Source organism: Phyllobates terribilis, unplaced genomic scaffold (assembly GCF_046119375.1).
Source record: "Phyllobates terribilis strain yellow unplaced genomic scaffold, ASM4611937v1 Scaffold_2__4_contigs__length_985480577, whole genome shotgun sequence".
NCBI classification, from domain to species: Eukaryota; Metazoa; Chordata; class Amphibia; order Anura; family Dendrobatidae; genus Phyllobates; species Phyllobates terribilis.
Genome location: NW_027362762.1, coordinates 618,494,407 through 618,782,764, shown reverse-complemented (window position 1 = coordinate 618,782,764; position 288,358 = coordinate 618,494,407). Strand labels below are relative to the sequence as shown.

General features: G+C 46.8%; 1 protein-coding gene across 1 annotated transcript; it reads left to right on the top strand.

The window, feature by feature from the left end:
• Window positions 1–71,225: 71,225 nt before the first annotated feature.
• On the top strand, window positions 71,226–276,521 carry PRELP (proline and arginine rich end leucine rich repeat protein). Its single transcript, XM_073666570.1, has 3 exons — window positions 71,226–71,486; window positions 131,412–132,369; window positions 275,109–276,521. Exons 2-3 carry the CDS (start codon window positions 131,421–131,423, stop codon window positions 275,282–275,284), a joined length of 1,125 nt encoding a protein of 374 aa, XP_073522671.1. The 5' UTR covers window positions 71,226–71,486; window positions 131,412–131,420; the 3' UTR covers window positions 275,285–276,521.
• Window positions 276,522–288,358: the final 11,837 nt, after the last annotated feature.

Here is a 288,358-nt window from a genome sequence, read left to right as displayed (position 1 = left end):
TGACACATGCCCTTGCTTGTGTGAAAAAGAAGCACTTTGCTGTGTGTGTGCGCTGCTGAAAGGCTGACAAACTGCACCGCCCCACTGTAAATGCGGGAAAGAAAAAAAAAATGGAGATCGGCATTATTTCTGCAAAGATCCATCCCCTGCCCTTCCCCCCACCCACTCTACACTGAAACTGTCTATTAACACTGATTAACAGTAGTGATGAGCGAGCACTAAAATGCTCGAGTGCTCGATGCTCAGGTCGAGCACATTGGAATACTCGGGTGCTCGACCCGAGCAACGAGCCCAATGTAAGTCTATGGGAAACTCAAGCATTTTTCTGGCAGTCCCCCCCGGCGGTCTGCACAAGGTCAAAAATTGCTCAAATCGATGGGAACAGTGCTCAATTAAACGACAGGCAGGCAGAATATATAGGCAGACAGGCAGGCAGGGTATATAGGAGGGTGCATGAAAAACATAGCAGGGCACTTGGAACACACTAGTGCCCTCCGATTTTCATGCAGCCTTCTCTTTAAAATAGCCGGCCGGCAATTCAGCAGCGGCATACACCGGTACCCGACAATTTAGAACAGAAAGAATAGAGCATCACACATAGATTAGATAGATAAAAACATGTCAGTCACATATACAGTACATACCAAAAGTTTGGACGCACCTTCTCATTTAAAGATTTTTCTGTATTTTCATGACTATGAAAATTGTACATTCACGCTGAAGGCATCAAAACTATGAATTAACACATGTGGAATTATATACTTAACAAAAAACTGTGAAACAACTGAAAATATGTCTTATATTCTAGGTTCTTCAAAGTAGCCACCTTTTGCTTGATGGCTGCTTTGCACAATCTTGGCACTCTCTTGATGAGCTTCAGGAGGTAGTCACCGGAAATGGTCTTCCAACAATCTTGAAGGAGTTCCCAGAGATGCTTAGCACTTGTTGGCCCTTTTGCCTTCACTCTGCGGTCCAGCTCACCCCAAACCATCTTGATTGGGTTCAGGTCTGGTGACTGTGGAGGCCAGGTCATCTGATGTAGCACCCCATCACTCTACTTCTTGGTCAAATAGCCCTTACACAGCCTGGAGGTGTGTTTGGGTCATTGTCCTGTTGAAAAATAAATGATGGTCCAACTAAACGCAAACCGGATGGAATAGCATGCCGCTGCAAGATGCTGTGGTAGCCATGCTGGTTCAGTATGCCTTCAATTTTGAATAAATCCCCAACAATGTCACCAGCAAAACACCCCCACACCATCACACCTCCTCCTCCATGCTTCACGGTGGGAACCAGGCATGTAGAGTCCATCCCTTCACCTTTTCTGCATCACACAAAGACACAGTGGTTGGAACCAAATATCTCAAATTTGGACTCATCAGACCAAAGTACAGATTTCCACTGGTCTAATGTCCATTCCTTGTGTTCTTTAGCCAAAACAAGTCTCTTCTGCTTGTTGCCTGTCCTTAACAGTGGTTTCCTAGCAGCTATTTTACCATGAAGGCCTGCTGCACAAAGTCTCCTCTTAACAGTTGTTGAAGAGATGTGTCTTCTGCTAGAACTCTGTGTGGCATTGACCTGGTCTCTAATTTGAGCTTCTGTTAACCTACGATTTCTGAAGCTGGTGACTCGGATAAATTTATCCTCAGAAGCAGAGGTGACTCTTGGTCTTCCTTTCCTGGGGCAGTCCTCATGTGAGCCAGTTTCTTTGTAGTGCTTGATGGTTTCTGAAACTGCACTTGGGGACACTTTCAAAGTTTTCCCAATTTTTCAAACTGACTGACCTTCATTTCTTAAAGTAATGATGGCCACTCATTTTTCGTTACTTAGCTGCTTTTTTCTTGCCATAATACAAATTCTAACAGTCTATTCAGTAGGGCTATCAGCTGTATATCCACCTGACTTCTGCACAACACAACTGATGGTCCCAACCCCATTTATAAGGCAAGAAGTCCCACTTATTAAACCTGACAGGGCACACCTGTGAAGTGAAAACCATTTCCGGTGACTACCTCTTGAAGCTCATCAAGAGAATGCCAAGAGCGTGCAAAGCAGTCATCAAAGCAAAAGGTGGCTACTTTGAAGAACCTAGAATATAAGACATATATTCAGTTGTTTCACACTTTTTTGTTAAGTATATAATTCCACATGTGTTAATTCACAGTTTTGATGCCTTCAGTGTGAATGTGCAATTTTCATAGTCATGAAAATAAAGAAAAATCTTTAAATGAGAAGTTGTGTCCAAACTTTTGGTCTGTACTGTATAATAAGTACAGTGACAGTGTTGGTTACTGTACTTGTCATTTAGTGTTAAAATAAAGGATTTATTAAAAAAAAAATTGGCGTGGGGTTCCCCATAATTTTAGTCTCTAGCAGAGGTTAAGCAGCTGGCTGGGGCAGATGCTTGAAGCCTGGGAAGGGGGTAATACCCACGGAGCTTCCCAGGCTACTAATATCAGCCCCCAGCTGAATACCTAGCCTTTACTAGTTATTAAAATGGGGGACCCCCCCAAAAAAATGATGTGGGGTCCCCCCTATTTTAATAGCTAGCAAAGGCTAGGCAGACAGCTGGGGGCTGATATTAATAGCCCAGGAAGGGTGCCATGAATATTGGCCCCCTCCCAGGTAGGAAACACCAGCCGTCAGCCGCCCCAGAAATGGCGCATCCATAGATAACAGCAGAGCGCTACCATCCAGCTTGTCATCCTTCAGAGGCACTGTAAATGAAGTAAATGTACACTTGCACTATCAATGGCAAAAGGGTAATAAAAAGGAAATTTGAACCGTGGAAGAGGAAAACCACAGTTCTAGTTATCTGGCCTACACCAGAATCTTTTAAACAGATATATTTGTGTCTGAACAGTCAGCGAGACACTCAAAATGTTTTTTTTTATGCAAAAAGGTGGATTACACCCAGATTTGAACCGTGGAAGAGGAAAACCACAGTTCTAGTTATCTGGCCTACACCAGAATTTTTTAAACAGATATATTTGTGTCTGAACAGTCAGCGAGACACTCAAAATGTTTTTTTTTTTATTGAAAAAAGGCAAAAAAGTGGATAACAAAGAGATTTGAACCGTGGAACTGCAAAACCACAGGTCTAGTTATCTGGCCTACACCAGGCTCTTTTAAACAGATAAATTTGAGTCTGAACAGTCAGCGAGACACTCAAAATGTTTTTTTTTATGCAAAAAGGTGGATTACACCCTGATTTGAACCGTGGAACTGCAAAACCACAGTTCTAGTTATCTGGCCTACACCAGACTCTTTTAAACAGATATATTTGTGTCTGAACAGTCAGCGAGACACTCAAAATTAGTGAAAATAATATCGGGTATCGGCCGATATTCGCGGTATCGGAATTCCGATACTTAATTCCGATACTTTTACAATATCGAATACCGGAATCGGAAGTTCCCATAATGCCTGCACTCTGCAGTGTCTCTGAAGGATGACAAGCTGGATGGCAGCGCTCAGCTGAGATCCAGCCTGTCATCAGAATGCCATCCCAGCGTGGGAGAATTCTCCTGATCGTTTAAAAGCCGGCGGGCGGTAAAAAGCCGCCGGCTTTTAAACAATCACACAGCCCCATACTGCTTCCCCGCAGCCTACCACCCCAATCCTCCGCTCCCCTCGCCACCTCCCATCCCGATCGTAAGTTAGGACCGGGCGGGGAGCACAGCACCAAGGAGCGGGGAGCGAAGGACCCGGGCGGGGAAGCCGGCAGTGAAAAGACTTCACCGCCGGCTTTCCCGTTCTGTGCTGCGCTTTCCCGCCGGTTATTTCAAATGAACAGCTGAGGTATCAGGTGATGCCGATCAGCTGTTCATTTGAAGTCGCCGCGGTGCCCTCAGAGGGTTCATGTGAGTTCATGCTTGACTGCATTGCATGAACTCACATGAACTTTCCCACGGCCGCACAGGTCAGCCTCACCTCCCAGACGATCAGCCCGTCATGATTGGTGTGTGTGGGTGTCTGTGCGCGGTGTCTGCGAGTGTGTGCGGGGTGTCTGTGCGTGTGTCTGCGAGTGTGTGCGGTGTCTGTGCGATGTCTGCGGGTGTGTGCGTGCAGGCAGACATAGGCCGATGTGACACTACTACTCCCATCGGCCTATGTCTGTCCCCCGTCCACTCGTGCCAGCAGGATCAGCTCGATGGGAGCAGTAGTTCCCATCAGCCTGATCCTGCTATTTAAATTGCCCTACTGTGTCCCCAATAAATGTTAAATACATTTCATTGGTGGCCAGTGGTTACCTAAAATAAATTAGTTTATACATTACCTGTCCCCGCCAATCGCCACCTAAAATAAAGTAAAAAATAAAAAACTACACCTATACTCACCTAGACACCTAATTCCCCGAAGCCATCGATCTCCTGTAATAAAATATAAAATAATAAACCACAACCTTATCCTTATCCCTCCGTAGTAGTCCACGAGTGTCCCACGATGATCTCCAGTTTAGAGCAGCCACATAGAATGTAACCGCTCTGAACCGCTGCCGCCGCTAGAATGACGGGGCCGTAAAGCAGCCCCGTCATTGCATAAGCGGGTTTGCCGGAGTTCAGGCAGCGCTGCTCCGGTTAGCTCCTTTACGGCCCTGCTGTATCATGAGAAATTCCCACGGTACAGCAGTGCCGTAAAGGGGGTCTCCGGAGCTGCGCTGCCTGAATGCACTCCGGTGACCTCAGTCAGTGGCTCCTGCTGCCGGGAGCGGACGTGTTCCCGGCAGCGTGAGCTTACAGCAGCCATGCACAGCTGTCACCATCTCCAGATGTGACAGCTGTGCATGGGAGATCAGCGCAGGAACGTGGACAGGTAACTATTTTTTTTTAGTAAACTAAGAATTAAATAAAATGGTGTGTTTTATTTCAAATAAATTATTTTTTTCTGGGTGTAGTGTGTTTTTTCTTTTTAACACTTTGTAGGTTAGTAATGGGGGTGTCTTATAGACGCCCATCATTACTAACCTGGGCTTCATGGCAGCTGGCGCTGACATGAACCCCACCACTATTACCCCCTGCCACCGCACCAGGGCAGCGTGGAAGAGCGAGGCTAAGTGCCAGAGTTGGCGCATCCTATGGATGCGCCATTTCTGGGGCGGCTGACGGCTGGTGTTTCTAGCCTGGGAGGGGGCCAATATTCATGGCACCCTTCCTGGGCTATTAATATCAGCCCCCAGCTGTCCGCCTAGCCTTTGCTAGCTATTAAATAGGGGGTACCCCACGTCATTTTTTGGGGGGGGTCCCCCATTTTAATAGCTATTAAAGGCTAGGTATTCAGCTGGGGGCTGATATTAGTAGCCTGGGAAGCTCCGTGGGTATTACCCACTTCCCAGGCTTCAAACATCTGCCCCAGCCGTCTGCTTAACCTCCGCTAGAGCCTAAAATTATGGGGGATCCCACGCCAATTTTTTTTTAAATAAATCCTTTATTTTAACACTAAATGACATTTGAGGAGTTAATAAAGATGCAGTCCCTAAATTATTATTTATTTTTTAATTAATTTTTCCCAAAAATTTTGACGTGGGCTTTGCCATATTTTTGTATGCCAGCCAGGTACAGCATCCAGAATATATCTATGGGAAAATTCTCACGCTCAAGCGCTGAGTGCAGGAGAATTCTCCCACGCTGTCAGTGACGTGCATGAGGTGAGCTGAGTTCATTGGACATGAACTCGGCTCATCTGGATGCCGTCACAGAGAGACACTGAGGAGCGCAAGCATGCCTGCGCTTCTCAGTGTCTGCGGGATGACAGGCTGGATGGCAGCGTTCTGCTGCGGTCCAGCCTGTCATCTCGATGTAGCAGAGCTGAAGCTGTCGTGGGAACCATGGAAAGGTAAGGATGAGGTTGGTTTATTATTTTTCTTTTATTGCAGGAGATCGTTGGCTTCAGCTGGAATGGGCGTGATGGTAAGTAGAGTTTAATTTAGAACAATAAAGAATTGTGTGTTTATTTCAATTAAAGGACTTTATTCTGGGTGTTTGTGTTTTTTTTTTAACTTTGACTATGGGGTTAGTAATGGGGGTGTCTTATAGACGCCTCTCCATTACTAACCTGGACTTGATGTCAGCTGGCATTATAAGCTGACATCAACCCCAGCCCTATTACCCCCTGCCACCGCTACAGGGCAGTGGGAAGAGCGAGGCTAAGTGCCAGAATTGGCGCATCCTATGGATGCGCCATTTCTGGGGCGGCTGACGGCTGGTGTTTCTAGCCTGGGAGGGGGCCAATATTCATGGCACCCTTCCTGGGCTATTAATGTCAGCCCCCAGCTGTCTGCCTAGCCTTTGCTAGCTATTAAATTAGGGAGGACCCCACGTCATTTTTTTGAGGGGGTCCCCCATTTTAATAGCTAGTAAAGGCTAGGTATTCAGCTGGGGGCTCATATTAGTAGCCTGGGAAGCTCCGTGGGTATTACCCCCTTCCCAGGCTTCAAACATCTGCCCCAGCCGTCTGCTTAACCTCCGCTAGAGACTAAAATTAAGGGGAACCCCACGCCAATTTTTTTTAAAATAAATCCTTTATTTTAACACTAAATGACAAGTACAGTAAGCAACACTGTCACTGTACTTCATATATATGTGACTGACATGTTTCTATCTATCTAATCTATGTGTGAAGCTCTATTCTGTCTGTTATAAATTGTCGGGTACCGCTGCTCAATTGCCGGCCGGCTTTTTTAAAGAGACAGTGCATGAAAACACAATTATTTTTTTAAATAAATCCTTTACACTAAATGACAAGTACAGTAAGCAACACTGTCACTGTACTTCATATATATGTGACTGACATGTTTCTATCTATCTAATCTATGTGTGAAGCTCTATTCTTTCTGTTCTAAATTGTCGGGTACCGGTGTATGCCGCTGATGAATTGCCGGCTTTTCATGTAATACATTCTACATTATTCTTAGTTGTTTTACTTCATGTAGAATTAACCTACAAGGAAAGAAAGGGTTTATTTTCATTCCGATATTTATGTCCCATTGACTTGCATTGGTTTCCGGTATCGGAATCGGCGATATCCGATACTTTTTGGGTATCGGTCCGATCCAATCCGATACGATATTTCCTGATATCGGAAGGTATCGCTCAACACTACTCAAAATGTTTTTTTTTATTGAAAAAAGGCAAAAAAGTGGATAATACAGAGATTTGAACCGTGGAACTGCAAAACCACATTTCTAGTTATCTGGTCTACACCAGACTCTTTTAAGCAGATATATTTGTGTCTGAACAGTCAGCGAGACACTCAAAATGTTTTTTTTATGCAAAAAGGGGGATTACACCCAGATTTTGAACCGTGGAAGTGGAAAACCACAGTTCTAGTTATCTGGCCTACACCAGAATCTTTTAAACAGATATATTTGTGTCTGAACAGTCAGCGAGACACTCAAAATGTTTTTTTTTATTGAAAAAAGGAAAAAAAGTGGATAATACAGAGATTTGAACCGTGGAACTGCAAAACCACAGTTCTGGTTATCTGGCCTACACCAGACTCTTTTAAACAGATATATTTGTGTCTGAACAGTCAGCGAGACACTCAAAATATTTTTTTATTGAAAAAAGGCAAAAAAGTGGATAATACAGAGATTTGAACCGTGAAACTGCAAAACCACAGTTCTAGTTATCTGGTCTACACCAGACTCTTTTAAACAGATATATTTGTGTCTGAACAGTCAGCGAACAAAGAAAATGACGGCACTTCCACTACAAAAACTAGGTGTGAACAGGTGCTTACTAAGAGCAGCTACCTCCATATATAATGAACAAATAAAGTAGCACACTGTAACACTGAGTATATAGATATGAAATATGAATAGCTTAACTGCTGTAGAAAATAGAAATAAATGAAAAAAAAATTTTTGAAAAATTTTTTTGCGCATGTAAATATGAAGTATGGAAAATGAATAGCATAACTGCTGTAAATAAATGAGAAATCTTAGCGCATAAATTGGCCAATTCATGTGTACCTGACAGCCGCGGTAAGGCGTTTCTCGATGTCAGGACCTATAATGTGAATACCTCTCTAAGAGACCTCCGTCTGCTTATGTGTGGGAAAGACAGATCCTGATGCATTTAAAACCACCTGCGGCATGGGGGTGGGGGTGGAGTGCTCAGTCAACGCTAAATCTAGTAACAAAGAAAATGACGGCACTTCCACTACAAAAACTAGGTGTGAACAGGTGCTTACTAAGAGCAGCTACCTCCATATATAATGAACAAATAAAGTAGCACACTGTAACACTGAGTATATAGATATGAAATATGAATAGCTTAACTGCTGTAGAAAATAGAAATAAATGAAAAAAAAATTTTTGAAAAATTTTTTTGCGCATGTAAATATGAAGTATGGAAAATGAATAGCATAACTGCTGTAAATAAATGAGAAATCTTAGCGCATAAATTGGCCAATTCATGTGTACCTGACAGCCGCGGTAAGGCGTTTCTCGATGTCAGGACCTATAATGTGAATACCTCTCTAAGAGACCTCCGTCTGCTTATGTGTGGGAAAGACAGATCCTGATGCATTTAAAACCACCTGCGGCATGGGGGTGGGGGTGGAGTGCTCAGTCAACGCTAAATCTAGTAACAAAGAAAATGACGGCACTTCCACTACAAAAACTAGGTGTGAACAGGTGCTTACTAAGAGCAGCTACCTCCATATATAATGAACAAATAAAGTAGCACACTGTAACACTGAGTATATAGATATGAAATATGAATAGCTTAACTGCTGTAGAAAATAGAAATAAATGAAAAAAAAATTTTTGAAAAATTTTTTTGCGCATGTAAATATGAAGTATGGAAAATGAATAGCATAACTGCTGTAAATAAATGAGAAATCTTAGCGCATAAATTGGCCAATTCATGTGTACCTGACAGCCGCGGTAAGGCGTTTCTCGATGTCAGGACCTATAATGTGAATACCTCTCTAAGAGACCTCCGTCTGCTTATGTGTGGGAAAGACAGATCCTGATGCATTTAAAACCACCTGCGGCATGGGGGTGGGGGTGGAGTGCTCAGTCAACGCTAAATCTAGTAACAAAGAAAATGACGGCACTTCCACTACAAAAACTAGGTGTGAACAGGTGCTTACTAAGAGCAGCTACCTCCATATATAATGAACAAATAAAGTAGCACACTGTAACACTGAGTATATAGATATGAAATATGAATAGCTTAACTGCTGTAGAAAATAGAAATAAATGAAAAAAAAAATTTTTGAAAAATTTTTTTGCGCATGTAAATATGAAGTATGGAAAATGAATAGCATAACTGCTGTAAATAAATGAGAAATCTTAGCGCATAAATTGGCCAATTCATGTGTACCTGACAGCCGCGGTAAGGCGTTTCTCGATGTCAGGACCTATAATGTGAATACCTCTCTAAGAGACCTCCGTCTGCTTATGTGTGGGAAAGACAGATCCTGATGCATTTAAAACAGTCAGCGAGACACGCAAAATGGTTTTTTTTATGCAAAAATGTGGATTACACCCAGATTTTGAACCGTGGAAGTGGAAAACCACAGTTCTAGTTATCTGGCCTACACCAGAATCTTTTAAACAGATATATTTGTGTCTGAACAGTCAGCGAGACACTCAAAATTAGTGTTGAGCCACCCCCGTAGTGTTCGAGTTCGGTTCGGTTCGTCGAACACCCGTGTGTTCGCCGAACTGTTCGTCGAACTGTTCGTCGAACACCTTCGAACACCGTTAAAACCAATGGCAGGCAAACAAAAACACATAGAAACACATAGAAAACACCTTCAAAGGTGTCCAAAAGCTGACAAACTGCTCAGAAGACACAACTAACACATGGAAAAGTGACAAGTACATATAGTCATGAGAAAAGAAAAGAGGTGGAGGAGTAAAAGGAGGGGGAGACACAGATATAGGCATGTTATGCCCTTCTAAAATCCAAAAAGTGAGAAGCCGACACGTTCAGTCCGCTCCTGCCCGTGCCACCTCCGTGTCGCCGGGTTTGTGCCAGAGCCGCGGTGAACCCTGACGGCCAGCCCCGCTCTCCCAATACTGGTGCCTGTCCACTGGTCGGTCGAGCGAGCCCCCCTGTGGTGGAGGCAGCTCTAAGCTTTTTAATTTAAATTGTCTCTCTAATTTGAATGAATACACTTTAAATCCATTTACAAGGATCTATTGGAGGGCAAGTCTCATGCCAGCAGCCGCGTAATTCCAGCTCCAGTAGCGTCCACTAAAGCTGCTGCAGTTAAAAAGCTTTTATAAGGATCGAGCTCGGCTGTCCACCGCAAGGCATCCTACTGCCAGTCCCAGCCCCTATGCCTTGAGGTGCCTCCTGATGCTCTTCACTGAGTATCCCATTGTCCCGAAGCATTTCCTTTGAAAAAATTAAGTGTCCAAACTACAGGTGGTGTAGCTTGCTTAACAGCCGGGATAATCCGCTGACTAGCAGACACTGCTACTAGGCACAAAGTATTTCCTGGGCTAGATGCATTTAAAAATTTGTAATTAGATACTCTCGTTGGATGCTGAGAAAGCATTCCATAGAGTCTCCTGGCACGCCATATATGATTCTCTTAAAAAGCTTGGGGTAGGGGTCTAGGGGACCCTTTTATAGCCAAAATCACGGCCCTGTATCGCAATACGTCACCTAGGCTGAAGATAAATGGAACTGTAGCACCCTGAGGGCTCGGTTGCTACAGAGGTATTGCACCTCACCCAGAGGTGTGATATCTCACTCTCAGGTAAGGATGGAGTGTGGATCAGGACCCGACACCTGCATGCATTACACCACATTGCCGTGGGGCAGGGCGACCAATATGCCCCTGAGATGGGCACGACAGTCCCTGTCCCTGGCTGGAGTGGGGGGAGGGAACACTGAGGAAGGGGAACCCTGTAGTGCAGGAGCAGGGAGGAAGCAGTTCCTGGGTGCATTGAGAAGGGAGTATAAAAGGTGGGCACCATCTTAGTTCAGTGCAGAGAAGTCTGAGCAGAAGTGGCAGGGAGCAGGGGCTCTGCATGAGCTCTGCTCCGGAGGCGGGCCTAGTAACAGAGGCCCAGGCCTGGAAGAGGGAGAAGGAAGGAAGAGGAGCGGAGAAGGCTCCAGGAACGAGGAACGAAGGGATCCTAGGGGTGCAAACGGGCGAGTCGCCACAGCACGCCCGAATCCACCTGCATGGAGGGGTCAGGCCAAAGGGGGAGACCGGTCCCCGAAACTAGTGGAGGCAGGAAACGACCATCAGCTAGAAACCGGAGGCTGTGACATTTTATGTGGCGCAGCCCCTCGCTACACCTGCTAGGAGGGCAGCACATAGGGTCAGGGAAACTGGCGCCAAGTTTACCAAGAGGAGGCCCGAGGCAGCCGGACAGAAGGGTTGGTAAGAAAGGCCAGACAAAGGACACACAAAGGGGGTCCTGTGAAGCGCTCCAAAGTTATCTGTTGCTCTGCTGCACCCACAACACCAGCCTCAGCGGTCTGCCCTGCAGCGGCGGTTCACTCTGACCGCAATCCACGGGTGGCGTAGTCGGACATTTAAACATCAAAACCACATAAATAGTTCCGCCACTGGTTTGACCACCCTGAGCCACGGAACCGGGTCGCCGTCACGAAGACTACAACCACCAGCATCCACCAAAAAGGGTCCGGCTCCGGGTGTCCCAAGGCCCAGGGGGTGCATCAGAACATTTTCATCACCTTTCACAATCACCAATGGGACAAGGCAGGGATGTCCTCTGTCCCCTCTCTTATACATCCTAGTGACGGAGCACCTGCTCTCATTAATTCGCCATAACCCCAATATTAGGTGGATTGAGGTGGGAGGCACCGAGTACAAGTGCTCTCTATTTGCTGATGATGTACTTGTATATATCACTCAATCACATATATCCATCCATGCTGTTATGGCTGAAATAGATCACTTTGTTACATGGTCAAATTTTAAAATCAATGCAGCGAAGTCTGAGGCCCTCGATGTCTCCCTCCCCAAATCCATATAGGATTCCATCCAGTCCAACTTTCCCTTTGCCTGGCCCTCACAGGGTATCAAATACTTAGGAATTCCTATTCATAGAGACCTCTCCCATCTATGTTATCTTAATTTTGGGCCCTTTATTGAACAACTCCATACAGACCACGGTTGGCAAGTTAGAACTGTAAGATTCACTACGTGAACCACTGGTGTTTTGTGTAAAAGCACATGTACACTGTGTTCCAAATTATTATGCAAAAAGTGTTTAGGAGTGATAAGGGAAGAATTTGTTTGTTTGTCAGTTAAACTCATTGATGGTGATGTGTGTCAGGGCTCTTTATATCACTGTAAGCAATTGCAGACACCTGTGCTAATTAGTTTGGCAGGTGTGTCCAATGAAAGGCAAGACTACTTAAGAAGGCTGTCTCACATTATTAAGCAGCCTACATTTTCTGCCAAAATGGGAAAGAAAAAGGATGTGTCGGCTGCTGAGAAGCAACAAATTGTGGAGTGTTTAGGTCAAGGCATGACTACAATCAACATTGTGCGATGATCAGGATGAAGTGTCTTGGCAATCAAGAAGCATGTAGTTGATTCACAGTACACACGTGTGCGTGCTGATAAGGGCAAATTGAGGACTCTTTCCTACAGGCAATTACGTCAGGTTAAAAGAGCAGCGGCAAAAAAGCCTTGTCATAGCAGCAGACAAGTTTTTGAAGCTGCTGGTGCCTCCAACGTCCCCCGAACAACAAGATGCAGGGTCCTTCAGAGGTTTGCAGCTGTGCATATGCCATCCTGTCGACCTCCTCTATCCACTTCACACAAGCAGAAACGGCTCCAGTGGGCCAAGCATTACATGAAGACTGATTTCAAAACTGTTTTGTTCACGGATGAGTGCCGTGCAGCGCTCGATGGTCCAGATGGATGGAGTGGAGGATGGCTGGTTGATGGACACCCCACGCAAACACGGCTACAGCGCCAACAAGGAGGAGGTGGAGTAATGTTTTGGGCTGGAATCATGGGGAGAGAGATTGTCGGCCCCTTTAGGATCCCTGAAGGCGCTAAAGATGAACTCCATAATGTATGTGGATTTTCTCAAACAGCACTTCCTGCCATGGTTCAAGAAGAAGAACCATGTATTTCACAGCAAGATCATTTTTTTGCATGATAATGCACCATCTCATGCTGCACATAAAACATCTGCATCTCTGGCTGATATGGGCATAAAAGGGGACAAACTTATGGTGTGACCCCCATGCTCCCCTGACCTCTACCCCATTCAGAACCTCTGGAGCATCATCAAAAGGAGTGTCTATGATGGCGGGAGGCAGTTCACATCTAAGCAACAGCTCTGGGAGGGTATTCTGTCCTCATGCAAAACAATTGAAGCAGAAACCATCCAAAACCTGACAAATTCAATGGACGAGAGAGTTCAGAAGCTCCTTTCGAACAAGGGGTCCTATGTGAAAATGTAACATCACCTAGAATAAAGTTTTGAGTTGAAAACTGTTTGATTTCAGTTTCTAATAACCTGCTAATGCTTATAATTTCAAAAATGACCATTTTTTTGGTCTTTATTAAAATGAAAAGGTTGATCGAAAAGTTTGGGGGATCTAAGAGTGTGGCAACCCAGTAGTCATGATTACTTCGAATTCTGACAATATGAGGGTCATGTTGCAGGTAGTGCAGCAAGAAGGCACTTATGTGTCTTGCGCATCTCGGAGCCCCAAAATTATTTTCCGGGCTAGATGCAGCTAAAAATTATTATTAATTTTAAATCTGGGGAAGCTTAGTATAGATGGGCTAATAGGATCAGTGCTGCACACTGCTACAAAGCCCAAATTATTTTCCAGTCAAGATACAGATAAACATGATTAGTAATTTGAAAGCTTAAAACGGTTGGTAGGGTGATTTTAACCAATCATCAAGCTTTTACTCTCCCAAGGATGACACAGGGGTAGAATAGTCGTTTCAGATCCATGATTTGTTCATCTTTATGAACGTGAGTCTGTCTACATTATCAGTGGAGAGCCGCGTGTGCTTATCTGTCAGCACACCACCAGCAGCGCTGAACACACGTTCAGACAGAACGCTGGCTGCGGGGCATGACAAGATCTCCAAGGCGTAAGTGGCTAGCTCCGGCCATTTATCCAGATTGGAAGCCCAAAAAGAGCAAGGGTCCAGTGACAGTCATGGCTTCAATGTTTACTTGGAGATACTCCTGTACCATCGTCTCTAGGCGTTGACTATGTGTCAGACTTCTTGTCTCCTGTGGCCTTGCAAAGGATGGGCTAAAAAAGTGGTGAAATGATTCCGCAAAATTGATGTTACCAGCAGATACTTTGGTTCTGTTACGGTTTGAGTGCTGAACACTTGACGGTCCCATGGTTGGCAAGTTGGAACTGTGAGATTCACTACGTGCACCACTGGTGTTTTGTGGAAAAGCACATGTAAGATTCTGCAACAGTCTCTGCTGATACTCCTGCATGCGTGCATCCCTTTCTATGGCAGGAATAATTTCTGCAAATTTACTTTTGTACCGGGGATCTAACAGTGTGGCAACCCAGTAGTCAGGATTATTTCTAATTCTCACAATTCGAGGGTCATGTTGCAGGTAGTGCAGCAAGAAGGCACTCATGTGTGTTGCGCATCCAGGAGCACCAAGTCCCTGTTGTGTTGGTGGCGAGGTAACAATCATGCTTCCTTCCTCTGTCCTCTCCCCCCAACCTCGCACAACAGAAATGTGATCAAGGTTTCCCTCATCTGATGAGTCTTCCATCAGTTCGTCCTCCACTTCTTCCTGGGCTCCTGCACCTTCCTCACTAGTTTGGCTGCTACCATGCGCCCTGGTAAAACCATCTCCCCCACCCTCACATGCCTGCCGCCTTGGTGCTGCCGACCGTCTGGACCTTGCAGATGTTAGCCCTTCCGCATACAACTCCTCCTCCTCTACTTCCTCCACCTCCTCTTGTGCCACCACCTGACTCCGAATTCTGTTTAACATGTGCTCCAGCATGTAAATCACCGGAATAGTCATGCTGATAATGGCATCGTCAGCACTAAACATCTTCGTCGCCATTTCAAAACTGTGCAGAAGGGTGCATAGGTCCCTGATCTGAGACCACTCCTCCAGCGTGATTTGCCCCACCTCCGGATCTCGTTGGCCCAGGCTATACGTCAGAACGTATTGCACCAGGGCTTGTCGGTGCTGCCACAGTCGCTGCAACATGTGCAGAGTTGAATTCCACCGGGTAGGCACATCGCATTTTAGCCGGTGAAGTGGCAGGCCCAACGACTTCTGTAGAGATGTAAGTCGCTGAGCTGCGGGATGCGAACGGCGGAAGTGAGCACACAGCGACCGTGCCCTCTGCAGAAGGCCATCTAGTCTGGGATAGTGGGCTAAAAATTGCTGGACAACCAGGTTCAACACGTGAGTCATACAAGGCACGTGTGTGACATTGCCCCGGCGAAGGGCCGCACCCAGGTTTGCAGCATTGTCGCACACGGCCTTCCTTGGTTTCAGGTCCAGTGGAGACAACCATTCATGAAATTGGTTCTCCAGAGCTGACCACAACTCCTCAGCTGTGTGACTCACATTTCCCAGACATTTCAAAGTAAAAACCGCCTGATGACGTTGAGCCCTACTGCCAGCATAGAAAGGAGGTGTGCAGGATCCCTTCTGCGCAGTTAGAAAGCTTGTGGCATGACCAGACAGGCTTTGGGTGCAGGTGGAAGACCGAAAGGAGATTGAGGAGGCAGAAGCAGTGGAGGAACTTTGACATAAAGAGGATTGACGCACAACTCGTGGGGACGGCAAGACTTGGACAGCAGCCCCTTGTCCTGCTGTCACCATAGTTACCCAGTGCCCAGTCAGCGACATGTAACGCCCCTGTCCATGCCTACTCGTCCAAGTGTCTGTGGTGAAATGCACCCTGTCACACACAGAGTTTCTCAAAGAAGCGGTGATGTTGTGTGCGACATGCTGGTGGAGCGCAGGCACACCTTTCTTTGAGAAGTAGTGCCGACTGGGCATCTGGTACTGGGGCGCTGCGACGGACATAAGGTCTCGAAAATCCTCTGTGTCCACCAGGCGGAAAGGCAGCATTTCTGTAGCCAAGAGCTTGCAGATGGTGAAATTCAACCTCTTAGCTTTCTCATGGCTAGGAGGAAATGGTCTTTTACTTGTCCACATCTGAGGGACCGAGGGCTGGCTATTGTGCTTAGACGGGGTTGATAAGGGTGTCCCCGGCAAACTGCAGGTCTGTGAGGAAGATGCAGGCGGACATGTTAGGTTGCCTTGATCCAAAGGTGGTGCTATCGATGTCGGACAGCGCTCAACACCAGCTGGTGTTACCACCTCCAAAGAAAATGATGACCTGCCAATCACGCTGGCTGTTGCGGGTAAAGAGGTGGCAGGTCTGCACCCCAAAACAGGTGTGACTGCTGTCCCCCCAGTCACAGAGGATGAAGAGGCCGCGGATGCACAAGATATGGCAGACGGCGGATGGCCCGGCCGGCTAGGCCGCATTGTAGCACACTGAGCTTCCCACTGCAACTTATGCTTCATGTCCATGTGCCGGTTCATGCATGAAGTACTCAAACTATGTATTTTTTGGCCTCTACTTAGCTTTTGCTGACAAATGTTACAGATAACACGAGTTGGGTCATCTTTATTGATCTGAAAAAATGCCCAGGCTATGCAAGGCTTAGCACCCATGCGACCTGAAGAGCCACCACGACTTGTGGTGAGAGGCAGAGTTGTGTTTGAGGATGCAGTTGCTGACGTGCTTCCAGTACTACGTCTCTGTCCAGGAAGGCGCAACCTGACCTCGTCGTCACTAGCATCTTCCTCCACCTCCTCTGCTGACCTCATCTCTTGGCTGACTGTGGGTTGACAGTAAGTGGGATCTCCAACCTCATCATCACCCTGTGCGTTATCACACCCGTCGTCCTCAGAGCCAACCTGTTCCTGCCCTGACAAAAAACTAAAGTTGTCGCTCCAATCAGGTATTTGAGTCTCATCATCGTCTTCCTCATTGTCTCCACCAACAGGAGTTACAGTTTGGGAATGAGGGTCTACATTATTGTCAGAACCTTCTGCGTCTGGTCCTGGATCCGACTCATAAAGATTCTGGGCATCAGTGCAGATCATTTCCTCGTCTGGATTCACAGAAGTGCTGGAGTCGACCTCTGATTCCCAGGCTATAGTATGAGTAAACAGCTCTGCAGACTCAACCATCTGTTCTACCTCATACTCAGACGGGCAGCTGGAGATTTGGGAGCTGTGAGGAAGCAAGTGCGATTGGGGTGACACCTTTGAGGACTGGAGTATTTGTGATGTTGAAGTTGATGTGGAGGAGAGCCCACTTAAAGGAGCACTTGATATCAGTTGAAGCACCTGCTGTTTTTGTGCCTCATCTGGAATTTGTAGCGATTGGCGTGGCCGTAAGAAAGGGATCTTATCATATTGTCCGCTAAAAGAAGTAGACATTTTAGTTTGGCTGGAAGATGGTCTTTCTTCTGCAGATGTTACTGTTGCTTTAACACCTACCCCACGGACACAACCTTTTTTCCCCTTCCCAACACGCCTATTCCCCTTTCCACCAGCAGCAGGCCTTTTTCCACTCATTTTGGTGGTTAACTAATTCACAACTCTGGAGTTGTTTGCACAAAAAAACAATGGATGGGAACCGAGCAGAGCTGAGTGGCCAAACTGTGGTATTAGGCCAAAACTATTGGCTGGGTTAGATGCAGAAAAAAATTATATTCAATTTGCAACCTGATGGAGGTCAGTATAGATGGACTAATAGAGAAAGTCCCACACACAGCTAGAAGCCCAAATATTTTTTCAGAGGTAGATGCAGAAAAAATATATATTCAGTTTGCAACCTGATGGAGGTCAGTATAGATGGACTAATAGAGAAAGTCCCACACACTGCTAGAAGGCCAAATATTTTTTCAGAGCTAGATGCAGACAAAAAATTATTTTTAATTTGCAACCTGATGGAGGTCAGTATAGATGGACTAATAGAGAAAGTCCCACACACTGCTAGAAGGCCAAATATTTTTTCAGAGCTGGATGCAGATAAAAATTATTTTTAATTTGCAACCTGATGGAGGTCAGTATAGATGGACTAATAGAGAAAGTCCCACACACTGCTAGAAGGCCAAATATTTTTTCAGAGCTAGATGCAGACAAAAAATTATTTTCAGTTTGCAACCTGATGGAGGTCAGTATAGATGGACTAATAGAACAAGTCCCACACACAGCTAGAAGCCCAAATATTTTTTCAGAGGTAGATGCAGAAAAAAATTATATTCAGTTTGCAACCTGATGGAGGTCTGTATAGATGGATTAATAGAACAAGTCCCACACACAGCTAGAAGCCCAATATTTTTTCAGAGGTAGATGCAGAAAAAAAATATATTCAGTTTGCAACCTGATGGAGGTCAGTATAGATGGACTAATAGAGAAAGTCCCACACACTGCTAGAAGGCCAAATATTTTTTCAGAGCTAGATGCAGACAAAAAATTATTTTTAATTTGCAACCTGATGGAGGTCAGTATAGATGGACTAATAGAGAAAGTCCCACACACTGCTAGAAGGCCAAATATTTTTTCAGAGCTGGATGCAGATAAAAATTATTTTTAATTTGCAACCTTATGGAGGTCAGTATAGATGGACTAATAGAACAAGTCCCACACACAGCTAGAAGCCCAAATATTTTTTCAGAGGTAGATGCAGAAAAAAATTATATTCAGTTTGCAACCTGATGGAGGTCTGTATAGATGGATTAATAGAACAAGTCCCACACACAGCTAGAAGCCCAAATATTTTTTCAGAGGTAGATGCAGAAAAAAAATATATTCAGTTTGCAACCTGATGGAGGTCAGTATAGATGGACTAATAGAGAAAGTCCCACACACTGCTAGAAGGCCAAATATTTTTTCAGAGCTAGATGCAGACAAAAAATTATTTTTAATTTGCAACCTGATGGAGGTCAGTATAGATGGACTAATAGAGAAAGTCCCACACACTGCTAGAAGGCCAAATATTTTTTCAGAGCTGGATGCAGATAAAAATTATTTTTAATTTGCAACCTGATGGAGGTTAGTATAGATGGACTAATAGAGAAAGTCCCACACACTGCTAGAAGGCCAAATATTTTTTCAGAGCTGGATGCAGATAAAAATTATTTTTAATTTGCAACCTGATGGAGGTCAGTATAGATGGACTAATAGAGAAAGTCCCACACACTTCTAGAAGGCCAAATATTTTTTCAGAGCTAGATGCAGACAAAAAATTATTTTCAGTTTGCAACCTGATGGAGGTCAGTATAGATGGACTAATAGAACAAGTCCCACACACAGCTAGAAGCCCAAATATTTTTTCAGAGGTAGATGCAGAAAAAATTATATTCAGTTTGCAACCTGATGGAGGTCTGTATAGATGGATTAATAGAACAAGTCCCACACACAGCTAGAAGCCCAATATTTTTTCAGAGGTAGATGCAGAAAAAAAATATATTCAGTTTGCAACCTGATGGAGGTCAGTATAGATGGACTAATAGAGAAAGTCCCACACACTGCTAGAAGGCCAAATATTTTTTCAGAGCTAGATGCAGACAAAAAATTATTTTTAATTTGCAACCTGATGGAGGTCAGTATAGATGGACTAATAGAGAAAGTCCCACACACTGCTAGAAGGCCAAATATTTTTTCAGAGATGGATGCAGATAATAATTATTTTTAATTTGCAACCTGATGGAGGTCAGTATAGATGGACTAATAGAGAAAGTCCCACACACTGCTAGAAGGCCAAATATTTTTTCAGAGCTGGATGCAGATAAAAATTATTTTTAATTTGCAACCTGATGGAGGTCAGTATAGATGGACTAATAGAGAAAGTCCCACACACTGCTAGAAGGCCAAATATTTTTTCAGAGCTAGATGCAGAAAAAATTATATTCAGTTTGCAACCTGATGGAGGTCAGTATAGATGGACTAATAGAACAAGTCCCACCCACAGCTAGAAGTCCAAATATTTTTTCAGAGGTAGATGCAGAAAAAAATTATATTCAGTTTGCAACCTGATGGAGGTCTGTATAGATGGATTAATAGAACAAGTCCCACACACAGCTAGAAGCCCAATATTTTTTCAGAGGTAGATGCAGAAAAAAAATATATTCAGTTTGCAACCTGATGGAGGTCAGTATAGATGGACTAATAGAGAAAGTCCCACACACTGCTAGAAGGCCAAATATTTTTTCAGAGCTAGATGCAGACAAAAAATTATTTTTAATTTGCAACCTGATGGAGGTCAGTATAGATGGACTAATAGAGAAAGTCCCACACACTGCTAGAAGGCCAAATATTTTTTCAGAGCTGGATGCAGATAAAAATTATTTTTAATTTGCAACCTGATGGAGGTCAGTATAGATGGACTAATAGAGAAAGTCCCACATACTGCTAGAAGGCCAAATATTTTTTCAGAGCTAGATGCAGACAAAAAATTATTTTCAGTTTGCAACCTTATGGAGGTCAGTATAGATGGACTAATAGAACAAGTCCCACACACAGCTAGAAGCCCAAATATTTTTTCAGAGGTAGATGCAGAAAAAAATTATATTCAGTTTGCAACCTGATGGAGGTCTGTATAGATGGATTAATAGAACAAGTCCCACACACAGCTAGAAGCCCAATATTTTTTCAGAGGTAGATGCAGATAAAAATTATTTTTAATTTGCAACCTGATGGAGGTCAGTATAGATGGACTAATAGAGAAAGTCCCACACACTGCTAGAAGGCCAAATATTTTTTCAGAGCTAGATGCAGACAAAAAATTATTTTCAGTTTGCAACCTGATGGAGGTCAGTATAGATGGACTAATAGAACAAGTCCCACACACAGCTAGAAGCCCAAATATTTTTTCAGAGGTAGATGTAGAAAAAAAATATATTCAGTTTGCAACCTGATGGAGGTCTGTATAGATGAATTAATAGAACAAGTCCCACACACAGCTAGAAGCCCAATATTTTTTCAGAGGTAGATGCAGAAAAAAAATATATTCAGTTTGCAACCTGATGGAGGTCAGTATAGATGGACTAATAGAACAAGTCCCACACACTGCTAGAAGCCCAAATATTTTTTCAGAGGTAGATGCAGAAAAAAATTATATTCAGTTTGCAACCTGATGGAGGTCTGTATAGATGGATTAATAGAACAAGTCCCACACACAGCTAGAAGCCCAATATTTTTTCAGAGGTAGATGCAGAAAAAAAATATATTCAGTTTGCAACCTGATGGAGGTCAGTATAGGTGGACTAATAGAGAAAATCCCACACACTGCTAGAAGGCCAAATATTTTTTCAGAGCTAGATGCAGACAAAAAATTATTTTTAATTTGCAACCTGATGGAGGTCAGTATAGATGGACTAATAGAGAAAGTCCCACACACTGCTAGAAGGCCAAATATTTTTTCAGAGCTGGATGCAGATAAAAATTATTTTTAATTTGCAACCTGATGGAGGTCAGTATAGATGGACTAATAGAGAAAGTCCCACATACTGCTAGAAGGCCAAATATTTTTTCAGAGCTAGATGCAGACAAAAAATTATTTTCAGTTTGCAACCTTATGTAGGTCAGTATAGATGGACTAATAGAACAAGTCCCACACACAGCTAGAAGCCCAAATATTTTTTCAGAGGTAGATGCAGAAAAAAATTATATTCAGTTTGCAACCTGATGGAGGTCTGTATAGATGGATTAATAGAACAAGTCCCACACACAGCTAGAAGCCCAATATTTTTTCAGAGGTAGATGCAGATAAAAATTATTTTTAATTTGCAACCTGATGGAGGTCAGTATAGATGGACTAATAGAGAAAGTCCCACACACTGCTAGAAGGCCAAATATTTTTTCAGAGCTAGATGCAGACAAAAAATTATTTTCAGTTTGCAACCTGATGGAGGTCAGTATAGATGGACTAATAGAACAAGTCCCACACACAGCTAGAAGCCCAAATATTTTTTCAGAGGTAGATGTAGAAAAAAAATATATTCAGTTTGCAACCTGATGGAGGTCTGTATAGATGAATTAATAGAACAAGTCCCACACACAGCTAGAAGCCCAATATTTTTTCAGAGGTAGATGCAGAAAAAAAATATATTCAGTTTGCAACCTGATGGAGGTCAGTATAGATGGACTAATAGAACAAGTCCCACACACTGCTAGAAGCCCAAATATTTTTTCAGAGGTAGATGCAGAAAAAAATTATATTCAGTTTGCAACCTGATGGAGGTCTGTATAGATGGATTAATAGAACAAGTCCCACACACAGCTAGAAGCCCAATATTTTTTCAGAGGTAGATGCAGAAAAAAAATATATTCAGTTTGCCACCTGATGGAGGTCAGTATAGATGGACTAATAGAACAAGTCCCACACACTGCTAGAAGCCCAAATATTTTTTCAGAGGTAGATGCAGAAAAAAATTATATTCAGTTTGCAACCTGATGGAGGTCTGTATAGATGGATTAATAGAACAAGTCCCACACACAGCTAGAAGCCCAATATTTTTTCAGAGGTAGATGCAGAAAAAAAATATATTCAGTTTGCAACCTGATGGAGGTCAGTATAGATGGACTAATAGAGAAAGTCCCACACACTGCTAGAAGGCCAAATATTTTTTCAGAGCTAGATGCAGAAAAAAATTATATTCAGTTTGCAACCTGATGGAGGTCAGTATAGATGGACTAATAGAACAAGTCCCACACACTGCTAGAAGCCCAAATATTTTTTCAGAGCTAGATGCAGAAAAAAATTATATTCAATTTGCAACCTGATGGAGGTCAGTATAGATGGACTAATAGAATGATGCTATGCCCAAAAGATTTTACTTCACTAGGTGCAGTAAAAAAATTGGTATTCTATACACAGGTGGTATATCTTGCAACACAGATAGGCTACTCCACTGACTAACACATTCTGCAATAGGCCAAAAAGGATTAGCTTTGCTAGATTCAGCCAAATGCTGTGAAAAAAACTTGCACAGCACTGGCACAGACCTGCCTGGCAAAAACTGATAGGAACTGATGTAACCTAGTCCTGAAAAGGACTGCAATTACAATTAGTCTTTACTCCCACAATCTATCTATTTAAGAGCACAGACCTGCCTGATAAAAGTCGTAGGAAATGCTGTAACCTAGTCCTTAAAAGGACTGCAATCACAACTATTCCCTACTCCCAAGCTATCTGTAGATTTGTGCGAAAATTGGCTTGAAATTAACAAGGTATAGCGCACACAGCAACAGCGGTGCCGTCTAAGACGCAGCTGCAGCAGTGAGAAAATGGTGGCGACGGGGAAAATGGCTTGGTCTTATAGGGCAAGGACATGTGACATACACTGCCAATGACACATGCCCTTGCTTGTGTGAAAAAAAGCACTTCGCTCCGTGTGTGCGCTGCTGATAGGCTGACAGATTGCACCTCCCCACTGTAAATGCGGGAAAGAGAAAAAAAAATGGAGATCTTCATTATTCCTGCAGAGATCCATCCCCTGCCCCTCCCCCCACCCCGCTGTACACTCAAACTGCGTATTAACATTAATTTTCATCATTACTGAGAAAAAATCCAGTTATGATTTTGGTGCACGAACAGTTATCGAACATAACCTCGAACAGCCGAATTTTTCTCAAATCGTTCGTGTTCGCCGAACGGCTCGAACACCGCCCAAAACAGCTCGAATTTGAGATTGGCGAACAGTTCGAGTAGAACAACGCTCATCTCTACTCAAAATGTTTTTTTTTATTGAAAAAAGGAAAAACAGTGGATAATACAGAGATTTGAACCGTGGAACTGCAAAACCACAGTTCTAGTTATCTGGCCTACACCAGACTCTTTTAAACAGATATATTTAAGTCTGAACAGTCAGCGAGACACTCAAAATGTTTTTTATTATGCAGAAAGGTGGATTACACCCTGATTTGAACCGTGGAACTGCAAAACCACAGTTCTAGTTATCTGGCCTACACCAGACTCTTTTAAACAGATATATTTGTGTCTGAACAGTCAGCGAGACACTTAAAATGTTTTTTTTTATTGAAAAAAGGCAAAAAAGTGAATAATACAGAGCTTTGAACCGTGGAAGAGGAAAACCACAGTTCTAGTTATCTGGCCTACACCAGACTCTTTTAAACAGATATATATGTGTCTGAACAGTCAGTGAGACACTCAAAATGTTTTTTTTTATTGAAAAAAGGCAAAAAAGTGGATAATACAGAGATTTCAACCGTGGAACTGCAAAACCACAGTTCTAGTTATCTGGCCTACACCAGACTCTTTTAAACAGATATATTTGTGTCTGAACAGTCAGCGAGACAATCAAAATGTTTTTTTTTATGCAAAAAGGTGGATTACACCCAGATTTGAACTGAGGAAGAGGAAAACCACAGTTCTAGTTATCTGGCCTACACCAGAATCTTTTAAACATATATATTTGTGTATGAAAGGTGAGCGACACACTTAAAATTGTTTTTTTATTGAAAAAAGGCAAAAAAAAGTGGATAATACAGAGATTTTAACCGTGGAACTGCAAAACCACAGTTCTAGTTATCTGGCCTACACTCACAGACACACTCAATTTTTTTTTGGGGGGGGGGGATACCAAAAGGTTAATAAGATGGGTATTTGTACAGTCTGACTGAGGAAAAAAAAAAAAGAGGATTTAGATGAAAAAAAAAGGATTTTTCCTGGCCCCTGAGACCTGGGGCTAAGTCTAGCAATTTGAAAAGTAGCACACAGGACTGTAATGCAGTGTTTGCTGGTATAACCACTGCGTCTCCTATACAGCCTGCCTGCCTGCCTGATATCTGGGATGGATATTAGTCTTGAGAAGGACTGTTTGTTTGATTTGGCAGGCTTTAGAGACCCTACACTACCTAATTCGCAGTATAAGGCTGCGTTCACACATTGCGTATTTTCGCGCTTTTTTTGCCCGTGCTTTTTCAAAATACGCAATGTGTCTTGTGTCTGCCAGCAAAGTGAATGGGAAATTCACTTTGCCGTTCAGACACTGTGTGATTTTACGCAGCGCGCAAGCGCAGCTGCGTAAAGAATTGACATGTCAATTCTTTACGCAGCTGCGTCCTGCGCTTTCTCCTATTGTGCCCATTATAAGTGATGGAATTACGCAGCGGTGTTCACACACTGCGTAATTCCAGCCCTTTTTTATGGAGGCGCAGGAGAAACTAGGAATACTAACCTATCCTATGGATGGGAGAACCGTCCGGTCCGGGCCCGCCGCTTCCAGCATCTGCCGGTGAAGCGATCAGGTAACTGTAGCTTACCGGCTTCCAGTCAGCTGATTTACAAGCCGGTCACGTGACAGTCAGCTGATCGCTTCACGGCAGATGCTGGAAGCCGCGGGACCAGAGCGGACGCCTCTCCCATCCTTCGGATAGGTGAGTATCCATAGTTTTTTTCTTTTAAAGCAGTGCATGAACTGCAGCTAGAAGCTGTCTGTACATACACTGCTAGGGGGACACTCACACACACGACACATAGACACAGACAGTACACACAGGACTAGTGTTGAGCCACCCCCGTAGTGTTCGAGTTCGGTTCGGTTCGTCGAACACCCGTGTGTTCGCCGAACTGTTCGTCGAACTGTTCGTCGAACACCTTCGAACACCGTTAAAACCAATGGCAGGCAAACAAAAACACATAGAAACACATAGAAAACACCTTCAAAGGTGTCCAAAAGCTGACAAACTGCTCAGAAGACACAACTAACACATGGAAAAGTGACAAGTACATATAGTCATGCGAAAAGAAAAGAGGTGGAGGAGTAAAAGGAGGGGGAGACACAGATATAGGCATGTCATGCCCTTCTAAAATCCAAAAAGTGAGAAGCCGACACATTCAGTCCGCTCCTGCCCGTGCCACCTCCGTGTCGCCGGGTTTGTGCCAGAGCCGCGGTGAACCCTGACGGCCAGCCCCCCTCTCCCAATACTGGTGCCTGTCCGCTGGTGGGTCGAGAGAGCCCCCCTGTGGTGGAGGCAGCTCTAAGCTTTTTAATTTAAATTGTCCCTCTAATTTGAATGAATACACTTTAAATCCATTTACAAGGATCTATTGGAGGGCAAGTCTCATGCCAGCAGCCGCGTAATTCCAGCTCCAGTAGCGTCCACTAAAGCTGCTGCAGTTAAAAAGCTTTTATAAGGATCGAGCTCGGCTGTCCACCGCAAGGCATCCTAGTGCCAGTCCCAGCCCCTATGCCTTGGGGTGCCTCCTGATGCTCTTCACTGAGTATCCCGTGGTCCCGAAGCATTTCCTTTGAAAAAATTAAGTGTCCAAACTACAGGTGGTGTAGCTTGCTTAACAGCCGGGATAATCCGCTGACTAGCAGACACTGCTACTAGGCACAAAGTATTTCCTCGGCTAGATGCAGTTAAAAATTTGTAAGTAGATACTCTCGTTGGATGCTGAGAAAGCATTCCATAGAGTCTCCTGGCACGCCATATATGATTCTCTTAAAAAGCTTGGGGTAGGGGTCTAGGGGACCCTTTTATAGCCAAAATCACGGCCCTGTATCACAATACGTCACCTAGGCTGAAGATAAATGGAACTGTAGCACCGAGGGCTCGGTTGCTACAGACATATTGCACCTCACCCAGAGGTGTGATATCTCACTCTCAGATAAGGATGGAGTGTGGATCAGGACCCGACACCTGCATGCATTACACCACATTGCTGTGGGGCAGGGCGACCAATATGCCCCTGAGATGGGCACGACAGTCCCTGTCCTTGGCTGGAGTGGGGGGAGGGAACACTGAGGAAGGAGAACCCTGCAGTGCAGGAGCAGGGAGGAAGCAGTTCCTGGGTGCATTGAGAAGGGAGTATAAAAGGTGGGCACCATCTTAGTTCAGTGCAGAGAAGTCTGAGCAGAAGTGGCAGGGAGTAGGGGATCTGCATGAGCTCTGCTCCGGAGGCGGGCCTAGTAACAGAGGCCCAGGCCTGCAAGAGGGAGAAGGAAGGAAGAGGAGCGGAGAAGGCTCCAGGAACGAGGAATGAAGGGATCCCAGGGGTGCGGACGGGCGAGTCGCCACCGCACGCCCGAATCCACCTGCGTGGAGGGGTCAGGCCAAAGGGGGAGACCGGTCCCCGAACTAGTGGAGGCAGGAAACAACCCTCAGCTAGAAACCGGAGGCTCTGACATTTTATGTGGCGCAGCCCCTTGCTCCACCCGCTAGGAAGGCACCACATAGGGTCAGGGAAACTGGCGCCAAGTTTACCAAGAGGAGGCCCGAGGCAGCCGGACAGAAGTGTTGGTAAGAAAGGCCAGACAAAGGACACACAAAGGGGGTCCTGTGAAGCGCTCCAAAGTTATCTGGGAGTTGTCTGAGCCCCTCACCTGGTGAGCACAGTACGACGTGGGCAGCCGTTACCTGCAGACGTGGTCTGGATAATAAGAACTGTGAGTAAAGGCCCTGAACTCCATCACTGACTCCGTGTCGTTACTGCTGCTGCCCTGCACCATCACCCCCATCCTCCGCATACACTGCCCTGAGGCTATACTCCTCCCGTGGGGAGTTATGCTACGCTCTGCTGCACCCACAACACCAGCCTTAGCGGTCTGCCCTGTAGCGGCGGTTCACTCTGACCGCAATCCACGGGTGGCGTAGTCGGACATTTAAACATCAAAACCACATAAATAGTTCCGCCACTGGTTTGACCGCCCTGAGCCACGGAACCGGATCGCCGCCACGAAGACTACAACCACCAGCATCCACCAAAAAGGGTCCGGCTCCGGGTGTCCCAAGGCCCAGGGGGTGCGTCAGAACATTTTCATCACCTTTCACAATCACCAATGGGACAAGGCAGGGATGTCCTCTGTCCCCTCTCTTATACATCCTAGTGACGGAGCACCTGCTCTCATCAATTCGCCATAACCCCAATATTAGGTGGATTGAGGTGGGAGGCACCGAGTACAAGTGCTCTCTATTTGCTGATGATGTCCTAGTATATATCACTCAATCACATATATCCATCCCTGCTGTTATGGCTGAAATAGATCACTTTGTTACATGGTAAAATTTTAAAATCAATGCAGCGAAGTCTGAGGCCCTCGATGTCTCCCTCCCTAAATCCATATAGGATTCCATCCAGTCCAACTTTCCCTTTGCCTGGCCCTCACAGGGTATCAAATACTTAGGAATTCCTATTCATAGAGACCTCTCCCATCTATGTTATCTTAATTTTGGGCCCTTTATTGAACAATTCCATACAGACCACGGTTGGCAAGTTAGAACTGTAAGATTCACTACGTGAACCACTGGTGTTTTGTGGAAAAGCACATGTACACCGCGTTCCAAATTATTATGCAAAAAGTGTTTAGGAGTGATAAGGGAAGAATTTGTTTGTTTGTCAGTTAAACTCATTGATGGTGATGTGTGTCAGGGCTCTTTATATCACTGTAAGCAATTGCAGACACCTGTGCTAATTAGTTTGGCAGGTGTGTCCAATGAAAGGCAAGACTACTTAAGAAGGCTCTCTCACATTATTAAGCAGCCTACATTTTCTGCCAAAATGGGAAAGAAAAAGGATGTGTCGGCTGCTGAGAAGCAACAAATTGTGGAGTGTTTAGGTCAAGGCATGACTACAATCAACATTGTGCGATGATCAGGATGAAGTGTCTTGGCAATCAAGAAGTATGTAGCTGATTCACAGTACACACGTGTGCGTGCTGATAAGGGCAAATTGAGGACTCTTTCCTACAGGCAATTACGTCAGGTTGAAACAGCAGCGGCAAAAAAGCCTTGTCATAGCAGCAGACAAGTTTTTGAAGCTGCTTGTGCCTCCAACGTCCCCCGAACAACAAGATGCAGGGTCCTTCAGAGGTTTGCAGCTGTGCATATGCCATCCTGTCGACCTCCTCTATCCACTTCACACAAGCAGAAACGGCTCCAGTGGGCCAAACATTACATGAAGACTGATTTCAAAACTGTTTTGTTCACGGATGAGTGCCGTGCAGCGCTCGATGGTCCAGATGAATGGAGTGGAGGATGGCTGGTTGATGGACACCCCACGCAAACACGGCTACAGCGCCAACAAGGAGGAGGTGGAGTAATGTTTTGGGCTGGAATCATGGGGAGAGAGATTGTCGGCCCCTTTAGGATCCCTGAAGGCGCTAAAGATGAACTCCATAATGTATGTGGATTTTCTCAAACAGCACTTCCTGCCATGGTTCAAGAAGAAGAACCGTGTATTTCACAGCAAGATCATTTTTCTGCATGATAATGCACCATCTCATGCTGCACATAAAACATCTGCATCTCTGGCTGATATGGGCATAAAAGGGGACAAACTTATGGTGTGACCCCCATGCTCCCCTGACCTGTACCCCATTCAGAACCTTTGGAGCATCATTAAAAGGAGTGTCTATGATGGCAGGAGGCAGTTCACATCTAAGCAACAGCTCTGGGAGGGTATTCTGTCCTCATGCAAAACAATTGAAGCAGAAACCATCCAAAACCTGACAAATTCAATGGACGAGAGAGTTCAGAAGCTCCTTTCGAACAAGGGGTCCTATGTGAAAATGTAACATCACCTAGAATAAAGTTTTGAGTTGAAAACTGTTTGATTTCAGTTTCTAACAACCTGCTAATGCTTATAATTTCAAAAATGACCATTTTTTTGGTCTTTATTAAAATGAAAAGGTTGATCGAAAAGTTTGGGGGATCTAAGAGTGTGGCAACCCAGTAGTCATGATTACTTCGAATTCTGACAATATGAGGGTCATGCTGCAGGTAGTGCAGCAAGAAGGCACTTATGTGTCTTGCGCATCTCGGAGCCCCAAAATTATTTTCCGGGCTAGATGCAGCTAAAAAATATTTTTAATTTTAAATCTGGTGAAGCTTATTATAGATGGCCTAATAGGATCAGTGCTGCACACTGCTACAAAGCCCAAATTATTTTCCAGTCAAGATACAGATAAACATGATTAGTAATTTGAAAGCTTAAAACGGTTGGTAGGGTGATTTTAACCAATCATCAAGCTTTTACTCTCCCCAGGATGACACAGGGGTAGAAAAGTCGTTTCGGATCCATGATTTGTTCATCTTTATGAACGTGAGTCTGTCTACATTATCAGTGGAGAGCCGCGTGCGTTTATCTGTCAGCACACCACCAGCAGCGCTGAACACACGTTCAGACAGAACGCTGGCTGCGGGGCATGACAAGATCTCCAAGGCGTAAGTGGCTAGCTCCGGCCATTTATCCAGATTGGAAGCCCAAAAAGAGCAATGGTCCAGTGACACAGTCGTGGCTTCAATGTTTACTTGGAGATACTCCTGTACCATCGTCTCTAGGCGTTGACTATGTGTCAGACTTCTTGTCTCCTGTGGCCTTGCAAAGGATGGGCTAAAAAAGTGGTGAAATGATTCCGCAAAATTGATGTTACCAGCAGATACTGTGGTTCTGTTACGGTTTGAGTGCTGAACACTTGACGGTCCCACGGTTGGCAAGTTGGAACTGTGAGATTCACTACGTGCACCACTGGTATTTTGTGGAAAAGCACATGTAAGATTCTGCAACAGTCTCTGCTGATACTCCTGCATGCGTGCATCCCTTTCTATGGCAGGAATAATTTCTGCAAATTTACTTTTGTACCGGGGATCTAACAGTGTGGCAACCCAGTAGTCAGGATTATTTCTAATTCTCACAATTCGAGGGTCATGTTGCAGGTAGTGCAGCAAGAAGGCACTCATGTGTGTTGCGCATCCAGGAGCACCAAGTCCCTGTTGTGTTGGTGGCGAGGTAGCAATCATGCTTCCTTCCTCTGTCCTCTCCCCCCCAACCTCGCACAACAGAAATGTGATCAAGGTCTCCCTCATCTGATGAGTCTTCCATCAGTTCGTCCTCCACTTCTTCCTGGGCTCCTGCACCTTCCTCACTAGTTTGGCTGCTACCATGCGCCCTGGTAAAATCATCTCCCCCACCCTCACATGCCTGCCGCCTTGGTGCTGCCGACCGTCTGGACATTGCAGATGTTAGCCCTTCCGCATACAACTCCTCCTCCTCTACTTCCTCCACCTCCTCTTGTGCCACCACCTGACTCCGAATTCTGTTTAACATGTGCTCCAGCATGTAAATCACCGGAATAGTCATGCTGATAATGGCATCGTCAGCACTAAACATCTTCGTCGCCATTTCAAAACTGTGCAGAAGGGTGCATAGGTCCCTGATCTGAGACCACTCCTCCAGCGTGATTTGCCCCACCTCTGAATCTCGTTGGCCCAGGCTATACGTCAGAACGTATTGCACCAGGGCTTGTCGGTGCTGCCACAGTCGCTGCAACATGTGCAGAGTTGAATTCCACCGGGTAGGCACATCGCATTTTAGCCGGTGAAGTGGCAGGCCCAACGACTTCTGTAGAGATGTAAGTCGCTGAGCTGCGGGATGCGAACGGCGGAAGTGAGCACACAGCGACCGTGCCCTCTGCAGAAGGCCATCTAGTCTGGGATAGTGGGCTAAAAATTGCTGGACAACCAGGTTCAACACGTGAGCCATACAAGGCACGTGTGTGACATTGCCCCGGCGAAGGGCCGCACCCAGGTTTGCAGCATTGTCGCACACGGCCTTCCATGGCCTTCCCTGGTTTCAGGTCCAGTGGAGACAACCATTCATGAAATTGGTTCTCCAGAGCTGACCACAACTCCTCAGCTGTGTGACTCACATTTCCCAGACATTTCAATGTAAAAACCGCCTGATGACGTTGAGCCCTACTGCCAGCATAGTAAGGAGGTGTGCAGGATCCCTTCTGCGCAGTTAGAAAGCTTGTGGCATGACCAGACAGCCTTTAGGTGCAGGTGGAAGACCGAGAGGAGGTTGAGGAGGCAGAAGCAGTGGAGGAAAAATGACATAAAGAGGATTGACGCACAACTCGTGGGGACGGCAAGACTTGGACAGCAGCCCCTTGTCCTGCTGTCTCCATAGTTACCCAGTGCCCAGTCAGCGACATGTAACGCCCCTGTCCATGCCTACTCGTCCAAGTGTCTGTGGTGAAATGCACCCTGTCACACACAGAGTTTCTCAAAGAAGCGGTGATGTTGTGTGCGACATGCTGGTGGGGCGCAGGCACACCTTTCTTTGAGAAGTAGTGCCGACTGGGCATCTGGTACTGGGGCACTGCGACGGACATAAGGTCTCGAAAATCCTCTGTGTCCACCAGGCGGAAAGGCAGCATTTCTGTAGCCAAGAGCTTGCAGATGGTGAAATTCAACCTCTTAGCTTTCTCATGGCTAGGAGGAAATGGTCTTTTACTTGTCCACATCTGAGGGACCGAGGGCTGGCTATTGTGCTTAGACGGGGTTGATAAGGGTGTCCCCGGCAAACTGCCGGTCTGTGAGGAAGATGCAGGCGGACATGTTAGGTTGCCTTGATCCAAAGGTGGTGCTATCGATGTCGGACAGCGCTCAAGACCAGCTGGTGTTACCACCTCCAAAGAAAATGATGACCTGCCAATCACGCTGGCTGTTGCGGGTAAAGAGGTGGCAGGTCTGCGCCCCAAAACAGGTGTGACTGCTGTCCCCCCAGTCACAGAGGATGAAGAGGCCGCGGATGCACAAGATATGGCAGACGGTGGTTGGCCCGGCCGGCTAGACCGCATTGTAGCACACTGAGCTTCCCACTGCAACTTATGCTTCATGTCCATGTGCCGGTTCATGCATGAAGTACTCAAACTATGTATTTTTTGGCCTCTACTTAGCTTTTGCTGACAAATGTTACAGATAACACGAGTTGGGTCATCTTTATCGATCTGAAAAAATGCCCAGGCTATGCAAGGCTTAGCACCCATGCGACCTGAAGAGCCACCACGACTTGTGGTGAGAGGCAGAGTTGTGTTTGAGGATGCAGTTGTTGACGTGCTTCCAGTACTACGTCTCTGTCCAGGAAGGCGCAACCTGACCTCGTCGTCACTAGCATCTTCCTCCACCTCCTCTGCTGACCTCATCTCTTGGCTGACTGTGGGTTGACAGTAAGTGGGATCTCCGACCTCATCATCATCACCCTGTGCGTTATCACACCCGTCGTCCTCAGAGCCAACCTGTTCCTGCCCTGACAAAAAACTAAAGTTGTCGCTCCAATCAGGTATTTGAGTCTTATCATCGTCTTCCTCATTGTCTCCACCAACAGGAGTTACAGTTTGGGAATGAGGGTCTACATTATGGTCAGAACCTTCTGCGTCTGGTCCTGGATCCGACTCATAAAGATTCTGGGCATCAGTGCAGATCATTTCCTCGTCTGGATTCACAGAAGCGCTGGAGTCGACCTCTGATTCCCAGGCTATAGTATGAGTAAACAGCTCTGCAGACTCAACCATCTGTTCTACCTCATACTCAGACGGGCAGCTGGAGATTTGGGAGCTGTGAGGAAGCAAGTGCGATTTGGGTGACACCTTTGAGGACTGGAGTATTTGTGATGTTGAAGTTGATGTGGAGGAGAGCCCACTTAAAGGAGCACTTGATATCCGTTGAAGCACCTGCTGTTTTTGTGCCTCATCTGGAATTTGTAGCGATTGGCGTGGCCGTAAGAAAGGGATCTTATCACATTGTCCGCTAAAAGAAGTAGACATTTTAGTTTGGCTGGAAGATGGTCTTTCTTCTGCACCTACCCCACGGACACAACCTTTTTTCCCCTTCCCAACACGCCTATTCCCCTTTCCACCAGCAGCAGGCCTTTTTCCACTCATTTTGGTGGTTAACTAATTCACAACTCTGGAGTTGTTTGCACAAAAAAACAATGGATGGTAACCGAGCAGAGCTGAGTGGCCAAACTGTGGTATTAGGCCAAAACTATTGGCTGGGTTAGATGCAGAAAAAAATTATTTTTAATTTGCAACCTGATGGAGGTCAGTATAGATGGACTAATAGACCAAGTCCCACACACCGCTAGAAGCCCAAATATTTTTTCAGAGCTAGATGCAGAAAATTTTTTTATTCAATTTGCAACCTGATGGAGGTCAGTATAGATGGACTAATAGACCAAGTCCCACACACCGCTAGAAGCCCAAATATTTTTTCAGAGCTAGATGCAGAAAAAAATTATTTTTAATTTGCAACCTGATGGAGGTCAGTATAGATGGACTAATAGACCAAGTCCCACACACCGCTAGAAGCCCAAATATTTTTTCAGAGCTAGATGCAGAAAAAAATTATATTCAATTTGCAACCTGCTGGAGGTCAGTATAGAAGGACTAATAGAACAAGTCCCACACACTGCTAGAAGCCCAAATATTTTTTCAGAGCTAAATGAAGAAAAAAATTATTTTTAATTTGCAACCTGATGGAGGTCAGTATAGATGGACTAATAGACCAAGTCCCACACACTGCTAGAAGCCCAAATATTTTTTCAGAGCTAGATGCAGAAAAAAATTATTTTTAATTTGCAACCTGATGGAGGTCAGTATAGATGGACTAATAGACCAAGTCCCACACACTGCTAGAAGCCCAAATATTTTTTCAGAGCTAGATGCAGAAAAAAATTATTTTTAATTTGCAACCTGATGGAGGTCAGTATAGATGGACTAATAGACCAAGTCCCACACACCGCTAGAAGCCCAAATATTTTTTCAGAGCTAGATGCAGAAAAAAATTATATTCAATTTGCAACCTGCTGGAGGTCAGTATAGAAGGACTAATAGAACAAGTCCCACACACTGCTAGAAGCCCAAATATTTTTTCAGAGCTAAATGAAGAAAAAAATTATTTTTAATTTGCAACCTGATGGAGGTCAGTATAGATGGACTAATAGACCAAGTCCCACACACTGCTAGAAGCCCAAATATTTTTTCAGAGCTAGATGCAGAAAAAAATTATTTTTAATTTGCAACCTGATGGAGGTCAGTATAGATGGACTAATAGACCAAGTCCCACACACTGCTAGAAGCCCAAATATTTTTTAGAGCTAGATGCAGAAAAAAATTATTTTTAATTTGCAACCTGATGGAGGTCAGTATAGATGGACTAATAGACCAAGTCCCACACACTGCTAGAAGCCCAAATATTTTTTCAGAGCTAGATGCAGAAAAAAATTATTTTTAATTTGCAACCTGATGGAGGTCAGTATAGATGGACTAATAGACCAAGTCCCACACACCGCTAGAAGCCCAAATATTTTTTCAGAGCTAGATGCAGAAATTTTTTTTATTCAATTTGCAACCTGATGGAGGTCAGTTTAGATGGACTAATAGACCAAGTCCCACACACTGCTAGAAGCCCAAATATTTTTTCAGAGCTAGATGCAGAAAAAAAATATTTTTAATTTGCAACCTGATGGAGGTCAGTATAGATGGACTAATAGACCAAGTCCCACACACTGCTAGAAGCCCAAATATTTTTTCAGAGCTAGATGCAGAAAAAAATTATTTTTAATTTGCAACCTGATGGAGGTCAGTATAGATGGACTAATAGACCAAGTCCCACACACCGCTAGAAGCCCAAATATTTTTTCAGAGCTAGATGCAGAAATTTTTTTTATTCAATTTGCAACCTGATGGAGGTCAGTATAGATGGACTAATAGAATGATGCTATGCCCAAAAGATTTTACTTCACTAGGTGCAGTAAAAAAATTGGTATTCTATACACAGGTGGTATATCTTGCAACACAGATAGGCTACTCCACTGACTAACACACTCTGCAATAGGCCAAAAAGGATTAGCTTTGCTAGATTCAGCCAAATGCTGTGAAAAAAACTTGCACAGCACTGGCACAGACCTGCCTGGCAAAAACTGATAGGAACTGATGTAACCTAGTCCTGAAAAGGACTCCAATTACAATTAGTCTTTACTCCCACAATCTATCTATTTAAGAGCACAGACCTGCCTGATAAAAGTCGTAGGAAATGCTGTAACCTAGTCCTTAAAAGGACTGCAATCACAACTATTCCCTACTCCCAAGCTATCTGTATATTTGTGCGAAAATTGGCTTGAAATTAACAAGGTATAGCGCACACAGCAACAGCGGTGCCGTCTAACACGCAGCTGCAGCAGTGAGAAAATGGTGGCGACGGGGAAAATGGCTTGGTCTTATAGGGCAAGGACATGTGACATACACTGCCATTCACACATGCCCTTGCTTGTGTGAAAAAAAGCACTTCGCTCCGTGTGTGCGCTGCTGATAGGCTGACAGATTGCACCTCCCCACTGCAAATGCGGGAAAGAGAAAAAAAAATGGAGATCTTCATTGTTCCTGCAGAGATCCATCCCCTGCCCCTCCCCCCGCCCCGCTGTACACTCAAACTGCGTATTAACATTAATTTTCATCATTACTGAGAAAAAATCCAGTTATGATTTTGGTGCACGAACAGTTATCGAACATAACCTCGAACAGCCGAATTTTTCTCAAATTGTTCGTGTTCGCCGACCGGCTCGAACACCGCCCAAAACAGCTCGAATTTGAGATTGGCGAACAGTTCGAGTAGAACAACGCTCATCTCTACACAGGACACACAGACACATACATTACACATGTCACACTTCATTTCACACTGCGTCTTTTGCTGCGCTTTTTTACGCAGTGTGTGAATGGAGGTGCTTTTTTTACCTGCGTAAAAAAACGCAGGTAAAAAAAGCAGGAAAATATGCAGCGTAAAAAAACGCAGGGAAATACGTAATGTGTGAACGCAGCCTTAATCTCTCCCTAACTCAGCAGCACTCTCCCTACACCGTCTGATCCGGAGCGACTGTGTCCAAGATGGCGGCGCCCGGTTTTAAATACTCGAGGTGACGCTTTGCGGCCAGCCAATCACTGTAATGCCCACAACCAACATGGCTGCGGCATTACACTGACTGGCTGGCAATCCCTGCATGTTCATTGGCTCTGTAAAGAGCGCCAAACGTGCAGGACGGAGACCCGAGCTCCCGCCCGAGTAACCCGGAAATGTTCGGTGCTCGCCGAACATCCCGAGTAGTGAGATGCTCGGGTGAGTACCGAGCAGTGTCGAGCATGCTCGCTCAACACTAGTACAGATGCATCTCACTAAATTATAATATCAGCAAAAAGTTAATTTATTTCAGTTCTTCAATACAAAAAGTGAAACTCATATATTATATAGAGTCATTACAAACAGTGATCTATTTCAAGTGTTTATTTCTGTTAATGTTGATGATTATGGCTTACAGCCAATGAAAACACAAAAGTCATTATCTCAGTAAATTAGAATACTTTATAACAACAGCTTGAAAAATGTTTTCAAAATCCAAAATGTTGGCCTACTGAAATGTATGTTCAGTAAATGCACTCAATACTTGGTCGGGGCTCCTTTTTGTTGGAATATGTTTAATGCAACAACTCCATTCCTGTGTATGTAAGTGTTCTATTGCTTGGTTTGTGTACTGTCTATAAAGTTAAAAAAAAAAAATACTCACAGAGGCTCACACACAGAACTGACTGACTGAGTGTGACTGTATCCAGTTTCCTGTGTCTGTGCATGAAAGGAGAAGTAGACTGCTGATGCTGCACAGAGACACTTAAGATATGTATATTCCTGATTCCACAAAGCCCATCATATCTGTACCTGTTTATAGCTAATTAAAGCTTTGTTCTGCTGTCAACACTCTTTGAGAGTATCCTGAATGATCCGCTGCCAACACTTTTGCATCAATTACTGCATCAATGCGGCGTGGCATGGAGGCGATCAGCCTGTGGCACTGCTGAGGTGTTATGGAAGCCCAGGTTGCTTTGATAGCAGCCTTCAGCTCGTCTGCATTGCTGGGTCTGGTGTCTCTCATCTTCCTCTTGACAATACCTCATAGATTCTCTATGGGGTTAAGGTCAGGCGAGTTTGCTGCCAATCAAGAACAGTGATACTGTTGTTTATAAACCAGGTATTGGTATTTTGACAGTGTGGACAGGTGCCAAGTCCTGCTGGAGAATGAGATTTCCATCTCCAAAAGGCTTGTCGGCAGAGGGAAGCATGAAGTGCTCTAAAATTTCCTTGTAGACGGCTGCTCTGACTTTGGTCTTGATAACACACAATGGACCTACACCAGCAGATGACATGGCTCCCCAACCATCACTGACTTAAAGCAGCTTGGATTTTGTGCCTCTTCACTCTTCCTCCAGACTCTGGGACCTTGATTTAAAAATGAAAATAATAACTCTGGGACCTTGTGGAGTGTGTCAATGACTGCCTTCTGGACATCTGTCAAGTCAGCAGTCTTCCCCATGAGTGGGGAGCCTACTGAAACAGACTAAGGGACCTTTTTAAATGCTTAGGAAGCCTTTGCAGATGTTTTTTGCTAATTATTTTAATTTACTGAGATAATGACTTTTGTGTTTTCATTGGCTGTAAGCCATAATCATCAACATTAACAGAAATAAACACTTGAAAAAGATCACTCTGTTTGTAATGACTCTATATAATATATGAGTTTCACTTTTTGTATTGAAGAACTGAAATAAATTAACTTTTTGATGATATTCTAATTTTGTGAGATGCACCTGTATATATTGGGTATAGGGGTACTGGATGAGACATTACTACGGTGGGTTGATCATTTGGACCCCATTACTGATTCTTAAGGTATTGACTGTCTCATACTTGATAGCACTGAGCACTTTAGATTACAAATCATTGGTTTGTTATATTTATATGTACTGTATAGGGCTGGCTTACCTGGCTCCTCTCAGGATTATAATCACTTGATTTGTTACATGACCACTATACTGAAACTGCGTAGCACTATAGCATTCCAAGCTTGTCTTAAAGATCCATATACTCAAGTTATAGATATGTTAACATGGTATTTAATTCACTAAGGTCTCCACCATCATGGACGATGTCCCGAATTTCCTATGCTCTGATTTCCAGAGATTGTGTGCTTATACATAGCAAGTTATAATTTAACCACTGGGTGGTGTCTGCTTACTTTGTTTTTGAAATCATTGCATTAGGATAATTTCTTTATACATTTGTCTACTAAATCCTTATTATATAGATGATCACTTTTTGATCTAAGATACATCTAATGTTATTAAGATATAATTGCCAAACTTAATTTATGTAATGTGTTTCTTATCCAGTGTACTGTTCTTTCATGGTTCATTGTCCTCTTATATGTGTTTTTTAAAAGTTTTTAAATATTGCTCTGTGAAAATGAATAAACATATTCAATAATGCATGTAATTTGTGTGGAGGTCTAGTTCTTTCATTTTTGGATTATTATATATTTTGACCTAACATAATATAGTTTTTGCCAGTTAGGCTTCCTCATTATAATGAGCTTGTCTGACTGTGGGATTGCTGAGATAAGTGTGTCAAGTTTATCACAGAACTTATCCTATATGTAATTTGAATTAGTCATGGTGGGAGCATATGCGCCAATCAGCATAGCATGCTCCTTGTTTGTAAGTGGGAGCTGTCATCAGGTGGTTGTTGATTCCCTCAAGAAGCTAAACATTTTTTTTTATTGACAAGATGAGCTTTCACAGCAAATCCCATGCCTTCTCATCATTCAGCACTGCCTTGTCCACTTCAGAAAAGCATGTATCCACTACTATGCTCTGTCTGTTGGCCCTTATTTGCTAAGCGTGTTTCACTGAGAACCACTATGTCCATGTTGTAGCAAGCTAGCTTCTCAGCATCCAGTGCCGTTCTTTTTAAAACACAGCAATGGTATCTCATTGTTGAAAGTTAGAGAAGGATACAAAAGTAATTTCCATGGTATTAGATACACATGAACACCGTGGAAACGGTTATCAAAAAGTGGCTTAAGTTTAGCACAACGGTGACATTACCTAGAACTGGATGTCCCTCAAAAATTAATGAAAAGACAGGAAGAAAATAGTCTCAGGAACCTGCCAATGTGCCTACAACAACATTAAAGGTGCAGCAGGAATTTCTGTAAAGTACTAGTTCTGTACTGCATGTGATAAAGATCTCCTGTATTCTACATATGTCTCTCCTGTGAGGTAGAGTGGCAAGATGCAAGCCTTTTCTTATAAAGAAAAACATCCAAGCATGGCTACGTTTTGACAAAACTTACATCAAGTCTGCCAAAAGCATGTGGAAAACGTGTTAAAGTCTGATGTGGCCAAGGTTGAACTTTTTGGCCATGATTCTAAAAAGTATGTTTGGCGCAAGGCCTATACAAAAGATCACCATACCCAAAGTGAAGCATGATGGAGGCAGCGAAAAACCGCAGACGCGGCGGACAGAGCTGAGGAAAGCGAAAACCGCAGACGCGGCGGACAGAGCTGAGCAAGGCGAAAACCGCAGACGCGGCGGACAGAGCTGAGCAAAGCGAAAACCGCAGACGCGGCGGACAGAGCTGAGCAAAGTGAAAACCGCAGACGCGGCGGACAGAGCTGAGCAAAGCGAAAACCGCAGACGCGGTGGGAACAGGGCTCTGTTCACACGGAACAGACTAGAAGGAAAAGGCAGAACCAGATACCCACAGGGTACTTGCAGAGAAGTAGCGAGTGGACCACAAACTCACAAACGGAAGTACAGTGACAACGAGCAGGAGTTAGGTACGAGTTCAGACTCTGCAGAAAAAGGAAGGGAACGGACATAGAGGCAAAACAGGTAAAGGATAGGAGAGAGTTCAGACTGGAACTGAGTGTACGGAGGAGACCGACACTGCAGCGGAATACAGGAGCGGGTCTGGGAATATGGCCCCCAGAAGGCGGGAGGAACAGGCTAGGAGCGTGTTCAGACAGGCCTGGAAATACAGCCTCCAGGATAGGCAGACAAGAGAACACAGACAGGACTCAGTTCAGACACGGGAACTGATACCGCAAGGCAGGAGACATAGACAGGACCCAGTTCAGACACGGGAACTGCTACCGCAAGGCAGGAGACAAAGACAGGACTCAGTTCAGACACGGGAACAGATACCGCAAGGCAGGAGACATAGACAGGACTCAGTTCAGACACGGGAACTGATACCGCAAGGCAGGAGACATAGACAGGACTCAGTTCAGACACGGGAACTGATACCGCAAGGCAGGTAACATAGACAGGACCTGGCATGTCAGAGACAAAAGCCAACTGACAGGGCAAGATGCTCAGGCATCAGTTAATTGGGGCAGCTGATTTAAATACCAGGTGATAGACAGCAATAGGCTGAGGACGCACAAGGGGTGTGCCTGCAGCAGGTACAAAAAGCAGGAAGTGATCGGGCGCCGCCCTTAAGCAGCAGACACAGAAGCAAACAGACAGCATGGAGGGAAGCCAGAGAGACACCCTGGACTGGAGATCAAGTACGCGCTCTTGCACAGTGGGAGATGGACCACTATGCAAGGACGCCGCCAGGTATGTTACAATGTCTATATAAGACCCGGGACCCTATACTTGTCACAGTCTACCGGTCAAAGACACAGAGTAGGGAGAGCTGATGCTGAGCGAGGGAGAGACTTGGTGGTTATTTTAAACAGAGATTTCACATCACTATTAGAAATCTACTGTAACAGTCCTTGTAAGGGCTCATTCTGAAGAAAATATAATCATACTGATTATAGTAGTTAGGCAGAGTTTGTGGAGAGCTAGTAAGTACAGAATAGGGTCCATTGCACGTTCCTTCTGTTCCTGCAACTCCTATCAATAGCCCTAGATATAAGGGCTGATAATATTCTCTTTGCTCTTAATCTTGATAATTTTACTGCTCCATTTGCCTGTTAGCAGCATACTGCCAGATTTGGTTGATTTGAATACTATTGCGGTATTGTGGAATCAGAGAAACTTGTCCATTATTTTAGGTGGTCAAATATTACTGAAGTATTAATCCTCTTTTTTTTGCAATCTGCAAGATTATACTCCATTCAAAGTCTGCTACTTGTGCGTCAAACATATATTCACACTTGTTCGCTGATGAATAGCATCGGTATACTGTCACTGGGCAAAAAAATTGGTAATCAGATGTGATCAAATACTGAGGTATTAATCCTGATTTTTTTTTGCAAGCTGCAAAAGATTATACTCCATTTAAAGTTTGCTACTTGCTTGCTTGCTTGTCAAAGATATATTCACACTTGTTCGCTGACCAATAGCATCGGTATACCCTCGCTAGGCAAAATAATTGGCCATTTGACGTGATCAAATACTCCAGTATTAATCCTGACATTTTTTGCAAGCTGCAAATGATTATATTCCATTTAAAATGGGCAAGGCGTGTTGCAAGGGACGGGCAAGTGGACGCGATACTGATGGTGCACGCAGAGGCCAAGGCCATGGGCAAGATGAATTTGTGCCTGCGGAGGGAGCACAACAAACACCCACATTATGTCGACCTACCTTTCTGTCCCAATTTCTAGGGGGCCGCGGTGTGAAAAGGTTGTTGGTTGGATAGCAGATAATGCTTCTAGTCAGTTTGCCACCACCACTCTGTCTTCCACACGGTCCAGTCTCAGTAGCCATGAGTCTGCACCACATATTCCTCACCCTGATCCTCCTTCCTCCCACCATGCCAAGCGCCAGGAGGCAAGTGATCCCACACTTGGACACTCTGAAGCGCTGTTCACATTTCCATTTATAGATTCCGGCCTCTCGCTTGGTCCACTTCAAGCAAGGCAAGAGGACCATACCCAAATATTTGAGCTGCCACGGTCACACAAAGATGACAGTGGTAAAGGACAATTACTGTCGCAAGAGGTGACTGATGATGAGGAGACACAATTGCCAGCAAGCCAGGAGGAGGCCCAGGGTGCATACGTGGAAGACGAAGTGGTGGACGATGAAGTCACTGACCCAACATGGCAAGGTGACATGCATAGCGAGGACATCAGCGCAGAGGGGGAGGGAGGCATAGCACCACAACAGGCAGGAAGAAGCAGTGGGGTGGACACAGACACAAAGTGGGCAACTGTTCTCCAAAACACCAATACGAGGGAAGTTTCCAGTCCAAGTGCTAGGTCTTCCCGAGCCTGGCTCTTTTTTAAAGACTGACCAGTTAACCCCAAAATGCTATCTGCCATGCCAGCATCAGCAGGGGCAGCAAAACTACCAGCCTGACCACCACCAGCATGCTCAGGCACATGACAGCAAAGCACCTGACTAGTTGGGCCGAATGCCAGGGTCCAGAAACAGTGTCTACGGGTAACATCAGTGCCTCTTCCACTGTTGTTCGTGCAAGCCAAGCCTCTGTCCATGATGCAGGCGAAGATGCCTCCCACCCTGCACCTGTCATTGCACACTTGCAACCATCACCATCCGCAACTACTTCCACGTCCTTGTCCCAGTACAGCATTCAGTTGTCCCTACCCGAGTCCTTTGAATGCAAGCGCAAATACAAAGCCAACCACCCACAGTCAACAACACTAAACTGCCACATTTCTCAACTGCTTGCACTGGAAATGTTGCCTTTTAGGTTTGTTGAGACAGAAGCTTTCTGCAACCTCATGGTGGTGGCCGTCCCTCCCCATTATTTCTCCGGGTGTGCGTCCTTGGTTTACACACTTGTCCCAGAACATTACCCATGCCCTCAACAACGCAGTTACTAGGAAGATCCGCCTAACCCAGGATACGTGGACAAGTGCTTGTGGCCAAGGACATCTCACTGATGGCACACTGCGTTAATATTGTGGAAGCCGGCACCCAGTCGGACTTCCATCTCCGAAATGACCACATGAGTCGGAGGCTGGAAGCACAACAGCACTGCCTCAGCCAAGCGGCAACAGGCTGTGCTGAAGATAATATGCCTAGGTGACAAATCACACAACGCTGCAGAGTTGTTGAAAGCTGTAACAGAGCAAGCAGATCTATGGCTGTCACCACTGAGTCTACAGTAAGGCATGGTCGTGTGTGACAATGGCCGCAACCTGGTGGCGGCTCTGAAGCTTGACAACCTTGCACAAGTACCATGCCTGACCCAAGTGCTCAACTTAGTGGTTCAGCGGTTTCTCAAAACCTACCCGGATCTGCCTGAGTGGCTTGTGAAAGTGCGCAGTGTGTGTGCCCATTTCAGAAAGTCAGCTACAGCTTTTGCTGCCTTCGTCATGCTTCGACAGAGTTTGCAGCTTCCAGTTGTGTGATGTCACCACACATTGAAAGTCAACGTTGCATATGTTGGGAAGGATTTGTGAGCAGCAGAGGGCAGTTATTGATTACCAGCTTCAACACGCCCATCAGTATTCAGGTCAGCCTCCGTACATAAGAGCTGATGTGTTGGCATGGATGTCTGACATCAGTGCCCTCCTCCAGAACTTTGAGGACTCCACAAGATGGTGAGCGGCGATGACGCCATAATTATCATCACCATCCCGCTTCTATGTCTACTGAAACGTTCGCTGCTCACAATTAAAGAGGAGGCATTGCAGGTGGAGGATGATGAGATGGAGCACGGAACTATGCAGGGTGATGCTACACAGCCCAGCCTCATCTCAATGTGGATTAGGTGACAATGAGGAGGAGGAAGAGGTGGAGGAACAGGAGCTGGTTTCCTGCACTACAGATGGTACTACCCACACAACATTAATACTGTCTGTTTGTCTGTTCAGCGTGGAAGGCCTGAGGAGAAGGAGAAAGAGGAGTAGGACCAGGAGGATGAGGAGGAGAACATGGAGAGTTGTCCTCTTTGTGGGGACAGGGAAGTATTGGCTATTGCCAGTCTGGCACACATGGCTGACTCTATCCTCCGATGACTTTCCCATGACCCTAGCATTGTATGCATTTTGGGCAACAGTAATTACTGGTTGGTCACACTTCTAGACCCACACTACAAGGAGAACTTTCTATCTCTCCTTCCCATGGCAGAGAGGTCTAATAAAATGTTGCTGTTAGAACCTTGCTATTAGGTTTTTTTTCCTTTGCTGGTCACATGACCTTGTTGGCCTATTTAATCCTGCTCCGCCCTTCTGGCTTTGCTGGACTTCATTGTTTAACTACTTTCTAGCTAGCCTGTGCTCTGTATCTAACTCTGTTAGTTTGCTTGGTCTACGGACCTCTTTGTTCTATATATTTTGTTTGTTCGTCTGTCTGCTACTATTTCTGTTAGGAGGTGTCCCATTTTCCTCCCAGTCCTTAGTACTTGTAGGGATTCCTTCCCCACATCTATAGGTCTCCGTACAGACTAGCTTAGGACTTTAGCAGGTCTGATCGCAGGATCAGGTCCCCTGTTACATCGTAGGGTTTAAGCTGAGTTCTATCGTAGGGACAGATCTCCTCTCTTTCCTTAGCTCTGGTAGCAGAACATAACAGTAAGTCCAGCCCAGCAAATGCTCTAAGGAAAGATTTTTTCTGTTCCATCATGGTGTCGGTTCTGGATTTGGCTAAACACCTGCAGGGACTCTCTTTGGAGGTGACTGAGCTCCGTCAACATGTGAGTAACTGTCCTGGAGCACATTTCTTGGAGCCTAAGGTACGTTTGCCGGATTTATTTTTTGGTGAACACCGAGAATTTTTTTCATTTAAAAATGCTTGCTTATTGTATTTTCGTTTGAGACCCAAGTCCTCTGGGGATGATTCCCAGCGCATAGGGTTTATAATGTCACTTTTGCGCAAAGAGCCTCAGGAGTGGGCCTTTTCTTTGCAACCTAGTGATACATGCTTCAGTTCAGTGGATAGTTTTTTTCTGCTTTGGGACTATTATATGATGATCCTGATCATGTCTCATCAGCTGAGACTGAGTTAAGACGTTTGAGACAGGGATCAGGTAATGTGGAAAAATATTGTACTCATTTCCGTCGATGGTCTACTCAAACAGGGTGGAACGATTCTGCTCTGAAAAGTCTATTTCTTGCTGGGCTCAGTGAAAGGGTTAAAGACCTGCTAATTGCTTATCCTACACCTGAAGATTTGCAACAGGCTATGCAATTAGCTATACGGGTGGATAGGAGACTGCGTGCAAGGGTTAATGAGAGCAAATCCTCTGCTATGTCAGTTTCTGGTTATGAGAATGTGTGTACTAACAGTGGTGAACCGATGGAGATTGGAGCGATGACACCTCGCTCTCAAGAAAAAGATCGCAGATTTTCTGAAGGCTTGTGTTTCTATTGCGGAAAATCTGGTCATTTAATTAAAGACTGTGAGCTTCGTATCAAGAAAGAAAAAAAAATGGTCAGTCATGCCCGTATTGCCTGTTTAAATTCCAAGGGTGTATTTTTAGCTGCTTCCACGATTGCTCAGGAAAAATTAATGGAATTTCGGGTGTTTGTTCATTGTGGGTCTACTCTGAATGTTATTGATGGGGGATTCTTGGAAAGACTCAATTTAAAACCCGAACCTTTATCATCCCCCATTGCTGTGGTTTCGGTGGATGGTTCCCCTTTGAAGAATATTACTCTCAAGGTCTGTGAATTTCCTCTCACTATTAATGGTGTTCACCACGAGAAATTGGATTTGGTAGTTTTGAATAACTTGCCTTCTCCAGTAATATTGGGATTGCCCTGGTTAAAATTTCACAATCCTGTACTGGATTGGTCTACCAGTGAAATTAAATCCTGGAGCCATAAATGTTATGACAAGTGTTGTAACGGGCGTATTGCAGCTTTGGATAGGGGAGAATTGCCTGTTCCTATTCAGGATTTTTGGAGAGTTTTTTCTGAGAAGGAATCGCAGGTTTTGCCTCCCCATAGAGACTATGATTGTTCTATTGAATTTGTCCCTGGAGCGACTCTTCCTAAAAGTCGTTTATTTAACCTTACTATTCCTGAGAGGAAGGCTTTGGAGGAATACATACAGACAAGTTTGGCCGCCGGTCACATTAGGCCCTCTAAGTCTCCTGTGGCGGTTGGATTTTTTTTGTAAAAAAAAAGGACGGCGGTTTATGTCCTTGTCTGGATTTTCGTGAGATTAACAAAATTACTGTACGCAATCCTTACCCACTGCCATTGATTCCTGATCTGTTTAACCAGTTAATGGGGGCCAAGTGGTTCTCTAAAATTGACCTTAAGGGGGCATACAATCTGTTGCGCATGAAGGAGGCTGACGAATGGAAGACTGCTTTTAACACTCCTGTGGGTCATTTTGAGAATCTGGTTATGCCTTCTGGTCTTACTAATGCTCCTGCATTTTTTCAGAATCTTATTAATGACATCCTTAGACCTTTGATCGGCAAAAATGTGGTTGTGTATTTGGATGACATTTTGATTTATTCGCCGGATCTGGAGTCTTATTGGCGGAGCGTACGTGAGGTATTACAGTTATTAATGGACAATTCGCTTTTTGCTAAGCTGGAGAAATGTGAGTTCGCTGTACAGAGAATTAGTTTTTTGGGTTACATTATCTCCAGCGAAGGTTTTGAGATGGACCCGGTTAAAGTTCAAGCTGTACAGGAATGGCCTAGGCCTATTGGTTTGAAATCGATACAGAGGTTTTTAGGTTTCGCCAATTATTACAGAAAATTCATAAAAAATTTTTCTAGTATTGTCAAACCTCTGACCGATCTCACCAGGAAAGGTGCTGATGTGGTTCAGTGGTCTTCTGAGGCCATTGAAGCTTTTGTGTATCTCAAGGAGAGGTTCACCTCTGCTCCCATCCTTATGCAGCCTGATGTGACTAAGCCGTTTTTGGTTGAGGTTGATGCTTCCTCTGTGGGGGTTGGCGCAGTATTGTCTCAGGATAACGGGGATGGATTACATACCTGTGCCTTTTTTTCAAAAAAATTTTCGGAGACTGAACTGAATTACGATATTGGTAATCGGGAATTATTGGCTATTAAACTCGCATTTGAACACTGGCGCCACTTCTTGGAAGGTGCGGAATTTCCCGTTCAGGTTCTTACGGATCATAAAAATCTGATATATCTTGATGCTGCCAAGCGCCTGAATGCCCGTCAGGCTAGGTGGGCACTGTTTTTCTCGCGGTTTAATTTCTCTGTTACTTACATCCCTGGTACTAAGAATGTTAAGGCGGATGCCTTGTCTCGCAGTTTTTCTCCCATAGTCGGTGCTGAGAAAGAGGAGAACATTTTACAAGAAGGTGTTGTGATAGCTGCTTTGGACTCCGTTTTGGAAGATGAGATTCTTAAAGCACAGGAGAATGCCCCATCTAACACTCCTCATGGGAGGTTGTTTGTGCCTGGGACCTTTAGGAGAGATTTGTTTGTTGAGTGTCACGAATCTCGGTTGGCAGGTCATCCCGGAATCTCTGAGACCAAGAGACTGGTGGGTCGCAGTTTTTGGTGGCCTGGATGGCAGAAGGAAGTCATTAAGTGGGTGCGTCAATGTACTATATGTGCTAGATCTAAGTCCTCACATACTCCTGCTGTGGGGTTGCTTTGTCCTTTGGAGGTTCCCAGTGCTCCTTGGACACATTTGACTATGGACTTTTTTAACTGACCTTCCCCCCTCTGAGGGTTTTACTGTCATCTGGGTGGTCATGGACCGTTTTAGCAAGATGTGTCACTTGGTTCCCTTCGTCAAACTGCCCTGCGCTAAAACTCTCGCTAAGGCCTTTGTGAAGGAAATTGTCAGTCTTCATGGCGTTCCTACTGACATTGTTTCTGATAGGGGTCCTCAGTTCGTGGCTCGTTTTTGGCGTGCCTTTTGTGACAGGTTGGGAGTTCATTTATCGTTCTCGTCCGGATATCATCCTGAATCTAATGGCCAGACAGAAAGGAAAAACCAGGATGTTGAGCAGTTCTTGCGTTGTTTTGTGGCAGACAATCAAGAGGGGTGGTCTGAGTTTCTGCCACTTGCTGAATTTGCTCTGAACAATCATACATCTTCTTCTGCTGGTTGTTCGCCTTTTTTTTGTTGTTCTGGGAGACATCCGTCGTTTGGGTCGTTCTCCAAGTTGGGATCTGCCGTGCCTGAGGAGGAGAATTTTTCCGGTGATTTGGAGAGAGTTTGGACGGATGTGCGTGGTAATCTTCAGGAGGCCAACAGAAAATCTAAGGACTACTTTGATAGGAAACAACAGGAGGTTTTGTTCGCTGTTGGTGACATGGTTTGGTTGTCCTCTAGGAATCTGCGGTTGAGGATTCCTTCTAAGAAATTGGGTCCCAAGTTTGTAGGGCCCTTTAAGGTGCTTCAGGTTGTCAACCAATCTGCTGTTAGGTTGGAGGTTCCTACCTCCTGGAGAATTAATCCGGTATTTCATGTCTCTCTGTTGAAAAAAGCTGTTGTATCGGATTGTGACGCCTCTGCCTCTGTTCCTCCAGTGGTGGAGGACGGGGAATATGAAATTTCTCGCATCCTTAACTCTAGACTGTATAGAGGTAGTTTGCAGTATCTTGTGGCCTGGAAAGGTTTCGGACCCGAGGATAACTCTTGGGTGAGGTCGGATGATGTTTCCGCGTCCAGACTTATCAGAGCGTTTCACAGGAGATTTCCTGATAAGCCTGGTCCTAGGGGATCCGGAGGATCCTCTTAGAAGGGGGGGTACTGTTAGAACCTTGCTCTTAGGTTTTTTTTCCTTTGCTGGTCACATGACCTTGTTGGCCTATTTAATCCTGCTCCGCCCTTCTGGCTTTGCTGGACTTCATTGTTTAACTACTTTCTAGCTAGCCTGTGCTCTGTATCTAACTCTGTTAGTTTGCTTGGTCTACGGACCTCTTTGTTCTATATATTTTGTTTGTTCGTCTGTCTGCTACTATTTCTGTTAGGAGGTGTCCCATTTTCCTCCCAGTCCTTAGTACTTGTAGGGATTCCTTCCCCACATCTATAGGTCTCCGTACAGACTAGATTAGGACTTTAGCAGGTCTGATCGCAGGATCAGGTCCCCTGTTACATTGTAGGGTTTAAGCTGAGTTCTATCGTAGGGACAGATCTCCTCTCTTTCCTTAGCTCTGGTAGCAGAACATAACAGTTGCTGTACCAGAAGGCCCTTGTTCAAAAATTATTTAAAAAAATTCACAACTGTCAATGCTGGCGGCAAAGAGGAGTAACCAAGGAGTACAGGGGAGGGAGGCAGGGGAACACTGTCAAAGGTGTGGGACAGTTTTCTCAGCCCCTCCGAGTGCCCACGCCATGATGCGCAGGGTACTCTGTCAAGGAGGAACATTTTTGGAAGATGCTAAAGGAGTACCTTGCCGACAGTACCAGCATCCTCTGTGATTCCTCTGTGCCTTATTACTATTGGATATCCAGCTGGACACGTGGCATGAACTGTCTCTCTATGCCTTGGAGATCCTGGCCTGTCCTGCCATTAGTGTTTTGTCAGAGCAGGTTTTCAGTGCCACCGGGGATATTATAACTGATAGGCGCATCCGCCTGTCAACTGATATTGCTGACAGGCTAACTCTTATCAAAATGAACAAGGCCTAGATTGGGACAGACTTCTAGACACAACCAGATGATAGCTGCGGAACATAAAGTCAAATCCAGTGGTGATTTTTGGGGAGTTTATTCCCATGCACCTCTTCATAACCAGACATGGGTATACGCTTCATGATTTTGTCTATTTTATGTCACCCTCCTTGGTATTGGAGTGTGTCCTAATTTTTGGCAGTCCTTGCAGTCATTGCATATGAAATAACAGCATAAGAGACCCACTTCTTTAAAATGGGAACATTTTTTTAATGAGGCCCTCCTCTACGTCTCTTCAAAGGGGTATTGGAGTGCATCCTAATTTTTGGCAGCCCTTGTAGTCACTGCATATGCAATAACAGTATAGGAAACCCACTCCTTTATAATGGGAACATTTTTTTAATGAGGCCCTCCACTATGTGTCTTCAAAGGGGTATTGGAGAGCGCAGCGCTGCCACTATGAATTCCAGGGCCCCATACTGGCAAAATTTCCGGGCCCCCTTGAGACTCCGCCCAGGCTCCACCCCAGCTCCGCCTCCACTCCTTGAACCTTTCACAGTCCCACCGCCCACTCTTGGAAAAACTCCACTTCCGCACCAGGTCCTCACCAATCACGCATTAGCAGTTCCCATCGAACACCATATCACATACATAGCCAGCAGTTTTTGTTTCAGCCAAAACATTTTTCAAACCGCAACCACGACAAGGTAGACTATTCTGGCCGGGCTCTAGTCTACTCTAACTTATTAAATATTTCTTATAATACCAGATACTCTTTTTGATATATTTTTCTTTATGGGAATGTGTCACATACATTTTTTTAAAAATGACCAATAATACCACATACAAGAAACAAATACCACCACACTATGACCATATCACATATTACCACCTCATAGTGACCGAATAATACCACATACAAGGAACAAATACCGTTAACACCATGACCAGACCACACATTACCATCACATAGTGACTGAATACTACAATACTGATCATTAATAAAAAAAACCCACAATACTAATATTACCATAAATGCTCTGTACATAGTATATAGTGTATAGTAGAAGTGTTCAGGTAATACAGGGATCACCAGTGACATTATACACAGAAGCTCTGTATATAGTGACAGTGTACTGGTAATACAAGGATCATCAGTGACATTATACACTGGAGCCATGTGTACAGTGTAGTGAATAGTGTACAGGTAGCACACCGACTCACCAGTGACATCTCTAGTTGAAGTCCTTCATCTTCGCTTTTCTCCTGCATCCAGCACAGACTGCCATCACTTCTTCCAGCCAGGACTTGTCTCTGCAAAAAATAACAGTTATCTAGAGCAGATTGCAGAGCACATTCCCCAATTTTTCCCCTACTTTTACACTACATCAGATGAAGTAAAAAAAGGGACACAGTGCCGCCTTGCACAGTAACCGGATCCCCTCTCACTGAAAACAGTATCCTCAATAATAAAATACATCCTGCTCCCATGTGTCTCATCCTCATCACCATACTGCCCCCGTGTCTCATCTTCATCACCATCCTGCCCCCATGTCTCATTTTCATCACCGTCCTGCCCCTGTGTGTCTCATCCTCATCAACGTCCTGCCCGCGTGTGTTTCATTCTCATCACCGTCCTGCCCCCGTGTGTCTCATCCTCCTCAGTGTCCTGTTCCCGTGTGTCTCCTCCTCAGGATTCAGCCCCCATGTTTCTCATCCTCATTACCGTACTGCTTCCGTGTGACTCATCCTCATCACCGTCCTGCCCCCATGGGTCTCATCCTCATCAATGTCCTGCCCCCGTGTGTCTCATCCTCATCACCGTTCTGCCCCCGAGTGTCTCCTCATTAGCATTCTGCCCCATGTGTCTCATCCTCATCAACGTACTGCCCCAGTGTTTCTCATCCTCATTACTGTCCTGCCCCCGTGTGTCTCATCCTCCTCAGCGCCCTGCTCCTTGTGTCTCCTCCTCAGCATTCTGCCCTGTGTGTCTCCTCCTCAGCATTCTGCCCCAGTGTGTCTCCTCCTCAGCATTCTGCCTCGTGTGTCTCTTCCTCAGCATTCTGCCCCGTGTGTCTCTTCCTCAGCATTCTGCCTCGTGTGTCTCCTCCTCAGCATTCTGCCCCGTGTGTCTCCTCCTCAGCATTCTGCCCCCGTGTATGTCCTCCTCAGCATTCTGCTCTGTGTCTCCTTCTCAGAATTCTGCCCCCGTGTATCTGCTTCTCAGCATTCTGCCCCTGTGTGTCTCCTCCTTAGCATTCTGTCCCCATGTTTCTCATCCTCATCACTGTACTGCTTCTGTGTGTCTCATCCTCATCACTGTCCTGCTCCCGAGTGTCTCCTCCTCAGCATTCAGCCCTATGTGTCTCATCCTCAGCACCGTACTGCCCCCATGCTTCTCATCCTCATCACTGTCCTGCCCCCGTGTGTCTCATCCTCATCACCATCCTGGCCCCGTGTGTCTTATCCTCCTCAGCGTCCTGCCCCTTGTGTCTCCTCCTAAGTATTCTGACCCCATGTGTCTCCTCCTCAGCATTTTGCCTCGTGTGTCTCCTCCTCAGCATTCTGCCCCCATGTGTGTCCTCCTCAGCATTCTGCTCCCGTGTGTGTCCTCCTCAGCATTCTGCCCTGTGTCTCCTCAGAATCCTTCCCCCGTGTATCTGCTTCTCAGCATTCTGCCCCTGTGTGTCTCCTCCTTAGCATTCTGTCCCCATGTTTCTCATCCTCATCACCATACTGCTTCCGTGTGATTCATCCTCATCACCGTCCTGCCCCTGTGTGTCTCATCCTCATCACCGTCCTGCCCCCGTGTGTCTCATCCTCCTCAGCGTCCTGCCCCTTGTATCTCTCCTAAGTATTCTGACCCCATGTGTCTCCTCCTCAGCATTCTGCCCCCGTGTGTCTCCTCCTCAGCATTCTGCCCTGTTGTTCTCCTCCTCAGCATTCTGCCCCGTGTGTCTCCTCCTCAGTATTCTGCCCCATATGTCTCCTCCTCAGCATTCTGCCCCCGTGTGTCTCCTCATCAGTATTCTGCCCCGTGTGTCTCTTCCTCAGCATTCGGCCCCGTGTGTCTACTCCTCAGCATTCTGCCCCTGTGTGTGTCCTCCTCAGCATTCTGCCCTGTGTCTCCTTCTCAGAATTCTGCCCCCGTGTATCTGCTTCTCAGCATTCTGCCCATGTGTGTCTCCTCCTTAGCATTCTGTCCCCATGTTTCTCATCCTCATCACTGTCCTGCCCCCGAGTGTCTCATCCTCATCACCGTCCTGCCCCCGTGTGTCTTATCCTCCTCAGCGTCCTGCCCTTTGTGTCTCCTCCTAAGTTTTCTGACCCCATGTGTCTCCTCCTCAGCATTCTGCCCCCGTGTGTCTCCTCCTAAGCATTCTGCCCCCGTGTGTGTCCTCCTCAGCATTCTGCCCTGTGTCTCCTTCTCAGAATTCTGCCCCCGTGTATCTGCTTCTCAGCATTCTGCCCCTGTGTGTCTCCTCCTTAGCATTCTGTCCCCATGTTTCTCATCCTCATCACTGTACTGCTTCCGTGTGATTCATCCTCATCACCGTCCTGCCCCCATGTGTCTCATCCTCATCACCGTCCTGCCCCCGTGTGTCTTATCCTCCTCAGCGTCCTGCCCTTTGTGTCTCCTCCTAAGTTTTCTGACCCCATGTGTCTCCTCCTCAGCATTCTGCCCCGTGTGTCTCCTCCTCAGCATTCTGCCCCCGTGTGTGTCCTCCTCAGCATTCTGCCCTGTGTCTCCTTCTCAGAATTCTGCCCCCGTGTATCTGCTTCTCAGCATTCTGCCCCTGTGTGTCTCCTCCTTAGCATTCTGTCCCCATGTTTCTCATCCTCATCACCGTACTGCTTCCGTGTGATTCATCCTCATCACCGTCCTGCCCCCATGTGTCTCATCCTCCTCAGCGTCCTGCCCCTTGTGTCTCCTCCTAAGTTTTCTGACCCCATGTGTCTCCTCCTCAGCATTCTGCCCCCGTGTGTCTCCTCCTCAGCATTCTGCCCCCGTGTGTGTCCTCCTCAGCATTCTGCCCCCGTGTGTGTCCTCCTCAGCATTCTGCCCCCGTGTATCTGCTTCTCAGCATTCTGCCCCTGTGTGTCTCCTCCTTAGCATTCTGTCCCCATGTTTCTCATCCTTATCACCGTACTGCTTACGTGTGATTCATCCTCATCACCATCCTGCCTCCGTGTGTCTCATCCTCATCACCGTCCTGCCCCCGTGTGTCTCATCCTCCTCAAGGTCCTGCCCCTTGTATCTCCTCCTAAGTATTCTGACCCCATGCGTCTCCTCCTCAGCATTCTGCCCACGTGTGTCTCCTCCTCAGCATTCTGCCCTGTTTTTCTTCTCCTCAGCATTCTGCCCCGTGTGTCTCCTCCTCAGTATTCTGCCCTGTGTGTTTCCTCCTCAGCATTCTGCCCTGTGTGTCTCCTCCTCAGCATTCGGCCCCGTGTGTCTACTCCTCAGCATTCTGCCCCTGTGTGTGTCCTCCTCAGCATTCTGCCCTGTGTCTCCTTCTCAGCATTCTGCCCCCGTGTATCTGCTTCTCAGCATTCTGCCCATGTGTGTCTCCTCCTTAGCATTCTGTCCCCATGTTTCTCATCCTCATCACTGTCCTGCCCCCGAGTGTCTCATCCTCATCACCGTCCTGCCCCCGTGTGTCTTATCCTCCTCAGCGTCCTGCCCTTTGTGTCTCCTCCTAAGTTTTCTGACCCCATGTGTCTCCTCCTCAGCATTCTGCCCCCGTGTGTCTCCTCCTAAGCATTCTGCCCCCGTGTGTGTCCTCCTCAGCATTCTGCCCTGTGTCTCCTTCTCAGAATTCTGCCCCCGTGTATCTGCTTCTCAGCATTCTGCCCCTGTGTGTCTCCTCCTTAGCATTCTGTCCCCATGTTTCTCATCCTCATCACTGTACTGCTTCCGTGTGATTCATCCTCATCACCGTCCTGCCCCCATGTGTCTCATCCTCATCACCGTCCTGCCCCCGTGTGTCTTATCCTCCTCAGCGTCCTGCCCTTTGTGTCTCCTCCTAAGTTTTCTGACCCCATGTGTCTCCTCCTCAGCATTCTGCCCCGTGTGTCTCCTCCTCAGCATTCTGCCCCCGTGTGTGTCCTCCTCAGCATTCTGCCCTGTGTCTCCTTCTCAGAATTCTGCCCCCGTGTATCTGCTTCTCAGCATTCTGCCCCTGTGTGTCTCCTCCTTAGCATTCTGTCCCCATGTTTCTCATCCTCATCACCGTACTGCTTCCGTGTGATTCATCCTCATCACCGTCCTGCCCCCATGTGTCTCATCCTCCTCAGCGTCCTGCCCCTTGTGTCTCCTCCTAAGTTTTCTGACCCCATGTGTCTCCTCCTCAGCATTCTGCCCCCGTGTGTCTCCTCCTCAGCATTCTGCCCCCGTGTGTGTCCTCCTCAGCATTCTGCCCCCGTGTGTGTCCTCCTCAGCATTCTGCCCCCGTGTATCTGCTTCTCAGCATTCTGCCCCTGTGTGTCTCCTCCTTAGCATTCTGTCCCCATGTTTCTCATCCTTATCACCGTACTGCTTACGTGTGATTCATCCTCATCACCATCCTGCCTCCGTGTGTCTCATCCTCATCACCGTCCTGCCCCCGTGTGTCTCATCCTCCTCAAGGTCCTGCCCCTTGTATCTCCTCCTAAGTATTCTGACCCCATGCGTCTCCTCCTCAGCATTCTGCCCACGTGTGTCTCCTCCTCAGCATTCTGCCCTGTTTTTCTTCTCCTCAGCATTCTGCCCCGTGTGTCTCCTCCTCAGTATTCTGCCCTGTGTGTTTCCTCCTCAGCATTCTGCCCTGTGTGTCTCCTCCTCAGCATTCTGCCCCGTGTGTCTCCTCCTCAACATTCTGCCCTCGTGTGTCTCCTTCTCTGCATTTTGCCCCGTGTGTCTCCTCCTCAGCAATCAGCCCCGTGTGTCTCCTTCTCAGTAATCTGCCCCCATGTTTCTCCTCAGCAATCTGCCCTTGTGTGTCTCCTCAGCAATCGGCCCCATGTGTCTCCTCAGCATTCTACCCTATGTGTCTCCTCATAATTCTACCCCATGTGTCTCCTCAGCATTCAGCCCCTGTGTGTCTCCTCAGCATTCTGCCCCCATGTGTCTCTGCTTTATAAAATAAAAAAAAAAGTTCTCCTTACCTTGCCACCGCTCCACTGACGACTCTCCTCCTCATCTGAGGCGCAGGTGCCAGCCAGTCACAGACCGGCAGTGACATCATGCGCCGGTGACGTGCACGCTGATGTCAGGCAGCTGCCGGCCTGTGATTGTTAACTATTGCAGTGTGGGAGCGCTCTCGCACGGTAATAGATTTAAAGTGAACCTGCATCTGAGACATAGATCTCTGAGGCCCGGTGAGCACAGGGGGGGCCCCGTCAAGGCCCCTCTGTTCCTAGGGCCCCATATGCCAGTAAGGGCAGTAATGTCATCATGGCGGACCTGGCAGTGCATCCTAACATTGGGCAGCCCTTGAACTTGCTGCATACGCAATAACAGTATAGGAGACCCACTTCTTAATAATGATAAGGACAATTCAAATAGATTCTATATTGTACAGTATTACCTCTTAGCTGAAATTCGTTTACAGGTGAGCTATCGCAGTATGGATAGCGTATTACAGCAAGTCAGACAGGTATTATTGCCTTATACTGTGTGCTGCTGCAAAAAATAAGAAAAAATTAAAATCTATTATATTCCCTATTGATAGCACTGTTAGCTGCATTTACAATAGGAACAGGTGCAAGGTATCATCAACTGGAGATGAGTGTTGTTCATTGTCCTCGAATACATCTCTTTACAGTGCACCACTTGATATTTTCCATGCCCTCGTTGACCGATTGACATAATTTTGAACGGTGATATGTAATTAGAAATTGATGAAAGCAGACAGGGCTGCTTGCGTTCCTTCACAGTTTGGTGGTGCAACGCACCAAAAAAACCTCTTCAGAGCCGGTTAAACTTCTATTTTTATTGTACTATATTACCCCTGTTATCTGAGATTAGTATACGGATGACCTATAGCAGTTATAGCATCTTACAGGCATCTAGTCATGAATTATTGTATTATACTCCGTGCTGAAAAAATAAATCTATTCCCTATTGATAACAATGGATTCATGGTATTATCAGCTGGAAATGAGTATTCATTCCGGTCGCATACATCCCTACAGCAATCCATAACTTGATATATTTTTTCCATGCACTCGTTGACCGATTGATAATTTTGAATGGTGATCTGTAACTAGAAATTGATGAAAGCAGACAGGGTTGCTTGCGTTCCTTCACAGCTTGGTGGTGTAACGTACCAAAAAATCCTCTTCGGAGCCGGTTAAGTTCTATTTTTTATTGTACTATATTAACTAGTGATGAGCGAGCACTAAAATGCTCGGGTACTCATTGCTCGGGTTGATCAAATTGGAATACTCGGGTGCTCGACCCGAGCAACGAGCCCAATGTAAGTCTATAGGAAACTCGAGCATTTTTAATGTGGCTCCCCCCGGTGGTCTGCAGAGGACCTAAAAATTGCCCAAATCGATGGGCACAGTGCTCAAATGACATGGGAACGACCCCCGGAAGCATTTCTGACTCCCAGGTCACTGCTGTTAACAACGTTGTCAGAGTATTACTTTTACGGACTCACAATAAAACATACAAAAACGAAACCAAAATGGATTTTCCAGGGAAATATGTTAAGGAACATCCTTTCCAGGGTAATGACTTGAATAGAAGGGAAAATAAATAAACAAGACCAAAAATACTCCTCCACACCTTGGGCTATGTTCACACGTTGCGTTTTTGATGCGTTTTTGCACTGCTTTCAACCAAGACAAATGCATTCACCAGGAAATGTAATTTTAACATTTTACAACCTTATCTGGCCATGTGGTGTGTGGCAAATCATCAGACACATGCATACAGTGCTGAAAAGACATGGGAACAGCATGGGGAAGACCTCTGGAAGCATCTCTGACTCCCAGGTCACTGCCTAAAAGTGTGCCCATCATAAGTGATCCTTGGCGCATGCAAAGGTGCCTCCTGCCATGCACCTGTCATTGCAGACTTGCAACAATCACCGCCCACGTCCTTGTCCCACTGCAGCGTTCAGTTGTCCCTACCCCATTCCTTGGAATGCAAGCACAAGTATGCAGGCAGCCAGCCACCCACCCACAGGCTGTAGTACTATACTGCCAAATTTTTGACAGCTGCTTGCACTTGAAATGTGGCCTATTAAGCTCGTGGAGGCGGAAGCTTTTCACAACCTCATGCCGGCGGCCGGCTGTCCATACTCGGTCCCCAGCCGCCACTATATTTCCCGGTATCGCCTTCGCCTTCTACAAGCACGGGTCCAACAACATTACCTGTGCCCTCTCCAGTGCACTTGCTGGGAAGGACCGCCTAACCACAAACACGTGGACAGGTGAATGTGGCCAGGGACGGTACGGAGCCATTCCACAACTTTTTTTTTGCTGACAGTTGTATTTAGCTCGGTGAAAGGGCTGGCATAGAGGGAAACCCTATCTAGCCTGCATGCCATTTCTCACAGGAAGTCCTGTAATGCAGCTTGTTGCAGAAGCAATAGCAGCCCGTCCAACATCAACTCGCACTTGTCGGTGGTGCTTTGACACACACACATCTTTCTTTGCGCATTTAATTTCTTGAATACAGAGTTGGACAATGGCCTGATCTGTAATGCGGTTTGAGAAATAACATGCATAAGCATGGCCGATCCACATTAAAAAAACAGCCATAGAGTGTCCGGGAACCTTGCCCCACACTTTTCTTAACCAGGGCTGCTTTTCGGCAGGGTTGAACAGACCCACCAGAGTACCGGAGACTCCTCCGGCGGACCCTGGCTTCACCTTCAGGAGAGTTCATAGTGCCGAGGTGAGGCCATGATGATGATAGAGGTCACCATCTGCTTAGTTTTCTGTTACTTGGAATGCAAGTGCAAGTATGCAGCCAGCCATCCACCCACCCACAGGCTGCAACACTAAACTGCCAGATTTCTGGGCAGAATTTTGCACTTGAAATATGGCCCTTTAAGCTCGTGGAGGAGGGAGCTTTTCACAACCTCATGCCGGCGGCAGCCGCGTGTCCATACTCGGCCCCGATCCACCACTATATTCCCCGGTATCGCCTCTGCCTTCCACAAGCACGGGTCCCACAACATTACCCGTGCCCTCCCCAGTGCACTTACTGGGAAGGACCGCCTAACCACAAACACGTGGACAGGTGAATGTGGCCAAGGACAGTACAGAGCCAGTCCACAACTTTTTTTGCTGACAGTTGTATTTAGCTCGGTGAAAGGACTGGCATAAATGGAAACCGTATCTAGCCTGCTTGTCATTTCTCACAGGAAGTCCTGTAAAGCTGCTTGCACTTGAAATGTGGCCTTTTAGGTTCGTGGAGGCGGAAGCTTTTCACAACCACATGCCTCATGCCTCGTGTCCATACTCGGTTCCCAGCCGTCAATATTTCTCCCGGTATTGTCTCAGTCTTGTACAAGCGCGGGTCCCTGAACATTACTGCTAGTAGTTTTCTGGGGGAATTTGCTTGCCTCCTACCAGCCTGGAATATTTTCAGCAAACTATGATACGACGCCATGGTATTAGCACTGCCCCCAGTATCAGTAGCGAAGCCATCCCCAATTTCCTTCTCAGGAATTTTATTTGGTAGACTGAGTGGCTGCCCAAATACATTTTCTCACAAAGGAGCTGAAGATAGAGTGGCAGCAGGTGAAAGTTTCTCAGGCCTGTTAGATATTAGAGGGTGAACGGCAGCACATTGGATCAGTGGTTAGCACTGAAGACTTGCAGCGCTGGGATCCTGGGTTCAAATCCCAGCAAGGACAACATCTGCAAAGACTTTGTATGTTCTCCCCATGTTTGTATGGGTTTCAACCTCAGTAAAAAAGCAGCCATAGAGTGTCAGGGAACCTTTCCACACACTTTTCTTAGCCAGGACTGCTTCTCGGCAGGGTTGGACGGTCCCACCAGAGAATCCATTGGTGTGCCTTGGCTTCAGGAGAGTTCATGATAGAGCTAACTTTGCAGCTGCTATGGGGCTCTTGAGTGGGGGAGAAAGGTGAGACCTCAGAATCAAATCCTCTGGTGGGCGCAATATTTTTCAATCTGAAACAGCTTCTCAGTGGGAGTTGTATTTCACCACAGCCATATTCTTTAGCTTGGTGAAAGGACTGGCATAGAGGGAAACCGTATCTACCCCAGCTGTCATTTCTCCGTCACCAGGTTCCGCCCATTGTCACACATGACCATGCCTGGCTGTATATTCAGCGGTGAGAGCCACAGATTAGGCTGCTGTGTTACAGCTTTCAACAACTCTGCAGTGCTGGGCAGTTTGTCAATTAAGCATTAAGCAGCACAGCCTGTTGCCGCTTGGCCAAGGCAGTGTTGCAGTGCTGTCAGCTTGTGAATGATGTGGTCATTTCGGAGATGGAGGAGGAGGTGCATGAGCTGAACAATGTGATTACATTGATGTTAAATTGGTGACACTGTTTTTTATACTAAAGAAAGATCCTATTGTTTTGTTTTTTTACATTTTTTTTAAGACAAATGCATTCACCGGGAAATGTCATTTTAACATTTTACAATCTTAGCTGGCAATGTGGTGTGTGACACATCATCAGACACTTCCTGTTTTATTTATGATGGAGGGACTCTGAAAGTCATAAAGCCTATTTTTATAGGGATATCAGACGGCCCTTACTGTTCTTAAAAGGACAGCAGTCGGCCCTAGCTATTGTTAGGAAGCCATCAGCCGGCTATGTTTTGTTGTTCTGATTATATCAAGTGGGTCTCCTATACTGTTATTGCTTATTCAGTGACTGCAAGGGCTGCCAAAAATTTGGACGCAACCCAATACCCCTTTGAAGAGACATAGAGGAGGGTCTTAGTAAAAAAAATGTTCCCATTATAAAGGAGCAGGTTTCCTATAAGTGGTAATGACCATGCTGTGACTGCAAGGGCTGCCAAAATTTGGGAAAAACCCCACTAAGAATTTAAAGACACATAGAACAGGGCCACAGTAACAAGGTACGACATATTCCCATTAGAAAGGAGAGAGTCTGCTATACAGTTATAGGGTATGCAGTGAGTCCAACGGCTGACAATTTTAGGAAAAACCCCACTAAGAATTTAAAGCCACATGGAGCAGGGCCACAGTAACAAGTACGACATGTTCCCATTAGAAAGGAGAGAGTCTGCTATACAGTTATAGGGTATGCAGTGAGTCCAACGGCTGACAATTTTAGGAAAAACCCCACTAATAATTTAAAGACACATGGAGCAGGGCCACAGTAACAAGTACGACATGTTCCCATTAGAAAGGAGAGGGTCTGCTATACAGTTATAGGGTATGCAGTGAGTCCAACGGCTGACAATTTTAGGAAAAACCCCACTAAGAATTTATAGACACACAGAGCAGGGCCACAGCAACAAGGTACGACATATTCCCATTAGAAAGGAGAGAGTCTGCTATACAGTTATAGGGTATGCAGTGAGTCCAACGGCTGACAATTTTAGGAAAACCCCACTAAGAATTTAAAGACACATGGAGCAGTGCCACAGTAAAAAGTACGACATGTTCCCATTAGAAAGGAGAGAGTCTGCTATACAGTTATAGGGTATGCAGTGAGTCCAAGGGCAGACCAATTTTAGTAAAAACACCACTAAGAATTTAAAGACACATGGAGCAGGGCCACAGTAACAAGGTACGACATGTTCCCATTAGAAAGGAGAGAGTCCGCTATACAGTTATAGGGTATGCAGTGAGTCCAACGGCTGACAATTTTAGGAAAAACCCCACTAAGAATTTAAAGACACATGGAGCAGGGCCACATTAACAAGTGCGACATGTTCCTATTAGAAAGGAGAGAGTCTGCTATAGAGTTATAGGGTATGCAGTGAGTCCAACGGCTGACAATTTTAGGAAAAAACACACTAAGAATTTAAAGACACATAGAGCAGGGCCACAGTAACAAGTACGACATGTTCCCATTAGAAAGGAGAGAGTCTGCTATACAGTTATAGGGTATGCAGTGACCATTAGAAAGGAGAGAGTCTGCTATACAGTTATAGGGTATGCAGTGAGTCCAAGGGCAGACCACTTTTTGTAAAAACACCACTAATAATTTAAAGACACATGGAGCAGGGCCACAGTAACAAGGTATGACATGTTGCCATTAGAAAGGAGAGAGTCTGCTATACAGTTATAGGGTATGCAGTGAGTCCAACGGCTGACAATTTTAGGAAAAACCCCACTAAGAATTTAAAGACACATAGAGCAGGGCCACAGTAACGACAAATTCCCATTAGAAAGGAGAGAGTCTCCCATAGTGTTGGCCTATGCAGTGAATGCAAGGGCTGCCAAAAATTTGGAGGCACTTCAATGCCCCTTGGAAGAGACGTGGAGGATGGCCTCATAAAAAAATGTTCCCATTAGAAAGAACCGGCCTCCTATACTTGTAATACCCATGTACTAAGTGTATGGGCTGACAAACATTTACCCCTGGGGGGTATACATGAACATACTGTATCCCAAAAAAATTTTATGGCCATCATAAACACCCTTTAAAAAAATTAGGTGGGTGTTGCATCACGGACCACGGTCACCCTGGTGATATGGTGGTGGAGAAGGAGGAGGTCAAGAGCAAATAGCCAAAATCAGGAAGCATATACCCATGTGTGGGTGTGAAAAGGTGCATGGGAATACACCTCTCAAGGAAAGACACTGGATTGGAGTTTATGTTACGCTGCTCTCATTCGGCGGTGTTGAGAAGTCTGACCCAATCCAGTCCTGGTTCATTTTTATAAGAGTCGGCCTGTCAGCATTTTCAGTTGACAGGCGGATGTGCTTATCAGTTATAATTCCACCAGCGGCACTAAAAACCCGCTCTGATAAAACGCTGGCGGCAGGACAGGCCAGGCCAGGACCTCCAAGGCATAGAGAGCCAGTTCATTCCACATATCCAGCTTGGATACCCAATAATTATAAGGCACAGCGGAATCATGGAGGACGTTGGTACGGTCGGCAAGGTACTCCCTCAGCATCTTCCCAAACTTTGCACTCCTTGTGAGAGTACCCCGCGCCTCAGGTCCTGTCCGATGGGAGGGTCTAAGAAAACTCTCCCAGAACTTTGACAGTGTTCCCCTGCCACTGCTGGATTGAAGTTGTGTCTCTCTCGCCTGTACTCCTTGGTTGTCCAACGAAGTGTGCCCTCTGCCGCCAGCCTTTTCAGATGGGAATTTTTTTAATAGTTCAGCAACAAGGGCCTTCCGGTACAGCCCCATTTTTGTAGACCTGTCCGCTTCAGGAAAAAGAGATATAGAGTTCTCCTTGTAGCGTGGGTCTAGAAGTGTCACCAACCAGTAATGGCTGCCACCCCAAATTTTGAGAACGCGAGGCTCATGGGAAAGGCAGAGTAACATAAACTCAGCCATGCGTGCCAGACTACTAATAGGCAAGACTTCCATGTCCTCACCAAGAGGATGACTGACCATGCTCTCCTCCTCCTCCTCTCCATCCTCTGGCCATTCACGCTGAACAGACGGTATGACAGCTGTGCAGGTAGTACCGTTTATAGTGCATGAAACTAGCTCCTGTCCTTCCTCCTCCTCCTCTTCCTCATTGTCACCCAATCCACGTTGGGATGAGATGAGGCTTGGCTGTGTGTAATCACCCTGTATGGTTCCTTGCTCCATCTCATCGTGCTCCGCCTGCAATGCATCCTCTTTGATTGTGAGCAGAGAGTCTTTCTGAAGACAGAGAAGCGGGATGGTGACGCTAATTATTGCGTCATCGCCGCTCACCATCTTGGTGGAGTCCTCAAAGTTTTGGAGGATGGTACATATGTTTGACATCCATGTCCACTCCTGGGGTCTTATGTGTGGAGTCTGAACTGAATAGCGATGGCCTTGTTGATGCTGGTACTCAACAACTGCCCTCTTCTGCTCACAAATCCTTCCCAACATCTGCAGTGTAGAGTTCCTACATGTGGGGACATCACACACCAGTCTGTGAGCCGGAAGCTGCAAATGCTGCTGAAACACTGCAAGGGCGGCGGAAGCTGTAGCTGACTTTCTAAAATGGGCACACAGGCGGCGTACTTTAACAAGCAGATCCAGCAGCTCCGGGTAGGATTTGAGAAACCGCTGAACAACGAGGTTAAGCACATGGGCCAGGCATGGTACGTGTGTGAGCTCACCTCGTCTCAGAGCCGCCACCAGGTTACGGCCATTGTCACACACGACAATGCCTAGCTGTAGGTTCAGCGGTGTGAGCCACAGACCTGCCTGCTTTTTCTGAGCTGTCCACAACTCTACAGCATTGTGCGGTTTTTCACCTAAGCATATTAGCTTCAGCACAGGCTGTTGCAGCTTGGCCGAGGCAGTGTTTCCAGCTTGTGACTGATGTGGTCATTTCGGAGATGGAGGCTGAAGAGGAGGAGTAGGCTGAGGAGGATGAGGTGCAGGAGCTGTAGACCGTGGGGGCATCCCTGATTGACCTAGGGCCCGCAATCCTTGGCATCGGGAGGATGTGTTCCGTCCCAAGGTCCGACTGGGTCCCGGCTTCCACTATGTTAACCCAGTGTGTCGTCAGCGAGATGTACCGTCCCTGCCCACAAGCACTTGTCCACGTGTCCATGGTTAGGTGGACTTTACCGGTAACTGCGTTGTTGAGAGCACAGCTAATGTTTTGGGACACGTGCTTGTGTAATGCGGGGACGGCACACCGGGAGTAATAGTGGCGTCTGGGGACCGAGTACTGAGGGACGGCCACCGCCATCAGGTTGCGGAATGCTTCCGTCTCCATGAGCCTAAAAGGCAACATTTTGAGCGCAAGCAGTCGTGAAATGTGAGAATTTAGTAGTGTGGCCTGTGGGGCGTTGGCTGCATATTTGTGCTTGCGTTCCAATGACTGGGGTATGGACAACTGAACGCTGCGCTGGGACAAGGACATGGACGTGCTTCCTGATGCTGCTACTTGAGAGTGTGCAATGACAGGTGCAGGGCAGGAGGCATCTTAGCATGCACCATGGACAGGGGATTGGCTTGCATCCACAACAGCGGAAGAAGCAGTGGTGCCACCGGCAGACACTGTTCCTAGACCCTGGTGTTCGGCCCACAAAGTCGGGTGCTTTGCTGCCATGTGCCTGATCATGCTGGTGGTGGTCAAGCTGGTCGTTTTGCCACCCCTGCTGATGATGCCCAGGCAGGTGGTGCAAATGGCCTTTTTGGGGTTATCAGCAGAGACTTTAAAAAACAACCAGACTCGGGAAGACCTAACAGTTATACTGGCAACTTCCTTCGTGTTGGTGTTACGGGGAACGGTTGCCTGCCTTCAGTCTGCGGCCACCACACTGCTTCTTCCTGCCTGTTCACTGCTCTGCATGTCCACCTGCCAGGTTGGGTCAGTTACTATATCGTCCACCACCTCGTCTTCCACTTCCGCACCCTGGTCCTCCTCCTGACTTTCTGGCAATTGTGCCTCATCATCGTCCACCTCTTGTGACACTTTCCCACCACCGCCTTCTTGTGACCATGGCTGCTCAAATATTTGGGCATCGCTACACGCGATCTCCTCTTGCCCCGCTTCAAGTGGACTGGGAGAGAGGCCTGAATCTATAAATGGAAAAGTGAACAGCTCTTCAGAGTGTCCAAGTGTGGGATCAGTTGTCTCTGGGTACTCGGCATGGTGTGAGGAAGGAGGATCAGGATGAGAAATATGCGGTCCAGACTCACGGCTACTGAGACTTGACCGTGTGGAAGACAGGGTGGTGGTGGTGGTGGCTAAGTGACTGGAAGCATTATCCGCCATCCAACCAACAACCTTTTGACTCTGCTCTGGGTTCAATAGTGGTGTGCTGCGGTCCCCTAGAAATTGGGACAAGAAGGTCAGACGAGAAGATGTGGGTGTTTGTTGTGGCACAATTTCGGCTTGCCCACGGCCTTGTCGTCGGCCTCTGCATGCACCATTACCATCACGTCCAAGTCCCCGTCCCTTGCCAAGTGCCTTGCCCATTTTAAATGGAGGACATTATCTTCCACGCTCACTACAAATGACTGAGTTAGGAGCAAACTTATATGTGAGCTGTTTGACGGAGAAAACACAGTTTTAAATACCTGGCCTGTAGGTAACTGTTTTGAACAGCAAACCAGTGTCAAAAACTTTGCTGACACACTGAAAATTTTTTTTAATGGAGGCCAGAAATGGCAGTATTTTCTGAAAACGTATATGTGATCCATGTGACGGAGAAAACACAGTTTTGAATAGCTGGATTTTTAGCGCTGTATTATGGAAAGGACCTGGCTGTATTCTGCAGTGCCAACAAGCAAATGGCGCAGAAAAACAGTGTTCTATGGATTGCATTTTAAGCAAATTATGAGGATTAAGATGCAAAAAAAATTATTCCTGGCTCCTGAGACCTGGGCCTATTTCTAGAAATACAACAGCAGCAGAAGGCAGAACTGGAATGGAGCCTCTTGTCCTATGTGCACTGCAGTCTGTTATATACCCTGCCTGCCTGCCTATATACACTGCCTGCCTGATATCTCTGCAGATGGATTAGTTAGTCCTCAAAAGGACTGTTTGTTAAGATAGATATGTGTAATGTACGGTTTTTCTCCCTACACTACCTAATACACAATTAAATCTCTCCCTGACACAGCAGCAGCTCTCCCTACACTGTTTGATCTGAAGTGACTGTGACTAGCATGGCGGCGCCAGGTCTTATATAGACCTGATGACGCTGTGCGGCCAGCCAATCACTGTAATGCCCACAACCAATATGGCTACGGCATTACAGTGCATGGCAGGCAATCCCTGCATGTTCATTGGCTCTCTAAATAGCGCCAAACATGCAGAGAGGGGACCCGAGTTCCCGCCCGAGCAACACAGAAATACTCGCCGAGCTCCGAGCTTGTCGAGCACCATGATGCTCTGGCGAGTACCGAGTAGTGGCGAGCGCGTTCGCTCATCACTAATATTAACTCTCTAATCGTAGATTTGTATGCGGGTGACCTACAGCAGTTGGGATAGCGTCTTAGAGGCATCTAGTCAGGGATTATTGTATTATACACCATGCTGAAAAAAAATTCTGTTCTCTATTGATAACGTTAGCTGCTTTTAACTCCTGACTGATTGTCACAGCTGACACCCGGTACTATGTGCAGGGAGCGGTCCTGCACCGCTCCCAGCACATTAACCCCCGCAATGCTGCAATCAAAGTCGATCGCAGCATTGCGGTGGCAAGGGGAGGTGATCGCAGATATTCACCTCCTCTTCCGGCCTCCAGCGCTGTCTGCCGTGGCTTCCAGGATGATGCCATGACGACCCGATGTCATCATGACAACATCCGGGTCACCAGACAACAGGAAGATTGTTTGGACATGCGCAGTGCATCTCCAAACTATCTTCTCCCTGTCCAGCGCTGACAGCCTGCATGGCACAGGGATGGTGCTGCATTCCTGTGCCATGCAGGCGATCAGAATAAAAAAAGTGAAAGTTCCAGAGTGGGACAGAGTAAAAAAGTGTAAAAACTGTCATAGAGTGAAAAAAAAAAAAAAAAAAAATTAAAAATATTAAAAAAAAAATAATCCACCAAAAATAAAAATATAATGTACCCATCAATAAATATTATTATAAAAAAAAATAAAAAAAAACAATAAAAGTACACATATTTGGTATCGCCGCGTCCGGAACAACCTGACCTATAAAACTGTCCCACTAGTGAACACGGTAAAAAAAAATAATAAAAAACGAAGCAAAAAACAATGCTTTATCATCATACCGCCAAACAAAAAATGGAATAACACGCGATCAAAAAGACGAATATAAATAAAATTGGTACCACTGAAAACGTCATCTCGTCCCGCAAAAAACAAGCCAAAAAAAATGCTCCAATGTTTGGGCACACAGGGACTCTCCAAATGCAACATGGTGTCCGCTAACAATTTGAGCCGATTTTCCATTCAATTTGTTAGCGGACACCATGTTGCATTTGGAGAGTCCCTGTGTGCCCAAACAATGGAGCTCCCCCACAAGTGACCCCATTTTGGAAACTAGACCCCCAAAGGCACCTATCTAGATGCATAGTGAGCACTTGGAACCCCTAGGTGCTTCACAAATTGTATCGTAAAAATGAAAAAGTGAAAAAAAACACTTTTTCATTTTTACGAATCAATTTGTGAAGCACCTGGGGGTTGCAAGTGCTCACTATGCATCTAGATAGGTGCCTTGGGGGGTCTAGTTTCCAAAATGGGGTCACTTGTGGGGGAGCTCCAATGTTTAGGCACATGAGGGGCTCTCCAAATGCAACATGGCGTCCGCTAATCATTCAAGCTAATTTTACAATCAAAAAGTCAAATGGCACTCCTTCCCTTCCGAGCCCTGCCGTGCGCCCAAACAGTAGTTTTTCCCCACATATGGGGTATCTTCGTGCCCAGGGGAAATTGCACAACAAATTTTGGGGTCCATTTTTTCTTGTTACCCCTGTGAAAAAAAAAAAAATTGGGTCTAAATTAACATTTTTGTGAAAAAAGTTAAATGTTCATTTTTTTCTTCCACATTCCAAAAATTCCTGTGAAGCACCTGAAGGGTTAATAAAGTTCTTGAATGTGGTTTTGAGCACCTTGAGGGGTGCAGTTTTTAGAATGGTGTCACTTTTGGGTATTTTCTGTCATAAAGACCTCTCAAAGTGACTTCAAATGTGATGTGGTCCCTAAAAAAATGGTTTTGTAAATTTTGTTGGAAAAATGAGAAATCGCTGGTCAACTTTTAACCCTTTTAGCTCCCTAACAAAAAAAAATTTTGGTTCCGAAATTGTGCTGATGTAAAGTAGACATGTGGGAAATGTCATTTATTAACTATTTTGTGTGACATATTTCTCTGATTTAAGGGCATAAAAATTCAAAATTTGAAAATTGCAAAATTTTCAACATTTTCGCCAAATTTCCATTTTTTTCACAAATAAACGCAAGTGATATCGAAGAAATTTTACCACAATCATGAAGTACAATATGTCACGAAAAAACATTCTCAGGATCAGGGGGATCCGTTGAAGCGTTCCAGAGTAATTACCTCATAAAATGACAGTGGTCAGAATTGTAAAAATTGGCCTGGTCATTAACGTGCAAACCACCCTCGGGGGTTAAGGGGTTAAAATAGGGACAGGTGCTAGATTGTATTATCAGCTGGAAATGAATGTTCATTCTGAATGTGTCTGATCATGTCTTACACACCACATGGCCAGATAAGGTAGAAAAATGTTAAAATTACATTTAATGGTGAATGTATTTTTCCCTGTTGAAAGGAATGCAAAAGTGCAAAAACACATCAAAAACTCTACATGTAAACATAGCCCATGGTGTGGAGGAGCATTTTTGTTTTTGGTTATTTATTTTGCCTTATATATAAGTCATTACCCTGGAAAGAATATTTCTTAACATTTTTTCCAGGAAAATCCATTTTTGCTTTGTTTTTGTATGTTTTATTGTCAGTCCGTAAAAGTGGCGTAACATTCTGACAACATTATTCACAGCTCGAGTTTCCCATAGACTTACATTTGGCTCGTTACTGGGGTCGACCACCCGAGCATTACGATTTGCTCAATCCGAGCAACGAGCACCCGAGCATTTTAGTGCTCACTCATCACTAACTCCTACCCAAAAAGAATGAATGCTGTCATAAAATTAAAGAGTACTTCAACAAAATATTAGTTTAAGGGTCTGCATATTTATGCAACCACATTATTTTAGTTCCATAATTTTTATACAGATTATAGGAAACATTAAAGGTGGAAAATGTTTTCAAATAACTTTTCTTATTATGATTTTATTACATCACAAAAACCTGGCATTTTAACGTGGGTGAGGGGTGTTGAATTTTTTTCCACTGTATGTTACAAAATGGAGCACTCTAATTCATATTCATGAAAAAAAATTACTTTTATTTGCCCATGATGTATATCGAATTTTCAGGCCTAGACTTAGAAATGTTGTTACAATGCCTTCTGTGTTTTCTGTACATGCAGACCGGTTAGCCATTGGTAAACCTCTGGCTGTCATTTTAACCCAGCAGCACTCCATGGGTGAAGTTGCGCTGGTTTGAACAATAGATCCCCCTACCTCTGTCAATTTCCTGAGATGCTGTAGTCACTTATGACAGCTGGAGCCCAGCTGGTAGATCCAGACAGACTGCAGCAGTAATTGTGTTGCTTCAAGTTACTTCCCATCACAACATTCAGTTATGTTATGGAGTACAGTAGGGGAAGTAATCAAACATGATGATATTGTGCCAGTGAAGTCAATATTAATCCATCAACTATTATTTGTATAAAATTCTTCATGACTAAATCCAGCCAGTGAACAGAGATAAAATGGCCAAACATGACATTTTTTCCTAGTTTTCATCCATTTATCAGGTACATTCCTTGGTGTAGGTAATTAATAGTCAGCAATCTGACGAGATTTAGATCTTACATAATTGCATATTTGTGTAGTAGTCGGCTATAAAATTGTGCTACATTGTTGTGTTTTAGTTGTTTAATTATCGATCTCGTTCCCTTTAACATGCAAATAAGTGTAATCATATGTTCATATATGCAGACAGAGACATAGAAAGCATAAGCAGTAATGAATATAGCTATAGGGGTACAGATTAGCAGTCGCACCAGTGCCCTGGTGACTAAGTGGGCCCAAAGGACCATCTACCACACAAGAACACACCATGGTGTTTTATACATGGCACATGGTAGGTGAAGGCCCTGTTACAGATTCTGGATTGGTGCCCAAGTACTTTTTAAAGTTATCTCTGTGTAGAATCCTGTCTGAAACCATTTCCTGAATCATTAAAAGCTATTTCCTATTGTTTATAAGCTAAACCAGATATTTGCCAATGTTTCATCTCTTTTATTTGTTTCTCTTGCTGTCTGTAATGAGAACAGAACATTACGACATGGAAGGTGTGCATAGAAGCAGATGCTAGTGAGCAGGAATAAATCCAGCCAACTTTAGCTGCCAAATAAAGACTTCATTGTACTCCCTTTAACCCCCTCCCCACTGTATTTGATTCCATCATTATCCCTCCTTTACCCTCCTCTCCTTTTCCCCTTTGCACCCACTCTTGTCCTCCTCCCTAATTCTCTCCCCACCCTTCTTCCTTGAATCCCAGAAAACTCAAAGATCTTCTCACTGGGTTCAAAACAGAGATAGAGAAGTAAAGAAGAGATAAAAGAGCAACTGAACAAGAGTGAAAAGGAGATCCAAATATTTTTGGGGACTAAAACCCACCTGTATCAAGCCGGCAGCAGCTGTGACAGGCTCTCTCACAGGTAAGAGGATGGTGTCTTTTGTGATTTCACATCAGGAAAAATATGGGACATCAAATTTTAGAATCAGCTGTGCAATAAAAGTGCTGCATGTTTTAGGTAGAGAGAAGCTGCAGTGTGCTGTGCGGAGAGGAGCCAAGCAGCGCTGTTATGTTAGCTGTGTGTTTCTGGACAGAACACCTACACTGCCCCAAGACGCTTTCCTGACTATTCTTCCAGCCATCCTTGGCTTGTGGAAACTGCAGCCGTAAAGAAAATCTAAAAGTGTAAAACCCGTTAGTAAGAAAAGCCGTTAATATTATACATAGTATTTCTTACTTGTATGGCAGAATGCAGTATGCACGCTATTCTTATTAGATCATTTACTAATAGAAAGAATGTGGGTGTCTGCTGTATAACACCCACTTATGTAGTTCAGCCGGCTGTATATATAGAAGGGCCAGGTACAGCCATCATCCCTGCAACCAAGAATCAGCATAAAGTTCCCTCTCATAACTCCAGCCTGATACAATAGAATATTAACGTGAGATTATAGGAATAATTGATTGAACGGATATGCAGACAGGATACACGTTGAGTGGATTATTTGTGCTTGGGCTGCGTTCCCATGATGAGCTTTTGGTTAGTTTTTAATGTGGCAGGATTTTCTGAACCATTAGATAAATTAGGTCATTTTCACTGCGTTTTTGAGTACGTTTTTTACGTGCATTTTTATTGCTTTTATGACTGCATTTTTTTGTCTTTTTTTTGTTATGTCATGCTTAAAATAAAGCTGCTTTGTTTTTGATACTGCCTGCTATTTGGCTTTGACAAAACTTTATTAATACAGTCATGTGCGGATTCCATGCGTTTTGGATGCGTTTCCAAAACAGATACGCATGGAAAACGCATGTGCGTTTTTTACCTGCATTTAATGCAAGTCTATGGGAAAAATTTGCACAGAATATTCATTGTACCCCCAAGAGAAATTAGCATGCTGCGGATTTGAAACACGCAGCGCAGATGAATTTACGCTGAGTAAAAAAGTTCAGTGGCAGGAGATTTCTATAAATCCCATCCACTTTGCTGGAACTATAAGCCGCTGCGTTTTTGACACAGCGAAAATGCACAACCTCAAAAATGCATCCAAAACTGATGGCAGGCACATGGCCTAAATGTTGTTGTAAAGCAGATCTTTATAAAATAACGCTATCAATCCTCCTCGGCCTAGAATATCTTGCCAGCTGCTTGGTACATCTCTTTACACCTGATGGAGCTGTTTGTTAGCAAATATTGCTGCCCATACAGATGACCAGCTTTACTGAGGATGGATGGTAAATCTGCCAAACTATAAAAATAATCCATCTTCTGCAGCAGGGGTCTCAAACACGCAGCCCGAGGGCCGCATGCGGCCCCTGAGGCTGCTTAATGAGGCCCGCAGGCACCGGCGCCCCCGTAATGATTGCGGCCTGGTCCTTAGGGCCACCGAAGTCAGTGATTCTTTTCAATTGAATGTTCTACAAGTTAGGGACCAGCATGGGCCATTACTACAAGATGGGGACCATCATGGCCATTACTATAAGATGGGAACCGGGATGGGAACATTACTACAAGATAGGGACCAGCATGTGCACATTACTACAAGATGGAGACTGGGTTGGGCAGATTACTACAAGATGGGGACCGTGATGGGCACATTACTACAATATGGGGACCGTGATGGGCACACTCCTACAATATGGGGACCGTGATGGGCACATTACTACAATATGGGGACTGGGATGGGCACATTACTATAAGATAGGGACCAGGATGGGCACATTACTACAAGATGGGGTCCAGGATGGGCACATTACTACAAGATGTGGACCAGGATGGGCACATTACTACAAGATGGAGACCAGAATGGGCACATTACTATAATATGGGGACCGGAATGGGCACATTACTACAAGATGGGGACCAGGATGGGCACATTACTACAAGATGTGGACCAGGATGGGCACATTACTACAAGATGGGAACATTACTACAAGATGGGAACCAGGATGGGCACATTACTACAAGATGGGAACCAGGATGGGCACATTACTACAAGATCGGGACCGGGATGGGCACATTACTACAAGATGGGGTCCAGGATGGGCACATTACTACAAAATGTGGACCAGGATGGGCACATTACTACAAGATGGAGACCAGGATGGGCACATTACTACAATATGGGGACCGGGATGGGCACATTACTACAATATGGGGACCGGGATGGGCACATTACTACAAGATGTGGTCCAGGATGGGCACATTACTACAAGATGTGGACCAGGATGGGCACATTACTACAAGATGTGGACCAGGATGGGCACATTACTACAATATGGGGACCGGGATGGGGCATATTACTACAAGATGTGGTCCAGGATGGGCACATTACTACAAGATGTGGACCAGGATGGGCACATTACTACAAGATGTGGACCAGGATGGGCACATTACTACAAGATGGGAACATTACTACAAGATGGGAACCAGGATGGGCACATTACTACAAGATGGGAACCAGGATGGGCACATTACTACAAGATCGGGACCGGGATGGGCACATTACTACAAGATGGGGACATTACTATAAGAAGTTGGTAAGAATTACTATATGGTGCAAATTGTAAGAACAAAAATCATTATATGTGGCCAATTAGGGGACACAGAAAGGAAATAAAAATTGTAAAAACTGTACAATTGTAAACTTGTAAAAACTATAAAACTGTACCATAGCCCATAAAATGAATGCCATATAAAAGAATAAAATTGTTAGAACCTTGCTCTTAGGTTTTTTTTCCTTTGCTGGTCACATGACCTTGTTGGCCTATTTAATCCTGCTCCGCCCTTCTGGCTTTGCTGGACTTCATTGTATATCTACTTTCTAGCTAGCCTGTGCTCTGTGTCTTGCTCTGTTAGTTTGCTTGGTCTACTGACCTCTATGTTCTATATATTTTGTTTGTTCGTCTGTCTGCTACTATTTCTGTTAGGAGGTGTCCCATATTCCTCCCAGTCCTTAGTAGTTGTAGGGATTCCTTCCCCACATCTATAGGTCTCCGTACAGACTAGCTTAGGACTTTAGCAGGTCTGATCGCAGGATCAGGTTCCCTGTTACATCGTAGGGATTAAGCTGAGTTCTATCGTAGGGACAGATCTCCTCTCTTTCCTTAGCTCTGGTAGCAGAACATAACAAAAATAAAGCCAAAATGTTCAAAAAATTATTCAAAAAGTGTATAAAAAAACTATATGGTATCATTAAAAATTTGATATCATCCTGCAAAGAATGCGGCCCTTCAAATTCACATTTTTTCTATGTGCGGCCCATATACTCAGCCAAATTTGAGACCTCTGCTCTACAGAGAAGTACTGTACAGTATAATGGCAGGCAATTGGTTGCCATCTTTTTTTTCCCAGAAACATAATAGCAAAGCAGGTGGTACTTTGTAATTCTGCTTCAAAACCCTTATTATTGACGATGTATAGACTGTGTTAGGGCTTGTTCACATGTAGAATTTTCTCTGCATTTATTTCTGTGTTTTTTATTTTTTGTGCAGAAAAAAATGCAGCATTTTGCAATAGAAGCAAAGTAAACACGATTTCTAAAATCTTATTAATATGTTTAGGGTTTTTTTCTTGCGTTTTTTGAGCTGCATTTTTTTAAACTGTAGCATGTAAATTCTTTTAGTATTTTTGCTATGTTTTTTTACCCATTCAATTGAATTCTTAAAAAGCATGAAAATTCATCAACAGTGTATATACTGTACATAGCAGTTTTTCTGCCAACATTTTTCATGAGTAAAAATAAAACGCTACAAAAGAGCACTGTGTGAACATTTCCCTTAGAAAAAACACAAGTGAACTGCACTAATGCAAAGTAGTAGCAAGGACTATTGAGCTCTATACCAACTGATGAGGTTTGCACCACTGTCACAATTTTAGCACCATTAAAGTCATTCCTTTTATTCTAGACTCCTTGTAAATTTGTCTGTTGAGGCACACAGATATATTCTTTCTGGTGCACATAATAAATTTGTCTAAAATGACTTGTGACAAAAAAGGTGCAACAATAGTAAATGTAGACCTATGTTTTACATTGTTTCAGCCTATGTGCGATGCCTCACCATACAAAACTTTACTCATGGTAGAATTGTCAATAACTGCAATCACATTCATAATTTAATAGAGTAGACATTAAGAACAATATAACAATTGCTGCCCAGAAGTGCTCACCAGCGGGGCTCCGCAGTCAAGTGGTAGTGTCCATTGGCGATAAAAAAGCTTGGAGGTGATTGTTATCATATGCAATCATGTTTTCCATTTTCATAGTATTGTTAACCTCTTCAACCCATTTACCCAAAGTGGGAGTTTTTTTGGATTTCCAGTGACGTGCAATAATTGACTTAACAGCTGTTAGAAAACTCTTAAGGATATCTTTCTTTTCCTTTGAGATTGAATCTGGTGAAAATGAAAGTAGGCCTATTTGGGGGAGGGTGTGACTATAGTACAGTGAGAAAATTTAATACCATAACCTACAAACCAGTGGGCATTCCTACCGTATATGTAACATAGACCCAACTGCATTGCCACATCACCAGCACAAGTCCGACTCAGAAGGGAGATCCTATGTAGCATGATAAATAATTTTTAATTTCGATGTACAGCCTATGTTGGGGTATGTGCACAACTGCACACGGGACATGACAATTCAAGAAGGGATTTCTGATCATTCCAGATCTTACCAACCCCTTTATATTAACCTCCCTTTAAAGAAACACACGACTGCATGCAACATGGGTTAAATGGCCACAGCATCATTTTATTAAACAATACACACAATCTGGGGCACCACAACAATGGCGCCGCAAAATATCATAAACAATATATATAACCATAACCATGTAAACATTACATATACATATTAATAACCACAGATAAGTCTGATCCAGAAGCTTCCCAACTTATATCCCTGGCCGCAACACACAAGCCCAGGGATGAGGTATTAATATCCCGTAATTAATACCCCTTACACTTGCAGGAGCTACACCCGCAAGTTACGTAGACCTGCAACAGAAGCCACTATACTCCAATAGTGACTTCCCACCAAATAGGCATTTCAAATACCAGCTTCTGAACCAGACCTATCCCCCGCCACCGACCACGGACACGTGAATCCTTACGTGGCCTGGGTCCGCCAAACACCCAAAGCTTGCTCAATACCCTCTCTCAAGGCCAAAGACCACAAATCCATCCCAATATCATTGAGATGCACACTGTCCGATCTCAAGTGTTCCCTTGAAGGCACCTCCAAATCCCTATGCCTTACCACCACACCACCATTCCTTGCCACGAAATGAGCCACCTTTTTGTTGACCTTAATCCTGGTCTTGTTAATCCACTCGACCGATTTTGCGTACCTGCATTTCAGCCAAGCAACAATGTCCGACCAAACAATAACGATTCCTGGATACGCCGACCACAACTGCAACATTCGAATTTAATATCTCTGATCAATTCTCGTGATGATCTGACCCCACGATCATTTCTTCCCACATGCAACACGAGTACATTCGGTGGTTGATCCACCCTACAATAGTATGCCACCACCAGCAAAACTCTCCCCCAGTTCATACTGCGGATACCCAGCCACTTGATAAGCGCTGTGGACCGAGCTTGCCCGAGCTGCCGACCATCCGTGCAAACTTCGGCCCGTAGTTCATCCCAAAACACGTATGAATGACCGAGGATCCAAATCAAACATGTAACTATAACAAAAACAAAATAATCACCTCATTAATAAACATAACATCACCATCCCAACAAACAGCTACAGCCCAGAACAACGTTATACAGCCACAAGGTGAGGGCGGACGTATGAGCGAAAATGTGCTGATTCCCAATGACCTATACGCCGAACCACATAATCACCCTGGCCCCAATGAGAAGCCTCTATCGCCGCACCAATGCAGAACGAATGAGACCCATATTCCTCCGGCTTTTCACCCATCAACAATAAACAATGTTTAAATACTGCCACAAATTGGTACCAAGACAGCGCAAATCCATCTACATGTCTTAAGAACACGCCTGCCATTCCACCACGAACTTCCATAAAATGCTTTAATCTTGCAGGCTACATGACCAGGAATCGCATACAATACCACCAGCCTACCTCTGCCATATTGGTCCACCTTAGAATGTCTCAACACACATTCCACCATGTCATCTAACACCCGAATGCCACGCAAACTCAGACCTCTTCAACCAATCGTGAAGGACTAACTAGTTCACTAATGTGAAATGCACCAAAAAAGGCTAACACAAAAGCCGCCGAAAACAGTGCTATCTCATAACTGGAATAACAAACAGAATTCACACAACCCAGCAAGTTGTTCAACTGCACAAAAGAGACTGGCCTCCGTCTATCCCGACTAACCGCGCCTTTCCGAAAACCTTTCATGGCTAGGTTCACCAAAAATGCCTTTGTGACATCTTTCACACCCTGTAACTTAAACATCAATGCCGGAGCCGCTGATCTCTGCGACACTACGGACACCAATCTACCGTAAACTAAATATTGCCCTAAAAAGGATAAAACTAAGCACAACCTATCCTCATCAGAAGAATCCACCTCTGTGCATGCACTCAAAGCTTCCCATTCTAGCCATACTTTTTGATAATGATTCCACATAGCCTCTGTCACCGAGTTCCTGATTAACTCAAAAACTACACCTTCACTAGATACCACAGCCCATTGGGACATTCTGCTCCCAATTCGTCTGCACATGGCACCAGCTGGCGAAACCTGTTGAACAAAAAACGAGACAGCGCATCAGCCACTTCATTCAATACCCCTGGAACATGCCTCGCTACTATGCATACATTCCTTTCGGCAGGTAGGCTATTACAGGAGGAGATTTTGCTGACAACAAATTTATTGCATGAACCATGACAGGTTATCACAATAAAAGCAAACCTTCTTTCCGCTAAGCTCAGCCCCCCACAGTTCCAGGGCCATTACAATTGGGAATAATTCCAACAATGACAATTTTTTAGCCAAACCTGCTGTCTGCCAAGACACCGGCCAAGGATCTACGCACCAATAACCTTGAAAAAAGACACCAAAACCTAATGACCCAGCCGCATCCATGTGAAGCTGTAAGTAGTCATTGGACACAACTTTGTCCATCCACAACGTGCGACCATTATATTCTGTTAGAAAGGAGTCCCAAACCACCAAATCCGCCTTGATCTCCTGAGTAATGTGAACAAAATGATGCAGCGACGATTTTCCTGCGATCGCCTCCGACAACCGGCTAGAAAACACCCTGCCCATCGGCATTATCCGGCAAACAAAATTAAGCTTACCCAACAATTACTGTACCACCCTCAACCTTACTTTCTCGGCCTGAAGCACCTCCGCTACTGCCAGACGCAAATCCAACAACTTTATTTCTGGAAGCGTACACTCCATGGCTACACTGTCAATCTCTATTTCCAAAAAACACATCACCGTAGCTGGGCCTCCGTCTTGTCTGTGGATGGGATACCAAACAATACCGCCACCTTCTTTAATGTTACCAACAAAACTGAATACACTAACGAGCCAGCAGGCCCAACACAAAAGAAATCATCCAGGTAGTGAATTATTGAAGAGACCCCTAACACGTTCCTAACCGCCCATTCAACAAATGAACTAAAAGCCTCAATGAACGAACAAGATATAGAGCAGCCCATGAGCAAACAACAATCTACAAAAATTTTTCTTTCCCACATGCAACCTAACAGATGAAGACTGTCCGGATGCACTGGAAGCAGACGAAATGACCGCCTCAATATCTGATTTTGCCATCAAAGCACCCAGCCCTGCTGCCCTTACCAGACCCAAGGCTTATCAAACGAAACATAACACACTGACGATAACTTTACCGGGATGCCATCATTTACAGAAGCCCCTTCTGGATAAGATAAATGATGGATAAGCCAAACCTTATTCGGTTCTCGCTTGGGTACAACACCCAGAGGTGAAATTCTCAATTCTGGCCAAGGCAGCTCCTGAAATGGTCCACCATGCGCCCCAAAGCTACTTCATTATTCAGCTTATCCAACACCACCTCAGGGTGTTCCCTTGCCGATTTCAAATTTCCTGGCCTAAATTTGGGCATTCCGGGATCAAACGGAATCCTAAAACCCCTCAGAAAAACCCAGGTCAATTAACCTAGCCGCCTCCATATCTGGGTATCTATTTAAAAACGGAAGCATCGCCTCTACCTTCACCGGAGTCCTCCATCTTTCCAGAACCCTCACCTGTCTTGCCTTTTGCTCATTTAAAGCACTTACTGAGCCCGTGGCTCCCTCCACATCCAGAACACTTGTGCATAAATTTGCATATGCCCCCAAACTTACATTGCCCATCGTTGTATTGCCATCAAAACTCTTTCTTTTGAGACCCCGAAGATCTGCTTGCTGATCCCTAGCCTCCGGCACTACCCGAAAGGGCTGAAACGCGGGGACTGTCATTAAACTCCACAAGGAAATATATTTGTGGTCCCAGCGCATGCCCATCCTCATAACCTTCCTCTGCCTAAACTACTCATCATGTCTGAGCCACGCCAAGCCCCCATAAACTCTATGCGCTTTACCTATTGCATCCATATAACCAAAAAGGACTGAGCAATGCTCCGGCTCCTTCTCTCCAATAACACTCGCTAAAATTGCAAAAGCCTGCAGCCAATTTGCGAATGTATGTGGAATTAACTGATACCTACATTTTTCTTCCTCATCCTTTTCTTTTTTCGAGTCACTAGGTTTAACCTCATCAAGATTAAATTTTTCCAACGGGAGTAACGAGAAAGTTTCCACATACTCCCCTTTCCAAATCTTTTCTCACCTCTATTTTTAAATGCGCCCCCAACGGACCTTCAAAACAGACGTACACCTCACTCCTGAACCTATCATCCAACCGAACCACGTCATCCTCCTTTTCTTTTTCCTTTTCCTTTTCAGTATTACTCTTTTCTTGAACTACCACCGAAGAGCCACTCTGCGGCTCTACTTCAACCGTATCCTGCGATACGACCAATGACTGCCCTATTCCCGTTCCAGAACCCCTGGGAGCTACCCATGCAGCCAGAGACATGGACTCACTTACACCTGCTCACTGTGACACAAGACCCTGCAACACTCCTAATAATTGACTCCATATCTCGTGCCCCCCACTAACAGTCCCAGGATTACTAATCCCCAAAACACCCCCGAGCACAACCCACAACAGGTAAATTATTTACAAATGACGTCTCCTCACCAGGCTGCCTCGGAGGGATCCTCCGACTAGCAGCGACATCCCCGGATGAAACGTGCACTTGATCCGCTGGTTCCAATAAAATCCCGTCTTCCTCTCCGCTAGTCTCCTGGCTGTCGTCGTCAAGCCTAGATAAGGCCGCAGAAGGGGCTGCCCGGTAATGCCGTCGGTCTGTTTCCACAGACAGATCAACACAGTCCCGCTCCTCCACCTGCCGCTTCCTGCTCCTGACCAAAGATCTTATAATGGCCCCTCGCGACATCCTGTCCCTGCGATCCTCCACAACAATCCTGGGCCCTTGCTCCTCCTCTGTTATTGGGGGCCTTTCAGCTGAACCGACTCCACCATGCCGCCTGCAGGTGGACCGCACACTTCCTGACCATCCCCTGCCAAGCTCACCTGCCCTGCTGAGCCGCTGCCCAGCAGGCCGCACACCCTTCTGCCGACTGCAAAGAGGCTCCTCTCACTGTCTCCCATGCCAAGTTCGGCCCCTGCATGTCCCTGAGGCCACCGCTGCGGACCTCACCTCCTCCACAGACCACACGCTCATGTGGCGCCCCTGAGGGTTCATTCGCCACAAAGGTACTGCACCTCACCCAGAGGTGTGGTATCTCCTTCTCTCAGGTAAGGAGGGAGTGCTGCCCGGAACCCCAACACCCACATTCAACACTGCACTACTCCAGGCCGGCTGGAAGGGCAACATGCATGTGCGCAGCTGCTGAGCCCTGTCCCTGGCTGGAGTGAGGGGAACCCAGAGGTAGGGGGAACCAGTAGTGGATGTGGGTGGAGGAAGCAGTTTAGCAGAGCACTATAGAAGGAGGTATATAAAGGGAAGCCATCTTAGGGTGGCAGTGCAGTTCAGAAGAACAGTTCAGGAAGTCAGTCTGGGAGCAGAGGCTTTTTAGGAGCTCTGCTCAATAAGTAGGGCCCAGTCCTAAAGGCCCAGGAGGGGAGCAGAGGAGTAGGCTCCGATCTAGTAAAGAAGGGATCCGAGGGGGTACGGAGAGTGCAGGACGGCACCCGTATGCCCCGGATCTGTCAGAAGACAGAGGCCGCGAGAAGGGGACCGGCCCCTGGACCAGTCATGTAACTTCAAGTCTCGGCTGGAAAAACCCGAGGCTTCTGGCTTCCATAGACCAGTTGCCACAGCCCTATTCTAATCTCCATGAGGGTCAAGCAGGTCTGGGAACTCCAGCAAGACAGGAGGGATCTCAGAGCACCCGAGCGGGATTGAGAGTGGGGAAGCGCAGGGCAGGAGGGAGAAAGACCCAGCGTGGAGACGGTCTAGCTAGGAACACAAGAAAGTGGGGTTCTGTCAGATGCTCCTAATCTGCCTGAGGAAGAGCTGAACCCCTGCCTGGCGAACGCAGTGCGACGTGGGAGGCTGGCACCTGTACAGTGCACTAGTGGAACTGCCATAAGAACTGTGAGTAAAAACTCGGATGACTGCACCGTACTGCCTCCGTCCATTCTTTCATCTGCGCCCTCTTGCCTCCCGGCACCACAACGCCCAGCGCACCTTACACGTCCTACACTGCCCTGGAGCTAGCTCTACCTGTGGAGAGCCACACCACCCCTGCTGCCGTAACACCAGCTCCAGAGGACTGCTCCGCAGCGGCGGCTCCCTTTGGCCGCATTCCACAGGTGGCGTCAGGAACACTTCCGAAAACTTCACAAATCCCCTATAAATATCTCCCCCCTTTCATTGACCGCCCTGGGTCACGGACCGGGCAAGCCACTGTGATATTCCCCATACCGGCATCCATAGGCCCGGCTACCGAGTACCCCCACGTCCCTGGGGCGCGTCACTCACTGCAGATCTCAATCCCCCCTGCCGGCCGCCTAGAAGACCGCGAACCGGAAGTAGGCTGCGCCGCGGGCACGCCCACTTCCGGTAGGCCACAGCTCCGGCGAGGATTCTTCCTGTAAATTTAGCAAATATGATGCACATTATACTCTTGCACAAGATCAAATCTGTGGTAATATCTGGAGCATAAATTGATTTGCTATGGATTTCAAAATTTTCAATATTTCTTAAAATCTCATTAATAGTGTTGAGAGAACATGCTCGACACTGCTCGGTACTCGCCCGAGCATCACGCTACTCGGGATGTTCGGCGAGCACCGAGCATTTCCGGGTTACTCGGGCGGGAGCTCGGGTCTCCGCCCTGCATGTTTGGCGCTCTTTACAGAGCCAATGAACATGCAGGGATTGCCAGCCAGTCACTGTAATGCCGCAGCCATGTTGTTTGTGGGCATTACAGTGATTGGCTGGCCGCACAGCGTCACCTCGAGTATTTAAAACCGGGCGCCGCCATCTTGGACACAGTCGCTCCGGATCAGACAGTGTAGGGACAGCGCTGCTGATTTAGGGAGAGATATATCCTGCAAAATAGTTAGTGTAGGGTCTGTAAAGGCTGCCAGATCAAACAAACAGTCCTTCTCAGGACTAATATCCATCCCAGGTATATCAGGCAGGCAGGCAGACAGGCTGTATAGGAGACGCAGTGGTTATACCAGCAAACGCTGCATTACAGTCCTGAGTGCTGCTCCTGTTGCTGAAATTGCTGGACTTAGCTCCAGGTCCCGGGGGCCAGGAAAAATCCTTTTTTTTGTATCTAAATCCTCTTTTTTTTTTCCTCCTTCACAATGTACAAATACCCATCTTATTAACCTTTTGGTGTCCCACCCCCCCCCAAAAAAAAAAAGTGTGCCTCTGATTTTTCAGACACAAATATATCTGTTGAAAATAGTCTGGTGTAGGCCAGAGAAATAGAAGTGTGGTTTTGCAGTTCTATGGGCCATTTGTATCTAAAAAAAAACAGTTTGAGTGTGTCGCTCACTGTTCAGCCGCAAATATATATATATTTTAAAAAGCCTGGAATACACCAGTAAATTATTACTGTGGTTTTGATGTTCCACGGTAAAACATCTCTATTATCCTGTTTTTGGCATTTTTTGCTGTATAAAAATAATAATAGTGTCTCCCTGATTTTTCAGACACAAATATATCTGTTGAAAATAGTCTGGTGTAGGCCAGAGAGACAGAAGTGGGCTTTTGCTGTTCCACGGTAAAAAATCTCTATTATCCTGCTTTTTGCATTTTTTGCTGTAAAAAAAAAAAAATAGTGTCTCCCTGATTTTTCAGACACAAATATATCTGTTGAAAATAGTCTGGTGTAGGCCCGAGAAATACAAGTGTGGTTTTGCAGTTCCACGGTACAAACCTCTGTATTATCCACTTTTGGGCCATTTGTATCTAAAAAAAACAGTTTGAGTGTGTCGCTCACTGTTCAGCCGCAAATATATATATATTTTAAAAAGCCTGGTATACACCAGTAAATTATAACTGTGGTTTTGCTGTTCCACGGTAAAAAATCTCTATTATTCAGGTTTTGGTAGTTTTTTCCGTAAAGAAAAACAGTAGTGTCTCCTGACTGTTGTGACACAAAAATATATCTGTTGAAAATAGTCTTGTGTAGGCCCGACATCCCAGTGTGGTTTCGCAGTTCCACGGGTCAAATCGCTGTACTATCCAGTTTTGGGCCTTTGGTATCTAAAAAAAAAGCAGTTTGAGTGTGTCGCTCACTGTTCAGCCGCAAATATCTCTCTTTAAAAAAGTGTGGTATACCCCAGTAAACAATAACTGTGGTTTTCCTCTTCCACGGTTCTAATCTACTCTTTATTACCCTTTTTCCATTGATAGTGCAAGTGTAAGCTATTTTACTTCATTTACAATGGGCAAGGCGCGTGGCAAGGGACGTGGAAGTGGACTTTCTGGTGATGGTTCGTGCAGAGGACGGGGCCGTGGCCAAGGTGAAAATGTGCCACAACCAACAGCCACATCTTCTCGCTCCCACTTCTTGACCGAATTACTAGGGAAGCACAGAACAACACCAGTATTGAGAACTGATCAGTGTGAACAGGTTATTAATTGGATAGCAGACAATACTTCCAGTTACCTGGGCACCACCACCTCCGGTCTGTCTTCCACACGGACAACTCTTAGTAGCCGTGAGTCTCGACCGCATACTCCTCCTCACCCTGATGCTCCTTCCTCCCACCATGCCGAGTGTCGTCAGACAGCAAGTGATCCCACACTTGGACACTCTGAAGAGCTGTTCACTGGTCCATTTCCATAGTTGGGCCCCTCGCCTGATACGCTTGAAGTGGTGGAAGAGGAGATCCCATGTTGCGATGCCCAAATATGTGAACAGCCACGGCCACAGGAAGTCGACGTTGGCAATCTGTCACAAGAGGTGGACGATGACGAGACACAATTGCCAGGAAGTGAGGAGGAGGATCGTGGTGCGCAAGTGGAAGAGGAGGAGGTGGTGGATGATCTAGTAACTGACCCAACGTGGAAGGAGGACATGCGGAGTGAGGCCAGCAGCACACAGGGGGAGGGAGGCAGAGTACCCCAACTGGCAGGAAGAAGCAGTGTGGTTGCCGCAGACTGAAGGCAGGCAACCTTTCCCCGTAACACCAACATGAGGGACGTTGCCAGTACAAGCGGTAGGTCTTCCAGAGTCTGGAATTTTTTTAAAGATTCTGCTGATAACCCCAAAAAGGCCATATGTTACACCTGCCATGCCTGCATCAGCAGGGGTGACAAAACTACCAGCCTGACCACCACCAGCATGATCAGGCACATGGCAGCAAAGCACCCGATTTTGTGGGGCGAAACCCAGGGTCCACGACCAGTGTCAGCGGGTGTCACCACTGCTTCTTCCACTGTTGTGCGTGCAATAGAACCCCCTGTTGTGTGTGCAAGGCAATCCCCTGTCCATACTGCATGTAAAGATGCCCCCTCCTCTCAGTCTTCACTTGTTATGGCAGTTTCTCAAGAAACAGCATCAACGTCCACGTCCACGTCCCACCGCAGCGTTCAATTGTCCATATCCCAGACCTTTGAACGAAAGCGGAAATTCGCAGCTAACGCCCCACAGGCCACAGTCCTAAATTCGCACATTTCACGACTGCTTGCATTGGAAATGCTGCCTTTTAGGCTGGTGGAGACGGAATCCTTCCGCAATCTTATGGCGGTGGCTGTCCCTCTTTACTCGGTCCCCAGCCGACACTATTTTGCCCGGTGTGCCATCCCCGCACTACACAAGCACGTGTCCCAAAGCATCTGCCGTGCCCTCAACAACGCAGTTACTGGGAGAGTCCACCTGACAACGGACACGTGGACAAGTGCTTGTGGCCAGGGACGGTACATCACTCTGACGGCACACTGGGTAAACATAGTGGAAGCCGGGACCCAGTCGGACCTTGGGACGGAACACATCCTCCCCACACCGAGGATTGCGGGCCCTATGTCAGTCAGAGTTGCCCCCACAGTGTACAGCTCCTGCGCATCCTCCTCCTCCTCATGTTCAGCCTCCATCTCAGATATCACCACATCAGTTACAAGCTGGAAGCATTGCAGTACTGCCTCCGCCAAGCGGCAACAGGCTGTGCTGAAACTCATAAGCTTAGGTGATAAACCTCACACTGCTTGTGAGTTGTGGACAGCTGTGAAAGAGCAGGCAGATCTGTGGCTGAGACCGCTGAACCTACATCCCGGCATGGTCGTGTGTGATAATGGCCGTAACCTGGTGGCGGCTCTGAGGCGAGGTGAGATCACTCACGTACCATGCCTGGCTCATGTGCTTAACCTCGTGGTTCAGCGGTTTCTTAAATCGTACCCCGAGTTGCCAGATCAGCTCGTGAAAGTACGCCGCCTGTCAGCTCATTTTCGCAAGTCGGCTACAGCTTCCGCCGCCCTTGCTGTGTTGCAGCAGCGTTTGCAGCTTCCGGCACACCGACTGGTGTGTGAAGTCCCCACACGTTGGAACTCTACCCTCCACATGTTGCAAAGGATTTGTGAGCAGAAGAGAGCAGTTGTGGAGTACCAGCTGCAACAAGGCCGTCGATATTCAGGTCAGACTCCACACATAAGACCTCAGGAGTGGACCTGGATGTCTGACATATGTACCATCCTGACAAACTTTGAGGAGGCCACCAAGATGGTGAGTGGCGATGACGCCATCATTAGTGTCAGCATCCCACTTGTCTGTCGTTTGCAACGCTCTCTGCAGAGAATTAAAGAGGAGGCATTGCAGCCAGAGTATGATGAGATGGATCAAGAAGCCGTAGCGGGCGATTACACACAGCTCAGCCTCATCTCATCCCAACGTGCATTGGGGGACAATGAGAGAGAGGAGGAGGAGGAGGAAGAACAGGAGCTGCTATCATGCGTTGTAGACGGTAGTACCTGTACAAGTGTCATACCGTCGGTTCAGCGTGGGTGGCCTGAGGACAGGGGGGAGGAGGAAGAGGAGGAGGAGGTGGAGGAGGAGGAGAGCGTGGTCAGTCGTCATCTTGGTGAGGACACGGAAATCTTGCCCGTTACCAGTCTGGCACGCATGGCTGACTTTATGTTACGCTGCCTTAACCGTGACCCTCGCGTTGTCAAAATGTTGGGTGACAGTCATTACTGGTTGGTGACACTTGTAGACCCCCGCTACAAGGAGAACTTTCACTCTCTTATTCCTGAGGTGGAGAGGTCTACAAAAATGGGGCAATACCAGAAGGCCCCTGCTGCAGAACTCTTAAAAAAATTCCCATCTGAACACGCTAGCAGCAGAGGTCACAGTTCGTTGCCCAACCAAGGCGTACAGGCGAGAGAGATGCAACTCCAATCCAGCAGAGGCAGGGGAACACTGTCAACGTTCTGGGACAGTTTTCTGACACCCGCCCAGCTTACAGGCCCTGAGGCGCGGGGTACTCTCACAAGGAGTGGAAAGTTTCAAAAGATGGTGAGGGAGTACCTTGCCGATCGTACCAGCGTCCTCCGTGATTCCTCTGTGCCTTTTAATTATTGGGTATCCAAGCTGGACACTTGGAATGAACTTGCTCTGTACGCCTTGGAAGTCCTGGCCTGCCCTGCCGCTAGCGTGTTATCGGAGCGTGTTTTTAGTGCCGCTGGGGGAATTATAACTGATAAGCGCACTCGCCTGTCAACTGACAATGCTGACAAGCTGACCCTTATCAAAATGAACAAGGGCTGGATTGGGCCAGACTTCTCATCACCACCAAATGACAGCAGAGTAACATAAAGTCAAATCCACTGTGTTATTTCGGGAGGTGTATTCACATGCACCGCTTCACACCCACACATGGGTATACGCTTCCTCGTTTCGGCTGTTTAATCTTCTTCTCCTTATCCTCAGCCTCCACCACCACTATACCACCAGGGTGCCAGCATTGCAAGTTCCTCCGTCCTAATTTTTGGCAGCTTTTGCTGGGAAAGCATAAGCAAATACCATGGGACACCCACTCCCCAATAATGGGACTTATGTTTGTAATATGCTGTACTGCATGGCTCTTTGTAAGGGGCATTGCAAGTTGCTCCGTCCTAATTTTTGGCAGCTTTTGCTGGGAAAGGATAAGCAAATACTATGGGAGACCCACTCTCCAATAATGGGACTTATGTTTGTAATATGCTGTACTGCATGGCTCTTGTAAGGGGCATTGCAAGTTGCTCCGTCCTAATTTTTGGCAGCTTTTGCTGGGAAAGCATAAGCAAATACTATGGGAGACCCACTCTCCAATAATGGGACTTATGTTTGTAATATGCTGTACTGCATGGCTCTTGTAAGGGGCATTGCAAGTTGCTCCGTCCTAATTTTTGGCAGCTTTTGCTGGGAAAGCATAAGCAAATACTATGGGAGACCCACTCCCCAATAATGGGACTTATGTTTGTAATATGCTGTACTGCATGGCTCTTGTAAGGGGCATTGCAAGTTGCTCCATCATAATTTTTGGCAGCTTTTGCTGGGAAAGCATAAGCAAATACTATGGGAGACCCTCTCCCCAATAATGGGACTTATGTTTGTAATATGCTGTACTGCATGGCTCTTGTAAGGGGCATTGCAAGTTGCTCCGTCCTAATTTTTGGCAGCTTTTGCTTGCAAGGCATAAGCAAATACTATGGGACACCCACTCCCCAATAATGGGACTTATGTTTGTAATATGCTGTACTGCATGTGACGCGCCCCCTGGGCCGTGTGTACACGTGTGTGGGATACCCGGTGCCGGGTCTCTGGGGTCTGAAGTCTCCGCGGCGGTGACCCGGTCCCGTGGCTCAGGCTGGTCAAACCAGTGGCAATCTTTCTTAGGCTTTGAGGTTAATTGTCCGACTGCGCCACCCGTGGATTGCGGTCAGAGAGTACCACCGCTGCGAGGCAGACCGCTGAGGCTGGTGTTGTGTGTGCAGCATAAAATGGGATAACTCCCCTCGGGAGGAGTATAGCCTCAGGGCAGTGAGTGTGGATGATGGGGGTGATGGTGCACGAGCGCAGCAGGAATGACTCAGAGTCTTTGCAGTGCAGTTCAGGGTCTTTACTGATGATTATAAGGTAGATCCTCCCGGGAGTACTGGCTAGCATAAGAGGCCTGGTCAGTCTGTGAGCAAGCGGGAGTTCCCCTGGCCAGGTGGAGTTGTAGGCCTCCCCATCTGTCTGCACTCTTCCTGGCTACCTTGCTGTAAGCAGGTAGAAGTAGCCCACGTCCCTGAGTGTACCGTGTAGTGCTCACCCGTATGCCTGGTGACTTGGGGCCTTCTGTTAGCCTCCACTCCACGACGGCGGTGCTGGTCCCTTGCTTGTGACTGAGCCTCCAGGCTTCTATGGCCAGAGGACCTGAAATCCCCTGCCGGCTGGTTTCTGCTGCTGGATATATAAGTCCTCACAGCTTCGGACTCCTGTGTCCGGTTCCTATTGTCTTCTGCCCGGGCGAGCTCTGCTCAGCTTCCAGCCCCTCGTCTTTAGCTCCTAGCTCCTACAGAGCTCCTTGCTGTTACTTTCCCTTGCTCTCACTCTGACTCTGACTGTTCTCTGTTCTCTGACTCACTCAACCCCACCCCAGATCCAGTTTATAAGGGCAGAATTCTCCCCTCCCAGGACTGGGGCAGGAGGATGTTGCATGTTTAAGGGATCCTGACCAGGAAACCTCCCACTTGCTCTCCGACGTAATCTCTATTACTGTGGTGACCAGACCCCTGGGGTGCCACACATGGCTCTTGTAAGGGGCATTGCAGTACCTCATAATTTTTGGAAAGCCTTCCATTCACTGCTTAGGCCAACAGTGCACAGGAGACCCAGTTGCTATAAATGGAAAAAAAGGTTTATTTAACGCCCTCTGACCTCCATGTCATTTCCAAGGGGCATTGGAGTGCCTCGAAATTTTTGGTAGGCATTGCACTCACTGTATGCCCTATAACTGTGTAGCCGAACCGCTCCTTTTGTTACAGAAACATATCCTACAAGACATATCTGGTTGATTGGCCTGATATTGATGTGAATGGTCCCTGTTCCTCCTGCTCTTTCTCCTTTGCCACTACCTCATCCATCATTTATCACCTGAAGCTTTGTTTTAACGGGAGTCATAGAACTTGGATAGTAGCAGGAAAACATCCAGCAATCCTCGGAGGAGGTAGGATATGCGCCAAAACGCTGACCTCCTCAGGCCTAGCCGCTACTACATACATGCGCTTGCATTACAACAAAACAAAGCAGATGCTAACTTCTATCATCCTCATCATGCTCCTCACCTTGGCACTCTCAACTCCCCTGATGGAGAAGCCAGGGCCCACCAGAGGAGTCTGATAGTCCGGTGGGCTCGGCCAATGCTGCCCTAAAGGAGGCCAGGCTAAGAAAAGTGTGGGAAAGGTTACCGGTACAAATAGGGGTGGCTGGGGACCGAGTATGGACACCCGGCCACCCCCTGGAGGCTGGGGAGCAAGCGGGGACACCCGGCCACCAGGCGGCTGGGGACTGAGTATGGATACCAGGCCGTCGACACAGCCATGGCGTGGTGGCCAGATTCCGCCTCCACATGCCTAAAAGGCCCAATTTAAAGTGCAAGCAAGCAGTATGGTATTGCAGCCTGGGGGTGGGTGGGTGGCAGGCTGCATACTTGCGCTTGTATTGCAAGGAATGGGGGAGGTACAATTGAACACTGCCCTGGGACTAGAACTTGCATGGGGATAGTTGCAAGTTAGCATCTTCTGATGCGGCAAGGATCACTTATGATGGGCACACTTTTAGACAGTGACCTGGGAGTCAGAGATGCTTCCAGGGGTCTTCCCCATGCTGTTCCCATGTCTTTTCAGCACTTTATGCATGTGTCACACAGCACATGGCCAGATAAGGTTGTAAAATGTTAAAATGACATTTCCCGGTGAATGCATTTGTCATAGTTGAAAGCAATACAAAAGTGCAAAAACGCATAAAAAATGCTACTTGTGAACATAGCCGAATGTGTGGAGGAGTATTTTTGTTTTTGGTCATTTATTTTAACTTATACACAAGTCTTTTCCCTGGAAAGGATGTTCCTTAACATATTTCACAGGAAAAAAGTTTCACTTTCGTTTTATTGTGAGCCTGTAAAAGTGGCTTAATACCTCTGACCACGTTGTTGACAGCAGTGACCTGGGGGTCAGAAATGCTTCCTGGGGCGATCCCCATGCTGTCCCCATGTCATTTGAGCACTGTCACTATCGTTTTGGGCACTTGTTAGGCTTTTAAAAGACTGCCGGGGGTGCCACCGCAAAAATGCTCGAGTCTCCCATAGACTAACATTGGGCTCGTTGCTCGGGTCGAGCACCCGAGCATCACGGCGAGCTCGGCCCGAGCTTCGAGCACCCGAGCATTTTAGTGCTCGCTCAACACTACTCATTAAAAATACTGCTACTGTAATATGCAGAGTCTGCTCCTGGTGCACATGTTCCCTTAAAATCCTTGAGAAACCAATTATAGAGGCACTCCCTCAATACTTTTATTGCCTAAACCTATGTAAATGTGGTGTAAGTGTGTTAATATGCTCACTGATCACCGTCTTCCCTGGTTCTTAGAGCCGCTCTGGGCCTCTCCTGGGTCACATGACTTGTGTTTTGACTTGCCGGATCACACCAGTGTTTGTATGTGAACCAGAAGTTACTTTTACAATGTAAGCCTATGGAGTGTCAGAACGACACGCCATACATTATAATAGCGATTTCCGGCTCACACATGAACCCCCATGTGAACTGGTGAGTAGGAATTTTACTCATGTGACCCAGAAAAGAATCAGAGCAGCACAGAAACTTGGGAAGATGGTGATCGATAAATATATTACTACACTTACACTACACAACATATACATTTGGACGGGGTTAGGCAATGAAAAGTTGAGTATAAGTACTTCTTTAAGGACATCTATTCATGATTACATTGGCATCATAAAGGTAAAACTGGAATTCCTCCTAAAACTGAAGAGAGTATAATAAATTCTCAGGATGTGTTTGCATCAAGGAAAATTTCACATGAAAGGACAGTACGGTTCCAGGATCCAAGGTTATGCTGGGAATTTTTTGCTCAGATACAAAGTTTTGTGTCCCTTATGATCATAGTGCCATTGTGTAAACTAAAGTAATATTAACATTTAAAGCATTTATGTCTTTATTTCCACCACCCATATGCTGTGATTTTTCCTGTATGATTTTTTCCATGGGCCGTTGGCAGGGGTGGATTAAAAGTAGCCAGGGCCCTGGTCAGTTTAGAAGGCATGGGCCCCCCCCGGTACCTGATGTATCACGTGACATGTCACATGATCCCCTATGATAAATCAAGTGATAGTTTATGTGAGTAACATGCAGGTACTCTGGTGCAGATCTGTAAACGGAAAAAGATAAAGATAGTGGCACGCTATGCATTCCACGCAAATTTTTTCCTTGTGTACAGCGCTATACAAAATAGAGCAGGGGTGGAAGATTAATTTTCCCAAGGGGCCACATGAGAGACTGTGACTGTTGTGGAAGCCGAACCAATAGAAATTAATCCTGCTCAATATTAATATTAAAATCTTAATTAGAATTATTTTTTTACATTAATTTAATGTAATATTGAGCACAATTAAGTATGCTGACATCCCCCTATATACAGTATGAGAGCCTACATAAAATCTGAGCTTCCGCTTAATCCCCCTATATACAGTATAAGCCCCACATAGCTCCCTATATACAGTATGAACCCCGCACGTAGCCATCTATATCCAGTATGAGGCCGCACGTAGCTCCCCATATCCAGTATGAGGCCGCACGGGGCTCCCCATGTCCAGTATGAGGCCGCACGGGGCTCCCCATGTCCAGTATGAGGTCGCACGACGCTCCCCAGAGACAGCATGAGGCCGCATGTGGATCCTCAGATACAGCATGAGGCCGCACATGGCTCCTCAGATACAGCATGAGGCCGCACGTAGTTCCCCATATACAGCATGAGGCCTCACGGCGCTCTCCAGATACAGCATGAAGCCGGACGGCGCTCCCCAGATACAGCATGAGGCCGGGCGGCGCTCCTCAGATACAGCATGAGGCCGGACGGTGCTCCCCAGATACAGCATGAGGCTGGACTGCACTCCCCAGATACAGCATGAGGCCGCACGGCGCTCCCCATATACACCATGAGGCCACACGGCGCTCCCCATATACACCATGAGGCCTCACGGCGCTCCCCAGATACAGCATGAGGCCGCATGTAGCTTCCCACATACAGCATGAGGTCGCATGCAGCTCCCCATATACAGCATGAGGCCGCACGTAGCTCCCCATATACAGCATGAGACCACACGGAGCTCGCCAGATACACCATGAGGCCGCATGTAGCTCCCAATATACTGTATGAGGCCGCACGTAGCTCCCAATATACAGCATGAGGCCGCATGTAGCTCCCCATATACACAATGAGGAAGCATGTAGCTCCTCAGATACAGCATGAGGCCGCACGTAGCTCCTCAGATACAGCATGAGGCCGGATGGCGCTCCCCATATACAGCATGAGGCCACACGATGCTCCCCATATACAGCATGAGGCCACACGATGCTCCCCATATACAGCATGAGGCCTCACAGCGCTCCCCAGATACAGCATGAGGCCTGACGGGGCTCCCCAGATACAGCATGAGGCTGGACAGCGCTCCCCAGATACAGCATGAGGCTGGACAGCGCTCCCCAGATACAGCATGAGGCCTCACAGCGCTCCCCAGATACAGCATGAGGCCTCACGGCGCTCCCCAGATACAGCATGAGGCCTCACAGCGCTCCCCAGATACAGCATGAGGCCTCACGGCGCTCCCCAGACACAGCATGAGGCCACACAGCGCTCCCCATATACAGCATGAGGCCGTACGGCGCTCCCCATACACACCATGAGGCCGCAAGTAATTTCCCAGATACAGCATGAGGCCGCATGCAGCTCCCCATATACAGCATGAGGCCGCACGTAATTCCCCATATACAGCATGAGGCCGCGCGTAGCACCCTATATACAGTATGCACACACGTAGTCATGCGCACATGCAGTCACGTATACGGGTTGCAGAAATGTGCCCACACTCAAACATATACAGACATTTACAAAGACATATACTTGCACGCATAAACATATTTGAAACAAAAAAATACATATAAACAGACATATCACACATACATAGAGGAGCAAATATTATACCTGCAGTTTTGCTGCAGTTCAGTTCAAATCAATGGGTGCGAATTTGCAGAGGAAACTCCCGCACAATGGCCATGCTGCGTTTTTTTCCGCAATGGTAATCCTGAGCGGATCATGTGCACAGCACATCAGGATTACCACGCATCAAAAACGCTTAGTGTGCACATAGCCTCAGAATCAAACGCATTAAAAATAAAAAAAAAATTTCATTATCAAATGTTTTTCATTATTATTTTTTTTAGCAATTTTATAAGATTAAAAAATCTCTTAGGGTATGAACACACAATCCAGAGCTGCTGCGTGTTATGCAGCGGTCAGCTGTTACAGCATAGTGGATGGGGTTTGTAGAAATCCCATGTCCACTATGCATCCCCATGCACCTGCAGCTTACCCGCGGAAACTGATATGTGGCGCGTCTTTTCAGACCCGCAGCATGTCAATTTCTCTTGCGGGTCTGCAAGCAGGCTTTCCCCATAGACCTAACCTCAATGAGGAAAGTCTGCAGGTGAAAAAAAAATGGTGCCGCTCATTTGCATATTGAGTGGAAGCCGCCGGCGGCTGTTTCGGAGAGTCGCACCCCCAGGCTAGTACGCATCATGCGCACATACCCTGATTCTCCCTGTAGAATAAAAATACATACATTGTATGCAGTAGTGTATTCCTATCAGCCTAGTCAGATTCTGCAGTACAGATCAAGTACATGGAATTCTGCTCATGAGTAAAGACATCAGATATCACACCAGTCACATATTATCCTGTATATAACATCAGATGTCTGTGCACATAATATATTACATACAGTATACAGGATACATGACTGGTGTGTGATATACAATGACTACAGACATCAGATGTTATATACAGGATAGTATGTGATGGTATAAATTATACTATGAATACAGACATCAGATATTACACTGTCACATACTAACCTGTATATAACATCTGATGTCTATACACAAAGTATAACACTTACAGGATATTATTTGCACATGATACTCGGTTCTATAGGCATCAAATGTCATACAAGTATACACATTGCTGTATGTATATACATATACCTGATGTCTGTACACAAAGTATAACGGCATGTGCACACATTAAGCATTTGGTGCCGAAACTTCTGCACCATTTCTGCATCTCTCGGCAGTAAACATGCTGCGTATAGTAGGCACATTTTTATGCGTTTTTTATATGCGTTTTTATTGCAGATTTTTCCCCACTCATTAGTATGGGTGAAATCTGCAGAAAAAAACACTGAAAAATTGACATGCTGCAATGTGTGCATGAGACCTCAGGGTTATCATTCACTTTGCTGGCACCAGCAAACCCTTCAAGTTTTGTGAAAATGTGTGCAGAAAAATCTGCGACAATCTGCAACGTGTGCACAGGCCCTAAGGCTACGTCCCCACAATCAGGAACCAGCAGCACTTTGGACGCAGCATATATTCGCTGTGTCCAAATCATTGTGTTCTATTGCCGCACTGGTCTTGGAGAGGACCTTTTGGTAACCGAAGAAACTGGTCACGTGTAGTAGCACGTAACCGCGCTCTGCTGCATGCGCAGTTATCCTAACGGTCTGGGTTTGTGGGGTGACCCGATGGGTACGTCGTGCATGCACCAAGGAGTGTTCCAGGACATAAGCCCTCCCTCAGCAATGAATCTAGGCGATTTCTTGTAATGACTGGTTTCTTCAGTTACAAAAAGGTCCCCTCCAGCACCATATCTACAATACCCCTTGAGAAAGTGGTCACATACATCGTGAAATGCGCATCGGGACTGCCAGTACCACAATTGTCAACCACTACCAGTCACCCCTTGTGGTAAGGAGGATACAACTAGAGATGAGCGTTGTTCTACTCGAACTATTCGCCAATCTCAAATTCGAGCTGTTTTGGGCGGTGTTCGAGCCGTTCGGCGAGCACGAACAATTTGAGAAAAATTCGACTGTTCGAGGTTATGTTCGATAACTGTTCGTGCACCAAAATCATAACTGGATTTTTTCTCAGTAATGATGAAAATTAATGTTAATACGCAGTTTGAGTGTACAGCGGGGTGGGGGGAGGGGCAGGGGATGGATCTCTGCAGGAACAATGAAGATCTCCATTTTTTTTTCTCTTTCCCGCATTTGCAGTGGGGAGGTGCAATCTGTCAGCCTATCAGCAGCGCACACACGGAGCGAAGTGCTTTTTTTCACACAAGCAAGGGCATGTGTCATTGGCAGTGTATGTCACATGTCCTTGCCCTATAAGACCAAGCCATTTTCCCCGTCGCCACCATTTTCTCACTGCTGCAGCTGCGTGTTAGACGGCACCGCTGTTGCTGTGTGCGCTATACCTTGTTAATTTCAAGCCAATTTTCGCACAAATATACAGATAGCTTGGGAGTAGGAAATAGTTGTGATTGCAGTCCTTTTAAGGACTAGGTTACAGCATTTCCTACGACTTTTATCAGGCAGGTCTGTGCTCTTAAATAGATAGATTGTGGGAGTAAAGACTAATTGTAATTGCAGTCCTTTTCAGGACTAGGTTACATCAGTTCCTATCAGTTTTTGCCAGGCAGGTCTGTGCCAGTGCTGTGCAAGTTTTTTTCACAGCATTTGGCTGAATCTAGCAAAGCTAATCCTTTTTGGCCTATTGCAGAGTGTGTTAGTCAGTGGAGTAGCCTATCTGTGTTGCAAGATATACCACCTGTGTATAGAATACCAATTTTTTTACTGCACCTAGTGAAGTAAAATCTTTTGGGCATAGCATCATTCTATTAGTCCATCTATACTGACCTCCATCAGGTTGCAAATTAAAACTAATTTTTATCTGCATCTACAGTACCTCTGAAAAAATATTGGGCTTCTAGCTGTGTGTGGGTCTTGTTCTATTAATCCATCTATACTGACCTCCATCAGGTTGCAAACTGAATATAATTTTTTTCTGCATCTAGCTCTGAAAAAATATTTGGCCTTCTAGTAGTGTGTCGGACTTTCTCTATTAGTCCATCTATACTGACCTCCATCAGGTTGCAAACTGAATATAATTTTTTTCTGCATCTAGCTCTGAAAAAATATTTGGCCTTCTAGTAGTGTGTCGGACTTTCTCTATTAGTCCATCTATACTGACCTCCATCAGGTTGCAAATTAAAACTAATTTTTATCTGCATCTACAGTACCTCTGAAAAAATATTTGGGCTTCTAGCTGTGTGTGGGACTTGTTGTATTAGTCCATCTATACTGACCTCCATCAGGTTGCAAACTGAATATATTTTTTTCTGCATCTACCTCTGAAAAAATATTGGGCTTCTAGCTGTGTGTGGGACTTGTTGTATTAGTCCATCTATACTGACATCCATCAGGTTGCAAACTGAATACATTTTTTTCCTGCATCTACCTCTGAAAAAATATTGGGCTTCTAGCTGTGTGTGGGACTTGTTCTATTAGTCCATCTATACTGACCTCCATCAGGTTGCAAATTCAAAATAATTTTTTTCTGCATCTAACCCAGCCAATAGTTTTGGCCTAATACCACAGTTTGGCCACTCAGCTCTGCTCGGTTACCATCCATTGTTTTTTTGTGCAAACAACTCCAGAGTTGTGAATTAGTTAACCACCAAAATGAGTGGAAAAAGGCCTGCTGCTGGTGGAAAGGGGAATAGGCGTGTTGGGAAGGGGAAAAAAGGTTGTGTCCGTGGGGTAGGTGTTAAAGCAACAGTAACATCTGCAGAAGAAAGACCATCTTCCAGCCAAACTAAAATGTCTACTTCTTTTAGCGGACAATGTGATAAGATCCCTTTCTTACGGCCACGCCAATCGCTACAAATTCCAGATGAGGCACAAAAACAGCAGGTGCTTCAACGGATATCAAGTGCTCCTTTAAGTGGGCTCTCCTCCACATCAACTTCAACATCACAAATACTCCAGTCCTCAAAGGTGTCACCCAAATCGCACTTGCTTCCTCACAGCTCCCAAATCTCCAGCTGCCCGTCTGAGTATGAGGTAGAACAGATGGTTGAGTCTGCAGAGCTGTTTACTCATACTATAACCTGGGAATCAGAGGTCGACTCCAGCGCTTCTGTGAATCCAGACGAGGAAATGATCTGCACTGATGCCCAGAATCTTTATGAGTCGGATCCAGGACCAGACGCAGAAGGTTCTGACCATAATGTAGACCCTCATTCCCAAACTGTAACTCCTGTTGGTGGAGACAATGAGGAAGACGATGATAAGACTCAAATACCTGATTGGAGCGACAACTTTAGTTTTTTGTCAGGGCAGGAACAGGTTGGCTCTGAGGACGACGGGTGTGATAACGCACAGGGTGATGATGATGAGGTCGGAGATCCCACTTACTGTCAACCCACAGTCAGCCAAGAGATGAGGTCAGCAGAGGAGGTGGAGGAAGATGCTAGTGACGACGAGGTCAGGTTGCGCCTTCCTGGACAGAGACGTAGTACTGGAAGCACGTCAACAACTGCATCCTCAAACACAACTCTGCCTCTCACCACAAGTCGTGGTGGCTCTTCAGGTCGCATGGGTGCTAAGCCTTGCATAGCCTGGGCATTTTTTCAGATCGATAAAGATGACCCAACTCATGTTATCTGTAACATTTGTCAGCAAAAGCTAAGTAGAGGCCAAAAAATACATAGTTTGAGTACTTCATGCATGAACCGGCACATGGACATGAAGCATAAGTTGCAGTGGGAAGCTCAGTGTGCTACAATGCGGCCTAGCCGGCCGGGCCAACCACCGTCTGCCATATCTTGTGCATCCGCGGCCTCTTCATCCTCTGTGACTGGGGGGACAGCAGTCACACCTGTTTTGGGGCGCAGACCTGCCACCTCTTTACCCGCAACAGCCAGCGTGATTGGCAGGTCATCATTTTCTTTGGAGGTGGTAACACCAGCTGGTGTTGAGCGCTGTCCGACATCGATAGCACCACCTTTGGATCAAGGCAACCTAACATGTCCGCCTGCATCTTCCTCACAGACCGGCAGTTTGCCGGGGACACCCTTATCAACCCCGTCTAAGCACAATAGCCAGCCCTCGGTCCCTCAGATGTGGACAAGTAAAAGACCATTTCCTCCTAGCCATGAGAAAGCTAAGAGGTTGAATTTCACCATCTGCAAGCTCTTGGCTACAGAAATGCTGCCTTTCCACCTGGTGGACACAGAGGATTTTCGAGACCTTATGTCCGTCGCAGTGCCCCAGTACCAGATGCCCAGTCGGCACTACTTCTCAAAGAAAGGTGTGCCTGCGCTCCACCAGCATGTCGCACATAACATCACCGCTTCTTTGAGAAACTCTGTGTGTGACAGGGTGCATTTCACCACAGACACTTGGACGAGTAGGCATGGACAGGGGCGTTACATGTCGCTGACTGGGCACTGGGTAACTATGGTGACAGCAGGACAAGGGGCTGCTGTCCAAGTCTTGCCGTCCCCACGAGTTGTGCGTCAATCCTCTTTATGTCAAAGTTCCTCCACTGCTTCTGCCTCCTCAACCTCCTCTCGGTCTTCCACCTGCACCAAAAGCCTGTCTGGTCATGCCACAAGCTTTCTAACTGCGCAGAAGGGATCCTGCACACCTCCTTACTATGCTGGCAGTAGGGCTCAACGTCATCAGGCGGTTTTTACATTGAAATGTCTGGGAAATGTGAGTCACACAGCTGAGGAGTTGTGGTCAGCTCTGGAGAACCAATTTCATGAATGGTTGTCTCCACTGGACCTGAAACCAGGGAAGGCCATGTGCGACAATGCTGCAAACCTGGGTGCGGCCCTTCGCCGGGGCAATGTCACACACGTGCCTTGTATGGCTCACGTGTTGAACCTGGTTGTCCAGCAATTTTTAGCCCACTATCCCAGACTAGATGGCCTTCTGCAGAGGGCACGGTCGCTGTGTGCTCACTTCCGCCGTTCGCATCCCGCAGCTCAGCGACTTACATCTCTACAGAAGTCGTTGGGCCTGCCACTTCACCGGCTAAAATGCGATGTGCCTACCCTGTGGAATTCAACTCTGCACATGTTGCAGCGACTGTGGCAGCACAGACAAGCCCAGGTGCAATACGTTCTGACGTATAGCCTGGGCCAACGAGATTCAGAGGTGGGGCAAATCACGCTGGAGGAGTGGTCTCAGATCAGGGACCTATGCACCCTTCTGCACAGTTTTGAAATGGCTACGAAGATGTTTAGTGCTGACGATGCCATTATCAGCATGACTATTCCGGTGATTTACATGCTGGAGCACATGTTAAACAGAATTCGGAGTCAGGTGGTGGCACAAGAGGAGGTGGAGGAAGTAGAGGAGGAGGAGTTGTATGCGGAAGGGCTAACATCTGCAAGGTCCAGACGGTCGGCAGCACCAAGGCGGCAGGCATGTGAGGGTGGGGGAGATGGTTTTACCAGGGCGCATGGTAGCAGCCAAACTAGTGAGGAAGGTGCAGGAGCCCAGGAAGAAGTGGAGGACGAACTGATGGAAGACTCATCAGATGAGGGAGACCTTGATCACATTTCTGTTGTGCGAGGTTGGGGGGAGAGGACAGAGGAAGGAAGCATGATTGTTACCTCGCCACCAACACAACAGGGACTTGGTGCTCCTGGATGCGCAACACACATGAGTGCCTTCTTGCTGCACTACCTGCAACATGACCCTCGAATTGTGAGAATTAGAAATAATCCTGACTACTGGGTTGCCACACTGTTAGATCCCCGGTACAAAAGTAAATTTGCAGAAATTATTCCTGCCATAGAAAGGGATGCACGCATGCAGGAGTATCAGCAGAGACTGTTGCAGAATCTTACATGTGCTTTTCCACAAAATACCAGTGGTGCACGTAGTGAATCTCACAGTTCCAACTTGCCAACCGTGGGACCGTCAAGTGTTCAGCACTCAAACCGTAACAGAACCACAGTATCTGCTGGTAACATCAATTTTGCGGAATAATTTCACCACTTTTTTTGCCCATCCTTTGCAAGGCCACAGGAGACAAGAAGTCTGACACATAGTCAACGCCTAGAGACGATGGTACAGGAGTATCTCCAAGTAAACATTGAAGCCACGACTGTGTCACTGGACCCTTGCTCTTTTTGGGCTTCCAATCTGGATAAATGGCCACTTACGCCTTGGAGATCTTGTCATGCCCCGCAGCCAGCGTTCTGTCTGAACGTGTGTTCAGCGCTGCTGGTGGTGTGCTGACAGATAAGCGCACGCGGCTCTCCACTGATAATGTAGACAGACTCACGTTCATAAAGATGAACAAATCATGGATCCGAAACGACTTTTCTACCCCTGTGTCATCCTGGGGAGAGTAAAAGCTTGATGATTGGTTAAAATCACCCTACCAACCGTTTTAAGCTTTCAAATTACTAATCATGTTTATCTGTATCTTGACTGGAAAATAATTTGGGCTTTGTAGCAGTGTGCAGCACTGATCCTATTAGGCCATCTATACTAAAGCTTCACCAGATTTAAAATTAAAAATAATTTTTAGCTGCATCTAGCCCGGAAAATAATTTTGGGCCTCCGAGATGCGCAAGGCACATAAGTGCCTTCTTGCTGCACTACCTGCAGCATGACCCTCATATTGTCAGAATTCGAAGTAATCATGACTACTGGGTTGCCACACTCTTAGATCCCCCAAACTTTTCGATCAACCTTTTCATTTTAATAAAGACCAAAAAAATGGTCATTTTTGAAATTATAAGCATTAGCAGGTTGTTAGAAACTGAAATCAAACAGTTTTCAACTCAAAACTTTATTCTAGGTGATGTTACACTTTCACATAGGACCCCTTGTTCGAAAGGAGCTTCTGAACTCTCTCGTCCATTGAATTTGTCAGGTTTTGGATGGTTTCTGCTTCAATTGTTTTGCATGAGGACAGAATACCCTCCCAGAGCTGTTGCTTAGATGTGAACTGCCTCCCGCCATCATAGACACTCCTTTTAATGATGCTCCAAAGGTTCTGAATGGGGTAGAGGTCAGGGGAGCATGGGGGTCACACCATAAGTTTGTCCCCTTTTATGCCCATATCAGCCAGAGATGCAGATGTTTTATGTGCAGCATGAGATGGTGCATTATCATGCAGAAAAATGATCTTGCTGTGAAATACACGGTTCTTCTTCTTGAACCATGGCAGGAAGTGCTGTTTGAGAAAATCCACATACATTATGGAGTTCATCTTTAGCGCCTTCAGGGATCCTAAAGGGGCCGACAATCTCTCTCCCCATGATTCCAGCCCAAAACATTACTCCACCACCTCCTTGTTGGCGCTGTAGCTGTGTTTGCGTGGGGTGTCCATCAACCAGCCGTCCTCCACTCCATCCATCTGGACCATCGAGCGCTGCACGGCACTCATCCGTGAACAAAACAGTTTTGAAATCAGTCTTCATGTAATGTTTGGCCCACTGGAGCCGTTTCTGCTTGTGTGAAGTGGATAGAGGAGGTCGACAGGATGGCGCATGCACAGCTGCAAACCTCTGAAGGACCCTGCATCTTGTTGTTCGGGGGACGTTGTAGGCACAAGCAGCTTCAAAAACTTGTCTGCTGCTATGACAAGGCTTTTTTGCCGCTGCTCTTTCAACCTGACGTAATTGCCTGTAGGAAAGAGTCCTCAATTTGCCCTTATCAGCACGCACACGTGTGTACTGTGAATCAGCTAGATACTTCTTGATTGCCAAGACACTTCATCCTGATCATCGCACAATGTTGATTGTAGTCATGCCTTGACCTAAACACTCCACAATTTGTTGCTTCTCAGCAGCCGACACATCCTTTTTCTTTCCCATTTTGGCAGAAAATGTAGGCTGCTTAATAATGTGAGAGAGCCTTCTTAAGTAGTCTTGCCTTTCATTGGACACACCTGCCAAACTAATTAGCACAGGTGTCTGCAATTGCTTACAGTGATATAAAGAGCCCTGACACACATCACCATCAATGAGTTTAACTGACAAACAAACAAATTCTTCCCTTATCACTCCTAAACACTTTTTGCATAATAATTTGGAACGCAGTGTACATGTGCTTTTCCACAAAACACCAGTGGTTCACGTAGTGAATCTTACAGTTCTAACTTGCCAACCGTGGTCTGTATGGAGTTGTTCAATAAAGGGCCCAAAATTAAGATAACATAGATGGGAGAGGTCTCTATGAATAGGAATTCCTAAGTATTTGATACCCTGTGAGGGCCAGGCAAAGGGAAAGTTGGACTGGATGGAATCCTATATGGATTTGGGGAGGGAGACATCGAGGGCCTCAGACTTCGCTGCATTGATTTTAAAATTTTACCATGTAACAAAGTGATCTATTTCAGCCATAACAGCATGGATGGATATATGTGATTGAGTGATATATACTAGGACATCATCAGCAAATAGAGAGCACTTGTACTCGGTGCCTCCCACCTCAATCCACCTAATATTGGGGTTATGGCGAATTGATGAGAGCAGGTGCTCCGTCACTAGGATGTATAAGAGAGGGGACAGAGGACATCACTGCCTTGTCCCATTGGTGATTGTGAAAGGTGATGAAAATGTTCTGACGCACCCCCTGGGCCTTGGGACACCCGGAGCCGGACCCTTTTTGGTGGATGCTGGTGGTTGTAGTCTTCGTGGCGGCGACCCGGTTCCGTGGCTCAGGGCGGTCAAACCAGTGGCGGAACTATTTATGTGGTTTTGATGTTTAAATGTCCGACTACGCCACCCGTGGATTGCGGTCAGAGTGAACCGCCGCTACAGGGCAGACCGCTGAGGCTGGTGTTGTGGGTGCAGCAGAGCGTAGCATAACTCCCCACGGGAGGAGTATAGCCTCAGGGCAGTGTATGCGGAGGATGGGGGTGATGGTGCAGGGCAGCAGCAGTAACGACACGGAGTCAGTGATGCAGTTCAGGGCCTTTACTCACAGTTCTTATTATCCAGACCACGTCTGCAGGTAACGGCTGCCCACGTCGTACTGTGCTCACCAGGTGAGGGGCTCAGACAACTCCCAGATAACTTTGGAGCACTTCACAGGACCCCCTTTGTGTGTCCTTTGTCTGGCCTTTCTTACCAACACTTCTGTCCGGCTGCCTCGGGCCTCCTCTTGGTAAACTTGGCGCCAGTTTCCCTGACCCTATGTGGTGCCTTCCTAGTGGGTGTAGCGAGGGGCTGCGCCACATAAAATGTCAGAGCCTCCGGTTTCTAGCTGAGGGTCGTTTCCTGCCTCCACTAGTTCGGGGACCGGTCTCCCCCTTTGGCCTGACCCCTCCACGCAGGTGGATTCGGGCGTGCGGTGGCGACTAGCCCGTCCGCACCCCTGGGATCCCTTCATTCCTCGTTCCTGGAGCCTTCTCCGCTCCTCTTCCTTCCTTCTCCCTCTTCCAGGCCTGGGCCTCTGTTACTAGGCCCGCCTCCGGAGCAGAGCTCATGCAGAGCCCCTGCTCCCTGCCACTTCTGCTCAGACTTCTCTGCACTGAACTAAGATGGTGCCCACCTTTTATACTCCCTTCTCAATGCACCCAGGAACTGCTTCCTCCCTGCTCCTGCACTACAGGGTTCCCCTTCCTCAGTGTTCCCTCCCCCCACTCCAGCCAGGGACAGGGAGTGTCGTGCCCATCTCAGGGGCATATTGGTCGCCCTGCCCCACGGCAATGTGGTGTAATGCATGCAGGTGTCGGGTCCTGATCCACACTCCATCCTCACCTGAGAGTGAGATATCACACCTCTGGGTAAGGTGCAATACGTCTGTAGCAACCGAGCCCTCAGGGTGCTACAGTTCCATTTATCTTCAGCCTAGGTGACGTATTGCGATACAGGGCCGTGATTTTGGCTATAAAAGGGTCCCCTAGACCCCTACCCCAAGCTTTTTAAGAGAATCATATATGGCGTGCCAGGAGACTCTATGGAATGCTTTCTCAGCATCCAACGAGAGTATCTAATTACAAATTTTTAACTGCATCTAGCCCAGGAAATACTTTGTGCCTAGTAGCAGTGTCTGCTAGTCAGCGGATTATCCCGGCTGTTAAGCAAGCTGCACCACCTGTAGTTTAGACACTTAATTTTTTCAAAGGAAATGCTTCGGGACCATGGGATACTTAGTGAAGAGCATCAGGAGGCACCCCAAGGCATAGGGGCTGGGACTGGCAGTAGGATGCCTTGCGGTGGACAGCCGAGCTCGATCCTTATAAAAGCTTTTTAACTGCAGCAGCTTTAGTGGACGCTACTGGAGCTGGAATTACCGCGGCTGCTGGCATGAGACTTGCCCTCCAATAGATCCTTGTAAATGGATTTAAAGTATATTCATTCAAATTAGAGAGACAATTTAAATTAAAAAGCTTAGAGCTGCCTCCACCACAGGGGGGCTCGCTCGACCCACCAGCGGACAGGCACCAGTATTGGGAGAGGGGGGCTGGCTGTCAGGGTTCACCGCGGCTCTGGCACAAACCCGGCGACACGGAGGTGGCACGGGCAGGAGCGGACTGGCCGTGTCGGCTTCTCACTTTTTGGATTTTAGAAGGGCATGACATGCCTATATCTGTGTCTCCCCCTCCTTTTACTCCTCCACCTCTTTTATTTTCGCATGACTATATGTACTTGTCACTTTTCCATGTGTTAGTTATGTCTTCTGAGCAGTTTGTCAGCTTTTGGACACCTTTGAAGGTGTTTTCTATGTGTTTCTATGTGTTTTTGTTTGCCTGCCATTGGTTTTAACGGTGTTCGAAGGTGTTCGACGAACAGTTCGACGAACAGTTCGGCGAACACACGGGTGTTCGACGAACCGAACCGAACTCGAACACTACGGGGGTGGCTCAACACTAGATACAACCCTGCTTTTCTTGCCTTTCTTGTCAATGTTCTGCTTTGATCTTATATGGTGCACCTTTACTCTGACCATAGGCATATGCTCACAATCTTTGATCTGCAGGACTTCACCTATTTGCACAGCATTTTGCCCTTTATATATATGAGTTTGGGGGTTGTGGTATGCTAATTTTGACAAACGTCTGTTATACTGTCATGCTATATTTAATTGGTTTTGTAAATTTTGTAATTTTTCATCAATTAATAAAGATGTGTTTTTATACTCACCTAACTCCTTTTTCTCCTAGTTTATGAATGATTTACATGAGTTGGTGCTACTCAGTGATTTTCGGCACCAAATGGTGCCCTTCTCACTGAATTTTGAGTATTGGCCTATTGTGTACTTTTGTCAGTACCTGTGGATCCACCCATTGTAGTGACATTCAATTGGTCACAATCTGCAGCGGAGACTTGCATCTCTGCTACAGACATTAACATGCTGTGGCTCGTAAACCCGCGCCGCCGGTGAGTTTATGCAGCATCTAAAACAAGCACAGTGGGCGTGGGATTTCTATAAATTTCATCCACTGTGCTTGTACTGTAGAACGCAGCGTTTTGGAAGCAGCGCAGGTGAGCTGTGTCCAAAACGCTGCTATTCCTGATCATGGGCATATACCCTTACACATGGGTAGGGCAATTAATTTTCCTGAAGGGCTACATGAGAGACTGTGACTGTTGTGGAGGGCCAAACTAATAGGCTCAAATTAATTCTGCTCAATATTAATATCAATATATTAATTATAATTATTATAGTATTAATAATAATATTAATATTATTTGTATCAATTAATATTGAGCAGAATTAAGTATGCTGACATCCCTCTATATACTGTTTGAATCCGAATACAGCCACTTTTATATATCGTATGAGCCCCTCAAAGCTCCTTATATATTGTATGAGCCCCCCACAGACCCTTATTTACCGTAACAGCTCCCATACAGCCTCCCTATGTACAGCATGAGCCCCACGCAGCCTCCCCGTGTCCATCATAAGCGCCCAACACAGCCTCCTCATGTCCAGCATAAGCGCCCCACACAGCCTCCCCGTGTCCAGCATGAGCACTTCACACAGCCTCCCCGTGTCCAGCATGAGCACCCCACACAGCCTCCCTGTGTCCAGCATGAGCACCCCACACAGCCTCCCCGTGTCCAGCATGAGCACCCCACACAGCCTACCCGTGTCCAGCATGAGCGCCCCACACAGCCTCCCCATGTCCAGCATGAGAGTCCCTCACAGCCTCCCCACATCCAGGATGAGTGCCCCACACAGCCTCTCCATGTCCAGCATGAGAGTCCCACACAGCCTCCCCACATCCAGCATGAGGGCTCCACACAGCCTCCCCGTGTCCAGCATGTGAGCGCCACATAGCCTCCCCGTGTCCAGCATGAGCACCCCACACAGCCTCCCTGTGTCCAGCATGAGCACCCCACACAGCCTCCCCGTGTCCAGCATGATCACCCAACACAGCCTACCCATGTCCAGCATGAGCGCCCCACACAGCCTCCCCATGTCCAGCATGAGAGTCCCTCACAGCCTCCCCACGTCCAGAATGAGTGCCCCACACAGCCTCCCCATGTCCCGCATGAGAGTCCCACACAGCCTCCTCACGTCCAGCATGAGCGCCCCACACAGCGTCCCCGTGTCCAGCATGAGCATCCCACACAGCCTCGCTGTGTCCAGCATGAGCGCCCTACACAGCCTCCCCATGTGCCAGCATGAGAGCCCCACACAGGCTCCCCGTGTCCAGCATGCGAGCCCCACACAGCCTCGCTGTGTCCAGCATGAGCGCCCTACACAGCCTCCCCATGTGCCAGCATGAGAGCCCCACACAGCCTCCCCATGTGCCAGTATGAGCGTCCCACATAGTCTCACCATACCTAGCAATCAAGCCCCACACAGCCTCCCCACATCAAGCATGAGCGCCCCACACAGCATCCCCACGTACAGCATGAGCGCCCAATACAGTCTCCCTGTGTCTAGCATGCGAGCCCCACACAGCTTCCCCGTGTCCAGCATGAGTGCCCCACACAGCCTCCCCGTGTCCAGCATGTGAGCTCCACACAGCCTCCCCGTGTCCAGCATGTGAGCTCCACACAGCCTCCCCGTGTCCAGCATGAGCACCCCACACAGCCTCCCTGTGTCCCTCATGCGAGCCCCACACAGCCTCCCCGTGTCCAGCATGAGCGCCCCACAGCCTCCCCGTGTCCAGCATGAGCGCCCCACAGCCGGAGGCCCCTACTCCACCAATGCAGTCCGCATGGATGGAGACACTTAGAGGACACAGCTAGTGGGCGAGAGCAAGGTGCGGCTGTCTCGGTCCGCTTGTCGCACTTTGCCCAGGTCTGCCCTCACACATACAGGATAATATATGACTGGTATTTGATATACTGTTATACAGTATACACATTGTTATATGCATATACAAATATATGACAGTGTGTATACTGTATAACAGCTGGTGTCTGTGTTGTTCTTTACTACCTATTGAACCCGTTCTATGCCCACCAATGTGTCTTCACTAAAATGGCACCATATAGCGCGCGATACACATGCGCCGATTCCGACGGCGCACTCCTCCCCCGGACTCCGGCCAAAACAGAGGTGCCGGAGCAACATTCCTTCGGGTCAGGTATGTACTTATGGCACCGGAGCATGCGGTATGCATTCAGTGTCTACGCATACTGCAATCTCCGGCGACATATACTTCTCTTATCTGTAACAACTGTATGCATTCTTCTGTCTGGAGCTAGACTGCGCAGGCGCGTAATGCTTGTGCAGTCTATAGAGGCTTCAGAAAGAAGGACACATCCTTGGATATATTATAGATGTCCCCCAATTCTGTTAATGTCCCCCATCCTGGTATATGGTACCCCACCATTCCAGTATGCATGGCACTCCTCATCCTTATCCTGGTAAGTATGGCATCCCTCATCCCCAATCCTGGTATGCATGGCACCCCTCATCCCTATCCAGGTATGCATGGTCCCCTTTATCCCTATCCTGGTATGTATGGCCTCCTCTTCCCCCAATCCTGGTATGTATGTCACCCCTCATCCCCAATCTTGGTATGCATGGCCCCTTATCCATATCCTGGTATGCATGGCCCCTCATCTCTATCCTGGTATATATGACCCCCCTCATCGCTATCCTGATATGCATGGCCCCTCATCCATATCCTGGTATGCAAGGTACTCCTCATCCCTATCCTGGTAAGCATAGTACCCCTCATCCCCAATCCTGGTATGCAAAGTACCCCCTCATCGCCAATCCTGGTATGCATGGCCCCTCATCCCTATCCTGGTATGTATGGCACCCCTCATCTCTATCCTGGTATGTATGGCCTACTCATCCCCCAATCCTGGTATGCATGGCACCCCTCATCCTCAATCCTAGTATGCATTGCCCCTCATCCGTATCCTGGTATGCATGGCCCCTCATCCCTATCCTGGTATGCATGGTACCCCTCATCCCTATCCTGGTATGCATGGTACCTCCTAATCCCAAATCCTGGTATGCATGGCCCCTCATCCCTATCCTGGTATGTATGGCACCCCTCAACTCTATCCTGGTATGTATGGCCTCCTCATCCCCCAATCCTGGTATGCATGGCACCCCTCATCCCCAATCCTGGTATGCATGGCCCCTCATCCGTATCCTGGTATGCATGGCCCCTCATCCCTATCCTGGTATGTATGGCACCCCTCATCCCTATCCTGGTATGTATGGCACTCCTCATTCCTATCCTGGTATGTAAGGCCTCCTCATCCCCCAATCCTGGCATGCATGGCTCCCCTCATCCCCAATTCTGGTATGCATGGCCCCTCATCCGTATCCTGGTATGCATGGCACCCCTCATCCCTATCCTGGTATGCATGGTACCCCATCATCCCTATCCTGGTATGTATGGCCTCCTCATCTCCAAATCCTGGTATGCATGGCACCCCTCATCCCCAATCCTGGTATGCATGGCCCCTCATCCGTATCCTGGTATGCATGGCCCCTCATCCCCAATCCTGGTATGCATGGTACCCTTTATCCCTATCCTGGTAAGCTTGGTCCCCTTCATCCCTATCCCGGTATGCCTGGTACCTCTTCATCCCCTATCCTGGTATTTATGGTATCCCCTCATCACCAATCCTGGTATGCATGGTGCCCCCTCATCCCAAATCCTAGTATGCATGGTGCCCCCTCATCCCCAATCCTGGTATGCATGGTACCCCCTCATCCTCAATCCTGGTATGCATGGTACCCCCTCATCCCCAATCCTAGTATGCATGGTACCCTCTCATCCCCAATTTTGGTATGCATTGCCCCTCATCCCTATCCTGGTATGTATGGCCCCCCACATGCCTATCCTGGTATGTATGGCACTGCTCATCCCCCAATCCTGGTATACATGGCACCCCTCATCCCCAATCCTGGTATGCATGGCCCCTCATCCATATCCTGGTATGTATAGCCCCTCATCCCTATCCTGGTATGTATGGCCCCCCTCATCCCTATCCTGGTATGTATGGCCCCCCTCATCCCTATCCTGGTATGTATGGCCCCCCTCATCCCTATCCTGGTATATATGGCCCCCCTCATCCCTATCCTGGTATGTATGGCCCCTCATCCCTATCCTGGTATGCATGGTACCTCCTCATCCCCAATCCTGGTATGTATGGTACCTCCTCATTCCCAATCCTGGTATGTATGGTACCCCTCATCCTCAATCCTGATATGCATGGTACCCCCTCATCCCCAATCCTTTTATGCATGGCCCCTCATCCCTATCCTGGTATGCATAGCCCTTCAACCCTATCCTGGTATGTATGGCCCCCCTCATCCCTATCCTGGTATTTATGGCCCCTCATCCCTATCCTGGTATGCATGGTACCTCCTCATCCCCAATTCTGGTATGCATGGTACCTCCTCATCCCCAATCCTGGTATGTATGGTACCCCCTCATCCCCAATCCTGATATGCATGGTACCCCCTCATCCCCAATCCTGGTATGCATGGTACCCCCTCATCCCCAATCCTGGTATGCATAGTACCCCCTCATCCCCAACCCTGGTGTGCATAGTACCCCCTCATCCCCAACCCTGGTGTGCATGGTACCCCCTCATCCCCAACCCTGGTGTGAATGGTACCCCCTCATCCCCAACCCTGGTGTGCATGGTACCCCCTCATCCCCAACCCTGGTGTGCATGGTACCCCCTCATCCCCAATCCTGTTATGTATAGCCCCCCTCATCCCCAATCCTGGTATGCATGGCTCTCCTCATCCCTATCCTGGTATGTATGGTACCCCCTCATCCCTATCCTGGTATGCATGGTACCCCCTCATCCCTATCCTGGTATGTATGGCCCCTCATTTGTATCCTGTATGCATGGCCCCTCATCCGTATCCTGGTATGCATGGCCCCCTATTCCCAATTCCGGTATGTATGGCCCCCCCTCATCCCCAATCTGGTTATGAATGGTACCCCTCATCCCCAATCCTTGAATGTATGGCCCCTCATCCATATCCTGGTATGTATGGCCTCCTCACCTCCAAAAACTGGTATGTATGGCCCCCTCATCCTGAATTCTGATATGCATGGCCCCTCATCCATATCCTGGTATGCATGGCCCCTCATCCATATCCTGGTATGTATGGTACCCCTCATCCCTATCGTGGTATGCATGGTACCCCTCATTCCCAATTCTGGTATGCATGGCACTCCTCATCCTTATCCTGGAATGCATGGCCCCCTCATCCCCAATCCTGGTATGCATGGCCCATCATCCCTATCCTGGTATGCATGGCCCCCCTCATCCCTATTCTGGTATGCATGGCACCCCTCTACTCCCAATCCTGGTACTGTATGTATGGCACCCTTCATCCCTATCCTGGTATGCATGGTACCTCCTCATCCCTATCCTGGTATGTATGGCCCCTCATCCCTATCCTGGTATACATGGCTTCTCAACCCTATCCTAGTAAGCATGGAACCCCTCATCACCCAATCCTGGTATGTATGGCCCCTCATCCGTATAATGGTATGTATGGCCCTTATCTGTATCCTGGTAAGCATGGTACCCCTCATCCCTATCCTGGAAAGCATGGTACCTCTCATCCCCCAATCCTGGTATGCATGGCACCCCCTCATCCCTATCCTGGTATGCATGGTACTCCTTCATCCCTATCCTGGTATGTATGGCCCCTCATCCCTATCCTTGTCAGCATGGTATCCCTCATCCCCCTATCCTGGTATGTATGGCCCCTCATCCGTATCCTGGTATGCATGGCCTCCTCATCCCTATCCTGGTATGTATGGCCCCTCATCCATATCCTGGTATGTATGGCCTCCTCATCCCTATCCTGGTAAGTATGGTATCCCTCATCCCTATCCTGGTAAGCATGGTACCCTTCATCCCTATCCTGGTAAGCATGGTACCCCTCATCCCCCAATCCTGGTATGTATGGTCCCCCTCATTCCTATCCTGGTATGTATGGCCCCTCATCTGTATCCTGATAAGCAAGATATTCCTCATTCCCCAATCCTGGTATGCATGGCCCCTCATCCTCATCATGCTGCACACACACAAAAAAACAAACATGTCTACTCACCTTTCTTCCCTGTGCTCCAGCGCTGCGTCCCATTCTGCCGGAGGCCAGAGGAGGAGTGTGGTGTCGGAGTATGCGCATGCCCATACTACGCTGTCCGGCTCCATTTTGTTGAAGACACACTACAAATGTATCTTCAGTAAAATGGCTCCGGATAGCGTGCTATGCGCATGCACCAATTCCGACGCCACAGTCCGCCCCCAGCCTCTGGCCAGAACAGATGCGCTGCGGCAACACTCCTCTGGGTCAGGTAAGTATGTCCTTATGACGTCGGAGATCACGGTATGCGTTCAGTGACTAAGCCTGCGCAGTCTATAGAGGCTTCGGTCAGAGGGATGCATCCATGGTTATATTATAGACATTATAGTGGTATACTATGTCCACAGATATACAATGTAGTATAGAGCAGGGTAGTGGGTAATAAGATAAAAAATAACCTTTATTAATGTATAATTAAAGAGCAAAAGGCTCAAAAAGGACAACAACTAAAAAGACAAATGACAACACATATAAAACCAGTGGTCACCAGGTAAGGTAGCACAGCAATTAAATATGAGAAAGGAACGATCTCACCATTAGTTGGAGTACAGTCCTAACTCAATCCAGATAGATTCCGTGTATCCCAGAGTTTATCCAAGGGATGTAATCCGTAGAAGAGATATAGAACACAGGAGGGTGAAAAACAAAATAACCCACACAATACCCTGAATTAAATCTCATGTGTGATACGGGGGAATCTATTGCACATGCCCATTAATGCTCCCACTCCACAGAGAGCAGGAGCTAGTACTTACAGAGGTCTCCTCTTTTTCCCCACACACAAGCTCCTCTCCAGCAGGAAGAAGATTCAGCCAAGCTCCCTCTACCTCAGCAGATGGTCACAGTGCAGTGTGGGCATGTTTACCCCACTGACACGGCCGGCCTACACAGATACAACAGCAACCCGGCGGCCTTAAACAGCTGCTTGGTAACTGGCCCAAGGGGCATATGCCCCTCTGCCCCCTGACCCAGCCCGCCCCTGCATGTGGATACCCTAAACATCTGAGATCCATCCAAGGGACACGTGGCCACTGCAGTTCATTAGCAGTCACTGATTGTTATTCCATGTGAGCGCTGTAGCCAATGTCATACAAATGCCGTCAAACCCAGCGCAAACATCCCTAAGGTTGTGTTGGTGAGGATTTGATATTTTTTTACTACTTGATTACTATTTTAAACAGGAAAATACAGAATTTAAGATGGGGTTGACAAAGTAATGGACAAGTTCTTCAAAGAGTTTTTTTACAAGGCAAAAAATTTCATTAATTAGTTGTAAGTATTAAATATTACCATAAATAATAGTCTTGTATTGGGGCAGGTGCTCTGATCTCCACAAAGGACAGTGTATCCTGTGTCAGTGACAGGACAGGATGAGTGTGTTTAGGGGGCTGGTTGACTACTACTCTCACATACCCCTTTAAGTTTTTATGCCCATAAATATGTAATATAATAGGTAAACTGAAGATGTTATTTTAAGATGTCCTTAACCTTTAACTTAGCAATGGCAAATACCAGAAAATTTCACATTCAGTTTGCTATGTAATAGGTTTCCCTTACTCTCCTTATTTTGAATCTCCTTTTAAATCTTATGACTGTAATATTTGCTTGGTCACTTTCCATCAGTTTTACCAAGTCTGGAAATGTTTGTATGATTTGGCTGAGAATAACACTACTCATGAGAGTCAGATAAAGACATTCCATGGAAAAAAGCTAAACCTTAGGTCAAGAATAGATCCCTGTAGACAGCAGGAGGGGGGACACAAATATGTCATAAAGAGGATTATAACTTTATAAAGTAACTTAGAGTTCACATTTACCGATAATGATGAAATACACCACAGATGGGTTCTTCACTACTGGACAACCCCTTGTTAATAGTCCACCAGTCACTTGACATGAAAAATATCACAAGACCGCTGCAGACACTCAGTTGCAACTTTCACAGTCTTGTCTGAGAGGAAGAAATTCTGACTGCATAGGTCATGTGACATTATTTAGGACAGGGGACTGGTAAAGACAGAGTGCTGAGAAACTATGCAAGTTCTGAAGGTAAGTATAAAGTTTTTTCAATTTTATGTTGATTTCTGGAGCTATTAGGCTATGTGCCCACGATGCAGATTTGAAGCAGAAATTTCCTAAGCATTTCTGCATCTCCTTGGCAGAAAAAACACATGCGGATTTTACGGACGTTTTTTCAGCGTTTTTACATACGTTTAGGCTGCGTGCCCATGTTGCGGATTACAAGCGTTTTTGATGCAGAATTTCCGCAGCATAAACGCTTGTGAAACGCTAGGTAATCCGCACCCCATGGTCCCCAAGGGGATTCCGCATGTTCTATGCACATGCTGCGGATTTTTCCGCAGTGTTTATGCTGCGTACAAAAATCCGCAGCATGTCATTTAATTTTGCGGAAGCGCAGCGGAACTCCCGCCATTGATTTGCATTGAGACGCATAGAAACCGCGACTGTACATTTTTACAAGCGGCTTCTATGCGTCTCTATGTGCGGATGGTACCCAGTTCTGGAGGAGAGGAGACTCTGATCCAGACCTGGGTACCATTGTACCTGTAAAAAAAGAATAAAATAACAAATAAAGTTATATTCACCTGTCCGGCGGCTTCTCTCTGAATGCCGGCATCGCTTGAGGACCTGCGGTGACGTCACAGTCATGTGACCGCAGGCCCTTCCCCGCTCTGTCTCGCGATATGCCGGCAGCCGGGAACCAGACAGGAAGCAGCGCTGCAGCCACGCCGGGGCCTCGGGGGTGAGTATAGCTTTATTTGTTTTCATTTTTACGGTTCACACTGTATAAATCCATGCCGTTTGCATGGATTTATACAGTGTGACCTAGTTGTCAAGCACTTTCCAAGTGATGCTATCGCCTGGAAAGCGCTTGTCAATCTGCATGCGGAAATGCATGTGGATCCGCATGTATTCTGCAGGAAAAACGCATGCACAATCTGCATGCGTTTTTTCTGCCAGGGAGATGCAGAAATGCTGCAGAAATTTTCTGCTTCATTTCTGCATCGTGGGCACATAGCCTTAGGCTATGGATTTATACAGTGTGAACCGTAAAAATGAAAACAAATAAAGCTATACTCACCCCCGAGGCCCCGGCGTGGCTGCAGCGCTCGTTCCTGTCTGGTTCCCGGCTGCCGGCATATCGCGAGACAGAGCGGTGAAGGGCCTGCGGTCACATGACTGTGACGTCTCCGCAGGTCCTCAAGCGATGCCGGCATTCAGAGAGAAGACGCCGGACAGGTGAATATAACTTTATTTTTTATTTTATTCTTTTTTTACAGGTACAATGGTACCCAGGTCAGGAGGAGAGTCTCCTCTCCTCCAGAACTGGGTACCATCCGCACATAGAAACGCATAGAAGCCGCTTGTAGAAATGTACAGTCGCGGTTTCTATGCGTTTCAATGCAAGTCAATGGCGGGAGTTCCGCTGCGCTACCGCAAAATTAAATGACATGCTGCGGATTTTTGTATGCAGCATAAACGCTGCGGAAAAATCCGCAGCATGTGCATAGAACATGCGGAATCCCCTTGGGGACCATGGGGTGCAGATTACCTAGCGTTTAACAAGCGTTTACGCTGCGGAAATTCCGCAGCATAAACGCTTGAAAAACGCTACGTGGGCACGCAGCCTTATGCATGTGTTTTTTTTCAAGCGTTTTTCCAAGCGATTTTGAGCATCACTTGGAAAAGGGCTTGACAAGTTGGTCACACAATATAAATCCATGCAAGAATTAAAAAGTAAAAAGAAATAAAAAAAAAACCTTATATTCACCTCTCCGGTGGCCCCCGGTCTCCTCCTGGCCGCGTCTTCTCTCCCCGGCGTCCCGCGGTGTACTGGAATGACCTGCGGTGACGTCATTTAGTCAGCTGATGGTCACGCGACCATTGGCATCAGCGGTCAGGTGATGATCGCGTGACCATCAGCTGACTAAATGACGTCACGGCCAGTACACAGCGGGATGCCGAGGAGAGAGGACGCAGCCGGGAGGAGACAGGGGGTCGCCGGAGAGGTGTGCATGAATAATTTTTTTTATTTTTTACTTTATTATTCTCTTTTTACTTGGAGGTACGATGGTACCCGGGTTGGAGAAGAGTCAACCCACATGAAGGAGACCCAATCAGGAGTGTCCGCATTTCCAGAAATTCAATCTCACTAAAGTAGAAATAGTATAATGGGGACCGACACCTCTTCCACTACAGCCAACCAAGGGGATGGAGAGCCAATCAGGAGTCTCCACATTTCCAAAAAATAGGGCAGACACCAGCAAAGTGGCATCAATTTCACCAGAGTAGAACTAGTATAATGGGCCACTGACACCCCTTCCACTACAGCTAACCCAGCAGATGGAGACCAAATCAGGAGTAGAGATGTGCAAACATGTTCGAAAAACATTTGCCAATTTCAAATTCAGCACGAACTTTGCACATTCGTATTCGTGATCGAACACCCAAGCATTTTTATTTAAAATCGGTAAAAGTGCGGGAAATCATCGCTTTTCCACTACAGTATTTTTATCACTTTGGCTAGGATAGTGATGCTGTACGTGTTTGGTAGAGGTCTGAGTAGAGGTAGAGGTCTGAGTAGCGGGTTGCTATTAATCAAATTTTTTCTTTTTACTTAACTTAATGTGTACAGATTGTGGCAAGCCAATCAGGGCACAGGAACCATCCACAATGTCCAGATACAAGGGCTTGTGACATTGGCTGCTGAAATCAGATGTACCTCTCCATATAAAGAGCGAACATGTTATTTTAGCTCCATTTTGTCAGTATCATAGCCCAGAGAGGATGCTCCTGACGCTGGTCCTGGATACCGAGAGATTTTAGATAGCTAGCTAGGCGGTTGATTCTAAGTCATATAGTTTAGATAGATATTATCCTGTGTGGCTGTGAAATCAACTTTCCAGCAAATCAATAGTTTTTGCTATTAGTGAGGACCAGACAGAGACAGCAGAGCACATTTCAGGATAGAACTCTGTTGTGCATTGCTTATATTTTACTCCATGCACGAGTACACCTTTGAAACTCAAATTTTTTTCTGTTACTACCATGCTACATTAAGAAAGCCACATCTGACCTTGTAATTCTTTTGTGCTGACATTCAGCTGTATCCAGGGCTCCACAGTAAAAAATCACATTTTTTCTGCTACTACCGTGATACATGCAGCAGACCACATCTCAGCTTGAAATTTTTTGGAGCATATATTCTATTTTATACAGGCCTCATCTACAGTAAAAAAAAATTGAATCTTTTGTTGCTAATAGCGTGCTCCAACCACACTATTTGAGCAACATGAGTTGGAAAAAGCGAGGTTGTGGAGGAAGGGGTGTGAAGAATATTCAAGACAATCCCATGACCATCACTGTGCACTATGTGGCAGGTTTTATAGAGATCTCCATGTAAAGTGTAATTCGACACTGCAGTCTGAAAAGGAGGGAGCCGACAGGTCGTGAGTGACAAAATCCCCCACCAGCAGCTGTGCAGCTGCTGCATCCTGGCCATGTGCCCCTTTGTTTTAGAAACCATAACTCAACACCGAGTTATGGGAATACGATATCTCTCAGAGATAAACCAACCCGATTTTTGGGAACCTGGGATAATGGGGAATATCACCCTAGCTCTCAGCACACTCCAGCGCCTACTGATGAGGAGATATGACTCGCCCCCTTGGGCCATGGGGGTACCCGGAACCGGGCTTCTGTACGATGCTGGGGGTAGTAGTGGCAACCCGATCCCATGGCTCAGCGTGGTCAGACCAAATGCTGTGGCAGTCTATTTATCAGTGTTTTGGAATGTCCGACTACGCCACCAGTGGATTGCGGTCAGGGATGACCGCCGCTGCAAGGCAGACCGCTGAGGCTGGTGTTGGTGTGCAGCACAGGGATAGGATAACTCCCCACGGGAAGAGTGTAGCCTCAGGGCAATGTAAGTGGATGCTGAGGGTGATGGTGCAGTCGCAGCATAAATCACACAGAGTCCAATGGTGCAGTTCAGGCCTTTTACTCACAGTTGATATCCAAGTCACTTCTGTCAGCAATGACTGCCCAAGCCGTGCTGCGTCCACCAGGTGAGGGGCTCGGTCAACCCCCAGGCAGTTCAGGAGTATGGCACAGGACCCCCTTCTATCCTTTCTCTGGCCTCTTGTGCCCCACCAGTGACCACGCTTCTGTCTGGCTGCCTCGGGCCTTCTCTGGTAAAACTTGGCGCCAGTTTCCCTGACCCTATGTGGTGCCTTCCTAGCAGGTGTAGCAAGGGGTCGCACCAATAAATGATCACGACCTCCGGTTCTTGGCTGAGGGATGATTTACCTCCACCAACTTGGGAATCCGGTACCCTTCCACGGCCTGACCCTTGACCCGATATAACGCGGGTTTGCAACGGTTGCTATCCGTTCTGCTCTCTTAGGGTCCCTCCTGCCTTCTTGTTTCTGGAGCCTTTCTTCTCCTCTGTCTCTTCTCCTTCCTTCCTTCTCCTTCTTCTCTTCTCCTCTCTGGCCCCGGCCTTCTCTCTGGGCCTGCCTCGTGGAACCGAGCTCAGGCTGAGCCGCAGCTCCCTGCCAGCTCTCTCTCCCTTCTGCTCTGACTGACTGAACTGAACTCCTCTCCTAAGATGGCTCCCACCTTTTATCTACCTCTCTGTGTCTGAGCTCAGGTGACCTGCACCCAATGAGCTCCTTCCTATGCTCCAGAAACCGTCCCCTACTGCTCCTACATCACTGGGTTCTCTCCCCCCTCCCCACTCCAGCCAGGGACATGGTCAGTTGTGCCTGCACAAATGGGAGCACCGTCAAGCTGTCTGAGGACATAGTCAGTCATGCCTGCATAAATGGGAGCACCGTCGAGCTGTCCCCCGTAAATGGGGTGAGTGTGTGTATGCAGCTAACTGAGCCCTGGTCCACACTCCATCCTTACCTGGGAGTGGAATATCACACCTCTGGTTGAGGTGCAATACCCCTGTGGCAACCGAACCCTCGGGGCGCCACATTCCCCCCTTGTAAACCACAGCACGTCCTCGGGCTGGAACAGAGCAAAAGACACTTCAAAAACATGCAAGTTTTTAGAATGCATTCACATATAAGATTATAAACCATTATAACTCATCACTTTATGGGAGGCAATTCTTCTCTTTTAACGTTACTAGCACATTTTCTCTTTCAGCAGTTATTTTAAGACTTTCTTCACATATATAAAACAGTATAAAACTCTTTTCACTTTTATAATCACATCTATCACATATAAAACATTTTCTTGTAAACATTTTTCATGTAAAACTTTTGTTAACTGGTCACAGTGCGCTTTGCAACCAGGTGTCCATCTTTCTACAAAATGCAAACTTATAAACACAAACATGAGGGACGCGTTCGTAAACCCTCAACGTAGGCCCTGGGGCGGCTGCAGGGCGTAGCTGATCCAGCTGCTGGACCTTGTCTTCTGCCACCTCTAACGGGTTTTTGTTCTGAGGTCAGTTGTTGTTGTGGTTTCCTATAAAACCAGTAGGGGGCACTTTAAGAAGTGCAATTATGTACAAGATTGACCGCTCCCAGTCCTCGGCCGGATATTTCAATAATTTGGCTGCTCCCAGTCCTCAGCCGGTTTTAACTGACCTGATACCGGGTAACTCTCTGCAACAGTTCCTTCACCCTGAGGGGCAATTATGTACATTGGTACGCTGCCGCTCCTCAGTAGCGGTGTCCTCTCTGCGCACCTTCCTCCCCCTCATCATATTCTTCAGACCCGTCCGGGTCCTCTGGGCATTAATACTCCTGGTACTGTTCCTCCTCCACCCTCTGGATATTGAGGGCATACAACCCTTTCAGGCCTCGATGTCGGGTGTATATTACCTGATCTCCCGAGAATAACTCCCGCTTCGGGTGACCCGCTGGCAGGTGACACTCCACATCCCTCCTGTCAACATGGATGTCTGTGCGGTGGCAGAGTCCCGAATGAACCCCCACCCTTTATCCTGGTGGAACTTCGCCACGGTCCCAGCTGTTTTAGGACCGCGTGCTGCATGGGGGTTTCGGCGGGTGCGGTCTTCTCCTACGCGCTTCGGGCCTGCAGCTGCTCCCTCTTCCGGCGCCGTGCCCGCTCCTCCTTCACAAGCTGCTCACAGATCTCCCGAATGCGGACTGTGGCCGTCCGTGTCTCCTGGGCAAACCCCATCACATCCTCCCCGGTTTGGTCCCATCCTACCTGGACCTCTTCCTCCGGGAGCTGAGAGACGGTGACTGGCTGTGGTAAGGGCAAGAGCGGAGCGAGCAGGGCCTCGGCCTTTGCGGGCAGGTTTTTCTGCAGACTGGGGTGAGCCCATCCCTCTGGTACGGGGACCGGCTCTCAGTCAGGTCTGGCGAGCTGTCTGTACAGGTCAGTCCCAAGGGGTGGTGGTTTCGGGACCGGGGGCGCACGCAGCTGGGAGGCGCCTGGGGTGGTCAGGCCTTGGGACTGGGTCTGGAGCGGGCCGCTTCCTACCGCGCCCGGGGTCAGGGGGCACGACGGGGGGCGTGGTTCAGCGGCGGTCTTCGCGACTTGCGGCCCAGGTGTTTGCGGCGGGAGCGTGGAAGCTGCAGCGGCTCCCTGGACTGCTGGCTCCGCGGCAGGATCCAGGGGTAAGGCTACGGCGTCAGAACCCGGGGCAGGGGTGTCCGCCTTACCTGCCTCCGCGGCAGCGTTGTTCTCGGCCTCCGGTCTCCTCTCTCTGTCTTCGGGGGCAGGCGCACTGCCGGGTGCTGGCAGCGTCTCTTGTTGCCGAGTCGCGACCCGCCGGGCCACCTCCTCCCTCCATCCGGCGATGACCTCCCTCTGCGCCCGTACCATCCTCCGGTTCAGCTCCTCCAGCGCCGTCCGCAGGAATTCACGGTCTTCTGCGGGGAGCTGAGCCATCAGCTCCGTGAGGCTGTACGGGGACGCCTCGGCCTGTAGCAGGCCGCTTGCCAGGGTGCTGGAGTTGGTGCTCCTCTCCATCTCCGGGTGTGATCTGGCGAGACTGATCCAAACCACACCCTGCCCCGTGGTTTTCTTCTCTTTCCGCCCCTGTTGGGGGTGGTCCCGGGGCAACCTGCTGACAATCACTCTCAGGGGCAGCCCCCCCACGTTGATGGACATCTCTACAGCCGCACTCATGGCTGTTGGGGGTGGGCTCCATCTTTGGCGCCATTCTGGGACCTGGCCCACGATGGGAGGTGGCTTCCTGTTATCTTTTGGCGCGCAGATTATGGCGTCTGTTCTTCTGGGGCGGGCGCCATTTTCAATACTGTGAAACAGTCTCTTTTCAGGCATGCAATACCCGTTTGTGGTGGGTTGGTCACAATCCTGCCAACTACGCCAAAAGCTGGCTCTCCCCCTGGGCCATGGGGGTACCTGGAACCGGGCTTCTGTACGATGCTGGGGGTAGTAGTGGCAACCCGATCCCGTGGCTCAGGGTGGTCAGACCAAATGCTGTGGCAGTCTATTTATCATTGTTTTGGAATGTCCGACTACGCCACCCGTGGATTGCGGTCAGGGATGACCGCCGCTGCAAGGCAGACCGCTGAGGCTGGTGTTGGTGTGCAGCACAGGGATAGGATAACTCCCCACGGGAAGAGTGTAGCCTCAGGGCAATGTAAGTGGATGCTGGGGGTGATGGTGCAGGCGCAGCATAAATCACACAGAGTCCAATGGTGCAGTTCAGGCCTTTTACTCACAGTTGATATCCAAGTCACTTCTGTCAGCAATGGTTGCCCAAGCCGTGCTGCATCCACCAGGTGAGGGGCTCGGTCAACCCCCAGGCAGTTCAGGACCCCCTTCTATCCTTTCTCTGGCCTCTCGTGCCCCACCAGTGACCACGCTTCTGTCCGGCTGCCTCGGGCCTTCTCTGGTAAAACTTGGCGCCAGTTTCCCTGACCCTATGTGTTGACTTCCTAGCGGGTGTAGCAAGAGGTCGCACCAATAAATGATCATGACCTCCGGTTCTTGGCTGAGGGATGATTTACCTCCACCAACCTGGGAATCCGGTACCCTTCCACAGCCTGACCCTTCACCCGATATAACGCGGGTTTGCAACGGTTTGTAATGCACACGCCCGGACTGACTGGCGTGTGCGTGTTTAGTGGTTCCACTGTGCCATGAACCGGAGAGTGCCTGGAGGGGCGTAACTAAGTATCTGCCCGATCCGACCAAGGTCGCACGACGGCATACGACACCAGTGCACCAGGGAGGAACCGAGCAGAGGGACCAGGTGCTACTCCAGGTCAGACTCCGGACACGGCTGTTGACCCACACCGGGGAATACAGGAACTAGCAGACTAGAGCACAGGCTGGGTAGGGTCCAGTACAGACTGGGAGACAAATTCGGAGCCGCAGATGCGGTAAACAAACAGAGTAAAGCGAAACCGCAGGTGCGGTAGTCAAGGCCGAGCAGAGCAGAACCGCAGACGCGGTAGACAAGGCAGATCAGAACCGCAGACGCGGTAGACAAGGCTGAGCAGAGCAAAACCGCAGACGCGGTAGACAAGGCTGAGCAGAGCAAAACCGCAGACGCGGTAGACAAGGCTGAGCAGAGCAAAACCGCATACGCGGTAGACAAAGCCGAGCAGAGCAAAACCGCATACGCGGTAGACAAAGCTGAGCTAAGCGAAACCGCAGTCGCGGTGGACAGGGCTGAGCAAAGCGAAACCGCAGACGCGGTGGACAGGGCTGAGCAAAGCGAAACCGCAGACGCGGTGGACAGGGCTGAGCAAAGCGAAACCGCAGACGCGGTGGACAGGGCTGAGCAAAGCGAAACCGCAGACGCGGTGGACAGGGCTGAGCAAAGCGAAACCGCAGATGCGGTGGACAGGGATGAGCAAAGCGAAACCGCAGACATGGTGGATAGGGCTCAGCAAAGCGAAACCGCAGACGCGGTGGACAGGGCTGAGCAAAGCGAAACCACAGACGCGGTGGACAGGGCTGAGCAAAGCGAAACCGCAGACGCGGTGGACATGGCTGAGCAAAGCGAAACCGCAGACACGGTGGACAAGGCTGAGCAAAGCGAAACCGCAGACGCGGTGGATAGGGCTGAGCAAAGCGAAAACGCAGACGCGGTGGACAGGGCTGAGCAAAGCTAAACCGCAGAGGCGGTGGACAGGACTGAGCAAAGCGATACCGCAGACGCGGTGGACAGGGCTGAGCAAAGCAAAACCGCAGACGCAGTAGACAGGGCTGAGCCAAGCGAAACCGCAGACGCGGTGGACAGGGCTGAGCAAAGCGAAACCGCAGATGCGGTGGACAGGGCTGAGCAAAGCGAAACCGCAGACACGGTGGACAGGGCTGAGCAAAGCGAAACCGCAGACGCGGTGGACAGGGCTGAGCAAAGCGAAACCGCAGACGCGGTAGACAGGGCTGAGCAAAGCGAAACCGCAGACGCGGTGGACAGGGCTGAGCAAAGTGAAACCGCAGACGTGGTAGACAGGGCTGAGCAAAGCGAAACCGCAGACGCGGTGGACAGGGCTGAGCAAAGCGAAACCGCAGATGCGGTAGACAGGGCTGGGCAAAGCGAAACCGCAGACGCGGTGGACAGGGCTGAGCAAAGCGAAACCGCAGACGCGGTGGACAGGGCTGAGCAAAGCGAAACCACAGACGCGGTGGACAGGGCTGAGCAAAGCAAAACCGCAGACGCGGTGGACAGGGCCGAGCAAGCAAGAACCGCCGAAGCGGCAAGCAAGGCAGATCGGAGGGGACAGGGCTCTGTTCACACGGAACAGACTGGAAGGGAAAGGCAGAACCAGGTACACACAGGATACTTGCAATGAAGTAGCGAGTAGACTCTAAACTCACAAACGGGAGTATAGAGACAACGAGTAAGAGATAGGTACGGGGTCAGATTCTGCAAGAAAAGGGAAGGTACGGACATGGAGAAAAACAGGTAACAGGCTAGGAGAGTATACAGACAAGAACAGGCAAGATACAGGAACAGGTTTAGGTATGCGGCCCCTAGAAGGCGGAAAGAACAGGCTAGGAGCGTGTTCACACGGGCCTGGAAATACAGCCTCCAGGATAGGCAGAAGACAACAGGCTAGAGAGCATGTACAGACTGCAGGTTAGAGTACACAGGTAGGACACCGTACAGACACGGGAACAGATACTGCAAGACAGGTAACATACACAGGACCTGGCATGTCAGAGACAAGAAGCCAACTGACAGGGCAAGATGCTCAGGCAGGGGTTAATTGGAGCAGCTGGTTTAAATACCAGGTGACAGACAGCAATAGGCTGAGGACGCACAAGGGGTGTGCCTGCAGCAGGTACAAAACGCAGGAAGTGAACGGGCGCCGCCCTTAAGCAGCAGAAACAGAAGCAAACAGACAGCATGGAGGGAAGCCAGAGAGACATTCTGGATTGGAGATCAAGTGCGCGCTCTTGCACAGTGGGAGATGGACCACTATGCAAGGACGCCGCCAGGTATGTTACACGGTTGCTGTCCGTTCTGCTCTCTTAGGGTCCCTCCTGCCTTCTTATTTCTGGAGCCTTTATACTCCTCTGTCTCTTCTCCTTCCTTCCTTCTCCTTCTTCTCTTCTCCTCTCTGGCCCCGGCCTTCTCTCTGGGCCTGCCTCGTGGAGCCGAGCTCAGGCTGAGCCGCAGCTCCCTGCCAGCTCTCTCTCCCTTCTGCTCTGACTGACTGAACTGAACTCCTCTCCTAACATGGCTCCCACCTTTTATCTACCTCTCTATGTCTGAGCTCAGGTGACCTGCACCCAATGAGCTCCTTCCTATGCTCCAGAAACCGTCCCCTACTGCTCCTACATCACTGGGTTCTCTCCTCCCTCCCCACTCCAGCCAGGGACATGGTCAGTTGTGCCTGCATAAATGGGAGCACCGTCGAGCTGTCCGAGGACATAGTCAGTCGTGCCTGCATAAATGGGAGCACCGTCGAGCTGTCCCCCGTAAATGGGGTGAGTGTGTGTATGCAGCTAACTGAGCCCTGGTCCACACTCCATCCTTACCTGGGAGTGGAATATCACTCCTCTGGTTGAGGTGCAATACCCCTGTGGCAACCGAACCCTCTGGGCGCCACAGATACACGGCACAGCCTTGCAGGGGCCCCTAGGACACCAGTGTTTGATATCCACATGTAGCAGGGGCCCGACGGGATCCGATGATACCAGAACCGGATCCTTAGGACCGTCCATTAAGGACATATGGCCCATTTTAGTTTTGGCAGATTCTTAGCTAAGAGAGACCAGGGAAGGAGATTTGGGCGCAGCCACGAGGCAGGAGTGGAAGTGATCCAGAGGGATCACCCCCCAAACCAGCGTTCAGCATATCACGTCTCCCTGGAAGTACAGAAGCACATGCCCCAGGAGATTGATGAGATACTGAAACTGGGGGTCATCCAACCTTCCAGCAGTGCTTGGGCCTCGCCCGTGATCCTCGTCCCAAAGAGGGACCGGACAACCCGGTTCTGCATGGACTACATGGAGCTCAACACTGTCACGGTCACCGATGCATACCCAATGCCACACATCGATGACCTCGATCAGTTGACCGGGGCCAAGTACCTGACCATCATGGAACCTCGCCGGGAATATTGGCAGATTCCCCTGACCTCCGAGGCATGGGAATGGTCTGCCATTCGGACTATATGAGTCCACGGTGATACCATTCGGCATGAAGAATGCCCCTGCCACTTTTCAGCGGATGGTCAATACGCTGCTCAAGGGACTCGGAGAGTACGCGACTGCGTATCTGGATGACTTTGACATCTTGAGTCCCATCTGGGAGGATCACCTAGAGCATCTGGAGCAGGTGCTCGGGTGGATCCAACGGGCAGGCTTGACCATTAAGCCGGAAAAGTGCCAGCTGGGTAAGAGTGAGGTCCACCACCTGGAACACCGGGTAGATCGGGAAGATCTGAAGCCAGAGCCCGGGAAGAGAGTTGCAATAGTCCAGACGAGAGTGAATAAGACTGACAGTAAGAGTTTTAGCAGTTTCAAGGTGAGAAAAGGTTGGATTCTGGAGTTGTTTTTAAGGTGCAGGTGACAAAAGCGACCTATACTGGTTGGCCACCTTTCTCGATCCACGGTACAAGGAGAAATTTCCTTCTCTTCTTTTGGAGTCAAAGAGTTTTACAATTGAATTGTTCAAGAGGGCACTTGTAGATCAGTTGCGGAAGACATCACCCTCAGACAATGCTGGTGGCAGAGGTACTGGCTCTTTTCAACACCAAGGGATAATGGGGAGAGACAAGAACACCAGCTCCAACAGAAGTGGGGGGAAAATGTGCACAGATTGGGCAATTTTCAATAAACCAGCACAATAGTAAAGGCTATCTGTGCCTGTAACAATGCCAAGGAGGGATAAGTTGCAGAACATGGTCAAGGGGTATTTAAGTGACCATACGTGTGTCCTTTCTGACGCTTCAGTTCCCTTTAGATCGGGTAGATCGGGAAGATCTGAAGCCAGAGCCCGGGAAGAGAGTTGCAATAGTCCAGACAAGAGTGAATAAGACCGACAGTAAGAGTTTTTGCAGTTTCAAGGTGAGAAAAGGTTGGATTCTGGAGTTGTTTTTAAGGTGCAGGTGACAAAAGCGACCTATACTGGTTGGCCACCTTTCTCGATCCACGGTACAAAGAGAAATTTCCTTCTCTTCTTTTGGAGTCAACAAAGAGTTTTACAATTGAATTGTTCAAGAGGGCACTTGTAGATCAGTTGCGGAAGACATCACCCTCAGACAATACTGGTGGCAGAGGTATCGGCTCTTTTCAACACCAAGGGATAATGGGGAGAGACAAGAACACCAGCTCCAACAGAAGTGGGGGGAAAATGTGCACAGATTGGGCAATTTTCAATAAACCAGCACAATAGTAAAGGCTATCTGTGCCTGTAACAATGCCAAGGAGGGATAAATTGGAGAACATGGTCAAGGGGTATTTAAGTGACCATACGTGCGTCCTTTCTGACGCTTCAGTTCCCTTTAATTATTGGGTGTCTAAGCTGAACACTTGGCCTGCCTAGCTGCTAGTGTGGTGTCAGAGCGTATTTTCAGTTCCGCTGGGGCAATCATCACTGATAGTTGCACACGCCTCTCCACGGAAAATGCAGACAGACTTACTCTGATTAAATTCAACAAGGACTGGATGGCTCCACAGTTTTTAATCCCTCCAGATGACAGCAAGCCAACCTAAATTCACCAAAAATGCAGATTCATGCTACTCCTGTTAACGTCACCCCCTTCCCATAAGAACCCCTTTCATTTCTTCGTCAACCATGACTCAGCCCATAGGGCTAATTTTTACAAACCCTATGTAGATTGTGCAGTGGACAAACCAGAACAGCATTCCTACTCCAGCCTAACTACTATTTGTGATTGGAGGTCCTTGGGATGGGGGCTTGCTGTGTCAACCATGGCTCAGCCCATTGAGCTAATTTTTACAAACCCTATGCAGATTGTGCAGTGGACAAACCAGAACAGCATTCCTACTCCAGCCTAACTACTATTTGTGATTGGATGTCCTTGGGATGGGGGCTTGCTGTGTCAACCATGGCTCAGCCCATTGAGCTAATTTTTACAAACCCTATGCAGATTGTGCAGTGGACAAACCAGGACAGTATTCCTACTCCAGCCTAACTACTATTGGTGTCTTCCAAAATTGTGGTTAAAATGGCCTGGTGCGTGCTTTGTAGCAGGCAGTAGGAAATGTGTGGACTACTGCTTTGTGCAGGGCAATCAATGATTTTAAAAGTGGACTAATATGGACAGAAGGCAGGCTGACACCCCAAAATAGTGGTTAAAATGGCCTGGTCCATGCTTTGTAGCTGGCAGTAAGAAATGTTTAGACTACTGCTTTGCGTAGGGCACCAAACGCCTTTTTAAGTGGACTAATGTGGACAGCTGAAGCCAGGCTCTGACCCCTAAAACAGCAGGGAAAATAGACTGGTGCTAAAAAAAAAAAAAAGCCGCACAAAATGCTACTACTGTGTGCGCTGGAAAAATATTGCTTTGCCTCTGATAAGAGCTGTTTTAAGATGGACTCTGGAAGAACACTTTAACCTCTCCCTACCTAATGCACAATCTCTCCCTCCCTGTACTCTGACTTTGTTGTGTGTCTTCAGCTCTGAAAAGAGCTATTTTTTGGTGGTATTATGGAGCTAGTGAGCGGCTCCTTTAAACACAGAACTAGTACACACTGCAGGTAGCCCTTAAAAGGGCTTTTGTTTGATCAAGAGGCCTAAACACTCTCCCTAGCAGCTCAGCGATCTCTCCCTATTCTTATAGAACGCAGGCTCCAGACGCGATGCGCACAAAATGGCGGAAGCAGGGCTTAAATAGACCCTATGACGCTGGGCGGCCAGCCAATCACAGTAATGCCACAATCAAGATGTCTGTGGCATTACTGTGATTGGTTAAGAAGCCCAGTATGTTTAGTGGCTGCAAAGAAGGCAACAAAATTGCAGGGAGGGACATCCGAATATAGCGAGGTGTATATACTAATACCGTACTATCTGTGCGAATAGCGTATAGTAACGAATACACTCGCTCATCACTAGCTGTTGTGGAAGGGGTGTTAGTGGCTCATTATACTTCTTCTACTCTAGTGAAATTGATGCCACTAGAGTCACCACTATTTTGAATACTAACTATATGGGTATCATGTTGCAGATAGTGCAGCAAGAAAGAGCTCATGTGTCGGGCTCTTCCATGAGGTCCAAGCCCATGCTGTGTTGGTGGCTGGGTAACACTGATGCTTATTTCCTCCATCCTCTCCCTCCAACCACGGACAACAGAAAGAGGATAATTATCCTATTCATCTCCTGACTGTTGCTCGCCCATCACTACTTACTCCTCGTCTTCCTCCTTTGTTCCTCAGCTTCTGCACCTTCACTAAGAGTTTGTCTGGTAACATGAGCCCCTCTCGATCGCTGTAATACACCCAGCCTTGGCACCCACCTGTGTGACAACAGTGCGGAACTTAGAGACATTGTTATCCCTTCCACATACTCCTCTGATTTCTCCCCTTCCTCTGGAACAACCACTTCCTCCCGCAGGCTATTCAAAGTCTGCTCCACATGTAGATAACTGGAATAGTGATGCTGATGACAGCATCGTCAGTGCTACCCATCTTAATAGCCATTTCAAACTGTGCAGGAGGGTGCAGAGGTCCTTAATCTGTACTAACTTCCCAAACGTTATTTGCCCCACGTTTTGTTTACCACATCTTTGCCTTCTGAGTCTGTTATTGCCCCACATTTATTGCACTCACCTGGCTTTCTGTCCATCCAAAAGTTAACTCTCTACAGCAGCCAGCAGCTACTCCATTGATCAACAAAGGAACATCTGCAGCCAACATTATATTCCTGTATTGGTATAAAAGGGTACCTGCTAAGCTCTATTAAAAGTTGACACTGCCCTTTAACACCTAAAAGCAAATTGTGCTGCATGCATTTCAAAATCTCTTCAAAGTCTATTCTAAAATAATAATAATAATAATATTTATTTATATAGCGCTGACATATTCCACAGCGCTTAACAATTCACAGGTTCATATAGAACAGTCATAAGTAACATAGCTAAAGATAATACAATAGTTACAGCAAAAATAGTGACAACCCTGCTCGTAAGAGCTTACAATCTACAATGAGGTGGGGGTGACACAAAGTACAGGGGCTTATTTACAAGGATGGTCCAGCCATCTAGAGGGGATGAGGGATAGATAAAGGCTGCATGAGCTCATCACCAGCCAGTATCTGTAGTGCTTTTTGGTTCGGTGGAGACTTATGTTTGGAGAAATAAGGGATGGGCTATAAGAAGATAAAAGGACTTCGATTAGGGAAGGTGATAGGCTGCTTTAAACAGGTGTGTTTTTAGGGAGCGCCTAAAACTAGCAGCTGACCTTCCAAAAGGATGAGCAGCCATATTACTTTTCAATTTTGAAATGGCGTGTAAAAATTTCATGTGCAAATGTCATTTTGTCAGTATGTTAAATCAGTAAAGAAATTAAAATTGACCTTGTTACTAAAGATGGGCAGATAAAGTCTCAGGATGCTAGTCCTTTGGCCTGTTCAGAAGTCTCTGGTCACTGGACAGGAAGCTTTTAAATCTATTACCTTCTGGGCTCCCCGGAGTGACTTTTGATTAGTGGGGCTTGCACAACGTCAGATTTGCGTTACGTCGCAATGATGACATAGCACCAATCAGCGAATTGATCACCCCAACTCTATTTAATACGTCTAATGATGGGTGTGGAACAGGACACTAATAGAAAAGATGGTCAATAGATTAGTAATACTGGACAAGAGATAAAAAGCATTTCACAAACTTTTAATAAAACCTAGCTTTCATCCAAAATTTAAATACAATAATGTCAAGCAAGTATTTAAGTTTTATTGAACAAAGTTACCTAAAGTGCAATACATTTTATTATTATAGTCAAAGAGATCATCTTCAGAGATTTTAGTGGAAATGTGATATAATATATGAATATCAGACACTGTGCCTGTCCATGGATTAAACAAAAAAGCTCTTTAAAAATCAATACTTGATGAACAAGTATTTGAGGTTTTCTGCAAAAAGTCATCTCTTCAATATGTTTGTTTTAGTACAAAAATATGCATATTACTATTTTATGTATTTTCTTAAATTTTTTGTTTTACTTTTCAGGAGGTGACTATGAGAACTTGGGTCATTCCACTTTTAACTCTGGTTCTAATTTTCGTCATAAAAGTAGATTGTCAAAGACGTAGACCTCGACCAACAGTAGTTCGTCCACCTAAGAAGCCAACCCCACCACCATCAGAACCTGTGGAACCCACTGAGATTCCGCCGCCACTTCCACCTGGACCTCCATCTGTTTATCCGGATTGTCCTCGTGAATGTTTCTGCCCTCCTGATTTTCCTTCCACAATTTATTGTGACAGTCGAAATTTACGCAAAGTACCAATTCTACCTTTTCGTGCCCGATATGTTTACCTGCAAAATAACTTCATTGAGGATCTTCAAGAAGAGGCCTTTAAAAATGCCACTCAGGTGCAATGGATTAACCTTGACAACAACCGCATTAAGAAGGTAGAAAAAAAAATCCTTGAGAAAATGGAAAACCTTACATATTTATATATGGAGAAGAACCAGTTAAAGGAAGTGCCACCTTATTTGCCTCCAAAGCTTGAGCAACTTCGCCTTAGCCGCAATCAGATTTCCAAAATCCCTGCTGGTGTCTTCAACAAAATGGACCACCTTATCTTGTTGGATTTGCATCACAATAAGTTAAGTGATAATGTGTTTAATAAGAATACATTCAAAGGTTTAAAGAATCTTATTCAACTAAATTTGGCACACAACATACTAAGAAAAATGCCTCCTACAGTACCAGATACCGTGAATCAACTATTTCTTGACAGGAATAATATTGATGAAATTCCCCAGAACTACTTTAAAGATCTCCCTAATTTAGTTTTCCTAAGGCTCAATTATAACCAGCTCTCGGAAAAAGGACTTTCTAAAAACATCTTTAATATATCCAGTCTTTTGGTTCTACAACTAGCCCATAACCGATTTACAACAGTACCATTCATTAGTTCCCAGCTAGAGCATCTGTATATGAATGACAACATAATAGAAAGTAAGTATAATCTGTGCATGCTTCAGTATTGGATATAATCATAAATGTGGTCAGCAATTGTGTGATACATGTCCTGCTTGTGCTTAGTGTTTCATTAAGCATCCTTAATAATGCTTGCTATTAATTTATTAGGCTTTTAAGAATTGCTGTAACCTCCAAATGTCTTTCATAGTGTTTTTCACTTTGAAATATTTTGACATTGTTTTCTGTTGTTTTTCAAACAGTATATAAAAGGTAGAAATTACAGAATGCAAAAAATGCCATACGCACATTTGGGGTAAAAAAAAAATTAATATGTGATTTTACACTTTAACCATTTAAAGTATAACTTTTAGCAAACCATCGCCTAGGCATTGTCACACTTTCTGACTCTCTTTTATCTTTATCTAATATACACTCACTCCATGGCACAGATAAAGCCAATATTTTTTACAAATGCACAATAGCCTCATCTCTTGACTCAGTCGCTCCTTTCATGCACAGCAGGACGCGATAAATCAAAAGGCAACCAAGCACACAAAATTGATCATATAAGTGAGGCAAGCTTCCATGTTTTAGAGGGGCACATGGTAAAAGCCCATTCAAAGGAAGACTTTATCACATATAAAAAAATTAAAACCAGTTTTCAAATTTTTGACTGCCCTCACCTTTGATAAACAAGACTACTTCACTATTTCAAACAATTATTTTATACTTTTAGCTCCCTGCTACATCCCCCTATGCCCACTCCTACATCTCTCATCTCAGGCAAGTACTTTGGTATTTCAAAAACAAAATTGATCAAAGTAGCAAAAGCTTTAACTTAAATTCCCCACCACCCTCTACACAATCAGTTTTTTCCCCCAATAAACTGCTTTGCCACCATCACATGAATCTATTTACCTTTCTCTCCAATCGCGTTTTACCACCTGTGCGCTTGACCTCATCCTATTGTTCTGTCTCTACATAAGGCGAAAGGAGGTGTAACTAATAAGATGCTGTGAGATTTTTCCTACTTCCATTTCCAAGATGAGGAGCAGACAGGACCAGCGCAGACTCAGTGTCTGTAAAATTGAATGTAAAAGCACAGTGTGTGTTAGGGACTGACCTGGGTTGAAGTAGTGATATTGCAACCACTAGGGTCAGCACCAGTAGATAGCGTAGTCAGGTAAGTCTGGAATCGGTACACAGGTAAGCAGTATAACTTCAAGGATTTAGCAGGTAGCGTTGTCATGGAAGCTAGGAATCGGTACACAGGAAAGCAGTATAACTTGTATGAAGCATCAGGAGAAGGGAGAGCTTGACTAGAGGCTAGAAGCTCAATAATCTCGCAAGGAAGGAGGTGCCAGGCCAGGTAAAATGGAGTGTTCAATCGGGAAGAAGGCAATCAGGAACAACATAGGGTGGAGCTGCTCAGGAACAATACAGATACTAGAATCTAAGTTAGCCGTTAACTGTCCAGCGAGCTGAATAGCTCAATGAGAAAAGCTCCCGCCTGGTTCACCAGAGCTGCTGGACATCTCAGGCCCTGGTTTCTCTGGATGTTTCTGATGAAAGTCTTTTGTAAGCCTCCGGCAGCCAGGAGTCATCTTCTGGTCCGTAACCCTTCATTGCAGCAAATACTGCAATCTTCCCCTAAATCTTCTAGAGTCCATAATTTTAACCACAATGTATTCTTCCTCCCCATGGATTATTTCTGATGGAGGAGGTGGCTGAGTTCTTCCTGGAAATGGGTTTTCACTGAATGGTTTGAGCAAGTATACATGGAACACAGGGTGAGTTTTAAACGGAAAGCAACTTAGTTAATTTGTGCAGAAATTTTAAAAGGTCCTTTGAATTTTTGACCCAATTTCAACAAAGGTACGCTTGTTGTCAGGTTTTTTTGTAGATAGCCAAACCTTTTCACCGACCTGAGGGTAGAAGGGGTTTTTCGATGTTTATCTGCTGTTTTTTTTATCTTCTTCTTGGATCTTCTCTAGCAGCTCAATTATTTCTTTCTGCGCTTCCTGCAACTTTGTCAGTCTGTCAGTAACCGCAGGAACTGAAGTATTAAATGGAAGATTAGGAATAAATACTGGATGCAAGCTATAATTAGTAAAAAATGGACTTTGGGATGTAGAACTGTGTTTGGAGTTAAATTCTGCTGTTGGTAAAATTCCATTAGGGATTTCACTGTTGAACTAATGTCCTTTGAATATAGTCCAAAAAACTGTAATGATAAAAGCATGTTAGCATGCAACAATAAACATTTAAACATGTTGTCTTATTTTCCATTTTTTCCTGTTCCGCATCGTATTCTGCTTCTTGTTCTTCTTGCGGAGCATCTCCTTCTCTTTCATGAATTTCTTCCGTTCATTAGCGATGTCAATGGCCGCCTCTTTCTCTTCTTTCATAGCCCTCATTGCCTTCTCCCGCTCCGCCTTGGTCAGGACTCATGTCCGGTCCTTAGTACTACAGAAGTCCTGAAAGGTCATGATGAGAGACAAACCAGAGGGGTCCTCAGAGGGCAAGATTAGTTCCTGGATCAAGTCGCTGGTGATGATCTGAATGGTCTCAGGCTTATGACCTCGTGACGGCGCTGATGTGGCTTTACAGTGTCCGGTTTCGCCTTTCTTTGCAAACGGAACCTTATTTCTCGCTTGTTGCTTCACTCCAAACTGACTCTCATCTATCTCCGAGCTCAGATCGTTGGTGCGGTATTTTTGGGCTTTTGCTCAATGGGAACCAACAGATCTGGAGCTGATCGACTCAACAACACTCTCCGTAATGTCTGCTCTGAGCTGGCTTCACATATAGCGCTTGCTGCTTAGTGTATGCTGAAGAGAGTTGAATCAGAACAAAGCTTGTTCATTGTTTGGCAGCCTTGCCCTGGTAGCTCGAAAGTGTAAAGGAGAAATACTGTCATTGGTTTCATCTATAAAGAACTCCTTGTCAATTATCTTGACAAATCTTCTACTGACAATGTTATTTTGTCATCCTTAGTTGTGTGACACATTAATCTTCCCAAGTCATCAGTGTGGGGGGAATGAATGCAATCAGGCAGCTGTATGAAGTTTAGAGACTTTTTTTCAACTTGTAGTGATGAGGGCACGGTTTGCAGAAGGTTGTGCATCCATTCTCGCGCACGTACGTATGTCTTATAGGAGTCAACTCCAGGTTGATCCTAGCATACATTTCCTATGACTGCCCATCCCAAGTCCAATCTCTAAGCGTATTCAGCGTAGTCAGGACCAATACACCATTGACGCACCTTGTGTACCCTTAAAGTGTCTCTGCCAAGCAGGAGTAGAATCTTGGCGTCCGTATCCATAGGTGGGATAATGCTGGCTAGGTGCCTTAAGTGTGGCTGATGAAATGCAGCTTCCGGGGTAGGGATCTCTTCCCTATGGTTGGGTATTTGATCACATTCGATCAGCATTGGTAAGGGCATTTCCTTGTCTCCAGTGATAGGAGAAACAATAAATCCTTCTGCCCTACTGCCACTAGTCTCTATGAGGCCCAAGAAAGTGTTAAGATTGTAGGGTTTTGCTGGTACCTTAATTCCAAAGGTTTCAAAGAACTTAGGTTCAGCTAGGGACCGGTTGCTCTGATTATCATACATATTGAACATACATTTTCACTGCCTTTTCTGGTTGTCCTTCTGTGTAAACTCTGATTAGGCATATCTTGGTACAGCATTTGACGCTCTGGCCCACCCACATACCTCCAAGCATGAGCAGGAAACAGCTGTGGTAGAGGTTGAGTAATTCTGTGGCTCCCCGCCATGTCTTGGAGCGGGACAAGTGATGACTGTGGCAGGTGAATTGCTGGTAGGGGAGGTTGGAAGCTGAAGCATGTCTGTCGCTACAACACCCCTCACACTTAATGGCAAATTTATAGTCCTTGGCTATATATTCCAATAAGGCGCAGCATCCGAAACATAACCTAAGTCTACTGAGGATGTTCTTGCAGTCCTGTATTGTTTCGGAACTAAATCTTCTGCACTTGTTCATTGAGTGTAGTTTTTTTATGAATTGGACAGTTTTGGGCTCCACATTTTAAAAAGGATATTCAGAAGTTAGAGTCAGTTCAAAGGCGGGCAGCTAGATTATTACAAGGGATAAAAGGCCTCTCATATGAGAGGTTGAAAAAGTTGAGCTTGTTTAGCTTAGAAAAACGACGCTTTAGAGGGGATCTCTTTTACATGTATAAATATATGCGTGATTAGTACAAAGGACTAGCACATAACTTATTCCTTCCAAAAACCATACTAGGAACCAGGGGGCACTCATTACGGGTGGGAGAAAGGCAATTCCGGCAACTAAACAGGAAAGGGTTACAGTCAGATCAGTCGGACTGTGGAATGCCCTACCAGAAGAGGTAGTGATGGTAGACACTATAGAAGCTTTCAAAAAAGGGCTGGATGATTTTCTCGATACACATAGCATTGTGGGTTACAGTTAAATTAGACAAAATGTTGCAACTATAGTAGTACATTTAGTACGGTAATAGTAATTACATAACTAGTATCATAATTAGGTTTGATCCAGGGTTCAATCATGGGAGAAGAGTCTTGGTGAGAGAGGTAAAGAAGAACCCCAAGATCACTGTGGTTGAGCTCCAGAGATGCAGTAGGGAAATGGGAGAAAGTTCCACAAAGTCAACTATCACTGCACCCATCCACCAGTCGGGCCTTTATGGCAGAGTGGCCCGACGGAAGCCTCTCCTCAGTACAAGACATATAAAAGCTTGCATAGAGTTTGCTCAAAAACACATGAAGGACTCCCAGACTATGAAAAATAAGATTCTCTGGTCTGATGAGACAAAGATAGAACTTTTTGGTGATAATTCTAAGTGGTATGTGTGGAGAAAACCAGGCACTGCTCATCACCTATCCAATACAATCCCAACAGTGGAACATGGTGGTAGCAGCATCATGCTATGGGGGTCTTTTTCAGCTGCAGGGACAAGATTACTGGTTGCAATTGAAGGAAACATGAATGCAGCCAAGTACAGAGATATCCTGGATGAAAACCTCTTCCAGAGTGCTCTGGACCTCAGACTTGGCCAAAGGTTCACCTTCCAACAAGACAATGACCCTAAGCACACAGCTAAAATAACAAAGGAGTGGCTTCAGAACAACTCTGTGACCATTCTTGACTGGCCTAGCCAGAGCCCTGACCTAAACCCAATTGAGCATCTCTGGAGAGACCTGAAAATGGCTGTCCACAAACGATTACCATCCAACCTGACGGAACTGGAGAGGATCTGCAAGGAAGAATGGCAGAGGATCCCCAAATCCAGGTGTGAAAGACTTGTTGCATCATTCCCAAGAAGATTCATGGCTGTACTAGCTCAAAAGGGTGCTTCTACTCAATACTGAGCAAAGGGTCTGAATACTTATGACCATGTGATATTTCAGTTTTTGTTTTTTAATAAATTTGCAAAAATTTCTACATTTCCATTTTTATTCAGTCAAGATGGGGTGCAGAGTGTACTTTAATGAGAAAAAAAATGAACTTTTTAGAATTTACCAAATGGCTGCAATGAAACAAAGAGTGAAACATATAAAGGGGTCTGAATACTTTCCGTACCAACTGTATGTAGTTTACTAAGCACAAACTTGCTGACAGGTTCACTTTAAGATTGATTCTTTGGATGTTCTGCAGTCTCTTGAATAGGGCCCTTTCTATAGCTTCAGCACTGCCAAAGGTTCATTCAAGTCTTTGTCAGGCAGCAGCAAGATCTCCTCCTGTTTGTCTCGCATAGACAGTCGTAAGGCTCTTGATACGATTTGTAAAGCCTGGGCCCAACCATTTGTTCATGAGATTGAGCTCCTGCTGCGAAGATAGGTTGAGAACGGCAATGGCAACCTGGAAGGTTGCTTTCCAGGCTCTGTAGTTCTCTGCATGGTCACCAAATTTCGAGAGACTGGTGATTATTATCTCCCTGCTCACCATTAACCTAGCAAACTTAGACACGTCTGATTTTTCACTCCTTGTTGCCGTGTCAACTTGTGGTGCCCCTTGGGCGTATAAGCTGTCTGGTGTGGAGGGGTGAGATGTTCCCGGTTAGAATGATGTTGCTGCAGGTTTGAGCTGTGGTTTAGCTCTGGAGCTTCTGATGACTGCTGCTTGAGCTGTGGAAACAGGTCAGAAAGTACCTTCTGTTCATCTTGGTGTAATAACAGTCCTTGAGAGCTTGGTTTTGGGTTTGTGCAGGCACTGTGGGCAACACCTGCACTGCAGCTAGAACTGACTTGGAAGTTTTAATGTTGTCAGATTGAACAGTGCTAAAAATAGGGAGCGCTGCAGATAATTGTTTCAGCATATAGTCACTGGTATGATCAACTGAATAACTGGATCGTCTTTTTCCTGTCATGGTAGACAAACTGGATCAAGACTTTGCTTCAATGCTTGTTCAAGTACTTTTACCTTGGCTAGTGCGATTTCTTCTTCCATCTCTGTTTGAAGAATCTTTATCCGAGCCTCGGCTTCTGCTCACTCTCTCTTAGCTCGAGCTTCTGCCTCTGCTTTCTTGGCTCTTGCATCTGCCTCTGCTGCTGATCTCTCTCTCTTGGCTTGAGCTTCTTCATCTGTTTGATTGGCTTCTGCATATGACGCGCCCCTGGGCCTGTGTCGCGCTGCGATGCGCACGCGGGAGCTTACCCGGAGCCGGATCTCTTGAGGGTTGTAGTCTCGTGGCGGCGACCCGGTCCGTGCCCAGGGAGTCAAACTGAGCGGCGATGTACTAGCAGTAGATGGTTGGTGACTACGCCACCCGTTGAATGCAGCTATGGAGCTGCCGCTGCAGGGCAGACCGCTGAGGCCGGTGGAAGGATGGTGCAGCGTGGATGGTATAACCCCCAACGGGAGGGGTATGGCCTCAGGGCAGCCGACGTGGATGATGGGGGTAGCAGGAACCACTCAGAGACGGTGCGGTGTAGTTCAGGGTCTTTACTGGTGACAAAGAAAGACCCTCCCGGAGTACTTGCTAGTGATAGGGGCCTGGTCAGTCCTTGAGCAGATGGGATTTCCCCTGGCCAGGCGGAGTTGTAGGCCTTCCCAACTAACTGTACTCTTCTGGCTACCTTGCTAGAGGCGGGAATAAGTAGCCCACGTCCCTGAGTGTACCGTGTGGTGCTCACCCGTATGGCCGGTGACTCGGGGCCTTCTAATGGCTTCCGCTCCACGATGGCGGTGCTGGTCCCACGCGTGTGACCGTGCCTTCGGGCTTCTGGGCCAGAGGACCTGAAATCCTCTGCCGGACGGTTTCTGCTGCTGGGTAGGAGTTAGTCCCCACAGCCTCGGACTCCGGGTCCGGTTAGAAATCTTCTCAGTCAGGGCGAGCTCGGCAGCTGCCAGCCCCTGACTCGTTGTAACACTGCTCCCCACAGAGCTCCTGATGTTTCTTGCTATGCTGCTTCTCTTCTCTACTCTTGTTCTGTCTTCTTTCTCACTCACTCTGCCTCAGCCCCGGGTTTATATAGGGGAAGTCCTTCCCCTCCCAAGACTGGGCAGGAGGTGTGGCATGCACAGGATCCCTGACCAAAGGACCTCCCACCTGCTCTCAGACGTAATATCTCTATCACTGTGGCAACCAGACCCCTGGGGTGTCACATTCCCCCCTAGTGAAATTTAGTACTCCGGGACTAAACATATTTTTTTTTTTTTTTTTAGAAAAACATAACAAGGTATAACAATGACAATACAATAAGAAAAACACATAAGATGGTTACGGCGTGTCCGCAACCGGGTGCAGTTTTGAAAAGCAAGGTGTCCATTTCACCAAAACAGGGAGACGTAACCAGGTAGGGGCCTGTCCTGCCCCGAGTCCTTAACAGTCTTTAGTCCATCCTGGGTTACGCTCCAACTATATACAAGGATTCCCGGTAAATCCACCAAGGACTCCTAAAAAGAACTAGAAACACAAAATTATACACAAGCAACTATAAACAAGTAAACATTATAAGATAGCTTAAACATTTAGATCCTCCAACGTGCGGGTAGCTGGCCTCTAGTGGCCCTAGTGGACCTACGGAGCTGACTGTCTGGCCCTGAACTACAGGGTGTAGGAGCTGTCAAGGGTAAACTGGGCAGCTGTCTATGGGCCCTCTGGCTCACTAGGGGTATGGCAGGCTCACTATAAGCAGAGGGTTGATTTTCCGGGTCTGCTTGTGTAGAGTCTTCTGCCTCCTGGACCGGCTGTTCTTCCAGCTCTACCGATTGCTCCGTAGGTTCTTGGGATGATGGTTGGAGGAAGGTGAGTACGGGTACCACAACTGCACCATTGACTTGAGTCCAAGACCGAGGGAAGTCCCCGAGCACGGTACTAACCATATCTTCCCTTTCCTCTACGGGTCGATGGTCTTCTTGTTCCTCTTCAGGGTTCCTCAGTTGTTCGGGACACTTCTTCAGGTGGTCCCGGGATACAATGGCTGTGGTTTCCCCTCCGTCTTTACTGATGGTACAGACCTTCGGGTTTTCGTGGCTTGAGGGCAGTACGGTGTACGGGTCCTTCTCCCACTGGTCGTCCAACTTGTGGAGCCGTCTCTTCCTCTTCAAGACCTGCTCTCCGGGTACCAGGGGAACAGCGGGAGCATACTGGTTGTAAGTTTTCTCTTGTCTTTCCCTAGCCTGACAGAGACTTCGCTCCACGCTCTCCTGTACTCTCCGGTACTGCTGCTGCCTCTCTGTGTCCCAGTCTGTTTCTGGTGAAGTGTCCTCGGGTGTCAGGACTCCCATTTCCAGGTCAACAGGTAACTTACCAGGTCTTGCCCTCATTAGGTAAGCTGGGGTACAGTTGGTGGAACCTACCGGGATGTGGTTGTATAGGTCCACCAGATCGGGCAACTTTTCAGGCCACAGACTGCGTTCTTCCAGGGGCAATGTTTTTAGAAGATCCATTACCACCTGGTTCATTTTTTCACAAAGTCCATTAGTCTGCGGATGGTAGGGTGTCGTCCTTATCTTCCGGCAGCCATACAGATTGCAGAATTCCTGGAAGACCTCCGCTTCAAAGGCAGGTCCCTGGTCCGTCAGCACTTGGTCCGGGTACCCGTGTGGACGGCAAAAGTGCTGCTGGAAGGCTCTAGCTGCTGTTTGAGCCGTTAAGTCCTTGACGGGGACGACAACCAGAAACCGGGAGTAATGATCCACGATGGTTAACGCGTAGACGTAGCCACTTCTGCTTGGGGTCAGTTTTACATGATCCAAGGCTACCAGTTCCAACGGTTGCCGGGTGACGATGGACTGCAGGGGAGTCTTCTGGCTGGCGCGGTCCTTCCTTCTCAGGTTGCACGGGCCACAGTCTCTGCACCACTTCTCAATGGTTCCCCTCATGCCTACCCAGTGGAATCGCTCGCGCAGCAAGAACTCCAGCTTCTTCCACCCGAAGTGTCCAGCTCCGTCGTGGTATGCCTCCATCACCATGGCTGCGTCTCTTCGTGGCACCACTACTTGCCAGAGTAATTCATGCGTCCGGGAGTTAACCATTCTGCGGCACAACTTCCCTTTGTAAAGGAACAGTCGACTCTTCTCTGCCCATAGTTGTTTGGCTTCCTCCGGAGCGTCTGGTTCAAGGCGAGCCTGCGGCCGAGTCAGCATCTCCTTCACTAGTCGGACGGCAGGGTCGCTGTCTTGCGTTTCCACCCAGTTGTAGTGAGGTAAGGGGTTCAACGTAGCAGCCTGCTCACTCCTTACCCGGTGGGAATACTGGATAGTCCCATGACGGTGGAACGCAGGGAGTTCAATTTCTTCCAGTCCCTCCGGATCTTCTCCTTCGTCTGGCAGGTTGGGCATCCTGGACAGGGCGTCCGCGTTAGTATTGGAGCGCCCTGCCCGGTATTTGATTATGAACTCGTAGTTGGACAGACGGGCCATCCACCTCTGCTCCAGGGCACCGAGTCTTGCCGTGTCCAGGTGTGTCAACGGGTTGTTATCCGTGTATACGGTGAACCGGGAAGAAGCAAGGTAATGCTTAAAGCGCTCAGTGACTGCCCATACCACGGCCAGGAACTCTAGCTTAAATGAGCTATAATTCTCGGGGTTCCTTTCGGTGGGTCGCAGTTTTCGGCTGGCGTAGGCGATTACTCGTTCTTTCCCCTGCTGGATCTGGGACAGTACGGCTCCTAGCCCGATGTTACTGGCGTCGGTGTAGAGGATGAAGGGCTGGCTATAATCCGGGTACGCCAAGATTTCATCCCCCGTGAGGGCCATCTTCAGCTGGCGAAAGGACTCTTCTTCTAGCTCTTCCCATTTGAAGGGCGGCTTCTGGTTCTTGGCCTTCCGGGACTGGCCTATCAGGAGGTCCTGCATAGGCGCTGCCTTTTTGGTGAAACCGGGAATAAACCTTCGGTAGTAGCCTACCAACCCGAGGAACTGCCGCACTTCTTTTACGCTGGAGGGGCTTGGCCATCCCTTAATTGCGGTGATCTTATCGGGGTCGGGAGCCACTCCGTCAGCGCTCACCACGTGTCCCAGGTACTGCACCTTTGGTTTCAGGAGGTGACACTTGGAGGGTTTCACCTTTAGGCCGTAACTCGCCAGAGCTTCGAACACCTCCGCCAGGTGTTTCAGGTGGTCCTCATAAGTTTTGGAGTATACGATGACATCGTCCAGGTACAACAGGACCGTCTCGAAGTTTCTGTGGCCCAGACAGCACTCCATTAATCGTTGGAAGGTTCCTGGGGCGTTGCAGAGTCCGAACGGCATGCAGGTGAACTCACTAAGTCCCATCGGGGTGGTGAATGCGGTCTTCTCCCGGTCCGCCTCTGCTACAGGAACCTGCCAGTACCCGCTAGTGAGATCCAAGGTAGAGAAGAAGTTAGCAGATCTTAAAGCAGCCAATGACTCCTCTATCCTTGGTAAGGGGTACGCATCCTTGTGTGTGATACGGTTGATTTTCCGGTAATCTACACACATCCTCATGGTGTTGTCTTTCTTTTTGACTAAAACTAGCGGGGCTGCCCAGGGGCTACAGCTATCCCGGATTACCCCAGCCTCCTTCATGTCTCTAAGCATCCCCTTGGCGTGTTGGTAATGTGCAGGGGGTACGGGTCGATACCTCTCTTTTATGGGAGGATGATCTCCCGTGGGGATGCGGTGTTCTACCCCCTTGACTCGCCCGAAGTCTAACGGGTGTTTACTAAACACTCTCTCATACTCTTGAACCACCCGGTAGACTCCCTGTTTCTGGTGGGAGGGAGTGGAGTCAGTTCCCAAGTGTAGTTGCTGACACCAATCCTCCATTACTTTCTTAGAGCCGTTACCTTCCTCCGGGTGAGATGGAGGCAAGGGTTCCACAGACTGTATAGAGTTTTGGTTGATGGTATATAATTTTGCTAGCGTGGCATACCGGGGCAGGTACACTTCCCTCTCCCCGATATTGATTATGCGAACGGGCACCCTCCCATGGCGTACATTGACCACCCCCCGTGCTGTCAAAATGGTGGGCCTACTGTCTGAGTAAACTGGTTCTACCATTGCCTGGTAATCTCTACCTCTCAGACCAATAGCTGCCCGGCACCAAATCATCATTTCGCTTTTTGGGGGCATGGCAATAGGGAAAGGGTCACACATTCTTACGCTACCAATCTCACCGCCGGAGAGTTCCACCTGTTGCCGTCGCATCAGTGCCCGGATCTCTTTCTGGAGCACTCGCTGCTCGCCGGAGCTGGCGTTCTTGGCAACCTGCTGTAGAAGGAAAATCACCTCTGCAAGACAATTCTCAATTACATTAGTTCCTAGAGTTATTTTTGGGTGGCTCTCATGTTTGTCAATGTCTACAATGATCAGTCCCTGTGCTGCCAGTTCGACTCTACCGATTTTGATGGTCACCTCTTTAAATCCGATCTGTGGCACGGGCTGGCCATTGCTGGCGATGATACTCAAGTCGTCGTCAGGGTAGCGGGTAATATCCGAGTCATTCCAGTACTGCTTAAAGAGCACGTACGGGATAGTGGTGACCTGTGACCCGGTGTCCAGTAGGGCACTCATGGGAATGCCATCCAGTACCACAGGCAAGACTGGACGTCTTCCCACATATCTGTCGCGCCAGTTCGATGGGCCTGGTGATCTTTTTCCTGGGGGTTGGCCCTCTACCCCAGGTTGTGCCCGTTTAAAGAACAGTACCTTTCCATATGTCCGGGTTGATTGCAGCGGCGGCAGATGGGTCGTCCGTCCTCGCTGTATCGGTCACTGGGTCTTCCTCTGGCCGGTGGGGTCCTCCTTGGTCGACGCCACGGGATGTCCTCCGGTCCGGATGCCAGCTGGATCTTCCCTGGGGTGGAAACCTGTAAAGACTGCACAGTTCGGGTTAGCGCAGCAACGCTCTTAGCTAGCTCTGGGACCTGATGGCGTAGGTCTGGAGCCGGGTCATTGTCCAAAGCCTGCGCATCAGCTCCCACAGGCCCTGCCGACAAGGGCGCCGCCTCCTGGTGGTAAGTGATAGCTGGGCGCCTGTGGGTCACAACGCCACCCGGTGCCGGTTCTCGGAGCACCCGGATGGCTCTGTCCTTGAACTGTGCAAAGTCCAGATGGGGATCCTGTAAGGCCATTGCCCGCAACTGGGTTCGGTGGGCATTGCAATATAAACCCTCTATAAATTGTTCAGTCAACAGCCTGTCCTCGTTTCCCACCCCATCAGGGTCGGTCTGCTTTATGGCCCTCAGGGCCTCTTGTAGGTTTAGTGCATAGTCCCTTATACTCTCATGCGCTCGCTGCTTGCACCCGTAGAATCTAAGCTTAATCTCGGCTGAGGTGCGGGTATCAAAGGTGTCCTTCAGCCGGGTTAGTATCCCTGCGACAGTCTTCCTCCCAGGTGGCCAGGATTTTACTTCCCTTTTGGCTGCCCCGGTTAATTGGGCCACCAGGATGCTCACTTTTTGCTCTTCTGTGAGGGGGTACACCTGGAAGAGGCTATCCAGCTTTTCTCTAAAGTCATGCAGGGTATGTGACTCCCCTGAGTACTGGGGTAGCCAAGCTGCTCCCGGGATATAGGGCATGGTGAAGGGCATAACTGCAGCAGCGGTGGCGCTGGCGGGGGTTGAGGCAGTGAAGCTCTCCTCCGTATCCGACATCTTCCTCCCCCCTAGTGGACCGTGGCCTACCTTGCGATGATCCTGTTCCGTAGGCCGCGGCTCCGCAGTGGATCGTCAGGGTTGAGGACCTTCCGTCGCGCTCCGGTGACGTCGGCGTCTGCTGGGCTCCTTCCAGGACCTTACGCAACGTCCGGACGTGAGGCGGGGCTTCAGTTCTCGCGCACTTTCGGAGTCCACGCCCCTCTTCTTCCCGCGCGGCGTCCTCAAGATGGCGTCCAATGGCGGGAAAACTCCACGGATGGCGGGAAGAAGGTCGAAGATGGCGCCGGATGGCGGGAAACCTCCACGGATAGCGGGAATCTTCACCACTGGTAAGTTTGAACAGTCTTTGCTTTTCAGGCACGCAGTACCCGGTGGTTGCGGGCACGAGATCCTGCCGTCTACGCCAAAGTTGACGCGCCCCTGGGCCTGTGTCGCGCTGCGATGCGCACGCGGGAGCTTACCCGGAGCCGGATCTCTTGAGGGTTGTAGTCTCGTGGCGGCGACCCGGTCCGTGCCCAGGGAGTCAAACTGAGCGGCGATGTACTAGCAGTAGATGGTTGGTGACTACGCCACCCGTTGAATGCAGCTATGGAGCTGCCGCTGCAGGGCAGACCGCTGAGGCCGGTGGAAGGATGGTGCAGCGTGGATGGTATAACCCCCAACGGGAGGGGTATGGCCTCAGGGCAGCCGACGTGGATGATGGGGGTAGCAGGAACCACTCAGAGACGGTGCGGTGTAGTTCAGGGTCTTTACTGGTGACAAAGAAAGACCCTCCCGGAGTACTTGCTAGTGATAGGGGCCTGGTCAGTCCTTGAGCAGATGGGATTTCCCCTGGCCAGGCGGAGTTGTAGGCCTTCCCAACTAACTGTACTCTTCTGGCTACCTTGCTAGAGGCGGGAATAAGTAGCCCACGTCCCTGAGTGTACCGTGTGGTGCTCACCCGTATGGCCGGTGACTCGGGGCCTTCTAATGGCTTCCGCTCCACGATGGCGGTGCTGGTCCCACGCGTGTGACCGTGCCTTCGGGCTTCTGGGCCAGAGGACCTGAAATCCTCTGCCGGACGGTTTCTGCTGCTGGGTAGGAGTTAGTCCCCACAGCCTCGGACTCCGGGTCCGGTTAGAAATCTTCTCAGTCAGGGCGAGCTCGGCAGCTGCCAGCCCCTGACTCGTTGTAACACTGCTCCCCACAGAGCTCCTGATGTTTCTTGCTATGCTGCTTCTCTTCTCTACTCTTGTTCTGTCTTCTTTCTCACTCACTCTGCCTCAGCCCCGGGTTTATATAGGGGAAGTCCTTCCCCTCCCAAGACTGGGCAGGAGGTGTGGCATGCACAGGATCCCTGACCAAAGGACCTCCCACCTGCTCTCAGACGTAATATCTCTATCACTGTGGCAACCAGACCCCTGGGGTGTCACACATATGCCTCTGCTTTTTTGGCTTCTGCATCTACTTCTTTTTTTGTGAAGGAACATCTTACTTTGGATTGCTCTGTGTTTATGTGGATCTGTAGTATTCTGTCACCTAGGACTGAACCTCTTGAGCAAGATGATCTGTATGACTGAGCAGAATGTTTATATGAATTTGATCTATGCAATCTGGTTTCTTGCAAATGAGTGATACGGAGTTCTGCTCTATCCTTACTAACCTGCACCATGGCATCTCTTTTCTGCCTATTGATTCTGTTTTACTTGGCTCCGATGGGGCTTCATCTATATTAAAGTCTTTTAGAAAGGTCACATACCTTGCAGTCTCTTGTATCTTTTGTGAGCTGTGTTCAGCCGTCTAATAGCATCTAGTAAACTCAAACTCACTGCATCACTTCTGTAGTGTTGAAAACCTGACATTAGGTAGGCGACTTGTTCCTATAGACCTTACAAGTTATCGCAAAGCTCATCTTTTGTGGTATGGCAGTTTTCAATTACTTTTAGCTTCAGTTTGAGAGCGCGTACTGGTCATGTGCGTTTTTGCTGCATTTTTTTGCCTTAGTTTTTTCCGTGCATTTAATGGGTGAAAAACGCAGCAAAAACGCACAGAGAATTGACATGCTGATGATTATTTTCTGCACCAAATGTGCAAGTCAAAAATACTCCCCATACGCATTACACTTCATGTTTCTCATTCACTTTGCTGCAGAGTTTTTGGTGCGTTTTTGCATGCATTTTTTGCATGCGTTTTTTGATGCGTTTTTGTACAGCAAGGGTGTGTGCACACGATCAGTAATCGCTGCGGATTGGACACAGTGAACTTGCGCTGCATGCAATCCGCAGCAGCCAAATGTTACAGCATAGTGGATGGGATTTGTAGAAATCCCATGTCCACTATGCGTATCTGGGCACCTACGGCTCACCTGTGGAAACTGACATGTGGCACGTCTTTCCAAACCGCAGCATGTCAATTTCTTTTGCGGGTCCGCATGCGGGCTTTCCCCATAGACTTAACCTCTATGGGGAAAGTCCGCATGTGGAAAAAAAAAATAGTGCAGCTCATTAGCATATTGAGCGAAAGCCGCCGGCGGCTTCTCCGCAGTGTTGCGGCCGCAGGCTGGGAGTCATTGTGTGCACACACCCCAATTAATGCTTTTTGGAGATTATTAAAGATATTTGAAAAAAGAAATGTGGGACATTGCTTTAAGGGCTAATACTCATTTACAAGAAAAACTGACTAGTGCAATCCAACAAAAAATCGGATTGCACTCTGACCAATGTTATTCTATGAGGCACATCTCATCTGCGATTTTTTTCTCAGCTGAAATCAGACTGAGAAAAAAATTGCAGCATGATGCGTATTGCCGCCTATTTTGGACGAGACTCGCCAATGTAAGTCAATGAGTGCGTGAAAAAAAATCGCACGACACTCGGACCATGCAAATGCTGTCCGATTTTCATACACCCATCTCCTTGAAACTCGACAATTCATCATCCACATGCTGTAAAATCACAGCAGTACCCGACATTATAGAATAGAGAGAATAGCTATATATACATAGAATAGAAAGATAGAAAGATGTCAGTGACATATATAATTAGTACAGTGAGTGTGTTGCTTACTGTACATGTCATTTATTACTAAATTTTAAAAAATGGCGTGGGGTCCCCCATACTTTTACACACCAGCAGAGGTTAAGCGGACAGCTGTGGGCAGATATTTGTAGCCTGGGAAGGGGGTAATACCCATGGTGCTTCGCAGGCTATTAATATCAGCCCCCAGCTGCATACTTAGCCTTTACTGGCTATTAAAATGGGGGACCCCCTAAAAAAATTTACGTTGGGTCCCCCTAATTTAACAGCCAGCAAAAGCTAGGCAGAAAGCTGGGGGCTGATATTAATAGCCTAGGAAGGGGCCATGAATATTGGCCCCCTCCCAGACTACAAACACCAGCCCTCAGAAGTCCAAGAAAGGGCACATCCATAAGATGTGCCAATTATGGCACTTAGCCTCGATCTGCCCACTGACGTGTAGCGGTGGCGAGTGGGGTTATAGGGTTGGGGTTGATGTCAGCTTATAATGGCAGCTGATATCAAGCCCAGGTTAGTAATGAAAAGGCATCTATAAGACGCCCCCATTACTAACCCCATAGTGAAAATGAAATGTGAAATAAAAACACCCACATCCAGAATAAAATATTTTATTTGAAATAAACACAGACTCCTTTAATATTCTAAATTAAACACTACTTACCATTACACCCATTCCATTGAATCCCTTGTCATCTGCAATAAAATAAAATAATAAACCAACCTCATCCTCACCTTTCCGACATGAAGAACATTCATGTGTCCTGCAACAGGTCCAGCTCTGCTACATCTAGATGGCAGGTTGCATAGTAGCTTGACGAGGCCATCCAGCCTACCATCCTACAGAGACACTGAGCAGCACATGCTTGCGCTCGTCAGTGACTTGCAGTGCCGTCAATAAGTTGAGCCGGTTTCATGTCATATGAACTCGGTTCAACTCATTGACGTCAGCGCGAGCCTGGAAAGAGTTCTCACCATGCATGCGCTGATGTTATTCATTCTCACTATGCCAGCAAATAACGCACAGCATGAATGAAAATAAAAAATCTAAAGAAGAAAAGAAAATCAAAATAGAAAATAATCTTCAGCATTTCAAATCTCTGTGCATTGAATGCACTGAAAAAACGCAGGCAAAATTGTAACAAAAAAAGCGACAAAATCGCGGCAAAAATGCAAGCAGTAATACGCATCAAAATCGCATTAAAATTGCGGCAAAAAAAATCGTGGTAAAATCGCGGTAAAAAACTCATGTACAAAGCGCACCGCTGTCTTGGTATCACACGCTGAGTATTTTGGACTTGCAGATTTGGTGCAGAAAATAATCATCAGCATATCAATTCTCTGTGCATTTTTGCTGCACTTTTTGCCGGCGTTTTTCATCCATTGAATGCACTGAAAAAACGCAGGAAAAATTGCAACAAAACTGCGGCCAAAAATCAAGCAATAACACGCATCAAAATAACAGTAAAATCGCGGCAAAAATGCAGGCAATAAAACGCATCAAAATCGCAGTAAAATCGTGGCAAAAACTCATCTACAAAGCGTACCGCTGTTTCGGTATCACCGACTTGGCCCTATCTTGGATCTCTTCATACCTAACTGACCGAACATTCAGTGTCTCCCACTCACACACCATCTCCTCATCTCGCCCCCTATGTGTCGGTGTTCCCCAAGATTCATTTCTAGGACCCCTGCTCTTCTCCATCTACACATTCAGCCTGAGACAACTTGTAAAATCTCACGGCTTTCAGTATCACCTCTAAGCTGATGACACACAGATCGACCTCTCTTGACCTGATATCACCTCCTTACTAACCAGAATCCCACAATGTGTTTCCACTTTTCCAGCATTCTTCTCTGCTAGATTTGTAAAACTTAACATGGATAAAACCGAATACATCATCTTTCCACCATCTCATTCACCCCCCCACCAACTGACCTATTCATCAACGTTAAAAGCTGTCCGCTCTGATCTGTCCTTCAAGCATCAGATCCAAACCCTTTCCACTTGCTGCCAGCTCCAACTCCAAAATATCTCTGGTGTCCGTACATTCCTCAACCATGAATCTACAAAAACATCAGTGCATGCCCTCATCCTCTCCCGCCTCGACTACTGCAAGCTCCTGCTCTGTGGCCTCCCTTCTACGACTCTCGCACCCCTCCAATATATCCTAAACTGTGCTGGCCGACTAACCCATCTGTCACCCCGCTATTCCCCGGCTTCTCCCCTCCCTCTGTCAAACCATGCGCTGGCTCCCTGTTGCCCAGAGTCTCCAGTTGAAAAGCCTGACTTTGGCATACCAAGCCATCGAAAACCTGTCTCCTCCATACAGGTGTGACCTAGTCTCCCTGTACTTACCTGTACGCAACCTCCCATCCTTACAAGATATCCTTCTCTACTTCCCTCTTATCTTTTCTTGCCACAATCGCATACAAGATTTGTCCCGTGCATCTCCCCTACTGTGTAACTCTGTATCCCAACACATCAGACTCTGGCCTACTGTGGAAACCTTGAAAAAGAAGCTGAAGACTCACTTCTTCTGACAAGCGTACAATCTGCGGTAACCATTGCTCCAGCATACCGCTGCACAACCAGCTGCACCCTGACCTACTGTATCCTCATCCATCCCTTGTAGACTGTTTGTGCGCCCTCGCCGGCAGGGTCCTCTCTCCTGTTGTACCAGTTGGTAACCGCTTTTCACATGTAAAGCGCCACGGAATAAATGTTGCTGTAATAATAATAATTATAGTACTTGGACTCTGGGTCAATTGATGGCACTTTCCTGGTGTCTGCCCCTATTTTGATGTGTTTTGGCAGCTTTTGGGCCCGTTTGAAGGTGTTGTGTATGCGTTTGTTTTTGCCCCCCACTGAATCCAATGGCGTACGGTAATGTTCGATGAATATTCAATGAATTAATCGGCGAATATTGCGAATTCGACTATCGTAATCTGAACCGAACATGGAATCATTTGCTCATCTCTAATCCATACACTTTAACATGGTTATTGATACATTACGGTGGTATAGAATAGTAAAAGAAATTAAACATTTTTTTAAGGATTTATTTAGTCATCCATACAGTTTAACATGGCTTTATTTTTTTAACCATTTGTCCTTGTACAGCTACAATATTTAGTTAGTTGGTGTGAAATTTTATTGGTTAAAAAAAAAAATTGGGCTAGTACAGGTGTAAAAATTTGGTAAGTAAAAAATTGACTATTACCATCAATTTTTTTTTTGTTTTGTTTTTTTACAACCAAGATATTTTGTCACACATTTTGCTTTTAGAACAATCTTTCTAAAATATGTTTCATTTCTTGAAAACTGTTTATTCTTGAACCCATATCTGTGGGAGTAATGAGACTTTAAGCCGCTGTGTGTACTCTGCAACCCTGCCGGTGGGGGTACTGTGGGCCATAGTCTGGGTGTGCAATTTGTTATCAGCTTCTGTGGGACAAATGTGGAAACATGCTTTGTGGGTGCAATTTGTTATCAGCTTCTGTGGGATAAATGTGGAAACATGCTCTGTGGGTGAAATTTGTTATTAGTATACCTTTTGTGGGGGTACTGTGTCCAAAAGCCTCTGTGTAATGGGCAGCCATGTCTGTACGAATAGTGTGCCTAAAAAATCATTTTACTCTACTTTTGTGGCCTGGCCTAAAGCCTATTAAAGGATTTATCTATTCATTCCAATTATAGAGTCTGTAAATTGTCATGGATTTATTTTCTGTCTTGCAATATCAGCTGCTGACTCAGTTGAGAAGGTGTTCATTTGCTTCACTGCTGCCCTCCTTGGATGTGGTACACGTTTATCAGGTTGCGTCCCCGGAATAGAAACCGGATTCTCCATTCCACGTCCGTAATCTGCAACCCTTCCTATGGGTGGTTTGAGATTGGATGGCTGAGAGTGCATCCAATTCCTTCATCTTGTGATCCACCCGGTCCCCTCTTAATCATGGCCCCAGTTGGAACAAACAAGAAAATAGAAACAGAGTACAATTCCATTATCCCTAGCTGAAATATTCATGTGTGGTTGCCTGCTTTGAACACTAATTTTTCAAGGGAAACACTTCGGGCCCTTGAGACCCTAAGACAAGAGCATTGGGAGGCATCCCAAGGTAAAGGGGCTGGGACTGGCAGTAGCAAGTTTCAGGGCGGACCACCAGCTGTATCCAGAATCAAACTACAAGCTTTTTATCTGCGGTTGCTTGTACGCAACTGGATGTGAAATTTTGGAGCTGTGGGTAAAATATGTCAACAACATGCTATGTTGTTGAAATTTTAACTTGATTGCCTGCCTTGCTGCTGGCCACCAGCTTGATCCAAGATGATATCCAAGATCATACTAACAGCTTTTCTTCGGCAGCATTTGTAACATACACAACTGGAGAAGACATTTTTTGGGCTGTAAGGGCACTGTGCCCCATTGTCTGGATGTTAAATTTTCTCAAGGAAATCTGAAAACATGCTCTGTGGGGGAAATGTACTATTAGCTTTTGTGGGATACATGTGGAAACATACTCTGTGGGTGAAATTTTTTACTGGACTGAAAGTAGCAAGCCTTAGTCTCTGTGAGGTCAATATTATAATTTTTATGTTACTCATTTACTTCCTATTTTACTATGATTGCTATGGTGAAATAACCCCTTTAAGTCATTTTCCTATTCACATTTGTTTGCAATTATCCTGCTCTTACTCCCATTTAGCTTCCCTTTGCAGCCCCTATAACCTTGACTATGACCATGTTAAAGTACAGTAATTTTAAAGTACCGAAGTTCGTGTCCGTGTCAAGTTCAAGGACAAGTTCGCACCCAAACCTAACTTTTTACTGTATGTTTGGCCAATCTAAACAACCACGGGTTCGCTCAGCTCTACTTGTGAAATATACTGTTGAACTTGGTTCGTGTGAAATTTCGTTGGTTTGAAATGAAAAAACAAAATTGGCCTGGACCAGTGTGTATAAATTTGGTTGTTCAAAAATTGACTATTGTCACATATTCTCCAAAAATTGGTATGTGTAAAATCTCGTTGGTTTTAAAAAAAGACACAAAAATGACTTTGTTCACAAATTGACTATTGTCACTTATACTGTAAAACTTGATTTGTGTCAAATTTCGTTGCTTTGAAATACAACAAAAAAATTGTCCTGCTACAGGTGTGGAAATTTGGTTCCTCGGTACTTGGTCCCCAGCCACGACTATTTCTCCTGTTGTGGCGTCCCCACCTTCTACCAGCACGTGTCCAGGAACATCACCTGTGCCCTTACCAGCCGCTTGCTGGGATTGTCCACTTAATGACCAACATGTGGACAAGTGCTTGTGGTCAAGGATGCTACATTTTCCTGACATCACACTGGGTGAACATTGAGGAGGCCAGGGCCGAGTACCTCCCTGGCATGGCACATGTGCTCCCGACACCAATTATTGCTAGCCCTACTTTTATCAGGGTTTCCTTCATCTCCTACACCTGTTCCTGCACCCCAAACTGCTCCTCCTTCATTTCCGATTTATAATCTCAGAGCACAACTTCCACATCAGCCGGAAGCCCTGCAGCACTGCCTCAGCGAAGCGGCAACAGGCTCTGCTGAAGCTAATTTGTCAAGGAGACAAACCGCACACTGGGCCAGATTTATTGAGAGGAATAACAGACCAGACAGATCTGTGTTTTTTGATGCTGAACCTCCAACCAGACATGGTCGTGTGTTATAATGGCCGTAACCTGGGGCAGCTGTGAAGCTTGGCAAGCTTACACACGTACCGTGCTTGACACATGTGCTCAATGTGGTAGTTCAGCTGTTTCTGAAAACCTATCCAGATTTGTCAGAACTTCTGGTCAAGGTACGCCACATCAGCACCCATTTCCGCAAGTCGGCTACAGCTGCCGCTGCTCTGGCAGTGCTGCAGCAGCGCATGCAAGTGCCATGTCACCAACTGGTGTGCAACGTAGCCACATCCTGGAACTCCACACTGCCCATGCTGGCAAGGCTTTGCGAGCAGCAGAGACCAGTTGTTGAGTACCAGTTCCAACACGCCCGTCAGTATTCAGCCTCCGCACATAACAACTGAACAGTGGACATGGATGTCTGATATTTGTGCAGTTCTCCAAGACTTTGAGAAATCCACAAAGATGGTAAGCAACGATGACGCCATAGTAAGCCCAACTATCCTGCTTCTGTGCCTACTTAAACAGTCACTGCTCATAATTAAACATGAAGCTATGTATGCGGACCAGGTGAAGATGAAGGAAGACATAAGACAGAGATTCCAATCAAGCCAGCCTTATTTCATCTGCTTGGGTAACAATGAGGAGGTGGGGGCTGAGGAGGAAGAGGAGGAACAGGATCTGGTGGCTAACGCAACAGATGCAAGTACCCACACAACCTTCGTCCTGTCTCTCCGACATGGATGGGCTGAGGATGGGAATTAAGAGGAAGAGAGGGAGGATGAGGAGTAGATGAAGGGTCGTCATCATGGTGGAGACAGGGAAGTATTGGCTGTAGGGACCTTGCCACATATGGCCGACTTTATGTACCGATGCCTTTCTCGTGACCCTCGCGCTACATTCATTTTAGCCCAAAAAGTGTACTGGTTGTTCACCCTGCTAGACCCACGCTACATGGAGAGCTTTGCATCTCTTCTTCCTGAGGCAGAGAGGTCTTCTAAAATGGTACTATACCAGAAGGCTATTGTGGAAATTATGATGAAAAAATTCCCATCAGACAAGGAGGAGAAGCTAGGGAGATACACAGCATAGGTAGGGGTACACTCTCAAACGCATGGGCCAATTTCATAACACCAGCCCAGCGCCCAGATTTCGGTGGTATTTAAGCCTCAAAAAAGTGTTCAAAATTTTATCAGTATTATATTGCTCACCCATAGAACATTCCGTGGTCTGGAGTACATTTTGTGGTATCTAACCCTCAAAAGTGCATAGCCGTTATGAGTTTAGGAGTACCACTACATGACAATTGGAACAGAATGTGTATGAGACCCTCCTCTGTGTCTATTACAGGGTGTATCTTTCACGGGTGTATCAGGTTTGACAGACAGTCGTTCTGGATCCGGCTGTAGAAGGTCGCTGCGCTTGGCTTTGCAGACACCTTCTTGATCCTTTCTGTAGTGTAGTGGTATCTTTCTCTTGCTAGGACCCAGTAGTGATCTCCACCTTCTGCTATTAATTGACACACCCTTACTTGATATATAAAAACCCTCAGTGTCTCCAGAGAGTCGCCATTGATAGAACACTTTTCTTCTGCTCAGGACAGGATCTGTAGCAGTTGGCAAGTTTTATCTTGGAGTTTCTTGGTGGATTGTTGTCGTCTGCTCTCTGGCGTCTTCTCAAAGCTAAGTGTATCCCATTGTCTGTTTTCCTTGTTTGTCTTTAGTTGCAGTGGGGGCTGACTAGTGCTCACCCCTTACCCTCCCTACCTAGGACTTAGCTTTAGGGTCAGTTAGGGATTATGTATCCTGCTCGGCTATAGATGCAGAACCTATTCAGGGACGGTATGGGAGTCAGGATGTTGTAAGGTCTGTCTAGGGGTCTCCACTCTCCATTTCCCTAGTTGTTGGGCTCCCCCCTTTTCCATCGTTGTACACTTGGTCCTCCCCTCACCCAGCGTGACAGTATCTGAGTCCCTCTGAGTCCCTAATTTTTGGCAGTTCTTGCTACCTTCATAAATGAAACTTAAATTTACTATTTTTTAATTTAAAAAAATATTTTGGTTTACTTAACCCCTTCACCCCCGAAGGTTGTTTGCACGTTAATGACCAGGCCAATTTTTACTATTCTGACCAGTGTCACTTTATGAAATAATAACTCTGGAATGCTTCAGCGTGTCCCACTCATGCCCTTAAATCAGAGAGATATGTCACACAAAATAGTTAATAAATAACATTTCCCACATGTCTAATTTACATCAACACAATTTTGGAACCAAAAATTTTTTTTTTTAGGAAGTTATAAGGATTAAAAATTGACCAGCGATTTCTCATTTTTCCAACAAAATTTACAAAACCCTCCTTTTAGGGACCACATCACATTTGAAGTGACTTTGAGGGGTCTTTATGACAGAAAATACCCAAAAGTGACAACACACTAAAAACTGCACCCCTCAAGGTGCTAAAAACCACATTCAAAAAGTTTATTAACCCTTCAGGTGCTTCACAGGATTTTTTGGAATGTGGAAGAAAACAATGAACATTTAACTTTTTTTCACAAAAATGATAATTTAGACCCATTTTTTTTTTATTTTCACAAGGGTTGCAGGAAAAAATAGGTCCTAAAATTTGTTTTGCAATTTCTCCTGAGCACGCTGATACTCTATATGTTGGGGAAAACCACTGCTTGGGCACACTGCAGGGCTCAGAAGGGAAGGAGTGCCATTTGACTTATTGAATGTAAAATTTGCTTGAATAATTAGCAGACGTCATGTCAAATTTGGGGAGCCCCTGATGTGACTAAAAAGTGGAAACCCCACACAAGTGACACCATTTTGGAAACTAGACCCCTCAGGGAACTTATGTAGATGTGTGATGAGCACCTTGAACCTCCAGGTGCTTCACAGAAGTTTATAACATTGAGCCGTAAAAATTAAATTTTCACATTTTTCCCACAAAAATGTTTTTTAGCCCCCAAGTTTGCATTTTTATAAGGGTAACAGGATAAATTTCACCATGCTATTTGTTGTGCAATTTCTCCTTAGTAAACCAATACCCCGTATGTGTGGTATAACCTGTTAGGCGTTGGGGGTTTTCTGGATCTGAAATGTGTTCAAAATCATCAGTGGATTCTGTGGTCACCCATTCCAGTCCAACTGGGGCAGATGCTGCTCAGCATCGTCGTCAGTCCCAACACCTAGCTGGTGCACGAGATGTACAAGTTGTCTCTTGGGTCTTTGTTCCTAGCAACATGAAGGATAGGTTGCGGAGGGAAACAGGGCTGCTACAGCCTAAGTCCAGGATTCACTGCACTGAGCATGCCCGTGACATGGCGGACCGTGATTGATGGTTTGAGAGTCAGCTGATCCGGTGACCTGGCACCGCCTGATTGGTCACGGGTGACGTCACCAATAATGCGACGGTGGGCAGGGCTTAATCTTTAAATAGCCCACCCACAAACATGGCGGCTCACTCTGATCATTGAGCTGAGATGGTGTTATTGTGTGGACGCTTGGTCGTTTGGGCTCCACGGCAGCCTTAGATGGAGGGAGGCAGGTAGCTTCGTCTGACAGTCTGGCTCCGACAAGGGGGTCGCTATACACCCCGAGCAGACTGCAAACTCCGTATTCCCAGCACCGCCTGTTAGCCACGTGGAGAGATACTCCTCAGTCCGGTAGCACGCCGGCTGGGAGCACGTATACATCGGCGTGAATCACACACGCATCCTAGTGCCTGCTGCGTAGTCCCTGTGCAGTAAGCAGGGCTACGGATACATTATTTGTCGCACATCTCTCGTGCAGTTAATGGAGATAGTGCGAATCCCTATTCCCATTCCGGTGTGCAGTAACACGGAAGGGATTGTTATTTCAGTTGGTTGTTTTACCTTCTTACCCGGAAGGTGTTCGGCCGCAGTCCTCCAGGCTGCATCGCGGACCCCGGGTTCGGTTGCTTTCCATTATTAATAAAGTTGTTTGCAACCATCCCCTTAACAGTATCAGAGCGCCAGGGTCTTGCCGAACATGGCTGACAACCAGCAACTGCAGCGCTATATACAGCAACTTGAGGCCAGACTTAGGACTCTGGAACAAGCGGCCCCGGTCGCTGATATCACTGCAGTAGCTACCCAGGCAGCTTCTCAAGCGGTCAATCTGGTTAACATGGCTGCGGTGAATGCTGCGGCAGCTGCAATCACCCCATTACCTCGGTTTGCTCTCCCGGAAAATTTTTCTGGCGAGAGCATATCCTGGAGAGGTTTTATTAATCTGTGCTCCATTCTGTGCTCCAGAGATGATGGAGGCACGGTTCCCCTCCGAAAGGGCCAAAGTGGGTTTTGTCATCTCGTTACTTTCTCACAGGGCCTTGGAGTGGGCTACACCTCTGTGGGAGCGGAGTGACCCAGTAGTGGCTAATGCGGGTCTCTTTCTTACAGAACTAAAAAAAGTTTTCCTAGGTCCTCAGGTCATGCATGATACGGCTCTTAAGCTTCTTGCATTGGTCCAGGGTTCAGTCACCGCCAGCCACTATGCCATCCAGTTCAGAACCCTAGCGGCTGAATTGGATTGGTCTGAGCGGTCTTTAATTCCGGTGTTCTGTAAGGGTCTGGCTGGGCATATTAAAAATGCTCTATCTACCAGAGAGATTCCAACCTCCCTGGAGGAGTTAATATTTCTCGCTAACTGAATAGATTAGTGTCTTCCAGAACACAAGTTAGAGGTGGAGGTCCCCAGACCTCAGTGTCGGTTGGCACCTTCATTCTCTAGACCCATTTCCAAACCCGTGACTCCCGACCCGGAGCCTGAGGCTATGGATATATTCTGGACTGAGTCTAGCCCCTCTCGTTCCCGACCTGCACATCTCTTGGAGTACCCTATTAATAAGGGTTCCAAGCAGTCAGGAAAACGAGTGTGTCTAACCTCCGTTGGAGGAGGTGTGTTAGATTCCGGGGCTCCTTCCTCCAAATTATTGTATAAGGTGACATTGTTCTTCGGAACAACCACGGTTACTGCCAAGGCGTGGGTGGATTCTGGCGCCGATGGCAATTTTTTGTCATCTACGTTTGCCCAGAAGTACGCCATTCCTATGGAGTTACTGTCAAAACCAATGAACATTAGGGTAGTCAACGGTTCACTACTGGACACGCAAATCACCCACGAGTCGATTCCCCTCACCATGTCATTTTCTCAGGGTCACCGGGAGGTTATCTCCTTTCTTATTATTCCCGGTGGATTAGATGAGGTGCTATTGGGCCTCCCCTGGTTACGTTGTCACACTCCACACATTGGAATACGAGGAGAATTTCTTCCTGGAGTGAGAATTGTGTGTCTCAGTGTATGGGTACAGCCACCCGGAGGGTAGTCTCTGAGCCTTCTACCGACTTGGCCGCCTCCCCTGTGCAATATCAGACTTTTGCGGATGTCTTCCCCAAAAAGGCTGCAGACACTTTACGTCGCCACCGACCGTATGGCTGTCCTATTGATTTGGCCCCAGGCACAGATCCTCTGTCTGTCCCCGAGACCCAGGTCTTGTCAGATTATATCAAAAAGAACCCTCGGGTAGACCTTTTGTCCCGGTCCATGGATACGGCTGAGGACGATGACGAGCCCAGGCTCACCATTCCTTCGGGAAGTATGTGGATGGTGGCTCCAGTGTCCTTAAACCAGGTTCCTTCTGGGAGGACGTTCGTTCCCCCTAATCTACAAAATGAGGTGCTCTCCTGGGCACATGCCCCTAAGATCGGAGGTCATTTTGGGGTCAAACGTACCACAAAGTTTCTTCAACGGTCCTATTGGTGGCCCCGGTGGCGCCAGGACGTTAAAGAATATGTTCTAGCGTGTGTATCCTGTGCGAGAGATAAATCATCCCGTCAAAGTCTGGCTGGTCTTCTCCACCCGTTACCCGTGGCGGATTCCACAGATCAGACTCCGCTTTTTCTGAATAATGGCCAACATCTGCACGTTCTGGTTCCTATGCCAGTTCCCTCTATGGAATCTGGGGTCAGAGATTTGGCTCTGGAGGCGCGGGAGGTTTGGGACCATACCCAGGATGCTATATTGGCCTCCAAGAATCGGATGAGAGAGTCGGCTGACACTCGTCGTTCAGCTCCCGTATTCTATCCGGGCGACAGAGTGTGGCTCATGGCTCGCAATGTTAAAGTACACGGGGAACCTGCTAAGTTTGCCCCCCTCTTTATTGGTCCTTCCAAAATTTTGGCCCAAGTAAACCCAGTAAAGTACAGTTTACAGTTACCACGACACCTGAGGAGTCACGACACTTTTCATGTGTCGCTCCTTAAACCCGTTCGCCTGACAAAACTCGCTGAACCCCAACCTGCTACAGACACCAGGGGTGATGATCTTGAGGTGCAGGCTATTATGGGGTCTAAGGTGGTTCGTGGAAAAGAATGTTACCTAGTACACTGGAGGGGCCAAGGATCTGAGGATCGTTCCTGGGAACCGGTGGACCACATTCATGCTCCCCTGCTCATTGAGGAATATGAGCGTCAAGTAGAGGGGGATAATGTTAGGTGTTTTCTGGATCTGAAATGAGTTCAAAATCATCAGTGGATTCTGTGGTCTCCCATTCCAGCCCAGATGCTGCTCAGCATCATCGTTGGTCCCAACGCCTAGCTGGTGCACGAGATGTACAAGTTGTCTCTTGGGTCTTTGTTCCTAGCAACATGAAGGATAGGTTGCGGAGGGAAACAGGATTCACTGCACTGAGCATGCCCGTGACATGGCGGACCGTGATTGGTGGTTTGGGAGTCAGCTGATCCGGTGACCTGGCACCGCCTGATTGGTCGCGGGTGACGTCACCAATAATGCGACGGTGGGCAGGGCTTAATCTTTAAATAGCCCGCCCACAAACATGGCGGCGCACTCTGATCATTGAGCTGAGATGGTGTTATTGTGTGGACGCTTGGTCGTTTGGGCTCCACGTGTGCTATTGCTGTTATAGCTTCTGACAGGCAGGTTTAGCGGGCGATAGGCAGCCTTAGATGGAGGGAGGCTGGTAGCTTTGTCTGACAGTCTGGCTTCGACAAGGGGGTCGCTATACACCCCGAGCAGACTGCAGACTCCGTATTCCCGGCACCGCCTGCTAGCCATGTGGAGAGATACTCCTCAGTCCGGTAGCACGCCGGCTGGGAGCACACATACGCCGGCGTGAATTACACACGCATCCTCGTACCTGCGGCGTAGTCCCTGTGCAGTAAACAGGGCTACGGATACGTTATTTGTCGCACATCTCTCGTGCAGTTAACAGAAATAGTGCAAATCCCTATTCCCGTTCCGGTGTGCAGTAACACGGAAGGGATTATTTCAGTTGGTTGTTTTACCTTCTTACCTGGAAGGTGTTCGACCGCAGTCCTCCAGGCTGCATCGCGGACCCCGGGTTCGGTTGCCTTCCATTATTAATAAAGTTCTTTGCAACCGTCCCCTTAACAATAACCACTGTTTGGGTGCACAGCAAGTCTTGAAAGGGAAGGAGCACCATTTGACTTTTTGAATGTAAAATTTGCTTGAATAATAGGCAGACTCCATGTCATGCTTGGGGAGCCCCTGATGTGCCTAAACAGTGGAAACTCCCCACAAGTGACCCCATTTTGGACCCCTTAAGGAACTTATCTAAATGTGTGGTGACCACTTTTTTCACAAAAGTTTATAATGTAGAGCCATGTAAATAAAAAAATCACTTTTTTTTCCCAACAAATTATCTTTTAGCCCCAAATTTTTTATTTTACCAAGGGTAACAGGAGAAATTGGACCACAAAAGACCCCATATGTGGTCGAAAACTACTTAAAATGTGGCCTTTTAGGCTTGTGAAGGCGGAAGCTTTTCATAATCTCATGCCGGCGGCAGCTGGGTGTCCATACTTGGTCCCCAGCCGCCACTTTTCTCCCGGTGTCGTGTCCGCCTTCCACAAGCACGAGTCCCACAACATTACCCGTGCCCTCCCCAGTGCACTTACTGGGAAGGACCGCCTAACCACAAACACGTGGACAGGTGAATGTGGCCAGGGACAGTACGGAGCCAGTCCACAGCTTTTTTTACTGAGTTGTATTTCACTACAGCCATATTCTTTAGCTCGGTGAAAGGACTGGCATAGATGGAAAGCGTATCTACTGTGGGTGTCATTTCTCCCAGGAAGTCATCTAAAGGAGCTTTTGCAAAAGCAATGGCAGCCCGTCCAACATCAACTCGCACTTCTCGGTGGTGCTTTGACACACAAACATCTTTCTTTGCGCATTTAATTCCATGACTACAGAGTTGGGCAATGGCCTGATCTGCAATCCGGTTTGAGAAATAACATGCATAAGCACGTCCGATCCACATTAAAAAAACAGCCATAGAGTGTCCGCACACTTTTCTTAGCCAGGGCTGCTTCTCAGCAGGGTTGGACGGACCCACCAGAAAACTGGAGACTCCTCCGGTGGGCCCTGACTTCTCCTTCAGGAGAGTTCATTGTGCCAAGTTGAGGCCATGATGATGAGAGAGGCCACCATCTGCTTAGTTTTCTCTTACTTGGAATACAAGCGCAAGTATGCAGCCAGCCACCCACCCACCCACAGGCTTCAATACTAAACTGCCAGATTTCTGGGCAGCTGCTTGCACTTGAAATTGGGCCTTTTAGGCTTGTGGAGGTGGAAGCTTTTCACAGCCTCATGCCGGCGGCAGCCGGGTGTCAATATTCGGTCCCCAGCCGCCACTCTTATTTCTCCCGGTGTCGTCTCCGCCTTCCACAAGCACGGGTCCCACAACATTACCCGTGACCTCCCCAGTGAACTTACTGGGAAGGACCGCTTATCAACAAACACGTGGTCAAGTGAATGTGGCCAGGGACGGTACGGAGCCAGTCCACAGCTTTTTTTGCTGAGTTGTATTTCACCACAGCCATATTCTTTAGCTTGGTAAAAGGACTTGGGAAACCATATCTACCCAGCTGTCTTTTCTCCCAGGAAGTCCTCTAAAGCTGCTTTCACTTGAAATGCGGCCTTTTAGGCTCATTGAGGCGGAAGCTTTTTACAACCTCATGCCTCGTGTCCATCCTCGGTCCCCAGCCACCATTATTTCTCCCGGTGTTGCCTCCGCCTTCTACAAGCGTGGGTCCCTGAACATTACTGCTGGTACTTTTCTGTAGGAATCTGCTTGTCTCCTACCAGCCTAGAATATTTCCAGTAAACTATGGTACGACGCCATGGTATTAGCACTGCCCCCAGTACCAGTAGCAAAGCCTTCCTCACTTTCCTTCTCAGGAATTTTATTTGGTAGACTGAGTGGCTGCCCAAATACATTAGTTTATTACAAAGGAGCTGAAGATAGAGTGGCAGTAGGTGCAAGTTTCTCCAGCCTGTTAGATATCAGAGGGTTAACGGCAGCACATTGGATCACTGGTTAGCACTGAAGCCTTGCAGCACTGAGATCATGGGTTCAAATCCCAGCAAGGACAACATCTGGAAGGATTTTGTATGTTCTCCCCGTGTTTGCGTGGGTTTCCACCTCAGTAAAAAAGCAGCCACAGAGTGTCCAGGAACCTTCCCACACACTTTTCTTAGCTAGGACTGCTTCTCGGCAGGGTTGGACGGTCCCACCAGAGAATCCTTTGGTGTGCCCTGGCTTCTACATCAGGAGAGTTCATGATAGCGCTAACTTTGCAGCTGCTATGGGGCTCTTGAGTGAGGGAGAAAGGTGAGCCCTCAGAATCAAATCCTCTGGTGGGCCCAATGTTTTTCAATCTGAAACAGCTTCTCAGTGGGAGTTGTATTTCACCACAGCCATATTCTTTAGCTCGGTGAAAGGACTGGCATAGAGGGAAACCGTATCTACTCCGGCTGTCATTTCTCCGTCACCAGGTTCCGCCCATTGTCACACACGACCATGCCTGGCTGTATGTTCAGCGGTGAGAGCCACAGATCAAGCTGCTGTGTTACAGCTTTCAACAACTCTGCAGCCCTGGGCGGTTTGTCACCTAAGCATTAAGCATGTTATCTTCAGCACAGCCTGTTGCCGCTTGGCCAAGGCAGTGCTACAGTGCTTTCAGCTTGTGACTGATGTGGTCATTTCGGAGATGGAGGAGGAGGTGCAGGAGCTTGACAATGTGATTGAGGTTACATTGGCGACTAAAAAAAGATCCTACTGTTTTTTTTTTTTTGTTACTTTATTTTTTAAGGCAAATGCATTCACTGGGAAATGTCATTTTAACATTTTACAACCTTATCTGGCAATGTGGTGTGTGACACATCATCAGACACATCCTGTTTCATTGATGATGGAGGGACTCTGAAAGACACATAGAGCAGGGCCACAGTAACGAGCACGACATGTTGCCATTAGAAAGGAGAGAGTCTGCTATACAGTTATAGGGTATGCAGTGAGTCCAACGGCTGACCAAATTTAGGAAAAACCCCACAAAGAAATTAAAGACACATAGAGCAGGGCCACAGTAACGACAAATTCCCATTAGAAAGGAGAGAGTCTGCTATACAGTTATAGGGTATGCAGTGAGTCTAACGGCTGACCAAATTTAGGAAAAACCCCACTAAGAATTTAAAGACACATAGAGCAGGGCCACAGTAACGACACATTCCCATTAGAAAGGAGAGAGTCTGCTATACAGTTATAGGGTATGCAGTGAGTCCAACGGCTGACCAAATTTAGGAAAAACCCCACTAAGAAATTAAAGAGACATAGAGCTGTTATGCACACGCCTGGACTGACTGGCGTGTGCGTGTTTAGTGATCCCACTGGACCCTGAACCGGAGAGTGCCTGGAGGGGCGTAACTAAGTATCTACCCGATCCGACCAAGGTCGCACGACGGCTAACGATGCCTGTGCACCAGGGAGGAACCGAGCAGAGGGACCAGGTGCTACTCCAGGTCAGACCCCAGACACGGCTGTTAACCCACACCGGAGAATACAGGAACAGGCAGGGTTAGGCTGGCACACTGACTGGTGGGTATAGGCAGGCACGGCTGGTATGCAGACAGGCGGGCACTGGTAAGCACGACTGGTATACAGGCCGGGGGTACTGGCAAGCAGGGCTGGAGTGCCGACAGGGAGACACTAGCAGGTTGGAGCACAGACTGGATAAGGTCCAGTACAGACTGGGACTCAGGAACAGAACCGCAGATGTGGTTGACAAGCAGAGCAGAGCGAGACCGCTGGAGCGGTGAACAAGAGCAGAGCAGGGCGAGGCTGCCGGAGCGGTGAGCAAGAGCAGAGAAGGGCGAGGCCGCCGGAGCGGTGAGCAAGAGCAGAGCGAGGCCGCCTGAAGCGGTGAGCAAAGGCAGAACAGAGCGAGGCCGCCTGGAGCGGTGAGCAAAGGCAGAGCAGAGCGAGAACCGCCGGAGTGCTGAGCAAGGCAGAGCAGGCAGGAACCGCCGGAGCGGTGAGCAAGGCAGAGCAGAGAGAAACCGCCGTAGCGGTGAGCAAGGCAGAGCGGGCAGAAACCGCTGGAGCAGTGAGCAAGGCAGAGCAGGCAAGTACCGCCGGAGCGGTGAGCAAGGCAGAGCAGGCAAGAACTGCCGGAGATGTGAGCAAGGCAGAGCAGGCAAGAACCGCCGGAGCGGTGAGCAAGGCAGAGCAGGCAGGAACCGCCGGAGCGGTGAGCAAGGCAGAGCAGAGAGAAACCGCCGAAGCGGTGAGCAAAGGCAGAGCAGAGATAAACCGCCGGAGCAGTGAGCAAAGGCAGAGCAGAGGGGACAGGGCTCTGTTCACACGGAACAGACTGGAAGGGAAAGGCAGAACCAGATACACACAAGATACTTGCAATGAAGTAGCGAGTGGACTCTAAACTCACAAACGGAAGTACAGCGACAACGAGCAGGACTTAGGTGCAGGTTCAGACTCTGCAGAAAAAGGGAAGGTACGGGCATAGAGAAAAACAGGAAACAGGCTAGGAGAGTGTTTAGATAGGAACTGAGTGTTCAGACAGGAACTGACACTGCAGCGAGATACAGGAGCGAGTTTGGGTATGCGGCCCCCAGAGGGTGGGACGAACAGGCTAGGAGTGTGTTCAGACTGGCCTGGAAATACAGCCTCCAGGAAGGCAGACAGGCAGGAGAAACAGAACAGGACCTGGCACATTCAGAGTCAAGGAGCACACTGAATGATAGAGTTGCTCAGGCACCAGCTTCCAGGTGAAGCTGGTTTAAATATCCAGTGACTGACAGCAATAGGCTCAGAACGCATTAGGGGTGTGCCCACAGCAGCTACAAGAAACAGGAAGTGACCGGGCCGCCGCCCTAAGCAGCCAGAACAGAGGCAAACAGACAGCATGGAAAGAAGCCAGGCTAGCAGACTGGACTGATGATCAAGTTTGCGATCCTGCATAGTGGGAGATGGTGCCCTATGCAAGAACGCCGCCAGGTATGTTACAGTACCACCCCCTTTACGCCCCCTCTTCTTCAAGCCTGCAAGAGTGTTCCGCAGAGAATTTGAAGGCCAATCCTTCTCTTCAAGAGGACTACCTCTTCTGTCCACTAGGGAAAACGAAACTGATCTCATCATCTTGGTAACTACGATGCTTCCTCCCATCAAGTCATCCTCAGCAACATAAGAAATGGGTGAAGTACCAGGAACAGCACACAGGCAAGTCTCTGTCCATTTATTATCAAATAACACCCCGGTGGATTCTGGAGACAACTGGAGGTCCTCCGCCTGGTTGGAGGGGTGCGGAGACTCGGGGGTCATTACTGCTACGAAGTACATTTTGCCAAGCTTACTAGATGAAGTAGGCGCAGTACCAGGTACAGGGTGTAAGAAAATCTCACTGCAATTGGTACCAGGTAGCACCCCGGGGAGTACAGGAGACAACTGGAGGTCCTCCACCTGGCCGGAGGGGTGCAGGGACTCGGGGGTAACCACTGCTTCGGCGTACACTTGGTCAAACTCACTGGAAGAAGTGGACGCGGTATCCGATACAGGGTGTAGGAAAGTCTCTCTCCATTAGTTAACAGGTAGCACCCCGGAGGATTCAGGAGGCAACTGGAGGTCCTCCGCCTGGTTGGAGGGGTGCAGAGACTCGGGGGTAACCACTGTTTCGGAGTACACTTAGTCAAGCTCACTGGATGAAGTGGGCGTGGTATCCGGTACAGAGTGTAGGAAAGTCTCTCTCCATTCATTAACAGGTAGCACCCCGGAGGATTCAGGAGGCAACTGGAGGTCCTCCGCCAGGTTAGAGGGGTGCAGAGACTTGGGAGTATCCTCCACCTCGATGAACGTATTGCCAGATTCATTAAAGATGGAGAGTCCCTGCTTAGGGACCATCTTCAGTTTGGTTTTTGGGTGGGCAGCAGTCTCTTCGGGCAGGAGAACTGGTGCGCTACCCACACACATCACCCATCGGGGCTGCTCCGGGACACTGGGAAGGGCAGCTTCAGCAGAGTCCCCAGGATTAGGGTCGTCGAAGACCATTAGAAAGGCCACCAGGAAGGCCTGCAGGTCAAGGACGATAGGATCCCATGCTTCCCATAGGGGGTGACCCATTTCAAGGCATCACCCGCTAGGTAGGAAATCATAAATGCCACCTTAGCCCAATCGGTAGAAAAATAGAGAGGGTAGACCTTGAAATGCAGCATGCATTGCTCCACAAATGCACGACTACGTTTTGGATCCCCATAGTACCGTGGCGGATCCGCAGGATCGAGTGCCGATAGCTCCATTTTGACTGGTGCGTAATTCGCCTGGGCCATAGCTAGAGAAAAAAAAATTATTTTTATTTATTTTTAATGCACGTATTCGCTGGACACGGATTCAAAATGTCTCAGAGAGCGAAGGGCCGTGGGGCTCAACGGGAACCATGGCCTGAGAAAACTGTTATGCACACGCCCGGACTGACCGGCGTGTGCGTGTTTAGTGATCCCACTGAACCATGAACCGGAGAGTGCCTGGAGGGGCGTAACTAAGTATGTACCCGATCCGACCAAGGTCGCACGACGGCTAACGACAACTGTCCACCAGGGAGGAACCAAGCAGAGGGACCAGGTGCTACTCCAGGTCAGACCCCGGACACGGCTGTTGACCCACACCGGAGAATACAGGAACAGGCAGGTTAGGCTGGCACACTGACTGGTGGGTATATGCAGGCACGGCTGGTATGCAGACAGACGGACACTGGTAAGCACGACTGGTATGCAGGCAGGTGGTACTGGCAAGCACGGCTGGAGTGCCGACAGGGAGGCACTAGCAGGTTGGAGCACAGACTGGATAAGGTCCAGTACAGACTGGGACTCAGGAACAGAACCGCAGATGCGGTAGACAAGCAGAGCAGAGCAAGACCGCCGGAGCGGTGAACAAGAGCAGAGCAGGGCGAGGCTGTCGGAGCGGTGAGCAAGAGCACAGCAGGGCGAGGCCGCCGGAGCGGTGAGCAAGAGCAGAGCAGAGCGAGGCCGCCTGGAGCGGTGAGCAAAGGCAGGGCAGAGCGAGGCCGCCTGGAGCGGTGAGCAAAGGCAGAGCAAGAGCAGAGCGAGACCGCCTGGAGCGGTGAGCAAAGGCAGGGCAGAGCGAGACTGCTTGGAGCGATGAGCAAAGGCAGAGCAGAGCAAGAATGCCTGGAGCGGAGAGAAAAGGCAGTGCAGAGCGAGATCGCCTTGAGCGGTGAGCAAAGGCAGAGCAGAGCGAGACTGCTTGGAGCAGTGAGCAAAGGCAGGGCAGAGCGAGACCGACTGGAGCGGTGAGCAAAAGCAGGGCAGAGCGAGGTTGCCTGGAGCGGTGAGCAAAGGCAGAGCAGAGCGAGGCTGCCTGGAGCGGTGAGCAAAGGCAGAGCAGAGCGAGGCCGTCTGGAGCGGTGAGCAAGGCAGAGCAGGCAGGAACCGCCGGAGCGGTGAGCAAGGCAGAGCAGAGAGAAACAGCCGGAGCGGTGAGCAAGGCATAGCAGGCAAGAACCGCCAGAGCGGTGAGCAAGGCAGAGCAGGCAAGAACCGCCGGAGCGGTGAGCAAGGCAGAGCCGACAAGAACCGCCAGAGCGGTGAGCAAGGCAGAACAGGCAAGAACCGCCGGAGCAGTGAGCAAGGCAGAGCAGGCAAGAACCGCCGGAGCGGTGAGCAAGGCAGAGCAGGCAAGAACCACCGGAGCGGTGAGCAAGGCAGAGCAGAGAGAAACCGCCGAAGCGGTGAGCAAAGGCAGAGCAGAGATAAACCGCCAGAGCGGTGAGCAAAAGCAGAGCACAGGGGACAGGGCTCTGTTCACACGGAACAGACTTGAAGGGAAAGGCAGAACCAGATGCACACAAGATACTTGCAGTGAAGTAGCAAGTGGACTCTAAACTGACAAACGGAAGTACAGCGACAATGAGTAGGAGTTAGGTGCAGGTTCAGACTCTGCAGAAAAAGGGAAGGTACGGGCATAGAGAAAAACAGGAAACAGGCTAGGAGAGTGTTCAGACAGGAACTGAGTGTTCAGACAGGAACTGACACTGCAGCGAGATACAGGAGCGAGTCTGGGTACGCAGCCCCCAGAAGGCGGGACGAACAGGCTAGGAGCGTGTTCAGACTGGCCTAGAAATACAGCCTCCAGGAAGGCAGACAGGCAGGAGAAACAGAACAGGACCTGGCACATTCAGAGTCAAGAAGTACACTGAATGATAGAGTTGCTCAGGCACCAGCTTCCAGGTGAAGCTGGTTTAAATATCCAGTGACTGACAGCAATAGGCTGAGGATGCATTAGGGGTGTGCCCACAACAGCTACAAGAAACAGGAAGTGACCGGGCTGCCGCCCTAAGCAGCCAGAACAGAGGCAAGCAGACAGCATGGAAAGAAGCCAGGCTAGCAGACTGGACTGATGATCAAGTTTGCGATCTTGCATAGTGGGAGATGGTGCCCTATGCAAGAAGGCCGCCAGATATGTTACAGAGCAGGGCCACAGTAACGAAAAATTCCCGTTAGAAAAGAGAGAGTCTGCTATACAGTTCTCAGGTATGCAGTGAGTCTAACCGCTGACCAAATTTAGGAAAAACCCCACTAAGAATTTAAAGACACATAGAGCAGAGCCACAGTAACAAGTACGACATGTTCCCATTAGAAGGGACAGGTTTTGCTATACAGTTATAGGGTATGCAGTGAGTCCAACAGGTGACCAAATTTAGGAAAAACTCCACTAACAATTTAAAGAGACATAGAGCAGGACCACAGTAACGACAAATTCCCATTAGAAAGGAGAGAGTCTCCCATAGTGTTGGCATATGCAGTGAATGCAAGGGCTGCCAAAAATTTGGAGGCACTTCAATGCCCCTTGGAAGAGACGTGGAGGATGGCCTCATAAAAAAATGTTCCCATTAGAAAGGAGCAGGCCTCCTTTACTTATAATGCCCATGCACAAGTGTATGGGCTGACAAACATTTACCCCTGGGGGGTATACATGAACATACTGTACAAAAAATTTTTTTACGGGCATCATAAACACCCTTTAAAAAAATTATGTGGGTGTTGCATCACGGACCACGGTCACCCTGGTGATATGGTGGTGGAGGATGAGGAGAAGGAGGAGGACAAAAGCAAATAGCCAAAATCAGGAAGCGTATACCCATGTGTGGGTGTGAAAGGGTGCATGGGAATACACCTCCCAAGAAAAGACACTGGATTTGAGTTGATGTTACGCTGCTATTGTTAAGGGAGGGCAATAACCCTTCACGGTTGACCAAGTGAGTGTCAAATTATTAAGTTGATTGCGCAATCCACAGAAAACCAAACGGAGGCAATGCTCTGTATGGGAGGATTCAAAGAATCTCTGATCCCGTTTATTTTGCTTAGCATTTTATATTGTTTTGAGTTTATTAATGTCCAATCACTTACAGCCATACTACAGGCTTGAGCCAATGTTAGTTCAATTATTACGGAAACACATATATGGTCATATTATCGTTAATTCGAAGCACGCTGGAAATTTACAAGGTCAATCCTGGCCTAGACTAGTTAGATAACAGGAGCAGAGTGTCTCACAGAATGTTCTTGTGAGAAAAGGTTAGTGTGATAAAGTTGCATGAGAAAAGAAGGAAAGAATGTATGTTATGCAAGGAGTGATAATAACATGATTTTAAAGCAAGCAGACAAAATGGAGTTACTCTAGCATGAGTATCAATATGTCCTTTGCACTTGGATAGCATGAATATTAATATGTCCTTTACACTATCATTCGGTGGTGTTGAGAAGTCTGGCCCAATCCAGCCCTTGTTCATTTTTATAAAAGTCAGCCTGTCAGCATTTTCAGTTGACAGGCAGATGCGCTTATCAGTTAGAATTCCACCAGCGGCACTAAAAACCCTCTCTGATAAAATGCTGGCAGCAGGGCAGGCCAGGACCTCCAAGGCATAGAGGGCCAGTTCATTCCACGTATCCAGCTTGGATACCTAATAATTATAAGGCACAGAGGAATCATGGAGGATGTTGGTACGGTCGGCAAGGTACTCCCTCAGCATCTTCCCAAATTTTGCACTCCTTGTGAAAGTATCCCGCGCCTCAGGGCCTGTGCAATGGGATGGTCTGAGAAAACTCTCCCAGAACTTTGACAGTGTTCCCCTGCCTCTGCTGGATTGAAGTTGTGTCTCTCTCGCCTGTACTCCTTGGTTGTCCAATGAAGTGTGCCCTCTGCCGCCAGCGTTTTCAGATGGGAATTTTTTTAATAGTTCCACAACAAGGGCCTTCTGTTACAGCCCCATTTTTGTAGACCTGTTCACCTCAGGAATAAGAGATATAAAGTTCTCCTTGTAGCATCGGTCTAGAAGTGTCACCAACCAGTAATGACTGTCACCCAAAATTTTGAGAATGCGAGGGTCATGGAAAAGGCAGCGTAACATAAACTCAGCCATGGGTGCCAGACTACTAACAGGCAAGACTTCCGTGTCCTCACCAAGAGGATGACTGACCATGCTCTCCTCCTCTCTGTCCTCTGGCCATCCACGCTGAACAGAAGGTATGACAGCTGTGCAGGTAGTACCGTCTATACTGCATGAAACTAGCTCCTGTCCTTCCTCCTCCTCTTCCTCATTGTCACCCAATCCACGTTGGGATGAGATGAGGCTTGGCTGTGTGTAATCACCCTGTATGGTTCCTTGCTCCATCTCATCGTGCTCCGCCTGCAATGCATCCTCTTTGATTGTGAGCAGAGAGCGTTTCAGAAGACAGAGAAGCAGGATGGTGACACTAATCATGACGTCATCGCTGCTCACCATCTTGGTGGAGTCCTCAAAGTTTTGTAGGATGGTACATATGTCTGACATCCATGTCCACTCCTTAGGTCTTATGTGTGGAGTCTGACCTGAATACTGATGGCCTTGTTGATGCTGGTACTCAACAACTGCCCTCTTCTACTCACAAATCCTTCCCAACATCTGCAGTGTAGAGTTCCAATGCGTGAGGACATCACGCACCAGTCTGTGAGCCGGAAGCTGCAAACGCTGCTGAAACACGGCAAGGGCGGCGGAAGCTGTAGCTGACTTTCTAAAATGGGCACACAGGCAGCGTACTTTAACAAGCTGATCCAGCAGCTCCAGGTAGGATTTGAGAAACTGCTGAATCACGAGGTTAAGCACATGGGCCAGGCATGGTATGTGTGTGAGCTCGCCTCGCCTCAGAGCCACCACCAGGTTCCGGCCATTGTCACACACGACCATGCCTGGCTGTAGGTTCAGCGGTGTGAACCACAGATCTGCCTGTTCTTTCAGAACTGTCCACAACTCTTCAGCATTGTGCGATTTGTCACCTAAGCATATTAGCTTCAGCACAGCCTGTTGCCACTTTGCCAAGGCAGTGCTGCATTGCTTCCAGCTTGTGACTGATGTAGTCATTTTGGAGATGGAGGCTGAAGAGAAAGAGGAGGCTGAGGAGGATGAGGTGCAGGAGCTGTAGACCGTGGGGGCAACCCTGATAGACCTAGGGCCCGCAATCCTTGGCATCTGGAGGACGTGTTCCATCCCAAGGTCCAACTGGGTCCCGGCTTCCACTATGTTAACCCAGTGTGCCGTCAGCGAGATGTACCATCTTTGCCCACAAGCACTTGTCCACATGTCCGTGGTTAGGTGGACTTTCCCAGTAACTGCGTTGGTGAGGGCACGGCTAATGTTTTGGGACACGTGCTGGTGTAATGTGGGGACGGCACACCGAGAGAAATAGTGGCGGCTGGGGACCAAGTACCTAGGGATGGCTGCCGCCATCAGGTTGCGGAATGCTAAAAGGCAATGTTTCGAGTGCAAGCAGTCGTGAAATGTGAGAATTTAGTAGTGTGGCCTGTGGGGCGTTGGCTGCATATTTGCGCTTGCGTTCCAAGGACTGGGGTATGGATAACTGAATGCTGCACTGGGAAAAGGACATGGACGTGCTTCCTGATGCTGCTGCTTGAGAGTGCGCAACGACAAGTGCTGGGCAGGAGGCATCTTTGCATGCACCCTGGACAGGGGATTGGCTTGCATGCACAACAGCAGAAGAAGCAATGGTGCCACCTGCAGACACTGTTCCTGGACCCTGGGGTTCGGCCCACAAAGTCAGGTGCTTTGCTGCCATGTGCCTGATCATGCTGGTGGTGGTCAGGCTGGTCATTTTGCCACCCCTGCTGATGCTGGCATGGCAGGTGGTGCAAATGACATTTTTGTGGTTATCGGCAGAGTCTTTAAAAAACAACCAGACTCGGGAAGACCTAACCACTGTACTGGCAACTTCCTTCGTGTTGGTGTTACGGGGAACGGTTGCCTGCCTTCTGTCTGCGGCCACCACACTGCTTCTTCCTGGCTGTTGGGGTGCTCTGCCTCCCTCCCCCTGTGTGATGCTGTCCTCAGGTTGAGTCAGTTACTATATCATCCACCACCTCGTCTTCCACTTCCGCACCCTGGTCCTCCTCCTGACTTTCTGGCAATTGTGTCTCATCATCGTCCACCTCTGGTGACATTTTCCCACCGTCGCCTTCGTGTGACCGTGGCTGCTCAAATATTTGGGAATCGCTACACGCGATCTCCTCTTGCCCCGCTTCAAGTGAACCGGCCGAGAGGCCCGAATTTATAAATGGAAAAGTGAACAGCTCTTCAGAGTGTCCAAGTGTGGGATCAGTTGTCTCCGGGCACTCGGCATGGTGGGACGAAGGAGGATCAGGGTGAGAAATATGCAGTCCAGGCTCACGGCTACTGAGACTTGACCGTGTGGAAGACAGGGTGGTGGAGGTGGTGGCTAAGTGATAGGAAGAATTATCCGCTATCCAACCAACAACCTTTTGACTCTGCTCTGGGTTCAATAGTGGTGTGCTGCGGTCCCCTAGGAATTGGGACAGGAAGGTCAGGCGAGAAGATGTGGGTGTTTGTTGTGGCACAAATTCATCTTGCCCATGGCCTTGTCCTCAGCCTCATGGCACATACAGTATATAACGTTAACAATCTGACTGACATAAATTTGAGGCTGATCAGCAGGCCGCACAGCAATGTAAGTTTACGAATTGCGTTCATCCCAGGGCCACAATGCCGAAAATGTCTCCCATAATTGCAGGACCTATGCCTGTCAGAAAGAAAACAATATTCACAACTAGTATTCCAGTGCCAAAGCATTTATATCATTGCCCTGTGTTGCTTTTGAATACAGGAAGAGTTATCCACACAGGGGAAAAAGTCTCACTTCCTAGTCTCTTGTACAGACTTTATGCCTGCTCTCCATCAGATAACCCAGTTCACCTGTCCACAGCAGGAGGCCCTATAGCAAAAGGAGGGGGTCTAAACTGTTTTTGACATTTACAATGAGTGTCAGCTCTTTTTCCATTCACAATTTATAATGAAGCCGTGCTTCCATGCTTAAATGAGGGTGACTCAAAAGTCATTTTAGAGATTGGTCCTATTTTATCATTACCTTTATGACAGGCCTCTAGTGATATTCTGCTGATTAAACAGTGATTTTATCAAAATTACAGCAAGCAGCCTTGTAAGTGACACATCGCTGGGATCAGGTTCTCTGTGTCTACATTATGCTGCTCTCAGATTAGGTGACAAAAGCCTAGTGACTGCTTTTAAAGGGTTTGTCCAAGTCTAAAAAGAAACATCGTCAGTCAATATAATTGACTGCAGACTGCCAAATTGTGACAGTGCACGATGCTCACGCTGTCACGATTTCCCTATATTCCCTATCCGGGAGGGATATGCAATATCTGCAATTTGTGAATAGACTCTTCTCCACTTTTCAACGTTCTTGAATAGGAAAGTTCAGTTGGCACATGACTGCAAACATTCAAATCGCATACATGTGGTTACATGACTGCCCACTTGCACGGAGAATAAAGGGAAATAGTTAAGCGTGCACATTGAACACTGTCATGATTTGGAAGTCTGTAGTCATATAGAGTGATTGCAGACTTTTCTCTTTAGACTGAATAACCCATTTAAGCAAATTCAAGCTTCAGGTCAACTATTTACAGTTGTCAAAAAAGGAACATAGGTATTTGGGAAGCTAGATTAGAATTGACAAAATGGAAATATTATAGAAATGATGCAAATTATTTTATGCAGACAAATGATTTTATAATCTGAAGTTTGTTGAAGTAAAATGTGCCAAATACAGTCATGGCACCCTTGAAATTGTTCCAGCAAATGAAGAGTTTCTCTCAGAAAATGATATGCAATTACACATGTTTTGTTATACACATGTTTATTTCCTTTGTGTTTATTGGAACAACACAAAAACACAGAGAAAAAATAGGCAAATTGAACATAGTTTCACACAAAAGCCCAAAAATGCGAGGGAAAAATTGTTGGTATCTTTCCAAAATTGTGGGTAAACAACGTTGTTTCAAGCATGTGATGCTCATTCAAACTCACCTGTGGGCAATAAAGGTGTGGGCAATAATAAAGGTGTGGGCAATATTAAAATCATACCTGAAACCAGATAAAAGGGGAGAATCTCAATCTTTGCATTGTGTGTCTATTTGTGCCACACTAAGCATAGAGAACAGAAAGAGGAGAAGAGAACTGTCTGAGGAATTGAGAACTAAAATTGTTGAAAAATATCAACAATCTCTAGGTTACAAGTCCATCTTCAGAGATCTTAATGTTCCTTTGTCCACATAATCAACATAATCAAGAAGTTTACAACCCATGGCACTGTAGCTGGTCTCCCTGGATGTGGACAGCAGAGAAAAATTGATAAAAGGTTGCAACGCAGGTTAGTCCGGATGGTGGATAAGCAGCCCCAATCAAGTTCCAAGAAATTCAAGCTGTCCTGCGGGCTCAGGGTGCATCAGTGTCAGTGCGAAATATCCTTCATCATTTATATGAAATGAAACGCTTTGGCGGGAAACCCAGGAAAGCCCCACTGCTGACACAGAGACATAAAATAGCTAAACTGCAGTTTGCTAAAATGTACGCGAGTAAGCCAAAATCCTTCTGGTAAAGTGTCTTGTGGAAACATGAGACCAAGATAGAGCTTTTTGGTAAAGCATATCATTCTACTGTTTACAGAAAATGGAACAAGGCCTACAAAGAAAAAAACACAGTACCTATAGTCAAATTATGGTGGAGGTTCAAAGATGTTTTGGGGTTGTTTTGCTGCCTCTGGCACTGGGTGCCTTTACTGTGTGCAAGGCATCATGAAACCTGAAGATTACCAAAGGATTTTGGTGTCACGCTGTCTCTGTATACTGGAGGTAGGGGGCCTAAGCTGACCCTAAGCTGGGGCCCTGACTAATCCCTCAACCTGGAGGTACTGTTAAAGGTACAGAGGTTCAGGCCGCCAGCGTAACCCCTACCTCCTGAGGATCCCTGCACCTAAGTAATCTAGTCCTGAGAAGGACCCCGATCACAACAAAAGAGGACAAGTAATAATATGCCCACACACAGTACTTAGACGAACGAGACAGTACAAGGGAAAAACCAAAACCACCTTGCATACAAAAACTACACAACTACAACAGAGGGAACACCAATGGGAAAGGAGATAAATGATAAAGCGAGGAAGGGAAAAAACACTCCAAAAACACTTATCTCAGAAACTCCAAATACCACGATCCGCTCTGTAAGTCTGTATGAAATGCTTTCACCGACACTTCCCAAACAGACCAGCAGGCATTTGAAGGAGACTCACTACAGCAGCATTGATTGCAGCTGGGCGAGGCTGGACCTCGTCTAGCACAGAGAGAGAGAGAATTAACTCCCTCACTGCCGAAAACACAAAGCACCAAAAAGTCAGCTGCGAGAAGTCAGGCTGTGTAATCGTGACGATCTTCGTGGCGACACACCCGTGACATTTGGGTCACAATGTAGTGCCCAGTGTCACAAAGCTGGGTTTGCTTCCTAGGTCATGGGTCTTCCTAGGTCATGGGTCTTCCAGCAGGACAATGACCCCAAATATGATTCAAGAAGCACTAAGAAATGGATGGAATCAAAGCGCTAGAGAGTTGTGAAGTGGCCAGCAATGAATGCCATGAACACCTGTGGAGAGATCTTAAAATTGCTGTTGGGAGAAGGCACACAAATATGAGAGACCTAGAGCAGTTTGCAAAAGAATAGAGGTCCAAAATATAGTTCAGAGATGTAAGATGATTGTTGATGGTTATAGGAAGTGATTGATTGCAGTTATTTATTCCATAGGGTGTGCAATTAAATATTAAGTTGAAGGTGACTACAATTTTGTCCGACCCATTTTTGGGGTGGTTATCCGAGAACGGTTGGGTGCAAACCGTGTCTCTTCGTCGTGCTCGAAAAATAGGTTTGAGTTGCCCCTGCTGCATGTCGAGCATCTGTTCGACAGCCACAACACATGCATGGATTGCCCTACTTCTCATCACTAGTAGCCATGTGTTTCGGGTGTTTGTCCCTCATCAGTACAATGCAGAGATCTGATTGGGTGAGAGGCCTTTGACAGGGGAATTAAGGGGTAATGGTTTTTTCTGGTAGAGAGATCCAAGTTGATGTAAGGAGACTAGTAGGCAAATAGCCTCTTCAGAGAGGAAAAGGACTAGAACTGAAGTGCATGTAGTAATCGTAAAAGATAATATAGACTCATTTACAAGTCTTGCCAAATAACCTAAGAAGCCAAGCCAGAAACTCCATCCAATGGAATCATGTGCAAAGGCTTGTTGAATTCTAGTCCTCTTTCTCTCTTAAAAGGCTATTTGAATATTAATATTCCCATAGGAACATTGCATTGTCTATAAGTTTCCTTATGCAAACTTGGCGCTCTCTACAAGGAGAAACTTAACTCTTTAGACCTTCTTAAAATATTTAGCACATGTTGGCCTTTTTTAAACATGTAAAATGTGCTGCAATTTAAAAAACAATGTTAACCTACTAAGCTGAAAATCATTTGCTGACATACTCCAAATGTATGAATTAAATTGCCACACAATTACATAATAATAATGCTTCAAGATCACTCTGAAAATTTTATAGCTTCTAGTTATGTTCCGGTGAATGTCCACTACAGGGGTCACAGACTGTATCACATAGTTCCTGTCTCTGTACTCCTGAAAGCATTTTAATGAAGTGATGAGTACATAATGCAGAATGACAGTCTCTAAGCGGAAGAGAAGCCCTGGGAGTTGGAATTCTCTGCTGCCCATAAATAGACCAACTTGTAATGAATCAAAGGCTGTCTTTGCTGATGCCCTGACACCGAGTAACGAACCCTCTGCAGACTTAGCCCTACAAGTACAAGAACTAACCAGAAGTGTGGCTGCGTTGGCAAAAACAGTGCAGTCTCTGCAAGTGTCTTCCCCTACAGAGAAGATCCAGTTGACCTCAAGTCCGGATGACCTGCTGTGGCGACGACAGAAGAGGATCCCATCCACCCACACCAAAGGAAGAGGCACCAACTGCTATGACCCGACCGGGCGGCCCATCTGCCAACGCTGCGACAAGGTGGGTCACATCGCAAGGTGGTGTCCGTTAAACAAATGACCCCTGGGGCAGAGGACCAACCCCCAGGAGTAAAGCAACCTGGTCCACACAACTGGATGGACAAGTTTGTAGGGGGACAGCCAATCCTACCCGTCGTGATTGATGGCATTCCATCGAACGCTCTCTTGGACACTGGTTCCCAAGTGACCACGATGCCTCATATCCTTTACAAACGCTATTGGGCTGACACTGACCTTACCCATCACCCTGATGATGACTTGACTATAGTAGCAAGTAATGGTCAGCCCTTGCCTCAGGTGGGGTATAAAGAGGTGACCATTAAGGTGGGGAGAGTGGAACTTGAATTGCAGGGTTTGATAATTGTGGATATTGATAAACATGAATGCCATCCTACGATCACCCTAGGTACAAACATGATTGAAAACTGTCTTGGTGAGATAATTGTGTTGTTACAGCAGGTAGCTGAAACCGCCAACCCCGGACATCGAGTACCGCACAAAGAGATTAGAGCACTCATGCAGACAACAGGTAGAGTTGTCCAGTGGAAAGATTGGCAGCGTAAGGGTGAGTGACCCATACCCCACTGTGCTACCCCCCAAGAGTGAAATGATGATATGGTGTAGGGCAGCCATGGGCATCAGAGGCCAGGACTACCAGGCCTTGGTAGAGCCCATTTACTCTGACAGCAGACCCACTATCCATCCTGACAGCCGAAGAGGTGGTGGGTGTCAGAAAGGGGAGGGTACCCATACAAGTATTAAATTGTGGGGAAAAAGATGCCAACTTACCCAGGAACGCTACAGTAGCCAAGCTCTTTACTGTTAGTAATAACGCAATCAAGGCAGTAGAATCCTTGGACCCGTCTGAAACGACGGAGGACAACGGCTCCTCGGGACGTTTGGAGGAATGGTGTCAGAAACTGCACATTGGTACTGATTCCACCCCTTCACATCAGAAAGATGGGGTCTACCAGGTAGTCCAGGAATACGAAAGGGTATTCAGTATGAGCCCCCTGGGTTTTGGGCAAGTGAAAGGGATCAGACACCATATCCCTACGGGAGATCACCCCCGTATTAAAGAGAGATACCGTCCTGTCCCTCCGGCTCACTACCAGTGTGCCAAGAGCATGTTGCGAGAAATGAAAGAGGCAGGAGTAATAAGGGATAGTTGTAGCCCCTGGGCAGCCCCCTTGGTACTAGTCAAAAAGAAGGATGGCACCATGCGTATGTGCGTCGACTATAGGCAGATCAATAGCATCACCCATAAAGACGCCTATCCCTTGCCGCGTATCGAGGAGTCGCTAGCTGCCCTGAAATCAGCTAAATGCTTCTCGACCCTAGATCTCACCAGTGGGTACTGGCAGGTTCCCGTTGCAGAGGCAGACAAGGAGAAGACCACATTCAATACACCAATGGGCTTATGCGAGTTCAACTGTATGGCATTCGGGCTAAGCAACACCCCTGGAACATTCCAGAAGTTAATGGAGTGTTGCCTTGGGCATAAGAACTTTGAAACGGTACTGTTATACCTGGACGATGTCATTTTCTATTCCAGAACCTGCGAAGACCATTTGAAACACCAGGCCGAGGTTTTCGAAGCCCTATCCAACTTTGGTCTCAAGGTGAAGCCGTCCAAATGTCATCTCCTGAAACCTAACGTACAATACCTAGGCCATGTTGTGAGCGCAGAAGGCGTGTCACCAGACCCGGATAAGGTCACCGCCATCAGGGACTGGCAGAAGCCAACTACCATTCATGAGGTACGACAATTTCTAGGGTTGGTTGGCTATTGCAGACTATTCATCAAGGGCTTTGCCAATATAGCCACTTCCCTTCAGGACCTCTTGGTGGGCCACTCCAAAAAGGCGAAGACCAAGAGCTCTCCGATTGAGTGGGACGACAGGGTGGAAGAATCCTTCAAACGCTTGAAGCTAGCTCTCACGGGAGGCGAAATCCTGGCTTACCCCGACCACAGTCAGCCGTTTATCCTGTACACAGATGCCAGCAATGTTGGGTTGGAAGCCGTGTTGTCTCAAATGCAGAAAGGCAAAGAGAGGGTCATTGCCTATGCCAATAGGAAGCTTCGCCCTACCGAAAGGAACCCCACCAACTACAGTTCCTTCATGCTGCAGTTCCTGGCCATAGTCTGGGCAGTGCCTGAGAGCTTCAAACACTACCTCGCCTCCTCCAAATTTACAGTCTTCACGGATAACAACCCGCTGACGCACCTGGAGACTGCAAAGCTTGGTGTCCTAGAACAACGATGGTTGGCTCGGCTGTCTAACTACGAGTTTGTGATCAAATATCGGGCGGGAAACAAGAACGTCAATGCCGATGCTTTGTCCCGCATGCCGAACTTGCCAGACTCGAGAGAAGATTTGGAAGACCTCGAAGAAATTGAGATGCCGGCCTTCCACTGCCAGGGTGCTTTCCAATACTCCCATTGTGTGAAAAACAAGCAGTCGGCCGTTCAAGAAGTCTCTTTCAACCCATTACCCCACCATGGACGGGCAGAAGCACAGGACAGTGACCCAGCCGTCCCCAGACCCGGATGCACCACCAGAAGCCTTGCAGCTGTGGAAGGAGAGAGCCAAGTTGTTCTTCTATAAAGGTAAATTGTGCAGAAGAGCCATCAACTCCCGAACTCACAAGCTGGTATAGCTGATAGTGGTTCCAAAGAAGGATGCGCCAATAGTCCTGGAAGCTTACTACGATGGGGCAGGACACTTTGGATGGAAGAAGTTGTAGGTCCTGATCCGTGAGCGTTTCTTCTGGATGGGCATGAGAAGGTCCATCAAGAGGTGGTGTCGAGAGTGTGGCCCATGCAGTCTAAGACGAAGAGATCATGGTAGCCAGAGAGCTCCTTTACAGCCCATCATCACAAGACAACCACTTGAAATCGTGGCCCTGGACCATGTGAAGCTGTCTCCGAGTTAGTCGGGATACACCTATGCCTTAACGATTGTGGACCACTACTCCCGTTTCCTATTGGTTGTACCAGTCAAGGACCAGACGGGGAGGACAGCTGCTAAAGCCTTTCAAGAGCACTTCTCTCGACCACATGGCTATCCTGAGCAAATCCTAACAGACCAAGGCCCAGCTTTTGAAGCGGAGATATTTCGAGAATCCTGCAACCTGTACAGCTGTAAGAAAATTCAGACAAAACCTTATCACCCGCAAACCAACGGTCTGTGTGAAAAGATGAACCAGGTGGTGATTGACTTATTGAAAACTTAACCTCTGTAAGAGCGCAACCGGTGGCCCGAGAAGTTACCAGGCTTGGTGGACTTGTACAATCACATTCCAGTGAATTTGACCAACTGTACCCCAGCCTACCTGATGCGGGCAAGACCAGGTAAACTTCCTATTGACCTGGACATGGGTGTCCTAACACCAGCAGCAGTACAGCCAGACACAGACTGGGACACTGAAAGACAGCTACAGTACCGTAAAGTCCAGCAGTGCGTGGAAGAGAGTCTATTGCGAGACAGACAGAAACAAGAGAAAGATTACAATCAGCAAGCCCCTGCCATTCCCTTGTCATCAGGAGAACAGGTGCTGAAAAGAAAGCGGAGAACTCATAAGCTGGATGACCAGTGGGAGGCTGAGCCGTATACCATCTTGCCCTCTCACTTTGACAACAGTAAGGTTTGCCTTATTACTAAAGATGGATGAAGAGCTTCTGCGACTGTATCTGGAGACCACCTGAAGGTGTGCCCAGATCAACTGCGTGAAAGAGGTAGAGGTCAAGACACTCCTCAACAGATAGAAGAGGTTGAAGGGAAGGTCCGCATCGTATTAGGAGAATTTCCTCAGTCTTGGACTCAGGTAAACCAGGCAGTGGTGGTACCAGTCTTGACATTTCCACCGATGACTACACGAGAAACAGCAGAGACCTTGGGTCCTCGTGAAGACCAGTCGGCTCCAGAAACAGATGCCTCATCAGCAGCGGATCAGGAGAATCTACCTCCTGCTAGCGATGAGTCTGTCGTGCCCATGGTGAGTCAAAGAGGTCGTAGAAGACTACCAAGCCTACCTGTGCTACGTCAGACTAATTGTAGTGTAGTCCACAGTGAGCCTACCACACCTGCAGTAGATACCTCAGATCAAGAAAGGTCAACAGAACCACCAGTGTTACGTAGATCGCAGCGTAGTACACTAGGTCAAACTCCAGTTCGTTACAAGCATGGTTTATAGAGTATTATAAGAGTTAGCAAATGTACATATGACCAGGTTAAAATGTTGAAAAAGCTTGTGCCCACCCGGACTAAGTAATGTGAGACCCAGTAATCACTACGCGTAAACTACTGTACATACAGAGACTACTGTATAAACTTCTAAGCTAAATTGAATTAGTGTACATACTAACCTGTTAATGTACAATTGGGTCATAGGACTAGGTGTTACCAGGACAATAAGGAAAAAAAAAGAGGGGTTTACTTCCAACCCTGACCCTCTTACCTCAAAAAACCGTCGGCGTGGCCGAAGAAACAGGTCAAACCATGGTCTTTGTGCCCTGTAGCCACGCCCAGGGACAAAGTTTGAGGTGGTTTGGGGCAGTTTCCACCGACCTGCACTACAAACCTGTGAGGTGACGCCCTGGATAGGGGTTATCACGGGCATCTTGTTGAATGGTTTATATTTTGCATTTTTCTGATTTTTTTTGTACTTTTTGCACTTTTGATAATAATGTATCGTTTAAGAAATGCGCCTCCCCAAAAGGGAAGAAATTGTTCATTGTTAACTTGCACCCTTATGTCTTTACAGTCCGGGACGTACTATGCTTCACTAGGGGGATTGTGGCGCCCCATGGGCCGGTTGCCACAGTAGTGTTGCCTCCTTCACCTGAGGTGATATTACGCTTGGAAGCACGAGGAGCTCCCCACATCAGGTAAACCCCACATGCACACACAGGTTCTGATCCCTGACCTGGAGGGGGAGCTCTACACCCTATTTTGGGGAGCTGCCTTTTCTGGCTGGGGAGAGGAGTTAGTGAGTGTGAGAGGGAAGGGAGAGGGGGAGAAAGCAGCAGAGGGAGAAGGAGAAAGTTCTGGGGAGCAGAACAAGTGAAGAGCTCACCTCAGGCAGTGGAGCAGAGGACGCCAGAGTCCTGGGTTGTACAGGCATTGCACGTCCTGGCAACCGAATCTGGGGGACAGGAGACTGCACGTTTCCTGGCCACAAGCAGAGGCCCAGCAGCACAGTGGTATAACTAGAGCCCGGAGATGCACCCAAGACGGCAGTACCCATTATATTGTAGGTACACACCGCCTGCTAGTACAGAGCTTAGAGCAGGAGTGAAGAAAAGGGACCGCATGATAGCTCACAGGCAGCGGGGCCCGCAACGGAGAAGCGCAGCAGGCAGGCCTCCAAACCCACCTGACGGGGTGGACTCCAATTGCTTCCAGGCTGACCGGACCCTTCTGGACCTAGTGACCAGTGCCCCAGACTCTACAGCTTTCTCTGCAGTAAAGGTAACCGGACTGCATTCCCCGTGTCTGTCTTCTTCTTCTGCGCCTCCCCGCAGCTGTGCTACCACCGTGACTATCATCACTGCTGCCGCCCTGCTCTCTGCACCCTGTTTCCCCCGCCGCTATCCTTCATAAAAGCTTTCTCAATCCCTGGGGGCCCGCTTCACCCGTGGGAAGTGTTTCATCCCAGCTGCTATATTATCTATCCCCCAGGGTCCACACAGCAGCGCTGGTCATCCCTGACCAGGCACCACAGGTGGCATCACATAAAGACTACGAATCCTTGTAAATACTCCCTTCATCTGCTCGGCCAAGGCCACGGAGCTGGGCCACTGCCACCGTGACCTCCCTGGAAGACTGCCAACCCAGCTACCGAGTGCCCTAGGCCCTTACGGCCGCTGCATAATGAACACCATATATTGTTCCATAAAGTATAATCGGCCCCATATAATGCTCCTTATAGTACAATGGCCCCATATATTGCTTCATACAGTATAATGGGCCCCATATAATGCTTCACACAGTATAATGGCCCCATGTATTGCTCCATACAGTTTAATGGCCCCATATATTACTCCATACAATAAATAATGGACCCATATATTGCTCCATACATAAAAAAATAATAATAATCAAATACTCACCTCTCCTTGTTCCCTGCTGCTCCGGTCTCTTCTGACTCTCTGCACAGCACAGCACAGAAGGCGTGCTGTAGTGACATCTTCGCGCCCTCTGCCCTGAGATGTCACAGAGCGTCAGAAGACGCTGAAGATACTGAAGCAGCAGGAAACGAGGAAAGGTGAGTATTAGAGGGGGCGTCCCGGTTCCAGCACTGGCACCAGGCTCCACCAACTCACAGGCCCTATAGCGTGCCGGTGGGCCCCTCCATTCATCCAGGGTCCCGACACTTGCCAGGGTGCGCCAGGTGGTGACGCCGGCCCTGAGTTCAGCACATGTACTTGTACAGGAAACTGGTTCTTTTGCATAAATAAGGATGTTTCCAAGACTCCTGACATTGCCCAGTGACCTTATTTTCCCTAAGGTGCTTAGCTACAGTTGATAAAGGAGTTGTCCCACAATAGTCATTTATCATCCAACCATCACTGATACTCCCTTAACTACTGAAATGCTCTTTGTCCATCAGTCCTATAGACCAGTGAGTGGTACCATGCACACTAGGCGACTCTGGACCCCCATTCTTATGATCAGTTGGGTCCTGCAGCAGTCAAACATTTATTACCTATCCTGTGCATAGGAAGTAAACGTCCATTGTGAATCAACTCCTTTCATTAAACAGATTTAATTGCAGTATTATAGTTACTTCTCATTCTTTACTCATGAAAAAAAATGCACCAAAACCGCAGAGTTCCGTAGCGTTTTCAGCCCACAGAGTGGAGATTTCATGAAATGACATCCACTTTGCTTGGACATTTAGACCATGTTCACATGTAGTGTAAATGCTGCGTTTTTTCTGCTGTTTTTTTGCACAGAAATTCTGCTGTGTTTAATTGTCCAAGCAAAGTGGAAGTAATTTCACTAGAACTGCGCTCCCTGTGCGTCTAAAGACGCTTCTGAACTCTGCGGTTATGCTGCTTTTTTTTCTCGTCTTCTATTTGGAGCCTAAAAAAGCATTTAAAAAACTGCAGATACTTTATTAAGAATCAAAGCTTTTCTGTACTATAAAAAGCAATTAAAAAACGCAGCTTCACATCTGCACCAGAAATGCATCAAATAAGGGAGAAAAGGCATAAAAAATGCATCAATACGATTGTTATTGTGTAGTTTGGTGCGGATCCTGCAGAAAAGAGAAAACATAGTGTACACAGAAAGCTGTCAATCAGTTCTGTGTGCAGAGCTATACAGAGTTCAGCATTCAGAAAACTGGCATATCTACCCCAGCAGGTAGATCTAAACTACAGCAAGCAGCCCAGTAAGTGATACATTGCTTGAATCAAGGTCTCTGCCCTTACATCCTGCTACTCTCAGATAGTTAGCAAAAATCGAGTGACAGATTCCATTTAACAAAAATCCAATGTCTATAACTAGTGTAAGATTTGAGCATGAATTTCCAAAAATAATTTACCTCAAACAGCAGAAATAAAACTTTTCTCCTGGCCAAAAAGTTGCAAAAGTTAAAGCACAAGCTGAATTGGGAATCCCCAAAAAATGTTTATGAAAGCAACGCAGTTACTTTGCGTAGTGCATGGATTTTCAAATTATCATACTTTGTGAAAATGATTCAGTTCCACATGTCTTCATTAACAGATATTAGCCTTAAGCTAAAATGCTCCAGGAAAGAATTGCAGATAGAACCTTTGATTGCTGTTTCTCAATACTCAGGAGGAGAAGTAATACAGTTCTAAACATAAGTACCAACAAAACACAAGTATGGAAAATATGTCACTTTTTTATGTTAATCTCCCATGAATGGAAATCTTTTTGTTAAAATAGGCACACACATAAAACTGCTGCAGGAAACCATGATCAACATTTTATAGAAAGTTTTGGTTCATCAAATGTTATGATGAACTAAATGATTAGAGGCGTCTGCTCGTCCTTCATTCATCACAAGTTCACAGGAGAAACTGTCTAATCATTTCCACAGTAATGATGTGTCTCACAAGGAGTTCTGGAGCTCATTCTTCTAACTAGTGAGGAAATGAATTCTGCAAGATCTATTCAGAGAATCAAATATGCATGAAATAGGCAAGAAGGGGGCTGTTAAAGCATCTAGTATTTTACCAATCAATTCCTGAAGCGGTCAACTCAAGGTTTGGTTCTCCACTCACTAAACAATATTGATCTACTTGTTAATCAGTGAGATCAAAAAGTCAATGCATTGAAGTTTCAATAAATAAGGATTAGAAGTGTATATTCATTCATTAGGTTAGAAATCAATTTTCCCAATGTGTCTGTTTTAGAGAAGAAATCTGTGAAAGTTCTTAAAAGAAGATCTCTCTATATAAGCAGAAGAGAGTAATTCTTTAAAGACGAGCGATCAGAAAATCACCTATTGCTTAAATGGGGTTTTTGTTTTACATTTTTGGCATTTTTTTTTTCATTTCACAATCTGTATTAAAAATAGAAATCTTGCAATTTTCATTCTGGCCACTGTTCTTTTTTATAGACTTTAAAGGGGGTGTCCACTACTCGAACAACCCCTTCTCAATCACTATGTTTCCTCCTGATAAAATAATAAAAGTTACACTCACCTCTGATGTGGGCGCTGTCATGCGATCCATGCAGCCGATCAGCAGCCGCTTCACTCTGCCTTTCTTCAGACAAATCAGACATCCGGAGGAAATGAAAGTGCTCTCTTACTCCCTCTGAATGTCTTATTTGTCTGAAAGAATGGAGAGTAAAATGGATGCTGATTGACTGCAGTGCCAAGTGAGCCCCAGGAGAACCAGTGCCGACACCACTGGAACGGCGCTCGCACCAGAGGTGAATATAGGTGTTATTACTTTACAAGGGGGAACACAGTGATTAAGAAGGGGTTGTCCGAGTAGTGGACACCCCCTTTAACACCTTTCCGACGATGTCAGTAATAGTACATAGCTGTGCCCTGGGACTTATGGACCAGCTACGTACTATTACGCGAGCGGTGATCGCGCCCGCACACAAGCGGTGCGGGCCGATCGCCACCGGGTGTCAGCTGATTGTCACAGCTGACACCTGGTGCTATGTGCAGGGAGCAGTCCCGCACCGTTCCCGGCACATTAACCCCTGCAATGCTGCGATTGAAGTCGATCGCAGCATTGCGGAGGCAAGGGGAGGTGATCGCTATACTCACCTCTTCTGCCAGCCTCCAGCTAAGTCATGACAACATCCGGGTCACCAGGTGGCAGGACGTTACTTTGGTCATGCGCAGTGCATGACCAAAGTAATGTCTACCTGTGTGCAGCGCTGACAGGCTGCATGGCATAGGGAGCTGCTGCTCTCTATGCCATGCAGCCGATAAGGCTGCAAAAAGTGAAAGTCCCATAGTGAGACATAGTGTAAGAGTAAAAAAAAAAAGTAGAAAAGTAAAAAGAAAATAAAAAAAATTGTACAAATATAAAAAAAAATTGAAAAAAAATAATCGCCCAAAAAATAAAAATATATTGAACCTATAATATTTATTTATTATGAAAAAAAAATAAACCAATAAAAGTACACGTATTTGGCATCCCCGCGTTCGGAACGACCTGACCTATAAAACTGTCCATTAGTTAACCCCTTTAGTGAACACGATTAAAAAAAAAACAAAAAAAAGCGAAGCAAAAAACAATGCTTTATCATCATGCTGCCAAACAAAAAAAGGAATAACACGCGATCAAAAAGACGAATGTAAATAAAAATGGTACCGCTGAAAACGTCATCTTGTCCTGCAAAAAACAAGCCACCATACAGCTCCATCATCCAAAAAATAAAAAAGTTTGGTCTCAGAATAAAGCGATGCAAAAAAATTATTTTTTTCTAGGAAATAGTTTTTATTGTGTAAAAGCGCCAAAACATAAAAAAGATATAAATGCGGTACCGCTTTAAACGTACTGACCCGAAGAATAAAGCTGCCTTATCAATTTTACCACATGCGGAGAGGCATAAAAAAAAAACATAAAAGCAATTTCGGAATTGCTGTTTTTTTGCTTATTCTGCCTCACAAAAATCAGAATAGAAGAGATCAAAAAATGTCACATGCGCAAAATGGTACCAATAAAAATGTCAACTTGTCCCGCAAAAAACAAGCTGTCGCATGACTCTGTCGGCCAAAATATGGAAAAATTATAGCCCTCAAAATATGGTGATGCAAAAACTAGTCTGCAAATATAAAAGCATCTTTTAGTGTGCGACAGCTGTTAATCATAAAAACCCGATATGAATCTGGCATTGCTGTAATCGCACAGAACCGAAGAATAAAGTCGTCTAATCACTTATACCACACGAGGAACAGTGTAAAAAAATAAACTTTAGAGTTGGGTTGTATTAGGGTTGTGTTAGGGTTAGGGTTGTGTTAGGGTTAGGGTTGTGTTAGGGTTAGGGTTGTGATAGGGTTAGGGTTGTGCTAGGGTTAGGGTTGTGCTAGGGTTAGGGTTGGGCTAGGGTTAGGGTTGGGCTAGGGTTGGGGTTAGGGTTGTGCTAGGGTTAGGGTTGTGTTAGGGTTAGGATTGGGCTAGGGTTGGGTTTAGGGTTGGGCTAGGGTTAGGGTTGGGCTAGGGTTAGGGTTGTATTAGGGTTGGGGATAGGGTTGTGTTAGGGTTATGATTGGGCTAGAGTTAGGTTTGGGCTAGGGTTAGTGTTGGGCTAGGGTTAGGGTTGGGCTAGGGTTAGGGTTGGGCTAGGGTTAGGGTTATATTAGGGTTGGGGTTAGGGTTGTGTTAGGATTAGGGTTGTGCTAGGCTTAGGTTTGGGCTAGAGTTAGGGTTGGGCTAGGGTTAGGGTTGGGGTTAGGGTTAGGGTTGGGCTAGGGTTAGGGTTGGGCTAGGGTTAGGGTTGGGCTAGGGTTAGGGTTAGGGTTGGGCTAGGGTTAGGGTTGGGCTAGGGTTAGGGTTGTATTAGAGTTGAGGTTAGGGTTGTGCTAGGGTGAGGGTTTTGTTAGGGTTAGGGTTGGGCTAGGGTTAAGGTTGGGCTAGGGTTAGGGTTGGGCTAGGGTTAGGGTTGTATTAGGGTTGGGGTTAGGATTGTGCTAGGGTTAGGGTTGTGTTAGGGTTAGGGTTGGGCTAGGGTTAGGGTTGGGCTAGGGTTAAGGTTGTATTAGGGTTGGGATTAGGATTGTGCTAAGGTTAGGGTTGTGTTAGGGTTAGGGTTAGGGTTGGGCTAGGGTTAGTGTTGGGGTTGGGATTTTTTCAAAAGTAAAGAAAAAAAAATTATGACGATATGGCGACCAGTGTTGAGCGCAAGTGCTCGCTACTTGAGTTTGCATCGGGTGCTTGTGTATGCACGGAGTATCGTGGGTTTTCAAGTGACATGCTTGAGTCTCCGCCTCATATGCTTAGCGGCCAAAAAAACGTTGCTGGGATCGCCTGCCATGCACGAGCGATCCCCGCATTTTTTTTTGGGGTGTCTAATAACCATGAAACATGCGGGGCGGGGAGTCGAGCATGTCACTCGAGCACCCGTGATACATGGTGCAAACCTGAGTACCCGATGCAAACTCAAGTAGAGAGCACTTACACTCAAGACTAATGACAACTTATTCAATATGATGACCTAATGTTATCAAATTCTGTCGTACCTCTGGGTTCAAAATGTACACTATACCCCTTGATAAAATCCTTGAGGGGTCTAGTTTCCAAAATGGAGTCAATTGTGGGGGCGGGTTCCACTATTTAGGCACATCAGGAGCTCCCGAAATGCGACATGGCGTCCATTCTTGATTCCAGACATTTTTGCGTTCAAATAGTCACACAGTGCTCCTTCCCTTCTGAACCCTGATGGGTGCCCAATGTGTATTTTCCCCACATGGGAAAATGGCGCTCCTTCCATTCCAAACCATGCCGTGCGCCCAAGCAGTGGTTTTCCCCCACATATGGGGTATCGACTTGCTCAGGAGAGATTGCACAACAAGTTGCATGGTGCAATTTCTCCTGTTACCCTTATGAAAATGCAAAACTGGGGGCTGAAAAACATTTTTGTGGGAAAAATATGAAAATTTTATTTTCATGGCTCCATGTTATAAACTTCTGTGAAGCACCTGGGGCTTCAAGGTGCTCACCACACATCTAGATAAGTTCCCTGAGGGGTCTAGATTCCAAAATGGTATCACTTATGGGGGGTTTCCACTGTTTAGGTACATCAGGGGCCCTCTAAACGCAACATGGCGTCTGCTAATTATTCAAGCAAATTTTACATTCAAAAAGTCAAATGGCGCTCCTTCCCTCCTGAGCCCTGCCGAGTACCCAAACAGTGTTTTTTCCCCACATATGGGGTATCTGCGTGCTCAGGAGAATTTGCACAACAAATTTTGGGGTCCATTTTTTTCCTGTCACCCCTGCAAAAATAAAAAAATTGGGGTCTAAAGTAACATTTTTGTGAAAAAAGTTAAATGTTAATTTTTTTCTTCCCCATTCCAAAAATTCCTCTGAAGCACGTGAAGGGTTAATAAACTTCTTGAGGCTATGTGCCCTTGAGAAAGCGGTTTGGATACACCGCGAAACGCGCGTTGGGCTTTTTTTTTTCCACCATCCTCTTCCCCCCTCCTCCTGGGCTGTGCTTTTCTGCCAGGTAACCACTTCATGGAATGACATTGTTTTAGCACTTAGACCCTGACACAGATTCTATGATATAGCACTGGTGCCTCTCTCGCCCCTGCCTGTTCAGCAGTTAGTGGGATTACATGTATTGGGCTGCTTCTGTGTCTCTGTTCATAGCTATTTATTGTATGTATTATCTATGATGGGCAAGTGTGCAATTCTGTTAATCCATGGGTCTACTATGACCTCACTATTACCAATGTGCCTGGCTTGAAAGCTATTTTTATCATCTAGTCACCTCATGGTTTCTTTCTTCACCTATGTCTTTATTCTTGTATTTACTAATAAATAGAGATTTTTTGCAATATATGGTGAGTTGTTCTCCTCCTTTATATATGTGCCCATGATGCAGAAATGCTCAAGATTTTTTCCTGAGCGTTTCTGCATCTCCCTGGCAGAAAAAAAACGCATGCAGATTGTACATGCGGATTGTACATGCGGATTGTGCATGCGGATTGTACATGCGGATTGTGCATGCGGATTGTACATGCGGATTGTACATGCGGATTGTACATGCGGATTGTGCATGCGGATTGTACATGCGGATTGTGCATGCGGATTGTACATGCGGATTGTGCATGCGGATTGCACATGCGGATTGTGCATGCGGATTGTACATGCGGATTGTGCATGCGGATTGTGCATGCGGATTGTACATGCGGATTGTACATGCGGATTGTACATGCGGATTGTACATGCGGATTGTGCATGCGGATTGTGCATGCGGATTGTACATGCGGATGGTACATGTGGATTGTACATGCGGATTGTACATGCGGATTGTACATGCGGATTGCACATGCGTTTTTCCTGCCAGGGACATGCGGATGTGAAGCGTTCTTCACTTGCATTTCCGCATGCGGGTTGACAAGCACTTTCCAAGTGATTTTAGCATCACTTGGAAAGTGCTTGTCAACTTGGTCACACTATATAAATCCATGCAACCGGCATGGCTTTATATACTGTGACCGAAAGAATGGTAAAAAATAAATCTATACTTACCTTCCGATGGCCCCCGGAGTCTTGCTTCTCTCGGTGTTGACTGCTGGCAGATCGCGGTACACTGAAGGACCTGCCGACGTCAGCATCTCGTGACCTGTCACATGACTATGACGTCAGTGCAGGTCCTTCAGTCCATCGCGATTTGCCAGCAAGGGAGGACGAGCGCTCCAAGGGCCGTCAGAAGGTAATTATCATATTTATTTTTTATTTTATTCTTTTTTTTTTTTACAGTTTCTATGGTACCCGGGTCCGGAGGAGAGTCTCCTCTTCTCCAGTCCCGGGTACCATCCGCACATTGGAACGCATGGAATGCGCATCAACATATACAGTGATGTGTAATCCATGCGATCTAATGCAAGTCAATGGTGGCAAAAACGCAGCACTTCTGCAAAATAATTGGTAGTGCTGCGTTTTTTTCCGCAATGATAATCCGCAGCGGAAATTTCCGCAGCATGTGCACAGCACATGCGGATTATCATTGGGGAACATGGCAGGCCTTCTACCAAGCGTTTTTTAAGCGTTTCTGCAGAGTTTTTGCCGCTGCGGAAACGCTTAAAAAACGCATCGTGGGCACACAGCCTGAATGTTGTTTTGAGCACCTTGAAGGATGCAGTTTTTAGGATGGTGTCACTTTTGGGTATTTTCTGTCATAAAGACCCCTCAAAGTCACTTCAAATGTGATGTGGTCCCTAAAAAATGGTTTTGCAAATTTTGTTGTAAAAATGAGAAATCGCTGGTCAACTTTTAACCCTTAAAGCTCCCTAATAAAAAAAAAAATTGTTTCCAAAATTATGCTGATGTAAAGTAGACATGTGGGAAATGTTATTTATTAACTATTTTGTGTGACATATCTCTCTGATTTAAGGGCATAAAAATAAAAATTTTGAAAATTGCGAAATTTTCGCCAAATTTCCAATTTTTTCACAAATACACTGTGTTCCAAATTATTATGCAAATAATATTTTCTCAGATTTTCAAAAATTATCTATATGAATTGCAGTCATTGTAATTTTCCAGTCAAATAACTATTAGAGTACAATTGAAAGGTTTCTGTACAAACTGCCTTTCAAAAATGACCATTTTTTGTTCTTTATTAAAATGAAAAGGTTGAAAACTCTGCTGTGCATAATAATTTGGAACATGCATTTTGAGTGCAGTTTGAGTTTTTTATTTTTTTTTAAAATATACTGTTATCATAGGCAGTTTGTACAAAAACCTTTCAATTGTACTCTAATAGTTATTTGGCTGGAAAATTACAATGACTGCAATTCATATAGGTAATTTGGGAAAATCTGAGAAAATATTATTTGCATAATAATTTGGAACACAGTGTAAATGCAAGTGATATTGAAGAAATTTTACCACAATCATGAAGTACAATATCTCACGAAAAAACATTCTCAGAATCAGTGGGATCCAATGAAACGTTTCAGAATTATTACCTCATAAAGTGACAGTGGTCAGAATTGTAAAAATTGGCCTGGTCATTAAGGTGCAAACCACCCCCGGGGTTAAAGGGGTTAAAGGCACCTACACACATTAGACTACTGTCAGCTGAACCCACCGATGTAGAAATGTTTAGCTTAAAGTTTAATGTGTATGGAGGCTCCCAACAGATAATAGTTGCAGGAGGTAAGGATCTAGCATGTTTGATTTTGGACTGCTCAATCTTTTCTTCTGTAAAAGTATGCCACAGCCAGAGATGTGTGGCAGCTGATTTCTCACAGAGAACACAAGAGCACTCATTAGAGCTAGCGCTCCTGTGTATGGAGGAGTCAAGCAAGACAGCTATTTAAAGAGGTTGTTCACTACTTTTACATTGATAGGCTATCCTTGGGATAGGTCATCAATGTCTGATCAGTTCGACAACTGGCACCCCCGCCAATCAGCTGTTGTCAGTGGCCATCTACTTGTAGTGGCCACCGCAGGGTACTACATATCCGCCTCCTATTCAAATCAAAAGGAGGTGAATGTGCAGTAACAAGCCCCAGCCACTGCAAGTAGATGGCCAGCTCCGCAAGTAAGTACTTCCGGCCGACACCAAGAACAGCTGATCAGCGGGGGTGCCGGGTGTCAGACTCTGGCATTGATGACCTATCCTTTTACATCAATGTAAATGTAATTGACAACCTCTTTAAGGTGTATGATGGGGCCTAACTTCTTGTAGTTTCAGGGAAAAACACATGGACATTAGACACAATCAACAAACTCTGTGTCAGGTCTCGAATTCAGCGACTTATGTGCACCAGGCAGAAGCTCTTCGATTGAGCAATTCAGCTCTCTGGACAGTTCCGTGCTAATCCAGACTCCAGTACCTGTGTTGTTCCTGAGTGGCACTAGCCTGTGTTGTGCCTGATTGGCTTCATCATGTGATTTCCTGATTGAACACCATATATAAACATGGCCTGGTACCTCCTTCCTTGTGAGATTATTGAGCTCCCATTCTCTAGTCTAGCGCTCTCACCTGTTGCTACTGCTTTATACCATACTGCTGTCTCCTGTGTACTGACCTCTGGATTCCTTACTGACTATGTGATCTGCTAATTCTCCAATACCCTACTGCCACAGCTGTGAACCGACCTCTGGATTCCTTCGACTACGCTACCAGCCTCTGCTATCCCTAGTGGTTGCAATAGTAAAATGTCCAATTCAGTCAAGATCATAACACTCTGACTGTATCTATCTATCTATCTATCTATCTATCTATCTATCTATCTATCTATCTATTTCTATTGATGTGTCTAATGAGCATATGCAAACTTCACAGTGAAGGCAAGGGGAACAATGTCAGCTGTGCATGTCATCCACATCACTACATCTGTACATGAGGATAACAGGCGATTCAATGTGCGGATGGTATCCGGGTTTGGAGAAGAGAAGACTCTCCTCCAGACCCGGGTACCATAGCACCTGTAAAAAAAAGAATAAAATAAAAAATATACATTATACTTACTTTCTGATGGCTCCCGGTGTCCAAAGCGATGCATCCTGGCTTGCCGGCAGCTCGCGGTAGACTAAAAGGACCTGCGGTGACGTCATTTAGTCATGTGACGGTTCACACAACCGCCGACGTCAGCGGTCGCGTGACCCGTCATATGACTAAATAACGTCATGGCAGGTCCTTGAGTCCACCGCGAGCTGCCAGCAAGCTAGGACGCATCACTAAGGACATCGGAAGCCATCAGAAGGTAAGTATAATATTTATTTTTTACCATTCTTTCGGTCACACTATATAAATTCATGCCGTTTGCATGGATTTATATAGTGTGACCAAGTTGTCAAGCACTTTCCAAGTGATGCTAGAATCGCTTGGAAAGCGCTTGACAACCCGCATGCGTTTTTTCTGCCAGGGAAATGCAGAAACGCTCAGGAAAAATCCGGAGCACTTCTGCATCGTGGGCACATAGCCTTATTCTGCCTCTGCAGATAAGGATCCTTGCTTAAAAAGCTTCCTTTGTCCATTGTTGCTCTAACATAGCCACAAACTCAAGGCCAGAAAAAAGCTTTTTTTGTGTTACCTTGTAACTAGTGTTGGGCGAGTATGTTCTGCTAACCCTTTCGCCGAGTATGCTCGGGCGAGTACCGAGTGGTTACAGCTGCTCGGTGTTATGTTTAAATCACTCCCGTGTGCATGATTTGCGACTGTTTGACAGTTTTATTACATGTGAGGAATGATTGTTTCTTACTTGTATCAGTAAGTTCCTGGAATAGTCATCACTTTGTATGTGTGCAATGTGGCAACATTATTGAGATACAATTTTGCTGACTCCTACTAAATGTGCCAGGGGGACATTGCTGACTAACATTTTAAACTAACTTGTGCTCTAAGGTTGCCTGTGACTGCAACCTCTGAACTGAATAAAGTTATACCCAAGACAAAGAATAAATCTAATATATATATATATATATATATATATATATATATATATACTGTATGCATATATATTTAGATGTATCACGTAGACATGGCAGCCAAGACTCATGGCTCCTTCTGTCTGGATAATACATCAGCATTTTGGTGTTGGTTCTCTTTTGGATATTATACGATAAAGTTACAGGGCTGATGGTTCGGGTTCCATTTGGCAACCTCTTTGACTTAAACTCTGCTTCCTGCACCCACAAATCAGCACTGTAGATCTCCCACCTCATTTCCTGGGACAATATCTGCAGGTAGGTCACTCATCACTAGAGATGAGCGTTGTTCTACTCGAACTGTTCGCCAATCTCAAATTCGAGCTGTTTTGGGCGGTGTTCGAGCCGTTCGGCGAACACGAACAATTTGAGAAAAATTCGGCTGTTCGAGGTTATGTTCGATAACTGTTCGTGCACCAAAATCATAACTGGATTTTTTCTCAGTAATGATGAAAATTAATGTTAATACGCAGTTTAAGTGTACAGCGGGGTGGGGGGAGGGGCAGGGGATGGATCTCTGCAGGAACAATGAAGATCTCCATTTTTTTTTCTCTTTCCCGCATTTGCAGTGGGGAGGTGCAATCTGTCAGCCTATCAGCAGCGCACACACGGAGCGAAGTGCTTTTTTTCACACAAGCAAGGGCATGTGTGATTGGCAGTGTATGTCACATGTCCTTGCCCTATAAGACCAAGCCATTTTCCCCGTCGCCACCATTTTCTCACTGCTGCAGCTGCGTGTTAGACGGCACCGCTGTTGCTGTGTGCGCTATACCTTGTTAATTTCAAGCCAATTTTCGCACAAATATACAGATAGCTTGGGAGTAGGGAATAGTTGTGATTGCAGTCCTTTTAAGGACTAGGTTACAGCATTTCCTACGACTTTTATCAGGGAGGTCTGTGCTCTTAAATAGATAGGTTGTGGGAGTAAAGACTAATTGTAATTGGAGTCCTTTTCAGGACTAGGTTACATGAGTTCCTATCAGTTTTTGCCAGGCAGGTCTGTGCCAGTGCTGTGCAAGTTTTTTTCACAGCATTTGGCTGAATCTAGCAAAGCTAATCCTTTTTGGCCTATTGCAGAGTGTGTTAGTCAGTGGAGTAGCCTATCTGTGTTGCAAGATATAACACCTGTGTATAGAATACCAATTTTTTTACTGCACCTAGTGAAGTAAAATCTTTTGGGCATAGCATCATTCTATTAGTCCATCTATACTGACCTCCATCAGGTTGCAAACTGAATATAATTTTTTTCTGCATCTAGCTCTGAAAAAATATTTGGGCTTCTAGCAGTGTGTGGGACTTGGTCTATTAGTCCATCTATACTGACCTCCATCAGGTTGCAAATTAAAAATAATTTTTTTCTTCATTTAGCTCTGAAAAAATATTTGGGCTTCTAGCAGTGTGTGGGACTTGTTCTATTAGTCCTTCTATACTGACCTCCAGCAGGTTGCAAATTGAATATAATTTTTTTCTGCATCTAGCTCTGAAAAAATAGTTGAGCTTCTAGCGGTGTGTGGGACTTGGTCTATTAGTCCATCTATACTGACCTCCATCAGGTTGCAAATTAAAAATAATATTATTCTGCATCTAGCTCTGAAAAAATATTTGGGCTTCTAGCAGTGTGTGGGACTTGGTCTATTAGTCCATCTATACTGACCTCCATCACGTTGCAAATTAAAAATAATTTTTTTCTGCATCTAGCTCTGAAAAAATATTTGGGCTTCTAGCAGTGTGTGGGACTTGGTCTATTAGTCCATCTATACTGACCTCCATCAGGTTGCAAATTAAAAATAATTTTTTTCTTCATTTAGCTCTGAAAAAATATTTGGGCTTCTAGCAGTGTGTGGGACTTGTTCTATTAGTCCTTATATACTGACCTCCAGCAGGTTGCAAATTGAATAGAATTTTTTTCTGCATCTAGCTCTGAAAAAATAGTTGGGCTTCTAGCGGTGTGTGGCACTTGGTCTATTAGTCCATCTATACTGACCTCCATCAGGTTGCAAATTAAAAATAATTTTTTTCTGCATCTAGCTCTGAAAAAATATTTGGGCTTCTAGCAGTGTGTGGGACTTGGTCTATTAGTCCATCTATACTGACCTCCATCAGGTTGCAAATTAAAAATAATTTTTTTCTGCATCTAGCTCTGAAAAAATATTTGGGCTTCTAGCGGTGTGTGGGACTTGGTCTATTAGTCCATCTATACTGACCTCCATCAGGTTGCAAATTAAAAAGAATTTTTTTCTGCATCTAGCTCTGAAAAAATATTTGGGCTTCTAGCAGTGTGTGGGACTTGGTCTATTAGTCCATCTATACTGACCTCCATCAGGTTGCAAATTAAAAATAATTTTTTTCTGCATCTAGCTCTGAAAAAATATTTGGGCTTCTAGCGGTGTGTGGGACTTGGTCTATTAGTCCATCTATACTGACCTCCATCAGGTTGCAAATTCAAAATAATTTTTTTCTGCATCTAGCTCTGAAAAAATATTTGGGCTTCTAGCAGTGTGTGGGACTTGGTCTATTAGTCCATCTATACTGACCTCCATCAGGTTGCAAATTAAAATAATTTTTTTCTTCATTTAGCTCTGAAAAAATATTTGGGCTTCTAGCAGTGTGTGGGACTTGTTCTATTAGTCCTTCTATACTGACCTCCAGCAGGTTGCAAATTGAATATAATTTTTTTCTGCATCTAGCTCTGAAAAAATAGTTGGGCTTCTAGCGGTATGTGGGACTTGGTCTATTAGTCCATCTATACTGACCTCCATCAGGTTGCAAATTAAAAATAATTTTTTTCTGCATCTAGCTCTGAAAAAATATTTGGGCTTCTAGCAGTGTGTGGGACTTGGTCTATTAGTCCATCTATACTGACCTCCATCAGGTTGCAAATTAAAAATAATTTTTATCTGCATCTACAGTACCTCTGAAAAAATATTTGGGCTTCTAGCAGTGTGTGGGACTATTTGTATTAGTCCATCTATACTGACCTCCATCAGGTTGCAAATTCAAAATAATTTTTTTCTGCATCTAACCCAGCCAATAGTTTTGGCCTAATACCACAGTTTGGCCACTCAGCTCTGCTCGGTTACCATCCATTGTTTTTTTGTGCAAACAACTCCAGAGTTGTGAATTAGTTAACCACCAAAATGAGTGGAAAAAGGCCTGCTGCTGGTGGAAAGGGGAATAGGCGTGTTGGGAAGGGGAAAAAAGGTTGTGTCCGTGGGGTAGGTGTTAAAGCAACAGTAACATCTGCAGAAGAAAGACCATCTTCCAGCCAAACTAAAATGTCTACTTCTTTTAGCGGACAATGTGATAAGATCCCTTTCTTACGGCCACGCCAATCGCTACAAATTCCAGATGAGGCACAAAAACAGCAGGTGCTTCAACGGATATCAAGTGCTCCTTTAAGTGGGCTCTCCTCCACATCAACTTCAACATCACAAATACTCCAGTCCTCAAAGGTGTCACCCAAATCGCACTTGCTTCCTCACAGCTCCCAAATCTCCAGCTGCCCGTCTGAGTATGAGGTAGAACACATGGTTGAGTCTGCAGAGCTGTTTACTCATACTATAGCCTGGGAATCAGAGGTCGACTCCAGCGCTTCTGTGAATCCAGACGAGGAAATGATCTGCACTGATGCCCAGAATCTTTATGAGTCGGATCCAGGACCAGACGCAGAAGGTTCTGACCATAATGTAGACCCTCATTCCCAAACTGTAACTCCTGTTGGTGGAGACAATGAGGAAGACGATGATAAGACTCAAATACCTGATTGGAGCGACAACTTTAGTTTTTTGTCAGGGCAGGAACAGGTTGGCTCTGAGGACGACGGGTGTGATAACGCACAGGGTGATGATGATGAGGTCGGAGATCCCACTTACTGTCAACCCACAGTCAGCCAAGAGATGAGGTCAGCAGAGGAGGTGGAGGAAGATGCTAGTGACGACGAGGTCAGGTTGCGCCTTCCTGGACAGAGACGTAGTACTGGAAGCACGTCAACAACTGCATCCTCAAACACAACTCTGCCTCTCACCACAAGTCGTGGTGGCTCTTCAGGTCGCATGGGTGCTAAGCCTTGCATAGCCTGGGCATTTTTTCAGATCGATAAAGATCACCCAACTCGTGTTATCTGTAACATTTGTCAGCAAAAGCTAAGTAGAGGCCAAAAAATACATAGTTTGAGTACTTCATGCATGAACCGGCACATGGACATGAAGCATAAGTTGCAGTGGGAAGCTCAGTGTGCTACAATGCGGCCTAGCCGGCCGGGCCAATCACCGTCTGCCATATCTTGTGCATCCGCGGCCTCTTCATCCTCTGTGACTGGGGGGACAGCAGTCACACCTGTTTTGGGGCGCAGACCTGCCACCTCTTTACCCGCAACAGCCAGCGTGATTGGCAGGTCATCATTTTCTTTGGAGGTGGTAACACCAGCTGGTGTTGAGCGCTGTCCGACATCGATAGCACCACCTTTGGATCAAGGCAACCTAACATGTCCGCCTGCATCTTCCTCACAGACCGGCAGTTTGCCGGGGACACCCTTATCAACCCCGTCTAAGCACAATAGCCAGCCCTCGGTCCCTCAGATGTGGACAAGTAAAAGACCATTTCCTCCTAGCCATGAGAAAGCTAAGAGGTTGAATTTCACCATCTGCAAGCTCTTGGCTACAGAAATGCTGCCTTTCCGCCTGGTGGACACAGAGGATTTTCGAGACCTTATGTCCGTCGCAGTGCCCCAGTACCAGATGCCCAGTCGGCACTACTTCTCAAAGAAAGGTGTGCCTGCGCTCCACCAGCATGTCGCACACAACATCACCGCTTCTTTGAGAAACTCTGTGTGTGACAGGGTGCATTTCACCACAGACACTTGGATGAGTAGGCATGGACAGGGGCATTACATGTCGCTGACTGGGCACTGGGTAACTATGGTGAAGGCAGGACAAGGGGCTGCTGTCCAAGTCTTGCCGTCCCCACGAGTTGTGCGTCAATCCTCTTTATGTCAAAGTTCCTCCACTGCTTCTGCCTCCTCAACCTCCTCTCGGTCTTCCACCTGCACCCAAAGCCTGTCTGGTCATGCCACAAGCTTTCTAACTGCGCAGAAGGGATCCTGCACACCTCCTTACTATGCTGGCATTAGGGCTCAACGTCATCAGGCGGTTTTTACATTGAAATGTCTGGGAAATGTGAGTCACACAGCTGAGGAGTTGTGGTCAGCTCTGGAGAACCAATTTCATGAATGGTTGTCTCCACTGGATCTGAAACCAGGGAAGGCCGTGTGCGACAATGCTGCAAACCTGGGTGCGGCCCTTCGCCGGGGCAATGTCACACACGTGCCTTGTATGGCTCACGTGTTGAACCTGGTTGTCCAGCAATTTTTAGCCCACTATCCCAGACTAGATGGCCTTCTGCAGAGGGCACGGTCGCTGTGTGCTCACTTCCGCCGTTCGCATCCCGCAGCTCAGCGACTTACATCTCTACAGAAGTCGTTGGGCCTGCCACTTCACCGGCTAAAATGCGATGTGCCTACCCGGTGGAATTCAACTCTGCACATGTTGCAGCGACTGTGGCAGCACCGACAAGCCCTGGTGCAATACGTTCTGACGTATAGCATGGGCCAACGAGATTCAGAGGTGGGGCAAATCACGCTGGAGGAGTGGTCTCAGATCAGGGACCTATGCACCCTTCTGCACAGTTTTGAAATGGCGACGAAGATGTTTAGTGCTGACGATGCCATTATCAGCATGACTATTCTGGTGATTTACATGCTGGAGCACATGTTAAACAGAATTCGGAGTCAGGTGGTGGCACAAGAGGAGGTGGAGGAAGTAGAGGAGGAGGAGTTGTATGCGGAAGGGCTAACATCTGCAAGGTCCAGACGGTCGGCAGCACCAAGGCGGCAGGCATGTGAGGGTGGGGGAGATGGTTTTACCAGGGCGCATGGTAGCAGCCAAACTAGTGAGGAAGGTGCAGGAGCCCAGGAAGAAGTGGAGGACGAACTGATGGAAGACTCATCAGATGAGGGAGACCTTGATCACATTTCTGTTGTGCGAGGTTGGGGGGAGAGGACAGAGGAAGGAAGCATGATTGTTACCTCGCCACCAACACAACAGGGACTTGGTGCTCCTGGATGCGCAACACACATGAGTGCCTTCTTGCTGCACTACCTGCAACATGACCCTCGAATTGTGAGAATTAGAAATAATCCTGACTACTGGGTTGCCACACTGTTAGATCCCCGGTACAAAAGTAAATTTGCCGAAATTATTCCTGCCATAGAAAGGGATGCACGCATGCAGGAGTATCAGCAGAGACTGTTGCAGAATCTTACATGTGCTTTTCCACAAAACACCAGTGGTGCACGTAGTGAATCTCACAGTTCCAACTTGCCAACCGTGGGACCGTCAAGTGTTCAGCACTCAAACCGTAACAGAACCACAGTATCTGCTGGTAACATCAATTTTGCGGAATCATTTCACCACTTTTTTAGCCCATCCTTTGCAAGGCCACAGGAGACAAGAAGTCTGACACATAGTCAACGCCTAGAGACGATGGTACAGGAGTATCTCCAAGTAAACATTGAAGCCACGACTGTGTCACTGGACCCTTGCTCTTTTTGGGCTTCCAATCTGGATAAATGGCCGGAGCTAGCCACTTACGCCTTGGAGATCTTGTCATGCCCCGCAGCCAGCGTTCTGTCTGAACGTGTGTTCAGCGCTGCTGGTGGTGTGCTGACAGATAAGCGCACGCGGCTCTCCACTGATAATGTAGACAGACTCACGTTCATAAAGATGAACAAATCATGGATCCGAAACGACTTTTCTACCCCTGTGTCATCCTGGGGAGAGTAAAAGCTTGATGATTGGTTAAAATCACCCTACCAACCGTTTTAAGCTTTCAAATTACTAATCATGTTTATCTGTATCTTGACTGGAAAATAATTTGGGCTTTGTAGCAGTGTGCAGCACTGATCCTATTAGGCCATCTATACTAAAGCTTCACCAGATTTAAAATTAAAAATAATTTTTAGCTGCATCTAGCCCGGAAAATAATTTTGGGGCTCCGAGATGCGCAAGGCACATAAGTGCCTTCTTGCTGCACTACCTGCAGCATGACCCTCATATTGTCAGAATTCGAAGTAATCATGACTACTGGGTTGCCACACTCTTAGATCCCCCAAACTTTTCGATCAACCTTTTCATTTTAATAAAGACCAAAAAAATGGTCATTTTTGAAATTATAAGCATTAGCAGGTTGTTAGAAACTGAAATCAAACAGTTTTCAACTCAAAACTTTATTCTAGGTGATGTTACATTTTCACATAGGACCCCTTGTTCGAAAGGAGCTTCTGAACTCTCTCGTCCATTGAATTTGTCAGGTTTTGGATGGTTTCTGCTTCAATTGTTTTGCATGAGGACAGAATACCCTCCCAGAGCTGTTGCTTAGATGTGAACTGCCTCCCGCCATCATAGACAGTCCTTTTAATGATGCTCCAAAGGTTCTGAATGGGGTAGAGGTCAGGGGAGCATGGGGGTCACACCATAAGTTTGTCCCCTTTTATGCCCATATCAGCCAGAGATGCAGATGTTTTATGTGCAGCATGAGATGGTGCATTATCATGCAGAAAAATGATCTTGCTGTGAAATACACGGTTCTTCTTCTTGAACCAAGGCAGGAAGTGCTGTTTGAGAAAATCCACATACATTATGGAGTTCATCTTTAGCGCCTTCAGGGATCCTAAAGGGGCCGACAATCTCTCTCCCCATGATTCCAGCCCAAAACATTACTCCACCTCCTCCTTGTTGGCGCTGTAGCCGTGTTTGCGTGGGGTGTCCATCAACCAGCCATCCTCCACTCCATCCATCTGGACCATCGAGCGCTGCACGGCACTCATCCGTGAACAAAACAGTTTTGAAATCAGTCTTCATGTAATGTTTGGCCCACTAGAGCCGTTTCTGCTTGTGTGAAGTGGATAGAGGAGGTCGACAGGATGGCGCATGCACAGCTGCAAACCTCTGAAGGACCCTGCATCTTGTTGTTTGGGGGACGTTGGAGGCACAAGCAGCTTCAAAAACTTGTCTGCTGCTATGACAAGGCTTTTTTGCCGCTGCTCTTTCAACCTGACGTAATTGCCTGTAGGAAAGAGTCCTCAATTTGCCCTTATCAGCACGCACACGTGTGTACTGTGAATCAGCTACATACTTCTTGATTGCCAAGACACTTCATCCTGATCATCGCACAATGTTGATTGTAGTCATGCCTTGACCTAAACACTCCACAATTTGTTGCTTCTCAGCAGCCGACACATCCTTTTTCTTTCCCATTTTGGCAGAAAATGTAGGCTGCTTAATAATGTGAGAGAGCCTTCTTAAGTAGTCTTGCCTTTCATTGGACACACCTGCCAAACTAATTAGCACAGGTGTCTGCAATTGCTTACAGTGATATAAAGAGCCCTGACACACATCACCATCAATGAGTTTAACTGACAAACAAACAAATTCTTCCCTTATCACTCCTAAACACTTTTTGTATAATAATTTGGAACGCAGTGTACATGTGCTTTTCCACAAAACACCAGTGGTTCACGTAGTGAATCTTACAGTTCTAACTTGCCAACCGTGGTCTGTATGGAGTTGTTCAATAAAGGGCCCAAAATTAAGATAACATAGATGGGAGAGGTCTCTATGAATAGGAATTCCTAAGTATTTGATACCCTGTGAGGGCCAGGCAAAGGGAAAGTTGGACTGGATGGAATCCTATATGGATTTGGGGAGGGAGACATCGAGGGCCTCAGACTTCGCTGCATTGATTTTAAAATTTTACCATGTAACAAAGTGATCTATTTCAGCCATAACAGCATGGATGGATATATGTGATTGAGTGATATATACTAGGACATCATCAGCAAATAGAGAGCACTTGTACTCGGTGCCTCCCACCTCAATCCACCTAATATTGGGGTTATGGCGAATTGATGAGAGCAGGTGCTCCGTCACTAGGATGTATAAGAGAGGGGACAGAGGACATCACTGCCTTGTCCCATTGGTGATTGTGAAAGGTGATGAAAATGTTCTGACGCACCCCCTGGGCCTTGGGACACCCGGAGCCGGACCCTTTTTGGTGGATGCTGGTGGTTGTAGTCTTCGTGGCGGCGACCCAGTTCCGTGGCTCAGGGCGGTCAAACCAGTGGCGGAACTATTTATGTGGTTTTCATGTTTAAATGTCCGACTACGCCACCCGTGGATTGCGGTCAGAGTGAACCGCCGCTACAGGGCAGACCACTGAGGCTGGTGTTGTGGGTGCAGCAGAGCGTAGCATAACTCCCCACGGGAGGAGTATAGCCTCAGGGCAGTGTATGCGGAGGATGGGGGTGATGGTGTAGGGCAGCAGCAGTAACGACACGGAGTCAGTGATGCAGTTCAGGGCCTTTACTCACAGTTCTTATTATCCAGACCACGTCTGCAGGTAACGGCTGCCCACGTCGTACTGTGCTCACCAGGTGAGGGGCTCAGACAACTCCCAGATAACTTTGGAGCACTTCACAGGACCCCCTTTGTGTGTCCTTTGTCTGGCCTTTCTTACCAACACTTCTGTCCGGCTGCCTCGGGCCTCCTCTTGGTAAACTTGGCGCCAGTTTCCCTGACCCTATGTGGTGCCTTCCTAGCGGGTGTAGCGAGGGGCTGCGCCACATAAAATGTCAGAGCCTCCGGTTTCTAGCTGAGGGTCGTTTCCTGCCTCCACTAGTTCGGGGACCGGTCTCCCCCTTTGGCCTGACCCCTCCACGCAGGTGGATTCGGGCGTGCGGTGGCGACTCGCCCGTCCGCACCCCTGGGATCCCTTCATTCCTCGTTCCTGGAGCCTTCTCCGCTCCTCTTCCTTCCTTCTCCCTCTTCCAGGCCTGGGCCTCTGTTACTAGGCCCGCCTCCGGAGCAGAGCTCATGCAGAGCCCCTGCTCCCTGCCACTTCTGCTCAGACTTCTCTGCACTGAACTAAGATGGTGCCCACCTTTTATACTCCCTTCTCAATGCACCCAGGAACTGCTTCCTCCCTGCTCCTGCACTACAGGGTTCCCCTTCCTCAGTGTTCCCTCCCCCCACTCCAGCCAGGGACAGGGACTGTCGTGCCCATCTCAGGGGCATATTGGTCGCCCTGCCCCACGGCAATGTGGTGTAATGCATGCAGGTGTCGGGTCCTGATCCACACTCCATCCTTACCTGAGAGTGAGATATCACACCTCTGGGTGAGGTGCAATACGTCTGTAGCAACCGAGCCCTCAGGGTGCTACAGTTCCATTTATCTTCAGCCTAGGTGACGTATTGCGATACAGGGCCGTGATTTTGGCTATAAAAGGGTCCCCTAGACCCCTACCCCAAGCTTTTTAAGAGAATCATATATGGCGTGCCAGGAGACTCTATGGAATGCTTTCTCAGCATCCAACGAGAGTATCTAATTACAAATTTTTAACTGCATCTAGCCCAGGAAATACTTTGTGCCTAGTAGCAGTGTCTGCTAGTGAGCGGATTATCCCGGCTGTTAAGCAAGCTGCACCACCTGTAGTTTAGACACTTAATTTTTTCAAAGGAAATGCTTCGGGACCATGGGATACTTAGTGAAGAGCATCAGGAGGCACCCCAAGGCATAGGGGCTGGGACTGGCAGTAGGATGCCTTGCGGTGGACAGCCGAGCTCGATCCTTATAAAAGCTTTTTAACTGCAGCAGCTTTAGTGGACGCTACTGGAGCTGGAATTACCGCGGCTGCTGGCATGAGACTTGCCCTCCAATAGATCCTTGTAAATGGATTTAAAGTGTATTCATTCAAATTAGAGAGACAATTTAAATTAAAAAGCTTAGAGCTGCCTCCACCACAGGGGGGCTCGCTCGACCCACCAGCGGACAGGCACCAGTATTGGGAGAGGGGGGCTGGCCGTCAGGGTTCACCGCGGCTCTGGCACAAACCCGGCGACACGGAGGTGGCACGGGCAGGAGCGGACTGGCCGTGTCGGCTTCTCACTTTTTGGATTTTAGAAGGGCATGACATGCCTATATCTGTGTCTCCCCCTCCTTTTACTCCTCCACCTCTTTTATTTTCGCATGACTATATGTACTTGTCACTTTTCCATGTGTTAGTTATGTCTTCTGAGCAGTTTGTCAGCTTTTGGACACCTTTGAAGGTGTTTTCTATGTGTTTCTATGTGTTTTTGTTTGCCTGCCATTGGTTTTAACGGTGTTCGAAGGTGTTCGACGAACAGTTCGACGAACAGTTCGGCGAACACACGGGTGTTCGACGAACCGAACCGAACTCGAACACTACGGGGGTGGCTCAACACTACTCATCACCCCAACCACACATTGCTTGACCCCAAAGCCAAAGTCCAGTTCTATACTTGCTTTTGGGATATACCTTCATTTTCCTCCAGCTAATTCATTGTTAATCCCAGGCCCTTGCTTTATTGCCCTTGGCCGAACCGGTCTGGGTTCAGATATGGTGAAAAATGCCCTAGAGTCACAAAAACCAAGAACTCTTTACCTCCTGTAAAGGCTTTCTTTGTTGATTAGAGGAACGAGTGGCTGAGGCCCGCATCCGATAAACCCTTAATGGTCGAACATGGGTGTCAGAGTCATTAGGCAAGTCAACTTGGAGGGGTAACACCTCTTTCTCCATGATATTTGGCTTTAAATAATTTATAGGCCGATTTGATGCAGGGTCATTCCTTAATTGCCATGAGGGCCGGTATCTTGCAGATGCCCAGGCTGCCCACATCGGTAACATCTGCGCTGTGTCACACTCCTTACCATTTACATTCTGAGGAAGAAGGTAAGGGAAAATGGAGGCTGATATTTCTATGAAGGTACATGAGGTGGTTGTTGGGGTTGAGGATGATTCCTCCACTTGGTAGCTGGGCATGTGGCCTGTAGATGTCCGGAATGCCCACAATCATAACACTTGTGCTCTACTACTTTCTCTCCTTGTCGCATTCCAGAGGATGAGGTACGACTAGCTGAAAGCTGATTCACATGGGTATCAGCATGAGATGGTGGTCTAGTGGGACAGCAAATCTTCTGGAGTGAAGGACAAGGGGTGGGGTGTTGGTAGTTTTTTCTCCATCCACCAGTAGCTTTTTCCACTGAGGCTTGATGATTAGAACCTCATCATCTAAAGCGGCAGCTTGTTCTACTGTCACTGGTTTTCTCTTACGCACCCATTCCCTGATATCAGAAGTGGAGATGAGCGTTGTTCTACTCGAACTGTTCACCAATATCAAATTCGAGCTGTTTTGGGCGGTGTTCGAGCCGTTCGGCGAACACGAACGATTTGAGAAAAATTCGGCTGTTCGAGGTTATGTTCGATAACTGTTCGTGCACCAAAATCATAACTGGATTTTTTCTCAGTAATGATGAAAATTAATGTTAATACGCAGTTTGAGTGTACAGCGGGGTGGGGGGAGCGGCAGGGGATGGATCTCTGCAGGAATAATGAAGAACTCCATTTTTTTTTCTCTTTACCGCATTTACAGTGGGGAGGTGCAATCTGTCAGCCTATCAGCAGCGCACACACGGAGCGAAGTGCTTTTTTTCACACAAGCAAGGGCATGTGTCATTGGCAGTGTATGTCACATGTCCTTGCCCTATAAGACCCAGCCATTTTCCCTGTCGCCACCATTTTCTCACTGCTGCAGCTGCGTGTTAGACGGCACCGCTGTTGCTGTGTGCGCTATACCTTGTTAATTTCAAGCCAATTTTCGCACAAATCTACAGATAGCTTGGGAGTAGGGAATAGTTGTGACTGCAGTCCTTTTAAGGACTAGGTTACAGCATTTCCTACGACTTTTATCAGGCAGGTCTGTGTTCTTAAATAGATAGATTGTGGGAGTAAAGACTAATTGTAATTGCAGTCCTTTTCAGGACTAGGTTACATCAGTTCCTATCAGTTTTTGCCAGGCAGGTCTGTGCCAGTGCTGTGCAAGTTTTTTTCACAGCATTTGGCTGAATCTAGCAAAGCTAATCCTTTTTGGCCTATTGCAGAGTGTGTTAGTCAGTGGAGTAGCCTATCTGTGTTGCAAGACATACCACCTGTGTATAGAATACCAATTTTTTTACTGCACCTAGTGAAGTAAAATCTTTTGGGCATAGCATAATTCTATTAGTCCATCTATACTGACCTCCATCAGGTTGCAAATTGAATATAATTTTTTTCTGCATCTAGCTCTGAAAAAATATTTGGGCTTCTAGCAGTGTGAGGGACTTGTTCTATTAGTCCATCTATACTGACCTCCATCAGGTTGCAAACTGAATATAATTTTTTTCTGCATCTAGCTCTGAAAAAATATTTGGCCTTCTAGCAGTGTGTGGGACTTGTTCTATTAGTCCATATATACTGACCTCCATCACGTTGCAAATTCAAAATAATTTTTTGTCTGCATCTAGCTCTGAAAAAATATTTGGCCTTCTAGCAGTGTGTGGGACTTTCTCTATTAGACCATCTATACTGACCTCCATCAGGCTGCAAATTAAAAATAATTTTTATCTGCATCTACCTCTGAAAAAATATTTGGCCTTCTAGCAGTGTGTGGGACTTTCTCTATTAGTCCATCTATACTGACCTCCATCAGGTTGCAAATTGAATATCATTTTTTCTGCATCTACTTCTGAAAAAATGTTTGGGCTTCTAGCAGTGTGTGGGACTTGGTCTATTAGTCCATCTATACTGATCTCCATCAGGTTGCAAATTAAAAATAATTTTTATCTGCATCTAGCTCTGAAAAAATATTTGGGCTTCTAGCTGTGTGTGGGACTTGTTCTATTAGTCCATCTATACTGACCTCCATCAGGTTGCAAACTGAATATAATTTTTTTCTGCATCTAGCTCTGAAAAAATATTTGGCCTTCTAGCAGTGTGTGGGACTTTCTCTATTAGTCCATCTATACTGACCTCCATCAGGTTGCAAATTAAAAATAATTTATATCTGCATCTAGCTCTGAAAAAATATTTGGCCTTCTAGCAGTGTGTGGGACTTTCTCTATTAGTCCATCTATACTGACCTCCATCAGGTTGCAAATTAAAAATAATTTTTTGTCTGCATCTAGCTCTGAAAAAATATTTGGCCTTCTAGCAGTGTGTGGGACTTTTTCTATTAGTCCATCTATACTGACCTCCATCAGGTTGCAAATTAAAAATAATTTTTTTCTGCATCTAGCTCTGAAAAAATATTTGGCCTTCTAACAGTGTGTGGGACTTTCTCTATTAGTCCATCTATACTGACCTCCATCAGGTTGCAAATTAAAAATAATTTATATCTGCATCTAGCTCTGAAAAAATATTTGGCCTTCTAGCAGTGTGTGGGACTTTCTCTATTAGTCCATTTATACTGACCTCCATCAGGTTGCAAATTAAAAATATTTTTTTGTCTGCATCTAGCTCTGAAAAAATATTTGGCCTTCTAGCAGTGTGTGGGACTTTCCCTATTAGTCCATCTATACTGACCTCCATCAGGCTGCAAATTAAAAATAATTTTTATCTGCATTTACCTCTGAAAAAATATTTGGCCTTCTAGCAGTGTGTGGGACTTTCTCTATTAGTCCATCTATACTGATCTCCATCAGGTTTCAAATTAAAAATAATTTTTATCTGCATCTAGCTTTGAAAAAATATTTGGCCTTCTAGCAGTGTGTGGGACTTGTTCTATTAGTCCATCTATACTGACCTCCATCAGGTTGCAAATTGAATATAATTTTTTTCTGCATCTACTTCTGAAAAAATGTTTGGGCTTCTAGCAGTGTGTGGGACTTGGTCTATTAGTCCATCTATACTGATCTCCATCAGGTTGCAAATTAAAAATAATTTTTATCTGCATCTAGCTCTGAAAAAATATTTGGGCTTCTAGCTGTGTGTGGGACTTGTTCTATTAGTCCATCTATACTGACCTCCATCAGGTTGCAAACTGAATATCATTTTTTTCTGCATCTACCTCAGAAAAAAAATTTGGGCTTCTAGCAGTGTGTGGGACTTGTTCTATTAGTCCATCTATACTGACCTCCATCAGGTTGCAAATTGAATATAATTTTTTTCTGCATCTACTTCTGAAAAAATATATGGGCTTCTAGCAGTGTGTGGGACTTGGTCTATTAGTCCATCTACACTGACCTCCATCAGGTTGCAAATTAAAAATAATTTTTATCTGCATCTAGCTCTGAAAAAATATTTGGGCTTCTAGCAGTGTGTGAGACTTGGTCTATTAGTCCATCTATACTGATCTCCATCAGGTTGCATATTAAAAATAATTTTTATCTGCATCTAGCTCTGAAAAAATATTTGGGCTTCTAGCAGTGTGTGGGACTTGGTCTATTAGTCCATCTATACTGATCTCCATCAGGTTGCAAATTAAAAATAATTTTTATCTGCATCTAGCTCTGAAAAAGTATTTGGGCTTCTAGCAGTGTGTGGGACTTGCTCTATTAGTCCATCTATACTGACCTCCATCAGGTTGCAAATTGAATATCATTTTTTCTGCATCTAGCTCTGAAAAAATATTTGGGCTTCTAGCAGTGTGTGGGACTTGTTCTATTAGTCCATCTATACTGACCTCCATCAGGTTGCAAATTGAATATCATTTTTTTCTGCATCTACTTCTGAAAAAATGTTTGTGCTTCTAGCAGTGTGTGGGACTTGGTCTATTAGTTCATCTATACTGATCTCCATCAGGTTGCAAATTAAAAATAATTTTTATCTGCATCTAGCTCTGAAAAAATATTTGGGCTTCTAGCTGTGTGTGGGACTTGTTCTATTAGTCCATCTATACTGACCTCCATCAGGTTGCAAACTGAATATAATTTTTTTCTGCATCTACCTCAGAAAAAAAATTTGGGCTTCTAGCAGTGTGTGGGACTTGTTCTATTAGTCCATCTATACTGACCTCCATCAGGTTGCAAATTGAATATCATTTTTTTCTGCATCTACTTCTGAAAAAATGTTTGTGCTTCTAGCAGTGTGTGGGACTTGGTCTATTAGTTCATCTATACTGATCTCCATCAGGTTGCAAATTAAAAATAATTTTTATCTGCATCTAGCTCTGAAAAAATATTTGGGCTTCTAGCTGTGTGTGGGACTTGTTCTATTAGTCCATCTATACTGACCTCCATCAGGTTGCAAACTGAATATAATTTTTTTCTGCATCTACCTCAGAAAAAAAATTTGGGCTTCTAGCAGTGTGTGGGACTTGTTCTATTAGTCCATCTATACTGACCTCCATCAGGTTGCAAATTGAATATAATTTTTTTCTGCATCTACTTCTGAAAAAATATTTCTGCTTCTAGCAGTGTGTGAGACTTGGTCTATTAGTCCATCTACACTGACCTCCATCAGGTTGCAAATTAAAAATAATTTTTATCTGCATCTAGCTCTGAAAAAATATTTGGGCTTCTAGCAGTGTGTGGGACTTGGTCTATTAGTCCATCTATACTGATCTCCATCAGGTTGCAAATTAAAAATAATTTTTTGTCTGCATCTAGCTCTGAAAAAATATTTGGCCTTCTAGCAGTGTGTGGGACTTTCTCTATTAGTCCATCTATACTGACCTCCATCAGACTGCAAATTAAAAATAATTTTTATCTGCATCTACCTCAGAAAAAATATTTGGCCTTCTAGCAGTGTGTGGGACTTGTTCTATTAGTCCATCTATACTGACCTCCATCAGGTTGCAAATTGAATATCATTTTTTTCTGCATCTACTTCTGAAAAAATGTTTGGGCTTCTAGCAGTGTGTGGGACTTGGTCTATTAGTCCATCTATACTGATCTCCATCAGGTTGCAAATTAAAAATAATTTTTATCTGCATCTAGCTCTGAAAAAATATTTGGGCTTCTAGCCTTGTGTGGGACTTGTTCTATTAGTCCATCCATACTGACCTCCATCAGGTTGCAAACTGAATATAATTTTTTTCTGCATCTAGCTCTGAAAAATTATTTGGCCTTCTAACAGTGTGTGGGACTTTCTCTATTAGTCCATCTATACTGACCTCCATCAGGTTGCAAATTAAAAATAATTTATATCTGCATCTAGCTCTGAAAAAATATTTGGCCTTCTAGCAGTGTGTGGGACTTTCTCTATTAGTCCATCTATACTGACCTCCATCAGGTTGCAAATTAAAAATAATTTTTTGTCTGCATCTAGCTCTGAAATAATATTTGGCCTTCTAGCAGTGTGTGGGACTTTCTCTATTAGTCCATCTATACTGACCTCCATCAGGCTGCAAATTAAAAATAATTTTTATCTGCATCTACCTCTGAAAAAATATTTGGCCTTCTAGCAGTGTGTGGGACTTGTTCTATTAGTCCATCTATACTGACCTCCATCAGGTTGCAAATTAAAAATAATTTTTTGTCTGCATCTAGCTCTGAAAAAATATTTGGCCTTCTAGCAGTGTGTGGGACTTTCTCTATTAGTCCATCTATACTGACCTCCATCAGGTTGCAAATTAAAAATAATTTTTTGTCTGCATCTAGCTCTGAAAAAGTATTTGGCCTTCTAGCAGTGTGTGGGACTTGTTCTATTAGTCCATCTATACTGACCTCCATCAGGTTGCAAATTGAATATCATTTTTTTCTGCATCTACTTCTGAAAAAATGTTTGGGCTTCTAGCAGTGTGTGGGACTTGGTCTATTAGTCCATCTATACTGATCTCCATCAGGTTGCAAATTAAAAATAATTTTTATCTGCATCTAGCTCTGAAAAAATATTTGGCCTTCTAGCAGTGTGTGGGACTTGTTCTATTAGTCCATCTATACTGACCTCCATCAGGTTGCAAATTGAATATCATTTTTTTCTGCATCTACTTCTGAAAAAATGTTTGGGCTTCTAGCAGTGTGTGGGACTTGGTCTATTAGTCCATCTATACTGATCTCCATCAGGTTGCAAATTAAAAATAATTTTTATCTGCATCTAGCTCTGAAAAAATATTTGGGCTTCTAGCAGTGTGTGGGACTCATTGTATTAGGCCATCTATACCAACCTCCACCAGCTTTGAAATTAATAATAATTTTTAGCTGCATCTAGCCCTGAAAATAATTTTTCCCAATAGTGGTAGCAATAGAAATATGGGGCGCGCGCCTGGCTAACAAGAATATACGCTTCATAACACAAAACACCAGCCTAGCGCACTGCATTAATAAGATGGCATCATCGTCTCTCCCAGTGCTAGGCCTACTACGCAGGCTAGCATTCCTGTGCCTAAAACACAATGTATGGGTCCGCGCTAGCCACTATGCTGAGGGGTATAAAGCTGCTGCTAACGCTTTATAACAATTCAATTGGCAGATTTTCACAGAGCTCTTCCACAACGCCCACCCATCGGGCAACAGTTGCCCACCCTCCCTATGGGATCTAGTGGCGAATAGTTGATTCCATTAATCAGAGCGTCAGTTGCCCCGTCAACGTGGCAAGCATACGGTAAGGCATGGGAAGAGTGGACATGACTAGTAGCAGGCAGACGGGTTGACCAATGTGAACAAGCCAGATCACAAGTCACCATAGAATTTCTCCACCAGCTAATGATGAGGGGCATATCAGGAGCGTCAGCGCAGCGGTGTCTGACCGGAGTAGCATTTCACTTCCAACTACTGAATTGGGGAGATGTGACAAAGATTCATCATCAGACAATCCATAAAAGGGTGGAAAAGGGGTCAGCCAAGTCAGGAATGTAGACGTCCCGTCCCGTGTCACTAAAATTGATTTCTCACATCATATCCCTAACACCATTAACATGACACTCACAATTTGAAGCAACACTAATGTCTACTGCATTTGTGATCGCCTTCTTCGGGGCGCTATGTATAAGCGAATTAGTCCCTCAATCCAAAATTACCACCAGTGGAGGCTTATTACACCAGGACGTAGTCATAGCCAATAATGCAATACGTCTACGCATACACCAATCGAAAACGGTTCCAGCGGGCAGGGGTACTTGGGTACTTCTACAACCCACAAACGGTACACTGAGTCGGGTAACAATAGTAAAAACATATCTAACCATCAGATCACAAAGTAATTACTTCCTATCACACATTGATGGAACGCCATTATCAAGATACCTGTTCCAAGCTATATTTAATAAATGCATAACATCGGCAGGGAACCACCCCAAAGATTACGGGACACACTCATTCCGCATAGGTGCTGCCACGGAAGCAGCAAGAGCAGGACTGTCAGAAACGGAAGTTCAGAGGATAGGGAGATGGCGATCCACGTGTTTGGCGAGATACATAAGACCGGACTTGTTATCCTAACGTGGTTTGTTTCTTTTACAGGTGACGCTAAGCCAACAGTGTGAGTGATAGGCCACTCGTATATATATTGGGCACAAAAAAGGGCGAAAGTCCGCCCAGGCGGGAGGAAATTAGAGTTTCATAACACATATTTCAACTGGAGAGGTATTAGAGGCCTGCTATGGCCACAGGTACTAATGGAGGTAATCAAGGTAGGGAGAGAGGCAAGAGGTCCGGTCATCTTAGTTATACAGGCCGGGGGAAACAACCTAGGTCATCACAAGAGCGCATAACTAATGGCAATAATGAAACTAGACACTGAGCGCTTCAGAGAATTTTTCACAAAATTAGCTATAGTATGGTCAGAGATTGTGCCGATAGCGGTATGGCAAGGTGCGCGAGACATCACGGCCATCGAATGGACAAGGCGGGTAATAAATATTCGGATGGCAAAATTTAGAAGAGACAGAGGCAGTGTAGTGATACGACACCGACAACTGGAAGGAGATAAAGCAGGCCTCATACGGCCCGACTGTGTTCACTTAATAGATATTGGACTGGACATATTCCTGTCAGGACTCCAGGACGGAGTGGAACAAGCGTTAAGAGTGATGGGTGGGGGTCAGAGTCCTGCATACGAGTACGCTGGATCCTCCGTGGCCTGGAAATAGAAAGGACGTTGGAGAGTTACACTTGTTGGCCAACTTGCCGGAGTGGGGACCCAGGGCATGCTGCAACAAGCTGAATTATTTTAGAAATAAAATGCCTTTCTAATGGAATGAGTATAAAGAGTTAATAAAGCTGTGACCGATCCTCACCCATCCAGTTGTAAGAGTTACATTATTGTATTGTCCATGAAAGGGGGGCGGTAGGGGGGCTGAGCGTCTGGGTTTGGTTGGGGGTCCCCACAGTCTGCCTAGGCTAGATTCATTTAAAAATTCTTATTAGATACACAGGCGGTGCAGCTTGCTTCGCAGCTGGGCTACTACGCCCAAAGTATTGCCTAGGCTAGATGCAGTTAAAAATTCTACGCTGACTAGCAGACACTGAAGATTTGGAGCAGACCTCTGAGTAAACAGCTCTTCAGACTCAACCATCTGTGTTACCCCAAGCCATAGTGTATGTAGTTTCTTACAGTTAAAAGGGGGGGGGGTGCGACCCAACCCACCTGGAATTGACGATGCCAACGTCACGTAAGACACAGCAAGGGGACTCCCAAAATTGTGGCACAGACACCACTTAACCCTAGAACGCATACCTGTGGCCTTGCAGGCCCGCCCAGTTAATTGTTTTCTATTTTCTGCAAGATTACTTTAGTTAGAATTTTGAAACTCTAGGTATTCTTCATGTATATAGTTGTTTGTCATTTGAGTTTGAGTTATTCCATGTTATTTGCACACTGGCCTAAAGGGCCCCAGGTATGTGAAAGTGTAGATTTTTATGGTCATGCGTTCTAGGGTTAAGTGGCATCAATTGCCCCACTGTTGCTTAAAACGGTTGGTGAGGTGATTTTACCAAATCCCCAAGCTTTTAGTCTCCCAAGGATGACACAGGGGTAGAAATGTCCTTGCGAATCCATGATTTGTTCATCTTTATGAACGTGAATCTGTCTACATTCTCAGTGGACAGCCGCGTGCGCTTATCTGTCAGCACACCACCAGCAGCGCTGAACACACGTTCAGAGAGAACGCTGGCTGCATGGCATGACAAGATCTCCAAGGTGTGAGTGGCGAGCTCCGGCGATTATTCCAGATTGGAATACCAAAATGAGCAAGGGTCCAGTGACACAGTCATGGCTTCGATGTTCACTTGGAGATTCTCCTGTACCATCCTCTCTAGGCATTGACTATGTGTCAGACTTCTTGTCTCCTGTGGCCTTACAAAGGATGGTCTAAAAAAGTGGTGAAACGATTCCACAATATTGCTGTTACCAGCAGATACTGTGTTACTGTTACTGTTTGAGTGATGAAGACTCGACAGTCCCACCGTTGGCAAGTTAGAACTGTGAGATTCACTACGTGCACCACTGGTGTTTTGTGGAAAAGCACATGTAAGATTCTGCAACAGCGTCTGCAGATACTCCTGCATTCGTCAATACCTTTTTATGGCAGGAATTATTTCGGCAAATATACTTTTGTACCGGGGATCTAAGAGTGTGGCAACCCAGTAGTCGGGATTACTTCGAATTCTGACAATCCGGGGGTCATGTTGCAGGTAGTGCAGCAAGAAGGCACTCATGTGTCTTGCGCATCCAGAAGTACCAAGTCCTTGTTGTGTTGGTAGCGAGGTAAGAATCATGCTTCCTTTCTCTGCCCTCTCCCTTCAACCTCGCACAACAGAAATGTGATCAAGGTCTCCCTCATCTGATGAGTCTTCCATGCCCATCGCCAGTTCGTCCTCCACTTCTTCCTCGGCTCCTGCACCTTCCTCAACAGTTTGGCTGCTACCATGCGCCCTGGTTAATCCCTCTCCCCCACCCTCCCATGCCTGCCGCCTTGGTGCTGCCAACCGTCTGGACCTTGGAGATGTTATCCCTTCCGCATACGACTCCTCCTCTACTTCCTCCACCTCCTCTTGTCCCACCACCTGACTCTGAATTCTGTTTAATGTGTGCTCCAGCATGTAAATCACCGGAATAGTCATGCTGATAATGGCATCGTCGTCACCACTAAACATCTTCGTCGCCATTTCAAAACTGTGCAGAAGGGTGTGTGGCGCCCCTGAGGGTTCAGTCGCCACAGAGTTACTGCATCTCACCCAGAGGTGTGGTATCTCACCCTCAGGTAAGGAAGGCGTATGGCTCGGGACCCTGACTCCTGCATCCAACACATACCCGCAGTGGGGGTAGGGCGAGATTGCTCCTAAGGGAGAGCACAGTCCCAGGTCCTTAGCTGGTTTGAGGGTCCTATGTAGTGGGTGCTTAGGGGAGCAGCTTAGGGGAGCACATGACAAGGAGAGTATAAATAGGAAGCCATCTTAGAAAGAGCAAGCCAGACAGAGGAGGAAAAGTGACAGGAGCAGAGACTAGGCATGAGCTCTGCTCCGGAGGCGGGCCTAGCCTGGGAGGCCCAGGACTGAAGGAGAGAAGAGAGGAGTGGGAGCTGGAAGGCTCCAGGAACCGAAGGGACCCTACGGCTACGGGCCGTGCAGAAGGCCACCCGTACTCCCGCTGCTACCAGGAGGTAGAGGGGTCAGGCCAGATAAGGGGAACCGGTCCCTCAACTAGCGGAGAAACAGCAAGGCTCAACTAGAAACCGGAGGCTGCTGCATTTCATGTACTGCAGGCCAAAGTCCACACTAGTCTCACTAAGAAGGTAGCCACATAGGACCCAGGGGACGGAACACACGTCACCCGCCAAGGCCCGAGGATACCGGATAGAAGTGTCACTGGGTGTGAGGTGCAGGGAGAAGGCCAGAGAAAGGACACACAGAAGGGGGTCCTGCTAAGTACTCCGGAGCTATCTGGGGGTGGACTGAGCCCCTCACTGAGTATGCACAGCACGACGGGGGAGATTGCTCTGGTACCTGTAATCTGGACTACAACAACTGTGAGTAATATCTTGAGACGGCATCACACGGACTCTGTGTTCATTACTGACTCCCTGCACTACAACCACCATCATCCACCCACACTGCCCTGAAGCTACACTCTTCCTGTGGTGAGTAATAATACCGTTGCAGCAAAACCACCAGCTTCAGAGGACTGTTCCGCAGCGACGGCCCCTTTGGCCGCACTCCACAGGTGGCGTAGTCAGACATTATAAAATCCATATATACAAATTACCCTTGGATTGACCGCCCTGGGTCACGGACTGGGTCACCGCCACAGTGACTACAACCCCCAGCGTCTACCGGCCCGGCTCAGGGTACCCCATGGCCCAGGGGGCGCGTCAACTTCATAGGTCCCTGATCTGAGACCACTCCTGCAGCGTGATTTGCCCCACCTCTGGATCGCATTGGCCCAGGCTATACGTCAGAACGTATTGCACCAGGGCTTGTCGGTGCTGCCACAGTCGCTGCAACATGTGCAGAGTTGAATTCCACCGTGTCGGCACATCGCATTTCAGCCGGTGAACTGGCAGGCCCAACGACTTCTGTAGAGATGTAAGTCGTTGAACTGCGGGATGCGAACGGCGGAAGTGAGCACACAGCGACCGTGCCCTCTGCAGAAGGCCATCTAGTCCGGGATAGTGGGCTAAAAATTGCTGGACAACCAGGTTCAACACGTGAGCCATACAAGGCACGTGTGTGACATTGCCCCGGCAAAGTGCCGCACCCAGGTTTGCAGCATTGTCGCACATGACCTTCCCTGGTTGCAGGTCCAGTGGAGACAACCTTTCATGAAACTGGGTCTCCAGAGCTGACCACAACTTCTCAGCTGTGTGACTCACATTTCCCAGACATTTCAAAGCAAACACTGATGCCGTTGAGCCCTGCTGCCAGCATAGTAAGGAGGTGTGCAGGATTCCTTCTGCGCAGTTAGAAAGCAGGTGGCATTACCAGACAGGCTTTGGGTGCAGGTGGAGGACCGAGAGGAGGTTGAGGAGGCAGAAGCAGTGGAGGAACTTTGAGATAAAGAGGATTGACGCACAACTCGTGGGGACGGTAAGACTTGGACAGCAGCCCCTTGTCCTGCTGTCACCATAGTTACCCAGTGCCCAGTCAGCGACATGTAACGCCCCTGTCCATGCCTTCTTGTCCAAGTGTCTGTGGTGAAGTGCACCCTGTCACACACACAGTTTCTCAAAGAAGCGGTGATGTTGTGTGCAACATGCTAGTGGAGCGCAGGCACACCTTTCTTTGAGAAGTAGTGCCGACTGGGCAACTGGTACTGGAGCACTGTGACGGACATAAGGTCTTGAAAATCCTCTGTGTCCTCCAGGTGGAAAGGCAGCATTTCTGTAGCCAACAGCTTGCAGATGGTGAAATTCAACCTCTTAGCTTTCTCATGGCTAGGAGGAAATGGTCTTTTACTTTTCCACATCTGAGGGACCGAGGGCTGGCTGTTGTGCTTAGACGGTGTTGAGTAGGGTGTCCCCGGCAAACTGCCGGTCTGTGAGGAAGATGCAGGCGGACATGTTAGGTTGCCTTGATCCAAAGGTGGTGCTCTCGATGTCGGAGAGCGCTCAACACTAGCAGGTGTTTCCACTTCCCAATGAACTGACGACCTGCCAATCACACTGGCTGTTGCGGGTAAAGAGGTGGCAGGTCTGCGTCCAAAAACATGTGTGACTGCTGTCCCCCCAGTCACAGAGGATGAAGAGGCTGCGGATGCACAAGATGGGGCAGACGGTGGTTGGCCCAGCCGGCTAGGCCGCATTGTGGCACAGTGAGCTTCCCACTGCAACTTATGCTTCATATCCATGTGACGGTACATGCATGAAGTACTCAAACTATGGATTTTTTGGCCTCTACTTAGCTTTTGCTGACAAATATTACAGATAACACGAGTTGGGTCATCCTTATCGATCTGAATAAATGCCCAGGCTATGCAAGGCTTAGAGCCCATGTGACCTGAAGAGCCCATACGACTTGTGGTCAGAGGCAGAGTTGTGGTTGAGGATGCAGTTGTTGACGTGCTTCCAGTACTCCGTCTCTGTTCAGGAAGGCGCAACCTAACCTCGTCGTCAATAGCATCTGTGATGCCCCGCTGCGCTTGGTATCACAGATCCTAGAAGAGTGCATTGATGGAATCCTCTACAAGAGGCCCCCATAAACATTCACACATCTCCACCTTCCACCTCAGACCAGCAGAGGGAGCCCGTTAGGGATATAAATAGGGAAGGTGGAGCTAGGCAGTTCAGTTCCTCTGAAGAGTTCCTGCAGTAGAGAAGCCTAAGAGAGGTCAGTCTGCAGTGGAGCTCAGTCTAGTCTAGAGAACGCAGTTAATAGTTCAGCAGTGGAGCACGAGGCTCCTGCTTGCTAGATTCAGGGAGCCCAGATAGAGCTTAAGGTGTGCCGGTGCCGTAAGATCAGTGAAGCGCGGCAAGCTGCCGTTAGTGTGTATAGCCTAGTGAGGGCCCAAGTAGGCCGAAGGCGAGTGGCGAGTTAGTACATAAGGGGCAGAGGAGCTTAACCAGCTCACCCCGAAGCATTTACCGGACACAGGATCCGAGCTTACCGGTATCTCTATGACCCAGTAAGGCATAACCGGAATCCCTGGAGAACTACAAGTCCCAGGATCGCTAAGGTGCTGATATGTAACAGAGCCAGGAGATGCTTAGGCCCCGCATACTGGGAGCGTGAACTCCAAGAGAAGGCCCTACCACAAGGTCAGCCAGCACAGGACAGAGACAAAGTTAGGCCTAGCTCCAGGCAGGTCAGAAACTTACTACGCAGAGGCAAGAAACAGGAGGCCCTACACCTGCTCATTGGGGAGGATCCTGATATGCACCCTTCACCCTACAGTGCTCCGGGATGTGCCTGAATTTCCACCAGTAAAAGGTACTGAAGTGACTACCGTGTCCGTTCCCGTTCTTGCTCTGACCCAGCTGGGTCTCGCCTGTCCTGCATTCCCCCTGCATACGCTGCCCTGAGACCTAGGTCCACCTGTGGGGAGCTATACCATCGAGCTGCCTTATCACCGGCCTCAGTGGACTGCTGCAGCGCTGGTGCTTGTCACCAGATACCACAGGTGGCGTCATGAACTCTTATAAAATTAACAATTATCCACCCTTTTAAAGAGAGACCCCAGGGTACGGGCCAGGGAGCCGACCACCGCGATATCCCCAAGGCCAGGCAAATGCCCGGGTACCGAGTCATCCCCATCCCCAGGGCTAGTCACATCCTCCTCCACCTCCTCTGCTGACCTCATCGACTGGCTGACTGTGGGTTCACAGTAAGTGGGATCTCCAACCTCGTCATCATCACCCTGTGTGTTATCACACCCGTCGTCCTCAGAGCCAACCTCTTCCTGCCCTGACCGAAAAGTCAAGTTGTCGCTCCAATCAGGTATTTGAGTCTCATCATCGTCTTCATCATTGTCTCCACCAACAGGAGTTACAGTTTGGGAACAAGGGTCTACATTATGCTCAGAACCTTCTTCATCTGGTCCTGGATCCGACTTATAAAGATTCTGGGCATCAGATCAGATCATTTCCTCATCTGGATTAACAGAAGCTCTGGAGCAGACCTCCGTTTCCCAGGCTATAGTATGAGTAAACAGCTGTGCAGACTCAACCATCTGTGCTACCCCATACTCAGACGGGCAGCTGGAGACTTGGGAGCTGTGAGGAAGCAAGTGCGATTGGGGTGACACCTCTGAGGACTGGAGTATTTGTGATGTTGAAATTGAGGTGATGGAGAGCCCACTTGAAGGAGCACTTGATATCCGTTGAAGCACCTGCTGTTTTTGTGCCTCATTTAGAATTTGTAGCGATGGGCGTGTCCGTAAGAATGGGATCGTATCACATTGTCCACGAAAAGAAGTCGACATCTTAGTTTGGCTGGAAGATGGTCTTTCTTCTGCAGATGTTACTCCCCCCCACCGTGGGGGGCCTCGACCCACCGGCGGACAGGCACCAGTATTGGGATAGGGGGGCTGGCCGTCAGGGTCCACCGCGGCTCTGGCACAAACCCGGCGACACAGAGGTGGCACGGGCAGGAACGGACTGGCCGTGTCGGCTTCGCACTTTTTGGATTTTAGAAGGGCATGACATGCCTATATCTGTGTCTCCCCCTCCTTTTACTCCTCCACCTCTTTTCTTTTCGCATGACTATATGTACTTGTCACTTTTCCATGTGTTAGTTGTGTCTTCTGAGCAGTTTGTCAGCTTTTGGACACCTTTGAAGGTGTTTTCTATGTGTTTCTATGTGTTTTTGTTTGCCTGCCATTGGTTTTAACGGTGTTCGAAGGTGTTCGACGAACAGTTCGACGAACAGTTCGGCGAACACACGGGTGTTCGACGAACCGAACCGAACTCGAACACTACGGGGGTGGCTCAACACTACTCAGAAGGACATTTGGCAAAGAACTGTTCTTTTAAGATGACTCGGATTATGGTCTCCCAAGTTAAGGCTCCCTCTCCCTTCAGCCAGTGATGACACGCTTGTTTGATCCTATGGGCATACATTTTAAAACAGCCTTCCCCATTACAGGCTAATAAGCAGAACTGAGTCTTGTAAGTATCTGGAGTAACTGAATAATGTTCCAGGATGATTCCTTTAATGTCCTCATACTCACGGTTCCACTGAGGGTCCATAGCTCGATGCGCTTCCACAGCTTCACCCTCCAAGAGCCCCACCAGATGTCTGACCTACTCCATTTCTGGAACTTCCATTAACTGACATTGATGTTCAAAGTTCTGGAAGAATCCCTGAATATCCCCTGAAGCCTCATTAAACAGCTTAATGCCCTTGCGGGACACTCTTGGGGTTTCCCTCATGGTGGGTGTTGTGATTAATATCTGCCTAGGGCTTCTAGCTGCTTCCACAGCAAGCTGTCTTTCGTGAGCTCTTCTAATAGCCTCCCGTTAATATTCTATGGTGGCTTAATCCCCAAGCAATGCCATATACTTCTCATACCACACAACCCATTGACTTTTTCAGGTATTTACCTCCAGGTCCTGTCTTTCCTCCAATTGCTCTGGGAATCCCTCACCTGTGCAATATTGAAGGCTAGTTCCTTCCAAAACATCAATTAGTTGTTCATTGGACAGTCCTTTGTAACTGACCCCTAATTCACAAGCCTTTATTTGTAGGTTATCCACAGTCCAGTTCCAGTATCCTGAGGTACTAGCTCCATTCGTTGCTGGGTCGCTGTTCTCAATTCCTTCTGCTCTGATCCCTCCTCTGCCAACCAGTTTGTGACGGGGTGTGAGACGGAGCAGGCAGAGACAGCGGGCCGTGAACAATCCAACAACCTTTATTTGGACTGGGGGAATATAACACCAAATGTAGCTATGGTTCCTTAGAGTCTTCAAGCTGGCCACACAAAAAAGGAAAAAATCCGGGGGCACCACCAGGTAATCCGACACCAAAGAAAATGCAACAACAGTCTTAGACTAAGTCCTCAAATCCAACAGTGTGGCAAAATATCACAACCCCACGTGGCAACTGATCTCCAGTCTCCATACACGGCACCAGGATCTGGCCCCTGGAACAGATCCTAGCCCTTCAAACAGCACAGCATCAAATACCAAACCAAACATGTGGCTTATAGTTCTCCTTCTCTTGGGATCAGCCTGGGCAGGTTGGGCAGAGATACTCACACCCCACCCCCTTAAACATTTACTACAGATAACTCATTGAATGAAGAATCTTCTACAGCTCCTGTCTCCAGCAGGTCTGCAGTGCTGTGTATTTAAGGGAAGCCCCCTGCAGAGCGGATAAAAGACACACATGCCCCCACTAGATGCAGGGCAAAAAATGCTAATATAGGCTTTATAATTTATATTAATACTGTAATCAGTTACAGTATGGTCCATGAAACAGGCTGAGGGGGGTGCACTCTGTCAAATACAGTCTAGCTTTTTTATGTCTCTGTGTCAGCAGTGGGATCCTCCTGGGTCTCCTGCCATAACGTTTCATTTAAATGTCGATGGATAGTTCACGCTGACATTGATGCACCCTGAGCCTGCCCGACCGTTTTAATTTCTTAGGAACTTTATTGGGGCACCATCCAGACTTTCCTGCGTTGCAACCTTTCATCAATTTTTCTCTGACATCCAAGTCCAGGGGGATGAGCTACAGTGCCATGTGTTGTAAACTTCTTTACTGTGTTGTACACCGTGGACAAAGGAATACGAAGATCTTTGGAGATGGATTTTTAACCTTGAGATTGTTGATATTTTTCAACAATTTTGGTTCTCAAGTCCTCAGAGAGTTTTCTTTTCCTCTTTCTGTTCTCCATGCTTAGTGTGGCACACACAGACACATAATGCAAAGATGGAGTCAACTTCTCCCCTTTTTATCTTGTTTCAGGCGTGGTTTTCATATTGCACACACCTGTTACTTGCCAAAGGTGAGTTTGAATGAGCATTACATACTTGATACAATGTTCTTTACCCACATTTTTGAAAATAGACATGTGAATTAAAAAACATATGTAATTGCAATAATTTTCTGGGGAAATACTTAATTTTCTGGAACAATTTCAAGGGTACCAACACTTACCACCATGACTATATATATATATATATATATATATATGTATAAATATATTTATATGTATATATATATGTGTGTGTGTGTATTAAGAAGATTTCCTAGTGTATGTACCTTACGCTCTGATCACATTATCATTGCAAACCTCCATTGGACGTTCCATAAGGAGTGGGTTCCCGTCGCTGTCGATGGCAAAAATAGTGCAGTGTGCAGTAGAGATGAACGGATCGATACACAGAGGATTAAGTTTGATTTGAATTTTCTGAATTTTGTGGTTTCATGTAAATTCAAATAATTTAAAATTTGATTTGCAGTTTGCAAAGAAAAACACACCCAGCCCCATTTCCCGTACTGCTGAACCATTTGTGAGAGGGCTAATTTATTTTTGTGTGGCTACCTAGACTTCCCCATAATAACCCACAGCTATGACATAGCTTGTACAATTGTGGTCAGTACCTGGGCCATCTTAGATAAGCAGTTTACAGGTGATCACAGTTTGTACGGCAGAGTTGTTTTCCATCTCTAGAGTCTCTAAGTAAGTCTCTCTCTCTCTCTCTATCTCTCTCCTGTAGCAAATTCTTATATTCAGTGGGGTACTCTCTCTCTATCCTGTAGTGTGTAGGATCTTATGGTCAGCAAGGTGCTCTCTCTCTCCTGTAGAGTGTAAGCTCTTATGGTTAACAGGGTCCTCTCTCTCTCTCTCCTGTAGAGTGTAAGCTCTTATGGTCAGCAAGGTGCTCTCTCTCTCCTGTAGAGTGTAAGCTCTTATGGTCAGCAGGGTCCTCTCTCTTTCCTGTAGAGTGTAAGCTCTTATGGTCAGCAAGGTGCTCTCTCTCTCCTGTAGAGTGTAAGCTCTTATGGTCAGCAAGGTGCTCTCTCTCTCCTGTAGAGTGTAAGCTCTTATGGTCAACAGGGTCCTCTCTCTCTCCTGTAGAGTGTAAGCTCTTATGGTCAGCAAGGTGCTCTCTCTCTCCTGTAGAGTGTAAGCTCTTATGGTCAGCAGGGTCCTCTCTCTTTCCTGTACAGTGTAAGCTCTTATGGTCAGGAAGGTGCTCTCTCTCTCATGTAGAGTGTAAGCTATTATGGTCAGCAGGGTCCTCTCTCTCTCTCCTGTATAGTATAAACTCTTTTGAACAGTGGGTCCTCCCTCTTCCCTGTAGAGTGTAAACTCTTATAGTCAGCAAAGTCTTCTCTTTCTCTCTCCGGTTATGTGTAAGCTCCTATGGCCAATGGCGTCCTCCCTGTCTCCTGTAGAGTCTAAGCTTTTATGGTCAGAGGGATCCTTCCACTCCTACAGAATGTAAGCACTTATAGTCAGTGGCGTCCTCTCTCTGTCCTCTCCTGCACATATATTTTCTGTGCAATTTACAAGCTTTTCAGTATTGAGATTTGTGCAAATTTATTAGTCGCAAATGAAATCTTTGGTCAATTTGAATTTCAAAAGATCCGCTCGTCACTAGTATGCAGCGTTAGTTTCACTTTCTGAGTGACAATAACCTTAACAGAACCACCAAATACCCTAAGGCGTAAATTGTAGAATAGTTTTCATTTTACTTGTGTTCTTGAAATAATCCAATGCCGCATCATTCCTCTGTATGAAGTAAAACATAAAAGTGTTCTTTCTTGTATTACTTTCAGTTAGAGATAAAACATTTGAAATAGTGACATAAACTCTATGTAATAAAGCTTTGCTGTATTATTTTGAACCCTCAAGGTTTACAGTAATAAAAAAATATTCCATTGAGTAGCAAACACCTGTCAAATCCGTGAGTGTTGCAAGAAGGATGACGGTTAAGATTTATGGAGACAGGAATTTCCTTGCAGTCCTGGGAAAGAGGAAAAGATATAAATGATTTTGGGATTAAGAAAGTGTAGCAAACTGTGTTTCCAAGGAGAAATAAACCCTAAGATATGTGATTATCCAAACAACCTGAAGATCCCATCTGTTAAAGCAGGTGTAATTTTACTTCTCAATGGTTTTTTTGAACTGACAAATATGACTGTTGTCACATGTAGGACTGTCCTCCGGAGACAAATCTAAAAGGATTTCAGTGTTCATTGGCTCTATCATAATTATTCTTTTCATAAGACTGCATATCATCACCAGAGTGAAAACAATGAGGATATTTATTATTACTTAGACTGCTTAAATCTAGGCTATGTGGGCAAAAGATGGGTCAAATATGTCGCAGTGGCTCACACTGTTAGATTTGGAGCATTTTGTTAGATATTTTTCTCTTCCATATAATACCTCATGATTTACTTATTTTAGACCGGCTTACACACATGGCCATTATAATATATGGAGGTGTTCACATGTCCATGTTTTTGCAAACCAAGTGCCTGCAAAAAAAAACAGAGACATGTCCGTTTTTAATCCAAATGGATTAAAATTACCTATATAATCTACTGGTCCATGAAAAATCATTGACAGCGCACGGATGGCATCAGTTTGCCATCTGTCTGCTGTCTATTATTAACATTGCAATGTGTAGGAGAAGAGTTGATATTTATATATCTATTTTTTCATATTACAGTGTATTGTTCATATCAGTAAGCAGTAGTGTACTGCAGGATGAACATGCATATAGAGGGAATTAATGAGCAGACTGATATGCTATTGAATGGGGCTGTATATAGAGGTCTGACAGGAGTGATAACGCAGTATGGGGTAATATTCACGGGGTTCGGAATGATACACTGCTGGAGTTGTATATTGGAGCGGAAAGGAGTGATATACTACAGAAAGAGGCTTTATATAGGGGACTAAAAGGAGTAAGACAAAACAGGATGGAGCTGTATATAAACGGGAATGAGAATAGCAATATACTGCAGGATAGTTTGCATAAAAAGGACCTGAGAGGAGTGATATTCTGCAGGATGGGGCTGTATATAGAGGATGCTGAAAGGAGTGATCTATTGCAGAATGGAGCTGAAAGATGTGCTATACTGCAAAAAAATGGCTATATATAGAAGTGCTGAAAGGTGTGATTTACTGTAGGATGGGGCTGTGCATAGAGGAGCTAAAAGGAGTGATATACTGCAGGAATGGGCTGAAAGAAGTGATGTACTACAGGATGGGTTGCATATAAAGGGGGTGAGAGGAGTGATATACTACATGATGGGTTGCATACAAGGAGGCTGAGAGGAGCCATCAACTGCAGAATGGGGCTTAAAAGAGTGATATACTGCACAATGGGCCTGTATATAGAGGGGTTGAGCTGTGCTTGTTGCTTGCTGCTGAGAGATCATTGATGTAAAACTCCATATGCTGCTCTGTTGATATGTAGGAAAGAAGATATATATTAACAAAACAGCGTGTAAAGTTTTGCATCACTAATCTTTCAGCAGCAGGCCACAAACACAGTTCTGCTCTGCACTGCCTATTAATCACAAGATCCATTGTGGAGGACTTTAGGAGAGTTGAACTATACACTGGCAGCAGAAGCTAAATAACTCAGGCAGGGTACTTTACATAAGCAGAGAGTGTAGAGAAGCACTGAAGAGAAAGTGCCTTTGGAGGAGTAAAATGATGGTCCACTGTGGAGAAGTCATTTTTAGAATTGAGTTTCAAACTACCAAAAGAAGTGTGAAGAAAGTTGCAGATCACCTGAGAGAGTTCAAGGTGGAAGTGCCGAGCCCTTGAGGCCCATGAGAGTGAGTGAAGCTTGACTTGAAGGCTCTCCCAGTCTGACCCACTGACCAATAGAACAGGTAGATACAGTGATGTACTGCACCATGCGGTCGCCGCTCCAGTAAGCATCTCAATTTCAGCAGTATTGGCTCACATTTTCACCATTCAGTCAATTCGACTGAGTCTCAGCTCAGCAGGCATGATAATGTTAATTGATCACGCTTGCTGTGCGGAGTCTCAGTCCACACACTGCACTGACCCGAGCAGTACATCAGAGAGAACAGTGTTAGGTAACTAGATTTATTTTGTAAGATTTTTTTTTAATTAGTCAGAATCTGGGGGAAACTGTGGTGCCCTTATACTGTGTTTGGCTGTGGGGATATTATACTTGTGAGTGGACCATCATATTGTGTGGGGCTGTGAAATCATCATACTGTGTGATTGGAGCGGGGCTGTGCGGCTGTCATACTGTATCTGGGTCTTTGGAGGCATTATATTGTGTGTAAGAGGTCATGGGGTCCATCATTCTGTGTGGTGGAGCTGCAGACTTTATCATACTATGTGTGGGATAGTGAGACCCGTCATACTGTGTGTGGGGCTTTTTAGGTCATCATACTATGTGTGGGGGCAGTAGGGGTATAATACTGTGTGGAGAGCTGTGGGGGCATCATACCGTGTGGGGTATACTGGGAGTATCATATTGTGTGATATTGCATCATACTATGTAGGGGGAGCTGTTGACCAGGAAACATATATACTTATTATATATACTTAAGGTTGAATAACAGGAACAGTATGATTTACAGCAGTTTATAAACTTTATAAGAAGCGGGAAATGATATGGTTTGCAATGCTCCTGCAAAATCAATTAAAAAATGGAGCAGCTGCTAGCTCATGCTGTTTTCAGCTGCTGCATGGGAATGCCACAGCTGCTCTTTCTGGTCTACCCCAGAGTAACGCACCTTCTAAAGACTATACCTTTTTTTACTCTTCACATCCATTTGCACACACCATCCTCACACATAAAAAAGTATCAGTAACCAAAATTAAAGGTATATTAGCCAGCCATCTACAGTCCTATGTAACTAAACCAGGGATTGAAGCTTGAAGAGGACTATTTGCATATTCCAGGTGCCTTCTGGGAAAAGCGAAGAGTCTCCTTCAGCTACAAGATCGTTTGGTACTTTGTTTACTTTGTTTATCCTAGGGTATCACAAGAAAGAAGACAGACATCAAGTCAGCAGGGACAAGGAGCAGCATGGCAGATGTGACAACCTACATGGTGAGCTGCAACATGTGCTACATGTTCACAGATCGACCAGAAGCTGAAACGAACTTCACCTGTCAGAAGTGTAGACTACTGGCTCTTTTAGAAGAAAAGGTGCGGGGACTGGAAGAAAGAATTGCGACATTAAAACTCATCAAGGAAAATGAAGACTTCCTGGACAGAACAGAAGCGTCACTACTGGTCACGGAATGTAAAGGAAGCGTCAGAGAACCTCCAGAGGCAGACAAGTGGAGGCAAGTGACCAAAAGAAGCAAGAAGACCATGGAGACACCACCAACCACACAACTGAGAAACAGATTCCAAGGACTTGTGGAGGACGAAGATGGCACACCTAAGGATGAGGCACTACCAGCATGCAAAAAAGAAAAGAGCACCCAGAAACACCCAGAAGCGACAAGAAAAAAGACAGCCAAGAAGGGAAGAAGAGTGGTGGTGGTGGGAAACTCACTACTGAGAGGAACAGAAGCAGCTATCTGCAGACCGGACATAACCGCAAGAGAAGTATGCTGCCTCCCAGGGACGAAGATCAAGGATGTTACCGATAGGATACCGAAGCTCATCAGTTCCAAGGATGTCCACCCATTTCTTCTGATACATGTTGGCACCAATGACACGGCAAAGAAGGACCTACCGACAATCTGCAAGGACTTTGAAGCATTGGGGAAGAAAGTAAAAGAACTGGATGCGCAGGTAGTTTTTTCTTCTATCCTTCCAGTAGACGGGCATGGCGTCAGGAGATGGAACATGATCCTTGATGTGAACAACTGGCTGAGACGATGGTGCCGACAACAAGGATTTGGATTCCTGGACCACGGTGTGAATTACCTCTATGACGGACTCCTTGCCAGAGACGGACTACACCTCAACAAACCCGGGAAACACACATTCGCCAGGAGACTCACAACACTCATCAGGAGGGCGTTAAACTAGAAGAAGAGGGGATGGGAAGAAAAACGCCGGACACGAACATGAAACCAGAGAACATACTAATGAAAGATATGAAGTGCGACAAAGAAGGTCCAAGACAAGATACTTGGAAGGGAGGTAAGAAAATTTCTAATACAATCCACAGGGAGAAGATTGGAACAAAACAAAATTGTGTAAACTGCGTGCTAGCAAATGCCAGAAGCCTGACAAACAAGATGGATGAACTGGAAGCAGAAATATCTACAGGTAACTATGACATAGTGGGAATAACCGAGACATGGTTAGATGAAAGCTATGACTGGGCAGTTAACTTACAGGGTTACAGTCTGTTTAGAAGGGATCGAAGAAGTCGGAAAGGGGGTGGAGTCTGTCTATATGTAAAGACGTGTCTAAAGCGAACAATACGGGAGGATGTATGGGAGGGAAATGAGGAGGTCGAGTCCTTATGGGTGGAGATACATGGGGCAAAAAACAATAATAAAATTATCATAGGAGTCTGTTATAAACCATCAAATATAGCAGAAGCCACGGAAAGTCTATTAATGAGACAAATAGACGAAGTAGCAAAAAATAACGAGGTGATTATTATGGGGGACTTCAACTACCCCGATATAGACTGGGAAACCGAAAGCTGTAGATCTCAGAAAGGAAACAGGTTTCTGTCAATTATCAAAGACAATTATTTGTCACAACTTGTGCAGGAACCAACTAGAGGGACGGCCCTTTTAGACTTAATATTAACTAACAGGCCAGACAGAATAACTGAGGTGCAGGTCGGGGGGCACCTGGGAAATAGTGACCACAACATTATACAATTCCACATGTGCTTCAGTAGGGTGCCCAGCAAGGGAGTCACAAAAACTCTGAACTTCAGGAGGGCAAAGTTTGATCAGCTAAGAGATGCCCTTCACTTTATAGACTGGGATAGTATCTTTAGTAATAGGAGCACGGATAGAAAATGGGAAATTTTCAAAACAGTCCTACATAGTCACTGTAGAAGGTACATACCTTATGGGAATAAAAGGGCTAGGAATAGGAGGAAGCCAATGTGGCTAAATAAGGAAGTCAAGAGGGCAATGAAAAACAAAAAAAGGGCTTTCGGTAAACTTAAACAAGAAGGCAGCGAGGAAGCGCTAATATCTTATAGGGAAAAAAACAAAATCTGTAAGAAACAAATAAGAATAGCAAAAGAGGAGACAGAGAGACTAATTGCCAAGGAAAGTAAAACGAATCCCAAACTGTTCTTTAACTATATAAACAGTAAAAAGATTAAAACTGATGGAGTTGGCCCATTGAAAAATAACCTGGGTAAAATCATAGAGGGCGATGAGGGTAAAGCAAACCTACTCAGTAGCTTCTTCTCCACTGTTTTCACAAAAGAAAACAATTTATCGGAGGAAATTCAGCGTGATAAATTAAACCCTCCGCTAAATATCACCCACCTAACCCAGGAGGAAGTTCAGAAACGCCTAAATAATATCAAAATAGACAAGTCACCAGGCCCAGATGGCATACACCTCCGGGTACTAAAAGAATTAAGTAATGTGATAGACAGACCGCTGTATCTTATATTCAAGCACTCTTTATGGACAGGGACTGTCCCACTAGACTGGCGCCAAGCAAATGTGGTACCAATATTCAAAAAGGGGTCTAAAAGTGACCCTGGGAACTATAGACCAGTCAGCTTAACGTCTGTTGTGGGTAAATTGTTTGAAGGATTTCTTAGAGATGCTATTGTAGAATATCTTAATGATAATAACTGTCTAACTCCATATCAACATGGATTCATGAGGGATCGCTCCTGCCAAACAAACCTGATCGCCTTCTACGAGGAGGTGAGCTCACAGCTGGACCGGGGGGAGTCAGTGGATGTTGTATACCTTGACTTCTCCAAAGCGTTTGATACCGTGCCACACAAAAGGTTGGTATATAAAATGAGAATGCTTGGTCTGGGGGATAATGTGTGCAAGTGGGTAAATAGCTGGCTGAGTGATAGAAAGCAGAGGGTGGTTATCAATGGAGTAAGCTCAGGGGGTGTCAGGGTTACTAGCGGGGTGCCTCAAGGGTCTGTCTTGGGCCCTATATTATTTAATATATTTATTAATGATCTAGTGGAAGGGTTGCATAGTAAAATAGCAATATTTGCAGATGATACTAAACTTTGTAAAGTAGTTAATACAGATGAGGATAGGGCACAGCTACAGGAGGATTTAGATAAATTGGGGAGTTGGGCCAAAAAATGGCAAATGGGGTTCAATGCCGATAAATGTAAGGTCATGCACATGGGAAAGAAAAACAGCAGTCACCCTTACATATTAAATGGGAAACCGTTGGGGAAATCTGACATGGAGAAGGACCTGGGCGTCTTGGTTAATAGCAAATTAAATTGCAGTGCCCAGTGTCAGGCAGCAGCTGCGAAGGCAAATAGAGTCATGGCATGCATCAGAAGAGGAATAGGGGCATATGATGAGAACATTGTTCTTCCTCTGTATAAAGCGCTGGTAAGGCCGCACTTAGAATATTGTGCACAGTTCTGGGCTCCGGTGCTCAGGAAAGACATATTGGAGCTAGAGAGGGTACAAAGGAGGGCGACTAAGGTAATAAAGGGAATGGAGGGACTAGAATACCCAGAGAGGTTGTCAAAATTAGGTCTATTTACGTTGGAAAAGAGAAGGCTTAGGGGAGACCTCATAAACATGTATAAATACATCAGGGGGCAGTACAGAGATCTCTCCCATGACCTGTTTATACCAAGGATGGTGACAAAGACGAGGGGGCACACTATGCGTCTGGAGGAAAGGAGGTTCCTGCACCAGCATAGAAGGGGATTCTTTACGGTCAGAGCCGTGAGACTCTGGAACTCTCTGGGAGAGGAAGTGGTGATGTCCAACTCACTTAATGAGTTCAAGAGAGGCCTGGACACCTTTCTTGAGAACAATAAAATTACATCTTATGCTTAGTGATAGTTAATTAATCCAGGGATTTAATCTGACTGCCAGATTGGTGTCGGGAAGTGAATTTTTCCTCAATGATGTAAATTGGCCTATACCGCATGTTTTTTTTTTGCCTTCCCCTGGATCAACGCTGCGGAATAGCTGCAGTGCACAAGAAATAGGCTGAACTGGATGGACGCTTGTCTTTTTACGGCCTTATAAACTATGTAAACCACAGATATCACAGAGTGATACAACTCTGAGTATATCTTCTAATGTAGCAGATGTTACCTGCTGTCCTATGTAACACCACAGATAGCACAGTGACAACACTCTAAAGATAATGTGAAAGAAGAAGGAAAGAAAGCATCGATCTTAAAGTAAAACCATTCTGACTTTAATTTTCTCACATTAAAATGTTACATGGATCATCACTAAAGACTGTTACAAATATCATCACCAATAAATATCATCACCAATAATAGCGCCACAAAGTGGTGATGCTTGTAACGGGTCTGGGAGGCGGAACCTCTGAGCTACTATACAAGGGGGCGGCCCTTGTAAGGGAGCGGGTGGCAGTCTCTGGATGAACGGACAGGGATATACGGCAAGTGATCAGGGCAGTCTCTGGGTAAAGGGTAGGTACGACCTGTGATGGCAGAGCCTCCGGGTAGGCTAGCAGGCAGAAGGTAGATGTGTGCTCCCAGGTGAGCAAGCGAGAGTCTCTGGAATAACAGGTGGTCACGGCACGTGACGGTGGAACCTCCGGGCTGGCAAGCAGGCAGGTAACGGAGAAGCGCTCCCAGGGGAGCGGGCAAGAGTCTCTGAAGTAGCTGATGGTCACAGCACGTGACAACGGAGCCTCTGGGCTGGCAAGCAGGCAGGTAACGGAGAAGCGCTCCCAGGTGAGCGGACAAGAGTCTGAAGTAGCTGATGGTCACAGCACGTGACAACGGAGCCTCCGGGCTGGCAAGCAGGCAGGTAACGGAGAAGCGCTCCCAGGTGAGCGGGCAAGCTGGTCCATAGACAGACTGACCGGAGTTGTAAGGCAGACCGTCGGACCTCAGGAAAGCAGGCAGGTAGCTGATGTGCGCTCCCAGGTGAGCGGGCAGGCTGGTCCTTTAGACAGACTGACAGGAGTAGTAAGGCAGACCGTCGGACCTCAGACTGGCAGACAGGTAACAAGTATTCAGGCAGGAATCAGGCAGGTAACTGGCAGGAAACTGGCAGGAAACTGGCAGGTAACTGGCAGCGGGACCTGAGGGCTGAAGCACAGGTGAGACACAGGTGCAAACAACATTGCTCGGGCACCTCCATTTTGGAGGAGGTGCCTTATATATGATGAAGTCCTCCGGCCATTGGCCGGGGACTCCTTAGGACGGCGCGCGCGGCCCCTTTAAGAGGAGGGGAGCGCGCGCGCGCGCGCCCTAAGCACAGGGACCGGGAAGGAGCGCGCGCTGAGAGCAGAGCGGGAGGAGGACGCCGGGAAGGAGCGCGCGCTGACAGCAGAGCGGGGAGAGGACGCCGGGCACGGAGCAGAGCGGTGAGGGGAGCAGCGTCCCTGCCTAGCAGAGGGCAGGGACGCCAGCGCTACAGTACCCCCCCCTTTAGGCCCCCACTTTTTTTAGGCCAGACAGAAATTTAGCTAGGATGAGAGGGGCATGGATGTTCTCCCGGGGCTCCCACGTTCTCTCCTCAGGACCAAACCCCTTCCAATCTACCAGAAAAAAGGTCTTTCCTCTTACCCTTTTGGTGGCAAGAATGTTCTCTACCTCAAACTCGTCCTCAGCAGAAACCGGAGCAGGAGGCGTACCTGTAGACTTGGAAAAAGAGTTAAGTACCACAGGTTTGAGGAGAGATACATGGAAGGAGTTAGGGATCCGTAAGTTGGCCAGGAGTTTCAATTTATAGGCCACCGGGTTGATCTGACTGATGACCTCCAGTGGGCCGATGAACCGAGGCCCTAACTTATAGGAAGGGATCTTGAGTCGGACATATTTGGACGAGAGCCAGACTTTATCCCCAGGACGGAATTGAGGAGGGTCCAGACGTTTTTTGTCAGCGTGTCTTTTCATACGCTCGGAAGACTGAAGGAGTGCGGATCGGGTACTCTCCCAAATGGAGGAAAATTTGCTAACGAGAGATTCCGCAGCCGGGTTGTCCACCGAGGTGGAGACAGGAAAAGGAATCCGAGGATGCTGACCAAAGACTACAAAAAACGGGGATTTGGAGGAGGATTCGCTCTCGTGATTATTGTAAGAGAACTCGGCCCATGGTAGGAGATCCACCCAGTCAGAATGGTGGGCATTAACGAAGTGCCGGAGGTAACTGGTCAGGTTCTGATTGATCCGCTCCACTTAACCATTGGACTGTGGGTGGTAAGCGGAAGAGAAGTCCAGGGTGACGTCTAGTAGTTTACAAGTGGCTCTCCAGAAGCGTGAGGTGAACTGTACCCCACGATCCGACACGATGTGGAGGGGCAGGCCATGAAGACGGAAGATGTGACGAATAAAGTCTCTAGCTAGCTCGGGTGCAGACGGGAGGCCTGGCAGGGGAACGAAATGAGCCATCTTGGAGAAGCGGTCAGCGACCACCCAAATGACCGTACAACCGGCAGAGAGTGAATGAAGTCCATTGCAATATGCTGCCAGGGGGCAGCAGGTACTGGGAGCGGAAGGAGGCGACCGGCTGGCAGATGTCTCGGAACCTTGTTGCGGGCGCAGGACACACAGGCAGAAACAAAGTCTATTACATCCTTGTGCAGGGTAGGCCACCAGTAGTGCCGGGAAATAAGCTGGAGGGTCTTCTTCTGACCAGCGTGACCAGCCAGTTTAGACGAGTGACCCCAGTGAAGGATCTTCTCCCGATCAGGTACTGATACGAACGTCTTTCCGGGAGGGAGACGATTTAGACTCACGGGAGCCACCTGTATTACTCTGGCGGGATCGATGATGTGTTTCGGATCTTCCTCGAGATCAGATACCAGAAAGGATCGAGACAAGGCGTCCGCCTTGACGTTTTTTGTCAGCCGGGCGAAAATGAAGGACAAAATCAAAACGAGCAAAAAACAAGGACCACCGGGCTTGGCGCGGGTTAAGTCTCTGGGCATGCTGGAGGTAAGCCAAGTTCTTGTGGTCAGTGTAAATTATTACCGGGTGAAGAGCCCCCTCAAGCAGGTAACGCCACTCCTCCAATGCCAGTTTGATGGCCAATAACTCTCGATCTCCTATGGAATAATTGCGCTCTGAGGAGGAGAAGAGTTTAGAGAAGAAGCCGCAAGTTACCATCCTCCCGGAAGAAGATTTTTGAGTAAGTACCGCTCCAGCTCCAGAGGAGGAGGCGTCCACTTCCAGGAAGAACTGCTTGTTGCCGTCCGGGCGATGCAGCACCGGGGCGGAAGAGAAGGCCTGTTTTAAGGAAAGAAAGGCTTCTTCTGCTTCGGGCGGCCACTCTTTGGGATTAGTGCCCTTACGGGTGAGCGCGGAAATTGGGGCAGTCCGGGAAGAGAAGTGTGGTATGAAGAGGCGGTAGTAGTTGGCGAAGCCCAGGAACCGCTGAATGGCCTTCAGCCCCTCCGGTCGAGGCCATTTCTCGATGGCAGACAGTTTCTCTGGATCCATTCGTAGGCCGGTCTGAGAAATAATGTAGCCCAAAAACGGAAGCGAGGTCTGCTCAAAGAGGCACTTCTCGTATTTAGCGAAGAGGTGATTCTGCCTGAGCCTGAGCAGAACCTGACGAACGTCCCTCCGGTGAGTCCGGAGATCCGGAGAGAAGACCAAGATGTCGTCCAGGTACACCACTACGCAGGAGTAGAGAAGGTCCCGGAAGATGTCATTGACCAACTCTTGAAAAACGGCAGGAGCGTTACAGAGACCAAAGGGCATTACCAGGTATTCATAGTGGCCGTCCCGGGTGTTGAATGCCGTCTTCCATTCATCCCCTTGACGGATACGAACCAGGTTGTACGCCCCACGGAGGTCTAGTTTGGTGAAGATTCTAGCCCCCCTCAGACGATCAAATAATTCTGGAATGAGCGGAAGGGGGTACTTATTCTTCACCGTGATCTGGTTTAGGCCTCTATAGTCTATACAGGGACGGAGAGAGCCGTCCTTCTTTTTGACGAAAAAGAAGCCCGCTCCCGCCGGGGAGGTAGATTTCCGGATGAATCCCCTGGCCAGATTCTCCTCAATATATTCGGACATCGACCGGGTCTCAGCAGTGGATAAAGGATAAATACGCCCACGGGGAGGAGTAGTACCGGGTAACAGGTCGATGGGACAGTCGTATGGTCTATGAGGGGGTAATGTCTCTGCCTCCTTTTTATTAAAGACATCAGCATAAGACCAATAAGGAATTGGAAGTCCAGGTAGATTAGCTGGGGTAGGAGAGGGACGGACGGGATGGACGGGAACCAGGCAGGTCTTATGACAGTCTTGTCCCCAGCGAAGGACTTCTCCGGTTTGCCAGTCAAGCACGGGTGCATGTTTCTGGAGCCAAGGCAGACCTAGCAAGAGGGCGTGAGAGAGTCCAGGCAGAACATGAAAGGAGATACTCTCAGAATGTAGCATTCCCACCTGCAGAGTAATGGATTCGGTGATGAGTTGGATGGGGCGTGGTAAGAGCCCCCCATCCACGGCAGCCACAGACAAGGGTACAGCCAGAGGTTTGGTGGGGATGCGGTATTTCTCTACCAGGGACTGTGAAATAAGATTCCCGGCTGCTCCAGAGTCCAGTTGGGCTAGTTCGAAATAACGGTTCTCCCCATAGACGATTGAAACTGACAACAGCAGGGATGGAGAGGATTTATTCTTGTCTAGGTGGACCTCTCTGAGCGAACCTAGACACAGGCGTTTCCCGACCTCTCCGGGCAGGTACGGATCCGGTGCTCCTTACTGCCACAGTAGAAGCAGGTCCCCTCGGCACGGCGTAAGTCCTGACGGGTCTTGACCATCTTGGTCTGGTCGACCTGCATAGGCTCAGGAGGGTGTACCTGGTTAGAGACAGAAGGAGTGACGGGTTTCTGAAAAGTAGGAGCTAGACGCGGTAACCTCCTCTCACGGGTGACCTCTCTGGCACGCTCCTGGAACCGTAGGTCAATCCGGGTGGCAAGAGTTATTAAGTCATCGAGAGTGGTAGGAATGTCCCGACCGGCAAGTTCATCTTTAATACGGCCGGACAGACCCTCCCAGAAGACGGAAACCAGAGCGTCGTTATCCCAGGCCAGCTCCGAGGCAAGGGTACGGAACCGTATGGCATATTGGCCCACGGTGAGACTCCCCTGACGGAGGCGTAGCAACGATGATGCAGATGAGGTCTTCCGTCCGGGTTCGTCGAAGACTTTCCGGAAAGCCGTGAGAAAAGCAGGCAAGTTGGACACCAGGGGGTCTCCTCTCTCCCATAGAGGATTCAGCCAGGCCAGGGCCTCCCCGGTGAGATGGGACATGATGAAGGCAATTTTGGCCCGGTCGGAGTTAAACTGGTAGGACAAAAGTTCAAAATGCAGGGTGCACTGATTTAAGAAGCCCCGAGCCTGGACGGGGTCGCCTCCGAAGCGAGGAGGTGCAGAAAGCCGGGGTCCGGGGTAGGATACCATAGTATTAGTGGGCAGCGGAGCTGCCGGATTGCAAGATATGGCACTGGCGGAGGTTGTTGGTGGATCAGACAAAGTGTTCAGGCGAGTATTAACATTCCGCAGGTGACCCAGGATGGCCTCCTGTTGGGACCTCTGACGGGACAGTTCAAGACAGAGGTCCGAGAGCGAGGGAGCTTGGGTGCCACCGGGTTCCATGGCCCGAGCAAACTGTAACGGGTCTGGGAGGCGGAACCTCTGAGCTACTATACAAGGGGGCGGCCCTTGTAAGGGAGCGGGTGGCAGTCTCTGGATGAACGGACAGGGATATACGGCAAGTGATCAGGGCAGTCTCTGGGTAAAGGGTAGGTACGACCTGTGATGGCAGAGCCTCCGGGTAGGCTAGCAGGCAGAAGGTAGATGTGTGCTCCCAGGTGAGCAAGCGAGAGTCTCTGGAATAACAGGTGGTCACGGCACGTGACGGTGGAACCTCCGGGCTGGCAAGCAGGCAGGTAACGGAGAAGCGCTCCCAGGGGAGCGGGCAAGAGTCTCTGAAGTAGCTGATGGTCACAGCACGTGACAACGGAGCCTCCGGGCTGGCAAGCAGGCAGGTAACGGAGAAGCGCTCCCAGGTGAGCGGACAAGAGTCTGAAGTAGCTGATGGTCACAGCACGTGACAACGGAGCCTCCGGGCTGGCAAGCAGGCAGGTAACGGAGAAGCGCTCCCAGGTGAGCGGGCAAGCTGGTCCATAGACAGACTGACCGGAGTTGTAAGGCAGACCGTCGGACCTCAGGAAAGCAGGCAGGTAGCTGATGTGCGCTCCCAGGTGAGCGGGCAGGCTGGTCCTTTAGACAGACTGACAGGAGTAGTAAGGCAGACCGTCGGACCTCAGACTGGCAGACAGGTAACAAGTATTCAGGCAGGAATCAGGCAGGTAACTGGCAGGAAACTGGCAGGAAACTGGCAGGTAACTGGCAGGTAACTGGCAGGTAACTGGCAGCGGGACCTGAGGGCTGAAGCACAGGTGAGACACAGGTGCAAACAACATTGCTCGGGCACCTCCATTTTGGAGGAGGTGCCTTATATATGATGAAGTCCTCCGGCCATTGGCCGGGGACTCCTTAGGACGGCGCGCGCGGCCCCTTTAAGAGGAGGGGAGCGCGCGCGCCCTAAGCACAGGGGCCGGGAAGGAGCGCGCGCTGAGAGCAGAGCGGGAGGAGGACGCCGGGAAGGAGCGCGCGCTGACAGCAGAGCGGGGAGAGGACGCCGGGCACGGAGCAGAGCGGTGAGGGGAGCAGCGTCCCTGCCTAGCAGAGGGCAGGGACGCCAGCGCTACAATGCTATCTGTAACTGTCTGTTGGGGTAATCCATGTAACATTTTAATGTCAAGGACTGAAAGCCGGAATGGTTTTACTTTAACATCGGAGACTGACTTTCCATTATACTAATTGCAGGGCTGCAGGGCAGGCCATTATACTGTGCAAGCAATTATACAGTGTGTAGGTTTGTGTGAGGTCCATCATGTTGTGTGGGGGCCATTATGCTGGTTGGAGGGCTAGTGCTGACCATTATACAGTATAGAGGGTTGTGTTGGATCCATCATATTGTGTGTAGGGTTGTGTTGGGGCCATTATATTGTAAGGAGGGCCATTATATTGTATGGAGGGCTATGTGGGGTTCATCACATTGTGTGGAGGGTAGCTTTAGGATCACAGTTGTGGCATCATACTGTGTTGGGGTCACCATAATTTGCAGGGAATGAGGGACTACAAAGTTGTGATACATGCTCTTCTGTGACCCTGCTGAATTTTTTTTTGTGGAGAGGTGGGGCAATTAGAATTCTCCAATAGGGCCCTATGATTTTTATGTACACTCCTGGATATTATAGTGCCATTTCTTTGCTACCCCCACATGGAAATAGTGCCACTTCTGTGCCCACTAAATGGTAATAATGCATCTTTTGAGCAGTCACACTGTAGTAGTTTTCAGTACACATTGTAATAGTTCCTCCTCTGTGCCATCCCAAGGTATTGGTCCCCCACATGGTGACAATTCTACTTCTGTGCCCCTACATGGTATTAGTTCCCCCCACAAAGTAATAATGACCCCTCTGTGCCATCACACAGTAACAATTGCCCCCACACAATATTAATCATACTTTGTTCTCTTGAATAGAATGATATCCCTCATTTGTGCCCCCACTTAGCAATATTGCCCCATTAGAATGCACATTTAGCAAAACTCCTTTATTTATACCCTTACAAATATTCTCCTTTTGGCACCTATAATTAGCAATAGTCCCCACTAGCACATTTAATAATATTCCCAAATTAATGCCCCCACTTAGCAATATTCCCTCAATAGAATTCCCCTATTTATTCCCTCACTTACAAATATTCTCCCATTTGTACTTGCAATTAGCAATAGTCCCCATTTGTACCCTACTCAATAATATTCTCACATGAATGTCCCCACTTAGTAATATTCTCCCATTTGCATGCCCATTTAGTAAAATTATCCTATTTCCATCTCAGTTAGTAATATTCCCCCTACGTAGTTACTGTACATTCCCCATCTGTGCTCCCACTTAGCAATATCTCCCAAACAACACTTCTCATATTTGTGGCAATAGAAAAAAACCTAACCTTTAAATTCAGCTCACCCTGCTCCCACGAGGAGCGGTGATGTCTCCCTTCTTCCTGCTTCCTGCAGTCTGCACCCAGCACAGGCATGGTGGTAACTAAATAGCGCCATTGGTTCCGAGCGTAGACTTTAAGACTACTTCTATCTTTCTACTCCCGCTGCAGGCAACATGATAAAGTGACATCATCACATTGCCTGGCATCAGGAGAGCGCACCAGACCTCTGGTGGGCCGCATCTATGTAAGGCTCTCTGTCTTGCCTTAGATAGTACTGGACTCCTTAGCACCCCCCTTCCAAATGCGCCCAGGGCACATGCCCCTCCTAGATAAGCCACTGCCCAAGAAGTCATATGATGACAGGAGTCACTCCTATCAGTTTTATTGAGGAGTTTCATAGTTGATGAGCAGTTCATGATAATTTGCCAGTGTAAACAGACTTTAAGTCTACCATGTTTTCAACTTTATATTACATGCGAATATTAATACAATGATTTTATCAGTAAACATTTTTTAAGCAAAAACTGTTTTCCAGATTGTCAGAAGCGCAAGTCACTGCTTTGTATATTTTATGTATAAATGTCATTGTTTTGCTATTAATTTAATTGGTTTCAAGAGAAAATGCCGACTGACTACACTTGTTCAGGGAAGAACATCTCTATTTGGGTTATATTATATTGATTAATGATGATCTATCTTTATATGGGCAAGTACAAAGGATTGAGATTGTAATGATAGTTTCGAGACAAATCTATGAGGATAATTTTTTTCAACACATCAATAACTAAGAAAAGCTCCAAAGCATCTCTTCTGCTTTGAAAAAAATTACTTAACTTAAGGAATTTATTGTCCACCCACTAAAATCAATAGATATGATTAATTGCATGGATTGCGACTTGTTTACAGCGATGAGCAATCAAGGACACGGGCTATGCTGCCAAGTGATTACAAACTGCCAATGTAGCATGACTAATAGGAACTAAGGTGCTGCCGATGGAGAATTCACTGGCAGGAGATAAATCACAAGCAAGGAAATTATTTAAAATATTATTTTTGTGTACTATATCTAAAATAAACAATTCATGAGGCTCTAAAAGAATTTATTACAGTTATGTAAAAATGATTGGATTTATTACAGTTATATAAAAATGATTTGAGTGGTCAGAAATAATCAAACTGCTTTGTCGGCACCAACTGACTTTTATCCGTGTGTGTAGTCACTGAGTAACATTGCACAATTCAGTACACTTCTATCTATTGTGGCAAGACAACTTACTCGGCTGCAGTCGGAAGTAGACACAGGAACGGTTTCATCTGCAGGTTTATTATGTCAATAGATGGAGATTCATAGAAAATAGCTGCATAATGATAATAATAATAATAATAATAATACATAATGAATCAACTATAAATAGTTTGACTGCCAAGTAGTGGACAGTAATGGACTGATCATTGCAATAATCAAGCAAGAGAGAGGGGGGGTGATCAAACAAGTCCAAAAAGTATAGAAAACAGTTTAAAGTTTATTACGGTAATTTAATAAGACATAGCAACAGGCAAGGAATGTGACAATAGCGCAGAGTGTGCATAGGACGCACAGGACCGGAGTACAAAATAAGGTTAAAGTGAGTGGCACACATGGTAATTCATATTAGAGGCCCACTATAATACAGGACAATAAACCCTTCCACATTGGCTACCATACAGAACAATTGGTCATAATGTGACCACTAGGTCACTAACAGTAATAAGCCATGCATATATGAAAAAATGGGTATGATCTAACTCATACAAATAAGGGGGTACATCTGCGCGTCCACACCGATGCACGTTTCGGAATGTCTTCGTCAGGGAAAAGGAGTAAATGATGTCAAGGGGTTTAAAAAGGGGACCGGAACCTATCGCATGCGGACCAGAAGTGACGCCTTCGTAGCCATGCCATCCGCGACCCCGGCCGGCATCCGCATCAAGTTCCAGAAAATGCCAGGATCACATGGTGTGCCATGACGTCAACCGCCACATAGAGATGCAGAAAGCCAGCCGGAGCAGCGGAGAACAGAGCGCGCATGCGTACAGGTCATAGTATATGAACGGTAAGAAACGTATATAGCATAAACAGCGTCAATAAATCAACTGTCCAAACAGGTACACCAATACATAAATAATAATGTGTAGAATTACAAACCGCTCAAATTAGATATATAATAGTAACACATTAAGAGAGCAAAACAAAATGCATAACAAGTATTGGGCTACAGATAGAAACAATTGCTCAATATATACGTAGACCTATAGTATGTGTAAGTATAAAGTATAAAATTGCGCAAATATAAATTGAACTGAGCTCAATAATCTGTAAATTGTTCTGTATGGTAGCCAATGTGGAAGGGTTTATTGCCCTGTATTATAGTGGGCCTCTAATATGAATTACCATATTTCTATCTGGTTACAGCGTCTACACTTCATCTGCCCATCAGTGTCTACCAAGTTGTATTTATGTGCTGTATATGTGATATTGTCTACTATACAGTATGTCCTTTTATGTAGTTTGTGTATTTATGTTGTGGTTTTTGTCTTATTTTATTTTACTTATGTCCTTTGTTCAAATTTTGTCTTATCTAGTATATATTATGTACTGTATAGTACATTGTGAATTTTCTGATGCGTTATGTCATGTACAGTTGTGCTCAAAAGTTTACATACCCCGGCAGAATTTTTGCTTTCATTGCCTTGTTTCAGAGAATATGAATAACAAAAAAACTTTTTCTCCACTCATGGTTATTGGTTGGGTGAAGCCATTTATTATCAAACTACTGTGTTTTCTCTTTTTAAATCTTAATGACAACCAAAAACATCCAAATGACCCTGATCAAAAGTTCACATACCCCAGTTCCTAATAGCGTGTATTGCCCCCTTTAACATCAGTGACAGCTTGAAGTCTTTTGTGGTTGTTGTGGATGAGGTTCTTTACTTTCTCAGGTGGTAAAGCTGACATTCTTCTTGGCAAAAAGCCTCCAGTTCCTGTAAATTCCTGGGCTGTCTAGCATGAACTGCACGCTTGAGATTTCCCCAGAGTGGCTCAATGATATTGAGGTCAGGAGACTGAGATGGCCACTCCAGAACCTTCACTTTGTTCTGCTGTAGCCAATGACAGGTCGACTTGGCCTTGTGTTTTGGATTATTGTCATGTTGGAACATCCAAGTACGTTCCATGTGCAACTTCCAGGCTGATGAGTGCAAATTTGCCTCCAGTATTTTATGATAAGGTGCTGCATTCATCTTTCCTTCAACTTTTACCAAGTTTCCTGTGCCTTTGTAGCTCACACATCACCAAAACATCAGTGATCCAGCTCTGTGCTTTACAGTAGGAATGGTGTTCCTTTCATCATAGGCCTTGTTGACCTTTCTCCAAATGTAACGTTTATGGTTGTGGCCAAACAGCTCAAATTTGGTCTCATCACTCCAAATTACCTTGTTCCAGAAGTTTTGAGGCTTGTCTCTGTGCTGTTTGGCATATTGTAGGCAAGATAGTTTGTGGTATTTGCCCAGTAATAATTTTCTTTTGGTGACTCGACCATGCAGCCCATTTTTCTTCAAGTGCCTCCTTATTGTGCATATTGAAACAGCCACACTGCTAGTTTTCAGAGAGTCCTGAATTTCAGCTGATGTTATTTGTGGGCTTTTCTTTGAATCCCGAACAATTTTTCTGGTAGTTTTGTTGTCTATCTGACCGTGGTTTGGTTTTTACAGAGCCCCTGATTTTCCATTTGTTAATCACAGTTTGAACGCTGCTGACTGGAATTATCAATTCCTTGGATATCTTTTTGTATCCCTTTCCGGTGTTATACAGTTCAACCACCTTTTCCCGTAGATCCGTTGACAATTCTTTTGCTTTCTCCGTGACTCATAATCCACAAATGTCAGTGGCTGGATGAAAGATGCAAGAGTCTGTCTGGATCCCAGAAACTCACTCAGCTTCTATGCACACACACTGATTACAAGCAAACAGGTCACAGGTGAGGATGTTACCTTTAGTAGCCATTCAAACCCATTTGTGTCAAATTCTGTGCATGTTATCAAGCCAAAATCACCAGGGTATGTGAACTTTTGATCAGGGTCATTTGGATGATTTTGGTTGTCATTAAGATTTAAAAAGAGAAAACACGGTAGCTTGACAATAAATGGCTTCACCCAATCACCCAACCAATAAGAAAAAGTTTTTTTCTTATCATTCATATTCTCTGAAACAATGAGAAGAAAGCAAAAATTCTGCCGGGGTATGTAAACTTTTGAGCACAACTGTATATACATATGTTCATACTTTATATATACAGGTACATCAATAGTTATTGGGCTCAGTGATATTTATATTTGTGTAATTTTACACTTTATGCTTACACATCCTATAGGTCTGCGTATATATTGAGCAATTGTTTCTATCTGTAGCCCAATACTTGTTATGCACTTTATTTTGCTCTTTTAATGTGTTACTATTATATATCTAATTTGAGAGGTTTGTAATTCTACACATTATTATTTATGTATTGGTGCACCTGTTTGGACAGTTGATTTATTGATGCTGTTTATGCTACTGTGAATACGTTTCTTATCGTCCATATACTATACTTGCGTGACCTGCACGCATGCGCGCTCTGTTCTCCGCTGCTCCGGCCGGCTTTCTGCATCTCTATGTGGCGGTTGACGTTATGGCACACAATGTAATCCTGGCGTTTCCTTTCACATGATGCGGACGCCGGCCGGCGTCGCGGTTGGCATGGTTACGCATGTGTCACTTCCAGTCCGCATGCGATAGGTTCCGGTCCCCTTTTTATACTCCTTGACATCATTCACTCCTTTCTTCTGACGAAGGCATTCCGAAACGCGTGTCGGGTGGACATGCAGGTCCCTGGAGTACCCACTATTGGTAATGTACCCTCTTATTTGTATGAGTTAGATCTATATCTATTTTTTCATATATGCATGGCTTAATACTGTTAGTGACCTAGTGGTCACATTATGACCAATCGTTCTGTATGGTAGCCAATGTGGCAGGGTTTATTGCCTTGTATTATACTGGGCCTCTAATATGAAAACCTATTGGAAACCTAAGAACCACCTGGTTACCCTTCTGTTCCCTCAACCATCTCAAAGGGGCATGGTCTGACACCAATTTAAACTTTCGGCGAAGTAGGTAATATCTTAGCGTGTCTATGGCCCATTTTATGGGTAAGCATTCTTGCTCCATGTAAAAAGGCGAGTTTCCCTCCTAAAATATCAGTAATTAATGGGGGAACTCTCCTACACCTCTATTCTGGTCCGATATTAACTATTAACATCAAACTTAACTATTAATAATTAATATCCACTAACGTTATTGACGCGCCCCCTGGGCCGAGTGTGCACGTGTGTGGGATACCCGGAGCCGGGTCTCTGGGGGTTGTAGTCTCCATGGCGGTGACCCGGTCCCGTGGCTCAGGGTGGTCAAACCAGTGGCAGTCTTTATAGGGTTTTTGTGGTTTAATGTCCGACTATGCCACCCGTGGATTGCGGTCAGGGTGTACCGCCGCTGCGAGGCAGTCCGCTGAGGCTGGTGTGGTGTGCGCAGCTAAAGATGGGATAACTCCCCACGGGAAGAGTATGGCCTCAGTGTTATGTTCTGCTACCAAAGCTAAGGAAAGAGAGGAGATCTGTCCCTACTATAAGACTCAGCTGAATCCCTACGATGTAACAGGGAACCTGATCCTGCGATCAGACCTGCTAAAGTCCTAATCTAGTCTGTACGAAGACCTATAGATGTGGGGAGGGAATCCCTACAAGTACTAAGGACTGGGAGGAATATGGGACACCTCCTAACAGAAATAGTAGCAGACAGACGAACAAACAAAATAGATAGAACATAGAGGTCCGTAGACCAAGCAAACTAACAGAGTTAGATACAGAGCACAGGCTAGCTAGAAAGTAGATATACAATGAAGTCCAGCAAAGCCAGAAGGGCGGAGCAGGATTAAATAGGCCAACAAGGTCATGTGACCAACAAAGGAAAAAAAAACCTAACAGCAAGGTTCTAACAGTACCCCCCCTTCTAAGAGGATCCTCCGGATCCCCTAGGACCAGGCTTATCAGGAAATCTCCTGTGAAACGCTCTGATAAGTCTGGACGCGGAAACATCATCTGACCTCACCCAAGAGTTATCCTCGGGTCCGAAACCTTTCCAGGCCACAAGATACTGCAAACTACCTCTATACCGTCTAGAGTCAAGGATGCGAGAAATTTCATATTCCCCGTCCTCCACCACCGGAGGAACAGAGGCAGAGGCGTCACCATCCGACACAACAGCTTTTTTTAACAGAGAGACATGAAAGACCGGATTAATTCTCCAGGAGGTAGGAACCTCCAACCTAACAGCAGATTGGTTGACAACCTGAAGCACCTTAAAGGGCCCTACAAACTTGGGACCCAATTTCTTAGAAGGAATCCTCAACCGCAGATTCCTAGAGGACAACCAAACCATGTCACCAACAGCGAACAAAACCTCCTGTCGTTTCCTATCAAAGTAGTCTTTAGATTTTCTGTTGGCCTCCTGAAGATTGCCACGCACATCCGTCCAAACTCTTTCCAAATCACCGGAAAAATTCTCCTCCTCAGGCACGGCAGATCCCAACTTGGAGAATGACCCAAACGACGGATGTCTCCCAGAACAACAAAAAAAAGGCGAACAACCAGCAGAAGAAGATGTATGATTGTTCAGAGCAAATTCGGCAAGTGGCAGAAACTCAGACCACCCCTCTTGATTGTCTGCCACAAAACAACGCAAGAACTGCTCAACATCCTGGTTTTTCCTTTCTGTCTGGCCATTAGATTCAGGATGATATCCGGACGAAAACGACAAATGAATTCCCAACCTGTCACAAAAGGCACGCCAAAAACGAGCCACGAACTGAGGACCCCTATCAGAAACAATGTCAGTAGGAACGCCATGAAGTGTGACAATTTCCTTGACAAAGGCCTTAGCGAGAGTTTTAGCGCAGGGCAGTTTGACGAAGGGAACCAAGTGACACATCTTGCTAAAACGGTCCACGACCACCCAGATGACAGTAAAACCCTCAGAGGAGGGAAGGTCAGTTATAAAGTCCATAGCCAAATGTGTCCAAGGAGCACTGGGGACCTCCAAAGGACAAAGCAACCCCGCAGCAGGAGTATGTGAGGACTTAGATCTAGCACATATAGTACATTGGCGCACCCACTTAATGACTTCCTTCTGCCATCCAGGCCACCAAAAACTGCGACCCACCAGTCTCTTGGTCTCAGAGATTCCGGGATGACCTGCCAACCGAGATTCGTGACACTCAACAAACAAATCTCTCCTAAAGGTCTCAGGCACAAACAACCTCCCATGAGGAGTGTTAGATGGGGCATTCTCCTGAGCTTTAAGAATCTCATCTTCCAAAACGGAGTCTAAAGCAGCTATCACAACACCTTCTTGTAAAATGTTTTCCTCTTTCTCAGCACCGACTATGGGAGAAAAACTGCGAGACAAGGCATCCGCCTTAACATTCTTAGTACCAGGGATGTAAGTAACGGAGAAATTAAACCGCGAGAAAAACAGTGCCCACCTAGCCTGACGGGCATTCAGGCGCTTGGCAGCATCAAGATATATCAGATTTTTATGATCCGTAAGAACCTGAACGGGAAAGTCCGCACCTTCCAAGAAGTGGCGCCAGTGTTCAAATGCGAGTTTAATAGCCAATAATTCCCGATTACCAATATCGTAATTCAATTCAGTCTCCGAAAATTTTTTTGAAAAAAAGGCACAGGGATGTAATCCATCCCCGTTATCCTGAGACAATACTGCGCCAACCCCCACAGAGGAAGCATCAACCTCAACCAAAAACGGCCTAGTAACATCAGGCTGCATAAGGATGGGAGCAGAGGTGAACCTCTCCTTGAGATACACAAAAGCTTCAATGGCCTCAGAAGACCACTGAACCGCATCAGCACCTTTCCTGGTGAGATCAGTCAGAGGTTTGACAATACTAGAAAAATTTTTTATGAACTTTCTATAGTAATTGGCGAAACCCAAAAACCTCTGTATCGATTTCAAACCAATAGGCCTAGGCCATTCCTGCACAGCCTGAACCTTAACCGGATCCATCTCAAAACCTTTGCTGGAGATAATGTAGCCCAAAAAACTAATTCTCTGTACAGCGAACTCACATTTCTCCAGCTTAGCAAAAAGCGAATTGTCCATTAATAACTGTAATACCTCACGCACGCTCCGCCAATGAGACTCCAGATCTGGCGAATAAATCAAAATGTCATCCAAATACACAACCACATTTTTACCGATCAAAGGTCTAAGGATGTCATTAATCAGATTCTGAAAAAATGCAGGAGCATTAGTGAGACCAAAAGGCATAACCAGATTCTCAAAATGACCCACAGGAGTGTTAAAAGCAGTCTTCCATTCATCACCCTCCTTCATGCGCAACAGATTGTATGCCCCCTTAAGGTCAATTTTAGAGAACCACTTGGCCCCCAATAACTGGTTAAACAGATCAGGAATCAATGGCAGTGGGTAAGGATTGCGTACCGTAATTTTGTTAATCTCACGAAAATCCAGACAAGGACGTAAACCGCCGTCCTTTTTTTTAACAAAAAAAAATCCAACCGCCACAGGAGACTTAGAGGGCCTAATGTGACCGGCGGCCAAGCTTGTCTGTATGTATTCCTCCAAAGCCTTCCTCTCAGGAATAGTAAGGTTAAATAAACGACTCTTAGGAAGAGTCGCTCCATGGACAAATTCAATAGAACAATCATAGTCTCTATGGGGAGGCAAAACCTGCGATTCCTTCTCAGAAAAAACTCTCCAAAAATCCTGAATAGGAACAGGCAATTCTCCCCTATCCAAAGCTGCAATACGCCCGTTACAACACTTGTCATAACATTTATGGCTCCAGGATTTAATTTCACTGGTAGACCAATCCAGTACAGGATTGTGAAATTTTAACCAGGGCAAACCCAATATTACTGGAGAAGGCAAGTTATTCAACACTACCAAATCCAATTTCTCATGGTGAACACCATTAATAGTGAGAGGAAATTCACTGACCTTGAGAGTAATATTCTTCAAAGGGGAGCCATCCACAGAAACCACAGCAATGGGGGATGACAAAGGTTCAGGTTTTAAATTGAGTTTTTCCACGAATCCCCCATCAATTACATTCAGTGTAGACCCGCAATCAACAAACACCCGAAATTCCATTAATTTTTCCTGAGCAATCGTGGAAGCAGCTAAAAATATACCCTTGGAATTTAAACAGGCAATACGGGCGTGACTGACCATTTTTTTTTCTTTCTTCATACGAAGCTCACAGCCTTTAATCAAATGACCAGATTTTCCGCAGTAGAAACACAAGCCTTGCGAAAAACGACGGTCTTTTTCTTGAGAGCGAGGTGCCACCGATCCAATCTCCATCGGTTCACCACTGTTAGTACACACATTATCATAACCAGAAACTGACATAGCAGAGGATTTGCTCTCATTAACCCTAGCACGCAGTCTTCTATCCACCCGTATAGCTAATTGCATAGCCTGTTGCAAATCTTCAGGTGTAGGATAAGCAATTAGCAGGTCTTTAACCCTTTCACTGAGCCCAGCAAGAAATAGACTTTTCAGAGCAGAATCGTTCCACCCTGTTTGAGTGGACCAACGACGAAAATGTGTACAATATTTTTCCACATTACCCGATCCTTGTTTTAGACGTCTCAACTCAGTCTCAGCTGATGCGACACGGTCAGGATCATCATATAATAGTCCCAAAGCAGAAAAAAAACTATCCACTGATCTGAAGCATGAATCACTAGGTTGCAAAGAAAAGGCCCACTCCTGAGGCTCTTTGCGCAAAAGTGACATTATGAACCCTACGCGCTGGGATTCATCCCCAGAGGACTTAGGTCTCAAACGAAAATACAATAAGCAAGCATTTTTAAATGAAAAAAATTCTCGGTGTTCACCAAAAAACAAATCCGGCAAACATACCTTAGGCTCCAAGAAATGTGCTCCAGGACAGTTACTCACGTGCTGACGGAGCTCGGCCACCTCCAGAGAGAGTCCCTGCAGGCGATGAGTCAAATCCTGAACCGACACCATGATGGAACAGAAAAATCTTTCCTTAGAGAATTTGCTGGCTGGACTTACTGTTATGTTCTGCTACCAAAGCTAAGGAAAGAGAGGAGATCTGTCCCTACTATAAGACTCAGCTGAATCCCTACGATGTAACAGGGAACCTGATCCTGCGATCAGACCTGCTAAAGTCCTAATCTAGTCTGTACGAAGACCTATAGATGTGGGGAGGGAATCCCTACAAGTACTAAGGACTGGGAGGAATATGGGACACCTCCTAACAGAAATAGTAGCAGACAGACGAACAAACAAAATAGATAGAACATAGAGGTCCGTAGACCAAGCAAACTAACAGAGTTAGATACAGAGCACAGGCTAGCTAGAAAGTAGATATACAATGAAGTCCAGCAAAGCCAGAAGGGCGGAGCAGGATTAAATAGGCCAACAAGGTCATGTGACCAACAAAGGAAAAAAAAACCTAACAGCAAGGTTCTAACACTCAGGGCAGGGAATGTCGATGATGGGAGTGATGGTGCGCGGGCGTACCAGTACTAGTAGTGCTGTATGCGGTGAGAAAGCAGGAACGACTCAGAGTCTTTGCAGTGCAGTTCAGGGTCTTTACTGATGATATTAAGGCAGACCCTCCCGGGAGTACTGGCTAGCATAAGGGGCCTGGTCAGTCTGCGAGCAAGCAGGAGTTCCCCTGGCCAGGTGGAGTTGTAGGCCTCCCCGTCTATCTGCACTCTTCCTGGCTACCTTGCTGTAAGCGAGTGGAAGTAGCCCACGTCCCTGAGTATACCGTGTGGTGCTCACCCGTATGGCTGGTGACTTTGGGCCTTCTGATAGCCTCTTCTCCTCAATGGCGGTGCTGGTCCCTTCCTTGTGACTGAGCCTCCGGGCTTCTATGGCCAGAGGACCTGAAATCCCCTGCCGGCTGGGTTTTGCTGCTGGACTTAGAGGTTCCCACAGCCTCGGACTCCGTTGTCCGGTAGTAGTCTCTTCATCCAGGACGAGCAATATATCTGCTTCCAGTCCCTGGCACTCAGCTCCTGCTCCTACAGAGCTCCTACTGTTTCTTGCCCTGTGTCTTGAACTTCACTCCAGGCTCTGACTCACTAATCCTGCCCCAGACCCAGTTTATAAGGGTAGATTCCTCCCCTCCCAGGTCTGGGCAGGAGGTGTTGCATGCTTAAGGGCTCCTGACCAGGAAACCTCCCACTTTCTCTCAGACGTAATATTTCTATTACTGTGGTAACCAGACCCCTGGGGTGCCACATTATCTGTGCCTTATACTATACACCAACTGAGACAAAACTGTGTGCTAATAAAAGGTATTTATTACACAAAATTCTACAGTTAATATACTACTATTTATCCCACTAACACAGTACACAATAATAATAACAATATACAATTCCCAATTACCTATTTTCCACCCATGTTTCCTAATCACTCATGCGGCCCACCCAACTATACTAACTTTCCCTATATATATACAGATACAAGGATATCAATATCTAGGAGGGTTAGTATAGGGTATGTAGGGCTAGTAAGTAAAGAGTTACAGGGGAAGAGAGATACTCAGCCATGTGTTGTGTCCATGGTCTCCAAGCGTCCAAAAGGGCTAGCACATGAGTGCTCTGGGGTTTTAAGTCCAGCACAGGAAATGATGTATTATTCCCCGCCCACTGGCTAAGGTCATGTCCAACCATACTCGCAAAACCTGTTTTAGTACATGACTGGACATTTTGTTGATCCTCCCCCCAACAGCAGCAAACAGACTGAAACACATAAGGAGATGGGGGCCAATATATACATGTATACTTATCTGCAAGCATGGCTAGCATGCAGATACATATATACATGTACAACCTAGGACACTTCCCTTTACACTCCACAATGGCATAATTTTTCTCGCAGGACGAGAGCTTCCGGCTCATATACAGGATGGGATGCTCTTCCCCATCTATCTCCTGCAACAGCACAGCTCCTAGGCCAACTTCTGAGGCTTCTCTCTGGAGCACAAATTCTTTAGTAAAGTCTGGTGTGACCAGGACCGGCTGCTTATGACTCGCCCCCTGGGCCATGGGGTACCCAGAACCGGGCCTTCTGGTGTACGGTGCTGATGGGGGTAGTAGTGGCAACCCGATCCCGTGGCGCAGGGTGGTCAGACCAAATGGCGGCAGTCTATTTATCAGTGTTTTGAATGTCCGACTACGCCAACCGTGGATTGCCATCAGGGATGACCACCGCTGCAAGGCAGACCGCTGAGGCTGGTGTTGGTGTGCAGCACAGGGATAGGATAACTCCCCACGGGAAGATTGTAGCCTCAGGGCAATGTAGGTGGATGCTGGGGGTGATGGTGCAGGCGCAGCATAAATCACACAGAGTCCAATGGTGCAGTTCAGGCCTTTTACTCACAGTTGATATCCAAGTCACTTCTGTCAGCAATGACTGCCCAAGCCGTGCTGCGTCCACCAGGTGAGGGGCTCGGTCAACCCCCAGGCAGCTCAGGAGTGTGGCACAGGACCCCCTTCTATCCTTTCTCTGGCCTCTCGTGCCCCACCAGTGACCACGCTTCTGTCCGGCTGACTCGGGCCTTCTCTGGTAAAACTTGGCGCCAGTTTCCCTGACCCTATGTGGTGCCTTCCTAGCGGGTATAGCAAGAGGTCGCACCAATAAATGATCACGACCTCCAGTTCTTGGCTGAGGGATGATTTACCTCCACCAACTTGGGAATCCGGTACCCTTCCACGGCCTGACCCTCCACCCGATATAACGCGGGCTTGCAACGGTTGCTGTCCGTTCTGCTCTCTTAGGGTCCCTTCTGCCTTCTTGTTTCTGGAGCCTTTCTACTCCTCTGTCTCTCCTCTTTCCTTCCTTCTTCTTCTCTTCTTCTCCTCTCTGGCCCCGGCCTTTTCTCTAGGCCTGCCTTCTGAGCAGAGCTCCTACAGAGCCTCTGCTCCCTGTCACCTCTCTACTGTACTGAACTGAACTTCTAAGATGGCTCCCACCTTTTATCTACCTCTCTGTGTCTGAGCTCAGGTGACCTGCACCCAATGAGCTCCTTCCTATACTCCAGATACCATCCCCTTCTGCTCCTACACCACTGGGTTCTCTCCCCCCTCCCCACTCCAGCCAGGGACATGGTCAGTTGTGCCTGCAATTATATGGGAGCACCGTCGATCTGTCCCCCGGAAATGGGGTGAGTGTGTGTGTGTATGCAGCTAATTGAGCTCTGGTCCACATTCCATCCTTACCTGGGAGTGGAATATCACACCTCTGGTTGTGGTGCAATACTCCTGTAGCAACCGAACCCTCGGGGCGCTACACTTATACAGTGCCAGCTTCAGCTGCTAGAACGCCATCTCAGTTTCAACTGACCATTTCACCATCTTTGATTTGGTGCCTTTCAGAAGGTCCATCAGTGGTGCAGCAATCATGGCAAAATTTTGGATAAACCGCCGGTAATATCCCACGATTCCAAGAAACGCTCTCACCTGCTTCTTGGTTGCGGCCAGTTCTGAATTGCCTAGATTTTATTGACCTGTGGCTTAATTTCGCCTATCCCGATGACATAGCCTAAGTACTTGGCCTGCTCGTTTCCAATAGCACATTTTTTCGGATTTATAGTAAATCTTGCTGTCCTCAGAGCATCCAGAATCGCCTGTACGTTTGGCAGATGACGAGCCCACTCTGGGCTAAAGACGACAATGTCAGCAAGGTAGGCTGTGGCAAACTTCTTATGTGGGCCAAAGATCCGATCCATGGCCCTTTGGAAGGTGGCTGGGGCCCCTGCAGTCCGAAAGGCATTCAGGTGTACTGGAAGCACCCATTAGGTGTTAAGTAAGCTGTTTTCTCCTTGGCCTTCTGGGACATGGGGATCTGCCAGTAACCATTCGTCAAGGCAAGGGTGGTAATATAACTCGCAGGTCCAAGCCTCTCGAGTTCATCGACGCGGGGCATCGGGTATGCGTCACACTTGGATACCTCATTCAGCTTACGTTAGTAATTACAAAATCTCCACTCCCCGTCAGGCTTTGGCACGAGAACAATGGGACTCGACCATCCGCTCTTTGATTCCTCTATCACCCCGAGGTCCAGCATCCTCTTCACCTCGGCTGAGATCACCTCTCGCCATGCTTCAGGAATCCTATAGGGATTAAGGTTTACCCTAACCTGTGCTTCCGTCAGCCCGTCATGCTCGACCACTTGTGTATGCCCCGGTAACTTTGAGAACGGTTCACGGTTCCGTTGCAGCAGCTCTCTACATTGTTGCTTCTGTGCCGGCGATAGAGTCTCTGCTATCGTTACGGTCCTCGACTTTGGGACTGGCTCCCAAACAAGGAGCCCCCAATGTTTCCCGATCTCGCCATGGCTTGAGCAAGTTCACATGGTACACTTGGTGCGGCTTTCTTCGGCCAGGCTGGTGAACTTTGTAGTTCACTTTTCTAAGTTTCTCCACCACCTCATACGGGCCTTGCCACTTGGCCAGGAACTTGCTCTCGATGGTGGGAATTAGCACCAGAATGCGATACCCAGGCTGGAACTGCCTCTGCCTTGCTGATCGGTTATAGACCCTTGCCTGGGCCTCTTATGCCTGGAGGAGATGCACCTTCATGATAGGCATCACTTTTGCCATTCTCTCCTGCATCTGGGCAACATGTTCTATGATGCTCCAGTGGGGCGTAACATCGGCTTTCCAGGTTTCCTTGGCAATATCCAGGAGCCCTCGCAGATGTCATCCATACAGTAGCTCAAACAGGGAGATTCCAGTAGAGGCTTGTGGGACCTCTCTTACCAAGAAGAGCAGGAACGGTAGCAGGTAGTCCCAGTCACGACCATCTTTCTCTACGACCTTTTTGAGCATTGCTTTTAAGGTGGGTAATCTGAAGGACTTTACACAGCTCCTTCATTACCTTGCTCATAAACGGGGTTCCTTGGTCCATTAGTATCTCCTTTGACAGTCCGGTCCTGGCAAATATATGGACAAGTTCCCGGGCTACGCTCCTACTCGACAAGTTCCTCAGTGGTACCGCTTCTGGGTACCTGGTCGCATAGTCCATGACCACCAGGATGTATTGGTGGCCCTGTGACTATTTAACTAAGGCCCCCACTAGGTCCTTGGCAATCCTTTCAAAGGGGATTTCTATCACAGGTAGGGGGATTAAAGGACTACGGAAGTGGGAAGAGGGGGCGGTTATCTTGCAGGTGGAGCAGGCCCTACAATAGTTTAGGATCTCCTGGTAACACCCTGGCCAATAAAACCTCCTCAAAATCCTCTCCTGAGTCTTCTCGACCCCAGGTGTCCCCCCAGAAAATATGAATGGGCCATATCTAATACCCTCCATTGGTATGGCCCTAGAACAGCTGCTCCACTATCTCATCACTAGAGATGAGCGTTGTTCTACTCGAACTGTTCGCCAATCTCAAATTCGAGCTGTTTTGGGCGGTGTTCGAGCCGGTCGGCGAACACGAACAATTTGAGAAAAATTCGGCTGTTCGAGGTTATGTTCGATAACTGTTCGTGCACCAAAATCATAACTGGATTTTTTCTCAGTAATGATGAAAATTAATGTTAATACGCAGTTTGAGTGTACAGCGGGGCGGGGGGAGGGGCAGGGGATGGATCTCTGCAGGAACAATGAAGATCTCCATTTTTTTTTCTCTTTCCCGCATTTGCAGTGGGGAGGTGCAATCTGTCAGCCTATCAGCAGCGCACACACGGAGCGAAGTGCTTTTTTTCACACAAGCAAGGGCATGTGTGATTAGCAGTGTATGTCACATGTCCTTGCCCTATAAGACCAAGCCATTTTCCCCGTCGCCACCATTTTCTCACTGCTGCAGCTGCGTGTTAGACGGCACCGCTGTTGCTGTGTGCGCTATACCTTGTTAATTTCAAGCCAATTTTCGCACAAATATACAGATAGCTTGGGAGTAGGGAATAGTTGTGATTGCAGTCCTTTTAAGGACTAGGTTACAGCATTTCCTACGACTTTTATCAGGCAGGTCTGTGCTCTTAAATAGATAGATTGTGGGAGTAAAGACTAATTGTAATTGGAGTCCTTTTCAGGACTAGGTTACATCAGTTCCTATCAGTTTTTGCCAGGCAGGTCTGTGCCAGTGCTGTGCAAGTTTTTTTCACAGCATTTGGCTGAATCTAGCAAAGCTAATCCTTTTTGGCCTATTGCAGAGTGTGTTAGTCAGTGGAGTAGCCTATCTGTGTTGCAAGATATACCACCTGTGTATAGAATACCAATTTTTTTACTGCACCTAGTGAAGTAAAATCTTTTGGGCATAGCATCATTCTATTAGTCCATCTATACTGACCTCCATCAGGTTGCAAACTGAATATAATTTTTTTCTGCATCTAGCTCTGAAAAAATATTTGGGCTTCTAGCAGTGTGTGGGACTTGGTCTATTAGTCCATCTATACTGACCTCCATCAGGTTGCAAATTAAAAATAATTTTTTTCTTCATTTAGCTCTGAAAAAATATTTGGGCTTCTAGCAGTGTGTGGGACTTGTTCTATTAGTCCTTCTATACTGACCTCCAGCAGGTTGCAAATTGAATATAATTTTTTTCTGCATCTAGCTCTGAAAAAATATTTGGGCTTCTAGCGGTGTGTGGGACTTGGTCTATTAGACCATCTATACTGACCTCCATCAGGTTGCAAATTAAAAATAATTTTTTTCTGCATCTAGCTCTGAAAAAATATTTGGGCTTCTAGCAGTGTGTGGGACTTGGTCTATTAGTCCATCTATACTGACCTCCATCAGGTTGCAAATTAAAAATAATTTTTTTCTTCATTTATCTCTGAAAAAATATTTGGGCTTCTAGCAGCGTGTGGGACTTGTTCTATTAGTCCATCTATACTGACCTCCATCAGGTTGCAAATTAAAAATAATTTTTTTCTGCATCTAGCTCTGAAAAAATATTTGGGCTTCTAGCAGTGTGTGGGACTTGGTCTATTAGTCCATCTATACTGACCTCCATCAGGTTGCAAATTAAAAATATTTTTTTTCTGCATCTAGCTCTGAAAAAATATTTGGGCTTCTAGCAGTGTGTGGGACTTGGTCTATTAGTCCATCTATACTGACCTCCATCAGGTTGCAAATTGAATAAAAAAATTTTCTGCATCTAGCTCTGAAAAAATATTTGGGCTTCTAGCGGTGTGTGGGACTTGGTCTATTAGTCCATCTATACTGACCTCCATCAGGTTGCAAATTAAAAATAATTTTTTTCTGCATCTAGCTCTGAAAAAATATTTGGGCTTCTAGCAGTGTGTGGGACTTGGTCTATTAGTCCATCTATACTGACCTCCATCAGGTTGCAAATTAAAAATAATTTTTTTCTTCATTTAGCTCTGAAAAAATATTTGGGCTTCTAGCAGTGTGTGGGACTTGTTCTATTAGTCCTTCTATACTGACGTCCAGCAGGTTGCAAATTGAATATAATTTTTTTCTGCATCTAGCTCTGAAAAAATATTTGGGCTTCTAGCGGTGTGTGGTACTTGGTCTATTAGTCCATCTATACTGACCTCCATCAGGTTGCAAATTAAAAATAATTTTTTTCTGCATCTAGCTCTGAAAAAATATTTGGGCTTCTAGCAATGTGTGGGACTTGGTCTATTAGTCCATCTATACTGACCTCCATCAGGTTGCAAATTAAAAATAATTTTTTTCTGCATCTAGCTCTGAAAAAATATTTGGGCTTCTAGCAGTGTGTGGGACTTGGTCTATTAGTCTATCTATACTGACCTCCATCAGGTTGCAAATTAAAAATAATTTTTTTCTTCATTTAGCTCTGAAAAAATATTTGGGCTTCTAGCAGTGTGTGGGACTTGTTCTATTAGTCCTTCTATACTGACCTCCAGCAGGTTGCAAATTGAATATAATTTTTTTCTGCATCTAGCTCTGAAAAAATATTTGGGCTTCTAGCGGTGTGTGGGACTTGGTCTATTAGTCCATCTATACTGACCTCCATCAGGTTGCAAATTAAAAATAATTTTTTTCTGCATCTAGCTCTGAAAAAATATTTGGGCTTCTAGCGGTGTGTGGGACTTGGTCTATTAGTCCATCTATACTGACCTCCATCAGGTTGCAAATTAAAAATAATTTTTTTCTGCATCTAGCTCTGAAAAAATATTTGGGCTTCTAGCAGTGTGTGGGACTTGGTCTATTAGTCCATCTATACTGACCTCCATCAGGTTGCAAATTGAATAAAAAAATTTTCTGCATCTAGCTCTGAAAAAATATTTGGGCTTCTAGCGGTGTGTGGGACTTGGTCTATTAGTCCATCTATACTGACCTCCATCAGGTTGCAAATTAAAAATAATTTTTTTCTGCATCTAACCCAGCCAATAGTTTTGGCCTAATACCACAGTTTGGCCACTCAGCTCTGCTCGGTTACCATCCATTGTTTTTTTGTGCAAACAACTCCAGAGTTGTGAATTAGTTAACCACCAAAATGAGTGGAAAAAGGCCTGCTGCTGGTGGAAAGGGAAATAGGCGTGTTGGGAAGGGGAAAAAAGGTTGTGTCCGTGGGGTAGGTGCAGAAGAAAGACCATCTTCCAGCCAAACTAAAATGTCTACTTCTTTTAGCGGACAATGTGATAAGATCCCTTTCTTACGGCCACGCCAATCGCTACAAATTCCAGATGAGGCACAAAAACAGCAGGTGCTTCAACGGATATCAAGTGCTCCTTTAAGTGGGCTCTCCTCCACATCAACTTCAACATCACAAATACTCCAGTCCTCAAAGGTGTCACCCAAATCGCACTTGCTTCCTCACAGCTCCCAAATCTCCAGCTGCCCGTCTGAGTATGAGGTAGAACAGATGGTTGAGTCTGCAGAGCTGTTTACTCATACTATAGCCTGGGAATCAGAGGTCGACTCCAGCGCTTCTGTGAATCCAGACGAGGAAATGATCTGCACTGATGCCCAGAATCTTTATGAGTCGGATCCAGGACCAGACGCAGAAGGTTCTGACCATAATGTAGACCCTCATTCCCAAACTGTAACTCCTGTTGGTGGAGACAATGAGGAAGACGATGATAAGACTCAAATACCTGATTGGAGCGACAACTTTAGTTTTTTGTCAGGGCAGGAACAGGTTGGCTCTGAGGACGATGGGTGTGATAACGCACAGGGTGATGATGATGAGGTCGGAGATCCCACTTACTGTCAACCCACAGTCAGCCAAGAGATGAGGTCAGCAGAGGAGGTGGAGGAAGATGCTAGTGACGACGAGGTCAGGTTGCGCCTTCCTGGACAGAGACGTAGTACTGGAAGCACGTCAACAACTGCATCCTCAAACACAACTCTGCCTCTCACCACAAGTCGTGGTGGCTCTTCAGGTCGCATGGGTGCTAAGCCTTGCATAGCCTGGGCATTTTTTCAGATCGATAAAGATGACCCAACTCGTGTTATCTGTAACATTTGTCAGCAAAAGCTAAGTAGAGGCCAAAAAATACATAGTTTGAGTACTTCATGCATGAACCGGCACATGGACATGAAGCATAAGTTGCAGTGGGAAGCTCAGTGTGCTACAATGCGGTCTAGCCGGCCGGGCCAACCACCGTCTGCCATATCTTGTGCATCCGCGGCCTCTTCATCCTCTGTGACTGGGGGGACAGCAGTCACACCTGTTTTGGGGCGCAGACCTGCCACCTCTTTACCCGCAACAGCCAGCGTGATTGGCAGGTCATCATTTTCTTTGGAGGTGGTAACACCAGCTGGTCTTGAGCGCTGTCCGACATCGATAGCACCACCTTTGGATCAAGGCAACCTAACATGTCCGCCTGCATCTTCCTCACAGACCGGCAGTTTGCCGGGGACACCCTTATCAACCCCGTCTAAGCACAATAGCCAGCCCTCGGTCCCTCAGATGTGGACAAGTAAAAGACCATTTCCTCCTAGCCATGAGAAAGCTAAGAGGTTGAATTTCACCATCTGCAAGCTCTTGGCTACAGAAATGCTGCCTTTCCGCCTGGTGGACACAGAGGATTTTCGAGACCTTATGTCCGTCGCAGTGCCCCAGTACCAGATGCCCAGTCGGCACTACTTCTCAAAGAAAGGTGTGCCTGCGCTCCACCAGCATGTCGCACACAACATCACCGCTTCTTTGAGAAACTCTGTGTGTGACAGGGTGCATTTCACCACAGACACTTGGACGAGTAGGCATGGACAGGGGCGTTACATGTCGCTGACTGGGCACTGGGTAACTATGGTGACAGCAGGACAAGGGGCTGCTGTCCAAGTCTTGCCGTCCCCACGAGTTGTGCGTCAATCCTCTTTATGTAATTTTTCCTCCACTGCTTCTGCCTCCTCAACCTCCTCTCGGTCTTCCACCTGCACCCAAAGCCTGTCTGGTCATGCCACAAGCTTTCTAACTGCGCAGAAGGGATCCTGCACACCTCCTTACTATGCTGGCAGTAGGGCTCAACGTCATCAGGCGGTTTTTACATTGAAATGTCTGGGAAATGTGAGTCACACAGCTGAGGAGTTGTGGTCAGCTCTGGAGAACCAATTTCATGAATGGTTGTCTCCACTGGACCTGAAACCAGGGAAGGCCGTGTGCGACAATGCTGCAAACCTGGGTGCGGCCCTTCGCCGGGGCAATGTCACACACGTGCCTTGTATGGCTCACGTGTTGAACCTGGTTGTCCAGCAATTTTTAGCCCACTATCCCAGACTAGATGGCCTTCTGCAGAGGGCACGGTCGCTGTGTGCTCACTTCCGCCGTTCGCATCCCGCAGCTCAGCGACTTACATCTCTACAGAAGTCGTTGGGCCTGCCACTTCACCGGCTAAAATGCGATGTGCCTACCCGGTGGAATTCAACTCTGCACATGTTGCAGCGACTGTGGCAGCACCGACAAGCCCTGGTGCATTACGTTCTGACGTATAGCCTGGGCCAATGAGATTCAGAGGTGGGGCAAATCACGCTGGAGGAGTGGTCTCAGATCAGGGACCTATGCACCCTTCTGCACAGTTTTGAAATGGCGACGAAGATGTTTAGTGCTGACGATGCCATTATCAGCATGACTATTCCGGTGATTTACATGCTGGAGCACATGTTAAACAGAATTCAGAGTCAGGTGGTGGCACAAGAGGAGGTGGAGGAAGTAGAGGAGGAGGAGTTGTATGCGGAAGGGCTAACATCTGCAAGGTCCAGAAGGTCGGCAGCACCAAGGCGGCAGGCATGTGAGGGTGGGGGAGATGGTTTTACCAGGGCGCATGGTAGCAGCCAAACTAGTGAGGAAGGTGCAGGAGCCCAGGAAGAAGTGGAGGACGAACTGATGGAAGACTCATCAGATGAGGGAGACCTTGATCACATTTCTGTTGTGCGAGGTTGGGGGGAGAGGACAGAGGAAGGAAGCATGATTGTTACCTCGCCACCAACACAACAGGGACTTGGTGCTCCTGGATGCGCAACACACATGAGTGCCTTCTTGCTGCACTACCTGCAACATGACCCTCGAATTGTGAGAATTAGAAATAATCCTGACTACTGGGTTGCCACACTGTTAGATCCCCGGTACAAAAGTAAATTTGCAGAAATTATTCCTGCCATAGAAAGGGATGCACGCATGCAGGAGTATCAGCAGAGACTGTTGCAGAATCTTACATGTGCTTTTCCACAAAATACCAGTGGTGCACGTAGTGAATCTCGCAGTTCCAACTTGCCAACCGTGGGACCGTCAAGTGTTCAGCACTCAAACCGTAACAGAACCACAGTATCTGCTGGTAACATCAATTTTGCGGAATCATTTCACCACTTTTTTAGCCCATCCTTTGCAAGGCCACAGGAGACAAGAAGTCTGACACATAGTCAACGCCTAGAGACGATGGTACAGGAGTATCTCCAAGTAAACATTGAAGCCACGACTGTGTCACTGGACCCTTGCTCTTTTTGGGCTTCCAATCTGGATAAATGGCCGGAGCTAGCCACTTACGCCTTGGAGATCTTGTCATGCCCCGCAGCCAGCGTTCTGTCTGAACGTGTGTTCAGCGCTGCTGGTGGTGTGCTGACAGATAAGCGCACGCGGCTCTCCACTGATAATGTAGACAGACTCACGTTCATAAAGATGAACAAATCATGGATCCGAAACGACTTTTCTACCCCTGTGTCATCCTGGGGAGAGTAAAAGCTTGATGATTGGTTAAAATCACCCTACCAACCGTTTTAAGCTTTCAAATTACTAATCATGTTTATCTGTATCTTGACTGGAAAATAATTTGGGCTTTGTAGCAGTGTGCAGCACTGATCCTATTAGGCCATCTATAATAAGCTTCACCAGATTTAAAATTAAAAATAATTTTTAGCTGCATCTAGCCCGGAAAATAATTTTGGGGCTCCGAGATGCGCAAGACACATAAGTGCCTTCTTGCTGCACTACCTGCAGCATGACCCTCATATTGTCAGAATTCGAAGTAATCATGACTACTGGGTTGCCACACTCTTAGATCCCCCAAACTTTTCGATCAACCTTTTCATTTTAATAAAGACCAAAAAAATGGTCATTTTTGAAATTATAAGCATTAGCAGGTTGTTAGAAACTGAAATCAAACAGTTTTCAACTCAAAACTTTATTCTAGGTGATGTTACATTTTCACATAGGACCCCTTGTTCGAAAGGAGCTTCTGAAGTCTCTCGTCCATTGAATTTGTCAGGTTTTGGATGGTTTCTGCTTCAATTGTTTTGCATGAGGACAGAATACCCTCCCAGAGCTGTTGCTTAGATGTGAACTGCCTCCCGCCATCATAGACACTCCTTTTAATGATGCTCCAAAGGTTCTGAATGGGGTAGAGGTCAGGGGAGCATGGGGGTCACACCATAAGTTTGTCCCCTTTTATGCCCATATCAGCCAGAGATGCAGATGTTTTATGTGCAGCATGAGATGGTGCATTATCATGCAGAAAAATGATCTTGCTGTGAAATACACGGTTCTTCTTCTTGAACCATGGCAGGAAGTGCTGTTTGAGAAAATCCACATACATTATGGAGTTCATCTTTAGCGCCTTCAGGGATCCTAAAGGGGCCGACAATCTCTCTCCCCATGATTCCAGCCCAAAACATTACTCCACCTCCTCCTTGTTGGCGCTGTAGCCGTGTTTGCGTGGGGTGTCCATCAACCAGCCATCCTCGACTCCATTCATCTGGACCATCGAGCGCTGCACGGCACTCATCCGTGAACAAAACAGTTTTGAAATCAGTCTTCATGTAATGTTTGGCCCACTGGAGCCGTTTCTGCTTGTGTGAAGTGGATAGAGGAGGTCGACAGGATGGCGTATGCACAGCTGCAAACCTCTGAAGGACCCTGCATCTTGTTGTTCGGGGGACGTTGGAGGCACAAGCAGCTTCAAAAACTTGTCTGCTGCTATGACAAGGCTTTTTTGCCGCTGCTCTTTCAACCTGACGTAATTGCCTGTAGGAAAGAGTCCTCAATTTGCCCTTATCAGCACGCACACGTGTGTACTGTGAATCAGCTACATACTTCTTGATTGCCAAGACACTTCATCCTGATCATCGCACAATGTTGATTGTAGTCATGCCTTGACCTAAACACTCCACAATTTGTTGCTTTTCAGCAGCCGACACATCCTTTTTCTTTCCCATTTTGGCAGAAAATGTAGGCTGCTTAATAATGTGAGAGAGCCTTCTTAAGTAGTCTTGCCTTTCATTGGACACACCTGCCAAACTAATTAGCACAGGTGTCTGCAATTGCTTACAGTGATATAAAGAGCCCTGACACACATCACCATCAATGAGTTTAACTGACAAACAAACAAATTCTTCCCTTATCACTCCTAAACACTTTTTGCATAATAATTTGGAACGCGGTGTACATGTGCTTTTCCACAAAACACCAGTGGTTCACGTAGTGAATCTTACAGTTCTAACTTGCCAACCGTGGTCTGTATGGAATTGTTCAATAAAGGGCCCAAAATTAAGATAACATAGATGGGAGAGGTCTCTATGAATAGGAATTCCTAAGTATTTGATACCCTGTGAGGGCCAGGCAAAGGGAAAGTTGGACTGGATGGAATCCTATATGGATTTAGGGAGGGAGACATCGAGGGCCTCAGACTTCGCTGCATTGATTTTAAAATTTTACCATGTAACAAAGTGATCTATTTCAGCCATAACAGCAGGGATGGATATATGTGATTGAGTGATATATACTAGGACATCATCAGCAAATAGAGAGCACTTGTACTCGGTGCCTCCCACCTCAATCCACCTAATATTGGGGTTATGGCGAATTGATGAGAGCAGGTGCTCCGTCACTAGGATGTATAAGAGAGGGGACAGAGGACATCCCTGCCTTGTCCCATTGGTGATTGTGAAAGGTGATGAAAATGTTCTGACGCACCCCCTGGGCCTTGGGACACCCGGAGCCGGACCCTTTTTGGTGGATGCTGGTGGTTGTAGTCTTCGTGGCGGCGATCCGGTTCCGTGGCTCAGGGCGGTCAAACCAGTGGCGGAACTATTTATGTGGTTTTGATGTTTAAATGTCCGACTACGCCACCCGTGGATTGCGGTCAGAGTGAACCGCCGCTACAGGGCAGACCGCTAAGGCTGGTGTTGTGGGTGCAGCAGAGCGTAGCATAACTCCCCACGGGAGGAGTATAGCCTCAGGGCAGTGTATGCGGAGGATGGGGGTGATGGTGCAGGGCAGCAGCAGTAACGACACGGAGTCAGTGATGCAGTTCAGGGCCTTTACTCACAGTTCTTATTATCCAGACCACGTCTGCAGGTAACGGCTGCCCACGTCGTACTGTGCTCACCAGGTGAGGGGCTCAGACAACTCCCAGATAACTTTGGAGCGCTTCACAGGACCCCCTTTGTGTGTCCTTTGTCTGGCCTTTCTTACCAACACTTCTGTCCGGCTGCCTCGGGCCTCCTCTTGGTAAACTTGGCGCCAGTTTCCCTGACCCTATGTGGTGCCTTCCTAGCGGGTGGAGCAAGGGGCTGCGCCACATAAAATGTCAGAGCCTCCGGTTTCTAGCTGAGGGTCGTTTCCTGCCTCCACTAGTTCGGGGACCGGTCTCCCCCTTTGGCCTGACCCCTCCACGCAGGTGGATTCGGGCGTGCGGTGGCGACTCGCCCGTCCGCACCCCTGGGATCCCTTCATTCCTCGTTCCTGGAGCCTTCTCCGCTCCTCTTCCTTCCTTCTCCCTCTTGCAGGCCTGGGCCTCTGTTACTAGGCCCGCCTCCGGAGCAGAGCTCATGCAGAGCCCCTGCTCCCTGCCACTTCTGCTCAGACTTCTCTGCACTGAACTAAGATGGTGCCCACCTTTTATACTCCCTTCTCAATGCACCCAGGAACTGCTTCCTCCCTGCTCCTGCACTGCAGGGTTCCCCTTCCTCAGTGTTCCCTCCCCCCACTCCAGCCAGGGACAGGGACTGTCATGCCCATCTCAGGGGCATATTGGTCGCCCTGCCCCACGGCAATGTGGTGTAATGCATGCAGGTGTCGGGTCCTGATCCACACTCCATCCTTATCTGAGAGTGAGATATCACACCTCTGGGTGAGGTGCAATACGTCTGTAGCAACCGAGCCCTCGGTGCTACAGTTCCATTTATCTTCAGCCTAGGTGACGTATTGTGATACAGGGCCGTGATTTTGGCTATAAAAGGGTCCCCTAGACCCCTACCCCAAGCTTTTTAAGAGAATCATATATGGCGTGCCAGGAGACTCTATGGAATGCTTTCTCAGCATCCAACGAGAGTATCTACTTACAAATTTTTAACTGCATCTAGCCCAGGAAATACTTTGTGCCTAGTAGCAGTGTCTGCTAGTCAGCGGATTATCCCGGCTGTTAAGCAAGCTACACCACCTGTAGTTTGGACACTTAATTTTTTCAAAGGAAATGCTTCGGGACCACGGGATACTTAGTGAAGAGCATCAGGAGGCACCCCAAGGCATAGGGGCTGGGACTGGCACTAGGATGCCTTGCGGTGGACAGCCGAGCTCGATCCTTATAAAAGCTTTTTAACTGCAGCAGCTTTAGTGGACGCTACTGGAGCTGGAATTACGCGGCTGCTGGCATGAGACTTGCCCTCCAATAGATCCTTGTAAATGGATTTAAAGTGTATTCATTCAAATTAGAGGGACAATTTAAATTAAAAAGCTTAGAGCTGCCTCCACCACAGGGGGGCTCTCTCGACCCACCAGCGGACAGGCACCAGTATTGGGAGAGGGGGGCTGGCCGTCAGGGTTCACCGCGGCTCTGGCACAAACCCGGCGACACGGAGGTGGCACGGGCAGGAGCGGACTGGCCGTGTCGGCTTCTCACTTTTTGGATTTTAGAAGGGCATGACATGCCTATATCTGTGTCTCCCCCTCCTTTTACTCCTCCACCTCTTTTCTTTTCGCATGACTATATGTACTTGTCACTTTTCCATGTGTTAGTTGTGTCTTCTGAGCAGTTTGTCAGCTTTTGGACACCTTTGAAGGTGTTTTCTATGTGTTTCTATGTGTTTTTGTTTGCCTGCCATTGGTTTTAACGGTGTTCGAAGGTGTTCGACGAACAGTTCGACGAACAGTTCGGCGAACACACGGGTGTTCGACGAACCGAACCGAACTCGAACACTACGGGGGTGGCTCAACACTACTCATCACCCCTTGGTTTGGTCACCCGATACAATAACTCCCCCTGAACTGCGAAGTGTGGGTACCTGGTGTCTGCCCGCGGCTCTTCAGCAACCCCAGTAACATTGTCCCACGCCCCCTTCAAAGTCTAGTCCCAAACTTGAGCAGACCCAAAGTTCTCTCCTGGCACCTCTAACTCAGGGAGGTAGGCCTTTTCGGTCACAGTCTCGTCCTCGTCTCCGGAAAGGATACACAATGGGAAATCATCCTATTCAGATATCGATGGGGGTATTTCCCTAGGGACCTGGATTTTGTCCATGTGACTCAGTCTGGTTCCTTTCCTCCACAAGTCACAGAACAAAGGAAAATCGCGCCCTAAATATGACGGGATGTATCAGGTCCTTGACCACTCCGACCTCGTGGGATTGGGCACCACACTCTGTTCCCACTGTCACTCTGGCCACAGGGTAGTCCTTGGCGTTCCCATGTATGCAGCGCACGCCCACAGTCTTGGCAGAGATAAGTAGGTGGGGAAGGGTGGCACTGATTAGGGTCACCAGACTCCCTGAGTCCAACAGTCCAAACACCATCACCCCATTAATGAACACCGCACACTCCTGCGCCCCCTCACCAGGTTGACTGTCCACGCTACAGGCTGGATAGGCATTATAGGAACAACGCCATCCTAGGCTGCAGTTCATTGGTTCAGGAGACATATGACAACCAGCGGCTATGTGTCCAGGATTATGACACCACCAACATACCACATCCCTCACAGCAGTCTTTGCAGGGCCCTCAGTGGGATTGGAACGACCCCCTGTTTGTGACTCTAGACCCCTTAGGTGGTGAGCCAGCTCCTCTTTGGGTACTCCAGTATGGGGAATTGACTATGTCCTGTTTCCCAAGGGATTTTTCGACCACTTGGTACCTCTCTACCAGGCCCATGAGGTCGTCCGTGTTCCTAGGATCGCCCAGGGCAACCCAGGTCTCCACCAGCCTGGGTAGGTAATGGATGAACCTGTCCATCACCACTCGTTCAACCATCTGGGCAGGAGAGGAAGAGTCTGGCTGCAGCCATTTCTGGACTAGATGTAGCAAGTCAAACATCTGAGAGCGAGGGGGTTTGTCGCCAGCATGCGCCCAGTGGTGGACCCTTTGTGCTCTGACAGACATAGTCACTCCCGAGCGTGCCTGTATCTCTGTCTTCAATTTGGCATACTCCTGTGCATCCTGTAGGGCCAGGTTATAGTAGGCCTTTTGGAGTTCACCCGTTAAATAGGGGGCCAGCGCCTCCGCTCACTGCTCCGGCGGCAGTTTTTTCCGCTCTACTACCCTTTCGAACAGAGTCAGAAATGCCTCAACATCATCCCCTGGGGTCATCTTTAGCAATGCATGCCTTACCGCCTTTCGGACGTATGACACATCACCTGGATTTGAGGGAGGAGCGGACTCCCTTCTGCAGATCTCCCCTGCTAAGAGGTCCATCTGCCGTTGCTGCTGTTGGATCTGCTGCATGAGGAGTTTATTGGTCTCTTGCTGTGCTTGCTAGCTCTGCAACTGCTGCTTTCATTGCTGGTGTAGAACCTCCCGGTGTTGCTGTTGTACGAGGCTCCACTCCTCGTTGGCTCCACTGGCTCTGCAAGTGCTGTTGATGTTGCTGTTGTTGGTTCTGAAACAAGTGCTTGAGGAGCTCCTCCATGCTGCTGGACACCTCTGTATGGCTGGCGGCCTTTACCCAGGACATCCACCGATCCCTATGGCAGGTACACGTGTTCCTGGAATCTTGCTCGCACTCTCATACCAACTGTGGCAAGACGACTCACTCAACTGCAGTCGGAAGTAGACACAGGAATGGTTTCGTCTGCAGGTTTATTATGTCAGCATAAAGCACTGCAGACTTAAGCAAAAATAAACTCAGCCTTGTTGGCATAAAGGTAAAACAAAAGACAAATGGTAACACAGTACATATGTGTGCGGGTTTGCCCTGTACCATTTTGCAGCACCTTCAACTCCTCTCTGAGCTGAAGTTACACAGCCTGGAGACTTGACTCACCAACACAGAAAAAAAAGCAGGACTGAGTATTTAAACTCGCTCAGCCACACCCTGAGGGGAGGTAGTGTGAATGGCTTCCCACCCTCTTTGCCATTCACAAAAAAAACACACCCTTTAAGTGAGTTAACCCCCAGCAAATAACATGCTGGCAGAAAGTTTGTAGGTTTCAATTCACACAGGCTAGCAACCGGAGTGACACATACCTCCCCTCGTGTATAACATCAGTGACTCTGTCACACTATATACAGTATGTCAGTTTCTCATGTAAAGTTATTTTATTGACAAAACTGAATAATATGAATAGTTCATAAATCTAAGTCTAATATCTAATGATTGCCAGACCCATGACTGTAGACGTATTGGTTTCAACTTGAAGCAATACTTGCAATATGAGGTTTAGGCCATGTTCACACATTCAGTATGTGGTCAGTATTTTACATCAGTATTTTTAAGCCAAAATCAGGAGTGGCACAATCATAGGAAAAGTGGAATAGAAACACGTCACCACTTCTGCATTTTTACCAAACACTAATGTGTGAATGTGACCTTAGTGGGAAGCTGGGAAAGGCCTAAATGGGAACATATATTTTTTCTTAGCCTTTACTGGTTATTAAAAGGCCTCCCCCCCAAAAAAATGGCTTGGGGTCCCCCTATTATTACTAATCAGCAATATTGACTAACAACAGCAGCCCTCGACCAACCCAGAAATGGCGCATCAATTAGATGCTCCAATTCTGGTGCTTATCTTTGGCTCTTCACACTTGCCCTGGTGCGGTGGCAAGTGTGATAATATTTTTGGGGTTGATGTCAACTGTTTTATGTCCGCTGACATCAAGCCCAGGGGTTAGTAATGGAAAGGTGTCTATCACACACCCATTACTAGGCCCATAGTCAAAAGTAATAAAGACGGAAGCAGAGAAAAGTCCTTTAATTGAAAAAAACAATCCCTCACAATAACCCTCTTTAACCCATACAACAGTAATGCAACTGCTCACCACGCCAGCCGGGAGACACTGAGCTGGGAAGAGCCGAGGCTAAGCGCCAGATTTGGCACATCTAATGGATGCACCATTTCTGGGACAGCTGATGTTTTTAGTCTTGGAGGGGGCCAATATCCATGGCCCCTTCCCAGCCTATTAATATCAGCCCACAGCTGTCTGTTTAGCCTTTTCTGGTTAGTAATAATAGGGGACCTCATGTCATATTTTTTGGGGGGTCCCCCTTTTACTAACCAGTAAAGGCTAAGCAAACAGTTATGAGCTGTTATTAATAGGCTGGGGACCTTTATGAAGGGGGACCCCACGCTGTTTTTTTATTTTATTTATTTATTTAATACATGATATACACACACAGCGGGTTCTGACTCTGACTCTCATCAGTGGCGCCTGGTCACAAAGACACCAGGCAAGCATGATGACAGCTGGATTCAGCACCTGAGAACAGTGCTAACTGTACTGCTTTTTCCCAGGTGCCGGTAGTTTCACGAGTGTGTCAGATGTGACAGACAGTCGCCCTGCAGTTGGTTGCAGAAGATCTCTTTGTTTGGCATTACAGACACCTTCTGAGATCTGTCTCACTCTAGGACCCAGCAGCTACCTCTCTCCTGCTAATTGACACCGAAGCCTGGGTGTTTAAATACTTTCTGTTTTCTACAGGGAGGTGTCAGCGATATTCACATGTTCAATTGTGAAGGCTTGGAGCTATTGCAGTCTGCTTACTTCCTCTCTGGTGATAAGAGGAGGTGTGGTGTAATCTCTCTGAAATCGGCTCAAGCTAAGTTACTTTCCCTCGTGTTTGTCTCCCTTGTTGTCTTTAGTTGTTAGTGGGGACTGACTAGTGCTCATCTCCCCTTCCCTATCCAGAGCCAAGCTCTAGGGAAATACAGGGTTTAAGTTCCTGTGGAGCGATTGGTGAGGAACCAATATAGTGACGATAGAGAAGACAGGGTGATATCAGATCAGCCTAGGAGGTCTCCACTGCCCCTTTCTCTAGGGTCTGGGCTCCCTTCCCCTCTTTCTTTCATGTTGCACTTAATCTTTCCACACCTTGCGTGACAGGTAGGTGTCACACTGATGACACATGGATGTCATCCATGTGTCATTAGTGTGCGCGTGTGCGGGACGATTTGCGGAACCTGCTGCCAGCAAAAAACGGATTCGTAAACGTGTTTTGCACACAGACACACAGTCAATGGAAACACACTGACATGTGCGCAGACCCATAGATTTGAATGGGTCTATGTGTGTAAGTGTCTCCAGTACGTGTGAAAACTATCACCACATGTACTGGAGACACTGACCTGTCTTTGGGGCCTAAAGAAGTAGTAGTAACTGGCTGCAGAGAATGCATAATCATTGGATACTGAATTTGGAGGGATATAAGGTAGTGCCAAGTTTTTTCTTCTTCTTTTTGTGGTTTTACATACACCATCATCATCACTGTCCCCATTGGAGCTCACAATCAATATTCCCTAGCAGTATGTCTTTGGAGTGTGGAAACCAGAGAACCCAGAGGAACATGGGGAGAACATACAAGCTCCTTGCAGGTGTTGACCTTGGTGGGATTTGAAACCACTGCATTGGAATACAATCTTATAATACTATCATTCACTTCTGGTAGAATTTTTATTTCTGAAAAATACATGTTTAATAGCAATAATACTTTAGGAAACTACAGGAAAATACAGCTCTTCTCATGCAGTCAGTATATGACATTACTAAAAAATATACAGCAGGTAACACTGGTAGTATAAGAAAGTTTTTTACTGAACAAAACTGCTGTACTGCCTTCTACACATTTTCACTGTGGGTTTCACACTTTGCGATGCAGAGGCCAAATTCACAAAAAAACTCATGTAAAACATGCAGATTTTGCTGCAGATCTGCATCATATTTTTTTCCCAATGCATGTGAATGTGCACTTAAAATATACAAGCTCACTCCAAATATATTGTAGTTTAATTGACATTCAATGTTTATGTGAATTTGATATGTAAGAATATTGTTCTATACTGGAAACCCCATATTATACAAAATTTAAGATAATTTTACATATGTAAGTTAGACTCTTCCTCAGAATTATGGCTGCTCTCCTTACATTGTGCTCACATTGCTATTGAAAATGTCCATTTGTTTCCCTATCTTATATTACGGGATATAACAACTAATATTGTTGCAGTGATATTTCTTTTTCTTTCAGCGTGAACATCTGATATTTTAATGATTTTTGTTCTTCCTTTGCCAAAAGGTTCAGAATTGATGTGCTTATATCAACAGAAATCTATTTTTTTTAGTAATGGACATGTGCTGTTCTTCAAAACTGTCCAGTATCTTGCTTAGATTAATATAATCATTTACAAAGATAATAATGGTATTGTGAAAAGAAACAGCAGGTTTCTAGAGGCAAGCATATTCAGAGCTTCTGGATTGCATGAGTTTATTATAATAGTGATGGATATATAAACATATACTTTTCTCTGTCTCTTTTTAGAAATCAATGGCACTGAGCTTTGCCCACTACCTTTTGCTCCATTTGAATTCCTATCACCAGATTATTCCTTCATCCCACATCTGCGATACCTGAGACTGGATGGAAACCAGCTGAAGCCCCCGATACCACTGGATGTGATCATGTGTTTCCGGCTTTTACAGTCTGTGGTCATCTAAGAGGCACACCCCAAAACATGAATGTCCACTACTAATTAACTGCAGTAGGCCAACTTCATGTACTAACACACTTATGCATCATAGTATTGTTACAAGGGTTGATATACAATGTCCATTTAGTACATCAGTATTATTTTCTCATGCTCAGTTATCACTACCATGAAGAACAGTCTCACAAGTGTTACATTATTGAATACTTTGTAATATAATCAACATCAAAATACAATCCACCACACATAGTATTGTGGCCTGAGGCTGATGAAGCAGCAATGTTCATTTATAGTGGGAAGCTGGAAGGATACGATAGTGCAGTATTACTGAAGGGCAAGGCTGGGTTCACATCTGTGCTGGACCCTCAAAGTTCCATCACAAATACTCTTATTTATACCATAATAGATAGAACAGCTAGTTTTCTAGTTAGACTCTGGAGACCATGCCGGAAGTCTGACTGATCTGTAGGTCTATAGCGTCCACCAAGCTGTCTGTCCTATGATACTTGAGAACCCAGTGTGGTTTTAGAGGGGGCTAACCTCTTCCAGATTTCACCAGGCAATAAATAGATTGAACATCACTGAAGAATGGGGATTTTAGTCACTTTTTAAAAAAAGTTCCGATCCAAATTTTAACACCGCTCATGGCTGCATTGTATTTAGCAATGTTTTGGGTCAATAAAAAAGGATCAATGTATAGGGATCAGAGAAGTATAGAAGTGCTGTTCAAAGGGTAACATCCTTTAAAAGAAGGCCAATATCTCATCTGTATAGATAATTTAGTGGACAAGAGCGATACAGACAGAAGGGGGCCCCATGTGCAAGAACAATATATGGGCCTTTTGCATTCCAATAGCCCATCAGAATGCAAAATTCCACCTGATTTGGAGGTGGTAGTGGACCCCTTACCTCTTAGGTCCCTGTGTGGCTGCATGAATGGTATGTCCACTTCTGGTAGTGGAGTATGTCAGAGCCATCCCTGGAATGAATTCCCCTTTTCTGTTCATAATACAGAACTGAAAGATGGAATTCCGATCACTGAATTGAACCCAGCCTTTAGAAAGAAAAAAATATATATTTTTTTTTTCCCATGAGCTACAGCAGCATCTGCTCTCATCACAGTCTAAAATTGCAAATGTTATCAATTAAAAGGGACGCTCCCCATGTAAAAAAATGAACTTTGTAATATACTAATCTTTAAATAAATGTTACTCTTACACCCCTCTGCTGACTTCCAGCTCTCAAAACTGCTTCATTGTTTTGCTTCTAAAATTGTGACTTGTCATCCATGATGATATAATGTTCTACAGTCAAAGCATAGCGTTCCATCTATATGCTATATGCAATACAATTGCTGCTTTAACTGCACAAAATATGCATTTGGGAGGTCGGCTGCTACAGCCATTTGCTTCATGGCCAAATTCTTTTTTTTATATAAAAGGAGGTGAAGAAATGGCTGATACATAGAAAAGTCTGTTTCTCAGTTGTGAGTGTAATATGAAAAAATTAAAGTCGAGGATATGAATAAAGGAATTGCTAGGATTTGTGTTACATTTTCTTCATTTAGCTTTTCCTTAATAACACTGCACTTACAGTAGACATTGATAGTCTGCCATGTATATGTAGCGCCCCGAGGGTTCGGCCGCTACAGGGGTATTGCACCTCAGACCAGAGGTGTGATATTCCACTCCCGGGTAAGGATGGAGAATGGACCAGGGCTCAGTTAGCTGCATGCATCACACACACCCCATTTCCGAGGGACAGCTCAACGGTGCTCCCACTAGACAGAAGTGCAGGCACGACCGACTATGTCCCTGCCTGGAGTGGGGAGGGGGGTGGAACACCCAGTGCTGTAGGGGCAGATAGGGGTTGGTTCCTGAGCATAGGAAGGAGCCCATTGGTTGCTGGTCACCTGGGCTCATGGTCAGAGGGAGGTATAAAAGGTGGGCACCATCTTAGATCTAGGTTCAGTTCAGTCTGTGAGGAGAGGAGAGCTGACAGGGAGCAACAGCTCAGGCTGAGTGCTGCTCCAGAGCCCCGCACCTGGTGGATGCAGCACGGCTCGGGCGGTCACTACCTGTACAGAAGTGACCTGGAGTACCTGAACTGTGAGTAAACGACATTGGACTGCAGTACGTTGTCTGTGTGCTCTTTCGCTCCTCCAGCACTATCAGCACGGGGACTCTCACCACCATCACTCCCACCATCCACTACACTGCCCTGGGGCTGCACTCTTCCCGTGGGGAGTCACACCATCCCAGCTGCATTCATCATCGGCCCCAGCGGACTGCCTTGCAGCGGCGGTTCCTAATAACCGCAATCCACGGGTGGCGTAGTCGGACATTATCAATAGCACGTAGCAGACTACCATTGGTCTGACCACCCTGAGCCGCGGGACCGGGCCGCCACTACTACTCCCAGCGTCTCACTATTGCCCGGTTCCGCGTGCCCCACGGCCCAGGGGGCGAGTCAGCTTTGGCGTAGTCGGCAGGATTTCGTGCCCGCTAACCACGGGTACTGCGCGCCTGAAAAGAGACTGTTTCGTTGTACTAAAGATGGCGCCCGACCTAGAAGAACGAGCGCCATAATGTGCGCGCCAAAAGACCACAGGAGGCCGCCTCCCATCGTGGGCCGGGTCCCAGAATGGCGCCAAAGAGGAAGCCCGCCCCCAACAACCATGAGCACTGCTGTGGAAATGTCCGTCAATGTGGGAGGGCTGCCCCTGAGAGTGATTGTCAGCAGAATGCCCCAGGACCACCCCCCATGGGGGCGGATAGGAAAGAAAACTGCGGGGCAGGGGGTGGTCTGGATCAGTCCAGACAGACCGCACCCGGGAATGGACGCCCTGAGCAGCACCAGCCTCCTGGCCCGAAGCCTGCTGCAGGCCAAACCGCTCTGCAGCCTAGCAGAAGTCCTAGCGCAGCTCCCCAGAGATCCGGAGCGTGCGCAAGCTGCACTGGAGGACCTGGAGCGGAGGATGGTCCGGGCGCAGCGGACTGCACTCACCGAGTGGAGAGAGGATCTGGCCCGGCAGGCCGAGACCCACCAGCGACAGGCCTCAGCCGCACCCCGGGGTTTGCCTGCCTCTCAGGACGGCGCAAGAGGAGAGAGGACCGGAGGCGACGCCGCGGAGGGAGCCACGAGGACTGAGCCAAGTGAAGGGGACGTCACCACTCCAAGCCCAGCACCCGCAAGCCTGCCCCAGCCTCCCGTCGCAGCACCAGAAGCCCCACTCACCGCACCTGTTGCCGCGCCGCCACTACTCCCGGCTAGGCCTCAAGCGGCGAGCGCCGCGGTCACGCCCCGCCCAGCGCCACGCCCCTTGACCCCGGGCGCTGTAAAGCAGGAAGCATCATCGGCCCGGTCGCAAGGCCTGGATGACCCGAGCGCCATCGCCAAGCCTGCGCCCCTGTCCCGGATGGGACTGCCACCTAGCGCAGCCACAAGACCCCCGGCCTGGTCGCAAGGCCGAGTGCCCCCGGGCGCTGCTCCCAGATTAGGTCCCCCCACTATACCATCGCTGGGCGTGGACCTATTGGCACATCACACCGGTCCGGATGGACTGCCGCTGGAGTGGCCGGCTGAAGTGACCGGCAATCAGCCATGGAAGGCCCAGCCCCCGCGCGAGCCTCTGATACCGGCTCCTGAACCCGTCGAGGTCACCCTACCCCCACTGGAGGACGTCCAATTTGCGTGGGACCCCACCAGCGAGAACTTGATGGGGTTCTCTCAAGAGACCCGGGCAGACGCGGTCCGTCATCTGGAGGCCTGTCACCAGCAACTGGCGACCTTTGAGCGGGAGCGACGAGAGAGGCGCGTCAGGGAGGAACGGCTCCAAGCCCAGAGTGCTGAACAAAAGCGCAAGGCCCGCCAAGACCCCCAAGCAGCCCGTGGTCCCCGAATCACCGGGACCATAGTCAAGTTCCACATGGAGAACGGCTGGGGCTTCATCAGGGGCCCAGAAACCGCAGGCGACGTCTTTGTGACCCGCAGGGACGTGGAGAGTCATCTACCTGAGGGACATCGTGGCCGTGACCTATACCCTGGTGATGTGGTCGCCTTTACCCGCCACGTAGGTGCAAAAGGACCATACGCCCTACATGTCCATCGGCTCACCGAGGAGGAGCTACAATACCGCGGCTATGAGGAGAGCCAAGAGGACCCGGACGGGTCTGAAGAACCATATGAGGAGGAAGAAGGAGCATATGGAGGACACCGCTACTAGTAAGTAGCAAAGTACCTGCGTACATAGTTACCCGTCAGGGTATCAGAACTGTTTTTGGGACTGTTCCCGTCTTGAAAGTGTGGTCCCCGTTGGGACAAATATTGAACTGTTACCTGTGTGCCCCTCATCCCCTACCAGGCTGAGGACTGTGAGCAGCCATTCCCTTCCCAAAACTGGCCGAGGACTGAGAGCGGTCAAATCCCTTGTATATAGTTGCGCTTCCTAAAGCGCCCCCTACTGGTTTTATACAAAAACCGCAACGTCTACCTCAAGATTTACTGGACTGTTGCACCTTTACCTGGTCGCAAGTTGCACCGCGGCCATGATCCAAGAATCCAAGAATGTGCTTTACTTAAAAATGTTTTACATGAGAAAGTTTAATATGCTGCTAGGTGATAATGCAAATGTTTTACAAGGTGTTTTATATGACAAAAGAGTTCCAGAGGCATTTGCAAAGTGTTTTATAATAGTGACAAGAAAGGAAAAGTGTGTCCCATAAAGGGAATTGAACCGTATTGCCTGTTTTCTGATGTGAAAAGTTTTAAAAAGTTTGCATGTCCTGTGTTCAAATGTTTTTGCTCTTTTCCAGCCCGAGGACGTGCTGTGCTTTACCAGGGGGGAATGTAGCGCCCCGAGGGTTCGGCCGCTACAGGGGTATTGCACCTCAGACCAGAGGTGTGATATTCCACTCCCAGGTAAGGATGGAGTATGGACCAGGGCTCAGTTAGCTGCATACAGCACACACACCCCATTTCCGAGGGACAGCTCAACGGTGCTCCCACTAGACAGAAGTGCAGGCACGACCGACTATGTCCCTGCCTGGAGTGGGGAGGGGGGTGGAACACCTAGTGCTGTAGGGGCAGATAGGGGTTGGTTCCTGAGCATAGGAAGGAGCCCATTGGTTGCTGGTCACCTGGGCTCATGGTCAGAGGGAGGTATAAAAGGTGGGCACCATCTTAGATCTAGGTTCAGTTCAGTCTGTGAGGAGAGGAGAGCTGACAGGGAGCAGCAGCTCAGGCTGAGTGCTGCTCCAGAGGCAGGCCTAGAGAAGAGGCCGGAGCCTGAGAGGAGAAGGAGAAGTGGGCCTGGAGAAGAGGCCAAGGGAAGGAGGAGAAGACAGAACAGGAAAGAAGGAGAAGGAGAGACAGAGAAACAGAAGGGCTCAGGAACAAGAAGGTGGAAGGGACCCTAAGAACCCACGAGAAACCAGGGTGAAGGGTCAGGCAGATTAAGGATACCGGATCCCAAGGTGGTGGAGGAGAAACTACCCTCAGCCAAAGACCGGTCGTCGTGATCATTTATTGGTGCGACACCTCATCAAACCTGCTAGGAAGGCACCATATAGGACAGCGGAGGACGGGGCCCACGTTTAACCGCACAAGTCCGCGGCAGCTGGACAAAAGTGGGTCACTGGTGAGGCAGGCCAGAGAAAGGATTAAAGGGGGTCCTGTGCCATGCTCCTGAACTGCCTGGGAGTTGACCGAGCCCCGCACCTGGTGGACGCAGCACGGCTCGGGCGGTCACTACCTGTACAGAAGTGACCTGGAGTACCTGAACTGTGAGTAAACGACATTGGACTGCAGTACGTTGTCTGTGTGCTCTTTCGCTCCTCCAGCACTATCAGCACGGGTACTCTCACCACCATCACTCCCACCATCCACTACACTGCCCTGGGGCCGCACTCTTCCCGTGGGGAGTCACACCATCCCAGCTGCATTCATCATCGGCCCCAGCGGACTGCCTTGCAGCGGCGGTTCCTAATAACCGCAATCCACGGGTGGCGTAGTCGGACATTATCAATAGCACGTAGCAGACTACCATTGGTCTGACCACCCTGAGCCACGGGACCGGGCCGCCACTACTACTCCCAGCGTCTCACTATTGCCCGGTTCCGCGTGCCCCACGGCCCAGGGGGCGAGTCATATACAATGCTGCTGACCATTATTGGCACCCCTTCATTTTTTTCATAAACTGTACAATATCTTTAGAAATAAATGGAAATGTACCAAAGTTATATTCTCAGGATTTTTTAATTAATGGTCCAAAGTAATACATCAATAAAACATTGTTTTTCAACTTCCATGTTGCAATTTTGAAGAAAAAAACAAAATAAACAGCATGTGCAGCAATAAAGGCACCCCTAATTAATACCTGGTTGTACACCCTTTGGCATTGCTGACAGCCTCCAAATATTTCTTGTAGCCATCTATAAGCTTCTTGCAGTTCTCAGCTGGAATTTTCTCCCACTCTTCCTTTGCAGTTTGTTCAAGCTCTTGAATGTTTGCAGGGTTCTTCTTCCCAATGGCAGATTTCAGCTCACCCCAAAGATTTTCAGTGGAATTGAGGTCAGGACTCAATGCCGGCCATTTTAAAACAGTCCATTTTTCCTTTTTTAATCATTTACTTTTGGATGTGTGCTTTGGGTCATTGTCTTGCTTGAGGACCCATGATCTTCAACTCAAACCAAGTTTTCTTACACTGGGTAGGCAGAGGCTGGCTGGTAAATTTTGGCTTGGGGGACAAGCACAAAATAGTGGCCCATGATTAGCAACCTATACATATTGACTCTGATTCCTTAAAGAGGTGGTCCGAAACAAAATTTTATTTTACCTCTAAATCTCTAGCTGTTTAATGTGATAATATAATCTTTTTTCTAATATTTAATTTAAAATTCCCTATCCTTCCCTCACTACTCTAACTGCTTTATTTTTTTTCTATTACTTCCTCTTTGATGACCCGTCATTTGAAAATCCCAGTGCATGTTGGGATACTCAAACGAATCGTCACCTATGGGTAGAGTCTGCAGTCACTGCCACAGCCTTTGCCCCCTCCCTGAAATGAAGCATCATCAATTACTGTTTCAGGAACTGGGTACTCCCTACTCTAATAAGCATGTATTAGTTGTCAATTTTGACAGATGATCAGTAGATTCCTGTCACTGTGCAGTGTTCTTCTCAGTGCACAGTGACAATGCGCTCGCTCACCGGCTTTGGTCAGAAGTGATGAGCCGGCAACAGAGCGCACAGTCAGTACACATTGTAAGTAAAGATTAAAAGAGCAGAGACCAGTGACGTCAGATAAGAGATTCGCAGGCCTCCGGTCTAGCTTCCATGTACTGAACTGAATGCTGGACCGAAGTCCCACATATCGATCCGCTCATCTCTAGTTATATCCTTTCTTTGTAGTAGACCTGCATACATTTAGAAATGTACAAATCTTGTTTAAGGTCATGTGCACATGTTGCATGTTTGATGCATTTTTTCAGCACAAATTTGTCACTGAAAATAGGCAGTATTCAAAGTGATTGCACACGTTGCTTAATTTTTCCTAGCAGATTTGCAGCAAATTCAAATCTACATAATGTTAATTCTTGCAGCTTTTTTCACCTATACTAATGAGTGGAGAAAAATACGCAACAAAAAAGCATGTCAAAAATAAGGCAAAAACAAGAGTATTTTATGCAGCGTTTTCCCTGCCAACACATCAGGATTTGCAACAGAATTTTCTGCTGCGAATCCTGAACGTGTGCACATAACCTAAAGGTATATGCACACGTTACATATTTGCTGCCAACATTTCTGCTCCAAAAACATGTCCATTGGCAGGAAAAACATTGCATAAAATACACACGTTTTTGATGTAGTTTATTATGCGTTTTTTCTCCACTCATTGGAATGGACGAAATGCAATTAAAAAATAAGCAGCATGTGTGGGAGATTTCACAAATCTCATTCACTTTGCTGATACTGTAAAAAGCTGCGGTTTTCTGCAGTAAAAACGTGGGAAAATGCAACACAAGCAATGTGTGCACATACCTTATGGTTGTCCTTGTTACAAGCTAAGCATCAGCCAAACGAGTACTCGTTAAAAAAAACACAGAAAAGGGATTGAGAGGCAGCGCTCTGCATAGCCATACAGTGTAGTAGTCAGTGTTACCTAGGCTTATGTATCACTAGATTTAGGCAGAGGATACGTCTTTAGAGGTGTAGTAAAGCAAGGTGCGCTGTGCTGTGCTACACTCCTGAGAAAAACGTATACCAGCAGTAATGGTGGTCACATATAAGCATAGGGGTAACACAGAGTTACCTAGGAATGACGCTTTTTTTGTCTGTTTTTTTTGCAAACCTACTCACTCAAGCAAGTCACAATTGCACTGCACAACATGAAACATTTAAAAGTATATGATATATGAGTCACATGCTGTATATACCATGTTTGTGCACAAAGTATAGCACATACAGTATACAGGATTACAGGATGTATACTATACTACAACCCCTGGCAAAAATTATGGAATCACTGGGCTCGGACACATACATCAAATTAGATCTGCTCGTTAGTCTGCATCTAAAATGGAGTGATCACACCTTGGAGAGCTGTTGCACCAAGTGGAGTGACATGAATCATGGCTCCAACATGAGAGATGTCAATTGAAACAAAGGAGAGGATTATCAAACTCTTAAAAGAAGGTAAATCATCACGCAATGTTGCAAAAGATGTTGGTTGTTCACAGTCAGCTGTATCTAAAATCTGGACCAAATACAAACAACATGGGAAGGTTGTTAAAGGCAAACATACTCGTAGACCAAGGAAGACATCAAAGCATCAAGACCAGAAACTTAAAGCAATATGTCTCCAAAACAGGAAATGCACAACAAAACAAATGAGGAACAAAAGGGAGGAAACTGGAGTCAATGTCTGTGACTGAACTGTAAGAAACCGCCTAAAGGAAATGGGATTTACATACAGAAAAGATAAACATAAGCCATCATTAACATCTAAACAGAAAAAAACAAGGTTACAATGGGCTAAGGAAAAGCAATCGTGGACTGTGGGTGACTGGATGAAAGTCATATTCAGTGATGAATCGCGAATCTGCATTGGGCAAGGTGATGATGCTGGAACTTTTATTTGGTGCCTTTCCAATGAGATTTATAAAGATTACTGTATGAAGAGAACATGCAAATTTCCACAGTCATTGATGATATGGGGCTGCATGTCAGGTAAAGGCACTGGGGAGATGGTTGTCATTACATCTTCAATAAATGCCCAAGTTTACATTGATATTTTGGACAGTTTTCTTATCCCATCAGTTGAAAGGATGTTTGGGGATGATGTCATCATTTTTCAAGATGATAATGCATCCTGCCATAGAGCAAAAACTGTGAAAACATTCCTTGAAAGAAAACACATATGGTCAATGTCATGACCTGCAAATAGTCCGGATCTCAATCCAATTGAAAATTTTTGGTGGAAGTTGAAGAAAATGGTCCATGACAAGGCTCCAACCTGCAAGGCTGATCTGGCAACAGCAATCAGAGAAAGTTGGAGCCAGATTGATGAAGAGTACTGTTTGTCACTCATTAAGTCCATGCCTCAGAGACTGCAAGCAGTTATTAAAGCCAGAGGTGGTGCAACAAAATACTAGTGATGTATAGGAGTGTTCTTTTGTGTGTTTGTTTTTCATGATTCCATAATTTTTTCCTCAGAATTGAGTGATTCCATAATTTTTTCCCTCTGCTTGGTCTGAAAAAAAATTACCCTTACTGAGTACCACATTTTTAATCTTGATTTCTTTTAGTGTTTCTTAAAGCCCTAAAGTTGCCATTTGAAATGACTTTAGTTTTGTGCCATGTCTGTGATCTGTTTTTTTTCAACAACATTAAACAACTGAATGAACATCCTCTGAGCCCGGTGATTCCATAATGTTTGCCAGGGGTTGTATGAGTACAGACATCAGATATCACACCAGTCACATATTATCCTGTATATAATATCAGATGTCTGTGCACATAATATATTACATACAGTATACAGGATACATGACTGGTGTGTGATATACAATGACTACAGACATCAGATGTTATATACAGGATAGTATGTGATGGTATAAATTATACTATGAATACAGACATCAGATATTACACTGTCACATACTAACCTGTATATAACATCTGATGTCTATACACAAAGTATAACACATACAGGATATTACTTGCACATGATACTCGGTTCTATAGGCATCAAATGTCATACAAGTATACACATTGCTGTATGTATATACATATACCTGATGTCTGTACACAAAGTATAACGGCATGTGCACACATTAAGCATTTGGTGCAGAAACTTAAACACCATTTCTGTATCTCTCGGCAGTAAACATGCTGCGTATAGTAGGCACATTTTTATGCGTTTTTTATATGCGTTTTTATTACAGATTTTTTCCCACTCATTAGTATGGGTGAAATCTGCAGAAAAAAACACTGAAAAATTGACATGCTGCAATGTGTGCATGAGACCTCAGGGTTATCATTCACTTTGCTGGCACCAGCAAACCCTTCAAGTTTTGTGAAAAACGTGTGCAGAAAAATTAGCGACAATCTGCAACGTGTGCACAGGCCCTAAGGCTACGTCCCCACGATCAGGAACCAGCAGCACTTTGGACGCAGCAATAATTCGCTGTGTCCAAAGCATTGCGTTCTATTGCCACACAGGTCCTGGAGAGGACCTTTTGGTAACCGAAGAAACTGGTCACGTGTAGTAGCACGTAACCGCGCTCTGCTGCACGCGTGGTTATCCTGACGGCCTGGGTTTGTGGGGTGTAAGGTAGCGGTATTGATCATGTTGGGGGGCACTCACTTCATCGGGTCAATTAAAGCACACAAGCCACGTTTTCCAGTAAACTGAAGTCCAGCAGTTTATTACACGTCATAAACTGCTTATAGCGTAGTCCATCTCAGTGGCTCGCAGGAATGTTACACACGTAATATCCTAGAGCCTTTCAATGGCAGCTGTGCCCGCTTGGCTTCAGATACAGACTTCAGCAAGGTACAGCATCAATGTCCATATAAAGAACAATTTTTACCTTTGCCGAGTCTTAGCTGCTTCTCTCAGCTCTGTTCTGCCACAGCTGTGGCTTTAAGGCTCCCCAGCCGTGGTCTCCAAGCCACATGCCTTCCAGGGCTACTGGCATCCCAAACACAGGGATCTAGCCTCTTGCCTCACCAGGCCTCTCCAACTGTTTCAAAACCACCCGGATTTATATATCCTTCTGTGCACACAGGACCTGTGATGATGTCACAGTCATGTGATCAGTCACCTGAGGGGAGGTAGGTACATGGTCAGCCAGAACACACCCCCTGGACATTTTAGCAATGCAGCAAGGCACTGCATTACAGGGGTGACACGATCGGTACATCGCGGATGCGCCAAGGAGTGCTCCATGACATAAGCCCTCCCTCAGCAATGACGCTAGACGATTTCTTTCTTACAAAAGGTCCTCTCCAGCACCATATCTACAATACTCCTTGAGAAAGCAGTCACATACCTTGCGAAACACGCATTGGGACTGCCATTACCACCACTGTCAACCGCTACCAGTCACCCCTTGTGGTAAGGACACAACCCAGCTTTTCTTGCCTTGTCAATGGTCTGCTTTGATCTTATATGGTACACCTTTACTCTGACCATAGGCATTGGATCACAACCTTTGATCTGCAGGACCTAACCTATTTGCACAACACTTTGCCCTTTATGTTGATGAATTTGAGGGTTGCAGTATGCTAATTTTGACACCCGTCTGTTATACTGTCATGCTATTTTTAATTGTTTTTTGTAAATTTTCTAATTTTTCATCATTAAATGATCAATCAATAAAGATGTGTTTTTATATTCACCTAAATCTGTGTTCTCCTAGTTTATAAATGATTTACATGAGTTGGTGTTACTCGGTGATTTTCGGCACCACATCATGGTGCCCTTCTCATAGAATTTTGAGTATTGGCCTATTCCACCGCATATAGTGACATTCAATTGGTCACAATCTGCAGCGGAGACTTGCTTCTCTGGGGAAGACTGCTGACTTGACAGACGTCCAGAAGGCAGTCATTGACACATGATACACGCCACAAGATCCCAGAGTTCCAATTTTCATTTGAAAATCAAGGTCCCAGAGTCTGGAGGAAGAGTGGAGAGGCCACAATCCAAACTGCTTGAGGCCTAGTGTGGAGTTTCCACAATCAGTGAAGGTTTGGGGAGCCATGTCATCTGCTTGTGTAGGTCCACTATGTTTTATGAAGATCAGCGCAGACGTCTACCAGGAAATTTTAGAGCACTTCATGCTTCCCTCTGCCTACAAGCTTTTTGGAGATGGAAATTTCATTCTCCAGCAGGACTTGGCACCTGTCCACACTGCCAAAAGTACCAATGCCAGTTTCCACAATCAGTGAAGGTTTGGGGAGCCATGTCATCTGCTTGTGTTGGTCCACTATGTTTTATGAAGATTAGCGCAGACGTCTACCAGGAAATTTTAGAGCACTTCATGCTTCCCTCTGCCTACAAGCTTTTTGGAGATGGAAATTTCATTCTCCAGCAGGACTTGGCACCTGTCCACACTGCCAAAAGTACCAATGCCAGTTTCCACAATCAGTGAAGGTTTGGGGAGCCATGTCATCTGCTTGTGTTGGTCCACTATGTTTTATGAAGATTAGCGCAGACGTCTACCAGGAAATTTTAGAGCACTTCATGCTTCCCTCTGCCTACAAGCTTTTTGGAGATGGAAATTTCATTCTCCAGCAGGACTTGGCACCTGTCCACACTGCCAAAAGTACCAATGCCTGGTTTTAAAACAATAGTATTACTGTGCTTGATTGGCCAGTAAACTCACCTGAGAGAATCTATGGGGTATTGTCAAGAGGAAGATAGGAGACAGCAGACCCAGCAATGCAGACGGGCTGAAGGCTGCAATCAAAGCTACCTGGGCTTCCATAAAACCTCAGCAGTACCACAGGCTAATCGCCTCCATGCCAAGCTACATTGATACAATAAGATACAGTGATTTATTGCAGCAGACTGAAC

What these genes read in the sequence shown, in the direction of transcription:
- PRELP (XM_073666570.1), top strand. Translation starts at nt 131,421, where the DNA reads ATGAGAACTTGGGTCATTCCACTTTTAACTCTGGTTCTAATTTTCGTC. An exon ending in GAATGACAACATAATAGAAA is followed by an intron (nt 132,370 to 275,108) that starts GTAAGTATAATC and finishes GTCTCTTTTTAG; the next exon opens with AAATCAATGGCACTGAGCTT.